General features: G+C 40.6%; 10 protein-coding genes and 2 long non-coding RNA genes across 38 annotated transcripts in view; 8 read left to right on the forward strand and 4 right to left on the reverse strand.

Annotated features, from left to right (window-relative positions):
* LOC113035314 (phosphoglycerate mutase 1-like) overlaps positions 1-4,520 on the forward strand; it is a 5,062-nt gene extending 542 nt beyond the window's left edge. The window contains exons 2-4 of the mRNA XM_026190805.2: positions 408-682; positions 1,756-1,936; positions 3,320-4,520. Coding sequence (XP_026046590.1) covers positions 408-682; positions 1,756-1,936; positions 3,320-3,489 — 626 coding nt within the window. The 3' untranslated portion in view covers positions 3,490-4,520. The remainder of the gene's footprint in view (positions 1-407; positions 683-1,755; positions 1,937-3,319) is intronic.
* A 3,534-nt stretch (positions 4,521-8,054) lies between these two features.
* On the forward strand, positions 8,055-24,563 carry slf2 (SMC5/6 complex localization factor 2). 12 transcript variants are annotated; one of them, XM_080288278.1, is made up of 22 exons: positions 8,055-8,209; positions 8,890-8,924; positions 9,406-9,738; positions 9,817-9,935; positions 10,057-10,305; positions 12,057-12,102; positions 14,649-16,072; positions 16,195-16,277; positions 16,359-16,472; positions 16,576-16,743; positions 19,852-19,957; positions 20,038-20,125; positions 20,211-20,352; positions 20,486-20,573; positions 20,668-20,844; positions 21,201-21,295; positions 21,732-21,819; positions 22,016-22,138; positions 22,268-22,345; positions 22,444-22,530; positions 23,451-23,519; positions 23,634-24,563. In XM_080288278.1, exons 3-22 carry the CDS (start codon positions 9,468-9,470, stop codon positions 24,201-24,203), a joined length of 4,185 nt encoding a protein of 1,394 aa, XP_080144404.1. In that variant the 5' UTR covers positions 8,055-8,209; positions 8,890-8,924; positions 9,406-9,467; the 3' UTR covers positions 24,204-24,563. The 12 variants fall into 12 exon arrangements, with proteins under 12 accessions (XP_080144404.1, XP_026045940.2, XP_026045937.2 ...); XM_026190155.2 differs by having other exon boundaries at positions 9,850-9,935; XM_080288279.1 differs by having other exon boundaries at positions 8,199-8,477; positions 9,850-9,935.
* A 2,399-nt stretch (positions 24,564-26,962) lies between these two features.
* Positions 26,963-37,822, forward strand: washc2c (WASH complex subunit 2C). Of its 4 annotated transcripts, none has more exons than XM_026189432.2 (31): positions 26,963-27,122; positions 28,742-28,885; positions 29,021-29,185; positions 29,366-29,434; positions 29,516-29,689; positions 29,814-29,907; positions 29,995-30,053; positions 30,151-30,204; positions 30,318-30,413; positions 30,520-30,604; positions 30,780-30,839; positions 30,958-31,103; positions 31,203-31,293; positions 31,381-31,434; positions 31,520-31,726; positions 31,831-31,976; positions 32,066-32,176; positions 32,694-32,789; positions 32,875-32,976; positions 33,066-33,173; positions 33,259-33,428; positions 33,568-33,688; positions 33,891-34,322; positions 34,415-34,543; positions 34,647-34,748; positions 34,874-34,948; positions 35,146-35,205; positions 35,682-35,909; positions 36,055-36,789; positions 36,884-37,055; positions 37,173-37,822. In XM_026189432.2, the coding sequence occupies exons 2-31, from the start codon at positions 28,742-28,744 to the stop codon at positions 37,319-37,321; spliced, it is 4,434 nt and encodes a 1,477-aa protein (XP_026045217.2). In that variant the 5' UTR covers positions 26,963-27,122; the 3' UTR covers positions 37,322-37,822. The 4 variants fall into 4 exon arrangements, with proteins under 4 accessions (XP_026045217.2, XP_026045218.2, XP_080144402.1 ...); XM_026189433.2 differs by having other exon boundaries at positions 33,930-34,322; XM_080288276.1 differs by lacking the exon at positions 35,146-35,205.
* Positions 37,823-38,391: 569 nt separating this feature from the next.
* zfand4 (zinc finger, AN1-type domain 4) lies at positions 38,392-52,128 on the forward strand. 6 transcript variants are annotated; one of them, XM_080288281.1, is made up of 11 exons: positions 38,650-38,722; positions 39,331-39,393; positions 39,906-40,211; positions 41,705-41,780; positions 42,474-42,541; positions 42,671-42,857; positions 43,234-43,375; positions 43,930-45,165; positions 45,421-45,475; positions 50,285-50,402; positions 51,058-52,128. In XM_080288281.1, exons 3-11 carry the CDS (start codon positions 40,028-40,030, stop codon positions 51,191-51,193), a joined length of 2,202 nt encoding a protein of 733 aa, XP_080144407.1. In that variant the 5' UTR covers positions 38,650-38,722; positions 39,331-39,393; positions 39,906-40,027; the 3' UTR covers positions 51,194-52,128. The 6 variants fall into 6 exon arrangements, 3 of the variants coding, with proteins under 3 accessions (XP_026045223.2, XP_080144408.1, XP_080144407.1); XR_013901126.1 differs by lacking the exons at positions 39,331-39,393; positions 51,058-52,128 and adding an exon at positions 46,855-46,999 and having other exon boundaries at positions 38,392-38,722; positions 50,285-50,404; XR_013901124.1 differs by lacking the exons at positions 39,331-39,393; positions 51,058-52,128 and adding an exon at positions 45,659-45,760 and having other exon boundaries at positions 38,392-38,722.
* A 2,626-nt stretch (positions 52,129-54,754) lies between these two features.
* On the forward strand, positions 54,755-55,757 carry LOC145419786 (uncharacterized). Its single transcript, XR_013901127.1, has 2 exons — positions 54,755-54,916; positions 55,228-55,757. It is a non-coding gene; the product is annotated as an uncharacterized LOC145419786 (long non-coding RNA).
* A 978-nt stretch (positions 55,758-56,735) lies between these two features.
* On the forward strand, positions 56,736-148,496 carry marchf8 (membrane-associated ring finger (C3HC4) 8). 5 transcript variants are annotated; one of them, XM_080288201.1, is made up of 9 exons: positions 56,736-57,299; positions 84,061-84,261; positions 122,481-122,531; positions 131,305-131,384; positions 131,776-132,705; positions 139,061-139,241; positions 141,241-141,376; positions 143,399-143,413; positions 145,228-148,496. In XM_080288201.1, exons 2-9 carry the CDS (start codon positions 84,166-84,168, stop codon positions 145,530-145,532), a joined length of 1,794 nt encoding a protein of 597 aa, XP_080144327.1. In that variant the 5' UTR covers positions 56,736-57,299; positions 84,061-84,165; the 3' UTR covers positions 145,533-148,496. The 5 variants fall into 5 exon arrangements, with proteins under 5 accessions (XP_080144327.1, XP_026046557.1, XP_080144329.1 ...); XM_026190772.2 differs by having other exon boundaries at positions 56,736-56,989; XM_080288202.1 differs by lacking the exon at positions 56,736-57,299 and adding an exon at positions 69,135-69,282.
* A 78-nt stretch (positions 148,497-148,574) lies between these two features.
* alox5a (arachidonate 5-lipoxygenase a) lies at positions 148,575-161,130 on the reverse strand. Its single transcript, XM_026190769.2, has 14 exons — positions 160,572-161,130; positions 159,461-159,659; positions 159,269-159,350; positions 159,057-159,179; positions 158,352-158,458; positions 158,083-158,255; positions 156,956-157,102; positions 156,624-156,827; positions 156,462-156,548; positions 152,647-152,825; positions 152,336-152,457; positions 151,826-151,926; positions 150,508-150,678; positions 148,575-150,298 (listed from the first exon to the last, which is right to left on the reverse strand). Exons 1-14 carry the CDS (start codon positions 160,719-160,721, stop codon positions 150,119-150,121), a joined length of 2,025 nt encoding a protein of 674 aa, XP_026046554.1. The 5' UTR covers positions 160,722-161,130; the 3' UTR covers positions 148,575-150,118.
* Positions 161,131-161,688: 558 nt separating this feature from the next.
* On the reverse strand, positions 161,689-170,050 carry slc25a16 (solute carrier family 25 member 16). Its single transcript, XM_026189343.2, has 10 exons — positions 169,771-170,050; positions 169,395-169,542; positions 168,403-168,495; positions 168,180-168,313; positions 167,920-167,983; positions 167,677-167,798; positions 167,476-167,542; positions 167,203-167,365; positions 167,035-167,103; positions 161,689-165,342 (listed from the first exon to the last, which is right to left on the reverse strand). The coding sequence occupies exons 2-10, from the start codon at positions 169,486-169,488 to the stop codon at positions 165,186-165,188; spliced, it is 963 nt and encodes a 320-aa protein (XP_026045128.1). The 5' UTR covers positions 169,489-169,542; positions 169,771-170,050; the 3' UTR covers positions 161,689-165,185.
* Positions 170,051-170,428: 378 nt separating this feature from the next.
* Positions 170,429-210,408, forward strand: tet1 (tet methylcytosine dioxygenase 1). 3 transcript variants are annotated; one of them, XM_026189340.2, is made up of 12 exons: positions 170,429-170,773; positions 171,249-173,593; positions 199,637-201,833; positions 202,766-202,856; positions 204,617-204,710; positions 205,380-205,588; positions 205,671-205,821; positions 206,027-206,116; positions 206,328-206,465; positions 206,615-206,791; positions 206,880-207,024; positions 207,118-210,408. In XM_026189340.2, the coding sequence occupies exons 2-12, from the start codon at positions 171,416-171,418 to the stop codon at positions 208,134-208,136; spliced, it is 6,489 nt and encodes a 2,162-aa protein (XP_026045125.2). In that variant the 5' UTR covers positions 170,429-170,773; positions 171,249-171,415; the 3' UTR covers positions 208,137-210,408. The 3 variants fall into 3 exon arrangements, with proteins under 3 accessions (XP_026045125.2, XP_080144325.1, XP_080144324.1); XM_080288199.1 differs by lacking the exons at positions 170,429-170,773; positions 171,249-173,593 and adding an exon at positions 185,759-187,254; XM_080288198.1 differs by lacking the exons at positions 170,429-170,773; positions 171,249-173,593 and adding an exon at positions 190,755-191,071.
* A 3,084-nt stretch (positions 210,409-213,492) lies between these two features.
* Positions 213,493-224,067, forward strand: eif4e1c (eukaryotic translation initiation factor 4E family member 1c). 2 transcript variants are annotated; one of them, XM_026190445.2, is made up of 7 exons: positions 213,496-213,635; positions 214,995-215,080; positions 221,893-221,988; positions 222,196-222,259; positions 222,374-222,487; positions 222,611-222,750; positions 222,868-224,067. In XM_026190445.2, the coding sequence occupies exons 1-7, from the start codon at positions 213,618-213,620 to the stop codon at positions 222,980-222,982; spliced, it is 633 nt and encodes a 210-aa protein (XP_026046230.1). In that variant the 5' UTR covers positions 213,496-213,617; the 3' UTR covers positions 222,983-224,067. The 2 variants fall into 2 exon arrangements, with proteins under 2 accessions (XP_080144010.1, XP_026046230.1); XM_080287884.1 differs by lacking the exon at positions 221,893-221,988 and having other exon boundaries at positions 213,493-213,635.
* On the reverse strand, positions 216,754-217,386 carry LOC145419656 (uncharacterized). Its single transcript, XR_013900973.1, has 2 exons — positions 217,266-217,386; positions 216,754-217,185 (listed from the first exon to the last, which is right to left on the reverse strand). It is a non-coding gene; the product is annotated as an uncharacterized LOC145419656 (long non-coding RNA).
* A 541-nt stretch (positions 224,068-224,608) lies between the features above and the next one.
* Positions 224,609-230,156, reverse strand: LOC113035124 (transmembrane protein 150A). The gene is made up of 7 exons (XM_026190444.2): positions 229,843-230,156; positions 229,147-229,194; positions 228,989-229,054; positions 228,829-228,896; positions 228,608-228,738; positions 227,135-227,312; positions 224,609-225,850 (listed from the first exon to the last, which is right to left on the reverse strand). Exons 1-7 carry the CDS (start codon positions 229,905-229,907, stop codon positions 225,657-225,659), a joined length of 750 nt encoding a protein of 249 aa, XP_026046229.1. The 5' UTR covers positions 229,908-230,156; the 3' UTR covers positions 224,609-225,656.
* Positions 230,157-231,404: the final 1,248 nt, after the last annotated feature.

Raw genomic sequence — 231,404 nt, forward strand, 5'->3', positions numbered from 1 at the left:
TCAATCAGAAGACCTAATTTTTTACGGCTCAATAATAGCTAGACTTCTGAGCCCCAACCAAAATAGTCAAGTCATTTTTCCGTGCAGTCATACCAAACAGCGGTCATTGTGTTATAATTAGATGCTTTTCATTGTTATATGCACCATACCTTCTATTATAAGGTTGAGGTTTTTGACTGCAGAGGCATATTGGAGACATCATCTTGAGCTCTGAGCAATCCTAAATGTAATTTCTGCAAGGCCTGAGATACAGGCTTATCTCTCTATATACCATCATTGGCATTATTCCAGGTGTTATTCATAAACAGCAGAGTGAAGAAATGTAATAACTACACAACTATGCAAGAAATATATATTTTACCAGACAAAAAAACCCTGCAGTGTCTCACACTCTATGAATCTCACAGATGCTAGCTTTGAGTTTGACATTTGCTACACCTCCGTGCTGAAGCGAGCCATCAGGACACTGTGGCTGGTTTTGGACAGCATTGACCAGATGTGGGTGCCTGTTCATCGGACATGGCGGCTCAACGAGCGTCACTACGGAGGCCTGACGGGGCTAAATAAGGCAGAGACTGCTGCCAAGCACGGAGAGGCTCAGGTGAAGGTCTGGAGGCGCTCATTTGATATCCCACCTCCTCCCATGGGTCCAGACCACGACTACTATACTATCATCAGCAAGGTAAGATATCATATTGGCAGTGCATGAACACAATCAATGAACTTTGCTGACGTCCGAGAGAAACAATGGTTTTGTACATATTGACTTTCTTAATCAAGTATCTCCAAACAAACGTAACAAAAATGAGCCACGACTTGAACATATCTCTGAATCCAGGCCTAACCAGCTTTATGAGAGAAATCAGCAGAAATGGCACGAGTGTTTAGAGAGAAAATAGTGGATTTAACATCATGTGTCTCAATCTTTTTATCTCCAGCATACCGGCTGGCAAGTTTGGCTATGCTACACCCAACACAGCGGAAATGGCGTTCATACGAATGAAAAAAGTGGCACAAAAAGAGCCCAGTATGACGTGAGGGTTAAATACCACAACAGTGCATAAATCAAGCATGGCCACCACAGAGACGTAGTAGGTTACTATTTGCCAGTAGGAGCCTTAATGCTATTGCCTAATACTAAGTTCAGTGTGAGTTAATGTATGACTGAAAGAGTTCTTCTGCATTCAGGTTCAAAGTTCAAGTCAAGGTAGAAACAAATTTCTCATGTCTTCCTTTCTATTTTTGAAATGTGTAACGTCGGGTTGCGTTTAGTGGTTGAGAGGAGGCGGCAAAACACCTAGCAGGGTAGCCAAAAGAATACACACTCACGCTGGCGTTGGGGATTCCACAGTGTGTTCTTTAATATACCTTCTCTTCATCAACCATATAAGCCCGGTTGAACGGCTGCAGCTTAACAAACATAGCGCACAGTGTTCGTACAACCCATAACGTTGCAAACAAAGGTGTCTGGAGAGGTAAAACATAAAATCCGTCCCTCCTCATGTACTAGCGTGCAAGCACATGTCCACACCATCACAGAGAGAGAGAGCAGAGAGACCAGTGGCACACACTGATGACACCATCAACCCTCGACTTGGGTGTCTCAAAGGGACACCACACCATAGTGGCTGTTACAAATGTAATATAAAAAAAAAAAGTGGGTTTTTTGGGTGGGGGGTAAAATAAAGCTTAAGATGCTATCTCAGTTTTTTGTTCTGTTATTTAGTTTGTACAATGAAGTTGTTATGTTTGCAGGATCGTCGTTATGCAGACCTGACTGACGACCAGCTTCCTTCCTGTGAGAGCCTTAAGGACACCATTGCACGGGCGCTGCCCTTCTGGAACGAGGAGATCGCCCCTCAGATCAAGCAGGGAAAGCGGGTGCTGATCGCCGCCCATGGTAACAGTCTGAGAGGGATCGTCAAGCACTTGGAGGGTGAGTAACACTAAAGCTTCACTTAGACTTCTGCGAGAAATCTACATTCTCTGGTTACATCCTAACTGGTGATGTAACCAGAAACTCCTTTTATCCCTACACCACAACCTTTCAAGCAATTCACGTCGTAGTATGCTTGCAGTTACATTGTAGTTACATTTCTCAGGAGGTCATGTAGAAGGTTGCAGCGCAGTGTTAAAATGGGGTTCTGGTTATAGTGTAAGTTACGGCGGAAATCTGATGCAAAAGTATGAGTCACATGGAAATGTTTTAAAATTCAGAATTTGACTTGGTAGGTTCACAAATATATATTCATGCTTTAATGTTCAAAAAACACATTATTTTCTCATACTGTTCACTGCTTAATCACCTCTACTTTATATGTTATGTTTATGTATTTGCTTGAAACTAGCGACTGAGCCCAGAAACACATCAAGAAAGTGTTTACTGAAACATAAGTAAACATAAGTCTTTTTTGTAAGCATAGGGGCACCCCCCCCCCCTCCTCATCCTTCAGAAGAATGCACGTTTAACCCTTTATTGACCAAGATTCATACAAAATGTTTCTTAGGAACAGTTGAATTCTCTATCTAGCCCAACTGCTTGAGAGGAAAGGTGATGTGAAGTTCACATGGTAAACTCCAGGTGGAGCTGTTTCTTCTTTTTTGTTTGTTTGTGCTCAGACAGCATAGCCTTGTGAATCCATTATGATACCATAAATATCCCCGTAAAGCTTGTCTTTTCTTCTTTCCACAATCATTTGAATTTTGTCTTTAGCATAAACAGTTATGCAGTTACAGTCATTTTAAAGTTAAGGTACTTCTGCATTAGCTTTACATTTTCAGCACAGACGCCATCCCTGTTATTTAGACTGTCTCTGCACTTCATTTTAGCTCCTTTCCTCCCCATGTACCTTTGATGATGAGTGTTGACACTTTACTATATATCAGTTAAGATGTGCTTTGACAATCTTTACAATAGGTTAGGGTTTTTTCCAGCCCTGGTAGGCCATATCGGTAGAGAGCACCCTCACGAACCTATTCTATTTTGTTCTGTAGGATGGCTTTAAATATGAAAGAAAAGAAAAGCAAATTAAGGGTCCCCCCTAGGCATCAAGGGTGAAGAAGTTAAGGCCCCCCTTCCAAACAAAAGGGTGTTCCACTTGGCTAGTTGGTTATTATAAGCTCCTAAGGACCGAAAGATAAAATAAACAGACATTAATGAGGGAATATAGCTATAGCTAAAAGCCTAGGCTAGAGGAAAAAAACAAAACAAAACAGGATATGGTTATACAGAGAACTGGGGAGTACCCTGTAGTCAATCACTCTGTCAGCAATTGCAGTAATTCTGTACAAAATGACATTTTGTCTGTTCTTTTTGTAGGAATGTCAGATGAAGACATCATGGAGCTGAACCTGCCAACAGGGATCCCTATCCTTTATGAGCTCGACAAAAACCTGAAGCCAGTGAAGCCAATGCAATTCCTTGGAGACGAGGAGACTGTACGCAAAGCCATGGAGGCCGTTGCTGCTCAGGGAAAGGCCAAGAAGTGAAAAACACCATGAAAGCTCCCTTTGTGTTCGATGGAACAGGTTGTCCCTAACAGCTGGCTTTAGATTAGTGTTTCCTCTAAATTCTGATTTATTTTTAGTTGTAATATGTGATGAATATACTGTAGTTTGCTGTCTGTTTGTACAGTACAGGGGAGCAGTAGACAGTAAATGACTGATAAACATTAGAGCCATGGAGCGCATGACTTTCAAGAGATTGTAAATATTTTTGCCTAATTATTACATTATAATCTTATATTCTAACCTTTACAGTGCAAGTATTGAAAGAGAATTAGCAATGCCGTCAAAAAAGACAATAACTAGAATATGTAATTTATGTCCTTTTTCACTAATGACAGAATTATAACACTTTGTTTTTGTTGTTACATGAAACAGGTCTTTGGTTGTGACATCGTTAAGCAAATGGCTGTGATATCTGAATGCCTTTAAATAGTAAAAAAGCAGAGGAAAGACTAAAATCCACGTATCCATTTTATGCTGCAGGCAATTCCAAGGTTAGCAATACTATTTACATGAAGAGATGAGGTCTCGGTTTGCCTCACATACAATACTGCTACTTTATTTTGGTGAGAGACTAGCAGCGGTTAAGAAATTATACCTGTTTAGATGGCATTGTTATTTCTCTGGGTGACCTAGGATACTGGGATATTGTGGGGTATTATAAATTAATTTAAAATATAGATTTTTTACATAAATAGTACCACCAAAGTGTACAGAAGTTATTTTCTAAGTCATTAATTTCATGCTTTTCACTAATAACAGGATGTAATGTTACAATCTCTTGAGAGCAGGATGGGATGATAAGGAAAGGCTAACAGTCCTTTTCTCTTATTTTGCTTGTCTATGATTGAAATATATGCTGTCTCCTATGTTGTTGCTGTCTGTGTTATTTGTTGACATTTTGAATGGTGCTATGCTGTGTGTTTTGCACCGTACATGTGATCAATCCACTGTTTAGACAATGATATTGTGACAAATGAATCATAGGAATAAAGATAAAAGGTCTACATTTATCATTGCACTTGTTAATGTGTTTCTTTCTCCTCATCCTATTCCATCAGCTGACCTTGCAGCTGATTTTAGACCAGCTAAAAATGTGTGAAGTGGTACAAGCAGTTATTAGTTTTTGGGGGGAATTACTTTTTCACACAGTGACAGGTAGGTCTGGGTGGCTTTTTCCCCTTAATAATTGAATTTAGATCTGCGTTTTGTATTTACTTGGGTTATCTTTGTCTAATATTAAAATGTGTTTAATTATGTGTTTGGTATGTAAATGTAACAAATATCCAAAAGTAAAATGAATGAAGCATGAAATCTTGGTGGTGGTCAAACCACAGTTTTGACTAAATTCATGAAGGAGAGGGTATTTTTTTTTGTCCCAGGGGCATATTGTATTTGCAAGACATTTTCCAGAATTAACCATTTCTCATGACGACCTCGAAAAAAATGAAAAATTACAATGTGGGTTCTAATAGATGGATTCAGCTCTATTTCTGGAGAAACTGATCAGGAAGGCTGGCTCTGTGGTCGGCATGAAGCTGGACACTCTGGTGACAGTGGCAGAGAAAAGGACATTAAAGAAACTGCTGGACATTATGAACAATGCTGGGCATCCTCTGCACACGGCCATTAACAACCAGAAGAGTCTGTTCAGTGACAGGTTGCTTCTCCCCAAGACAAGAACTAACAGACTTAAAAACTCCTTTGTCCCACACGCCATCAGACTGTTTAACTCCTCTCTGGAGGGGAGAGGGAGGGGAAACAGGAGGACAAAGGAGGGGGGAACAACTAAGCTGTAGTGCCTCTTCACCTCACTGTACAATACCTTGTGCGATACTTTTTGTAAATAGTCAACAGTGCAATAGACTCAATACTTGAAATGTGCAATTCACTTGTATTTTTATTTTTTATTCCTATTTATTCTATTTATCCCCTTTGTGTGTGTGTGTATATATATATATATATATATATATATATATATATATATATATGTGTGTGTGTGTGTGTGTGTGTGTGTGTGTGTGTGTGTGTGTGTGTGTGTGTATATATACACACACAGTGGGGCAAAAAAGTATTTAGTCAGCCACCGATTGTGCAAGTTCCCCCACCTAAAATGATGACAGAGGTCAGTAATTTGCACCAGAGGTACACTTCAACTGTGAGAGACAGAATGTGAAAAAAAAAAATCCATGAATCCACATGGTAGGATTTGTAAAGAATTTATTCGTAAATCAGGGTGGAAAATAAGTATTTGGTCAATAACAAAAATACAACTCAATACTTTGTAACATAACCTTTGTTGGCAATAACAGAGGTCAAACGTTTACTATAGGTCTTTACCAGGTTTGCACACACAGTAGCTGGTATTTTGGCCCATTCCTCCATGCAGATCTTCTCGAGAGCAGTGATGTTTTGGGGCTGTCGCCGAGCAACACGGACTTTCAACTCCCGCCACAGATTTTCTATGGGGTTGAGGTCTGGAGACTGGCTAGGCCACTCCAGGACTTTCAAATGCTTCTTACGGAGCCACTCCTTTGTTGCCCGGGCGCTGTGTTTTGGATCATTGTCATGTTGGAAGACCCAGCCTCGTTTCATCTTCAAAGTTCTCACTGATGGAAGGAGGTTTTGGCTCAAAATCTCACGATACATGGCCCCATTCATTCTGTCCTTAACACGGATCAGTCGTCCTGTCCCCTTGGCAGAAAAACAGCCCCATAGCATGATGTTTCCACCCCCATGCTTCACAGTAGGTGTGGTGTTCTTGGGATGCAACTCAGTATTCGTCTTCCTCCAAACACGACGAGTTGAGTTTATACCAAAAAGTTCTACTTTGGTTTCATCTGACCACATGACATTCTCCCAATCCTCTGCTGTATCATCCATGTGCTCTCTGGCAAACTTCAGACGGGCCTGGACATGCACTGGCTTCAGCAGCAGAACACGTCTGGCACTGCGGGATTTGATTCCCTGCCGTTGTAGTGTGTTACTGATGGTGACCTTTGTTACTTTGGTCCCAGCTCTCTGCAGGTCATTCACCAGGTCCCCCCGTGTGGTTCTGGGATCTTTGCTCACCGTTCTCATGATCATTTTGACCCCACGGGATGAGATCTTGCGTGGAGCCCCAGATCGAGGGAGATTATCAGTGGTCTTGTATGTCTTCCATTTTCTGATGATTGCTCCCACAGTTGATTTTTTCACACCAAGCTGCTTGCCTATTGTAGATTCACTCTTCCCAGTCTGGTGCAGGTCTACAATACTTTTCCTGGTGTCCTTCGAAAGCTCTTTGGTCTTGGCCATGGCGGAGTTTGGAGTCTGACTGTTTGAGGCTGTGGACAGGTGTTTTTTATACAGATGATGAGTTCAAACAGGTGCCATTCATACAGGTAACGAGTGGGGGACAGAAAACCTTCTTACAGAAGACGTTACAGATCTGTGAGAGCCAGAGATTTTCCTTGTTTGAGGTGACCAAATACTTATTTTCCACCCTAATTTACGAATAAATTCTTTACAAATCCTATCATGTGAATTCATGGATTTTTTTTCACATTCTGTCTCTCACAGTTGAAGTGTACCTCTGGTGCAAATTACTGACCTCTGTCATCATTTTAAGTGGGGGAACTTGCACAATCGGTGGCTGACTAAATACTTTTTTGCCCCACTGTATGTATATGTATGTATATATATATATATATATATATATATATATATATATATATATATATATATATATATATATATATATATATAGTATGTATATATGTATGTATATATATATATATATATATATATATATATATATATATATGTATGTATATATATATATATATATATATATATATATATATATATATATGTATGTATATATATATATATATATATATATATATATATATATATATATATATATATATGTATGTATATATATATATATATATATATATATATATGTATATATATATATATGTATGTATATATATATATATATATATATATATATATGTATGTATATATATATATATATATATATATATATGTATGTATATATATATATATATATATATATATATATATATATATATATATATATATGTATGTATATATATATATATATATATATATATACATATATATATATATATATATATATATATATGTATGTATATATATATATATATATATATATATATATATATATATATCAGACACAATGAGAAAAATAAGTTTGTCAGAGGGAGATCTTTTTGGCACTCTTGGCTTAACACAAGAGGGTAAGCTAGTTTTATATATATATATATATATATATATATATATATATATATATATATATACATAACAATTCTGTAACTGTAACTTCGGTCGTTGCTGTGCTTTTTTTTTGGAAGTCGAATTTCCCAGAGGAACCCACCCGAGGGATTAATAAAGTTCTATCTTATCTTATCTTATCTTATCTTATTTCGGAAGCACTGGAAAAAGACTTGGGGAAATAGTTTGAACATCTACAGAAAGAATTCCTTTAAAGTGAAATACTTTTGAACTCCAAGTTCCATGATGCAGTTCGTGTCGTCTAAGCGGTTGCAAGCGGGAGAGGATGTTTGTGGCACCGGGAATCACCAGTAACGTGTTATTGCCGCCGTATGTAGTTGCAAACAGACTTCCCAGTCCTCAAAATGAGGAAAGCAACAGAAAACTAAGGAGACACTCGGTATGAATAACTGCTAACTGGTCATTTGCACGCGCGTTAGCCAGCTAGCTAAACATTACTTCCTCAAACGACATGCTAGTATTTATTATACATTTTATTATTCGCTAGCTAGCTACAGAAAGACGTTTATGTAGGTTCTAAAATAAAACGTTCATAGATGGCTTTGTTTCTTCTTAAAGCGAGTCCAACACGACGCAAGGAACTGATGCTAATGAATAACGCTGTCATATTTAGCTTTCTTTTTCTCTAGCTCCTAGCATATTGACAGGTAATAATATTTAACGGCTAGCCAGTTTGTTGACGTCTGTTTGGGACTGAGGTTCTCAAGCGACACTGCTAGGTTATGTTAATTTCAGGCGATAAGACATTTTTATGTCAAAACAACATCACGACATGTCAAAGCGTGAAACTATTAGATCTCATGTTGTCACCTCAAATAGCATGCCTTGATTGGTAGCCATTAGCCAAACAGAAATTCTCTAGCAAGTGTCTCCCTCGTTTTGTCTGTGGAAGGTTAACTCGTGCTTTGTTGGACGTCTTCTTTTTCTCATTTTTTTGTGTGTGGGGAGAAAAATAAAACAAAAACTGAAGTTGCGTCATTGTCGTCGGCTTGGTGACCGGGCTAACTTCAAACGTTAATAGAAACATGTTGAGTTCCCATTTCTCTGTCTTTTTTGCAGCCCACTTGGAGCTTGCTTCTCACCGAGAAGTAAAGGTGAGTCGAAGTGACAGGTCGAGTGTTAATTTTCATTAAAAATTTTTACTTTTACCTGCTCCTTGAGACTTTGCCTCTCATGTGTATGCTTTTACTTACTGTGCAATAAAGCACTCGACTGTAATGTTTATGATGTAAGTTTTTGTTTGTTTGTTTTATTATATAGTCTCACTTATTGTGCAGTTTCATGCTGTGGGACTGTCAATGAGCAGTTAAATCAACAACTGAGCCAACCAAAGAGTCAGAATTGAGAAAAATAAGTTTGTCAGAGGGAGATCTTTTTGGCACTCTTGTAAAAGCTTAACACAAGAGGGTAAGCTAGTCATTACTTTTCTCTTAAAACAAATTCAGACCTGTAATTAAAAAAAACCCCAAAAAACAGATGGATAATCCTTAGTAAGTACAGTAAATGGGTAAGGTGTAATGTAACAGGTTCTTCAAAAGACCATAATGCATGCATCATATTTCCTTTTTACCTTAGTAAAGGACCTTGTTGTTGAGCAGCGCTCCCTATCCAACACATCTTTTCACCAGGAGACTCCAATGAAGCCTTCTCGGGTCCCTAACCGGCTTTCTAATCCACCACCGAGGAGAATGTTGCCAATTCAGGCACCGGAGGTGTGCTACAGGGACAGAATTGGTCCACACTGGCAAAATCATCATCCCCCAGGACTAATCCATTCATCAGGATTTAATTCAAGCAATTCACTTAATCTTGGTTCCCCCGTGGAAAGACCTTATTTTATGCCAAAGGAAAGGTTGGGTCCTCCAGAACACTTTGGTCAACCTCCAGGGCTTGTGCCAAACAATCCAGGTACCATTAGGATGTCATTAAATCCCCCAATACCAGGAGGCCATCAGCCAGGATCTTTTGACACATTTTTGCTTCCAGTGGCTATCAACCAATCGCCATCTTCCCACATAGGCCGAGATCAAGCGACTGAATTCAAGGCTTCTTCATCCAGCTCAGAAAGTAAAACTGTAACAACACAAAGACAAGAATCAGATAAGGTATTGTTTCATCTTTTTTCATACGGTTTTAGGAGAAACTCAGATTTTGTTCTGGTTGAGTGTTTTTATGATAAATATGATTAGTTATGCTGAGTTGATGTGGTTCTTAACGTTTTGTTAGGCTCAGTCCAGTGATGTGGAATATTCTATACCTACGGTCCAGCTGCACAGACCATCTGTGAGTGTTACAACCCCATCATTCAACTACAGAGCACCCAATGAAGTTCACCCACAGTCCCCTTCATACTCAAAAGGCTGGTATCCTAATATCAGCCATTGGCCCTCGCAGGGCTACCATCTCCATCCAAAACCCCACTCATCCGACAGTAGTCGTTTACCCATCATGCATATCTCTGTAGCCTCTTCCCAGGTAAAGTTTTTATATATTTAATAACACAAAGTTTATTTCGAGTTTTGAAATCATGATGAATGCTTTCTACCTTTCCAGTCTTATGCCAGGCTGGTCAGGCTAAGAGCTTTTCATTACTTGGTTGGATTGAGGATAGAAGATGACATAGCCAGCCTCGGCAACATGATTTTTTTTTTTTTTTTAAATCAATGATTTAGCATTATAAACAGACTTAATTGCCCTTTTTTCATCTTACTATTTAGCAATTTCTAAATTTAAAATGGTTTTTAAGGAAGACAGTAGGAAGACATGTCTTATTAACATGTTACTGTATGTTATTTAACACAGAAGTAAGGCAATTTAAGAGCACCTGTTGACTTACAAACAGGGAGAATTTGTTGCCACCTTTTGAGTTTGCAACACCTGTGAGGGACCAAGCAGCCAAAGCAAAGAGGACACAAGCAAAAATATCTTCAAAAAGGGTTTTCTTTATTTTAACCCTCAAAAAGTCCAAAATTAACAAAATTCAAAACCATACTTAGCAGGCCCATAAAACAGGTCAACTAAATATAACTCTACAAAAAGTAATTTCCAAAACTTAAACAACAAAGTGAGACACAACTTAACTCACAAACTGACCTAATTACAAAGACACATGAGGGTAGCTTTTATAATGATTTGGCCAAACCATTTGAACACAATAGGGGGGAAAACAAAAACACACACTAATATTAACTAAGCACAGAATAACCTAACTAAGCCTAAAACACCCCTGCTCCTGGTAAGCCCATGGTTGGTCCTGCTGAGCAGGCATTTTGTCCCCAGAGTCCTCAGCCACGCCTTTTGCCCAGACAGGAAACAGCCACCGCCCAAACCCAGGTAACTCAAAGAAAGAGAAACATAATTAATATAACAACACATTTTAGAAAAACCACACAATGTTACTATGTGTGCGCCTCATAATACCAGTGTTAGGTTTAACCAAATGATTAATGAAGAAAACTGCAAAGCAAACTAATAAAGTGAAAAATGGACTAATTTACCCCTGTGTGGCTGATGCCATCACACACCACCATAATATCTATTTTTTTAAACCTGAATCAGATATTAAAATATTTGTGAACAAAATCAATACTGAGACTAACTATGATTAAAATTTATGAAACTGGCAATAGTTGGAAGGTATTTAGCTGTTTTCACACATGAACTGTGGACATTGTCAAGAGATTAGATTTTTTTGATATGGGCTGGTGTAACCCAATCTCACATGTAGCACACAACAGGAGATTGTCTGCATCTCTTTGGTTCTTATTACTGTAAATATTATATATTTATATTACGTATATAAATATTACATTTGGTTTAGGCGAGGGGTGGCAGAGCATGGAAAGAAAACTGAGCACTCAGTTTCCATAAGACAAACTGGCTATTATTATAATTTTATAATTGACTTTATAAAATGGAGCTGGCAGGTTAAAGACAGTTGTTTTTTTTCCTGATTCAGCTGGTTTGATTATTTGTTTCTTTCTCATACAAGTTAATTGGGTATTGTCTAGAAAAGTTTAGCACCAGAGGGCATGCAGAAAACAGCTTTAAATAAGTTAAAGTGCATTTACTAGCTATTTATTAAGTCTGTTTATTTAAAGAAATAATTTCTGAACTGGTTGTCACTTGTTTTGTTTTTTATAAGATAAATTGCATAGCCACAATGTTATTGCTGTTCAAATATCACCTAAGTAGGTCACTAACTTTTTTTGTCTTTTTTTTTGCAGAGCCAGCAACAGGAGCAAACACCTTCAAGTGAAAAGTTAATTTCAGGTAATATTGTAATTTAAAGTAAATTCTAAACTTTCAGATAGGTTATGTTTGGCAGTATTGCTTGTTAAGTCCTGTAGCTTCAATACACTGAAAATATCACTGACCTGCAGGTAATGTGGGGGGGTATGAAAAGGGGGAAAAAAACAAAGCAAAATGCTTGGACACTGCTAGCACAGGGCGCCCACACAAACGCAAAACAGAAGATGAAGCATAGCTGAATATGTTTCCAAACCAACTTCATTCTAAGCCAAAGACTAGAAAATATGGTGAAGCATATCTTCCCTTTGGTTTCACCTGCACAAGTGCCGAGGTAGGTCTCCCCTGCAGAATTGGTTTTCCAATTGTGGGGAGCACGCACTGGGCTGTTCAAATTACGGACAAACAGTATCCCACATTCTTGATTTTTGGTTCACAAACACTTCTGATAATAACTAACTACTCCTGACATTTTGGAGATGTTAGCTCTTTATACAGTAAAGTTACAGTGGGATACAAATAATATCAGGCTGATCCTGCCACGATTTGTTCCCTGGGTTCAAATCTCGGACAAACAGTATCTCACAGTTGTTTATGTTTTTGAACTCATTTTGCACAGAGGCATTTTTTGAAAAATGTATTGATAGCAATGTTGAACATTATTACACAGAAAAAAAACAACTACACGTAAAATAATTACATCGCGACGCCTCTGCCTTTGTAAATGGAGGGACAGTAACTGCGTGTGTGTATGTAAGCGTTTAAAAACTGAAGATAGTCAGATTAACAGTATTTTGTCTCTATCTGTCATTCTGCAATTCATCTCATGTAAACAACGTGGCGCACAGCGTGACGTGAAAAAAGGCACATACCTTTGACGTTGCATGACGAACTCTGTATTCCTCGTCCACACGTAAATACAAAAAAGGAGTTTTAAAAAAATCTCAGTTTTCAGTGATTCGAAACACCGTTTACGTGTGGACGAAACGGGTGCGTTTTCAAAAATACCCGTGTAGGTGTGAACGTAGCATAAAAGAGTTAGTAGTTTATTTTATTACTACCTGTAATTTTTTGCAGATTGCTTGCATTTGCTTAATTGTTTACTAAATGTTTGAGGTGTGAAATAAACCACAATGGAGCAAAATATGGGTGTGTGTGGTTGGAGGATGTGTTTGTGCGGGGGGTCCGAACATTTTTCTTGTAAAACAAAGGGGAGCCTAGCAAAAAAAGTTTCCGAACCACTGTCCTAAGTGATGAAAACAAATTGTACTAGGCTGACTGTATGGTTGGCATGCTGCAACAACGTTATTATTATTATCATTTGTACAACCCATAAAGTATTATCCCCGTCCTCTAAAATGTACACTTGGCATAAAGCAGTTAGGCAGGTAATTTTCACCTGGCATTCACCAAATCCAAACTTGTCTAATGGGTCAACTGGTCAACGGCCAGATAGAGAAATGTTATTTGTTATTCCAAAGAACATATTTCCACTGTTTCACGGTCCAGTGGTGCATGCTTTACATCACTCTGATTATTGGCAGTTTGCTTGATGACATAATGCTTTCATGTCATTAAAACCTATGCCATACTATCACACTCCAAACACACAGTACTTGTCCTGATGTTCATGTCAGATGAGGTTTTTAAAACTGTGAAGTTACTGAGAGTTGGCAACTTTAATGCACTATGTGCCTCAGCACCCACTCTCTAACTTTATGTGGTCTGTCACTTTGTGGTTGAGTTGCTCTGGTTTGTAAACGGCTACACTTTGCAATAGTCCTACTTACAGTTGATCATACAATATCTAGGAGGGAAGAAATATCCCCACCTGACTTGTTGCAGTGGTGGCATCCCATTACAACAGATGCTTGAATTCAGTGAGGTCTTTAGGTTGACTCATTCCTTCGCAAATGTTTGTCAAGGTAGACTGCATGGCTTGGTGCTTAAGTTTTTACACCTGTGGCAGGGATTGAAAACCTGAATTCAAAGTTTAAGAAGTATGGCTTTTAAAAAATCCCCTAATCCTGATCTGTTGTCACTATAATTTGTGCTTCAGATGTCCCTTTAGGAATTTCTTCATGCTTAAAACAAAAAATATCACCTACTCTTCTTTATTTTCATGTGACATATAGAGCTGCAGTAGATATTTTCATGATTGATTTGTTGGTTGATTTAAATGTTTAAAAAAAAAAAAAGACTTTTTCATCTGAGCTGTAAAATATAATACCTGGGTGGGGGGGTGTCCATTGCATATGTGGTTTTGTCTGATTGCTATTTGTGACTCTAAAAAAAAATAGTAAATTTGAAAGCCTGGAATCATAAAATGTATAACCTTATCCTTTAAAAGAAATGATGAATTTATTATCCGAATAGCTGCCAGTAAATTTCTGCAGTTGCAGACTATCATTCTTTTGTGAACAGATTGAGGTACATTTATCTGATGTGGATAGTAAAACCCTTTTTAAGACAAAGTTAAAACTATCAAATTCTGGTCATTTTGTAGACATTAATGAACCCTCAATATTGTTCAAAAGAAAATATCATCTTTTTTTTTTTCCTTTCTCCAGCAGTGGACTTGAACTTCTCATCACACAAGAGGCGCAGCGAGTATGAATATGGTTCAGAGAATGCCAAGAAACCATGTACTCAAGGGGCAAACTCAAACAAAACGGAGACAACAAAACCCACTGTTCCCACTGCACTTGCGCCTCAGCCGTCAGTGATGCATTCTTCAGAGTCAGCAAACCAACACAAAACCACAGATGGCTATCTACTTACAGAACAGGCACGTGGACAGTCAGCATGCTCAGAGCTGTCATCTACTGTTGGATCTTCTCAGTCATGCTGCAAGTCATCATATCATAAAGAATGTACAGAGAAAATAACATCAACAGGTGCAAAGGAATCATTTATAAATTATTCTCAGAGTCATGTACCACAGTTAAAGGAAATGAGATCACATGTAAAGCCAAATGAGGGAAGTGTGAAAAAGACAAGCGAGCAAAAAAATAAAAGGGATAAATCAAGCACTTTGTTCAACTCTGATGTTCCTCAGAAGGACACTACTAGCTCTTCACCTGCTGAGTTAGGCAGTCACCACTCTGGTTTTTCTTCCAGTAGTAGCTCTGTCAAGACCCCGAAAAGAAGTAATCCCAGAGGAGAAAACAGAAAACTCAGCAGTAGCCCTCACAAATCAACCTCGAAACCAAATTCGAGCTCTTTGACTGGTCGGACAGGAGAGCGGAATAAAGCTTCTCGTTCACGAAGACCTGTAGCTTCTTATGACGCCAATGATCTTTTCACTCCTGATCCTGTGACTTACATTGTTAGCTCCTCAAATAAGACTGTAAAACCCAAGATAGATGGGGAAACAAGCAAAACAACAGAGAAAGGTTCATCCAGCATCGCAGGAAGCTCCAGCAACTCAATTACTGAGTCCTCTTGTGAGAAACATCAAAACTGCAAAATAACCGGTCCTCTTCTTGAAGCATCGTCCACTTTACCTAATCCACTAGGCAGTTTTCCAACTGTAACGTTAACACGGGTAAAACTGGAAAACTTAATACCACCTCCTCGAGATAAGGACACCAAAAACAGCCCCATCCCTTCTTCACACAGGCAGCTTAAGGGTGACCAAAATCCATCTCTCCTCTGCAAAAAAGTGAGTACAGGTGCTGTAGAGACTGACAGTGCTGCTGCTGAACAGACTTCTACCTCCAGTTATTGTCAGTCTCTACCACTGAAGGGGCAGGAAAGTAAAGGTGATAACAAGCAGATAAATGAAGAGGATCCCATAGATGTGGAGCTGGACTTGGGGCTGAGTTTTGCAGTAGATGTGGATCTAACCCAAAGCTCCCATAGCAGTGATGATGAGCAGCTACTTTCCTTGGAAGAGATGATGGAGCGTGCTACTAAACCTCCAGATACACCTGAGAAGGGAACATTCTCAGATCCTAGTCCACCTAGACGTCTGAGCTCTCAGTCAAAAAATGTAAGTAAAATGTCTTGGTCTTTGTTGTACGCAAAGTTGTTACTGTATAAAAATAAGCTTGCTGAGCTAAAGGACAGTAAAACTTTATTTGGATGTTAACTATCACATGTTGTTTTCCACAGCAACCATTTCAATCCACAACAAAGTCAGGCAATTACAAGAACAATCTTGACCAAATACTGAAGGAAATAAATAACAATAAAAAGTGAGTTGTTCATAAAGTTTCACTGCCGTTTCATTTCAAGAGCTACAGCATCTTCACGAAACTCTCTGCATTATTCACTAGATCAAAAGAGATTGAGAGACAACTGCTAACTGCATGTGAAGAGGACCTGTTGAAGATAGCTGAATATGAAGAAGCAGAGGAGAACCGAGAGGAGGGCATTTCTTCCGAACAACAGTAAGGCACACAAAGACATGCTGCCACTTTATATTTTGTCTCTGGGGAACCGTGTTTTCACTGTAGTTAGCTAAATTGTGAACTGCTCGAATTTGTTTACCAGGGAATTCTTGCAGCGGTATTCATTGATGTCTGCTGCAATCAAAGAAGTCCCTCCAGGAGAAGAAGTGTTCAACCTGGAGAAGTTTGGTCAGATCTTTGACCAGGATACATTACAGCTCAGGCAGTGCCTGGTCAATCCACAGGGAACAGCACAAAAAACTCTTCTGTGGTGAGCTGAATTTCTGTGTGTAAAAAGGAAAGGGCAACATTTGTTGTACTTTTGTACTAAAAATTAGATATATGTAAGTAATTATTGTTTGGAGTGCATGATTTTTTGATGATTTTAAACCTTTGCCCAAATACTGCATTAGCAACAATTGTTCATCTATAATTTCTTTAAAGTTGTCTTGAATACTAATTGGACAAATTACATTGAATTAACCTCTGGGGGCATTTTTGTTGCCTCAGCTTTAAAGGGTAAACTGGTCTTCCAATTCAGCTAGAAACTTAGCAGAGAAGCCCAGACTTCCCTCTCCCTGGCCACCTCCTTCAGCTTTTCCAGGGTAACACAGAGGTATTCTCAAGCCAGCCAAGAGATATAAGCCCTTCAGCATGTCCTGGGTCTGCCCCGTGGCCTCCTCCTGGTTGGACATGCCTGGAACACCTCACCCAGGAGGTGTCCTTGTCAGATGCCCAAACTGCCTTAACTGGCTCCTTTCGATGTGGAGGAGAAGCAGCTGTATTCTGAGGTCCTCTCAGATGGCTGACCACCTCACCTTATCTCTAAGGGAGAGGTTAGCCACCCTTCAGAGAAAGCTCATTTCTGCTGCTTGTATCCGTGATCTCATTCTTTCCATCACTATCCAAAGCTGCAGCACCAGTCTGTTGATCGCCTACTCCCCTCACTCGTGAAAAAGACCCCAAGATACTTTATTTTTCTTTATTGGATAGATGCAGTGAAGGCTGACAGGAAATCGGAGGGAAAGAGAGAGGGGGAGACATGCGGCAAAGGGCCACGGGTCGGACTCGAACCCGGGCCGGCCGCTCTCAGCCATGTGGTATATGGTCGCCTGCTCATCCAACTATAATAATCCAACTAGATACTTAAACTCCTCCACTTGGGGCAGTAACTCGTCCCTGTCCCGGAGGGAGCACTCCACCCTTTTTGGGGTGAGGACATTGGCCTGATTGTGCTGACTTGCATTCCCACCGCATCACACTTGGCTACATACTGCTCCAGTGCCACCACCTGATGAAGCCAACAGAACCGTGTCATGAAAAGCAGAGACAGGGTTTTGAGACCACCCAAGTGGAAGCCTTCTACCATTTGATTACACCTAGAAATTCTGTCCATAAAAATTATAAACCGAATCGATCCAAAACCCACCAAGAATGAGTCCGACTTGTTGCCGGCTATACGGACCAAGCTCCTGAAATGGTTATTTAAGGATTGAATGGCTCGTAGCAACTGGTCAGACACCCCTATACTCCTGCAGTACCTCCCACAGAACATCCTCAGGGACCCAGTCGAATGCATGTAGACTGGTTGATTTTCTGACTGACTGACTGAAATTTTATGTCAGCAACCATGTAAATCTACCTCTACTTAAACAGAGGTTTTATGAGTCCTGCATAGTGTATCATGAACAGAGGATTCACAGTCTCTTGAAAATAAACTGTTAAGTGGGTCCCAAAAGTCACCAGATCTATTTGCAAAAAACAATAACAAAAATGCACAAAGTTAGCAACACTGAAGTTAATAATGGTAGGAGGAGTAGGCATGTGGGAATGATGATGGTAGGGTATGATGTGGAGGGTTAGGGAACATGTGGAAGCCTAACCACTGGTCATTGTAGGACAGCTACACAGAGCAGATAGTGAGAGCTCTCATCAATAAGAAGCTTCTATGAGACTCGTTGTTTCTTGGCTGGAGAGTGAAGTGTAGCCTTAAGAATCACTCAAAGATCATTTATGGCCCTTTGAGAGCTTGTGTGTGCTTATTGTAGCTGAGCAAGAGACTCTTCGGTGTGTAACTGTTGGGAGGAGTGTTACAGTCTGTCTGTTGAACTATATAAAATATAGTTAGCAGTGAGCTCGTGTGTAATTTACTGAGATTTATAGAGTGTGTTTTCTTTATGTATGATGTTGTTTTTTGGGTTTCAGGTACGCTTATTAATCTTGCTACTTTTGATAATTTATAATATTATTATTAGTATTAATATGTGTTCACAGTCTCTTCCTGAGAGTGAGGAATATGGCTTATTAATTTAATACTGAATATTGAATCAGTACTGTATCACAGATACCCAAACCCATGATATGGTTATGGAATTCAGAAAAAGTTGTATTGGTGCATCCCTATTGATAGTTCAGCTTTCTGTAAGAAGTAAACATCCAATAACACTGCAGCTATGGGCATTCGTTCAGTGTGACTATTACTGGGCTCTGTGCTAATTTTAGTTTTATATATTAATGACATTTTTCAAACACTGCTTTTGACCTCCAGTGGACATCACGGATGCTTTTATTATCAGCCGGTTTGACTGTAGGATAACTCTAGTGCATGCTGTTTGTTCCCCCAAAAAACAAAGATATGAGGAATCTTCAGAAGCATGGGAGATATTTTTGAAGTATGCACTAAGTTAGCAACTTGAATAAGGTCAGGTAGAGGGCCATTTTTGGAAGTGTCAAGTTCTTCTGAGTCCCTCTGTGTTGGCTTTTTAAATTTTAAACACCAAATTATTTGCATAAATTACTCATTAGTCTGGGGGAACTCCAAACCAAATACTTCCTTTTCGTGCATAAACACCAAGAATCTGATAACAAATTTTGACAATAACATACAGAAAGGAATCTGTCTTGTATACCAATAGCATTAAAAAAATACACAAGTTTAAATTAAGACCTGGAACATTGGTCTTAGCTTATTATATTTTTTACAGCAGCTTTACTCTGTGCTTGATGTTTATTAGATTTGTCAATAGTGTGCACTGTACTTCAGAGTGGCGTGACAACCTTTGAACGAAAGGCTTTTTTTGTACATATCCTAAGGCCTCAACGTACCTTTTTCATAATCTAATATGGAGCCTTCTGATAAACTTCACTGAGGACATTTTACTCTCAGGGTAATGAACAACAAGTTAGGTCTTGTCAGGAGAAACTACAGTTTGACCTGAAGGCACTTAGTAAAAAGGTAAATTAGCACAGTTAGTCCTATCCAACACACTGCACTCAGGGATGTATTTAAGTTTGCACACTCATTTTCAACTCTTAGTTTTCCTAAATAATGAATAACTTTGATCTTTCTCTCCACTTACACTCTCCTGCTTTACATCAGGTCCAGCCCAGCTCAGCTGCGATTGCATGTGAATATCGGATTGTTTCAGGAAGCTTATGACTCTAGCTCACCCTGTCCAGCTCAGGTTACCCGTTTCCTTTTCAAGGTAGGTCTGACACACACCCGCACTGTGTTTGTTGTACAAATGTTTAAGCTTGGGCAGTAATTCTTTGTCGATCTCATCAGATGATGTCAGTCCATAGTGAGAGGATGATATCTGAGAAGTTGCTACAGGCCCTCTGTGATATTGCATTGACTGCTGCTTATCAAATAGGTCAGTGCTGTCCTTCCTAAGCTTTTGGTAGTTTGTCTTTAAAATGTACATAGTGTTGAAGTTCTTGGTGTGAATACTTCCACAGTGAAATATGGAAACCAGCAGTTTAAAGTGTGGGTTCCCAGTTTATCTGACGTGACGCTGGTCCTGATGAACATGGGAGTGCCGTTTGTTAAACTCTTCCCTTATGAGAATCTGCAACCTCCATTCACAGAAGGAGATCTGCTGTGAGTGTCATCACCATATGACTCGCTCATTCCTTTTGTTACCTTCTATATAAAACTATAACACGTGAGCTGAAAGTTGTTTATTTGGTCACTTTTTAATTTAAAGGAGTTGAATTTTTCTGTGTTTCTGCAGGGAGGACGTCTACATCAAAAGTGATAGTCCTACCCACAACAAGGAAGAGACCACTTTCCCTGAACACAACTGCAGTAATGTTTTAAAGGTAGTAGACAATAAATGGCTGATGACGTTTGAGAGCTTAGCAGATTGAGTACAACTCCACCACTCATTGTTTTGTTTTTTAATCTTGTTTATAGTACCTGTCTTACTGCATGGGTCTGTGCCCACGTGCATACAGCGACAATGAGCTGCTGTTGATCCTTACTGTAATGAGTCACATCGGCCTGGAAACGCGTCTCATCCTCGAGTCGAGTGTGGCACTGGAGCCTCTGCTGTGTAAAATTGTCAACAACATCAGGGATTGGGACGCTCTGGTCAGTGCATAAATGTCATTGTCTGGCACTTTATTTCCTCACATTTCAGTTTGGCACATTAAAGCAAACAGTTTTCTTGTAGCTGTTGTGTTTAATCATCCCCTAAGTGGTGTATAGTATGGTTGTTCCTTATGAAGACATGTAATTAATCTGCTTTAGAATATTAACACGTTCTAACAATTAGCTCAGTTTTCTCATTTTATACTCTTTACATTGACTAACAACAGATTTTAGGATTTGTTTCATAATTCTTGCATTAAATACAAAGTACTAAACGACCAAGCTCCAGATTATTAATCTCAGCTTCTTGGCTTGTATGGCTTTAAAAACTTTATTTACTTGCTTTATGTCTTTAGCTGCCAAAAATCTGCCTGGCTCTCACTGATTTGACAGATGATCACCACAACATGTGCCTATTAGTTCATCTCCTGCCTGACAACATTCGTGGAAAGTGAGTCTTTTTATCCTTCTTCTTTTTTCACTATCTACTCATATATACTTAATTTCTAGATATACTGATTTTCTGATTATTGTGTTTATCTGATTCTGATTTATTTATGCATTTATATACACAGCTGAATCTAAGAAATTTGTCAGCCAGCAGTTGATGGAAGTGAAAATGAAAGGGCTTAGATACTTCATGTATCAGCATGTCTTGTTTTGCTTATGATATTCACAAGATTTACCATCCCATAATACAGCACTATAACCTACTATGCTCTGAGCTACAGAATAGCATGAAGACATGTAAAAGTGAAATAAAGCCAGTATGAAAACAAATACTTTCAGCATTTTGTGATTTATTAATTTTTTTGATTTTTTTTTTTTCACAATACCATACCATTAAAAAGAAAAATGTTCTTTTTATGTTTGTTTTATTTGGACAGAGAGTTGCGCCGACATCTAAGCCTGTGCATGATTTCTAAGTTGTTGGATGGAAATTGCAAATACAAACCTGTGGAAAGAGAATTTCAGGTAATTGGGTTAACTTGTAACCTTGGCAGTTTCCTTTAAACCCAGCGCTTGAAACACTTCTCACATGTAATTTTAAATTATGTACCGGTACATTAATCCACTCATCCTCAGGGTCGTGGGGAATTTGAAGCCTATATGCACAATAAATATGTAAATCAATTTAATTAATAGAGTTTGGTTTTTGTTTGGTATTTAGCTCTCTGAACTGAGGCCATACCTTCCTCGCATGCAACCTTCCTCCCTTTTCCGACACATGACGAGCTCTTCTGGAATGAACCAGAAAGATAAAGAAGAAGACCTGGGCACACTAGACCAGCAGGTGATCATTTTGTTACAGTCTGAATTGCAAAATGTTCCAACCTTGACTTGTTTTACATCCATAATAACACCTGGACATCATTTTGAAAATGATTTTTCTGACCCAAGATCCTTTTATCATTTCTTCCAGTCCTACTACCTGTGCTATAGCCTTCTGACATTAGCAAATGAAGCATCCAACTTTCAGTTTTTTCCCGCTCACCAAAAGGTAAATTCTTTTTTCCAGTCTTATCTGATTTTTAGATGTTATTGGCCTGATTTTGATTGAATGTTTAAACCCTTTCCTTTTTTTTTTCTGTCCCTCAGAAGCAGCTGCTGTTTTTGTCAACTGAGCTGGAAACGCATGTTAAATGTGACATCAGGGAGAGTGAAAAATGTCTTTATCGCAGCAAGGTAAGCATGATTTAACAAGTGTGTGTTTGTGTGTGTGTTTTTCTGCAATTCACAAAATAAAATCTACAATACTTTTAACCAAATATGGGAGCCGCTGGTCCAGGCCTATGCTGCTCAAAACTATTTTGAATGTTAATGACTTGACTAGTCATTCGCCAGTAGCTTGTTAGCAGTAACACTAAGCAGACAGAATATCAGTTATTACCTCTCAGCTGTAAAAGGCTTTTTTAATCGACATTATGAGCAGGTGGGTAGACACTTAACTTTTTAAATGCGATAACTCAAAAACGGGGCAACATAGAAGCTTCAAATTGATACCAGAGAACAAGGTGACATCGGATTTAGAAATTGATACAATAGGTGTGTCTACTAGGACATAGAAGGGAAGCACTGGTGGTTGCCAGCATTTTTGCATCTTTGTCATCAGATTCAACTTGTTTTAGATTGACCTGAGATCACAAGTAAATCTGGTGCTTTTCCCCCCATGTATTTAAGTTCCTAATTTGAAAAACTTACCCCACAGTTAATGCGTTAGGAGTTTTCTCTTTCCTCCTAATGGCAGCCTTTTCTCCAAAATTAAATGTTTCAAGTTCAGTTCATAGATAACACTGTACACAGATCTGTTAGTCAAGATATCAAAACTGCTTAATAGCATTTCACAGATTAGCAAACAGTATAGATGAGGCTAGACCTAATAGACAGTTGTAATATATTTCCAGATTAGGAACCCGTTTAACTTGCTGAAACTCTATGCCAGAGACATCTGTACTACTTTATATTTATATTAAATATATTCATATGAATCATCAGAAATATCAACAAATCATTGCAAGTTTCTTTTCAGAGGTTCTGATAAATGACATTTTTAGTGTGCTACATAAACCTGTATGAGAACTCTTGCCTTCCTCTTCTTTCTCCAGGTGAAGGATCTGGTGGCGAGGATCTACACCAAGTGGCAGATGCTCCTTCAGAGGACAAGGCCTCTCGATGTACAGTATTCACACACATTATTTAAATAATTTCTTTACAGGATGTGTTTACTTTGTGTCTTAAAAGATAATTTTATAATCTTATTGGCTATGCTGGTCTTTTCCCTTCTCTAGGATAAACTGTATGATTATTGGCAGCCTGGGGATACTTTGGGGTACAGCCAGGAGGAGCAGGAGGATGAAGATGACACTGCAGAAGAGGAGACTGTGGTGGAAGAAGAAGTAGAGGGGGATGAAGAGGAAGATGGAGAAACAACTTTAACTGAACAGAATGAAGCTGTCATGGTTGCTGAGGGAAAAAAAGATGCCAGGGTGGAGCCAGAAGAAGACACGAAACTTGGTGAGACAGAAAAAGACACAAATGTTATTGCAGCAGAAGAAGGCATGACATTTGGTGAACAAGAAGATATGAACACTGCAGAGACGGAGGAAGACATGAATATTGATGAGGTGCTAATGGAGGAAGATGGTATCCCAAGTGACATAAGCAAAACAGAAGAGGAAAAAGAAACGGTACCTGGGAATTTAAACCAAGTAGTGCCTGAGACGGATCCTCAAGCACCCTTGGAGTCTGAGGGAGTGGATGAGCAAGTGGCTGCTCCCAACATAGGGCATGTTGATGAGGACACTGAGATTGAAGAAAGAAAAGGAACACACCCGGCACCAACAGCTGGTTTATTCTGATAGAGATGATCAGTTTTCAAGGCTTTAACAGCCATTGCCTTATGTTATGCTGAATTTGCACTATTTACCAGACCTCTTTTCCTAATTCCAAAAGGTTTGAGACTTTCACAGTGATTTTAAGGCAAACTGTGTATTTACCTCAGTCAGTGAGGTTATGTTTTTGTCGCTTTTTTTGTCTGTTGGCACATTTAGGCACAAGCTTCCAGGCTGATATATTTTTATGAAAGTTTGTGGAAAGATGGAGCATTGGTATATTAAAAAATTCATCGTTTTGTTGTTTTTTTGACTGCTGCATGTGTGCACATTGTTGTTTTATTGTTAAGTGGCCAAATATGGAAAATAAACTATTAGTTAAATTAATTTCTTGTCTCCATAAGCAGCGCCAGACAAAATGTCCACCCACCAGTGTTTACAGTACTGTTGTGTTAGTGATAATCTTTCTAATATGCAGAAAAGTAACAGTGAGAGGATTTGTGGAAATATCCATGACTTGCTATTGTAGCAACAGATTAATGACATTTTTTCATATTTTGGCTAAACGTTAGGCAGCTTGTGAAGTACCAAGGAAGTAGATTGGTTCACACATTTATTTATTTATTTTTTTGGTCTCAAGTAATGTTTATTGTATTAAGTGTCACCCATGTATGCATTTTTGTTTTGCTTCCACGGAACCACTTTCTTGGAATTTTTTTTAATATCACTTTGTTACCAGCAGCATATTACAAAAACACATCCTTTTTTCACAATTATTTAGTTGGAACCATGAAAAATGCCAAAAATAAACACATTTTCACAGGCATAAAAGAGTGCTATTTGGCACCATTAAAGTGCTGCCAAATGGTATGCACTGTCCTTTAAAATTCTGGACAAATGTTGGACAAAAAAAATGTTAGGAAGAAAGTGTACTCCACGTAAACAAAATCTTAAAGTCATGTTCTTAAGAAAAAGGAAAACATTCAACGAGAGATGTATCTGGCCCCTCAGTTGATCCATTTACTCATCAGAGTGAGCTCTCATCAGAGATGGTCTTGTCCAAATTGGTCTAATTAATAACACAGAAAGGTACAGTCAGAAACTCCATGCAATACTATCTACAAAGCATCAGATTGGTAGTTGCATCATTTTTCAGCATGACAATAATCCCAAACAGTGCAGTAAAAGCACAGATGGATGGAAAAATGCACAAAAGAACGATCATAGATTGGCCTCCCCAGAGCCCGGACCTTAACATTGAAGCAGTGTTGGATCATTTTGACAGATAATGGAAGAAAAGTCAGTCAACATCTAAAGAAGAGCTTTGAATGTCCTTCAAGAAGCCCGGATAGTTATTCTTGAGGACTACTCAAAGAAATTACTACAAAGCTTGCCTATGAGAGTTCAGGCTGTGCTGAAGAATGAAGGTGGTTGTACTAAATATTGACCTTCATCTTTGGCTTTTGTATAAACTGTTTTTACCTTGTGTAACGTAGTTCCATGTATGTTCGCCTATGTTTAAATAAATTACATGTATATCCCATTTTCACAGTGAAATAAAATTAAAAGACTTTTGTACAGCATTTTAGTTTAATTTTATATAAGCAGTATTCACAAATTTCTTTTATTGTCAGAATTATCATGGTCAAATATTAATCTAATCAAATATAGAACTTGTGTAAAGGTGTAAATCAGTGGGTTAATTTTAAGGTGTGCTTTAGATTAGGTACATGCATCAGTAAAACTCTGAAGACATTTGCTTTGAAAAATGTCAGTTTTAGTAATTGGTTTAGCTGCAAATTACCACAAAAGATAACAGTCTTTTCTGCATGGTGTTTATAGAAAAGATATTCATATTAGTAAACTGTACATGCTTTGTTACTGACCTTTAGAGGGCACTGTCCTCCATCTAGACTCATGGTTCTCAAATAAACACAGGAGAACGGGAGCTCCTTGTAATATTATCTGTCCCGGAAATGCTATAAAAAAAGACTAAGCACCCACATACATGGCAAACAAGAGATGAAGCAACAGAGTGAGACCAAATGAGCCCTTGTTTTTAGTTAGTTTTTTTTTTAATCTGTTATAGCTGATCACAGCTGGTGTCAAGAAGTGCCACGTAACTCACGCAGCCACATTACCAAGCATTTCATGCGTACCTCAATCTTTTCATCAATGGGTCAAGAATATCAGCGGTCTGAGCACTTTTATTTGCTATAGCAAATAAAACTAATAAGAAAAAAGTAAATTATTTGCCTTTGCAACATGATACTCATATGAGGTTGGTAAGATTTTACAAAATAGGCCTTCTTTAGTTGTTTAAGACGAAGAAAAAGTCTGAAACGAACCGATTACTCATAAAATGTGATCTAATCTTGTGCGCCACCCCCCTGTCCATGACATGCACAGTTGGTGTTTGGAAAGGCTTTAGCCATGTTTTTTTGTTTTGTTTGTTTGTTTGTTTGTTTGTTTGGTTGGTTTTTTTTGGGGGGGGGGGTATTTGGTCTTGTTGTAATTTCAATAACAGATAAATGTATTCGGTTTTGCTTTCGTTTTTTGTTAACAGCTGACACGTGAATGAAGAGTTTTGCTTTGCCGTTACTTTATTGTTCTCTCTCGCTCTCGTTTATATATATCGGATTTCTTCTGGCATTCAATAACCTATGTATTTTAAATAAAACGCAACACTAACATGAATGAGATGCAGCGACAACCACACCAGTCACCCAACGCGGAAAGCCAGCCGTTTGGTCTGTTCCACTCCGCCCCACTTTCACTATGTTGCTGGGCAACGACAGTCAGGTGACTGTCTGCAGACAGAATATGGCTGACCTGTCAGAAGACCAATGAGGGAAAGGCCAAATTTTGCATAATCGATCTTATTTTCCTCGTCGTTTCTGACAACACTTGACCGTCTTAGAAAGCATTTATCCAGAGGTCGTCAAGGTAAGCTCGGGAGTGCGTGGTTTTTGTCTGTGTGTGTGTCACTCTCGTTAGCTCGGAACAGCAGCAACCACCGTTGGTGTTGGCTAGCTAAGTTAAGCTAGCTGTTAGCCAAACAGTCTGCGCTTTCTCTACCAAGAAAGAAATTCTAGTTACAAGAAATGACATTTAGGCAACTCTGTGGATTCTTCAAGCTTCCTTCCGGAAACTTGTAACACTATTGCAGAACATGTTGTGTCGAAGGATATTAGTAGAATGATAAAAGTTAAAAGAGGAAGTTATAAGTTAGAATTGCATTCATCGTGTTGCATTTCAGGCGCATATTTAAAGCAGTCAGTATCTGTATGCACACGCACATGCACAGACAGTCCTCCCATGAAAACTTTTAAATCTATATTTGGATAAGGTCTCCAGAAAAGTAATCTGTTCCGATTTACTCAGACGTAATGACCGCTGTAAGTTTTTGGTTTGCTTTGTTGTGGCTTAATTGGCTCAAAGGTCTTGGATTAGAATAGGTACTTGCATCACATTCAAACCACTCGTAGCTAAAGCGAGTAGCGGTGACTATCTCGTTACAATTAAATGTTTTTTCTGGCTAGGCTAGTCTAGCTATGTTAGTACAAATGCTGTATAAGCACCTGCTGCATACAGAGCTATTAAACATGGAGTTGTATTATAAGGACTTGCGACGCTCTGTGATAATTTCATTTCATGCGCATTTTTTTCCAATTACTGTTTAAGTAAAAAAAACAACACACATACGTGCATACAGCAGCACTTGGAATGGATCTCTAGCATCAGCTATGCACTTCTATTACCAGCGAACTGTGGCCAACCAACATTGGGCTCTTCCCGCAGCGGAAAAGTGGTGTTTGTATCCACAATATACAAGCGTCACACCACAGGAGGAAAGTAGCTGACCTCTGGAGAATAGGCACATAACACTGTAGTAGTAGTAGTGACATACCCACAGTTGTTTTCAGTGGAGAGTTTTAAACCTTTGACCAGAGTTCATGCTGGCTGTTTAGCTGTGGGAGGCATCATGTGGGTTTTTTATTTGGCCATGCCGATGTCCTTGACTCTGATCTGGAGTGCCACAGTCCTTCCAAAGACCGCATTGTTTGTGTTAACTGTTGTAATTTCTTTTGATCTCAGAGCAGTGAGATTAATTACTGATATTGTACAGTTTTGCACTCAAAATTTATAGGTTAATTATTAACAGATTTGTCTGTTTGATACAATGTTCCAAGCTTATTGGGTCACCTTAAATGTAGAGAATATGACAAACTGGTCCTCAGTTCCTACTTTATCTCTGTGATATGAATAGTTTTTTCAGTGTCTGAAGACTTGTTGGTAAGGGGAAAGTTGTTTCTGGATGATGCACTTACAAAAACTACAAAAAAAAAACCCTAAAATATTTAAAAGCTATTTTCATCACCAAGCTTTGACATTCAATGCATTTGTTCAAAACAAGCTCAAATAAAAATTGAATCATTGTAGGCAAACCTTCATTTTATTTGAGGTTTTATTTATTTATTTTTTTACCATTGGGGTTTCAGAGGCATTTAAGGGCTCGTATGAATTATTAAATCCATTAACAGAAGCACGTGATCTGGTTGCAGATGAGTGGGTTGCCGGAGGGAATGGCAAATGGCCCAAGCAGGAGTGAACACTTAGAGAAAGATGCTCAGATTTGGGAGAGACCCTGGACTCTTGAAGAGATGCGACAAAACGGCGCCAACTGGTCCTTAGCAGCTGACTCAGGGGTAAGTCAGGAAGATCCTCCCCAGCTCTGAAATGGAGCAAAGAAACAGAAGATGTATGTTCTGTTTGGTGAATTGAAAGTCATCCTGCAAGCTATCCTGTCTTAATAATGTCTAACAATTTCCTTTTCTTTACAGCTCTTCCTCTTTCTTCAAGATTTCTCACAGAGAATGCTGTCAAAGACACACGAGATTGAAAAGCAACTGGACAGTCTGATCCGTGACACCAAGACCACAGACAGCTGCTTGCACTCTGTCTTTAATGACTTTTTGATGCTGTCCAACACACAGTTTATAGAAAATGTAATGCATAGCTTTTAAACATTTACACTGCAATTCCTTCTTTATAGCTTAGCTGTGTCTGTACATTATGATAACTCACACAACTTATTGATGCACTATTGGAGCCATGAGTGATCCAAGGTCTCTTTTGGTGAAGTTTACACGATGTAATCTGTCTTTTAACTTTATGTCCTGTTTCAGAGAGTGTATGATGAAGAAGTAGAAGAGACTGTACCCAAGGCTGAGGCTTCAGAAAAGAAGCCTCAGCAGGTACGTTAAGAAATTCAGCACCTGTTACTCGTATTTCTTGAACTATTCCCATAACTGTGATTATGTGTGGTTTTCCTTAAGGAGAAGTCTCGAGAGCAGAAAGAAGCAGAATTGATACCTAAGATGCAGGAAGCTGTGAATTATGGTCTGAAAGTGTTGGAGTCGGCCTTTGAGCATCTGGACATTAAAGCAGGAAACTCTGACTCGGAGGATGAGGAGGTGTCAGACAGAGCAGATGCAATCCTAGAGCCCAAGGTGTGCTTTCATCTTTGAAGCATTAAAGGGGATTATTGTAATAACTATAGAAAACCTATTAATAATGTTTCTTTACATTAATTTAATTTATTTTCTGTTTACTTCCTGTTTCCTGAACCTTTAGGATCTTTATGTGGACAGACCACTGCCGTATCTGATTGGTTCCCAGGCCTTCATGGAACAGGATGATGTTGGACTTGGTGACCTATCAAGTGATGGTAAAGTACTCATTATTACTGACGATAGCTTATGTAGGCACTCGCATAAAGTAACGTATATTTCTAACAGTGTTTCTGTCATTTCAGAAATGTCAGTTGACAGTGACAGGGACAGTGTGATTGAAAGTGAAGATGACAAAGAAGAAGTAATATCATTTTCACATTTTTTCACATATATATATTTCTTTTTTCTTTTTTTTTTTTAAATCCTTACATTTATTCGTGTTTCTAATACTTTAACAGCATTCAGACGATGATTTTAATCAGGAGGAGGAAGTTCACAATAGTATTAAGAAGGTAACCTGTTTCCCTATTTGTCCAACACATTAACAACTACAATACATGCTAAAATAAAATATAACTAACATTTTTGGTATTTTTTGGGGGGGTTTTCTCCTACGCTTGCCTAGAAGTCCTCCATGGTGAGTTATGAAGATGATGAAGAGGACGATGAAGATTCTGACATCTTTGGGGAATCAGACAAGGAGGATGACGAAGACACACAAGTATGCTACGCCCATATAAAGGACTAACAACAGTGTTATGGAAATGTCTGATTCCTTTTTTCTTCTCTGCTTTCTAATCTGCTCTGTTTGTTTTTGTCACGTTCAGAATACAGGTCCATCGTCATTTGCTGATGAGCTAGCTGCCCGAATCAAAGGTGAACCGTTCAACAAACCCGAGGGAGATCGTGCATGTGAGTCCTGTTATTACGAAACTTTTTAAATATTCATCTTTTCCGCTCATTGTATTCCATTTGATTGAAAATGAGTGCATCCAAGTTTACTTTTAAGATTTCCCAGAAAGCATTACAGCTCATCACTGCATGCTCAGATATTTTGTTTTTTTTCTACCGTGTTATACATTTGAAGCATTGGCATCTAAGAAGAAAAGTAAAAGCAGAAAAGAGCCAAAGCCTGCAAAGCCACAGGGTAGGATACTCATTCATTCATCAGTACATGATGATTTTTGCATTAGTGCTTTTCCCATCACTTATTTCCAAAGCAGGGATTCCATTATTCTCAGTTTTGTTAATTGACATTGTAACAGCTGCTGAGGAAGACAGTGATGACATGTTCAAGCCACCAAAGATGGAGGATGATGATGATGAAGAGGATGATGAGTTTTCACCATTTGGGGGGAAAAGTGGCCTCTTCAGTGGAGGGAAAGGCTTATTCGATGATGATGATGACGAGGTGATAAAGTTATTTTGTCGGTTGCTCTGTTTCACCTGATTTCCACATTGTAGAGACTGTTTGAACTGTGTTGTCTTGTATTGTTGTATCATCATGCAGGGTGATCTTTTCTCTGAGGCACCAAAACCTGCTGTGTCTCAAGAGAAGAAAGCTGTGAATGAAAGTGTGAAAAGCACAGAAGAAAGTGCAGGTGAGAGAACAATATACATAAAATATTTACAGATGTTTTAAAAAGTGGACCTATAACTTAACGCATATCTTTTCATTAACACCCAAGAACCTACCAAATCTATAAAGAAGATTCCAGTCGGTGCTGTATCAATATTCCCAGGTAGGAATTAGTTTTATGATGGCTAAATAACCTTGTGAGTGTGTGTCATCATCCTTAAATAAAGTCAGTCACTTTCTGCCAACAGAAAGCAGCCTCTTCAGTTCAGGGAACAACTCCGAGTCAGAGGAAAGCAAACAGAATGGGACTCCAGCTCCTAAGACCACTGCCCCTTCCAAACAGGTTCCAGTAGGAGCTGTCAGAGGAGGGGGTGGGCTGTTTGATGATGAGGAAGACGACGACGACGACGACGACGACTTCTTCAGTGGTAAAAGCCTGAAAAAAGCTGACTCAGGTAAGAAATGAAAATGGGAACCTAAGCGCTACAGTGAAAGTTGAAATAAGTTCCACACTCTGAACTGACTATGTAGTGATTGTACTTCCTTTTTTACTTTTCAGAAAAATCCAAACCCAAGAAAGCTGTTGACCTTTTCAGTAATGATGATGATGATGATGGGGACATATTCAGTGACAAGTTCAGTGCAGCACCTCCACCTCAAAACAAGGAGGTAGTAGCAGATAAGGAAAATCCACCTGAGAAAAAGGTATAATCGCACACATTTATCGCTGCTGCGAAACATGATGACTAAGTGTATAAGATGAGTTTCATACATTCATTAATTTTTATGTTTAGATGCCTGCAGGGGCCATCTCCATGTTTGGTCCTGGGACTAAAAGCTTGCTCAGTGAGGGCCTAAAGAAACGGCAGCCATCTACCAGTGAGGAGTCTGAGAAAGCAGAGGAGGTCTGAATGGAACATTGTCTAACAATATTCTCCTGACAAAATCAAATTTACTGTGTTTTCACTTGCAAAATGGCAGGACTTTGGGCAAAAAGCTCTCAATTTGGCTTCATTAACTTGAATGCGAAGGCCATCTAGCATTTTAAAAATTTTTTGCAGTGTTTCATAATACGCCATCAACTATTTGGAGACTTGGCTGTATATTGAATTTTACCTTATTCCATGAAGGTCTGGGTGTGCAATTTGTTTTGTGGTTGTTCCTGCCTGTGGAATAAGTCATTTGTCAGGCACAGATCATATTAAATGTGCAAACAAGGGCAGAAACTCCAGTGCTTTCTGAAAATAGGCCAAATTCAATTTAGTCTGGAAAACACTGCTGGCTTTTTCTCCTGTTGACAGAGTTCACTTCTCTTTACTGTTTATCACTGTTTTTCTCATAAGATTAAAAACCTTATTCTGCCGCTTTAAAGTCAGAAAGGTATTTGTATTCGGTTTCACATCATCATGTTATGGATTTCAGAATGGTCTGCCTCCAGATGTTGGAAGTGCTGCTGTCAAGCAGCCTCAGAAACCCCAGACCAGAGGCCTGTTCTCTGATGATGATGAAGATACACAAGTAAGGCTCTCAGACATCAGTGGGTAAAATTAAAAACAGCACTGGTACATTTTATTACACTATAAATGTGTTTTGCCTTCCACAGGTATTTTCAACCAACATTAAGAGTCAGTCTAAGCCTGAAACTACAGGCCAGAGCAAACCCGCCATGGCTCCTTTGTCTTTATTTGATGATGAGGATGAAGAGGTGAAAATATTTCTTCACAAACTTAAATGAAGTTAGTCTTATTTTGGTGAGACTGCATCACTATAATCTGATGAATCTTCTGCTTGCAGGATCTGTTTGCCTCTGTAGCTAAATCTAAACCAAAACCACCTCAAGCTAAAGCCTCCACACCACAGCCCACTAAGCCTGTGTCCAGTTCACTCTTCAGTGATGATGAGGTATGAATATATACAAAAAAACCAAACATTCCAATTCTTCCTGCCAGCACTTTATTAAATGATGGATTATTTTCTCAAATGACAGGACCAATGGCTAAGTTCAAAAAGTAGTGCAACAAAACCAGAGACCAAGACCGGAGGTATGAAATCCAGTGCAAGTGCCCCATCCAGTCTCCCCAGTGCCAAACCAGCTCAGAAGAGCACCCTCTTTAATGACGATGAGGATGATTTGTTTGCTCCAACAAAAGAATCAAGGTATTTACAGACTTTCTCTTCCTCCATGCAGAATATTTCTACTCATTGTAGAATGACTTTGATCTTAGTCTTTTGCAACTTTTGCAACGCTCTTTGACAGGATTTCTTAAATATCCTCTTGTTTTGCCACTCTTTATAGTAAGACAAAGCCGCAGAGGGTTGCTCTCTTGTTTGAAGATGAGGGTGATGATGATGAAGATAAAGGTTCCCTCTTTGGCATCAAACATGCTGCTAACACAAACGCAGCAACCCCAGCGAAAGTGAGTGCACTCATGATTCGTTTTGGGTTTTTTTTTGTATTTAACATTTGCTTTGATGCTTCGCTCCAGTGATCTTTAAAGGGGTCTTTCATTTGAAAAAGCATCAGCAAACAGTAGTGATATTTAAACTGAGATTCTGTGTAATATATTACACCCTTTTGTTGTATTCAGACCAAATTCTATAAATAACTCTTTTCTTTAGAGACCTGATGTGACCTCTCAGTCGTCCTCGGTCTTACAGAAGTCTGAGGAGGTTGCAGTTTCTGTGACAGCATCAAAGGACAAGCCATCAGTGCAGGAGAAACCTGCAACAAAGAACACTGAGCCAGTAACACCACCATCATCGTCAGAGAGCAGCGAAAGTAAAAAGAAGCCTGCTGGAGCTGTGAGTCTTTTTGGAGGCATTAATGTTCTCCCGAACAAGCCAACTAAGAGCCCGTTGGACGAAGACGATCAAGATGACATCTTCCTGTCTAAAGACAGCCCACCAACAAATGTCAAAAAGGAGGAAAAGAAGGAAGAGAAAGTGAAAACAAAGACCGTTAGTCTGTTTGATGATGAGGAGGAAGATGAACGGGATTGGAATAATCCAATATTTACGCCCAGTAAACCCACAACAAAAAACACTGTAAAGGTTTGTCTGCTTCAGAAGAATTGATTGAATTGCATGATTTTATTTCTCTTGTAGTAACTGTTAAAAAAGTCTGTCTGGATATTATTTTATAGTCTATAGAGGAGCGACCGCAGGCAACGAGCACCGGGGTGTTCCAGGATGAAGAGCTGCTGTTCAGTCACACACAGCAGAAGGACAACGACCCAGATGTTGACCTATTTGCCACTTCACCAAAAACTACAGTCAGTATATTTGATATGATTTTTACGTCTATCTTGTCCCTGTAGATAACATATTTCACTTAGCTACATAGTGTCTCTAAAAGCAGATATGTTCTTTTACTAGAGTTCCAAGCCTAGCTCAGTGAAGCCAGCAGCACAGAGTCTGTTTGCAGATGATATTGAAGATGACCTCTTCAGCTCCATCAAGCCAAAAGCTCCTCCTCCGGTACCAGTATGATTATTTTTAGCATTTAGATTTTGGGCTTCTGTTGTGGTAGGAAAAAATATCAGTTGTGTTAATGTCAAGTAAACTCAAAACCCAGAAATCCAATCCCTCCTTTTCATTCTTAGAAAGTAGCAGAGAAGCCCAGTAAGCCTGTTGACAAAGCACCACTCGCAAGTCCAGACCCTGTATCAGAGACTGAGGTTAGACTGAATTGCCCATATCATGCTTTCTTCCTTCTAAGTTTTTACTTTTTATGTATTTTTTTTAAATGGTTTTCAGTATGTTGTGATAGACGCACTTATTTCATAGTTTCCCTTATTGAAATACAGTGCTCTTTCTAGCTGAACACTTTTGGATTAAATTCTGACCTGTAATTACCTGTAATTTGACCACACAGAAACCCGCACCGAGCCCTGTAAAACCAAAAGATTCCTCATCGAAGATTGGGAAGCTTCAAGTAATATTTTTGTTTTCATTGAATCAAACGTCCTCATTCCTGACATTTCACTCTTGATTCCTTCTGAGGAAAGCTTGTTCCCACTTACATGTCTTTCTTTTTAAGGTTTCCTTCTGTCTGGGCTTTTAAAAAAAAAAATTTAAAAAAAAATTCCACCTTCAGATCTTCAAAATGAAGCATATTGTCTGCTTTGATTTGTATGTATTAAACAGGGAACAAAGTTTGCACCTGCTACTTTGCAGTTTCACTTGTTGGCACTTACCCATCTTGTTCTTCCTTCACTTCCATCAACAGTTCTGGTTTCTCATTTCTCTCTGAATGATCTGCTGTTTGGAACTATGATGAGAAACTTCATGAATAGATAATAGCCAGAAATGTCTATTTATTTATTTTTTGAGTCACATAATTAGTCTGTTTTAAAAAGGTTAGTATCATATTTATATTTTTCACTTTGACCCTATTTTGTTTGCATTCAGGCCAGTCTGATGATCAACCCTGCTGCGTTGCTCCCTGGTGCAGTACCCACTATGCCAGGAGATGCAAGTTTATTCCCTGGCATGGCACCCAGTTCCTCCTCTGGTGTATCCAGCTCAAGCTTGAGCCCAAGCCCTGCCACAACTCCTGCAAGAGCTGGACCAGACAGAGAGGGAGGCGTCAGCTTTGACACCCCGGTCCAGGTCACAACATTGCAGAGCGCACACAAGGTGTGGTTTTTTTTTTTTGTTTTTTTTGTTTGTTTGTTTTTTTTGTTTTTGTTTTTTTGATTGATTTGATTGAGGCTTATTATTGTCTTTCTTATTTTTCGGATTTCTGGGTTGACATTGTTAGTGTGAATCTTCTGTCATGCAGAGTCGCACCAAAGGTTCCGCACTTCGGAGACCCCAGTCCAGAGCAGCGAGGCAGCAAGCGGCCCAAAAATCTGTGGAGGATACAGAAGAGACCCTAGGTAGAAATGTTCTTGGGCCAAACCCCACCGTGTCTGGTTTAGTCTCACCTACATCGGACAAGTCTGACCATTTGCACGTCGATCCAACACTACCAAGCTTAACTGCACATACAGCCCTGCCTTCCTCTACACCTTCTCAACCTTTACCCATTTCCACAACTGCTCAACCTTTACCCTCCCAAGCTTCCCCTAGACCATCCGAACTAAAACTACCAGTGTCCTCGAAGGCTGAAAAGAAAGACTCTGTAAAGGACAGTAACAAGCTGCTGCTGTCTCCTGATGAGGATGACCTTTTTGGCTCTGACAGTGTGTTTGGGGGAACCTCAATCTCTAACAAATCCTCCACCAGGCAAACTTCTAAGGCGGTGCCCCCTCAGGCCAATAGCGGGACGGGACTGAAGAAGGATAAAGATAAAACCACACTCCCATCCATTTTTGATGGCAACACTGATGACCTTTTTCAGAAGGTTAAGCCAAGACCAACTACTAAAAAAGCCAAGGCAGCATCCTTTTTGGGAGAAGATGATGATGATGACGATGATGACATCTTTGGGCTGAGCAACAGCTCCACTCCCTCATCTACAAGCAGTAAAGAAATCAAGAACAGCAGTAGTTTTTCAAAGCAGGACCTCTTTCAGGTACCTTTCTTCTTATTTTATTTTTATGTAAATGAGATTGTCTGTGTCGTACTCCTAATGAGGTTTATTTCCTCAAACATTTGTCTGTTCTCAGGACGAAGTAGCCGCTGTGCCTAAAGTTAACAAGAAGCACAAAGAGAAGACCATCGATGCCAGCTTGTTTGATGATAACATAGACATCTTTGCTGACCTGACGGACACTTTAAAAACAAAAGAGAAGTCCAAGGCAAAGGGAGATACCAAATCGATATTTGATGACGACATGGGTAAGCAACAATAAAATGCACGTGGTTATTTTTAATGGAAATGTTCAATTTCGCCTTTTCTCTTGTCTGCCTGGCTTGTTTGACTAAATATTATGTATGCCTCTCTGTTCTTTAAAGATGACATTTTCTCAACAAGCACAATAAAGCCAGTGGCAAAGGCTCCTCCTAAAACAAAGAAAACAACACCATCCAAGGAGAACAGCAGTACCGCAACGGATTCAAGCAACATTTTTGATGATCCACTTAATGCTCTGGGCGGGAATTGAACTGTCGTTTCCACGTAGCCAGATTTGTACAATTTGTGCATTCATTCTTTTGTCATTTGGATCATTGAAAGATATCAGATTTGCTGTTAATAGAGTATTTATTCATATAAATTCATATAAATAATGTGGCTTATTTTTGGCAATCAAAGTCAAATGAAAATAATTCCAGCTTTTTCAAAATCATCCTGTTGTCATTGTTATTTTATACTGTTAGTCTTTCCTATACATAATAGCACTTTATAAGCATACCATATGCTTAGCCTCGAAGTCTCCAGAACTTAAACGGCAACTGTTTTGTTTGCATCCATGGGCTTTGCCATGTGAGATTTCATCTCTTTAGGTTTGTGCCATATCATGTTTATGAGAAATCATTGTGTTTACTTACTATCTTAGGCATTTTTGACAATGTTTTTATTAAGGAAATTCACCCATTTCTTAACTTTGGTTGTGATTAAAAAGAAAATTCATTTTTAATAACTAAAAAGAAACATATTTTAAGGATCCTTATTGTCTGTGATTATTTCAGAGTCTGTGAATTTCATGTATGTTGTCTGTCTTTAGGTATAGGCAGTTGTGATTTTACGTTACGATTAAGATTCTGTGATTTTATTTACTTTATTTTTATTTATTTATTTGTATTCTTTGGTTGAAGTCACCAAAATTAAAGGTAAAGGGGGGATTTTAATTTAGTTACATTTCTTGATTAAATTGAAAAAATTAAGCTTTAACTCGTGATACCAAATTCTGTGCTTGACATAGCAGCCTTTTCTGTAGTATAAGAAGTGCTTGGTGACATAGAAATATACAAATTGGTATACGTTTAGATAAACGCATACATAAGATGAATGATTTTAAATGCACTTATTTATTTAGAAACTTGAAAAACAATACTAGTGATCTAAATAAATATTTTTAAAGGTTTTAAGTCAGGTCTGATGGATAAACCGACTGCTCTACATAAACTGTATGCTTTGTTTAAGGGCTTCATGCTGTGTAAAGTGAAAGAATTTGGTGTTGTTCGCAACGATTCGTTGTCCCGCCCACCTCGTCGTTCGTCAATTGGTCCCTTTGTGTGTCAGTCAAGGGAAGTCGGAAAGGTGTTGTTCTCCGTCTTTGACAGGTATGTCGCCAACCGAGGGCCTCGGCGACAGATACGGGTCGACGGTTTGTTCCATGTGTCGTTTTCATGGTCTAACACGATGAGGTGCTGCTTAATTTTGAATGTAACGGTGGCCTCGACGATGGACGGACAGAACTGAAGCCCGTGAAAGTAGCCTAGCAGTCTGCTAGCCAGCGGTTGAGAAAGCCATTGTTTGAGTTGTTGGCTAACATGGCAACGAAAGCTACCGTTAGCAGCGTCGGCTAGACGGGCTTCCCATCGTGTTATTGCAGCAGATACTGGTAAGTGGGTTTGATCAGTACTGCGAACGTCATTCATGTTTACGCCGTATTGGGGGAAAAAGCTGCGGGGCGTTAAAACGGCCCGTATGACCTTTGCTTGTTAATGTTAGCTTCTGGAATTGTACTAAAACCATCAATCTCCGTTGTCAGGCAGCTAGCTAACCGAGTTCATGTCTTCCTACATGGCCCGTGGCTGCTTCTGTGGGTTTGTGGTCTTTTGTATACAGTTGGATATGGCCGAAGGCGATGTGTAGATATCTTTGTCTTTAAAACTGCACCCTAACAGGTTCCTTTAGCGAATGGGTTGTTTTTAGAAACTCCCTAATGTCTGAAAGAGTACACCAGAGGCCTCGTTTACCGAAATTTCTTAGACAAGACTATTCATATTCAGTTTTTATGCCATATATTTGGGCTCCACTGGTTACCAGTAGATAGACGCTTGTAGGGTCTGAAGTGAAGATGACGTGTTGCGTTCAAATAGCAATCTGGTTATAGTACGTTTTGAATCAGTTCAATCGAAACGAAAATGACAAATATACATATATTGCTGGTCTTTGTCCCTTCTCCCCCCTTTGTCTGTCTCTCTTAATAAAACTCATCTCACACAGGTTCTATCCTGGATGATGCTCTTTGAGTCATGTGACCGAAGAGCTGTGCTGTCAAAGGCTGTGGTCAGTCACAGGACACCTCATACCAATAATAGGCTTATGTAACACATCTGATCTTCTTGAATTTTGGCCAGGCCCTTTTAATGATGTCCTCAATATTTTATGAGAAGGTTCCATGTGTCTCCTGATACTAATAAAATCCTTTATCTTAAAATAGTTGCTAAATAATTACAAACACAACAATGCAGTTTTGCTTTTTAGGACAGTTTTTCATTACACGTGCAGTAATGACTGATGTACATTTGTATACTACCAGTTGTCCATCGTTAGATATACGTCCCAATCATTAAAGCAAGAAAAAAAAATGGTACAACATGCACGTGTAGACAAAAATGACCTTGATGCTTGACTGTGAATGCTCAACCCAATAGTAAGTGCCAGTGCTTCTACTTCTAAGTTGGTGTTGATTAAATGAAGGTTTTTCCACACTTTTGTTGTACATATACAATGGCAATAAAAGGCTATGCTATTCTATTTTACATTGTGATGTTAACTTATTGTTTCTTTCCTCACAGATGTGGTCATCTTGCATGATGTGCGACAGTTGTGAGGCCACTGAGCAATCTCTCTCTCCCTCATCTGGGGGCAGCCCCACCATTTCACCACCTTCCTAAAGTCATTCTCCCACTCTGCCAAGATGACCGACAGGAAGGAGCCTCCCTTCTTCAATGACGATAGCGTGGGAGCATTTCAATATAAGCTCCCTTTCTATGACACTATGGAGCTCTTCATAGAGACACTGACAGGGACCTGTTTTGAGCTGCGCGTGTTGCCCTTTGAGGCTGTCATTTCAGTCAAAGCGAAGATCCAGAGATTGGAAGGTACGGAGCTCACTAATGTTTAGTTTGTATGTTGCGGTAGTTTGCACTTCAGGGTAGGTTTGTTATCTTACAACACATATTATTGTACTGTTTGGAAAAAAAAATGGATGCACAGATTATTGTAAAACCTTTGACATACATTTTGCCATCGTATTAGTCAGGTTTTTCTGAGGTGTTCTGCATTGCTCTGTAGAGACAGAGTTACACAATTCTGGATACTATAATTTTCTAGTTATTTGTATTGTTGACTTAAATTACAGATTATTATCGAGTGTAATGAAGCTTAAAAATAAGTGGGGGGGAAAAGAATCAAACTCACGTTTACACTGCGTTTGTGCAATATTTATTATTGTATGACCTGATTAATCTTGATTGGGGTTGTATGGTTTAATTTGAAATCTGAATTATCCCCATTGGATGAAATTGGGGGGGGGGAATTTGGAACGATCTGTCCTCATTTAAATCCCATGCCTCATGATCCAGCATTGGGTACTGGTTAAACTTACGGTCGCTCTGACCCAGAGCATTGCTATTGTTCCAGTTGTTTGTACAAAATGAGAGCAAAAGCGATGAGCTTGCTGAGTCACATCGCCAAACTAATCTACAGTTTGTAGATACACTTTCCTATGACATTAAAAACTATGCGAAAAGGTCAGTGTGTTTGCTGAATTTTCCTTATATTATCATTACCACAACAAATCTGCTGGCTTGTCTCAAGAGAAATGGCAGAGGCACCAAAAATGGACAGAAAATCTGTTCTGTGTTAGAAAGAATTTGGCCACATTAGGAAATAATTGTTTGTTTCCATTTATACAAATACATAGAAATCTTTTTTTTAAACTCCCCCCAAAAATTTAAGGTTGCTTAGTAAAGCATCAAGCTGACCTTGAGTATCTGCATTCCTCCCCGCTATTCTTCATTTGTGGTCAGAAAGCCCTCTGCGTGTGATGAGGTCTGTCAGCCAGGCCTGCGTGTTTGTGAGCATATGAGCATATCACTCTGCAATGAAGAGACCACTGCTTGCTCACTAACGCTGGCTCACCTCCAGCACCGGGGCAGTGAGTTCACTGATTGTGGGCACAAAGAGCTTCCTGAGAGCTTCCTACTCATACACTACTTCTTATTCCAATCATTACCTCTAGAGAGCCTTTGTATTCAGTAGCCTGTCAGTCTTTTACTGGAGTTTTGTTATTTTGGTCCCACTTGGAATAATGTTTCAATTTAGACACGTATCCAATAGTTTTAGATACAGCATTAGCTGACATTCTAGCTCATAAATAGTTTATTTTTATTTGCCTCCATGTTTAAGTCGTCATTGCTTCTGTGATTGCTTAGTTTTGTCTTTAGGGGGCAGACATTAATCATCTTTAGTCATGTGCAATTGCTTGTAATTGGAGCATGTCTGTCAGGTAATTGAACTTTGTCTATCAAATATGAACAGGTCCTTGTCAACTTTGGTTGTTTTCTCTCCTGCCTTCTCTCTGACTGTAAAGGTATCCCTGTTGCCCAGCAACACCTTATCTGGAACAATTTGGAGCTGGACGATGAACATTGCCTACATGACTACGGGTAAAACTGTTCTTCCTGACCCTTTGTGTCCTTCAGAGCACTGCTGTTAAGGCAAAATCACAAATACAGGGGAGCTTGTTAGAGCAGTTACAGACAGGAAGCATTTAAAAATTTTCTGTGAAAATTTAGTGTCATTTGGAGGTGCACATTAAAAGCCTTCCTGCTGTGGTGGTGACTCACTTATAATTCACTTCAGCATGCTGTAGATGAGCCAGATATGTGGCATTGGGTGAGACAAACAGCATATTTGGAGAATTTGCCCTATCCACTCTTGTCAGTTTATGAGATGCAGAACTCATCCTTCAGTGCTCTGCTGGCTGCAGATGGTGGTATTGTTATGAATGTTTGTCACTTAATTTTCCACATGAACAGTCTCTGGTGAGATCTCGTTCGGCTCCCCTATCACACTCTGCAGCATGCTTTTTAAGTTTGTGAAGCAGAGGGGTAGAGTAGGCGATGAAACATCTGCCCATATGCGCCAAATGTTCCAGTGGGATTCCCGTTCCTGTACTTAAGTTCATCTGGAAAACATCCTGTCCCTTGAAGTGCTGTTTACTTTAAATCAGGGCCTCTGCTTCAGAAGTAAATCATTTTACCCTCCAAGTACATGCATTATTTCCTTTTCTTTCATAATATTTGCACTGATATTACTGGTATGGCGTTTATGTATTATCATTTGATTTGTGTTTGCAGCATTGCAGAGGGCTGCACTTTGAAACTGGTCTTAGCTATGAGAGGAGGCCCAATTAACACCAGGAGAGGTAAGAAGACTGACAAACTGTAGTCAGTGTTTTTATGCTTTTGGTTTTAATCTGCTTCCTTGTTTTTTATTAAATTACATAAAGTGTCTTGTTTTTTTGCAGTTTAAACCCCCTCTCTTCTTTTGTCAGTAACCATGGAGGATCCAGTTAAAGAAGTGGCTGACCTGATGGACAGCACAAAGGAGGAAGGCTGGGAGAAAAACCTGGCTAACAAACAGGTCACGTTTGTGGTCTATCGTGAGGGGGACCAACTAAATGTCTTCCGTGTGGTCGACAGGGGAGATGGTACCCTGACCCCCGTATCTGAATCTCTGAGGTTGTCATAGTTTGTTTTATTTTTGATTTTATATGATCTTTCCACATACTGTAAATATGCACACAATTTGGATTGTGATTAGAAATTTGTACTCTTCATGGTCACATGATCATGCATGATAATAACCACAACAGAAATGTTTCCGTTTCTTTTTAAAGTACAATTCAATGTGTCAATGTGTGAAGTATAATTATACAGACTTTGTAGGATATTTAGTTTTAGCTGTAGATCGTTACAGCTGAATTTATGGTCTTATTTTTCCTTGTTTTTGTGTCAATTAAATGTTGTGACACTGAATTGCTAATGTATTTTTGTTTTTGTTGTCGTTGTTTTTTTGTTTTGTTTTTTATTTCTCTTCCCTCGTTGTGTTTTCCAGTGGTGGCTCTGTGTTCAATGTGTATGCCGAAGAAGATGGAGAGAGTTCTACAGCTGCACAGCAGAGCCTTGAGAACTCCATCACTATGACCAAAATGAAGCTGCTCAAAGCCAAGATGGAGGACATGAACCTCAACAAGAAGGTAGGAACCTTTGAGATCAAAGAAAATCAATGACATTTTGTCATTTGTCTGACATATTTTATCAGGCTGAGGCATGATACCGTGTATGCGGAAGTGAATATATAAACCTTGGATCCATTATGTGTGTTTGCCTTGTGCGTAGAGAGCTTTCTGTATTACGATGTAATGCTCTTTCAGTCTTTGCTGCTTAATATTTTGTGTTGTAATGTTTTGATCTTTTTTTTAATCAGGAAAGGAATAAAATCAAATTACATCTAATAGTCTAGTCACTTTTGATTAGTTCTGATTATTTTAAAGAGTGATAATGATATTTTTGCATGGAGCCAATATGAAGCACCAAACACTAATTTCCCTTCGTTAGTAAGAGGGTAGAGCTGTGTTAGATTCAGCTGTGCTGGCTCTACATTTTCTTTAGCACTCATCAAATTTACGCAATAATCTTAAATCTAGTCAGTAGTATGATGGGTTTTTTCCAACATGGGTAAATATACACTTAAGATAATCATCTGATATAACTCCGTCTATTAATTTCTGTCCATGTCTCTGTCCTGTAGAAGTCTGCAAAGGTAAAACCACGGGCCCCTGTCAGCCCTCATCCCTGTGGCAGCTCTTTCGGACCTTCCAACACTCGACACCATCATCGCCTCTTGCGCTCACTTCCTCAGATCAACCAGCCTTGGCAGTCAAATGCCCCTCTACCTCCAATTGTAGACCATGAATCCGTAGACCCCTCTCTGGCCTCTCCTGCTGCGACCTCTGCCCATCTGCCCATCCCTAGACGACCCCCTCCCTCTTTCTCCTCCCCGTCTTGTTATATGCTTCAGGAGGAGGAGCCATGGGAGACATGCCCACCTTTTGCCAAGATCCGCCCACCTCCTAAAGTGTCCCGGTTGGACATTGGCAGCACTAGGTTGATGAGGGACTGTGTATACCCTCAGCTCCCTCCATTGTGTACCAGGGGGCCACCTGATGCCACATTTGACCCAGTTGAACCTGTAGGGGAATCATTTGGGCTGGGTGTATTGGACGAAACTGTTGGGCTTGTAGCACCAACTCAACCTGGATCTCCATTTGGTGACTTGTCAGATCCTCTGAGTCTGGATGTGTCCACCCAGCCAGAGGAAGGTTGTCAGACCCGCGAGGTTGAGGCTCAGCACCAACTGCCACATTCCCCCTCCCCCGTTAGTCCCTGGACACGTGGGACAAATGAAACTCTCACCAGCAGAGCTAATGGGACACAGCTTAGCGCATCCTTTCATATCAGCCCTCCCTCACCATTACCTGCCTCCACCTCACTGTCACCTTCAGCTAGACTGTTGTCTCAGCCTTTTGAGTCCACACTTTCCTGTTTACAGCCTAATCTTCAAGCACAATCCTCAGCAAAACAAGGCAGCACATCTCCTCACCCTTCAACCACCTTGTCAACTCATCCACCACGCATTCGTGGTGTTAAAGTAGAGTCACCTGGCAAAAGGCTAGAGCTCATCTCTAAGAGGGAAGCAAGAAACATCACTAAGGTGGCAAACCAAGCGTATAAGGAGCCAGTGGGGTCTCTCAATAGCTCGGAGCTCTTGGCTTCTCTTTCCACAAGGGCTCTAGACATCAGCGGCGGCAGCAGCAGGGACCGTATTGGAGAGAGTCTGGGACTTGCACTGGCTTTGTCTCCTGCAACTGCCTCAGGACAGGGCAACCGTGGCTCCAGGCTGCCATCCATCCCTGCTGACAGACTTCTGCGGGATGATCACATAAGGCAAATGTCACCATTACCCCCAGCATCAGCTTCTTACATGGTGAGCACAGATAAGTGTCAGCATTAGCTGCTAAGATTGAATTTGTGAAATTGAGTTACCCTAAAAAGTTTTTTTTTTTTTTTTTTTTTTTTTTAGTATTTGTGTGGTCAGCCAGTCTCATTGAAGTCATTCAAAACAATTTTTAGAAAATCACTTTTTTCTTTCTTTCTTTCTTTTTTTTTTTTAAGTTGAAGGCTGCAGTTGTTTTAGTTTTGCACCCTGTAAAAACATTTAATATTTCTGCTCTTTTCTCAGACCACCAGCACTCTTGCATCAGCTGGAGGAGTCATGAATTCATTTGGGACTATAGGTAAGGGACACGCAAACGACATTAGCGTTTATAAAGTACTAGCTTAAGAAATTTTTGCATTGTTGTGGTTTGAATGGACATCTGAGTTGTGAATTTTGAAGCAAAGTGCAACATCATTTGCTATGCTCTGGTGGTATAGATTGTAAATGAACAGTTGTGAGTTAACATGTTGTCCTTTTATAGGCGCAGTCACATACAGACAGTGTAGCTGAGTAGAAGACCTTAGTGTGTACTTTGTCAGTGCTACAAGAATTTTAATTCTCCAAGCAAAATGCTGACTTATTTGTAAGTTGCTACTTTGGTCTGTTAAAAAATATGAATTAATACATGCTGACCAATACACTGAATAACAAGGACATGATTATCACAGGTGGGGGATTGAACCAATGAATAATTGAAGCATAAAAAAGACACCTAATGAGGAACCAGTATTGTGCCTACTTACAGCTGACAATTTCGCAAAAAGGCAACTTTAATTTGTATCTTTGGACACTTTATTACTAGCAGCATAGGCATAGTTTGGGCCTAAATGGTGGGGATCTTGTCATAATTAATGGAATTATGAACACAGAGTACTGTCAGATTCTGATTCACCACGCAGTACCATCTGGAAAGCAGAGCTTTGAATGTACTTCAAGAAGCCTGGAGTCCTGATGACTATGTAAATAAATTACAAGAAAGCTTTCTTAAGAGAGTTCAGGCTGTGTTAGAACTGGACAATCTGTTTTTGCCTGACATACTATATGTCTGCTGTGTCTCTTTTCCATTTTCCTAGCTAAAGAAATGAGGGGCAGCTCAAGACTTTTGTATAGTACTGCGCACAAAATTGTGTGTGTGTGTTTCTACCAGGGATAGGGTAGGGTTTTTGTATCTTTTTGGGGTTTGACCCTTCCATGTTGATGTCTTCAATCAGGATCTGAAAAAGTAGGGATAGTTTGTGTATATTATCACCTAAAGTGTTGCCTCAAAGTTATCAAGTGCCTCCTTCATGGTTTCTTTAAAAGCAAATTTATCTTCCACTTCAGTGTAAAAAGAGGAGTCCTGTACCATCTACCTCAGTACTAATGGAGGATATTCTCACATTATAAACAGTATAGTACTTTGCATTCAGCTCAGGGGTTCTCTTGTTTTCTCACCAAAGTTCTTTACATCATTCAGGGATTTTTAAGAAAAAACCTAAACTCACTTTGAGATTTTTTTTTCCCCCTATGGCAAAAAGTTCAGTCAGTTGTTTATGCTTAAACTGAGAAATCAAATTTATTTATTTATTTATTTATTAAATTTTGGGTTTGTTTCGAAAAAAGATGTAATTATTGAAAAGCTTTTTGATTTTATGGTGTTAATTTAGTTTTTTTGTTGTTGTTTTTTTGTCATTTTAGCTTTGACAGGACATAGCAGAGAGTAGGCAGGAAAGCAGAGACAGAGTGGACTGAATGACAGGCTGGAATTGGTTTAAGCAATACTCAAGCTCAAGCCCCTGCGGCAAAGTCTCTAGATTTTGTTATATGCAGTTGGTCAGTCAAGGTAACTATAGAGGTGCACTTTAGGTTGTGTGTGTCCTGAACTGCTTTTCAGAGTCTTCCTTAGAACAAGGCTGGTAAAGTTATGGCAACACTTTCTCTTATGATGCTATTATTTCCCAGTAATAAATTAAGTTTTTAATGTGTTACTCCTTAGCTAAATGAGTGCATGAGGCTTTTACTATCTGTCCCTCCCTACACAATTCACAAGAATCACTCTGCTTCCTTTAATATTGGTCAGAATTTAATCAAACTTGAACACAAAGATCAGCTAATGGGACAGTTTTCCTTGAGCACCCGAGTTATGCTCAAGGTCACATTTGTTGTTCCTGCAATTTTAATTGTCATTAATTTCTATACTTCACATACTACGGTAACCTATAAATTGGATCATGATCTACTAATGATTGTGAGCTAGATAAGCTACTGAACATCACTGATCTGGTTGTAGAGCCTCAACTGTCCAATTATAAATAATTATATAGAAAATACATAGGGCCTGTGTATTAAAACTCATTTCCACTTGCATGCGCTTCTGATTTATGAAGGTATCAGATAAACCAACTTCCACAAACCTCTTACGGTGCTCCATTAAATCACTGGAACCTTTATACTGACACCAGTGACTGATCTATGGCAGAACATCAGAAATGCTAGGCTCCCTCTGCTGTGTACACACAAATTTACATATCAGCTCCCCTGAATTAAGTGAGCACTATAAAGATTAGAAAAATGAATTGGGAACACACTTAATTAAATGTAAACAATATGAAGTTCGGCTTACTACAAAAACCCAATGTGGATAATGCGAGTGACACTGGCTGTTAGGGCTGCACGATTAATCGTTAGAAAATCGCGATCTCGTTTCATACTTATGTGCGATCTCGTTTCCAAATGACAACGATTTAAAAAATAAATAAATAAATAAATAAAAAATGATCCGGGACGTACTCTGCATGAAAACAAGCGCTCACTCTTCCTGCTGAACAAATGTCAAGGGCGGAGCCTTATACCACGTGATACAGAAGCTGTGCCGTGTGATGCTAAAATTAGCAGGGAAAAAACAACGGAGAGCACGTCAGGGATGACGAGAAAGTGACAGGAGAAAATCCGTTCCGGTCTCCACCCAAACATCAATAACGGGAACCTTATACAGCGCTTCCCTATACACGTCGAACTCCCGCAGGCACAAAGAAATTACGGAGGCTATCACTTATCACCTGACCAAAGATATGGCTCCCATCAACACTGTGCAAAACGAGGGATTTAGGAAAATGATCAACACCCTAGACAAACGCTACACAGTGCCGTCCCGCAACTATTTTTCTATTGTTGCACTACCTGCTCTATACACGCAGCGTCGAGCAACGGTGGAGACGGAATTTCAAGCAGTACAACATTTTGCGGCAACAACAAAACGTGAGACATTTGTTGTTTTATACCTTTATTTATTGTTTTTATGTTCAGTCTCAACTGTTACGAAGTTGATGTGCAGTTAATAAGTGCAATAAATATTTACACTGGAAAAGAAAATCGTGAGAGAATCGTGATCTCAATTCTAAGCCAAAAAATCGTGATTCTCATTTTATGCAAAATCGTGCAGCCCTACTGGCTGTAGCTGAACACTGTCTGGTAGCAGACACATGATGGCATACAAAAGAAAGCGTACAAAACAAATAAAAATCCAATCCCATACCCCAACCTGCAAGCTTGCTGTACTTTGATCACAGAGCCGTCAGTTTTATCTGTATGTTCCCACATCCCCTTTGGCTCACAGAGCTGAATGCTTCCACAGACAGGATTATCACGGGTACACGCTGACAAAATAGTGTTTCCTGACTAAAGAAATGAATCATGTATTTTATGCTGGGTTTCTTCATAGAAAGATATTTGATGCAAAAACGCAGACTGTTTGCTTTTTTTGTTTGTTTGTTTTTATTGCCCAAAACTATAATTACAACAACACATCTGGTTTCCCTCATTAACAGTTTTTACAATGCAAACTTTATTAAAACCAACCTTAAAATAACTGTGAAGACTTGCTTAGAAACTCTTGTTAAAATAACACCATTGTGATTTTTGTTTTTACCGGTTGACATTGCTGAAATAATACACGATATGAAAATAACTCAGAGAAAAGCCCGATGGCTGAGCTTTCTGGGACTGAAAAACATATTGCGTTTTTGGTCACCCTCCAGTTCGTGATGTCACAACAGGTGTTTTGCCTTTTGACAGCTGGTGAAAACAGCTGCTTGATGTGCCTGATGCAGTTTAGTGAGAAGTACAACATTCCCCAGAGCATTAAATGATAAGAAGTGCTCTTTTCCTTTTTTTTGTGACTCCTGTTTTGATCTAGCATTTTTATTCCTCTGTGACTGCTGTGATGGATCTAACCTGAGCAAATTTGAGGTATAGGGAAGGTTAAAAGGGTCTAAATTACAGGGAAGTGATTTCTCAAAAAGTGAAAAATGTGCCTAAGCTATTCAGTTGCGCTTTGTGCACACATTTTAAAACAAAAAAGCTGGGAAACATACCATCATGATGTGCCCTGTTGTTTGATTTTTGTGATACCTGTACATTAAATTGAAATACATATTGGAATAATCTTTGTATGCACTTGTTTCTTAGTACAGGGGTATATTATATTCCCTTTTAAAAGATAGTGATTTGTAAGCATCAAAGAGAACCTCAGTTTCTTAGTGCTGTTGCTGGATGATGGGAGATATGAGCATGAAACATCTAAGACCCAGATTGACAGCAAGGAGGATTAGAAATTTCTTCTGCAAACAATAATTAACCACAAGCGCAGATGAGCTGTCACCTAAGAAAATACAAGTCGTGGAGAAAGGGATGATTATTGATAAGATTTCGGAACACTACCGGTTTTGAGGCTTCAGCTGGATGGAAGATGTGAACGGCTTTTAGGGTTAATGATCTGTCTGTGTTAGGCTGATGTGTTCAATGTAAGAAGACTGACTGTTGCTTTTTATTGTTGATGGTTTTTTTTGCTAAACATACATGATTACAGGTGCATAACGGCTCTGTAGTTTAGTGGTTAATGCATTTGCTTGGCAAGCAAAAGGTTGGTAGTTTGATTCTAGCGGGAGACACAAATTCTCTTTTGGGAGTTGCCAAATCAAACGTGGAGTTACCCACTGTGACGAGCAAACAGCCAAATGTAGCTTTATGAATATGGGTCCATACGCTTTTGGCTTGCACTGTTTTGTCTGATCAGCCGTTCGTCTTTGGCAACTGTCTTATAAATAAATAGTCTTTCCTCTTCTCTCAGGCACTCCAACATACCACCTACCTCCAGTCAAGGCTCCCACAGGCACTAAGAAGAAGAGCTCAAAGCACTGCTTCCTCTGTGGCAAGAAGACTGGCCTGGCCACCAGCTATGAGTGCAGGTACAAGTACCAGCCGCATTTCCAGCTGCGCTCACTCACACAGTTGCTGTCTGCCTCTAAATCACATCTCACCCCCGGTTTTGTCAGTCTCGTCCTTGAAGCGAGCCTTTTTGTACAAAGCGGTCTTTTCGTTGTTCGTCGTTTTGTCCTACTGCCATATCCCCAATGATAACACATCTCTGTGCGCTGCTTGTTCTGTCACAAGTTATTAGCTTTATCAAAGTTTCTCCTCACCACATTAATATGGATTACTTGTCCCTCTCGGGCCTTGTCCATGGCGTACACACTGAATCTGATGCAACACTGTGTAATCTCTTAACATTTAACACTTGAAGTGGTTATGTTCCCAACTACTGCTTTAGTCAAACTGTAAGCCTTTGTGATTAAACGAGTAATGTAATTTACTCTGTTAGTGCTAATAAATTAATCAAATTGGAGGGCAGAAGAGGTGTAACCACCAGGTGTAACCAGAAGAGGTGTTTAGTAAGGAAAGAAAATCTAGACTTTGCATTTACACATTTATGCCGCAAACAGCCTGCTGAAGGGGGATTTTGTTATTTGTTTTTTAATTTACTGACTATCAAGTCTCAAGAGGAATGTACTATAAAAATATATATTTTGCATACAAACTTGAATGTTTATTTAAATCTTACAGGTGCGGTCAGAACTTCTGTGCAGTTCACCGCTACGCAGAGACACATGACTGCACTTATGATTACAAGGGTGCCGGACGGCGCTTTCTGCAAGAGACCAACCCCCTTATCAATGCTCCCAAGCTGCCTAAGATCTAAACTTGCAACCTTGTCTCAGACGTGCGGATGAGGAGTGAAGAAGTTTAAAACTTGCAGGATGGAAGCGATTCTGCAAATGAATTTGTAAAGGAAAGAATGAACTTTTACACCACTGTGTGCTCTTTTTAATCAGCCAAGTTTGCTAAAATTTAAATAAAATATTCTGTAAAGCCAAGTGTGAACAAACCAGTGGACTGAAACGGCACAGAATTATCACCTCTTGATAATGTGAAAGTGTATACCCCCCTTTTTTATCTGTTGCCTTTTTTTTTTTCATTGCATTAAAAAAAATCTGTGCATGTACGTAGGTAGTTTTTGCTAAATATATCTGCTGCATGTTCAGACATACCTATTTTAGGCTTTTGTTGGGTTTTTTTGTTGTTTGTTTTTAATCGGGGCGACTTCATTTGACAAGTCTTTGAGAGATGCACTTTAGAACTATGATATTTATATATTTGACTTTCCTTGTGAGGGAAAGGTGGCGTACGTTTCTGTGTTTGTCTTATTGTTAGTTGTCCTCTTCAATATTACTTTTTTTGTATTCTGCACATTTAAATATCTTTCTTACATGGGCACATACATACCGGCATCACTAATGAAATCTTCCTAAAAAGAGAACCGTACACCCACCTAATGATAAAATACGTAATATTTATTAATGATTTATTTAAATTACAGGTTGGTTTTTAAAAATAGGGTTAAGTATGCAGTGTGTGTAGGTGTGGATGTCAGTAATCTGTTTGCCTATTGAGTAAACTGTATTAGGAGTGGGTGTTGGTTATGGTATTTGTGTCTACAGTGAGGTGGTTGCCATTTAAAAAAAAAAAAAAAAAAATCTTTTGTAAGTCTTTTTTTATTGCTCAGCTGTTTCAAAAACTTTAAATGCTCGTAAAGTATCTACAGGGGTTTGATCTAATAAAGTTTCTTTCCAGAAAGTTTCTTTCTGTGCGTCATTTTTGTTTGGTTGAAATCCAACAGCTGGTCTAAAATTATCATTCTGATAGAAGACTTTGTTTTCTTGAGGGAAATGCTTATTTCACCCTCTTACCGGCGCTCCTCTTGTCATTTCCACGCAGTGTCTTCAAGCTTCACTGTTTCAGTTCCTCAAGATTTGCAGATTGAATATTTGACCTTTCTCTCCCAGTAATAGTCCTCATCACGGTGCTGTGAAGTATGAGGGGAAATGGTTTCTGTTTCTTGTCATTAAATAACCCCTCCTGCCGAGTCAGACCCTCAGCTAGCTCCTTAGTGACAAGTTGAACATTTTTAAACCTCAGTAAAAGTATAAGCTTGCCTTCATGAGCTAAGTTACCGGTTCATGGCAAGCTTGAACCTTGGTGGTTCCTGAATATCTATAAATCATTAAAAGCCCAGAATTAGCATGACATCCATGCCCATGATGAGTATATGTAAACTTTGAAAGACAAACACGTTGCTACACAGTTTTTATTTTCATCACATGCTTGAAGCTTTCTGATCTGGTTGAGACATTAAAGCAAATTCCTTAAAAGCCTGATCACATATTTAAATGTCCACCCATTATCAATGCTCAGAGAGAAAGCTGTAATTTTACACGTACACATCTGAAACACAGGTTAATCCTGTGAAGTGGGGCTAGTTCAGCAGTCAGTAAATATGAGAACACTCTTATGTTGCTCAGAACAGAAATATGTTGTCTTTGTTTCCTTGTGATTCACTCTGATGAAAAGTAGGGGGGCTCTATTTATTATTCACTTTACTCCCACTTTGGGTGCTGTTCCTGTGAAGCAAACAAACCCTGTCCTGAATCACGTCTCGCTGTTTTCATCCCCACTTTCCTCCTTCGTGTTGCCTGGCTTTGATCTGCTATAATTGGGCTGTGCAGCATATACTGCTTATTCTCTCTTGGCAGATAAATGCACCTAAACCTGGAGATGGGCAGGTACTTTAAAAAAGTAAAAAGGATGAAGTTTATAACCTAATAATGCATCAGGCTGATTTCATTTCAGACTCATCAGTGCAGCAACAGGAGGCAGTAGATTGGTGAAAGTGGTGAAACTAATACATGAAAATGTAGTTTTTAGAACATTAAACAGAAATTTGCAAGCTACTGGCTGAGTAGTCAGGTGGATTCAAGTGGTGGTGATGGTTGCCGTAGGCTAAAGTCTGGCTACTGCGTGTGCCGTCTCATCAATGTCTTTCATCGCTTCTCCAATTCTCTGATTTATGACCAAATATGTGCAAAGCTCATCACAGTCTTATGAACCTACAAGTACAGTGTGTGTGTGTGTGTGTGTGTGTGTGTGTGTGTGTGTGTGTGTGTGTGTGTGTGTGTGTGTGTGTGTGTGTACACATAATAGCATCAGCGTGTCAATTGCAAACATGTTGTGGTTTTTTCCTTTTCATTATTTTGGTATACACAAAGTTTTATCAGTTGATGACTATATATAAACCCTACTCTGTAAAATTGCTGGTAGTGTCCTGACCTGAAATAGTGGTTGACGTTCATAGCCTGTTGTGCTGTAGCATGCAGATAAAGAGAAAACAAACTGGCCTCAGCTGGTTCTGGTGTTCCATTGGGAGCGCTGCAAAGGTAAGGAAGTTTCCCAGAAACTTTTAGAAAGCAGCCAACACACTTTTAAACAGCCACTGACCTAAAGGTACAAGCTTACGAAATGAACTTTACAGAACTTACTTGGATTTAAGGCACATTATTTTGGCTTAGTTTTGGAGACAATACATTTTTTAGGAGAGCCTGCAACACAAACTGTATTGCTGAGCATGAAAGATTTCGATTTTTTTTTTGTGGATTATGAAAGTGCAACACTAAGTCAGTGCAGTAGTTTTTCCAATAGGGGATTCTTTTCATTCCCACATGATAGAGCACCTTTCGGGATATATAGAGGTTTTGTCTGAGTATTTGATTCGGTTTCCTTCAGCTGCTTCTTTGCAGTGTATCACATAAACACATCCAGCAAATGCTTATTTTCTACTGTTCTGTTTTGGGATTGCTCAGCTTGCTGTTTGCAACTCTGCCAAGTGCTGCAAGTCTATATTTTCCACCGAGTGGAAAACAATGTTTTTTTTCTCTTTTTCCAAACATGCTTTTAGAAGAAGAAATCATTCTCACCGAGAGTAAAAGCAATGATATGCATTACTAAAATGCTGGTTTGGCAGACTCTTTTCATAGGAAAGGGCTCCTTCAAAATCCAAAATCTTAGGTTACTAATTGTCCATTTAAAAACAGTCCATTAAGACAATCAAAGTGCACAATGTTCCTGAAAATGTGTGTGCGCTTTTTGTCATTAGAACTCTTAAATGCTGTATTCAGCCATGCTTTGGGTTCTGTTGGCTACAAAAATTTGAAAAGAATAAAGAACTGATCTTAGCTTGTGCCGGCACAATGAGGAACACCGATCACATGTTGAAACCAACAAACGGAAAAGTGCGTAGAGTACAAAGGCTTGTTTTAACACAAACGAGCATGATCATTTTCCACCAAGTGTTCAGAATATGCACATGGCTCAACACTGCTGAGTCATGTACTCGCACACTGGGGCGATCAAGCTCTGCTAGTCTGACGGGTTTCATGTGCGGGTAAGAGAGCTCGAAAGACACCCGCCAAGGAAATCTTAACACTGAAACCACACGTCTGTCTTTTACACCAACTCCTAGTTTTGGTCCCACCTACTGACAGAACCACTGACCTCCTGTGAAGAATTAATCCTACATTGTTCTACTCGGGTACCAACTCCACCTTTTCTCTGTCCTCCTCTGCCCTTTTTCTTCCCCTCTCTTTTTCTTTCTGCTTACTTTCTGCTTATCTTTAACTCAGTGAGACTTGTTATGTTAACCCCCTGCTCTTACACCACCCGTTCCTTCCACTTAAGCACACACACACCCTGTTCTAATCTCTTTCGAAAGAAATTCTAGCTGCTTCCAAAAAAGACTGTTAGGGCTGGGTATACAATTCTCTCTCTGGCTCTGTTCTCCCTTTTGTTAAAGAGCTCTGTTTTCATCCTGTAAATGTGTTTCTTTCTTTTTTGTATCAACAGGACAGCTGTGCTTCACTCGCCTGCTTCTCTGCCCACTTAATACAAAAGCCATGGCCCAATCCTCCCTACCACACTGCAAGACGGCCTGTATCTCTCTGACGCAGAGACACACGCATGACGGTTTGGCAGACTCGTTTCTGAGGTGCCCACTTTGTCCAGACAGAGCACAGAAGCGCTGTTGTCCCACCCCAAGGACAGAGCGGCAGACTTCGCATCAGTAATAAGGCTGAATACAATGAAAGGCTTCACAGAGATAGAGCTCAGGCTTTGAGTCAACAGAGGATACGTTCCCTTCTTTAACAACTGAGTCTCTCCCAACATACTGCACTGGGAGTGAGGGGCTCTCTTGGCGTGGAGTTACAGTACAAGCAGGGATTTACTTGAGCTGGAAGTGTCACGATACACAACCAGACATTTATAATCTGAAAACTTCTTTACTTGAGTATATTAGAACAATGTGACAAACTAGAGCATTTTTAATTAAAAAAGTTGTAGTCATCACTTTATGTGATGTCATTTAAAATAAGAAATGTCTAATCGTTTCTTTCTGATAGAGTGTTAAGTAAGATGTGTGTAGTTTGGTGTAGCTACAGATGGGGGGAAACAGGGAGCCTAACTCTGTCTAAAGCGAACAAAATCCACCTACCAGCACATCTGTAATTAACATGTGGCATGTTGCCTGGTAAATTGGTACAAATATGTGTCCTTGACTGCCCCTTTCTTAGTCACGATATGTAATTTCCCAGAGTTGGTTGCACGAGTCAAGAATATATTACAGATCTTCATGATGACTCCAATAAAATGGATGTATTTTTTTAACCTCATTGTTTTGTACGAGGCAAACAGGAACGATATAAGCTGATGGTGCTTCAACTTCTATGATAATGCAACTTAAATTTAGTTTTTGGCCACTTGAGAGAACAGCTGTTGTGGTCATGTGTGCATCAGCTGATGAACCACAGACTCCAGAAGGAAATTATTATTATTTTGGCTCCTTGGCTGTTGAGCCTTTGTTAGACTTTTTCATGACCCTGTGATGTTCCAAGCACCATTCTTGAGCCACTTCTGCCTTTTGTGCCCTTTGACAACCGTTTTTTACAGAGCATCTGTCACTCACTGATAAATTTCTCGGAAGCCCCTCCCAAAGCCACTCAATTCAGTGGTTCAAACTTTAGACACAGCAGTGCTGGTATCGCCCTTTTGGCACTGGCAGGGTAGCTTTTATAGTGAAAATGCATAGAAATGCAGAGGTATACTTTTCACCTGCTACTTTCTGTCTGCTTGCCCATCATTTTATGGGCTGCTGCAGATTTTCTTTAAAACTGCTGCTCGACACTAAAGCAAAATGTTAAAGGCCATAATTTGAATATTTGTGGGCTTCTCACTGTGAGTAACACCCTTAAAATTACACAGGGAACCATTTGTCGCATAAAATACTGATTATGGCACCTTTTAATTATCACTTATTGTTATTCACTATCACTATAATCACTACGGTGGGGTCATTTTCCACCTCACTGCCATCACGATCATCAAAAGCTATCATGGTCACCTTCATCACCACATCATCATCATCATCGCCATCCTCCTCTCCTCGGCAGTGCACAGCCCTCAGTCAGTTCGCCCGCGTGCGCCGCCTGTCCTTTAAATTAATTATTTCTTGCATTTTGTTTCCACTCCATCTTAACGCGGAAGTCGGTGACGCACCACTACAAACAGCTGCTCAGCGGGGGCAATGAAATAAACAACGCGTCGACATTCGGTGAGTGTTTTCTTCGCGTGTGTCTTTACGACGTTCAACGAGCAACGTTCGCTGCGATGCAGTTATGTGTACGTCCACGCTGAGGAGGCTCCAGCGTGTCCGCTGCGCCTCTCGCTTTATTAAATCCGACCTGAGGCGGCTGGAGGGGGTCGCTCGGACGTGCCTCTGAACTGTGCTGGGATGATAGCGTGAGAATTTGCTGCTTTTTCTTTTTTTCCCTTTTCTTTTGTTTTTTTGTTTTTATATTGACTGCTGTTGAAGCCGACACTCTGTTCCTCACGACGGTCACTCGTAGCCTGCTGTGATTAAGGTATGAAAATCCAGTTTAATGTGAGCGAGTGCGCTCTGCAGCAAAAAGAGGGTGAGAGAGAGAGAAAGGGAAAACAGCGGCAGAGTGTTTGTGTCAGCTCAGATGCCTGTTATTAATTATTGTCTCGTTGTTTTGTGCATTCAGCGTGTGTGTGTCCATGTAGATGTGTGTGTGTGACTCGATGTAGGAAGACGTAATGTTGCCCGAGCAAGCCTTTTGTTAGTTTTCCCGGATCCCTCAACGCGCTCCCACAATTCCACAATTTGCTGCTGGAATGCGATGAGACTCCGGATGATGAAGAAAGAATTTATCGGTGTTCGATACCGCTAAAAACCCATCTTAGGGTTTTGCTGTCAGTGCTGTGCCTTCTGGATTACTCAGAAAGCAGCGGAGTCCTGTCCTGACTTTACCGGATCAATGCTGATTTGGATGTTAATGTTCAAAAATCGGCGTGGTGTGATCTTAGCAGCTCGCTGTGGCTCGGAGAGCATCTCGTATTCTCTGTAGGTCCTACGAGGCGCACTGCCCAGCCGGGTGTCGCCTTATGAACCATAATAAAGCCAGAAGCAGCGCCCTGCATCGCTGCGCGCTTTTCAAATCAGTGTCACCAGTGATTCTGGTTTCTTGCCTTCAGCTTGACGTCAACAACAATACATCTGCGCAGTAACGTGGAAAATATGAATTGAACTTTATTTATTTATTTCTTAAATGGTAAGGCTTTAATGTTGACATCAAACCCACTGATCACTTTATTGCCACAGTGGCTCTCACATTACACTCTGTCCTCTCATTGGCTGCAGGATCAGCTTTCTCCAGTTGTTTCCATCATCACCCCCGTCATGACGCGTGCTGCTCTGCTGTACATTTCCTGCTTGTGTGTTACAGTTTGTTCAGAGCTTTTAAACATGCAGTAAAGCACTCTAGTGTACTTTAAAGCCTTCTGTTCTCCCTTCATCCTCGTGGTGTGTGCTTTGCCAAATGGGAGGGCAAGCCCTTCACTCATGTTCAATTTGAGGTAACACATCTCAGCTTCATGTCAAAGACCGGTTCTTTTGATGCCATCTGTGCTGCGGTGTTGGATTTTTCTGTGGTTTGGGGTTATTGTTAGGTTAATGCTGGAGAAAGGGGAAGAACCGGCTGGGTGTCTGTGTCATACATTATTGTAGGCTTGGGTTATTTCTTTGCTGAGAGCTTGTTGTGATGACGAGCCTCGTCGTGCTGCTGGTATGTGTAGTATGCATACATAAACGTTCTGATAACTAAATGCTAATTTTGTCTGTAATCCTATTCTTCACATTGTATTGTGTTTTTTCTTGTGATTTTTGACAGGGAGTGTTTGAAGAGAAGCGACAGATGGTGATCTTTGTAGGCAAGCAGTCTGAGTTTAATTTAGTTTTTAATTTATGCTCAACAGAAAAATCTGAAATTAGAAAAAGGAAATTGGGAATATGGGAATTTTCTGTAGCTAAAAAGGTGATTTTTTTTTTCCTCCCATGAGTTTTCCTACTGAGTACGTATGCCTTACAACAAGGAAATCATATCATTTTATGCCTACTTTCTCTTATCTTTTTCTTGTCCAGACGTTTGATACCCAGTGTGTTGTCTACACTTGTTCCAGCATATTATTTTCCACATGAAGTCTACATTATGGCCACATTACGCAGAAAGACGGCCTTCCCCTCTCCGTCTACTTTCCATTTCTTGACTTCTTTCGCGACCGGCTGACTGTGTGTCCTCCACAATGACGACTGAACAATCATTCTGCAGTCATGAAATTTTATCTATTCGAGAGCTGGCGCTGCACGAAGCTGTCAGCAGACTCTGTCGTCCCGCTAGAACCGAGTGCTGATGGAAATGAGAAAGTAAGGCCGTAATTATGATTCCGAACAGGAGGAGGAAGAGGGCATCTGAGGCTGTCGCTGCCTTCCAAATCCCATAATTTAACTTTTTTATTTTTCAACTTAAAGTAGTTAGTGCAGCTGCCTTTACTAATTCAGTTCATTTTTATTTGTGTAGTGCCAATTTCCAACAAATCTTAATCATAGAGCGCTTCACTTTGGAGCATGAAGAGCTTATGCCTTTAATATGTTGTAAAGGGAAGACCACAGACTTCCTATGAGAATGTTAACAGGAAGAAACCTTCCGCAGAACAGGCTCAGGATGGGCGGCCATCTGTTGAGCTGAAGGGAACACTTGCGCGATGCATCTTCTGTGCAGGGGCCCGTGGGTCAGAATGACCACAGAGCCGTGCTGGCGTGAGTTAATTAATAATGGAAGGACTTCCTGATATTGCGTTTTGCATGTCTTGGGAGATGGCATACTAAATAGCACGAGTATAGGTACTGGAACACTGTCTGTTAAGCTGCTAAACTGCGAGGGAAGGAGCCTGCAGTCTTAATGGACTGTGCCATTGTGTGCTTGCAAATTAGCTTGTACTTTACGTCTTCAGAGATGGGCTCTGAGGAAAGTAATTGGAGGGCGGAAAGAATTGCAATCAAAAGTATCTGAAGGCTTCGATAGTAGCTTTCTGCCAGTTCACTGCCGTCATTGTTTGATACAATTGGTTGCGATGGAGAAATGTGCCTCCCACGGTATTTTACAATATGGAACAGAGGATCCGTTTGACAGGCTCCATTGTGGCGTTGTGCAGCAGTTTCAATCAAATTCAATTTAACAACAGGCAAAAACATTTTGACTCGCAGAAGAGTTTCAGCTGAAAAAAAAGAAAGGGAAAAAAAAAAGGTTTTACTTTTGATTCATCCGCTAGTTCACATCTTTGTTTTGACAAATTACTTTACGGGAACAGGAGCAGATGTCTCTTCTTACTAAAAACATAGAGCTTGTTTGCGCATAATTTAGCCTAAGAACAGATATAGAAAAAAAATTGTTTTTGGTTGTTATTTATTGCTTTTTCTGTCTTCCATAAACTACAAAAAATTCACATAATCAATTGACCTGTCATATTTTCAGTAATTGGTCTATAAAGTAATCGATTACTATTCTGAATTTATTAAAAAAAATGCTATTTTTATACTAACAAGAAAGCAGTCGGCGCACTTCCTGTTTTGTTGCCCTACATTAACTTTGTGCTAATGGAGAACCACACTGCTTTATTAGTAATTTTAAACCCCAAATATCCAAATAATTTCTCTTTTACGTTTTTTTTTTAATGTGCTGAATTCCTGTTTTTATGTCTTGTTGTAAAATGGCATCTGCATACATGCTTTGCATCTCTATGTTAGCTGCTCCCAGTCTCCTCACTCTCTGCGTGCTTAATCTGTAAAATAATATTGATTGAAATGTGCTAAGAGACAGGAAATGGATCCAGCCAACAAAAAAAAAGTCTTCGTACATATTTGTCTTCCGGTTTTGCAGGAGAATGTGCGTGTGTTATTCAGGATGTGGGTTTTTCCTGGACTCTGGTGCTTGCTAGGAAGCTGTGATTGTGTCCGTGATTAACCTCCCTTTGAGAGACTTTCAGTTTAGCAAGTTTTACTTTTCTTAATTGGCCGTAGACTGTGAACAAATTAAAATTATCCTAACAGTATTATGGCCATATGGCAGCTGGAACTGTACTGCGAGGTTTCCAGTGTAATTTGTATGGCTGGTTCATGCTGCTTCTGTTATCTGATTCTGGATATACAATTATAGGTATATGTCCCTCGCTAGTCGTCTTGTATGGCTGAACTGTAACATAATAACATAATAAAGGTATCACATTATGCTGGCCGGGATTGGGTTATTGTTTCCCTGAGGTCGGACTTCGTCTGCAGGGAATAAAAGCATTGATTTAGTCTAATGACTTCCTTTCTTGGGATGATGTCATGCACCTATGTGAATCAGACCACACTGGGGTAATGCTTATGGCGGCATAGGTAATACAGCAACATCGGCATTTGTAATGATATTTTGGTCAGATTTTAAGTGGCCTTCTTCACTCTGACTTTGTGTGTGTTGACCAGGCGCAATGAAGTTGTAATGCCTCTGATGAAACGGGGTAGTGTTCGACAGCTGCTATACATCAGCCGAGGAGAGGTGCTGGCTCAGCTGAACGGACCGTGGGATGGCACTGCTGCAGTTAGTGGGCTATGGTTGATGATGTCATTAGGGCTTTCACAGACTCCCAAGGTGTCTGTCTGCTGGTGGCAGCCAACCAAGAATAAGGAAAGGGGAAGGAGACTGATTGTTTTCTCCCCCCATTGTAGATTGACTAATCTGCCACAGTGTAAACATGATACCTGCTATCCTGTCAGCCTAACAGACACACATTTAACATCTTATTAATTTATGCTGAAATGATAACCGTGCTCTCAGAGATAACCAAATAATCACGAGTCCCCCACCAAATAAAAGAGCTATATCAGCTCAATAACCTATATGTCCTGAGCTGTAATGATAAAGTCACCATCACAATGTTTGTTTGATGACAGCAGATTTTTAAACACAAAAGCTTGCAGAACATGTTGCTGTAGATAAGATTGTAAGTTGTTTTTTTATGTCTGCTATAACACAACACAGCTGTTATGATGGCTTCTTTGACGTGGTGACGGCCACTTTGGAGCCAACTTCATTTAGTGTAAACACACACACACACACAAGGAAGTTTAGGCCTAAGGCTGTTTTTATTTCTCTAATTTGTGCCTCTAATTTGCATCTCCTGCCCATAAACCAGAAAACAGCCTCGTTAGACTATGTTAAAGAATTTTTCAATTCTTAAAGTGCTTCTGAAAGCCAGCAAGGACAGCAGGCTCCCAGACAAATGATGGTGGGAGCAGTACTCCTGCCGTTGTTTTTATCCATACATTTTAGTTATTCACAATGATAAAACTTGCCACCCTTCACGGTTTCTATGGTATAATATCCTGTCACACTGTACCATGACAGGAATTTAATTAGAAGTGTTCCTAAATTTAAAAAAAAAATTACATGAACGCTGTTACACCTGAGATAATAAAATAAAGCTTTGGTTGGGCTATAACAAAATAATTTATGATGCAGTTATGTCAGCTGTCATATTTAATTGACTTTGCTTTTAAAATGACGCCGCAAAGCGAGGCTGTCTTGATTTGCTAACTGCTTGTAGCCTTGACTCATTAAATCTCTTCAACCTGCTCTGTCAGTGTTTTTTCGTTTCAGTTAAAAATTGCAAAACTGTCACATCAAACTTGTCGTTGGAGCATTTTTTCACATCTGGGTCACAAGCAAACCCTTTTCCCTACTCTCTGTCTACACTGTGTTCAGATTCAAAGGTTAAAAAAAAGCAAACGCCAGTGTTTGTCCACACAAAAACCAGGAAATGATGAGACGAGCAATAAAGGGTCTGACCTATAAGCAGCTTTTATAATGACATCAGGTGATGTTAAACTCATTTTACATCGTGGGCCACATGCAGCCCAACATTTTTACATGGTAAAATGAGTTTAATGGCATAATTTAATACAGCCCACTTAGATGTGTCGCAGCTCTTTACTTTAACAGAATCATTTAAAGTAAAATAACATTCGATTTGTCAATTGGTTTGTTTACCACAGTTTCATTAGTTAGTACCAGCTGTCTTTAAGTGCTAACATTGTATTGTGAAACCCTTTTAATTTAGTGAGCAGTAAATCTTTCCTCCATATTGTATTTAATTAGATTCCTGAAAGCCACTCAGCCGTCCATTTCAATTAGTTTTGCTGTAGTAAAAAGTCCACTTGCAGAAACTTGTTTGATGGGTGATTCATCATAGCGACCGTGCTTTCCAGATTAATTTTTGTCAAAACTTCAGCTTTGGTCATGCACATGCTGATTTCAGAAGTGTTTGTCTTCTAGCGCACTCATGTGGTGATGATAGCCTGACAGATTTGATGTCCACATTAGGTGTGCAGGGGTCAAAATAAGTTTGAGTTGTTTGTCCTTGACATGAATAATAAATAAATAAATTCAAATAAAAACTATTTTAGTAACACCAAAAGTTCTAATCGTCTCTTGGTGTCTAAATAGGCTGGATAAAGTGGGCCTGGAATTCTCTTTTCTAACGTCATAGTTTAATTCTTGGACTGTATTAAAGTAGCTTTGCATGATTTTACAGTTCAGAATAATCCACATTTATTTTATGTTGGGCTTTGGTGTAGCCCCTTAGTTTATTCACCTGTCTGAAATGAGCCCTTATAGGTCCTCTTCCTTTAGGCCAAATTCCTTTTTATTGGCTCTCCTTTGCAAACAGCAGGTGCACTCGCAGTTAAAGCCGTGTGCCTGAGGTGACCATATTAAGGATGGTCACTCTCCTACAGAGCTAAGACTGGAAAAGAATCGGCTGAAACTGAGTGGTTAGAGCTTTTGGGTCACAGGGATTACTTTCACATATGCGCTAATCAAATTATTGAAAACACAAGCACCCAAAATTGCAACTCTATAAATGTGGTACAAAATAAGGTTCTCCTTTAACTTTCCGGCAGTGCATTTTAAAATCTAGCACACAACAACATGATGACACCGCTTAAGCCAAACCACAGTTTGCCCATCCACAGTGTACGATATAGTCTACCTGTGATAGGCCAACACTGGGAAATATTGCATATGGCTGTCTGTAATTTTACATGAACTGGTTTATCCCAAATGTTCATGTTACTTAACAAAACTTTCTAGCTGGCAGTTATGTTTTCAAACCATAAAATATACAGAAAGAACTGGCATTTAAGAAAAAAAAAGGAAAAACATGATATGCTAAATTATGTGTGACCTTTTAAGAAAAATGTTGCTCTTTCTGTCAGACTTACTGGCATTATGCAGTAGCGATATGACCTGTAGGCATCTCATCACAGTTTCTATATTTGTTTGTTTCTGGACTTACTTTGGGGGAAACAAGGTAATTGGCGCGAGCAGCAGCAGCAGCCACTGTGGCTGGACACACAAAACCGTTTTGATGTCACTGTACAGGGAGTGCAGAATTATTAGGCAAGTTGTATTTTTGAGGAATAATTTTATTATTGAACAACAACCATGTTCTCAATGAACCCAAAAAACTCATTAATATCAAAGCTGAATGTTTTTGGAAGTAGTTTTTAGTTTGTTTTTAGTTTTAGCTATTTTAGGGGGATATCTGTGTGTGCAGGTGACTATTACTGTGCATAATTATTAGGCAACTTAACAAAAAACAAATATATACCCATTTCAATTATTTATTTTTACCAGTGACACCAGTATAACATCTCCACATTCACAAATATACGTTTCTGACATTCAAAAACAAAACAAAAACAAATCAGCGACCAATATAGCCACCTTTCTTTGCAAGGACACTCAAAAGCCTGCCATCCATGGATTCTGTCAGTGTTTTGATCTGTTCACCATCAACATTGCGTGCAGCAGCAACCACAGCCTCCCAGACACTGTTCAGAGAGGTGTACTGTTTTCCCTCCTTGTAAATCTCACATTTGATGATGGACCACAGGTTCTCAATGGGGTTCAGATCAGGTGAACAAGGAGGCCATGTCATTAGTTTTTCTTCTTTTATACCCTTTCTTGCCAGCCACGCTGTGAAGTACTTGGACACGTGTGATGGAGCATTGTCCTGCATGAAAATCATGTTTTTCTTGAAGGATGCAGACTTCTTCTTGTACCACTGCTTGAAGAAGGTGTCTTCCAGAAACTGGCAGTAGGACTGGGAGTTGAGCTTGACTCCATCCTCAACCCGAAAAGGCCCCACAAGCTCATCTTTGATGATACCAGCCCAAACCAGTACTCCACCTCCACCTTGCTGGCGTCTGAGTCGGACTGGAGCTCTCTGCCCTTTACCAATCCAGCCACGGGCCCATCCATCTGGCCCATCAAGACTCACTCTCATTTCATCAGTCCATAAAACCTTAGAAAAATCAGTCTTGAGATATTTCTTGGCCCAGTCTTGACGTTTCAGCTTGTGTGTCTTGTTCAGTGGTGGTCGTCTTTCAGCCTTTCTTACCTTGGCCATGTCTCTGAGTATTGCACACCTTGTGCTTTTGGGCACTCCAGTGATGTTGCAGCTCTGAAATATGGCCAAACTGGTGGCAAGTGGCATCTTGGCAGCTGCACGCTTGACTTTTCTCAGTTCATGGGCAGTTATTTTGCGCCTTGGTTTTTCCACACGCTTCTTGCGACCCTGTTGACTATTTTGAATGAAACGCTTGATTGTTCGATGATCACGCTTCAGAAGCTTTGCAATTTTGAGACTGCTGCATCCCTCTGCAAGATATCTCACTATTTTTGACTTTTCTGAGCCTGTCAAGTCCTTCTTTTGACCCATTTTGCCAAAGGAAAGGACGTTGCCTAATAATTATGCACACCTGATATAGGGTGTTGATGTCATTAGACCACACCCCTTCTCATTACAGGGATGCACATCACCTAATATGCTTAATTGGTAGTAGGCTTTCGAGCCTATACAGCTCGGAGTAAGACAACATGCATGAAGAGGATGATGTGGACAAAATACTCATTTGCCTAATAATTCTGCACTCCCTGTATTTAAGAACTCCGACTGTGATGTAATGTCTGGGAAATGATGTGCGGAATTTTGGGTTTTCCTGTACAATTAACCTGACTGTAAACAGCACGGATATATCCTCAGCTGCTTTTAATATCGAGGTGGAATGAGCCAGAGCCGTCATTTCATCATGAATATCAATGAGGTTTTCTCACTAATGACTTTTCAACTGTTTGCCGTTGCTGGTGGTGTTTGCATTGCATTTTTCATTAAGCATATTCAGACTTACATCTCATTACAATACATCCGTGTTAGAGACGTTCTCCGGTTACAGCAGCAGAAATAATTCCAGCCCAAATCCCCTCCCTGCTTAAGAGCACCCCACATTTATTTGATCACGATAATTCAATCCTGACTGTGTTGCAGTTATTAATAGTGATTTAAATAATGAATTCAGCCTGCTATAGCTTGTATAAATGAGCTTTGCTAGATATTGTGAGATGTATTATGTTCAAATTAGGTGTTCAAGCAACAGAAGAGTTTATTAAACAAATAGAATTCAGCTGAACGAATGCAGATGTTGATACGGGCATGATCTGTGACATCGTTTAACCGTTTCTTGCAGCAATAAGCTTCTTTTTTCTTGACAAGCATAATGTGTTCTTAAGATGTTGTTTTGTCAGAGCTCAGCTGCTGATATTCCCAGGAATGTGCTTTTCGTAGCTTTGTTAACCACCCCAGAGGAGCTGTTATGGTTTTGTTGATAGTGTCACATGGGTCAAACTAAGAAGCTAAGGTTGGGTTATTTTGCAGCCCTGATTACCCCAATTACAGAAGGATGATGGGTGGATGGTGCAGGTTGTTTTGTCAAACTGTGCTGACATTTTCATTTGTTCTTTTTTTTTTTTTTTTTTTTACTGAAATGGAAAACTAGGAAGATGAGCTTTGACTGCATGAGGACATGTTTTAAAAGGTTTTCTGATAAATAAGCCGTTCTCTATGTGTGGACGATGTCTCACTGCCACAAAAATGTATGATTTTCTTTCCTTTAAAAAAAAAAGAAAGGTATCTAACCCAGCAGAAACAGTTTTTTACTTTTCAATGTTTCCAGATGTTCCTGTCTCCACACAAATAGTTGTGAAGTCTGTTTTGAAAAATGTGAAAAGGTGTTGTCTTTTAGTTTTTATCACATAGAATGAATGACATTGAATTGTTTTTGCGAATTTGAATTTGCCAAACGATGACCTTTACGGGATAAAAGAAAAAAGGCTTCAAAGCAAAGGTTTGTTCAGTATAAAGTAACAAGTTTTTTCATTCGAAGCTTTTCTTGTTGTTGTTGTTTGTCTATTTTAAGGACTTTCATCCATTCTTCCTGCAAATTGCTTGTAGTTTTGTGACATTTTTGGCCTTCGTGCACGGACTGCTCTTTTGAAGTGTATTCAAAGGTTTTTCTATGATGATGATGATTAGGTTCAGGGCTGTGAGGGCGATGGCAAACCTTCAACACGAGCCTCTTGAGTTGGCCCATTTGCTGTTATAGTGTGCAGCTTGCTTTTATTTAATTGAGTAAATCTTTCCACTCACCAATAAAATGTTTCCCCGTGCCACTTGCTACATAACAAACCCAAAACATGATTGATCCAACTAGTGCTTAACACATTCTCAGCCCTTTCCCTTTAAACGTCTTTCTTCTTCTTTTCCCTTTTTTTTTCACAGGACTTTGTATTTAAAATGCTTCAGGCATCTTTTGTTGGAACATTTGAAGATGCAGATCCATAATTGTCTGCTTTTGGGCAGCTACACTATATGGACAAATGTATTGGGCCATACCTCTGAATCTTTGAATTCAGCTGTTAGTGCAGGTGTATAAACTCTAGTACCTGTAGCCATTCGGTTTGCCTGGGCCGTTCCAAAAAGCAGAGTTCACTGTACTATAATAGCATAATACTGCTGCAACAAATCAGCTCATTAAATTTCTTCTCTCCTAGGTAAGTTATATTATTGCAAAATGAAAGCATTCAGGAACCACAACAAATCACCCACATTAAGTATCAGACCACATGAAGTTGGAGAGGGAGGTTGCTGAGGGCTGGGGTGCAAAGTGTCTCAGCACTCTGCTCATTCAACAACAGCACAGCTCCAAACCTCCTCTCACATTAACATCAGCACAAAATCTACATGCTGGGAGCTTCATGGCAGGGTTTCATGGTTTAGCAGCTCCTCTAGGTGTAATATCTAGGTGGCCCAATGATGATACAGCCTGAGGAGTCTGATTATTTATAAAGCTTTAAAATTTCTTTGTTTTTCTTGGTAAAAGTTGGTACTCAAACTCCTTGCATGTTGCTCATTTCTTCTGTAAAATCTTCTTCTAGCAGCTTCTACTATTAGCTGCTATTACTAGCTGCTACCGCTACAGGGGCTGTAACAGCACCACAGTCTATCCTTAGTACATGTGGCAGAATTGACAAATAAAGTTGACTTGACTTGACTTGACTTAGCATCCCTCTCTTTTACACTAACCCTCTGCTTGTCCTCCTTTTACCACATTTGAACCTTCTGTTGTCTTCCTCTTTTCCTCCTGCTTGGCAGCTCCATCTTCAGCATTCTTTCTCCAATAAATCCACTACTTATGTCCAAACCATCTCAGTCTGGTCTCTCTAACAGCGTCTCCAAACATCTCAACATGAGTTGTCCCTCTGACCTTTCTGGTCCCTCCCAATGAAAATCTGAGCATGCTCAACTCTGCAACTCCAGCTCAGCCTTCTGTCTTTTTTCTCAAAACCATACATCATAGCTGGTCTCAGTAGCATCTTGAAAACCTAAAACAAAAATATCATAGGGAGCATGGTTAAAATGTTGACTTAAATGTTTTATCTTTTTGCTCTTAGGATATAAAATGAGTAACAGACAAACCTCAGAAAATCTTTTGGAAACCACCTTTTGTTTCCTTTTACTAAAAATAAAAAATAAAAAAAATCCAACATTTCCGTTTTAAAGCAAGTCTTAAGATTAAGACAGATTCTTCTATAGCAGTTGCAGTATTAGGTTTTTCTAATTCAGATTCAGTGCGTGTGTTATATAGAAGAGCGACTTTTTATTTTTTTTGCTGGTTAAATGCTGTATAACTGCTGGAGGCGTGTTCTCCAACTGTCCACCATGCAGTTATGAAGTCATTTAGCTTCTTTTTGCTGCTGCTAGCCACTGAGTCGACCTGCAGCCAGACCAGCAGCCTCTAAAGCTGCCTCTCAGTGTGTGATTTCCTGTGTCCACGCACTTACTACACACAGTGGTGAACCCCACATGCACTCGCATATTACACGTCTGCTGTTTCACGGAGCGTTGTGGTGGGCTGAAACTGCCTGCTGGTCCATAACTCCTCCACACAGTCGGGTTATTCTGCGAGGCAGCAGGAGGACAAACACTAGCCCGAGGGACAGAGTTGTCTGTGTGCCGAAGCACACGCTTACCAGTAAAAAGGCTTTGTTTACCGGTATGGCCAGAAAAGTGGTTAAAAGGAACATGCTTTCAGTTTCTACTCGGGTGGTGAGTTAGTTTTTCATTTCCTCATTCTTCACTGATGAGACCACCTTTCCCTGAATTGTGTTTTGAACATTAGTGGCTATAATACAAATAAATCTACGAGTCCAGGTCAGTGTGTTTCATATTGTGTGCACAATGTCAGTAGTGGATTTGCATAACCTTGAACGCACACACAAACAGCTACAGTTTCCCAGAGAAATGCAGACTGCATCCTGTTTGGCCGTCACAGCTGAGTATCCAGTGTTGTGTAATTTTGTTTTTTTTTGTGAAATTCATCTTAGTGATATTGATTACTGTAAAACGGAGTAAAATCATCAACTGTTGAACTAAGTAAGAACAAGTGTCAGCTTCCCTCGAGTTATAGGCAGGCTTGAAAACATCATGTATGAGGATTTTGGAGCTTAATACGCTTGATATGAATGATATTCTAAAATTCCCACCTATGTTAGTAATTTTCCACTCTTAATTTAAAAGAACAATATGGAATACTGTCATTATATTTGAGGAATTGCACTAGATGTTTATCCTGTAGTAAGGCCAGTGATGATAAAATGAAATTATATTTTAGTATTTTAAACCATGTTGCAGTACTTGTTTGCACAGCATGGATAAAATCTTGCATGATATTGCATTTTTGGGGGGAGTTATCTTAGTTTGTATTCATACCCATTGTGGATGTCATGGTATTCCTTACTGATAAATGAAATGTACTGAAGAATAATCCGTGTTTTCTCCTGTTGCACATGAGCTAACTACTCCTTTTCAACTGACGAGTGATTAAGGTGCCTGAATGAGAAATGAAATGGAGGAAAAACATTGAAAATAAGTGAGAAGGTCTCTAAGTTGTTGCAAAGCAATCAAAAAGTTTTTGTCAGTTTTTTGTGAAAGTGACCTCATGGTGGCTGCAGTGCACTTCACATGTGTCTGTTTCACTGTTCAAACAGACCATGTGGTCTTTGACAGGCAAACACGCAAGTAAAACCTTGTTAGCATGAATAAAAGCAATGAGTCACAATTTTTCTTTTCCGGTTTGGCCCATCGCAGGGAACATACAGCCTTCAGATTGCTGTTTTAAATAGACTTTCAGGAACTGGTTGGTTTAGATGTTTCTGACGGTCAAAAAGTTGAGTTTGGAAAGTACACTTCTCACCCTTAGCGGACCAGTTTCGAAACACGTGTTACTGAAAATTTTGGCTCTGTCTCTAAATAGAACAGAAGCTGCGTCAATATGATTAACAGCAACTGTGTTTGGCTACTATTTCCTGTCAAAATGGCTGCTTCAGAATAAGTCTAGTCATGTCTTGGCCACATGACCAATTATCCAATAGGAGTAGGGTTAGGGTGAGGGCTGGGGTTGTGTTGTGGGTGTGAAGCTTTCAGAAGTTAGATTTGAGGTCAGACGAAAAGCTGTAAATAGCCACAGAATACAACAGCTAGCACAGCTGTCAGGGACCAAGCAGTAAAGCATAAAGGACACAGGTGTTTAATTCAAAAAAGGGGTTTCATTGACCCAAAAATATGAAAATAGATTTAACAAAGCCAAAACTTAAACAGGCAGGCCAATAAAAGAGGTCAACTAAATAGACTAAACTCAAGATAACAATTAACAAAATCTCAAACAAACATATGATAAACTGACCTGTTGAAACCAAATGACACACAAGGGGAAAAACTAAATGGCTGCCATATAACCAACTAATACAAAACAATTAAACAAACATGAAACACCCCCCAGGCAATGAAGCATGTGGTTCCATCCAATTAGGCTGTCAGTGGTACTTCAGCTCTCCCAGCCCTTTGCTACACCTTTTGCCAGACAGGAGGAGAAGCCAAACCCCAGGTAACTCAAACAAAGAAAGATGTAATATAACAAAACAAAACTTTGAACTTGCAGTGTTAATATGTGTGCACGCCATATAAACGTTGGAAGGTGTGATGGAAAAATAAATACATTTAATAAAGAAACAATATTGAACAATAACCAGAATATATTAAAGTAGTGACTGTAAATTAACTAAAGTGAATCAACTGGTGGTGTGGAGCTTACCATGTGTGGCATGCCATCACAACAGCAATAATGGTTAAATGCTCCAGTTACACTAACCGAAGTATTCAAACTGAGGCTCAGTAACACTATATATTTGTCCTCCATTTGACCATCCAGCTTATGATTAAATGTCCTGTGGACTGTTTTTTTTTTTAGTACTGTTATAGAAGATCCGAGTTCTGGTGTATGGAACCAGATTTGAGTATTTTATAGAAATAGCACATAGTGGCTGCTGGCTTTTATCTATAATAGAGAACACTGCAGACAACTCAGCCATTTAAAATGTAGTGGTGAGTGCAGTTGAGGAAGCGGATACTACCTCAGATACACAAGCATCATTTTTAATCAAATCTTTTTGCTTAAAAATAAAGTAATAACATAATGTGTGTTTATAGTTAGCCCTTCTTCTCGCTTCCTATTAATGATCTAAGCTGTTGCATATCCAAGTTTTATTTTGAAGCACCATTCTCAACATTTGGCGCTTCCAGCCTGCGACATGAACATTTTCTGCTTACAATGACAGCATATTCAACATGTTTGGGTATGCTTTTACAAAATAGGACATCTGATTACATGTGATTGCTTTGTTTACCCCTTTTTTTTTTTTTGTTCTACAGGCTATTTGATTGATCTAATAGGCTCTTGATTTGCTTGTGCCTGCTCTGTTTGAAATGCATATATCCCTAACACAGCGGAGGGATTTATGTAACCCACAATGGCACTTCAGCACACAGAAATCCACAATCAGCTGAAGAGCGTGATGCTTTACACACTGCAGTGTCTCCACATTTTTTTGTCCGCATCTCATTAAAATTAACAGGCTTTCACTAAACTTTATTGAACAGCCTCATCACTAGTGGCCCCAAAGAGCACATCCAAATGAGGAAAGAAGGGACTCTGCAGTGAATAGATCAGTAATTAACAACACATACTTGTTTGAAAAAAAAAATTATTTTAGATAAGCGTTTATTTATCGTTACCAAGATAGAAAATCAGATATTTTTTTAAAGCCTTCTATCTGTTCATTGACATCTAGAAGCTGCACCTGTCCGCTAACTATAACTCAATATCTGGGTATCACCTTTGGCTATGTTCCCAAAATGCAAATGGGAATCTGTACTTGTGGTTTTGACTTTGCATCTGTAGCTGTGCCTGTGTGCAGTTGTGCTAATAAGTCACTGAACTTGATCGCAGCGCTCTGACTGCACCCGCAGACGGGGTTCGATACGACTGTAAATTGGACATGTGCTGACAAGAAACTGCGTTTTTAAAATCTATCCTGTGTGAGTGTAATATTCAAATCTGCCTGCACACAGCAGAGATGGCTCTTGCTTCCTGTATTCTATGTTCTCCTTTCCCTTCATAGTATTTACTGTTGCAGAGAGATTACAGAAGCTGCATACTCGAGTCTGGTGTTTTGTGGAGTGTGGCTGTTTGCCTATCTTGGCAATTTCAGTTCCCATCTCCATACAGTAGATTTTTGATGATTGTGCTTTTCTCCCTGCGTTTACCCCACAGATATTTAAGTCTGCTTTTCCAGCTAAATCCTTATTCATTCCAATTGTACGATAAACTGGCTGGTAACTTTTCTTCCCCCTTATCACATCACACACCCACCAAAAAATTGAACAGCTTCTTGTCAAAAACTCTTATCAAGTTCCCTTTGAGTCAGCCGTGTTTCCTCTTTACTTACTGGCATTTAGTTTTTTGGTGCCTCGTCACAGCAGTTTATGAAGTCTCCATACAGAAGAAAATTGCTGCATTAAAAACAGCGATACTGCTGCGAAGCCCTCTGTCAGTGTCCCTGTTATTTATCTGAAAACTGAACCCTTTCAGATCACTTCCAAGCGAAACCTTTTACAAAACATAAATCACCTCTTGTTGGATTAAAAGGCATAAACACTTCAGCTTTGAGGGTTAGCCTGAGGTTTTAGAACAATAGACGATCACCGAAATTTCAGTTTGGCCTCTGGTCAAGGTAGCTGTGGGAGTAAACATTTATTAACTGCAGGCTGAAACTGATAATCTGCTCCTGGCAATGTCAGAGCTGCATAAAAATGTACGCCCTTCTATCTGAATATTGTGGTCGTTGCACAATGTTTATCAAAAGATGGGACCAGAGATTTCTTCATATTTTCGTTCTGAATTTAGTTGCTTTTTTTTTTGTTGCGCTGCTTACAGACAGAGAAGTATATTTTTAAACACAACAGAATAAACACTTTAAGATGCTGCTTTCCAGTTGGGGTCCAAATGCCACAGTGACAGAGGCCTGCTTGCTTTCATGTCAAGACTTGGGTAAAGAGATTGAAACAGCTCTCAGTGGTTAGTGCTAGAAATAGCTAGCCTGTCTGTCTGTGTAAATAATAAAACAAACAAACCAAAAAAAAGAAGAAATCCTGTCACCTGTCAGCCCGTCATACTAATTATTATGGTATGCAGTGTCTTCTCTTTTTTTAAACTTGTTCCTTATGCTTTGATCCTTGTACAACTATTAGCATGACATAAAAAAAAAATTCCCACAAATTTCTGCTGGTTGCCCGGCAGACTCATTGTGACACCAACACCTCAGGAAGTTGCTGTGAACAATTGCTCTGAAGGAGTGGGAGGAACCATCCTCCAAGTCCTCAAAGTGCCTGACGCCTAACGAGCTGCCGCAGCTTATTAAACTTTAGTCTGAGTCTTTGAAAGCAATGCTAGATCCCAAGAGGTTCTCTGTGTAGTCCTGGGGAAAAACAAATGTGCTTTTCAGAAGTTATGACACAAAGAAGCGTCACCTAATTCCGGAGTTTTCATAAAGGATAAGTGTAAACCATGAGGAAATAGCCTTAGCTAAGGTGCCGTGCTCCGCCCTGAATGGCCTTTTCAATGACACAAAAGTTAATAACACAACAGGTGGCGCAAGTAGCTATACAAGAAATGCGCAATAGAAAAAAATACGGGGTTCTGTGGAAATTATAGTGCTAAGTATTGAGTAACTAATTTCTTCATATTTTGCTTCCAAGGAGCCACACTTGCTTGTAATTGTGTAAAGTGGTCTTGAGCAATAGCTTTCCCGGCTTTCAAAGGTTTTCTTTGGACATTGGCTGCTTTTTCATTCATTTTTAGCCCATTTGCAGAGAAAACATTTTCAGGGAAAAGTTGTTTTGTTGTTGTTTTTTTTTAAATAAATCATTCAGGCATGAAAAGGGCACCCCAACCCAAGGGATGAGTCAGTGTTGTATCTACACATAATTGGAAAGAACCAACTTTAAATAGTGTTGTTTCTAGCAGTCTGCCACAAAAACACATTTACACTGAAAGTCATGTCCTTAAGAAACAGGAACAAAACAAACAAACACAGGAAACTGGGAGAAAAAAGCTGAGGTATGTGGAATTATACAAGAGCTTGGCTAAAAATGGATCTTGTGGAGTGGTGAATCCAAATTTGAGACTTTTGTTGAAATCATCATCAATATGTACAGAGGAGTTCAGGAAAAGGGGCACAACAGGGATCTGTGGTTTGGTGGAATTCTAAAAATTTGATTTTGATCCACCATGAAATACTATCTGGGAATCATCTGATTGCCAATGGTTTCATTTTTCAGCATGACAATGATCCCAAATGCACTACTAATGCAATAAAAGCATACCTGGATGGAAAAAAAACACAAAATGGGACACTGTCAGTCTTGGATCGGGCCCCAGAGCTAGAATCTCAGCATCAATTTAGCAGAAAATAAACAAAAAGCAGCAAACTTCCAAAAAAGAGATTTAAATGTTCTTTAAGAAGCCTGGAGAATTAATTCAGAAGACTACTTGAAGAAATTACAAGACAGTTCAGGCTATGTTTGAAGGTCATGTAAAATACTGACTTTCTAGCTCTCTGGAGTCATATATTGTATTTCAATGTAAGTTATTTACCTGTAAATACACCAGCGCATTTCCCATTTCCCTAGAAATCTAGAGAAATGAGGGGTAACTGAAGACTACTATAATTATCATCGGTGTGTAAAATAAGATTTTTATGTAAAAATATGAATTTTGCTGCAGGATGAGTCATTTCATCCCAGTTTCACTTGAAACAGAATTTCCCTGTACTCAGGGCAGAGAGCACTGCATCTATTCTGGTAATGGTGGTGAGAGAAAAAATGTATACTGTGAATTAACACATCCTCTGTCCTGCATTTAATCGTTAAGCTGAGGGGGAGTTTCAGAAGGTCTTTATGAGTATGCACGCTTCTATTTATGTCGTAATTTTTGCTTCTCTCGGTCTATCTGCTCTGGCATCGCATGAGTCACGCCTTCCCGTCACAAGAAGAGAGTCAAGGTCATTTTACTAAATGTGGGTGAAGTTTTTTTGTGTTTATAGATGCATTAAACAAGGAAGGCACTAACTCGTGCATTTTTCTAGTCAACATGCCTGCTTATCCCAGATGTCAAAAGAGCTCGTTCCTCCTTCTACACAATTAATCACCTCCAAACTGGGACTCATTTGCATATAATAAAACGGGACAGCTAACAGACATTAGGGATACAATGAACTTTAATCAAAAACATCTATATTATTAATCTTGCTTTTAGGATAAATAGCAATTTGGTAGTCAGAAAAGAGAGTGAAATATAAGCCACGGTTGTGCAAATGATGCAGCTACAGCTGAAATGACAATAGGCTACAAACATTATGGTAATTTATTCCCAGTACTTTATGAAAAAGTAATCAGCAGTCTTGGAGCTCGGTGCGGCACATCCTTGTGTGTTTGTGTTTTTGTGTGTGTGTGTGCTGTCTGTGGCTGTTAAATTATCCAACAGTTTAAGTTTGACAGCTAAATTTGTTTAACATTTTATTCAAAGCTATGAAAAACAGCAGCGCCTATTTGTGCAAGTGTACGAGGCCTTATCAGAAGAGTCCATCAGGTCTAACTGATGCTCTGTTAATCTGAGCGGAGACTGGAGAGTCTCTGATTTCTGGCAGAGCATCAAGTCTAGTTGTCGCTGCCAACACAGCTATAGCATCTGCGCCATGGTAAAATTGTGCCCGCCTTCTCTCCCCTGACTTGTATCTTTTAGTGGAGCCACCAGTACAACATGCAACCATATTTGTAGCCTTTCCCTTTTTTTTCCTTTCCTCTCGTGAAAGAATTCAGTGACAGTCGCACATCCCCCAGAGGGAGAAATTGCATTTCCAAGTGTCATACTGTACCTGCCAAATGAACACTGAATACATTTCTATGAGACAAAAAAAAAAATAATTCTGAGAGCTGTATGGAGCATCTTAATGAGACACACCATGCAGTTGGGAGCTTACTGTGGCTACTACAGTCACATTTGAGCATTTTATCACTCATTAAAATGCAGAACAGTCTCTTCATTAGGATGCAACATATGGCTGAAATTCTTTCACGTCCAACATCTTTCAGACTCTGTATCTATCTGATATGCTCTGTTGGTATCTGCCCTAACCCACTAATCCTTTGGGAAGACACCTCTTTAAATATAGACTATAGCTATACTACAGTGATGTTTGGATTGATTGATACACAGCTGAGTTTTTCTGCCTGGTTGCACATCAGAACTGAAGAACGCGCTCTCGACCATATCTCGGGTCTGATCTGACAGCAGGGACACAGAGGAGCCCCTTGGCAAACGGAGTAACAGCAGAGCTCATCTGAGCAGAACGGAGAGCAGGGCTGTGATTTACCTGGCTCAGGAGCAGAGAGGGCCAGAGATGGTGAGAAGGGCTGAGTTGTTTTTCAAGTAAATAGACTTCATTGGGTAATAGGAGCTAATATTTTGATGGCCTTGTCTCTGGGTGGATCCTCTGTGGCCAGGAGTCTTATCTACCGGGGGGGCAGTTTTGCCATCTCGGAAATATCAAGATGTGTTGTGACACATGCAAAAGCAGAATATCCTGAATTTTACTCTTTTTAAATTCCCTCTGAAATTTAAGAGTGAACTTTGTTTGAAGTTTGTTTTGTTTTCCTTCATAATCTGAAAGAATATTAAGAGTAGAAGTGATTACATGGAAAATAAAGTTCCTCCAAAACAGACATGCTAAAGATTGCTTGCCCGTAACACCACAATGACTTCCTGTTCAAATAATTGGTACAGAAAATTATGAGAAAATGACCTGCTCCTTTGATATGTGACAGCAGCAATAGTGTTTTAAAGTAAGTCTCAGTAAAATATGATTATTGTTTTGTAAAATATGGTCACAATCAGGCATTATTAGATACACTACAAAGTAGGACGTGATGATTCACTAGTCGTCACAGTGCCTCTTACTCATCAGGTTCAGTTTTAATGCACTGAGCTTTCACAGAGGATTTGAGGGCTTCTGTTATTAAACCACCCTACTTGGACTTTTACACTCTGTGTGTGGCACTATGCCTCAATTCTTTCATCACAGGCTAGATTTTGAAAATTTGAATACAGGCCTCAAAGAAGAGATGTTTTTTCTAGTTTTTCTGCATTTTTGCCAGTGAAAGAAAATTAATTAATTAAAGGAACTCAATAGATCAGCATCAGCCACTGACGTCTGAACAATTTTATTTGTCATGGATGCAGTATTTTTTATTTTATTGTTTTGTACCATGGCACACAGCATATGTCCATACAGTAATCAGATTTGTCCCATAGTTTTGTAAGCATGCCTGGATTCAGTGCAGGCACTGCTACTGTTATTCTACCTACCAGCAGCCATGTGAAACTCACGAATCCCCTCTGTCTGGTTACAGGCTGTGGGATTAAAGCCTTCTAAAATCAAATTTAAATGCACTCTGTTTTTCCTACATATTGGTTTTATGAATGGCTGGTGTTTGCTTGAAAACTGCCCTCACACAGAAATGTGTTTTGAAATTTTTTTTACTGACATTATGTAACCATTTAGAAGTGCATTATAAGAAACTATTGTCCCCCTTAGAGATTAAGCTGACCCTTGAGGCTGCTGCCATAGCAACAGGTTAACTTTGAATTGAAACCATAGGAGGTCTGAGATTGGTTGGAAAGTTGCTAGCATTTTAATGGTGTTACAGTGAACTCTTTGACTAGTAGCCAGCCTGGAGGACACACACACACACACACACAACAGGAAATGGCATGATGTGACATCACATCCAAAGGACTTTATGACAGCTTGATTGACAGAATCAGTTTAGCTTTATTAATCCTAAAATATTCACACTTAGAGCTCTGAACTGAATGTTTAGACATTGTTATATCGCAAACGTGTTTTCCCAGCTGTCTTTCCAACACATCTCTCGCCCCATTAGTGCAACCTCTCTGTCCAACAAAGACCTTAGGTTTGAAACACAATGCCAATTAAAAGCAAAGAGTGCTGTTGGGCTTACTGCAGTTGTTATTTTTGGGATGTATAGTAATGAGCTCGCTGGTGCAGCAGCACTATGTGTTGTGGAGACAGCGGCGAACATTGGTGTTGGGTCATCGGACTGCGCCTCGGAAACATTTGAGCGAGTGACACGGACCATCCTGATTTATCTCATTCCTCCTTCTTGTTTACTTCACATCATAGTTCACAAAATGGCTTTTTTTAAATTAAGGCAAACCTTCGTGGATGAGCTACAGCGTGAGCTTTAATGATTCTTCCCTGTGATAATTCTCTATGGGCTTTACTCGGTCCCTGACCCACACTCATTTACTGCAACTCATTAGCCTCATGCACACAGGTGCAATATGACTCTAAGGGCTTTGTGCCCATCAAAGTGACCTTTGATTCTTCGCTCACACTAGGGAATAAATTATTTACTGTTTTTGCATCCGAGTCCATTGTCTTTAATGTAATCAAGATTGATGGTGAGGGAAGGGAAAGGACTCAAGAGCTGAAGTTTGGTTAATAAAACCTTTAACATTTAACAACTGCGGTAGCGTAGCAGCTCTGTAAAAAAATGCCATCAGTTGAAGAAATTACGTCCACGTAGACTCGGCGGCCGAAAAACCACCCTGACATCTAAATATGGTTAAGGACACACGGCTTTCTGCAATAGCTTGGTAAATGGTGCACTGAATTGTCGAATATAAATGCGCTTTGTTTTGTTTTCTTCTTCTTCTGGGAGACTCGGCTGCGCTTTTGTGTTTCACAACAAAACAGACTCTTTTATTTTCAGTGGTATGTGAATCAGCAGTTCGCGACAAAGATGAACATCTTTGTATGGCACCGTTTCTTCTCTGCACCCCACTCCCCTCCCCTCCCCTGTTGTGGTATTGAGTTGACCTTGCTACTGTATAAACGCACCACAATGAGCAACCTCTGCAGGGTTGTGTAGAGATGGATGTTACATAAAAGGAAAAACTGGGACAAACTTACAGAAGAGCTTCAGCGTTCCTTGGCATAGTTTCTCAAAGTTTTTGAAACTCTGCTGTTGTGTATTGATGATGGTGAGAGTGGGCGGGCTGCTGTCTAAAGCAAACCCAGACTAGCCCTTTAGGGTTCTGCTCAACCAATTGGTAGAGCACATTTTCAGGCCCTATATCTAACTGAGGCTTTCACTGAACTAGACCTACCTTATTGAGTCTTTTCTACCAATTGGTTTACATCCGTAATGCCCAAAAAAATCCACCAGAAGGCACTGTGAATGTAAACTATTAGCTCTTCTTATCCCTCTCCCAAACAGGAAGTTTCATGTTTAACAAGTACTATATGGATGCTAAACAATTATATGGCTAAAAATCACATGGTCCTGTGGCATGATACCATCCACCTTCAACCACAGTGTGTTTGAGGTCATGGTTTCATATGAAGCCAACAGGGCTGGCACTCTCCACCAGATGAGTGGGGTTTTAAATTGTTCGGCCAAGTTCATCTGGCATCATCCACGACTTGCTGCTGTATCAAGGGGGATCTACATTCTTCAATGCTCCCCTCAGTGAAAAGGAACAGAAGCTACCGCTAAGGGGCCAAAGTTGTAAAAAACAGTATGCAAACCCATAAAAGAACCTCAGCTCTTCACAAGTTTCAGCTTGGGCCAGAACTTGCACACCTCCTTGGGTGTCAGGGGCATTGGTACTGTATGACCAAACTGCACTGGTGGAGCTTCCCTGATGGCAGACAAAGACCTGATGAAGAAGGGCCATGGAGCCTTTGATTACAGGTCTGATGAAGGTCTGATTGCAATAAAATCGTTTGACACCAAATGTGTCAACCTAAACAATGCCTGTGGGTTCATGCCTCTTTCATCGGTCAAACGGTGGAGCAAAGAGTCCAATGCAAAGATCACCATTCCATGCCAATCACTCATCCTGTATATAATTAGCATATGGGAGGAATTAAGCTTTCTGATATTATATTACACCTGTATAAGACAAGTTATAAGTTACAAGTTAAGGAGATGGCATATTCCACTGTTCGGATACATCCTTGACTTGAATACCTGGTCTACAAGAGGGACTGTGCCCTACTGGACCAGAAACCGATGGCTCTCAAAAGGATTCCACCTGGTTGTGTCTGAACCAAGTTAACAAGCCAGCATCTAGAGTTGGACAACCATGATTCAGCTCTCCAAGACCACAGAATAAATGCTACACCCTAAGACCCCCACGACCAAAACCACAAGCAGATGTGCTTGATTTCCACTGTTTTTATTTTATTTTATTTTTTTAAACGAAAAATGATTTTGCACAGTAGCATTCAATCAGACGTGGCCTGAATATGAATATTTTTCTCATTTGCAGATTAAAAAAATATGTATTTTGTTGTTTGATATAATAGTTTCCTTTGATGGAATGAAAACCAGCAATGATCACTGGTATGCTACTAGAAATAAACTGTATCCAATGCCCTGAATAGTTTTTGTCATTAATTTGATTATAATTTGGCCCTTTATTTGATTTTTTTTCGACTGTATTATCTACTGTACTTGTATTTGCATTTCATACTTTTACCATGAAGTGACAGCTCAACCATTTGGTAGAGATCAATATTTTAAAAACTACAGGGTCTATTGAAAAACAAAATTGATTGTGGTTATTACCCACCCAAGTCAATAAGAAATGCAAACAAAAAATGTTTCCATTGCTTTTTTCTTGGTGTGGACCTCAAAGAGTTAGCTAAGTATTCAGCTGGGTTCAGGTCCTAATAATCATGAGAGTGTAATCGCCTAATCGCTCAGGGCCTCTTTGTGCCATTGGTGAAATATCTGCATTTGTTGTTACTTCACTGATTTCAAAAACAGACGGGCCAAAATGTATATTTAACCCAACAGAAATGTTAAAAATAAACAGTTTATTATGCACCATTATGAAGCTGTAAACAAATTTAAGGCTGTATTATTTAAGCGTTTAGTAATGTGCATAATTTGCAAACAGTTGCACTGATCATTAGGAACAGCCTTGGATGTTTTAAACGAAAGGAGGTTTCCACTGATACAGTTATTGTTTTCAGTGCCTCTGCTTATAAAAATCAATGTATTTATGTATTTTTTCTAGAGCATCTGCAAGGATAAACAATTACACAAGTGATTACGTGTGGAGAAAGAAGGAGTATCTCATAATACTGTCGCAGCACGTTTCCCACAGTAATGACGGCATCAGTGATTCTGAGATTCTAAATATGGTGCAAGATGATCATCTTCGATATAAACCGCCTACATAAGAGGGGAGAAGAAGCAATGAATATGCATGTATTCTCTGCATGTTGAATTAGTGTGCATTGCTATTTTCTGGTAATTTGGTGTATTAACCATTACTGCCTGCATGTTTAAATCAAAATGCTGTGTTATAGCAAGAGGAAAGCAGACATGATGCACACTTTATTGCCATATCAGTGCTGTGTGATATTCATCTATGATGTTATAACAGTCTAAAGGCAAAGAGTGGCTACACTCTGGACCGATTGTGCATTAGGGTGTTCATCCTGGTTTGTGATACTTCTGCACTCTCTACTGCATCCCTGATTCTCCCACTGGGTCTGAGACAAGCCTGCAGTTTGTTTGTTCGTTCACTTAAGAGTAGGTTTTTGTTTTTTTTGTTTGTTTTTGGGTGCCGAGGTGCTTTCTGCTGCCTCTTTATTACACCGCCCTCCCCCACACTGTGTACTGACATCAAGCTGAGACTGCCAGCTGTTGCACAAGAAGCTGATGTGTCTGCTGATGGTGCGTAATCACCTCTCCATCTTGTTGAGTACTTATCAGATACAGTGCGGTGATGAGCTGAAGTGACAGCTCTGGCTGCGATGGTCTGATCGTCTCCTCAGTGAGACTGTGTGGCATTCTCAGTCCGAAGCCCTGAATGAGTGCCGCCACCAACCTCCCCGCTTTTCCCCCTCCTGCACTGGTTTCTGATTACTGCCATTTTACTGACCTCCCATCTGTCCCGCTTGCTTTTTGGTGTCTTAATCCAGTCATTTTCATACTGTGGAGCTTGAGGGTTTGTTTGGCAGGCTGGGCTGCGTGCAAACACACACACAGTCACATATACAGCCTAGTGGTGAGAAGGAGCTACAGCTTAATTGCTGTCAGTGGGAGTACAGATGGCTGCATTAACTGAAGTTAATACGACCCGTGTGTAAAACCTCTTGTGTAACTCCACAGGACAGTCCCACGCTGCTGCCGCTGCTGCTTTCATGACTCTGACTCAATCAGATTGAAAGAGAAACCGACTCGCCACCAGTCACTGCTGCAGAAAGTCTGAATCCAGGTTTCTGGAAAAACAAAAGTGAATTCATGCACGCCCCCGCAGTGATATGGTTTACACTTTGGAAATCACCCCTGTGGTAATATATCTCACTCAGCGCTCGTGCTGTTCAGAGACGGCTCTCTTTTGGAAAGTCGTAGCTGACTGTGCTTTTGGGATTTGAGGAAAGTCTGAAGGTCCTTTAACACTGTACTCCGGGTCAGAAGGGCAGAGGTGATTATGGGGAATGCTTTCGTTTTGTTCTGATTTAAAATCGTAAACTAGTAAAATAAGTTTGATAATAAAACACCAAATACAGCAACATAGATGTCTTTAAAATACACAGATGCCTCATAATAATCACTAAGAATACACTTATGCATACTCAGTTTAGCACATAAATGCAGCATAAATCTACAAAACAAAACCCAAGTCTAAATTTTATGATCAACACATCATCAGCACTTAGTATTTTAGGTTTTCTCAGGTCTCAGCTAACAATAGGGTCTCCACACGGGCCTTTTATCTGCTTGCAACTCAGCAGTGCTCAAATGTGATTGGTGCCTACAACCAAGATTCTTACAGTTGACTAAACTAAACTGAAACATGCAAAAGTCAAAGTAAAATGGGAAAAAAGCTAATTAGAAAATACAAAACTATCATAAACGACTACTTTAACTAAACTAAACCAACAGAGAGCCTCCCGTGTCAAATATCTGCCAGCAAATGCTGCACATTCATATGCAGATATCTGTTGTATCCTTTTTTTCCTTCCTTCTTCCCTTACATCATATGTAACTGAAGCCACATTACCATAAATAAAAAGAGCTAGGTATATTTACACATGAATAGCCAGACTCTAGAGGTTGGCTCTCTAATGCGAAGACTCACACTCGTCAGCATTTGAATTTAATCAACTTAGACTTAAAAAAAAACTTGAAGAATCCCTAAAGAAGTCAATCGAGTAATGAGCAAACCAGGTGAAAACACACTTGAGTGTTTAAAATGCAGCTGTACCACTTCAGGGCTGTCATTTCTTGCTTCTTACTCCACATTTGCATTTCATCTCTCCAGCTGCTCCGACAGAAAACGATGCTCATGTTTAATTTTGATGTAATGTGTGTCCTCCGCAGGGGCGGTGCTGGCAAGGTCTCGTAGTTCAAACCAACATGCCCTTTGCTCTGGCAGCGGGACAGGAAGTGTGTGTGTGAGCGTCCCCCCCGGTTGGCTCTGCTGGGATGAACATGCCACTGCACCAAATGTCTGTCATCCCCCGTGATGTCACCTCGTCGCGGGTGTCGGGCAGCGGGAAAGCTAAAGACAAGGACAAGCAGGTATGTGAAGAGTTTATGGGATAAACCGGGTCATAAATATGAGGGGCAGGGACACAGCTGACAGATATGGGACGGTTGTTATCTGTAGTTTTTGTTTCCTGGACGAATGCAGAAAGATCTAATTCAACACACCTTTGATATTTGCTGCCCAAAATCTGGACAAGTCCCTAACAAGGCCTGTAAGTGGGTGGGGGGGGGGAATGACTTGTTTCACCAGAAAGCCAAACTTTCCTTTTTTATGATCAGGAGACAAAACTCTAAAGTGGCTGTTAGGAGTTATGAGTCAGTCTGGAGTGATAGAGGAAGTAACGGTGCTGTTTGTTTTCAGTTTCCCGTTGACAGTCACATCTCCCCCCCTTGTTACAAACCCAAGCCTAGCCCTTAAATTTTTATGACTCAAACCATTTTCTCAAAACTTTGTTAAATATCACCAAACCTCAGCATCGGCACTGTCGTCATAAACGTCTTAATGTGCAGTGCTGTTTCGTAGGTTCATTACTCCTCAGCCTCTGAGAGCCACACATCTCTTCAAAAAGTCTGCTTTTTATTTTTTTACACTGTGGGGGAAAAAAATAGTTCCCTCACATTTTCCCAGAGCAAACAAAGCCTCGGTTATATTGTTGCAGCTTTTGTTTTGTAGTCGTTCCCAAAGCCTGAGTCGAGTGTTTCTGTTTAATGCCACTTTAAGTTATACTGTATTTACTGTCACTCAAACACCCACAGGAAGAAAATTCTCCAGATGGCTTAAAACGTAATTATTCTAACCTCTTTTCCTTTTTCCCCCCATTTTTACTGCGTCATTGCTTCAAACTGGGCTCGACAGGGTGGAAATGTTGTAAAACAACTTAGTGAAATGCCTCGGAGGAAGATTGGTAGAAATGTCAGCTTGAGCCCAGACAAAAGCAAAACGGTTTTAATTCTGTGTGACGAGAGCGGAAGATAAAATGTGCGAAGGTGGGAAGTAGAGAACGTTATCCCAGGTGTCCTGTCAGAGAACAATCAGAAAGTTAATTTTTTTTTTAATGGCGGGGCGGCAATCTAAGCACAGAAACGTAAATTCTTCATTACATTTCCCTCACAAACAAATTATTTCTGCTGCCTGTGGGTTGAACTGAGATTTGTCATCTGATGTCAAAGCGCGGGCTGCTTTTTTCCATTTGTGCCTGAAACCACCTTTAGGCCATCCGGGTTTGCAGTTTAAGGTGCTGCAGCACATGCAGGATTTATTCTTTATTCTTTGTGTTTGCGAATTGTTCGCCGTTTGGTTTTTTTGCAAAATAATTGAGTCGAATCACCAACTCTGAACACTTTTATCTTTTTATATTTTGCTGCTTTTAATCTGAATTTTTAATAGTCAAGGAGATTTTAACCACAGATTTCTAATCTGAAAACGCAAAGATTTGTGAAAATATGAGCTTCAGAGACAACGATTAGTGTCTGCCTGATTTTAAGGTTCTGACTAAATATTAGTCTTTGTGCTTTTTGAAGCATCGGGGTTCTTTTTAAATTAGGCTTTTCATCGTGTTTATCAGTAATAAAAAAGAAAACCAGCAGTACAGCTGTGGCCACATTCAGTCTTGCACGGACTTTATCTTTCTTCTGCTACTTTTTCTCCGCGTACTTCAGCATTTATCAAACAGCACACTGAAGTGCTCTCAGCACGAGAACAAAGCGAGGCGCTACGACGATATGTGGGTGACCCTCTCTTTCTCCTCACCCTCTTTTAGAGCTTCACCAACTGCAGCAGCGCAGGTGTTCCCAACAGGTTTCCTGTATTTTTTTCCCTGCATGCACACACATATTACTGACTGATCCAGTGATGCGCCCGGTCTGTATTGGTTATGAAACTTAAGAGTCATTGCAGAAGTGAAAGTGAACTGAAATTAACTGAGACTATTTGACATCATCCTGTTGTTTAGGCAGGAAACGTGTTTTGGAGCTTGGAAACCTTTTTTGCAGGATCCATGTGAAACAGGATTGAAGGGTTTAAATCTGAGAGCAGTTGTAGGAAGGTTGCTTCAGTCTGTTGGGAATAAAAGTGAAACCTTAAGCTTTATGCTGTCTGGGTGGCGGTGTTTGGTTTCCCTACCGCAATGTTTGCTAACAGTGTAAAGGTCCAAGCTTTGTCTCTGCTTAGCCTCTCACTCTGTTTCTCTCTATCAGTCTCTGAGTGTCTGTGTCCTGCTGGCTGAGCTTCCTTGTCTTTCTTTCTTTTCTTTTTTTTTCCTTTTTTTACCTCCTTGAGGAATAACTGGATAAACAGTAACGATTCCAGTCCTCCCCATGGAGCCATCAGCAGAGAGGAAAAAGGAGAAAATGAGTGTAGGACAAGAGAAAAGGGGGGAAACAGCAAGCGTTTACTGTGAATGCTGATGAGCTTGAGGGTCCTGGAGGTGTGTGCGTGTGCCCGGACTTTAGTCACAGAGCGCAGACCCATCTGGCCCTCTCAGACAACACAACTGGTCTTTTAGTGCCTCGAGGAAAAAGAAAACGCACAACTTTCCTCTGCTTAGGATTCAGAGTTAGTCAGCTGCTCCTTCGGAGAGCAACACATCTAGTAACTGTTGCTGGCCCCTCTTCGGCCTCGTTCCTCCAGCTCCGCTCAAGCTCGTCTTCTTCGAAATTCTCTTTGGCGGTGTGCTCGCGGGCGCTTTGTCTACGCGCTCGAGTCCTTCACTTGAGAATTCATGTTTGGGAAGATAATTTGAGGTTTAAAAATATTTTAATAAGAGCATCAAACGACTTACGGAAGTTTTATTACTTGGAGGGGTGGGTGAAAGAAAGTTCTCAGCCTTTGCAAAAAAACCGGTCAGATTTGTTTGAGTCTGGGGTTTTTGATAAGCTCCGCAGCAAATGGATTATTCATGAGATGACAATAAAGTAAAGCTCTGGAATATGTTGCCAGGTAAGGATGGAGAAAAGCAAACCGACTCGGCTATTTGTGATGTGGGGAATGTATACTTAGCTATCTGTGTTTGCTTGCTAATTATCGTGGCTCCATCTGCAGGGTGACTTGCTGCCTGTTTATATTGTATAGAAAATCACAACATCATGCCGCATGAACAGAGAAGGAAAGCCTCAGGAGGTGCAGCTGTGTCTCTAATTGTCATACTTGATAATAATGCAGACATATGGGATCTCAATAACACTAGTATTATATTCAGTGGCTTCTGTGACTGTGCATACACCGAACACTGTGATACCCGATACCTGCCCTTTTTGATGCCGCATTTATTTTTTATGAAAGCACAGAGAGCGCTGGAGGCTTTTTCCTTCAATAAGTGTGTGCCGGAGTCAAGGACAGAGGGGACTGTTTCTCCTCTGATGTTTGGCGGTTTGATAACAGCTGCCGCCGTGGCGCTCCTGGGCACTGATGGAGCCTTGTCGGGCTTTGTAGACCAAGATCAAACACTGACCACCGCGGCAAAAACTTAACACTCAGACGTCAAACATCTGCACCTGGTTTGGGAACAGCACCAAGCAGGACAGACGAGATCTGCAAAGGGTGGTGCGCTCGGCAGAACGCATCATTCAATCAGAGCTCCCTGACCTGCTGTCCATCTACACCAAGCGGTGCAAGTCCAAAGCTAGGAAGATTATGATGGACCTCTCCCATCCCAACAATGGACTCTTCTCACTGTTGAGGTCTGGGAAGCGCTTCCGCTCCCTTAAGGCCAAAACAGAGAGAATGAGGAGGAGCTTCTTCCCCCAGGCTATTCGGGCCCTGAACCAGGTGTAGGACTGGACTCTCCCAAACACGTTGCTATAAGACTGGATTCTCACACACGTCACCACACGCACCACCACACATTTCCTATAATCCTATAATTCCTATAATTTATAATCCTTATCTTTATAATCTCTTCTGCTATTTGCACATTCTTTACTGTAAATTCCTAAGTTAATTTGTAAATTTTTGTAGTAAATCGTAAATATTGTAAAACTTTTCTTCTGTCATTTAATGGTCGGGCATTGTACAGCTACAAGCATTTCACCCCCATGTCATACTGTGTATGGTTGTGTGTGTGTGTGACAAATAGAATTTGAATTTGAATTTGAACTGGGACCATTTAATGTGTCTGTCTTTGCTGTCATAATGAAGCAGTTGTTGTTGTTGTTGCTGTAGCAGAAATTGGTTTTGTTCCTCAGGTTTAATGCCGTTTGTCCGCTGGTTCGTACATTATTTTGGATGTGTTCCACAGTATTTTAAATAAAGAAAAAAGATCACTAGCATGACAAAAATGAAGCACATCCCTACATTTATCACACTTTCATGTGCAGATTTGATGCCACAGAGAATGATAGGAGCAACTTGTCTTATTTAAATATCTAAAACTGAGTTTCTGTATATGTCTTTGCTAATGAAGTGTGTGTGTGTGTGTGTGGGGGGGGGGGGGGGGGGGGGGCTGCTATCGTGGCACGATCTAAAGGCTTCTTTAAAGGCTTCAAGGGAAAAAAAGGTTGAGGGTGTGTTTCAGTCTGGCAGGGGATTTAAATCATTTCACTCTAAGGAAAATTATCTACAAGTGGTGTAGATTTCTGCCATCTGCCAGTTTGTTTGGGGCTTGCCTCTAGAGCGAAAATGTTAGTGTCAAGACGCTTATATCAACAGTCAGATAGATGCGGGTCAAATGTAGTGCTTACATTTTCAAAAAGAGCAGAGCAAATAGACAGACATCTGTCCATCTGCTGATGAACACATAATGGCTTTTTAATGCATGTATGCTGGTCTTGTGCAGAACCCGTATACGAGTCTGTGGCTACTCTTCTTGCACTATTGTTAGTCCATCAGTCAGCCACCGCGAAAAGCAAACCTACAAAGAGCTGAAGTGAAACAAAGTGTCCAATACAGACACTGTCTGCTTTTCATTATAACCCTACTTTTGGTTTGTGGTGCTTCCTCCATTTGCGGTGACCTACAGTATACGGGGGGGGGGGGGGGGGGGGGGTTGTATACTTTTCTAAATAAGCTCTGCATAAGCACAAAACTATTCAAATGGACACAAATATTTGGGCGTAATGAATTCATTTTCACCAAATGTTTCCAATTACAAGTAAGATTTGACAAAATGAGTATTTACGATTACATTTTAGGGGATTTCTTAACATTGCAAATGATTTATTTCATTAAAATGTTTATTAGAATCCACTTATAACTTAATTATTGTCAAAGAACATCATTATGGAAAAGTTGGATGACTGGTGGTATTAGTAGCCCTAAAATAAAGAAGGTAAAAAAAGGGAGCCGATCACTGCGCGGATTTCAAAACTGACCTCACAGTTGGCTAAAAAGTTTATCACCTTGTCCTCTTCACCACACCTGCAGCATCTCTCTCACCCGTCATCCACTCTGCTCCACCTCAGTTGGCTGCCCTGCACCACCTCGTCAGTCAAATCCGGAGCACAGCAGCCGATTTGGCTGATTTCACTCTTTATTTGCTTGGATTATTTCACCACACTCTGGGCTCTCTGCTTAGTTCAGCTACAGTGCCCCCACTGCTCTTCACAGCCAGCAGCCCACATGTCCACTCACACACTCTGCCAACCATGAACCATTCAGCCCTGCAGTCATTTATTTATTTTTTTAAAATCTAACTACAGTCTTCTGTGTGTTTATGTATCAGTCACATCTACCTCCGGTAGATTCTACTGTTTAAATCCAATTCTAAAAAGTTGCGAGGAGACTTGAAACTAATAATATCCTCACACATCTTGTAACTGAAAGACTGTTGCATTGAAGAGCGGTCAGAAATTTCAGCAAACCAATGAGGAAAATGCGTACAAGAAGTAATTTCTCCAAAAGTCATAAATTATCAAATTTCGTCTTGTGTTTTGCTCCAGTTTCCTTTTCCACAGAACAATTTAATTTTGTTTATTCCTGAACAGGACGGGATGTACTTACTGCTTCACGTAACTTTGTTAGTGGTTGAAGCATTTCAGCTGACATGGCAGACAGACTTGTTTACGCCCAGCACTACTATATCTGTTAGACATTTCCAAAGGAAAAAAAATACTGTTCAATGAAATTCTACAAATGCATTTTTTTAAAAAGTGAAAATGTGTTTTTCAACCCAGAGGCAGAGAAACATATTCCAAACATTTGGTAGATCCGACTGTCCAAATCAGTCCCCTCCAGATTGCCGTGCCCCGGGGCTTACAAATGGAAATACCATGATATTTGCCCGTAAAGCCTTTGGGCTGGGAAAACTCGGCGTGAAATGCTGCATTATCAGGAAAAGGAAATGTTTACATGTTGTGTGACTCGACTGTTAGGAGTAAAGCCGATGCGGTCACATCTAGTTGGACACAGCTTTGGTCAAGTAGGAGAGTGTGACTGCTTAAATGAGCATTTCAAGGGCAAAGGCACATTTTTAAAATTAATGTAATTTACCGTAATTGTGTTTTATCTTTGATGTATCTCTAACCAACCATGTGCACCTACACTCTGCATATGTAACACAAATACAAACGTGTGCACATCATTTCTCTGCTTGCCTATCTTACTTGCGCACATCATCCTGGTGTAGATGTTCTGAGGCCAAACTGGTGCCCTTGCCTGTGCATAAAGCAGGATCTGGGGAGAGAAGATAACACACAGGCAAATGGCATTCTCTCTATTCTGGCAGCAGTTTTCATAAAGGTATGAATGTTATGTGTCAGCAAACTAACCTTCTTTACATATAACGCTGGAGGAATTCAAGAAACTCTGCATCCTACCTTTAGCCTCATACAAAATGTGACTGATGGAAACTGAAAGGTGTGAGTAAGACTAGGAAGTGTTACACCCATAAGGCTGTAATTAACTTTGTCATTTAGCACTTTTATATTAAAAAATAAAGACTTTTCAGGACAAACTTGGAGGATTTCCTATCCACGCTGTATTTGCAGTTTTCTGTAAAGCTCTTCTCTCTATATTTGATTCGGTCTTACTAGAAGCGCTTTTGAGGACGTGCACTCCGGATGCAGGTACACGCGGCGGCAGCTGGTGTTGTTGTTCTCTCCAGTCTGTGCAGGTCTTGCAGGGGTCTCCCAAAGGCCCCCGGCTGCACGGAGCCACTTGAGGCCGAAGTGTTAAAAAACGTAATTAAATGTGGAAGAGTCGACATGACGGCAGCGCCTTTGAGGGCCTTGACTGCTGTGAGAAAGGACTTTGCTTCACCTTGTTAAAGATTTAATTTCATTAGCCCCTATGATGGCTCCATGGGTGATTTTGCTCTCTTTTGGTAGCCTCAACAGTCTGTGCTATATTAAGTTTTATATATGTGATTACAGCCGACCCGTAGCAGAAGAAAATAGACTTCAAGAGAAATGGCAGGAAATAATTACAGTCCCCCGAGCTGCTGTGTGTGCTAGTAGACATGGCATAATATGCACCACTAAAACAGAAGAGATTTTTCTTTGTCTCCGGTGTTAGGGTGAGCGTTTCAGAAGGGCAGCTATTAGAGGAAAAAGTGGTTAAGGGGACACAATCTCTTCTAATTATCCCATGCCTCATTGCCTTCCACCACCCGTAGTCTCTCACACACCCCATATAGGCACGGTTTCAAAGCTCGAAACTAACACTTTGCTACAAAAAAGGGGCAATCAGTCAGTAAATGTATGTATACATTAAGCTGCACTTACACTGGGAGTCCTCTTAGGAACAACATAATTTCATGATATCGTAATTTGCATATTCTGTGGGATGTTCTCTATCCTAAGTGGACAGATGTATAGCTATTAACCTAGTCACCTGTGGAAATTTGTTCAGCCCGTCACTCACCGCAGGGACAGAAAATCCACCTAGTCCGAAGGGGAGGGGAAAAAACTCTCAGCTGCAAATTAGACACTTTGCTGGAATAAATTTTAGGGAACCAATTAAATTTTTGCACCTTGATACAAAGGTGCTTCCCCCCCCCCCCCTCCCCCTCTCAGATTTTTCAATATCTCTGTTGAAGAAATGACTGTGGTTTGCAGTGCAGAGCAGCACAACTGAAGAGCCAGCAGATAAGCAGAGACAGACAAAGATGAATAAAAAAACAAAACACAGATAAAATTATTTCCAGGAGGGAGTCATGAAATCACCACATGAAAGGCTCAATCCGCTGGTCCCCCTTCCCCCTTTGAGATGCTGCTGCCTCCTCGGCCTGTGCTCTGTTTCCCATCCGGGCCCTTCTGTTGCTCCTGTGTTCCCTGGAAAGCCTCTCCGTGGGGTTGTCTGAGGACGCCGTTAATTGTCTGTGACATGCTGACTTGACTCTCCTGACTCGAACAGCCCCCAAACACTCAGCCAACACCGCCAGCCAGATCAATGGTGGAAGCTCTCTGAGCTCTCCCACAGTAAACAAATTCATCTTCTTTGGGAGACACTGCAGATGTTTCTATCGCTGCAGCGTGACGTCTGGCACGCAATCGCTTCCTGATGTATGCTATTCATGTGGGGCGTCGTACCCCAGGTGTGTAATGAAAGTCTCACAGGACTCTCAGTTCTGTCACAATGTGGTGGACACACAGGTGTATAATAAGTCTCTTGTGAGCAGAAAGAAAGATATAGTGGGCAGAAATACTTTCTTTTCTTGGTAAGATGGTAATCGGATTCCCAGTGGTCGGTCCGTCAGAGGGGAGGTTTATTTCATGAACTCCCGTAGGCACGAATGCACAATAGACTCGTACTACCAAGGCTTCATTTTCTTTCAGTACCCGAGTCCCTAAATGCCTTCATCTGTACTTCTCAACACTTCCCCTCTGCGTCCTGTCTCCTTCCATCTCTTTTTCAATCATCTCAAGGTTTTATCCATGACCACACTGTGAACTCTTTCCTGTTGTTGTCTAGGGAGCCACAGTTATGAACTATATTTAGCCATAGTGTACACATAATGCAGTTCACTTCCAGTGCAATATAATTTTATTTAATTTTTATTTGAATTAAAGCTCAGCTAAAGGGCATCACTGATCTATTTTTCCCCATCGAAAGCTCTTTATTTTTCTCATCCACACCGCTCCACGCTTGCGGTAGCAGCACTCCAGGGGAGCCTGACCCACAGGTTCACCACCTCCGTCAGCCACCTGCCAGTGTATTTGTTTTTTTTGTCTGTGTATGTCATGAAAAGCATCTGTTATTGGAGAAAGAACTGTTTTTTTACCCCAACCATGAGGTCATTGCCTTTGTTTTTGAGTGAAATTGCTGACCATTGGGTGGATTGACATTAAATATGATACAGACATTTACGTGCACTTTAGTATGAATGGAGTAACTTGTCCTCTCATTGGGCATCGCCATCTGAATCTAGTGTATATGTAATAATCCCTCATAGCTGAGCTGAAGCAGACAGTCGTTTCCCCTGAGTGATTTATTTTGTCTCCATTTTGTTACACTTAAATTTAATATAATGTCATTTTATTAATAGGACTGATGCTCATAACCATTAAAGTGTCTCCAAAGTTGCAGAAACCAGAGTTACGCCCTTTAACATGTTTAATACTGGTACACTGTGCCTGCAGACTGACAGGACTTTGTTTGTCTCCACTTTACTGAGAGCCTTAAATGGCACATTCAATGGTCACTTTGATGACAAGTTTGAGGATGGAACAAAATAAGACCGCTTAAATATGGTTGTTTATACTTTAGACACGAGAGCCATCCAAAGACTGGAGACTCTAATTGGTATGTTTGGAGTCAGTTCGAGAGCCGGATTTAGACACCTTTTAATTTAAAGATATCATCCACAGTTGACTGGGAGTCATTTCAGAAAATAAGCACATTGCAGCATGTCGGCAAACAGTGCATCTGAAATCTGTGCAGGCTATAACTTAATAGAACAACAGCTACTTTTGTACTGCAACATGCAGGGTGGTGGTTCACAGCTGTTTTCATTAAAAGTGAATTGAAAAGGCGCGGAGGAAGAAAACAAAGACTATATTAAGTCTGTACCGATTACTGAAGCAAAATCACAGGTTTGTTTCCTTTTTCTGACATGCCCGACGGAGCTCGGAGAGTAACAAGTCTATTCAGGTTCTGTGCTTTTGCTCCGCGCGTTTATATGAAAGAAGTTTGTAGTTTATTTAATTTTTTTTAAGTTACATTGGAAGCAGATTTCTCCCCCTTTTAACGACTCACTGTGTATTAGTGAAACAATCACCTATAACTAAAATCATTGTGTTCTTATTGGCTTTGAATGAACCCTTTATATCTCCATAAGGATTCTGTCCCCATCATAGAAGCTGGCCCGCTCCACCAGGTTTTTAAAATGCGAGGTTTTTTATAGTGGCGTGACAGAAAACTGCATATTCTTCAACAACATAAGAATGGGAGGGGTGCTGCTGGATGACTTCAGCTGGTGGTAGCAGCAGCCTCACGCAAGTTGCCACTAAATCCTGCACAGGCTCCTGCAAGTGGGCACAGTACAGTTGTGTAATGTGTAAATTTATTGATGTTCAGGGGTGTTGTGGTGGGTGGGTGAAGTCGGACTCACTATCCAGGACGCTAACGGCAGCAAGGAGCCTTGCAAGCCTGGTTTCTCTAGAATATTATCTAGCACAACATGTGACAGCAATCATTTGTATCTATAGTAGTTTGGACTGAAAGCTTAGCCATACTGAACATCAAGTAGCTTTAAGCTTTACCGTATGTTGGACCAGCTGTGAGGTAAGAAAGTCGTTTTAGAGGAAGCTGGTACAGTCTCTTTTTAGGCTGATGAAATATTTTTAAAACCCACAACAGCACAAACATATAGTGCATTTTAACATATTGAGTTTAGGGCTGGGCAACTAAGGTGCTCTCATTCTAGTTTCACATAACACGAGTAGGATAGAAAAACAACTCAATAGAATCTCAGTGAAGTTCAAGTTTTTTGAAAATCCTGTGAAGTCGAAAACTGACAAAGGACGCCATCTAGGATTTTAAAATTACCATACCGTACCATAGGTGTGTCTATTCGAGGGCTGAGGGGTAGTCGGTATTTTTTACATTTTATTTATGTTATGGGAGTCGTACCTACTTAAATAAGAATTAAGAAAATAATGCACCCTTAAGCTTGATGCAGAACTCATTTTCTTGTAAAACTAAAGCAAGCTTCACAATGAGGGTTGAAATGATTCTAAAACTGTTATACATAAGTTAAAACTTGAATCAATTATAGAAATTCTCTTTTCACTCCAAATGATCATCCTCGGGATGTATTATTGCCCACCTGTTTGTTACATTTTATAAATCTGAAGTCATTTATGTTACGTTGCCATATAATTTCCAAAGAAAACCATATCTTTGAGTCTCATGATGAACAGATGAGTGGAAGTTTATCAGGCTTTTTCACCATGGGCATTTAAATCATCTGCTGAGTTTCCCTATTATGTTTTACTGCAGGGGGCTGTGCTATTATGCTACAAAAAAGCGAGGGAGAAAACATCCGCAAACACTTCCCTTAGGTGGAGTGGAAACCAGATGTTTGTTGCTTAGAAGTCTCAACGGCACATTTTCTTTCATTTTCAGCAGCCAAGCACAAAATATCTCAACATGTCACACGGCTTGTTTCGAGAGAGGAACTCTGTCTACAAGTGTTTTACTTGTAGACGATTTTATGTAAATTATGTATAGTTTGAGACGAATGTTATTCTTTGACCCTGTGAAGCGAATATGCTTGTGCGCCGCTAGACTACTTCAAGACAAGAGAGTAACCGATGAAGATAACGGGCAGTGCGAGACGTAATGACATGTAGCACGGGTCGTACGCTACTCTTGATCCCATGAAATTGTGTGCACAGTGCTCCTCTTCTCTCTCCTTAGCCTTTGGATGGTGCTGCTGCATGAATGCACTAGCACCCGGTGTCCAGATGAGGTTTTCAGTGAGTACTGCAGAGTGCAGAGGACTGCGGCCTCACATTAACATTCACCTCCATCTACCGAGAGGAGAAATGAGTAAAGGTAGAGTGCGCCGCGCAATCACGGTGAGAGGGGCCAGGTGAGAGTATAAAGAGATAAGGTGAAAAAGAGCACAATTTTGGTCTGTTGTAAACAGCGTGAAGGAAGCGAGAGCCTGTCGTTGCCGTAGAAACGGAGCAAAGACTGAATAAGAGTAGTATCAGCAGGAGTGAAGCAGCACGGGCAGAACGTGGAGAAATAGTTTGCCGTTTGCCACAGACATGCCTCAGCTCTGCTTCTGTCGGAGCTGTCAAAAGCTGTGTGTGCTAGGAGAGCGCCGTGCTTTCCCACTTACTTCAATGAGTATTCAGGCAGCACACCCGATACATCCACCCTCTATACTAGTGTCCCCTGTTGCCGATCTGAAGAGCAGCCAAAACCAGAAAGAATGTCTTTCCCGTGAAATCGAGGTGAAGCCTATTTGTAAGAGCAGGAGCTGTGGATAGTTGCTGTCAGTCCTCTGTCACTGTGATTGATGCGTTTATTTCAACTCACGGCACCTTCCGCACAGGCCAGGTGGCTGCTCCACTATCCCTCGCCTGGGGTCACGCTGCCAGGGCTGACAGCAATCAGGTGGCGTCTTTTCAATCCTTGCATGAACGAACGCATTTCTTTCCTCTCCTTCCGTCCTATCTCTTTCAGGGCCGTGGCCTCCCTCAGGCTCGCTAATAGATTACAATGGTGCTGTATGTGAAACACGAAAATCTCAGGGTACAGAGACAAGACAAACATGGGGGAAGAGAATATGTCATCACCATAGAAACAACCTGGCAAGGACATTGGCGAGCTGCTACCTGAAACTCTTTGGTTTTGTCTTTTTATCTTGCATCGCGTTGAACTTTCTCTAAGCTGCTTTTATCCAATTTATAGTTGGCGCTCTTAAATGACACACGGCTCTGCTGCTGCACATGCACTGGAACAGTAATGTGCGGGAAAGTTTTTGTAAAGACTTGTGTACTTTAGGCAATCACTGCTTACTTCTTTGTTGACTGCTAGTCCCTGGCAGCAGCAGTACAGGGATCCTTATGTGAGTGAGTGATGTTCAACAAGCAAACTGACAGTCAGCTTTGATGAGGAGGGGCAATGGTAAGTAATGTAATGGGGGAAACTCATATGGGATGTGTACAGCCAAAGAATAAAAGGCTCTGCCGCATCTACAGGACATCAGTGATATTTGTAAGGTGAGGTGTCTGTGCAGAGCCCAAACTAACAGGCAGTACCCACTGAAGCCACAGCTTGTTGTTTATTTATATTATTCAGTCATTTATATGCTTCTCATGCAACCACAGACACCCAGAAGTAAAGAGAAAATCTGCAGTTTTGTTATGCAGCAATGTCTTGCAATATGATTAAATTACGAGACGGCAAAAGTCTTGAGTGTGCGACTTTTCATTTTTGTTTGCTTGTTTTTAACGGGGTTTTTTTTGTTGTTGTTGGATTTGTCAGAAACCATCGAACAGATTCTGCTGCATTTCAGGCTGTGCACGGTGGATCCAGGAAGTGAGCTGATCTGGGCACGGCTAAATGTTTTTTCCTCTTGGATTGGCAAAAAACCTGTTGAGCTCGTCCTGAAAATATTATCTTTGGTCATCTGTGCTATGTGACTTGCACACAGGGGAACAAAGCCCAACTACAAAAGTGAAATTTGAAGCCCATGCGCCGTCATGTACAAAGAGATCTCAGGACAGCAAGGACAATGGTGTGTTATTAGCTGATGGATGGGGATCTGCTGGATTGCTCCTGTTGACCACTCAAAATACACTGAGTTCCAAAAAAAAGGTAAAGCCAGCTGCCAATCACCCGGAAGAGGTAAATAACTGGTGAACAAACAGCAGGAATGCTGAATGCAAAGAATATAAATGGTGTTTTTATAAAAAATTTATCACTGCTTCTCCCTGGAGTTTCACATAAATCCATTATAAAATTTTACATACCTGAAATCTGGAAAACAAGTGCATTTAAGCATAAAGTAAGGATTATTGCTCACCGATTGACTGCAAACCACACTAAAAGTCATTTTGTGATGTCACTGTGTAACACTCCTGAGGTCAGGTCTGCAATTAAGGGCAAGCTTATGATGGAACAAGCCAAGGAGAGATGCTTTAAAAGCCAAAGCATGTCATCAGGAAGAAAGCGTGTAATCATTTCAGGTGGAAATGCTGCTTTTTCCCACAAAATATTTGCTTGCACTTGTCTTTGCACAGGCAGAGAGCTGACCAGACAAATATTGATAGGGCGGAGTGGGACGGGAGAAGTGATTGAAAGGAGGTTTGAGTAAACGGAGAGCTGCTGGAAAAATGCAGAAAGAAAAAAAACATAGAAGAGGATGGGGAACGGCGAAATGTGTTTCAGATGCCAGCCGTGGGAGATGGAAATGCAGAAAAAGCGAAGGTTGGAGTGTGGGCCGGCTGGGAGCGATGGGATTTTGACTTCATGCTTATCACTTCAAAAGACAGCCTGTAAAAGGCAGTCTGCTCCTCTGCAAGCCTCGCTCCATCTTTCTCTGTGTCTCTCTCCTCCTAACCCGAGGTGAAGTGGATCATTTCTGGCCTAATAGTCATGGTTTGATTTGCTGTGCAGTTTTCATTCTCTGAGACAACCTCTGTCCTGGGGAGGCTGCTCATTCAGTGGCTCGTGTAAGCCTCGGCTCTACACTCTCCTACTTAATGTGAGCAGCAGCGGTCACGGAGTGCAACATTTTTGGAGTGTGACATTGTTACTTTAACAGTTCAAGCAGCCCCCCGGGGGGTGAAAGGAGGGGGGGGGGGGGCGGGGGGAGGTTGAGCCGCTCAGATCTGTGCTATGTAAACACAACACTGTTGTTTTTAAAATACGGCTGCGCTTTCTTTCGTGCAATGATACTCCTCTCAGCCGTTTTTGTCATCCTTGTGCTGTCTCGTACTGTCATAAAAATGATCTGAAACAAGTCACAACAGCTTGCGGCGGGCCCGTCGTGACATCCTTACAGATGTGTCACGAGAAAGTGAACAATCCTGAGCGATACCGTAAGGAGACTGGCCCATATGGAGCCGAAACCGAGCAATGCGTAGATGAGCAGCGGGCTAGTTGGAATGCGAAGCCAGCGCTTCGCTGTCAATCAAGGACCGCGACAGATGCGTCGGACACGACGATGAGGTAGACAGATGTGAAGGCTGTGTTTAGCCTCAGTCGAGACAGCTGAGGCGTCAGCCAGGGTTAGGTTGGGGATGTTTTAGATTTCAACAGAGGAGCATAATAAGTTTGGCCTTCTTACATTGTAGCAGCAGTCAGTGTGAAAATTGGACTGTCACATCTCATATGTCTTGTAGGGAAGTTGGCACCAGTTCTGTAATTATGTTGAAATATCTGATTGGCTTTGCTTTGCACTGCACATACTGGTCCTATTATGGTGAGGTTATGTGTAATTTTCCTGTTAGTTTTGCTCCACAAATGACTTAATTTGCCAACAATTGTAGGGAAATTAGTAACAATGTTTGGTTGCTACACTTTCAATTAATTGAATCCAAACAAACACGGCGATATAATGTGCTGCTTTTGAAGTAGCCACACAACAGGTCAAATTAAAATGAAAGATTCACTTGAATAATAATAATATTCACTCTAGTACAAAGCACACTTGCTGGCCATTACAATAATTTGTCTTCCATGACAAGATAATGCAAAAAGCACCTGGCTGGTTGTCAGTAAAGCTTAGTGAAGAGGCCGAAAAGTCCGTGTACTGGCACTGAGATCAAAGTCATTGGTGTTTCCAATAAACTGCCATTGTACATGGTAAATGGACTGGTTCTTATACAGTGCTTTTTTGCTCTACTTGAGTCTTCCCAGCTCTTTTTCTCATTCATCTAAGAATCTAAGTGCTTTCTATCAAAAATTCACACACAGATGAACGCCCTGTGAGCTAGTCGGGGTTCACACTGCAGACTGGAGCAGTTAGGGACTGAACCACCAACCTTCCAATTAGTAGATGACCTGCTCATCCTCCTGAGCCACAGTGAATGGTTAGGCCCAAAAATGTTGTAGTCAAATTCAGTAACCCCTTTAATCATGGCTGAAGTAATAATATGTAACTGAATTTAAATATTTCCAGAACTGTGAGCTTTAAAAAGAGAAATAATTTAGCGAGGCTATGTTTGGATGGATGTTGGTGATTGTTGTTGTCGTGTTTTAATTGAGCAGTTCTGCCAAAGAAATTTCAGTCTACTTTAAACTAAACCGACTGATGTTTGTCTCCAATGTCTTTCGAACCCCAATAATTTGTGCCAGTTAACACGGATCTTTCCAAGAAAGTGTCATTTTTACCATGACTGGTGTTACCAATCAGACCCCAAGAGAAGTGCTGTAAAGGTATGGTCAGCAGGGGGCAGTAGAGCAAACAGTGTATTATCCTCCTGCCCTTGAAAGACCAGGCCATTTGAACCTGAAAATGCTTCCTGATGCAATGCCTGTAGCAGTTTTTACGTAAAACTAGGAGATGTTTGATTCGCTTCTTCTACTCATCGTTCACACTTTGTGGAGTTTTGGACCTAATGACTTCATTTTCCTCTTTAGCACTGAGCTTGACTCTAACCACGAACAATTCTGGTCTTTTTCTTTGTCATTACAGGCTGTTATAGCTTCTAATTTTTAAAATAGCTTAATTTCCTAGTTTTGCCTTGTGGTTTAGATTTCCAGCTTTCAAGTTTGAACATTTTTAAGGCATTCAAAATGCAAATGTTCATTTCAGTGAACTGCAGGAAGGAGGCGTGTAAGATGAACAGCCTGCTGCTGTGGACTGTATTTGTCCGGGAGCCAAATGAGGTTGGACCTTAAAATGGGGATTGTTGTAGGTGGGCAGAGGACAGATCTCTCCTTTGTCCATCATCAGCGCACAGAAGTGGGAGAGCAAGAAGATGTGTAGATCCAAGGCTGCACGCCTTAGGTAGATGTGGTGTAAAAAAATAAATTGAGATGCATCTCACTGGTGTAAAATACATCAAAGAATCTAACGCTACAAACGAGCAGAGTTGGAGAGATTTGAAACTGTCTGAGGAGTTTCTGTTTGCTGTAGTCTTTTGTTCATTGGCAAAATAACAGATCTCTGAAGACGCTGTCCTGTGATGGGAAGACTTAAGAGGAATTATTTATACTTCCTCTGCGTGCTGTTTGCTTTTGTGTGAAGAAATGCATGCAGCTTTCTGTTAAGATCACAAGTGAAGCAGTGCTGCTTTGTGCCATTTTAGCATTATATCACTGTTGCTTCTGTGTAACGATATTAAACACAGTCTATTGGCTAACGCGTTTCGTTTTAACCCGTCGCCCGCAGGTGAAAAGAGAAATGAAAGGTTCAGGTGTAGGAGAAGCATTTTTGTAACGTCAGGTGTGTTTGCATGGCAGGAATCACCTGCTGAGGGTTCACGTCCTGAAGGGGAAAGCTGCTTATAGCCCAGAAATTCTGATCAGATCTGTGAAGGGTGGAAAAATAAAATCACAACTGGGTTGAAAAGGAACCTACTTAAAAAAAATATATTAAAAAATCTGTACTCGTATATTTGCAAAGCAGACTTCTCCGTCTGTCCAGGGTCAGAAATAGGGCGCCATCTGTTTAACAGCAGGTGAAGATTAATGATGTCATAGATGGTGGTGGAGAAAGCCCAAAAGGGAGTGAAGTGGGCACTGAGGTGGGATATGTTTGTATTCTGAGGTCATTGCTGCACTGATGCATGTATAGTCCAGCACAGATGATGGATTTAAAGGAGCTGGATGGAGTGCATCAATTGTGTTCACAGAGCCTTTAAAAAATAAAAACCCTCCCTTCTCCCTGCAAAGCCTGGAAATGGCTGGGTAAATAAAAATGAAAAGCTGGGCCTAATAAAAGTCTTCAAACTCTACTTTCTCATTCAAGAAAAAAGATATGATAGCATCCTTAGTTTTTCTTCTCAGTCTGCCATCTTTGTAAGTCAGAGTCGGCCTGCCTATTGATTTTACTTCAAAGAATATATACAGCTAGCATAGTTATGTCTCTCCCAGAGAGTCTGTTAAAACAGAATAACCACCATTGTACACTGTTTAGTTGCATCTCTGTGCATCCCCCCCCCCGACTCCTGAGCACGCTAATTGTCTGTTGCTAGCGATATCAGGTCAGCCGGGTCAAGAGTTAAAAATCACAGAGAACTCCGCCATCGTAGGTCTGAGCCGCTGTCTGCATTCCAATAGCTTTTAATGACTAGTTTCATCAGGCATGCACTCGCGCATGCACGCAGTGGGAGTTTAACTGAGTGCAATTTTGGTCAAGCTTGGAATCACTTTGCTGCAACTTGAGAGGCATTTTGAAATGATTGATCCACATTTGAGCAGGATTTACGACCGTTGCCAACTCCGGCCTTTTGTCCTCCGCTCTTTATAGACCGCAATGCACTGCTGAAATACTTGTCTCATTTAGAAGGTTATCACAAGCCCCAGGTTCTGATGTGGATACAGATAGAGCTGATGTTTGCGTCTGCAGAGGTGCTTTTTGTCTTTTTATTCCCAAACACTGATAAACACAGACACTGGCAGACTTTAGAAAAGAGGCCTGCGTGTCTTCAGTGGAGAGGTGAGAAACAATAAGTCCTTTCAAATTATCTTCATAGAAGTATGTAATTGCCTTGGCTAATGCTAATGAAGATGAATGGCAAATTAAAGGCAAAAGTCATGATAAAATGTCTTGTTAAGCTTTTGAGCACCTGCGCGCTTAAAAAAAAATTTGAAACCAGCTTTAATGCATCTTGTCTCAAAGGTTCAACTCAGCTTTTCTAAAGAATATTCCTTCATTTGGAGTTTTAACGATGCTGATGGAGAGTGTTGTTTAACACACAAGATGAGTATCTCTCCAGGAGTTATCAAACCTGCTGTGCAATCAATGAATCATGATGAAAGTGTGCGATGGTTACTACACCAAGTGTTTTAGCTTGATGATCTGTGCCTTGCAAAGACATCAGAAGACTTTTAATCAGTATATCCCATTAATTTTGTCATTCCAAAGTTCAAGAAACTATGTGGATATAATTTATTAATGCAGCTATTTTACATCGAGGTGCATTAAGGAATCATCAGTGAGATGAAAGAACCCCAGAGCTCGGTGTTAGCGTAGGACCTAGGTAAAATGCAGCGTTGTGTTGGGATGGTTTCAATAAAAAAAATATCTTGGTTGCTAACAAGCAACTTCATGCTACCGAGAACATTCAGCAGGGCCTACAAAGAACGCAGCACACTGATGCACTTCACCAATACTGAAGTGCATCAGTGTGAGCATCATCATTTAAGGCTGTTTTCCTGCCTCAGGGCACGGACAGCTCCACCATTATTGAGGGGAAATTCCTAATTTTATCGACACATCTTACAGCGGGATATCAGGTCGGATATCCGGCAGCTGAAGCTCCGGTACAAGCTGGATGATGTGGTTGGATAATGACGCTAAACATCAAAGCAAATCTCGAACAGAACGACTTCAAACAAAAGAAAATCCGTCTTTTTTTAAGTGGCTTCGCCAGGCGTCGACCTACAGAGGGGTTAAAGGAGACGCTGGCTTGAAAGCTAAAATGTGCGAGAGGCGCGGAGGTGTAGTTTATAGTTAGCTGGAAGTATTTTCAAACACAAATCGGAGGAAAGGATTTAAAGCATGACGAACAACTGGTTACTTTAGCCAAAGCACATCTGGGGAACTTTCCGATCGCTGATGAAGAAAAGAGCACAGCTGTTTCTTTGAGCGTTGCAATGGGAAGAATTTAAAACTGTCATCCAAAGCTGGATAAGAACGATACCGCCCTGAATTGAGATGGTCTTTTGCAGAAAATTAGTTGGGTTTTTTTCCCTACATGAAGCATTTGGTAAATGAAAACACTTTAGCAAAAGCACACATTTACCAGCACTGTGGACTTAAATCAGGTAGTTTGTGATTGTCTTCAGTTTTCATCAACATGCATAGTACAGTTCACTTAAATGAAGTCTCTGCTTATTGTCAACAGTACTGCAGCTACTCCTCTGTCGCCATAATAATAAGTACAGCCTGTTCTGCTCCTCACCACGATAGTGACTCACTCATTAGTGATATTTAGCTTTTTCTGATCTGTACTGATGTCCGCAGCAGGGGGATGCTAGGAGACAAAAAGGATTGGCATCACGACTGACGTTTCTGGATGCTGCTCACAGAGGAGAACAATGTGTTCAGATTTCTCCACTGGGGACAGATTAGTTGAGAAACAGGCTGAACAAAATTTAACGTGTCTGTCGTAAACGTAGCAGCTCAGAGCCCAGGAGAAAACCAGTTGGCTGAATTTTGAGAATCTTCAAACGTGTCTGTCACTTCCAGCTCCTCCAATTCCTACGCTGCTGTGAAGAAAAACAATTTGTGTGAAACTGAGGTAAATTGATTAAAAACTGTGCAGCTTTAATAGGATTGTGCATCATGTAATGCCATGTAAATAAAAAAGATGAATAATAAAAGACTTGAAGACAAGACACGGTGGCAAAATTGGCTTTTGAATCACAGAAAGTGCATGAGTTTATAAATTCATAAATCATTTTTCCCAGCTCAGGCCCCCTGTGTGTCTGGAACACCGCTACCTAGATCAGTTAGTTCCAACTCTTCAAAGACAGACAAGGCTTGGAATAAATATTATATGTACATCAGCACATACATAAGTTACTCATTATCTTTACACATGTCCATTATTTTGACAGAATGTACAAAAGGCTAAAACTGCTAACGAGATGTTCCTGCTTTTAAACATGATGACAACGTTTGAATCTTGAGAAGCCTCGAGCCACCTCTTTCTTTGTTTTTCTTCCAAGGAGCCAGACGTAATTGTAGTTTTGAAAAGTGGTCTCGAGCAGGTTTTCACTGTTTTTACTTCTAACAGTGAGAGCTTCTTCACTCATTTTCAGTCCAGTCCTTATACCTCTGTGTGCGTGTGTGTGTTGTTTTCTTCACTGACCTCAGCTGATCATTCAACTGTTGAACCACTGCTATGTCTGCACATAACAGACAAGTTAGAGAGACAACCAACTTTAAATTGTATCTTTAGGCACTTTGTTACTGTCAGCCTCTCACAAAAACACATCATTTGTTCATATTTCTTTAAATGAAAAATGCCAAAGATAAAAATTGACTCCCAAAGAGCTTGTAGCTGAAAGCTTGGCATATCTTGGCATGGTGTGCAGCGTGCTCTCAAACAGTTTGAAGAAAATGGACAAGGGGAGTCAAAAGAAGACATGTCAGGCCTAAAAAAGAAAAAGGACAAAAAAGTATAACAGATGAACAGTAGGTGAAAGTCAGGTCCTTGAGAAACAGAGGGGAACAAATCCAGCAAAGACCTGACATGGGACCTGAGAGATGCATCTGACTCTTCAAGTGATCCATCTACTGTTTGCAGAAGCCTCATCACAAATGATAACAATGATAACAGCCAAGGATGGCTGTCAAGAAGCCATTCATAAGGAAGAGAAATGGAGAGCCTGGCCTGAAGCAGTGTAGGATCATTTTGACAGAGAACACAACAAAAGGACAGCCAACATCCAAAGGAGAGCTTTGAATGTGCTTCAAGTAGGCTGGAGGACTGTTCCTGAAGACTACTTAAATAAATTACAAGAAAGCTTCCTAACAGAGTTCAGGATGTGTTGAAGAATAAAGGTGGTCATTGCCAAATATTGACTTTCAGCTGGTTAGAATTGTAGAAACCTCTGTGTTCTCTGTATATACTGTATTTCAATGTAGCTTTGAATATATTTCAAAAGTTTATGTTGTTTTGTTTGCTTACTGTCCTCAAGCTTACAGGCTCAGAGCATATCAGTGCCTTTCTTTCTGAAATCGTACTGAAGTCTTTCTCAAATTTAAGTTGATGAACTGCCTTTGAATTAGTGCAGTTTAATTGAGGTAAACTTTCCATGTGGGCTTCTCCGCTGACTTTAAATACCGTTCGCGTGTGTGTCACACCGGCACCAGCATGAGTGTTGCGTGCTGTTTTGTCATTGTTTAACACTGTAATCGGGCACATACTGGCAACACTCCACAGTCCGATCTCTGCCACACAGCCTGGACAGAAATAGCTTTTGAAAGTGTGGCTCGCAGAAGGAGGTCATTTTGAAGTTTTGTTCCATCGGCCCCGCTGACAGTCACGTGCCCTCGCAGCAGCCGTCCCTTTCAGCCGCTCTCCATCGGCGTTCACACGTCGGGATAGATGTGCGCCATTGGGTGACAAAATTGAAAAGATGACAAGATAGGGGGGCAAGAGGACAGTGGGTAGTGGGGAGAGCTGCAAATCAATGAAACTGCTACTGTCAGCCTCTTGTTATTTTTGGGATGGTGAATTGATGGCTTTGTGCTCTGGCTGTGCTGCCGCTGGTGACGGCCCACTTAATGTTTGGGCTTGTGTATTCGAATCTGGAGATTGTCCCATGAATACACCATGCGCAGAAACAACCCTCTGCTGCATTATACCGAGATATGTAAATGAAAAGCAAAGCCCCAGATCAAAGAATTGCATATGGTTACACCAGATAAGTAGCAAGGGATCCCACTGCGGTTATTCAACGTTTTACAGAATATTAAAAAAAACCCCCAAAAAACCCCAAAAAACTGAAGTTCTAAAGAGACTTTCCTTACGGACCTCTCGTTTTCTTCCCCCCTCTCTTCCGCTCGTCCCGTTCTCTTAATTTGAGGTAGATTTGATTGATGCTGCAGACATACAAGCTGTAGAGTTGTAGTTATCAGTATGCATGACTGTATTTGAATATGAAGTGAAAAGGCTATTACAGCTCAATTTCACACCCAGCGGGATATCTGACATGTTTCTCCCTCTGTAGAAATCAGCCTGTCAAAAGTTCTCTTTCCGCTTTCCGTCTCTCTCCGTCCCTTCACATTTTCCCTTAAACTTCACCCCCTCATCCAACTCTCGAATATTTGCCTTGTGTCTCTCACTTTTGTATGCCCTCTCCATCCAACCTGTAGCCTCTGTAAAAGGGTTTTTGATGCAGTTGTTTCTACCATAAATTCTATTGACCAATCACATTTGAAGAGGCTTTGGTGATATAGAGGTAAACGACGTTGTGGAGCGCAACAGTGGGGTCGAATGCCCTGAACTGCTATTAAAGTGTAATTATCAGCAATTTGCGATCGATATTTATTGACACCTGTGCTGAGAGATCTTCACCTCATCATGTTATGTTAATGCGTAGAGCTGCTGGCTGACTGACCAGAGAAAGCTGCACTTGCATCATCTGACAGCTGATGGTTCTTGTATTGGCTTTCTGATCTTTTCATCTTTGTCTTGCTTTTTTTCCCCCTCCAAGATTAAATAATATGAGCTTGTCGTGAAACTTGCAAAGATTACCGTTGCTGGAGTGACAAGACTGGCGACATTGTGATAATGTGCTGAAAATTCGATGCATCGTCTTTACCTTTAGAAACTGTGCCCCGCTGAATGGATTCAGGAGTTCATTATACAAACCTCCTCACTTGGGGAAATCCAATTTTGTAGTGTTCGTTTAGAGACTGCGGTGGTTTGTGCTTGCTCCTGTTTTGCTGGTTTGTACTTTTTATTCTGCTTTGATGTACTCGAGAGAATGTGGCATGATCAAATCTCACTTTCAGTGGAAAACTTAAAAGATTTGGTAAAGTGGGAATGCTCATTTGATATACGCGTTTAAACCACATCACATAGTTTTCCTCATTATTTTGACTATAGTTGCATTATTTTGTACAATTTTTGGCCTCGTGGTATTTCACAAGAAAATGATCTAATAGGTGCCACATGATGTGGAATCATTATTTATTGTAAACCTGAGGGATACGGAGTATTTGTCTTTTTGTCTCGGAAATCTGTGTCAGCAGACCTCAAGAAAACATCAGCAGTTATAGAGGAAGTTAAACTTAGTAAGTACTGCTTACAGATTTAAGTAAAAGTCCTACTTTCAGAAGAATAATAGATGTTAATAATATACTGAAAATCACTTCTCAGAAAGTTTAACTTTCAGAATATCTAGCAATACTACATAGTAATTTATTTACTGTTTATTTAGTCTTTTATTATTGACTAGAGCCTGACTAATTTATCGGTGGGCTGTTATTAGATAAATTATATTATATGTATATGTATTGGCATTTATAATGAAAGATAAATGAAAATTTAAACAGTAAAGAAGAGATAGAAGAAACACCCTTTACCTATGTTATCAATGTTGTTGCATATTTTGTCCACCAGAGGGTGCTGTTGGTAACGCTAGTTTTTTGTTTTTTGAATGCCACAGAGGGCATAAACAAGTAAACAAATAACTAAGGAATACATAGAAAATTATATTTTATTACTAATTGTATTTTATTTCTTGTTTAATATTCAAATCTCAGAGTGTTCAAAAACGTCTTAACCTGCTAATCCCTGTAGAGGATTAAGAAGTGTAATTATTCTAATGTCTAATATCTAAAATTAATATTAATGACGGTAGAAGCAAATTATTAAAGTTAAGGTAAACTGATCTATTCTTGAGTAAATTTATTTTCCACTCAAAGTGTGATGCATGGCTGCGATGTGGCTGTTGTTGTTCAGTTGTTAAAATCTCTGTTGCGTTGACTGGGCAAAGTTCATGAGTGGGACCAGCAACTCTGCTCTAAGACTATTGCGACGCCAAAGCTGTTTAAGCAGTGTTACTCAAATAAGGTAAAGTGCCGCTTAGCTTGTTATGCAATCCAAAGGACCTGGCCTTTCTTTACATAGTACAATAAGTCTAGTGCGTCATCCGTGGTGACTGAGAAAAGGACCTTTCTTATAGCTTTGTGCAGCGCTAACTGAACCTTACATTAATGTATTAAAAACTATTACATGGGCAAAATTTTCATTTTTTTATTTTTATTTAAAAAACTGTTTAATCATTAAAGTGGGATTCAGCAGGTGGCGGAACCCTAAGACTGGTTGAAGTGGCTCATCAATGTTTAAAGAACAGAAGTGAAACCAAAAGGCTTTAAAGACGACATTTAAGTTTCAAGTTTCCAGAAAACAGAAAACTGGAAACTTTCAAGCACCAGTGATGAATACACCCGTAAGATCATTTTTTGAATGTTATTCTTTCCTCCATTTAGACTATAATTGGTTTGATGTTCGAAGCGTGTAGTGCTGGAAAACCAGAACTACACTCAAATGCATTAAACCTAAAGTAACGAGCCTGTTTTGAAAATGTGAGGAATGGAAAGTATAGACATTTGTGTTAAAACGTTACATATACCTGAAAATTCTAAGTACAGTAATGAAGTATTTGTACTTTGTTACAACATAGTTTTAGAATAATAAATGAGTTGAACGATAGAGCTCAACAAAAGCTATAAGACAAGTCAAATAATACATTATCTACATGTCTCTGTACACAGCAGATAACTTATAACGCAGCTTTAAAATCATTCATTCTCATTAAGTGGGCTCTGAGGTTGTTGAGCCTGCAAGGTACAAGTCCAGAAAAGGTCGATTTAGCAACACTTTAATCAATATTGATCCCCTGAGGGAAGGTGAGACTGTTAAGGCAGGTTAAGTTAATGTTATATGAAGCAGGGATTTATACTCCAGAGTGACCCACAGTCAAATTTTATGGGCCCTGTGGGACTTTTTGCTGTACATGCAGGATGTGATCTGCTGGTGGCAGACACGGGATGTTTGCATGCTTCAATTGCTTGCACCCCCCCCAACACCACCACCACAACTACCAGTTCTGTTGTCAGTCGTGGCTGTATTTAAGGTTTAATAGGTGTGTTTATTATTATGTTTCATCCCCTTTGTCCTAGTATTTATTTGGGTGATTCTGCTATACTGTAGCTTTGTCCTTGAATGTAGCTGTGAGGATGTGTGTAATAAATTACCCTCTGTCATTTCTGCTCCACCTTGCATCCCTTGCTGCCAGCCGGGGATTGGTGGAGAGACGGCAGTAAGGCCCTCTCGGATTGGTGGACAGTGACAGTGGCTTAAAACAGGTTTGGTGGCTAACTCTTTGTCTTAAAACAGTAATGGACTGAGAAGGAGGAGGCTCTGTATGTGTGTATGTGTATGTGTGTGTGTGTGTGTGTGTGTGTGTGTGTTGGTGTAGGACAAGCTTAAGTAGGGTTAGAGGGAGGTGCTTTTAGGTTAAGCTCAGTGTACCGAGCAGAGGGAGTCTATTTAAAGGGCACCACCCTCCCTCTCTTGAATGATTGAACAACATTTGCCCCTCCCCCCGTTGCTCATCAAGATCAGCTGGAGGAAGTGGCTCAGCCAATGGGATTACAGTATCAGATTGACTCTGTGTGTGTGTTTGTGTGTGTGGGAGAGGGAGAGGGCGAGCAAGCCTGGACAAGCCAGCAGCAGCAGCAGCGTCGGTAGCAGCTCAGCCTCTGTGTTTGTATATGCATGTGTGTGCTTGTGTGTGTGTCTGTTTAAAGAAATGTAGGGCAGCCACTTATTCTCCCTCCCTCTGACGTCTCTCTCTCTATCTTTTCCTGTGTCTGTCTTTGTTTCTGCACTCTGCTGAGGTAGCTCCAGTCGCCACGGCGACGGCTGACATTGTTACTTCCGCATTGGCTCGGCTGTCTCTCCTTCTCGGTGTCTCTCTCTCTCGGTCTCAGCTCACCTCAGGGATTTATAGAGGGGGCATGCAACCTCCCTGAACGGCCATTGTCAGTGTGAGAGGGTGAGTGTGTGTGCGCGCGTGTGTGTGTGTGGGTGGATGAGCTTATGTGTGTGTGACTAAGGGTGAGGTGACTCCAGGATCCAGACATGAATTCCTGTTGGAAGATGAAGATTCAGGTACAGATTCTTCCTCTTGGTGATGTTGCTGCCGTGTGTATTTGTGTTGCTTTTGTTTGTGAGTTGTACTGATGTCATTGTTGTTCTTGTTTATTTACACTGCTGCTGCTCCCGCTCGGGGACGAATGCAGATAGATCCTGTCAGAAACGTTGCTTTCATCGTGTGTACGTCTATACAGTAAATGATCCTGTATGAGGCTTCATTCAGAGAAAAGATCGTGATAATAAACAGGAAGTGAGGCTCACTGTGGTCTCCATATCACTGCTTGCTATGCTGAGGCCTTCTTTCCACTGCAGTCGCCGAGTGATGAAAGAGTTGCCAGGAATGTGTCTCTTTACGTGCATGCGTATGTGTCAGAGAAAGGAATGAAGACTAAAATGAACAGAGACAGCCATCTATCACTGTGATGGTGGTTGTTATGGCTGTGTGTGTGTGAGAGAGTACATTACATTTGTTTTGCCCTCCTTTTGTGTCTTTTGTTTACTTTGTTCTCTCTCGCTGAGGGATCCTGTTTGCACGTTTGTATTCGGTGCATGTACCCACATGCATCTTTTTGTTTTGGGTTTTTTTTTGTCTTTATAGGGGAGCCTCCGCCATCTCCTCTGCGTGAACGGTTGACCCACATTCTCTTGTACCGGTGACCTTTTGTTCAGGATGAGTAGGGGTGCGCAGACATACTGTATATAACTTCCCTCAAACTGTTTTCAGTTTGAGTGCTGTCATCGTGTTTGATAACAGGCGGCCAAAGTACAGGACACTGTAAACTAAGCCCTGTCTTTGGTCATGTGCTCTGTCATTTAACTGTAAGTGCAAAAAATAGCCTGTGCTGTTGTGAGTGTTTGCTAATAGTTAAACACAGTTGCTCCAGATAAACGCACAAGGTCTCAGCGGCAGAGAAGTCTGACATCTAAATATGTATTTTCCCTGTTAGTCAGTGGCTTGGCATATCACATCATCGACTGATGCACCAAATCGCAAAGCTTTGTGTCAAATCGCCAGCTGGTAACGGGGGTGATGGGGAGATTAGTGCAGTCACATGTCATGGCAGGGCTTAAAACCTGCTCTAGAGGGGAGATGAAGGGAGAAATCAGGAAGAGGAGCCAAGAAGGTGATGAGGCCGAGAAAGGAGAGGATAGTGATGCACAGGCTGCAGGAGTTTCAGGGTACCTTCCCAGTGCTCTTTTGACAATTTATTTTGCGAAGTATTTTGCACCAGGACCTGTGTTTGCTGCTTTCTTTTCCACTTCTGCTTCTTGTTTCCCCTTAAAAAAGTCTCCTTTTTGAAAACCCACAAGTGCGGTTTTAATATTCGGCAGAACTGAGAGCTGCGCGTTTATGCCATTGTTACTCTTCACGCTACATACTAAAAGATTTTCCCAAAAAAAAGGGGGTGCTAAAGCTTCTCTGAGCAGCTGCTAAATGCTGCCAGCTATAAAGAAAAGACGTGTTTGAACTTCATGTTGGCCTCTCTTTCCGGTTTTTGGTTGTTGTTTGTTGTTTTTTTTTTAAACTGAGTGCCAGTAATAGAGTCTGCGAGTTCCCTTTTGAAACTGAAAGTTCACTGATGTGATGACTCACGGTCAGCATTTCTCTCCTTCCTCTCCTGCTTGTCTCTGTGAGCCTGCCAGTGTAATGATTTTATCACAAGGGGACCAAGGGTTCAAACACTAATAATGCAGCTAGTTAGGAGGCACTCCGCTGAACTAATTATCTGTAGCTTGACTTTTTCACGCAAGTTATAAATAATGACTTGTGTCATGTAGGAGAGTGCACGCCCAAGTGCAGCTAATGAGGAAATGTGGCTTTCATGTAGAGTGACAAAAATATTTCACCGTATCTTTGGACCTTTTGATGCTTTCGCAGAGCAGTCGGGCCCGGGTCATACATCGCTTTCACTTTGTCATGCAGCTACTATAGAACCAACTTGTGGTGCTTCATTGTTGGTGAATTTTATATTGACTATAGAATAGGCCACCGTCCATGCAGTACTGCATTGCATGTGATGGTCACTGTCTCTCATGCTTGGACATATTGATATAATTATGCTTAAGATGAAAGAAGGTGGGGGACAGACAGAACAAAAGAGGCGGAAGAAGGGAAAACCACAAGCTCACGTACGTCTGATGAGAGCTCAGACATAACGCACACAGAGGCGTGAAAGCTGTCGATTAATGCACAGATACAGTCTGTGGAGTGGGGGGTTTGTCTCCTTCTCATGACGTCTCCACAGTGTTTTGTTTTTTTTAAACGCCTACACGAGTGCATAGAGACACACACTGATGCTGAGCAACGACACTTTAGGGCTGCCATTTGATTAATCATTTCCTCCTCTCTACAGAAAAGACTGCAGCATCCAATTTAAGGATAGATCTTGGAGAAAGCTGCACCTAAAAATCTGTAATTTGTTCAATTTGCCACCTATTTTTCTAAAGTGCATGACCTCCTTTGTATATCATGCCTCTTTCCCCCTCCTGGACACAGTTATTGTAGGTTTGCTGGAACTTCTGTGGTCAGCCGAGCTCTCCATTAATGGTTGGTACTGCGCATAGTTGTGTTCGCTCATCTGGTTCTGCTCTCCTGCACAGCTGCCCCCTCAGAGTCAGCCTGTATTTCCCTTTTAAGTGGCCACTGGACTCTGACAGGACAGGAAACCATATGAAAGCCAGCTTCCTCCCTCGATGGCACTCTTTCTTGTGGATACTTGATATTGTGATGACGTGTGACTACAATCTCAACAACAGAGGAGCGAATGAGAGCGGTGTTTACTCGGATATCCCTTTATCTCCAGTCTGTCCTGTGCGCACACTTGTGCGCCCCAGCTGTACTTCCAGGCTACGAGTGTCTTGATAATGGAATCTTTGACATTGATGGCATTTGATTTATGTGATTTTTATGTGATCTCGTTTTATTATTTGCGTTCGGAAAGAAGATCTTGTGCCTTTTTGTCTGCAGCTTGTGCGTTCAAAAACAAAAGAAGAAAGCACCACCATGATTCAACTAAAAACTGTGTGTGTGTGCTCATGTGTGTACATGCGTGTGCGCGTGTGTGCATTTGTGCCTTTAGTCTGCAAAACTTTACTTCCTCAGAAGTCACTTTCATAACCTATTTTTTAAACCTTAGTCTTCATTGAAGGAGGAACCTACGATGCAGATGTTCATGTGATTGAATCCTGTTTTGCTTAAAACCAGAACACAAAAAATGCTACAAGTAGTACAAAAAATATATAAAAATAACATATAATATTACTGTCACTCATGTTGATGTTTAACTTTATTGTGTCGGGGTTTTGTTTGTGTGTGTGCACACTCAAATGCACACTCAAAGTAGGAATGAAAGAAGGTAGAGCGGCTGTATCCCAAAGTGCTGTCGTGCTAATATGTAATATTATCATTATGTCAATAATTGTATTTTAAAAGATAATTATAATCAGCAATGGGATATCACATTGTTAAAGGCAAAGTGAAAACTGTAACAAGAACAGCAAACAAACCTGAAAGTCCATGAAAGTGTCATGGAAGCACAACTTTCCATGATAAAAATTTAAGATTCGGAATTCTAGTGCAGTAAATGTGTAAAATTAGGGTTTTTTCTGCAGATGAAATATAAAGTGCTGTTTTCAGTTGTTCTGGGTGATCAGAGTACATGTGTGGGTGTACGCTGCAGGAGCTTTAACAGCCTGGTCATGTTTTCAGCCTTCTCTGCAAGTATGCAACGTACAGAAGACTTAAATGTGAAAATTGAATAGTAACACATTTTGTGTGAATTGTGTGGGTAATGTAAGTGTGCATGCACACAGCTTTTATTTAATTTCGTCTGTTTATGCTTCTTCTTTTTTTGCCTTCTTAAATCCATAACACCCACCAGGGTTTATCTGCTAAAACACAAACAAATACACCATTTCAGATTTTGACCCTTGAGATTAAAGACTTTAAGGATTATTTACAGTATTGAACTGGTCAAATAATGTGGTTGTAGGAAGGCAACATTGTAATGGATTGGATTCTGAATGGAGTATGTTCTGCCATGTGTTGAATTACTTTAAAGGAATTTATATTCATGCACCTTTTTGTACTAATGGAACTCTCTGAAGGCTGTAGAGTGCTGATGGAGAAGTATAAAAAAGGTCACTGTGTCTTTGTGGAATTAACGAAAGTGTTTGATAGGAGAGCCAAGAGAGGAACCGTGTCACTTTATGAGGAAGTCTGGAGTGGATGTGTGTGAGGGCTGTGCAGGAGAAGTGACAGGTGGAAGGGTCTGAGGGAGGGGTGGGATTACATCAGAGCCGCTTCCTGTTTGGAGTGATGGTGGACAAGTTGACAGATGAGGTCAGCCATGACTCTCTGTGGATTATGATGTTTGCAGATGACGTTGTGATCTATAGTGAGAGTAGGGAGCAGGTGGAAGAGAGTCTGGAGAGAAGAGGAACGAAAGTCGGTAGAAGCAAGACAGAAAACAGGTGCATGAATGAGAGGGAGACAGGTGTAACAGTGAGTAGAGGTAGTGAAAGCAGATGAGTTTAAATACCTGGGGTCAGCCATCCAAAGCAGCGGACAGGTGAAGAAGAAAGTGCAGTCAGGGTGGAGTGGGTCGAAATGAGTGTCAGGGGTTATTTGTGACAGAAGCATCCCAGCAAGGGTGAGAGGGAAGGTCTACAAGATTAGCAGTAGTCCTATTACCAGTGAGACCTGTTATGATGTAGCATGGAGACAATGGTACTAACAAAAAGACAAATTGGGATTTAGCTTTTGGAGACAGACTCAAATGGGCTTTAAAGTAACTGCAGTTTGGGGCAAATCAATAGGTTTCCAGTTGGTTGTAGGTATTGTTTGTTTGCTGCAGAGGGGGGAACACACAGCATGCACAGGGAAAAGTCAAAGCTATGGCTTGCAGCGCTGTGGTTGTTTAAGCTTTCAGAGGCGTAGCTGAGTTGTGGGTCATTCAGCTGTGGTGATTAACGAATGATACATCTTCTATTGAATCGAAGAGTTCAGCAGCCTGCAGAGGTCGTGTAGAGTTGTAATGAATTTACAGAGAATGAACGAGAGAGGAAGAAAAAAAACGCCACACATGCACACACACACGTACATCTGTCCATTAATTTTGCTGATTTAATTCCTTCGACAGTCACCTTATTACCACTGTCTGATAGCAATCATTCATTTGCCTCCTCTGCTTCTTACTTTTTATGTCTTTTCCTCCTCCTCCCCCCTCATCTTGTTACAATGTCAGCAATTTGTAGCAGGAGATGATAAAGAGGTACTACAACTCTTTATTGTTACGTTGGCAAAAAGAAAGCTGCTTTATTTGCACAGGGCAGAGAGAGCTAACCCTTCTTTGTTTGAGATGTTTTGTATTTACAAGTCATTTTTGAACAAAGGTGGGTTTTTTTTGACTGGGCCCATTTCTCAAGGTGACTATTAAAATGCCCCACATCCATTTTTACTCTTCCCAATTATCCTTCAACTGACACCCTAATGAAGGTGTTTATTCCCCCCTCCCTGAAAACCCCCCATTGTGATTCTGTTGTTGAACCTGATCATTTGTCATTATAGTCGTCTTTGTTGTTCTGTTTTTGTCTCTAAGGAAGTTGAAAGCGTTGAAAGCTGGAAATGATTAAACTATTCCAGGCAGGAGATGTTGCTGGTAATGATGATGAACGGTTTATTTTGCTCTGATAATAGAAGTTGAATGACTTACTGTGAGTAAGCAACACCAGTGTTTCCTTTTTCTGAAGAAAGACGTAAAATAAATTCTAGTGCCTTTGCCAAACGTGAGCCGTCATTACTATCGTGCTTTCCATGGATCAGAGATGCAGCATGTCCAGGCATGTCCTCTGTGAACCGTTGAAAGAATCTTAAGTGGGTGAAGTCAAACGTTTGAGAGGGCAACAACAAATAATACACACAGACTGAGAAGAGTGAATTGTACTTTCACATTGATTTGCAGTGAAAAAGTGTTAATCATCCTAAATAAAAGAAGCAGCATTTTTTCAGCACTTAAAAAAGTACCTTCTTTTATTTATTTATTTTCGAAGTATTTTAAAATGTGCAAAAGTGTGGGATGGCAAACTTGACAAGCAGCTCTCACTGGTGACCTCGTGTGTTAAACCCTGCTTCATGTCGATACTGAGACTGATGCAGCTGCTGGTTCAGGCAAAGAGCAGATGGTGCTTTAAACAGTCCTGCTGACTGTAAGTCTCAGGTTAGTATTCTGAGAAGCTGTTGACCTCAAACACAAGACCTATCTTTATTCTGGTGCGACAATGGCGAGAAATGATGCGGAAAGCGGACGGAAGCAGCTGTTAGCAAGATTAACTTCTCTAAAACAGCATTTCAGTAGAAAATCAGACATTTACTGGAGGGCTGTTTGGACAGTTTTGCTCTTACCACTATCCGTCCTCCAACAGCACACGATTCAAAGCTTTTTACATTTATTCCATCCACATTTAATTACTCTCTGGTTGTGCATCAGTAATGAAAGTTTGGGTTAAACAAGACATTAAAAGGCATCATCTTGAATTTGGAAAAACTGGGATAGATGCTTGAAAATGAGTTAGCTGCAGGCTCTCAAAAACTGACTTTTGTAAAAACTGGCTGCAAGTTGTTGCTGATGTTTCTAATCGACAATTTGGTTCATTTCTAGGTTTTAAGTATAGATCGCAATTTCAGTTTCAAAACCTGTAATGTGATTAACGAGGCTAAATGTTTCATATTACGTTTGTTTGCCCTACTAAAAAATAGAGGTATATAATGATGATCTAAACAAATTGTTGATGAGTGATTTTTTTTTTTTTTTTTTTTTTTATTGGTGGAAAACTGAACAAAGAAACAATCTTTGACAAGTTCAAATGGCTTCTGGTGATGAAAGGAACTTGGAGAGAGTCTGGGTTAAATTCACAAGTCTTATCATCTTGAGATTCTTCCATAAAAGTGAGCTGAGCCCTTCTCTCTGTGGGCTAAGAACAGACCCTTGAAAAACACAGTGATCCCCCCGAATATGACCTCTCCTCCTCTGTACTCTCTTAAGCTTCTTCTATTACAAGCCAGAGTCTTCAGAGTCCAGTATGAAAGTTGTGTTATCAAAGACTGGAGCTGCTAACAGACCCACAGAGGAGGTGGAGAAGGACAGGCACAGTGGACTGTGAAACCTGAGCTCTCCTTTATCAGAATTATGCATGAGCTTAGAGAAGCAGACCCTTTATAGTCTACAGACGTGGCAGTGAAGGTGACTCGCAGACCTTGTACTGTAGGAAAGACAGTTAGGCAGTGCGGGGTTTCAACTGTAACCTGTGCTTAAACGAGACGACAAATGAAGATGTATTTCCCGTCTCTTCTTTTGTCATCTGTATTCAGCTTGTCTGCTCTAATCACTGCTGTCTATAAAAGCCATGAGTCCATTTGTGGCCTTGTTATTTCCAGAACCCCTCAGTCTGGGGATGTGCTCTTGTTATCGCTTTCTCCTGCTTTTTTTTAACCAAGAAGGAAGGATTAAGGGCAAGGATCATCAATTTGTTCTTTTAGTCTGCTGTTCCCTTTATCCCTCGCTGTCATCTCCTGGAAGGAAAAAATGAATTTTTATGCTCCTCGACTATTTGACAATTGATTTGCTGAACAAATTGCGCCCATTGAGAGCTGTATTTGCCATTTTGTGCCATTGTGTTGAATGCACTGAAGAAGTAATGACATGGAAATGGGGAGGAACTGCTTCACCTTAATCCACTAGCACAGCAAGAGACCATCTTGGTTCTTCATGCATTTAGATCTGCAAAAGTACATTTTTGTAATTAGATGTTTTTTCATTTTTCACCATGTTTTCATGTAATCGCTGCACTTTTTGTTGTGTGTCAAGTGCTTCAAGTTATGTGGCAATATAAAACAGGAAGTGCATCATACTGGAGGAGTTCCCATTTAAACTTGAGATAAAAGCATTTTGAGATTGGAGATAATCACCGCAACTTTGACGCTTGAGTCAACAAACAATGACACGAGATGTCAACGCTGCCTCCTCTTCAGTTGCGTTCACTGCTGCTGCAGCACTTTGCTCCACAAAAGACCACAAGACAGTAGGACAATACTTTAAAGGTCAGGAATTTTTACACCTGCATATGAGTGCATTGTCCAAACTCTACTAGTTAAGAGATTTTAATCACATAGTTTTAGCTAAGAAACGATATCCAAGTTGCCACATAAACATGGAAAATACGGGAGAAGGAAAGGAAGGTCTGCGTTAGGTGGTGGGTGTGTTGCAAGTATCCTTCGTGTTTTATCTTATGTTTACATGAACGGAAATATAAGGAGGCGGGGAGATGCAGCAAGTGATTGAGACTCGGGACATACAACGGTCCTCAGTCACTATGGCAACTAGTCACAGCTAGGACACGTCAAGCACTTAAGTAATTAGAAACTGTAACATATTGTAGAGTCTGTTAGTGGTGCGGTGTGGGTGTAGGCTTGTTTTGGCAAAAAATGGTGGAGATAACACTTCGGCTGCTGATACTTATTAGCAAAATAAAAGTTCCCAGTGTTTATATCTCCAAAAACAAATACTGCTTTTCTGTGTGTAGGAAAATGGGAAGGCACTCCCAAAAGGCCCTGGGGCCTAAATACACTCAAAAATACACCATGTTCTTTAACCTCCTAAGACCCGAACTCTTCCACAGCATGCATTTTTAATTTCTCTTTGATATTTGGGCTGATTGGGGCCCGATGAATGTAAAAACAAATAATTTTTTACCTTATTTTTGTTTTTAAGAAAAATGAGAGCTACATATGAAGACATTCGTTTAAAATGTTGATAGAACAGTAGCAGTATAATGTCCTCGTAAGTGGATATCAGGCCCATGTAGAGCAAAATTGAGTATTTTAGTCTAAATAACCCAAAATGTGATGTCCACATATGTGGACGCCAGGTCCTATGAGGTTAAATTAGTGGGAGAAAAATCCACCAAATGAATAGTAAAAATTAAATTTTAGGTGTAGCGCTTTTCTCTTGTCACTCTAATTTTAAGGGTCCCCTGACTGATGCTACCTTGCTGTTTAATGCCTTAAACAGCAAGAAAGTGGTTGTTGTAAATTATTTGATGTGATTACTTTCTGGCTTTTTTTTTCTTTGGATCTCCCTCTCTCTCAAAGAAAATCCTCCAAACTTAACTTTTGTTCTTAAAACAAACTCTTAAAGAATTGAACAAGAGTGCTACTGAGAAGAAAATCGACTTGAAACAAGTAGAAATTTTTTCACTTAAGCAAACATAAGCACAAAACATACTTGGTAAGAAGGTGAATAAAGCAGTATTAAATGTCAGGGATGATTGGTACTCACAGGAGAGTGAGTGGATTGTCAGCTAACCGCAGATATGGTGGTTTGATTCATGTTGTCTCCACATGCCGAAGTGTCTTTGAGCGAATCCGAATCCTATAAATAGATTAATGAGAAAAGCTCTCTGAAGTCATCTGTAAAGCAACACATTTTAAAATGTGTTCTATAAGTGCAGGAGAGTTAAGAGTTAACAGTTTATCTAATTAACTCATTGACACATTACATTTTGGTCACGTTGCACTAATCACCACTGGGGATCGGCTTGTTTAAGGGTCTCTGAGCGCACAATGTGTGGTCTACAGCGTGCAGGAAGAGGAGGCAGAATTCAGCGGGGGCTAATATAGCCAATTTTTACGCCTCAACAGTTTAATCGGGCCGTACTTTCATGTCTTCATAAATTTGAAAAACTCTCCCCACAGAGCTGGTTTCTCTTTGCAAAGATTTGTTTGTGTCCAACTCATACACAGCCCTGTCAGACCTGGTGTGAACTTGGATGTTATGTAACTATGATTGATTACTCATTAAGGAACCATGCCCAGCCTTAATAACAGCACTGAATGCAGCACAGCGCCCCAGCGGCTGTTTGTCTCGGTCTCTGATGCAAGCCGAGAACACTTAGTGCGACTCGAGGATCATTATAAAACTTGACTATGCTGAACGCTGGAAATATTTGCCTGTTTTTGCTCGCTGGGTAATGATACAAATATTGTGACTGAATTTGATTTGGAGTTTGGATGGGTGCGTTATACAATCGGCTTGTCCTCCTTTTGTCTTGTGCCAGAGAAACTAGATTTACCAACTTAAAATGCCAAACAGCACATGCTTGCAGGCCCTTGAGATACTAAGAAATGTAGTGCATTACACTGAGAAGGACCAAGAATCGGGCCTATTTGAGCCTTCCGTATTTGAGTTTTTTCATTTATTTTATCATACATTTGGGGGGGGGGGTTATTTTCAAGACGCCCTAGCAGCAGCATGCCTGTAGAAACGGTAGTGTTGTTCTGTTGGTCTGCTGCGTTCACCCAGATTGAACAACAGTCATGTTACAGAGCTTTTTGAAAATTTTCTTTATGTAGTCATCTGAAAAAACAAGTACACCCCATGATTCAGTGGCCTGTGCAACCACCTTTACCAATAATAATAATAACAATAATCTTCTGGCTTCTGGCTCACTGTTCTGTTCCATGTTGGTTCAGCTCCTTAAGATTTGCAGGTACAGCTCTCTCTCTTTAGAGCTCTCTTAAGGTCCCACCACAATATTTTAATGAGGTTGAGATCTGGACTTACTGGATCTGTGCAGCACTGCTTCTTTTATTTTTCAGTCGTGCTGTAGTAGATTTGCTGCTGCTTTCCTGTTTGACCCAAGTTTAGCTGCCGGACAGATGGCCTCACATTTGACTCTAGAATAGTTTGGTTTATAGAGAAGTTCATGGTGACCCAGGGGCCTTCCAGTCCCCAGGTCACATTCAACATGTTGCTATGATGTCTTTGGTCATGGTGCTGTGCATTACGCCTAAATATTTCTACTTTGGTTTTGGTTTTTGTCCAAAGGACATTGTTCCAGAAATCTTGTGGTTTGTTCAGGTGCAGTTTTGCAAACCTACACCATGCTGCTATGTTCTTTTTAGAGAGAAGAGGCTTTAAACATGCAAAACCTTCCAAACAAGTTATACTTTGATTTTTTTTCTTATTGTACTGTCATGAACATAACATTTAACATTTTGCTCTTTGGGATTTTTGCGATTTCTCTTAATGCTGTGTAGTCTGACAATTGGGAGAATTTGCTGGAATGTTCACTAGGAAACTTCTGAACTTCTGCACTTTTGGAGGAATTCAGAACTGATTATCACATGCAGTTAGTTAGCAGCACCTAGCTGCTACATACCCTCTTAATTCCTATGGAAGCAGTAATGATGGACTTAGCATTTCAGCCCTATGTATCCTTTGAAAACTTTTTAGTTAACAATATTCGGATACCTTCAGGTTTTATGCTGAACGACGTGCTTAGTACAAATTGTCAAAGGTTAGCATACTAAGCTAACCCAGTGAGCAGTGTAAATATTGCTAATGCTAACATTACCATGATAATGCTATCATTTCACATATTTCTGTCAGGCAGCTTTTCACTTTGTTGTCTGATTTTAGTATGCAGAGTGCATGCATGGACTGGATGGCATTTTTGTGTTTCTGAATGTTTTTCACTTACTGGAGCTGTCGTTCTATCTTTTACAGAATGAAAAGCCTCTGGGTCCTTCAGCAAGCCGGTCCAGCAATATATCAAAGGTGAGCAAAGCACATACAAATGAGAAAAATTTGAATAGAAGATGTACAGCCTGGGTCCATCACAGAGAAAAGGGAGCACACTTGTAGACAAGAAGATGACAGTGAGGTGAGCTGTATTTGAAGGTGGAGATTGACAGAGTAGGTAGACATGCACAGGAGTGTAAGCAGCTGATAGATGACCTGCCTCGTTCTCATCACATCGCCATAATCAGAGCCACCTTTCTGATCAACCTCTGAGACTTCTGTCTTTCTACGTTTTCTCTCTTTCCTTTTATGCTTCATGGCTCCCATAGGTAAAGCTACAGCCTGCATTGAAAATGTCTTTTTGTCCCCTCATGAGCCTCTTAGAGGATAAAACCTTTACTTGTGCTAATAGATGTCTGGGTCATTCTGTCACCATGGGAAGGCTCCAGCAATAACATTTGATCCATGAGCTGCTCGCTCTTTAAACATGAGCAAGATGAGAGGTATTGCACCCGAGAGACAAATGCACTGATCGTTTGCAGGATAACGATTATAGTAACAAAAATACAGTTTTTCTAAGGCAGTGTGCCACTCCATGTCTGCAGGGGAACAACTGGCTGACATTTACAAAAATATGCCCATTTGATGGCAAATAAATCTGTTATATGTGCCATACCTTGTAGACATTCAACATATCATGTGTAACTTGATATAAAATATATATTAATGCCACGTTTTTTTAGCAGTACAACAGACCATTGATAATCCGTGTAAAGGGAAATGTATTTTTACACCAAGAAGCCAATTTGCACCCTAGCCTTAGTTACAATGACTTCTTGCTCTCTAGTTAAATCCGGGAGGTCCAGACTTTATAGCGCGCTACAGTTGATTGTTATATCAGTGCAGCGGCAGTGAGTACAAAGTCTGTGAACGTTGTACCTAGAGTACGTGCAAACAAAACTTTTTGCAATCCTCAAAGCAAAAACTATAAAGTTATATAATCATATAATAATTTTGATCTGGGTGTTTTCATGTGTGATAAGTTTTTAATCTTCCCATGACTTTTCATAGCTTCTAAGTTACGATACTAAGACTGGCACCACTTTGCCTAGAAACAAGCAGTAAATGGGAAATGCACTTAATTACTCTAGGAGGACAGGGTTACACCACTCTCCTGTCTGCTCTTTAAATATGTCGCTCCAGCCAGCTGTTAGGAAACAACCTGAGTGGTGTTCATCTCATCTTACACTTGAGAAACAGGTTATTTCTTCAATGGAGTGTAATTATTTTATTCAGTGTCTGTGGAGAGAGAGCAGTGTCACTCGCGTTCTACACAAATCTCATTCATAAATGGAGGGGTGGATTTCATCAGGTTGCAGACGCAGTCCATTGTCATTGAATGTCCTATATAGATCCCCATTCCTCTGACAAATGTGTTTGTAATGAAATGATAGACATAAAGTCTGAATAAAGCTCTTAACTTTGACAGATTTAATTAATAATCACCGGTCTGTCTGGCAGCTGGTGCTTCCTACTCGCTCCTAAAGGGAAATGCATTTGACTGGCAGGTATTAAGTTGGTATAAATTGTTCTCTGGATGGAAAAGCCTGCTGGGAGTCTTCAGAGTTGGAGAGCGAGTCAGATTATGACTGTAAAGGTTGCCCGGTTGAGTCGGTGGACCGTTTTGAGAATCGCAGACAAAGAAATGGTGCAATAATCTTTTGACAGAGTGAGAAGATTTAGCAGTGGATTATTGTAGGTGGGTAATGTGTTTTCACTAAGACGGCATCTCCCTGAGACCACTTTCCCTAGAAGCTGCTTGAAGAGGATGATTTTATGCATATATGCAGTGTATTTACAAGTTTCCACGCTTTGCAGTTATGACAGCATGAGATGAAAGATGTTCATATTTGCAGCAGTGACTCGAATGTTCCTCTTTGCAGAAAAAATATCAAATGTAGGTCAAGTTAATTTATGTTTGTAAAGCTGAATCTTGGTGAAATGTACATCTGATAAGAGTCACCTTATTTACTGCTGAAGGGGTCTTTGTTTTGTTTTGGGGGTTTTTTGGGGGGGTCTTCACTGACACTTGATTGTTTTCATTCATTTGCACATGAGCTCCGGCCACATTCAGAATAAGGACGCCAAAACAAATGTTGAACGGCTTCGCGTGGCATGGATTCAAGCCGAATCGCATCAGCTCCAGTCAGACCAAATCAAAAATGAATGCGCTCGTATTCGATTGTTGACCTACTTAAAAGATTTCTCTCTGTATAAATAACCGCAGCATCGGCCTGAGAGGAATATTTCATAACATCCCCAGCTCGACACAGTCATACAGCCAGAATAATCCGAATGCTACAACATCTAAAGCATTCGTTCATTTTTTTAAAGCACCTGCTCTCGTTTTACACGGATAACCTGGCAGGGATGCGTTTGGCCTTTTTGGCTTTCCCAGTATTTATTTATTTATTTATTTATTTATTTATTTATTGCTGTTTTCTTTAATCGAACAGCTTTTCTGAAGATGACTCAGAAATAAATCTTATTTCTAGCTATCCTGTTGCTCCCCCTGGAATACCTGTCACAAGGAATACACACACCGGGAGAGAGAGATTTATACGATGACAGGAAAACAAGCAGCCAAATATGGCCGGGGGCTCATTTGTTTCATAAAGGTGATATTGCCTCCATCAGTGAACTTGTCATTGAGGGGCGCTGAGCTGTGTGGTCGTGGATATGAAGGTATACGCGTATCCACGACCATAAACTCATCATCTCACTTGTCCCCGGTGCTTGTTTGTTCATTGAGTCCTTTCTTCCATCAAGCCGAGCCTGAGAATCGTGAAAGAAAGGCAGTGTTGAGGGGAGATAATCAACATTTCTTTGTTAAATTTAACCATTATCGGTGATAAACTTGTCTGAAAAAACACGGGCTTTTCTGATGTAGGCTGAGGATTGCCTCCTGATTTGGCGTGAGTTGATTTTTCCACTCAGTGAGGTCAGGAGGCTTAGCTGTAGCCCTTTCTCTCTTTAGCACAGTGCCAGGGTGCTGTGTGATGCCTCCTACACTGTTTGGGAAGGAATTATAGTATTACAGTCCTCATAAAGACACAAAGCAGCGACTCACAGCTCAGTGGGCTGCCGCTTATAGTCGGCCAAACATCTGGTGGTGCTCTAGAATTCAAGCTGCTGCAGTTTTTGAGTTTTAGGCTCTGCAGCTGCAACATCCAACCTGAATCTGCACCTCTGATCACTAGAAGAGCCTCTCTGTTGGTCTGTTCAGCTTGGCAGACCACAAAGTCAAAACAAGGCACTGAGCCAAGCTACTATTTTGATAAAAATGAGCACATAGTTTTTGTGTTCAATCTGGCACATTACTTATTTCTGAGCGTTTCTGCTGAAGCAGGGCCTGGTCCCTGAAAAATGACTGAATGCTGTAAAATGACACCTGTGGAGGGTGGGCACAAATAATATAAACAGCAATGGAAATGAACTTTATCTGAGAGGCTGTCACAGAAGTGGCTCATGTTGTCTGCTGTTTAGATCTCCTGCTATCATAATTTCTATGATGGTTTAGTCTTCAGCTTTTTTTCTTTCTAGTTAACTGAATCTTGCTTGTTTTTGGTTTGGGTGTTTTTGGCCTGAAAAATAAATATAAATTAATGCAAAGACTGTTTGATGATGATAATTTATATCTGTTAGCTCTCAGGCTACGTACAGAGAAGGATTATAGGAACTCAACCAAAACAGAAGCTATGGAAATGCACTTGCATACAGTCCAAAAAACCAACAGCATGTCGAACGGCAGTGATGGAGGCATGCGTAGGTCGAATGCTCAAAGAGAATTTATCAGCGAGATGGGATATGCTTAAAAAAACATCCATCAAGATTTTAAAAAAAAAAACGCACAGATGAGAAGGAAAAAAACAACAGAAGTTTTCGTCTGACAGAAAGCCGATGCACAAACATGAAGCTGCATTACTAGTTGATCTACATATTTCCACACACTGTGTAGATGTCACGTTACATGTGCTTCACTGCCACAAACCACGTCAGGAAGCTTTAGTCTGCATGGAAAACCCGGCGCTCTTAGAGTTCCTTGTGCTTCAGAAGCTGGAACAAAAAAATGTTGAGCAGTTTTGTTTAAAAAACATGTTTACGTTGTCATCTAGACATGGCACGGTTGTGAAAACGTTTTGGCAGGTACTTTCACACAGCCACACTAAAGAAGTACACACTAAGGAGCCCAAAGTGCAGGTTTATTAGTCAAAAACATTATTTAGGGAAAATTGGTCTCAAAAGTCATTAGACAGCTGCGTTAGCAGAATTTATCAGTATTAGTTAGCATAATTATTTTGACATTTAGGTCACAATTATGGCTTGAAACAGAAGTATTTGACTTCTTAGTGTCATAAATTAAACTAGCATCGATGTGAGGTCTGCCTGATGGTCTAACGTGGAAACAAGAGTGCGACTGGTTGAGGTTCTTGGTTCAAGCTGTGTATGATGTCCTAGTCAGTCCAGCAAACCTCCATGTCTGCAGCAGGAGTGAGACACCTTCCAGTCCCCTTTGCTTTGGAAAGAACTCCTTCCTGGACACCTTGCCTTTGGAGATGGACACTATTGTTCATCATGACCACTAATAGTGTACCCCTAGCCCTCATGGGCCACCATTAGCCAAAGACCAAAGGGCTGGAGAGAAACCTCATCTACAGTTTGAAGTTTTATTTGGCCTCTTCAGCACTGCCAGTGACTGGCATGTGGTATTGAGCAGGCTGGAACTGGCAGAGAGGCCGTGTGCCGAGTACCAGAAGTGAGCCATCCTAAAGGCAAAGCTGCTGAAGGAGGTAGGATTTGCTCTGCAAAGCTTTTGCATTGCTGAGCATCGTCGGACAGGATTAGAGGAAGTCAATTAGATGAGCTACTGAAGCCTCAGAGAAAGAAACAAGGTGGCTTTGGATTAAGAAGGCAGATCCCTGGATAATTGCTACTGGGGTCTGATCAACCGGGACTGGGTTGCCGGGGAGATGGTGTCTGATGTTGACAGTAAACTCCTCATCATCCCAGGTTAGATCACTGAGGATGCTTCTGTTGCTCACTGCAGTAAATCTACTTTCAACTGGTACAGCATTAATACGGCACGAGATGATAACTGTGGTGTGAGTGAGTGGGTAGTTTCTCCTTCATCACAAGTCATTTATAGTAAACAAAGGCAGGGATGGTGATATTCAATTTAAAACGGAGTGTATTCTCTCGTTTTCAGAGCTTGGTGCTGCCACTTTGAAGCCATTTTTTTGCAAGCTCACATGAGGGCCCATTGAAACAGATGGATAGGCAAGATTTAAGATAGTCTCGAGTGCCAGAAAAATGATTGGCCAATCAAGTCCATCAGCTTTCCTGCTGCCTCCTGCATAACCTGCTGCTACCAAATCACCCTTATTAAAGCTCTAATGAGTTTGTAGCTTCTCAAAAAAATAAAAATAACACCAAATCTGACAGCATTAGATTTTAGGGAGGATTGCTTTGGCGTCATACTTTGGTGATTATTTAGTATGCGTGTGTATGATTAATGTAACTAGGCTACTCATCTCGTGTTTGAGGTTTCTTATATCTGATGGTGGTGGTTGGATACGCAAGCATTTGCGGCACAGCACAAACCCATCAGCGTATTCAGCTTTGTGGGTATCAGCGCACTGCATGTAATGACACATAAGTGCATTGTATATTGCTGGGATATAAATTGCACAGCTGGAGGCCCCACTTTATATTAGCAGCATGACCTTGCAACAGCCACGAAGAAGCGAGTGAGTGAGCCAGAGAAAACTATAGAAGTATAAACTGCGGTCGTTGTAGATGGATTAAAGAAGCTCTTGATTAAAAATGGATTTTATCAAATGTTTGCGCAGGGCTGCATGAGAACGTATCTCAGCTGTAATATTCATCAGTTTTATGATTAACCTCCACGAAGGTTATAAACAAAAGCCGAGGCCGAGTTAATCACCTGCTGGCTGCAGCTTCACGTATAACGCGCAGACCTTTTATAATTGTATCGATCTTCTCATCTGAACCACGGGCAAAAAAGATAATAAACTTATTTTCCAAAATGTCAAACACTTTCGGTAAAGTTCATTTTTGTCCTGGGAAATCAAAGTTTGACAAAACATTTCAAGTTTAACTGGTCTGAACTGCATATTGTGCGTCACAATAAAAAAAAACCTCACTCATGATCAAATTGATATGTTAATAATTGTTAAGCTTCAGATTAGACTACCCGTATTTTTTTGGTTACAAACTTTGACACCTCGGGTTAGGTTTGTACAGTTTTAAAGGTCAACAGTGAACTTTTGATTCTTGCCAGCTTCGTTAGGAGTTTCTCAATGGGAGCCAGTGATTCATTGCTCCTGTTAGATTTTAAAGGTTCTACTTGAAAAGGCCCCAATGGCTACGTCTGTGCAGGTTAAGGCTATCGAAGAAGGAAGGAGGCAGAGGTAATGACATGCGAGTAATAAGGTGTTTCAGGGATAAGAGAGAGTGCAACAAATACAAAAGTGAATAATTTATGCGTGGCGTGAGAGTGCGTGGAGGGCGGTGGTGCTTGAGGAGAGAGGTTAAATTAGTGGTTATTATAATAATATGAGTTTTTTTCAGCACTCACAATAAAATAAACAGGTGTTCATTAGGGTGAATGTGAAGTGAGGCTGGATTATATCTAATTAGCACATCAGAGTCAGAGAACCATAACTGAATGGATACGTTTAAGCGCGAATCTGCTTCCTTTCACAGTTTAGAGGTTTCAAAGTGCGACAACTGTCGGTGGTGCCGAAAACCAGTTTTCAGCAGTTATTGAAGTATCATTGCCTCCAGCGTTTTTTGTTATATGTTAAACGGAGGCAGTTATTTACTCATCAAAGCAGGTCCTCACAAGAGAGAGCTGTTAAGAAAGAGCAGCTGTTTAATAGGACTATGGAGTCATGCAGGGTTTTAACGGGAAGTTAATCATTATTACCTCAACTACGTTATTGTCTGAACGCTCAAAGACGCAGTGAGTTATCTATTTGCCGAGTTGCACAGAACGTAACTAATAAAGATCCCTATCTGCTTCATTGGTCAGCCCATATTCGTATTTCCCACGATGCTTCAGGTAAACTCGGCGTTTCTTGAGTTTCATTTGAGTAGCTTTCGGTTTTTGTAGTTTATTGTGGTACTGTCTGCTAAATAATAACGCTTTAATTGTTGTCTCTCATCCACTTCTGTCTTTTCATTTTACATTTATTGGCCAGACTGCTGCCAGAGCACCAAACGGTGACCTTGAACATGAGCTGTTTAAAATAAGAGTCAAATTAAACAAGAAACAGAGGAAATAAAAGATTTAAGTAAATTACATCCCTGAGTAAGCAGTGGAAGAACAGTGACGTGAAACAGGAGGACAGCGTGTTTAAGTGCTTTTGTGTGCAAGTGGGGAAAAAGAAGCGGTGCTGCTCATGCACAGACAGATAAACAGGATGAAAGGCCATGGCTGGAAATTGAATTTTCTATTGATTGGTGTCCGGCCGTGAGCTATAAACTTTCCTTTAGTTAGAAATTAAATCAATAGGTAATTAGTTTCTTGCTGAAATTACCAGGCCCTCCCCCCCATGTCTTTATGTTAGCAACCCAAACACTGTCTGATCTCATTTGTTATGTATCCGGTCTGAACCTGTCAATATGGGAGACTTTAGGGAATATTATCTGTATTTGAGGGAATATACTCAATCCTGTTCTGGTTGAAAGTAGGATGAAAATATCACATTTATGTTGAATGTGAAGCTTAAAAACAACAGAGGTGAAAAAGAGGGTTTCAAAGGCTTCAGTGTGGTCTGATACAACGAAATGATTGAGAGCAGTTCTACTTATTTAAAAGGAGCCACACAGTTTGTGTCTGTGTGAACTCATCTAAGTGAACGTTTTTGGAACACCCAAGTGACGCTACATAATAATAAAATATGATGTAGTAAATAATTTGTGATTCTAAATTGACCCTGGGTGTGAATTATGAATGATTTGTGAATTAGCCAAGCCGGCGACCTGTCCTTGGTGTGTCCTATGACTCCTGGGAAAGGCTTCAACTCGTCTCATACACCTGAATTGGTTAAGTGCACTAAAATAGTTGAATGATCTACCAGGATGATCATCTGATCAATTAGATTTATTATCCTGTGAGACATAAGAGAATATTTTGCAAGTAAAACCCAAGTTGTCATAAAAAAAAAATCTGAGGAAAAAGTAATCTTCATATGTTTGTAAAATAAATATTGGTGAAAGCCTTGATGATGCTGAAGGTGTTTTCATTCTAACAGCCTTGCACCTGCAGTGCACGTGTTTAAAAATTATTCTCTGTAGAAGCTGAGCATTAATCTGCAGCCTCACGTCCCCCAGCCGTGCCTCGCTCGCCGCCTCGTTCTTCTTAACTCTCGATCGGTCTCATCAGCACTTCTCTCTTCGCAGCCGCCTGTTGATATTATTTTTCTTTTTTTGCAGATTTCACCTTAGACTAGACAGATTAACTGGCAGCATTGTTTTTCCCCTCTCTATCATCTTGTGCATCAGTACACAACATGCTTTCTCTCTTTGTGTAAAGATCACACAAATGTGCTGATGGGCGCTGGCGCTGATAATTCCTCACCACGCGGAGCCACGGCCGCCACCACGGAAAATACAATCGCCTGTTGATTGATGCAGTATTTATTTAACTGTAGGGTTTCATGTTCACGTGCCTGTACTCTCTGTCCTAAACTGCCTTTTGTTCTGCGTGTGCTTTGTTTCTCAGGCTGGAAGCCCGACTTCAGTCAACGCTCCGTGCAGTTTCTCGAGGACGTCAGTTTCCCCGTCTAGCCAGGACATCTGCAGGTACCTTTCAGTCTGAATTCATGCCAAGAAATTATATTTGTCCAGGTTGATATGAACACCTGCGTGCAGTAAATGAACTTTATTTATCAGTCTATCAGTGATGAAGTTGCTTATCAGTGGGTGATGTTGGCTTAACTTTTACCCCTGAGTGGCACAATGTCACTGCTGGGAGCAGCCTTAGTTGCAAGCTGCTGCTAAATGGAGTTAACGGTAACATTAATCATCCGGTGTTTATATATCCTATTTTTCAAACTCCTTTATTTTTAAATGCATGATGTCTCTTCCATTTCTCTTTTTTGTCTTTCCCCCTACCTTTTCCTGTTGTCCTCTACCGCTGTTGTCTGTTGCGTGCTCCTTTTTCACACACAAACACGCACAATCACATCATCAGTCAGGATCAGGACACTCAGAAGCAGACAGCGGTGGTTCTTTTGAGTTCTAAGGGTAAAACTTGTCAGGGTTCAGGAGATGTTTCAGTGACCACCCTCTGCACAGACGTCCTACCTGCTTCCAAACACGCCAAACAGCGAGACTGGCTCTCTCTGCTGCGTCCGTCCTCCGTCAGCATCCGTTCCAACAACTCGCTCAGGTTTTCGGTGTCTCTGAATGACGTCGGCCAGCGTGTGGACAGTCTTTGCCGAGGTCTGCAGTTTATAGATCGCACGTGCTCTGAGGGAGAGTTGGAGCTGAAGCTCGAGCCCGCTCAGCCTCCTGACTTGGATCGAAGGGCTCACAAACTCAACTGCAAGCTGGCTGCAACGCCCACACAACAGATCCCAAATCCTGGCTTCTCAACGCGCGCCCAGCCCCACCTCGTTCCCTCCTTCACCAACAACTACAAGTACATGTTGGGCATAGCGCCCGCCAGTTGTCTCCCAACTGATCACGGTGTCCTCACCGCTCCTCATTCCAACACCCACCACCACCCCCATAACTCCCCAAGCTCCAATTTTCTTCGTCTCCTCCTTCCCTTCTCTCGATCCTCTACATCAGCCAGCCTGCAATGCTCAGACCTGGGCAGCTACGCCTCCCACCTCCACATCAAGTCCTCCAGTGCCCTGCTGGAAGGTAGCGAGTCAGGCTTGCCCTCTGAGGATTTAGTGGGAGATGACGATGTGTTTGAGGAAGACCAGCCTAGTCCTACTTCAAAAGAAACGGGTCAACCAGCATCTCCAAAATTGGTGAGAGTGGCTGCATCAGTTGGACTTCTAGCTCCAGTGTGCTATATGGAAGGAGACAGCGATCTGGACTGCTGTCCATCCCCTTTGTCAGAGAAAACGGGGCCACTGTCACCTTATTCTCTATCCGGGGACTGCTGCAGGTGGGTGACTGTCTGGACGGCGTAATCCACACCCACCCTTCCTGTGACGTAAAGCCCAGACCACCCCTGTACCGTGACGTGGCAGTGAATCCCAGAGCCCTGTGGAGTAGTGGAGAGCTTCTCATCCCATAGCCTGTATACCCAGAAAATATCTCGTTGTGGTATTTGTAGTCTAAATCCCTGCTCAGAGTCGAGCAGTTACTCAGAAGAACCTGACACGTAGATGCTTTAATTTCCACACACCACAACACTGTCCACCTCCTCCTCAGCTGTTCCAATTCAACCCTTTTGTGTGTGACACAAATGTGCCGTAAAGTAATTTCATACCATCTAATTTCACTTCACTGTTATCTCAATGTTCTGCTGTGTTTTTCATTGTGCTGCCAAGCTGTGTTTTTAAAATATTTTTTCATTTGTTAGATCGATGAGGCAGTAAAGTGTCGTATATAGGCTGCAAAAAAAAAAAAATCTGATTGATTTTGGCTCATAAGCCTGAGGCTTTGCAGTAGGAATAGAGGGCAATAGGACTATTATGGAATTGATAGAAGGGCAGAGGTTAGCATAGAAAATTTAATAGCACAGAGGAACAGAGTATATGTCTGAGAACTAGTGGAACAGAGAACAATAAATAGCCCGTGTCTGGGTCCACCATCAGTCTTTGTCACATGACCAATTGGATGCCGTCTTACTGCCAGAGCCAGTTCTTATTATAAAGACACATTGTGAGTAACTTTCTTACAGACCAGGTCATGGCTGCGAGGTCTCTGCAGATGAGTAGATCTTGCTGGTTGCCAAGAACGGGAATTTTGAGCCTTAACTCCTGCTGTCGATACGAAGCGTGGCAGCACTTCACTGGATTAATGAGATCTAAAGGATTTTGAATTATATATGACTCTGTTTGTTGTCACTTTGGCTCTGGTGTGTGCATCTACTGCTTTCCAGATTTACATGTCAGCTGTGGGCCGATGGAGAAACACCAGCTTAGAAGTGGCAAAGTGAAGGCCAGAGATCAAAAGGCAGATTATTGGCTTCAAATAGCCTGGATAGTCTGACTGCACACACACACACGCACACACGCGCACACACAAACACGTTATTCCAGTTCTCTGTCAGGTGGCTTAAAACGTGAGCTCAGCTCTAATGCTGACCTCACCTATGAAAAGTATGTGTGGGAGGTTGTTTGTTTCACAGGTGACTAGTTGGTTAATTATTATCAAACTCCTTTATTGTCAGCAGTTCAGAGAGTAGTGGCTGAAAGTCAGCTGTGTGAAGGGAGTTGCTTCACTTCCTCATTAGAAATGTCACCAAGCAGATAAGTGTTTCTCATCTAGACGCATTACAAAATGGCCGGATTTGCTTTGTCATAAAAAGCTTATTCCTTCAAAGAATTCAAACATTCCTATTGATTGCATTTGTATGTTTGCTGGCTCAGGGAACCAAGCTTGACAAGCATTTGACTTGAAAATTCACCTTTCTCACTTGAAAACTATTTTTATTCCAGATATAAATAAATAAATAAATAAATACATCTTGTGGTCTGGAGCCTGTCCTGTAGGGCAAGAGTTGGATGGACAGGTTGCATCTGTCTCAGCGCTAGTACAAGAGAAAGACATATCTATGGGCAATTTAGAATTACACTTTAACCAGGTAAGCACGTGTCTTTGGACTGTGGGAGGAAGTCGGAAGTTCCCAGAGAAAATCCACACAGACACGCGGACAACACGCAAACTCCACTTCGAAAGGTTCTGGCCAGATGTTGTCACATGTGTTCACAAAATTCTAATCAAAGAAAGATGTGTGGTTTTTCAAATTAATAATAACTTGCTTAAGCATGCAAGCACAACAGGAGGCTATCCTGTATAGTCGTAACCGCATGGTTCACCTTTACAGGTACACAAATTCATAAAAGCATTAACAAACTACTTTGAACCACATTGTGAACCCGTGTGCAATCATATGCATATTTTTTTCATTTGAATTTGTTTATTTGAAAGGGGCCGTGCATATTAATGAGCATATCAGTGTAAATATGCCAGATTTATCCAAAAGGCTGCTTTTCATCTGTAGTCGCTGGCAGGTCAGACAAAAAACAGTAAACAAGGAATTAAGCAGACCGTCAGACAATGTCAAACAATGTAGTCCAGACAACAAATACATCAAATTACAGCATAACATCTCATAGCAAAAAAACAGAACAAGTAAATATAAAAACTTACAACATTAAAGATGATTGATGTTATTTGTAAAATTAACGATCACTAATCTGATCCCCTTTTAGCCATCGTTTGAGATGAGTTTTAAATGTATTGCAGGTAAAGAGGTCATACATGTAGTAACTAGTTATCCGTCCCTTATTTAATCCAAACTTTTTTCCAGTATACTCACACTCTGCACCATAAATAAGCTTCATGTGTTGTTATTTTCTATGCTATGTTGTTTTCAGTGTTGTCTGTTGTTGCGTGCACTGAGAGCAAAGAAACAGCTGGAGCCCAATTCCTTGTATGTGTACGAGTACTTGGTCAATAAATCTGATTCTCATTCAGATACAGAAGTGCAAAAATATCTGTTTTTGGTAGCATAGTTTACAAAATAAGAGACATAAAGACACACACATCAGAACAGTAGGGAGTCACAGAGTGTGAGCACAAAATCTTGTCAACACATTTCTGTTTGTGTGCAGTTTTTGATCAGGCTTTAAATGAGGGGTGTGTACTCCAAATTCAGTCCTTCTCGGTCGCTGCGGCATTTGCTGCAGGTGCACTAAGCTCCCAGCGCTTGGTTGTTACTGCGATATCTGTGATGTGGGTGTACAACCTTTTCATTACCAAATTGTAGGATTTAATTTCACTTACAGCTTTGAAAGTGTGTCGGCAGAATTCAGCCGAGGGAGCACAGTGACCTTTTCAGATGGGCCTGAACCCCCCCCCCCCCCTTTTTTTTTTTCCTTAACCATGAACAACCTCCTAACTAAATCACAGCGATTGTACTCAAGTTTATATTTTCTCCAGTTTTTGTTTCTTTACTTTGATACATATGCATTACTGAATGCATATTTGTGGATTAGGCAAGAACATGCAATGATTTTCAAATAGTTGGCATCGATTTAAAAAAAAAATTATCAAAAGTTTTAGTTATTCCATAATCAACTAAATGTAGGATTTAATGACTCAGCTTTTAATTTGCAGGAAATTCAAATAACATTGAGCCGCAGTGGCTCTAATGTTCAAAAAAACAGCATTACAGGGTAGCTTTTAAGCTTTTAAATCTGACAGCATAAAACAGCTAGGGTCTGTCTAATTCCTTAACCTTCCTCCAACAGTTAAATGTCTCCTCAGCAAATTTAATATTCTCTTTGAAGGCAAGCGTGCTCATGCAAAGACAAACGAGTACCCGCTTAAATGATCAGAGACAAGAAAGGAGAAAGAAAAATAAAAGGAGACAGAGAGAGATTGCTTAGCTACTAAAGCCACTGAATTGATCAGCATGTCTCTGGCAGCGCTTAAACTGCGCAGACTGAAAAGAGTCTGAGAGGCAAATACTTCAGATGCTGCACATATCTTCCACAGGAAAATCTATTCAGCAGAAAAGCAAGAGAAGACAGATTAGTGGCGTCTTCTCATACACATACTTTTTTGGATGAGGGCAGAATGAGGAATAAATGGAGGGAGGGCAGTGTTTAAGCAACACATCGAGGGAGTGTGGAGTGCAAAAGACTGGCTTCATGCCACCAGAGAAAATTATAAGGAAGCAAAAAAAAAAAAAGAGGAACAGGAAGAAAGCGAACGCTTCGGCAGGCATTTGAGCTTGTTTCCTTCTCAGCTTCTGGGGCTTGTGATTTCCTGACTCTGTTTGCTTCTCACATTTTAATGTTGTCATACTCGTACGGCGCCTCTGCCATCTTAAAACTACCGTCAAACAGGGTGTGTTGTGGACGCAAGTGATGCAAATTTAATTTTAACGTCCTAAGAGTGCACGGAATGTGCCGCTGCTGACAAAAAGTTAATTTACCTGTGAATTTCCACGCCTGGGTTATTATGTTAATCTGTTGGAATATATGGATGCGCCTCGTGTTAAATGACGAAGGTGAATGTTGCGTGCTTTATTTGTGAGATTTCTTGCGTCCCGCCGAGGCGGTTCAGCCTGTTGTGGAATCAGGTGAAAGTTCCCTGAATGTCTCAGTGAAAGATTCCTCCGCCCTCATCCGCTCGTGTTGTTTACCGATCGCTGCATTTCCACCGCAACTCCATGCGGAGGTGTTGGGATTTTTCTGTGGTTATCTCCTCCCACATAAGAAGAATAATTTGTCAGATCTGTTTATTTCAGCAGGCAGAAATCGTTGATATAAGCACCAAATGATCTACTTCCTCTGGCTTTTCTTTTTTTAAATTGAAATAGAAATACAGTATGTGTGGGATGAGAATCTGCAGTTCATCATCTCGTTATGCATGCAAATGAACACAAACAAAGCAGTCTATCCATAATCAAAAACAACAACAACAAAAAACTTATTCTAGTGATGTCGATTGTGTCTCGCCTTTCCTTTAATCCCCCAGGCCTTATTCCACTTCTTCCACCTCCTCTGCTTAAGAACCTTTGGATATGACCTATTTTTATCCACCTTTGTTCACTTTGTCTTTTAATCTTGTAACACTGGCCAGTTCAGCAAAGTCTTGAAATAGACGTCATCTCGTGTGCTCCCTTTTCTAACATGTGTGAACGCATACGTGGGCGTGCATGTGTTCCTTCATGTTGTTATCCTTCCATGAACCAGGATAAAGACAATCCCATCTGAACACCCGGCTCTCTCCGCCTCCTCCACCTCGTCTTCGCCACGCTTTGTTTGCTTGCATCTTCCAGCCCATAAAGACATGCCATTGCTCCTCGCTACCCACTCAGGAGAAGAAAGCATCACAGAAGACGTTCCTGGATTATTGATCTTACTGCCTGTGAAATCTGTAGGGAACAAAATGTATTTGAAAAATAGATTAATAGAACATGTGCCCTGCTTTGTGTATTCTGTACCCATTTAAGGTATTATTTGCTTTTTAAGCTACAACACCTTTAACCCCTTTATCAGGCACCCTGGTAGTCTAGAGAAAGACATCAGTCCGGCTTTTAATCAATGTCATGTTGTGGTCTAACAAGCAGCCTGATTTTGGTGCTTATTAGTTATTCACTGAGGACTGTAATCTGAAAAACCACAACAAAGTCGATGTCCTGACATTGAAGTCTAAGATCATAATAATTTTCTACTTTCTCTAGTAAGGCATGGCGTGTGATGTAACCTCCTCTCACCACTAAAACTGACAGATCCTGACTATCGTGCAGGTGAAAGTGTCCACATAGTCTGGATTTGCTCAGACTGCCCATCAATCTGCCTTTCACTGAGTGGAAAGATTCGGACAAACATACTCCTCCATACATCCTCCATCCTATCAGACAGCATCTGATGTGTGTGATGTTGGAGTGGTGGACTCCTTCAAGTCAGTCTATTGGAAAAGTGATTGGTTCCTCTCACTGACAACAGACTGTCCAGCAGTCATTAGAGGCAACAGACGCCTAATCGAATGTTCCAGCTGTCGGTGTCTGTACTCGAGGCTTTCCAGGCATCTACGGGGACTGGACACAGCATCACAAACACCTGTTAAAGAGAATATAGCTGCTTCCTGTAGTATTTTTAACGAATATCGTGTTCATGTGGTTATTTTTTGGCCAACATTTGTTAGGTGTTAAAAGTGCAACAACTCCAAGGCACGTCAGCCTTCATCAGCGTTCGTAGCAGTGCATTGCAGCATTGCAGCGATACACAAACAGACGTATTTGTCATGGACTGTATTACAGTAATTAAAAAACTCACATATTTATAACATTTATTACCTCTTGTCTGACAATGAAACTCAGTGCTGTACAGCTACAGAGCGAAATGACATTAAAAGTGTTCAGTTTTGCACGGAAACACAAAAAACGCAGGAGATGAGTTTCTCAAAATGTTGTTTGGACTTGCAAATGAATCTATTTAGTTTGTCTTTACTGGGTTTACTCATGTGGGACATGAATTCTCTGCTGTGACAAGGGTGTTAATTTTGTTTTCTCTGTTTGTGAAATCATATTCTCACCTGTTTACCTAAAGCTGTTGTAGGTGTGGAAAAATCAGTTGCATATTGTGCTCTTGGCGATGCTACTCCAGCTTTGCTGACGTGCAGTCTTATATTACACAACTCCCAAGTTTTCTCAGTGTGTCGCCTTCGCCTGCCAACTTTTCCCGTTTTGATCTTTCCCCTCTCTCCCATCTTGCTCCTGTTACTAGCTGTCTAGCCTGTAGCTTAGTGTTGACTGTATTCTCTGCCTCCCGCAGGATTTGTCACTGCGAAGGGGATGACGAGAGCCCTCTGATCACACCATGCCACTGCACAGGGAGCTTGCGCTTTGTCCACCAGTCCTGTCTACAGCAGTGGATCAAGAGCTCTGACACTCGTTGCTGTGAGCTGTGTAAATACGAGTTCATCATGGAGACTAAACTCAAACCACTGCGCAAGGTAAGCTGGTTAGGTGTGTGCATATTTGGCTGTTAAGCAGTTCAGCCTCAGTTATTAAAGTCACAGTCTTGTCTCTGCGTCCTAACTTAGCTCACATCACTCCTTTGTTGTGAAGCGAAAAATACCAAAAAACTATCTCCAGTCTTGTCGTGCAGACACAAGAGCACAATAAGCCATTTTCATAAGCAAACCACTTGTCCGGGTGGTTGTGATCCCTTTCAGTGGTTTAGAGGCAGTCCACGTTCCTGAAAGGCTCTTATCAATCACTGTGGCCTGAAGATAGCAGGACACTCTAATTAAAATTCCTCCACCCTTCATTAGCTGCACAAAAGGCCTTAAACAAATGCTCTGCTGTTAATAGCTTCCGAATCCCATGGGTGAATATTGAAGTTGTTCATGTGTGAGTGCACAAGGAAATTTGAGATGAGAGGCGGATGTTGTTGTCAGTATGAAAGTTTTTATTAAAGAGTGCTTGATGTCATGTTGTTCGGCAACACCCGCGTCTTATTAAAGTGACCCTGCAATTATTCATCACTGAATTCATTATTATGGATTTGGATGTTTGGGAAAGCTACACAAAGCTATCTGACAGTACAGATATCATGTGATTTCTTTTTAGTGCTGGGCAGATTTCTGGCATTTATTTTAGTGCAGCCAATGATTGACCAGGTGCTCCACAGTTATCTGAGCTTCCTGGCAGGTAGCAGGGTATATCACCTGGATGCTGCATGCCATGCTCTTCTCTATCTCATTAACCCTGCCAGGAAGCATTGTGTAACACTGGATTTTGCTGACAGGAGCTGAATAAAAAAGGCCTTTATGGTACTTTCACATCTGGGAAAAACAGTAGGTGAAGACTGCAGCACAACCAAAATTTATTGCGATTGTGTGCAATGAACTTGTGGCTGTCGAAATGGCTGCTCTGAAGACGGGGACCAGGTCGGCAACCAGTTGCAATCAGTTGCCATCTTCGAAGTGATAAAACTCCAATAAGCATGGGATCAAGCTGCCTATTGCATGCAATCTATATGTATTAATACGGCAATTAACCAAATCTGCTGCTGTCTACATACACAGAAATTCAAACACGAAATTGCTTAGATCTGAAACAGAAATTCCTCCACAAACAGCGTCTCGATGTTATACAGGAGTATAGCCAGAATGCAACCAGTCGAGTCCGCTGCTAAGTGATCAGATTCAGGCGAGTTGCGCTCATCCATGCAGACCGACTCAGATTATAAATAATACAGCAGTGATTTGCAAACCTTCACCAGCCTGTGATTGCAGTCAGCCTGAGTCAGATCGTGATTGTTGGGAGACGAGTTGCCTTGTCAACAAAAGGTGTTACTTGATAAACCTCTGGGCAACCACTTGTTTCTAACCACAAGGAGGCTACCACCCTGATTTTAGTGTTTCAAACAAAAACTGTATATAAAAGATGGATGATGCCACCTTCACCTCCCTTAACTTTGCCATCAAGGCTGCCGTCCTGTTTTTTGTGGTTGTTTATTTGTTTTGTTTTGTTTTGTTTTGAATGGCCTTGCATAAGTAGCCATATTTAGATCAAAGGGTAGAGTGCTGTCATCTTATGCTAGCAAGCCTTTTTAGCAGGCTGCATTCATCAGTTGTGGAGGTGCAATACAGAGACGTATATATCTGCTAATTGGTGCTAACTAACAGACTAATCAAAGGAAATAGAATTTCACTAACCAAAGCTGGAACATGAACATTTCAGACAGACTGTCTGTAGAGATGAAAACAGTTTTTGTAGCAGAATGGAAACATGTTTTTATGACTGAAAATTGGCATTTCAGTGTAGGAGTTTTAGGGGATTGGCTCACTTTGGAGCCAGTTTCGACTGGCCATTAGAGGAATTTGATCTTTGGCTTTAGTTTTCAGCCATAGAGGCTCTGCTTAGTTTGAAAGCATGTTTCTTTTTTTATTTTTATTTTTTTTTAAATGTGTGTGAATATGCTCAAAAGTCTTCCATCTTTGGCAGTGGGAGAAACTACAGATGACGGCGAGCGAGAGAAGAAAGATCATGTGTTCAGTCACCTTCCACATCATCGCCATCACCTGTGTGGTGTGGTCCCTCTACGTTCTCATCGACAGAACAGCAGAGGAAATCAAATCAGGTCAGCACTGACTCTCACGCACACAAACAAACACTAAAACATTAATACAACATCGTCTGTGGTACATGTTTGTTTTGGATGTTATCTATTCATCCACAATTGTCTCAAAGTTGTGACTAGCACTCAAAAATATTCACCTCATTCTTTGACACTTTTAGAGATTGTTTTAGTTTAAGTGAGGCAATTTTTTTTTAAGTGATGCTGTTTTTGTGTGTCGAAGGTTAGTTTGTGGTTAATCTGACTGTAAAAGAAAAACTGTACTCAGCAAAATAACCAGACAGGAATAGTGTGCAAAGTCTGGAATTTTTTTAGCATATATGTGTGATGTGAGTGGTATGACAGCTGTGTGACAGCAGCAGCTAGTATGAGTTTGGCACATGCGTGTTTGTGGCAAAAAATTGGATGCAACAGCTGACTACACATCACACGCAATGCTTTACGTCACTGAAGTGACAAGGATATGGAAATGATTTACCATAGGGTGATTTTTCTTATGAACTTCTTTTTGCAAGCACAGGAGTCGACCACTGTCGGCCACTAGAAAGACGGTACTTGTGCGTTGCCCTTATTTTTCATAGCTCATACAAATTTTTCTTTAAATACTAGTATAGACCCACGCTACACTATTGTTTGGCCTGTCCATATTGTTGTTGGTAAAATTAGAATAACGTGACACTTTAAATGGCTGATTTTATCCCATTGGTGGGTGGTTGCTTGGCAACATGATGACGTTGTAATTTGCCATATATAAGTCGACTTTTAGGAGTATAATTTTTCAATTGATGTAAAATGAAAAGGACAAGATATTTTCTTGAGGTGTCATAGGTACATAAACAAGTGACTTTAGCCTGTTGCTAGGAGGTGCCTGACAACATGATGACATCATAATATTTGAAATAGATAAAAACCTTTAGGCTGTGTGTAGGAGGATTTGGAGGCCTGCTTATTTATCATTATGAAGCACATCTGTCTGTCTATATTTGCTGAATTCAGTCTTTATTGCAGGTTATTTACATATTCAAAGGGCTTCCGCTTCAGACCTGGTAGCTACAGCCTTCTTTTATATACAGTCTATGGACTTAGATAACTTATTATCTAAGGCTAAAAAGGGACCGTTGATCTGAACACATCAAAATGACAAATAAGTGAGTTTGTGGTGCTTATAGTGTGATTTTGTTACTTTTGAGGAAAGCTAACTGGCCACTCATGCTTTATGTAGCTTACAAACATGAGTGGTATTGATCTGAAATACAATTCCTTCAAGGTGTGCAGTTTTCTGAGCACAGCATTTATGTTTACATTTTTATATTTATTGAAAAGGGTGACTGCTTTCTTCCATCGCAATATTTCAGATTTTGCCTCTAGCTTTTTCCAGTTTTATGCGTGTGCCAAACTGGTACCTGCTGCTGGCTATAGTAAAAATGTCCAACAAGCAGGGCTTTATGGTTTTTCATTCAAATCTCAGAATAAGAGGAAAATAACACTGGGCTCCCTGAGCTGCTTCTTACAGCCATAAAAAGTGGGCATCCACTTTGGGCTCCCATCATCAGGGATAAAAATGGAGAATGCTCCTGTAATGGTGACTTGTTGTAGCATCAGCTGGCACTACCTCTGCTGCTACTCATCCCTCCCTGGCATATTTGGCACTTTCAAAACTGTGTACAGATGGAAGAGCAGGCTGTGCCTGTTAAGCCCAACCTGATGATTCAGACTTGCTACAGTCCCTGAGGGCTGTCAGGTCCAGTCACCATGGTGATGCCAAATAGTCCTGCTTGTCTGCTGCCTCACAGAACCACGGCCATTTATTTTTCTTCTAGATTCGCTCTCAAAATAAAAGGAAAGATGGATGTAAACATCTTGACGTTTCTTCTCCATGTATGATTGTGGAACAGAGCTGATGTTGATTGCATGATGAAATTGTGTAAATGTAATATCTGACATCGTTTTTAATTTCTGCCTTTTCTTTCAATCTGTTTGTACGTCTTTTGTAATACATGATACTTACACTCTTTACCCATGCAGCCGGAAGAGTCCCAGGTAAACATTTCAACTTTGACCTTTTGACTTTCACATTGTGTCTTCTCCCTCCCTTCTGTACCAAGTCCTTTTTTCAGCCACTCTTTACGTCCTTTTCATTCCCTTTTCTTCTTTGATATCCGAGTAGAAATAATCGTACTTCATCCTTTAAGGCTGGTTATATTCACACCACCTCCCTGAATGTTTCCGCCTAATGAACACAGACAGACAAAGCTGAGGAACATGCTGTGATTTATTTTCTGTGTTATACTTTGTGGCTGAAGGCTTTGATTAAAATGAACCTCGCTGACATATTCTCACACAACAAATGACACATTAATCGCTTCTCATAATGCTAGATAGAAAGCCCCTGACATCTCTGTCCAGCATAGTTAATACCACACTGGTTATATTATGTTTGCCTTCTTTGAATTGGCATTCCTCATATGAGGCACTTTTATATCTTAAACTAGCTGTTATGGTAGCCAATATGAAGAAACGGATGGGTTTCGGGCATTTTTGAGTACTTTCGCTGCCTCTTATTATTTGTTTTAGAGAGCACTGAGGCTTATTACAAATATTTATATGTACCAGAAATTGCTAATTTATATCCTCTTCTTTGATTTCTGCTTTTTGCAAGGGTGTTATAATTACCCCTGGAGTTACAGAAATGTACTTTGCCTAATTAACTGCATATCACATTAATGCTAAGCGTTTTGCATAGACAGATGCACCTTTTTTGGCAGTGTTTCCACTTTTAAAAGAGTCATTTGTTTGTTCATTTTTTGTACCAAAGGCTCCCAGCCTATCATGAAGTAGAAATGTTGCAGCAGGGTGCCACCATTTATCCCCCTGTTTCTTTGTTTCTGTTCGTCTAATTGGGCAATTCAATTTTGAACACCATGTCTGTAAATTGTGAAAAGTCTGCACTGCAGTATGGATGGGTAATATGGATATAATAATATAAGAGAGTTTCTAAAAAGCAGTCAGCTGAGAGATGTGTATAGGTTGTAGAACCAGATAAGAATTTCAGATCATTTAGTTACTTAAATATCTGAAGTCTCAACAGTGTGGAGGAGATGAGCCATTGCACACGGAGAGCTAGAGAGGGCCGTATAAGGGCTTCAACCCAGGAGCACACCTGGTACCTGCACCTTTTTCTGAGGAGCAACAACTATTGTGGCTACTCATGCTTCCCCTTTTTTGGGGGGTTGACTTGTTTGTTGTTGCCTCTCCATTGCACCTGTTAGTTTCATTTATGCCAGAATAGGTGAAATCACAGTGGTTTCTGCTTCCTTAATTTCCTTCACATTTTTGAGCAGTGTGTAAATTAATGCACAATAAACTAAATGTTAGTGTCAGCTGCCACAATGCAAACAATATAGCATATCTGAAAAGATAACTTAATAATTGACTTTTATCCCATTGACTGGCCCCACCCACATTGCATTACCATAGAAATATGACAGGATGCTCGCTATCTCATGCGTCTCTCCATGCTCAGGACTTTGACTTTAATCCTATACAAATTTGACTTTTAAAAAAAGGCAAATCTCTATCAGTAAATTGTTAAGATCTTGTTTGAAAAAGTAGAGCACACTGGGCAATTTGTAATAATAGTGTCTATTTGCAGTATAGAGGAATGGGAGACACAGTTTCCTGCAGCGGATATCCTCACTGCTAATGCATATTCTAGTTAAAGGATGATCTGTTGAACAATTCACTGAAATGTGATGAATTTGCAGCAGCTTATAAACAGTCTTCTCTGTGTTTGACTTGTCCACTTGTTGATATTTATGTATTTATTTATTTTTTGTCTGTTCTCTGTTCCTCAGGAATCCTGGAATGGCCTTTCTGGACCAAGCTTGTGGTGGTGGCCATCGGATTTACAGGTGGACTGGTTTTCATGTACGTCCAGTGCAAAGTCTACATCCATCTATGGAGGAGACTCAAGGCGTATAACCGGGTCATATATGTGCAGAACCGTCCAGAGACATATAAAAAGTATCCACTGGAGAAGCCCCCCCTAATGGAGCCGAGTCTGGAGAACAAAGAGGCTCTGGCCCCCAATCTGTCAGACACAAACTCCTCCCAGTACACGGAAACAGAGGACTACAGTATGGAGGTGCTTCATGTCTGACAACAGAGTCTGTGCCATTGGTTGTCGTGCACATACTCCACACCCAAACAGGCCCGCAGAGGAGAGGAACAGTCGTGATCGGTCACTGAGGAACAACCGTACCCTTTTCCCTGAAGCCAGAATGACCCACGTCCTCCACTATCACCTTATACTCCCTAAACTCCATCCACAAAGACAGAGAGGCCATGAGCTTCCCTCTGCCTACATTCCTCCTATCACACTGTATTCCTCCCTCCACCTGCATCTTTTCCTTTCCCAGGAACAGACTCTTTACACTAACTTCTGTAAATGTTGGAAGAGGCCTGGTGCAAACCACTCTGTATACACACACACACACACACACACACACACACACACACACACACACACACACAGACTCTTTAATGTACACCTCTGGGAGAGCTGGACTGAAAAGAATGGACTTGCAAAAGGCTCTGGAGGTCTACAGGTCCCCGATGTGTGGTTTGTTTGTGGGTTTTGATCAATCTGTTCTTTTTTTTACCTCCTGTGAGTGTCGGGCTAACCTGCCATGGATCAGTATGTAGCGCCATGCATCAAGATCTCTGGAACATTCCAGATACTGCCATCTCTGCGGTCTGTCAGCTCCACGCGGTCTGGATCCAGCGAGACCTGGATCCGAAGATGCATCAAAGCACTTTTTATTTTTTAGTCCCCAAAGCACATCCCACCCCTTCTTCTCATTGCCCCCTCTTTTTTTTTTTTTCTTGTATCTTGTACGTTGTAAATGGGGGAGAGCAAACAAACTTTTCTTCAAGTGCAACATATGCTTAAAGATTAATCCTTCTGTGGATGACTAAAAGGATTTGGGGTTAAAAAAAATGAGTCATTTGAACGACGTCAGTTGCATAACTTTGATTCAGATGATGGAAAATCTAGCCACTTGACTTCTGTACCCCATGGTGAACTTTCTGAAGGCTTTGAGAATGTAATCTTTTTAAAAATGATTTCAAAAAATTTATAAAATGAAAAAAAAAAATCATTTTTTTACTGGGAAATTGCGCTTTGTCTCGATCATAATGAGGCCCTTCGGGCATAAACAACGTCGCGCTTGTGTTTTGTTTTCTTTGTTTGTTTGTTTTTAATAGGTATTTACAGTTTTTAACATGTTAACTCGCTTGCTTAGCCATGGGACAAGCCTCGAGGAATCCACAGCTGCCTACTTTCAGTTTGTCCACTGAACTTTAACCAAAGGTTTTAACTACAAAAAAGAAACATGCTTTAGCTCCTACCCTGTTTTTTTGCATGGTTACAATCCAGCCACACTTAATCTTTTCACTTAATTAAGCAAGATTAAGGTGGAAGTGTGAAAGGATTCTTAGTGAGCATTTCAGATGAGTACTCGGTGTAAGTGTATTTTATTTGTTTTCGCTCTCTTACATGTTGGTCTACTTTAGTATTCGATCACAAGACAGCCAACTGATTTCTGGCTTAAAAAACACCTTTTTTTGCCACGTTTACTCCACAGTTAAGCATTAAGAATGACTTTGAAGTCAGTGTAACATTTCACTGCTGCTCATTACGTTCAGAAAAACTCAGTTTCTTTTAATAAAATCAATGCAATACAGCTGCTTATTTATGGCTGTGACAGAGTCGATGTGCATCATTGCTTTTTGAGGAGCTGACTGTACCGCCATCTGCTGGTGTTAAAGTGAAGGTGCAGCCTGAGATGGGCAGCGGTTGATTTCTCAGGTTGAAGTGGGTGTTTTTTCTGGGGGGGGCTCACAGTCATTGTAAGTGCGTTTGTCTATGTGAGAGCACAGCAATGCCCAGGCTCATGTTGAGCCTTACAGCCATTCCAGCAACACACACATTTTTCAAAAACTGTATTTGATACCAGTATACTGTCTGTGAACAATGATGGTCCAACAACGTACCTGACAATTACTGCTCAGCAGCAGCAATAAAGCGCTTTGGGTTTTTTTTTGTTTTGTGTTATTTGCATACTGTATTTATGTATATGCCCCACGGAGACTTGAGATCTGGAGTTTAATATAATTTTAATACATAAATGAGCCGAGGGACTTGTTATGTGTCAAGTTGGATTAAGACCTAGTAATGAGAACCATCTCAGATTCTTCAGTACCCGGGAGGCTCAGTGCAATTAGACAGATTTTATTTTTTAAAAAGTGCAATTACCCTTTTGTTGATGTTCTGTTCTGCAATTATGTACCGGTGTTTAAAGTCCAGGATGTCCTCTGGATAGAAAATTACTTTCTTTATATTGTGTTGTATTTATTTTTAACTGAAAACAGCATATTTTTGTTCATTTACACACAAAAAAGACCCTTTCATTAGTGAATTTTATGCAACTTACACTTAATTTTTCTTCCCAGACACTAATAGAAGAAAATTATTTTCAGCCCTTGTTTTGCATGTAGTCATTCAGATAATAGAGTTGCTCAAAGCTTCAGTCCTTTTTTAGTTTTTAAATTGATTGTGGTGTCTTTTTACTTTCTACCCATAGGAGCTGGCTCCTTCAATGAAATATGAGAGGAGTTTTGTTCTAGTGTGATGGCTTTGGATTGTTTCCTCTCTGAACATCTTATCCTCTTTACCGTCTTTGCGTCACTCACCCTTTACGTCCATAATCCCACGGAGCAGAACATCAACTGAGACTCTTCTCAGCCTCACTATTTTAGGCTGTCTGTTGATTACCTGGTGACTAAAATTTGATCATGTCTGGGACTAGTGTAACTTGCATAAAAGCTACATTTGTTTACTACTGACTGGACTTGAACATATATGACTGTTCCCCTGTCTTATACCATTCCGCAAGTCTGTCTGTGAATTTGCTTTGAAATAGTAACTGTAAAGAATTTGGTAAAATGTACTTTTTTGTTTTTATGAAAAATGTTGATGTGCTTTCAGTTAATTTCCCACGTTTGAACAAAATATGTAGTAATTAAAAGAACAACCAAATAAAAAATTAAGTGACTTTTAAAACTTTGTGACTTTTAAAAAAAAAAAACAAGCAGGGACAAATACAGTCTTAATGGATAATTAAAAACATTTCAAAGGGCGTTGCGCTGTAGCACTTTAATTTATTTTCACCCAAATAAGCTGCAAATCATTTTGAAATCAGCTCTTTAGCCAGAAGCTGTAATGCCAGCGACAGAAACGTTCAGCTCGCCGCTCAATGATCTTGCCCTAAAACTTTTCTATGACAGAAATACAAACTTCACATTCAGCATATAGCAGAAAACACGGTTTGTCACCTTCTCTCAACCTCTTAAGTAATTGTTATGCAAGGGCAAGATGAGGAAAGACACCATCGTTTGAGTGAATGAAGGCAACACAATATGTACCCGTGGATCTTTAAAAAATAACTCTCAAAAACTTTTTTTTTGTGATTGAAAAAGGTAAACTTTCACATATTCTATATTAATCACACACTAATTCTCACAAATTAGAATATTGCTTGCATAAATTACTATTCAAACATAATGATTAAACAACATATCTTCGGCGGTGTAGTTCTACTGCTGATTGGTCAGTTGTCCAGATGAAGATTGCCAACACCCTCCTAAAGGAGAGCCACACTGCTGAAAAGGCTGGCTGCTCACAGACGCTGTATCAAAGCATAACAGCAGGAAGTTGACTGGACAGGGAAAAGGTGCACAAGCAGCAGCCTTGAGAGGATTATCAGGAGAAGTCGATTCAAGAATTTGGGAGAACTTCACAAGGACTGCAGGAGAGACATCCTTAGGAAAGGACCCACATCCGTAACATCAGGTCATTCCTGTCAGAAGCATCTTACATGAGCTAAGGAGAGAAGGAAGTGAACTGCTGCTTATTTCAGATGAAGTACATTTTCTATCAAAGTACGAGACTGGAGAGGCACAGGTGTTTGAATTCTAGTGTGAACTTTCTGGAATCTGTGATGATGCGAGGTGCTGGTTGTTACTGGTGGTTGGTCCACTGAGATTCATCAAGTCCAAAGTCAACACAGGCATCTACCAGGATACTTTAGAGCTTCACGTTTCCTTTTGCTGAGAGGCTTTATGGAGATACTGATTTCATTTTCCGGCATGAAGCTTAGCATCTGCCCACAGTGCCAAAATAATTACCAGATGTTTTTTCTGACCATATTATTATTATTATTGTGTTTGATTGGCCAACCAGCTCACCTGACCTGGACTACAGAGAGAATGTGTGGGGTATATAGTCACAGTTAGATGAGAAACACCGGACTCAAAAAGGAACACAAGCTAAAAGCTGCTGTCAAAAACACCTCAGCAATTTTGATTCATTTCAGGAAATATTCAAATAATTTGGGACCCTGGATTTTTGACCATAACCAGCATAATTAAAGCGTTTTTTTAATGTTCACTTTACGTATAATGAATGTAGATTATATGAAAGTTTATCTTCTTGAATTATTACAATAAAAACCTTCAAAATATTCCGATTTTTCAAGATGCACAAGATTAAAAAGAAACCGCTTCCACAGAAATATCCCAATCATAGGTAACATAGAGCATATCTGGACAGCTCGGTAACATCATCAATCTTCAATCTGTATGTATAAGTATGAGCCTCTCCACTAAATTAGTCTTGTTGAATTCTCAAACTGCAACACTGTTTGGGATTTTGTCAGGAGACATGTTGTAGTATGGTAGCTTCTTTCCCTCATTCCTCTTCTTGATGGAGCTGGTTATCTCTGCCAGCTCCTTCCTGAACTTTGCCATGGCATCCTTCACCGGTTTCTCTGTGAAGTGCTCATCAGGATACATTCCCAGGTACAACTGCAGAAAGAGTGAGATGTGATAGGTTTTTTAGCCTGGAGGAAGGCCACAAGGAAAAAGGAAGGAAAAAAGAAGTACATTCTGAAGCAGAGGAGAGCATCTTGGGAAATGAGAAATGTACCAAATGTATCAAACTTTTGATTGTTTTGGAGGTGTGTCTGTGCTGAGATTTGAAAGTGTTCGAACGGTTGTCTGTGTGCTTTTCCTACTTCATTCTCTTGGTATTGGCTGAGGGCCCAGACGGCCCCCAGGTGCCAGCTGGAGCGCCCGCGATCAGGAAGGCTCTCAACGATCAAATTCACATTGGCCAGACCTTTCTTGTTGGGTGGGGGTTTCCGCATGGTAGATGGAGCATTGGGGATCCAGGAACACCAGTCATACTACACAATGTACACAAAGATACAGTGTGTGCATTTACCCAAGTGCTGTACAACAGTACAAGTCTGATGTTAAAGAATAAATATTAAAGAATAAATATATATTCTTAGTACTTATTTTCTGATTATATTGTTTTATGTACTTTAATAATAAAGGCCTGTATAAAGCAGGGCCAGCTTTGAAGAATATAAAGAACCAGATTTAATACCGAGCAAAATCTTTCACCTTCTTCTGCTTTCTAATTTTACTTTTAGATTTCATAAGAAAATACTGCACCGCATATTACATGTGGAATTAATAGCTGCATAAAAGGTTTAAGATTTTATATTAAACAGACTTTTTGTAGGCAGACCCCATACAAATATAAATATACATATATAAAATACTGAAAACACATGGATGACAAGAGAATAAAGGGAGTTATAGGTTCAATTACCATGTAAAACATAATTCTCTCAGGGTGAAGTTACTGCCACATGTCCCCTGACAAAAGCCACATTCACTCACAGATTCATAGCTTTACTGTATCTATCACACACACACACACACACACACACACACACACACACACACACACACACACAGTGGATGCAGTATCATGCCAAATGATTAGCAGAAGCCAGGGATCGAACTGCCGACCTTATGTGACCTTTAGTTCTCTTGGCTGCCCACTCTCTTAGGATAGCTTAAGCTTAAATATTATTGATAGATAGAATTATTTCGAACATGCAAATATAACTGAAATAACAAGAGAAATAAAAAACAAAACTTCAAAAAAAAAATCATCAAGTTTTCATGTCTATATCTATGTCTACAGAATGTGTGTGCTCGAAATGTGTGTGCTTGTTAATGTTGTTGTGTTTATTGGGCGTTATTTTTTACCAAAAAGAGTAACAACCACTGCTGTAGGAAACGTAGTCACCACTAGTTTCACCTCAATCGGCTGCAGCAGGAAAACTTTGCTGCGGGTTTTAAATGCACACACTGATGCTTCAGTAGGAACAGTGTACAAAAACGTTTTTCTGTATTAATGAAACTTCTGCAGTAGCAAGTGTTTTTTTCTAATATTTCTGACATTTTTTACTTTAAGTAGGTACTTTTTGACTTAAAAATCAATGAATTTCCACTTCTAGACACGCCTCCATTTACCTGTCCGAAGTTGACAGCTGCATGCTGGGCTGAGGCAGTGAAGATAATAACGGTCAGGTACTCTATCAGTTCCTCGCGTGTCTTCACGGACTTGGGAAACTCTATGCACGAAAGTGGGAACATAGAATCGACAAAATGAGCTCCAAGCTTTTTTCTTTCTTTTTTTTTCCACCGCTTTTTTCTTTTGCAAGTCTATCTCTGCACATTGCACTCAGAATAGACAAGCGTGGTGAAATGCAGAAGCATTACAACATCAGGACTCAGGGAGTGACACAATCAGACTGCTGTGGCTTCCCTCCTTCACCCTTAAACTATTCATCCATAAGAGAGCAGATTTGAATTCATAATGCTGTCTGTTTCCTGTCATACCCGTCTTCCAGAAAACACCAGAGTAGGAGAGCAAGCATCTTTTCTCCTTGAGAAAAAGTCTGAATGGATGGTTGGGTGGTGTATTTTGCTCGATGCTGCATTAGCAAAAGAAACCTCACGCAAAACAACTCCTCTACCTACCGCAGTAATCCAGGTCCTGCATACCGAAGCTGCACACATCTTTAACAAAGGCCTGGATTTCTTCATCTCCCTGCACGCTCTCATCGCTTGTGTAATAAATATTCACAACATCAGACACAAACCTGTGGGGAAGAAAACGGATGTCATGTCACGTACAGAGGGAAAAAAATGCTGTAACTTCTCTTATTTGAAGCACACACACACACAAGGGTAGAAATCTTCCTACACCTCTCGCTGTTTGTTCTTTCTTACAACTGCCCTCACTCCTTTCTCAGTGCTCTGTGCTAAAACTTTAAAAAGTCATTCCTCACCTCTTGGTAGCCTCCCACACCTTGTAGCCATCATCCCTGTAGAAGTAGGTGGGCAGTTCCTCCTTACTGTCCACACCACGGGACTTGATCAAATCAGGGAAGCACAGAGACCTGAAGGTCAAAGTCTTCACAGCCCTCTGAACCATCTGGACGTGACCGCCTCCGCCTGTTGCATTCGCCTTTATGAGGATGCAGAACATCATCCTTATTTAAACTGAAGCAAATTTAACTTTCAGTCTTCAATAGGAATGCACTTTTGCTAAATTCCCTACTTCATTATTTCACTATGTTAGTTAGATTTTTGTTTGCTAAGCTAAGCCTCAGTGTTTTGCGAATAAAGGAAGATCCAGTTAAGTTTGTTTGTTGAGAGACTGGGTTTGCTTTCAGAGGGGCTTGAAAGCCTTTAAATACCATAGGAACCACAAATAGACCAGCAGTCTGAGAGCAAAGTGGTCTATACAGTACTACGAGATCTCTGAGATAAGATGACGCCTGATTATTCAAGACCTTTTATGTGAAGGCAAGGACATTAAATTGAGTTCTGGATTTACCAGGGAGCCAATGAAGAGAAGCCAATATGTGGGAAATATGCTATCTCTTTCTAGCCTTTGTTGGCTTTTCTGGGAGTTTTTAGGACATCATGATAGGAATCAGTTACAATAGTGCAGGCTGGAAGTAATAAATGCATGAACTAGTTTTTCAGCATCACTCCAAAACAGGATGTTTTTTTATTTTAGAGATGTTGTGCACAAGAAAGCAGTCCTAAATATTTGTATAATATGTGCACTGGTGGACAGAAATGACACCAAGATTCCTCACTGGAGGCCAAAATAATGTCATCCAGATTAAGTAAAGGGTATTAGGGCCAATTACAATGACCCCTGTTTTATCTGAATATAGAGGCAGTAATTTAGAGGTCATCCAGGTCTTTAAATCTTTAAGACTGTCAGGTGCTGGGGCTGTGACCCAGCATTTTGAGTCACCTGTGTGATTTATATTCTTATATTGTATTGAATATATGCTTAGTTCTTGTGTTGTCATTATTAGTTAGGATTTAGCTGAGTTTTATTCTAGTTTAGGTTTCTATGCCCCCTTCTGTGAGTCTGTTCTTGTCTTCTGTGTTAGTTGTCAGGTCTACGTCTTGTCATGTTTACTGTTTATTTTGAAAGTCTTGTGTCCATGTTCCATGTATTTTGTTTTACTTCCCCTGTGGTGTCACGATGTTCATCTGTGTCAGGTGTATCCTCATGTATTTCCACTTCCCCTGATCACCTCCTGTGTGTATTTAGTCTGTCTATTGTCATTCTGTCTTTGTCAGGTCGTCTGTTTATTTTCCCTCCTCAGTACTGTCTCCTCCTGTGTTCTGCATTTGGGTCCATTCCATTAATACACCGGCGAATATCGCCGTGAGAAAGACATTCCTCCAGTTTACCTAATTAGTGTGTTATCTGGCTTCACGAATAGAGTTGCGTGCTATGCATGCTATGCCTTTGAATGATACTGCATAAGGGAATACAATATTATGGTCAGCAGTATCAAACGCTGCACTGAAGTCTAGCTGTACAAGCACAGAGAGGAGTCCACTGTCAGAGACCATAAAAAAATCGGCTTTGATCTTCACTAAAGCCATTTCTGTGCTGTGATGAGCACAAAAATTACTCTGCAGACGATTAGTTAGTTGTAATAGCCCAGTTAGCTGCTGGCAGAGGTGGGACCAAGTCATTGTTTTGCAAGTCTCAAGTAAGTCTCAAGTCTTTATCCTCAAGTCTCAAGTCAAGTCTCAAGTAATGTCAGGCAAGTCAGAGTCGAGTCTCAAGTCACTGGTGTAAAAGTCCGAGTCAAGTCACAAGTCTGAAACTTTGAATTTCAAGTCCTTTCGAGTCTTTAAAAAAAAAAAAAACGAAAAAATAATGTTGCAGTTATATGCTAAATGTAAATATTAGACCATGTAATTTTAAAATCTGTGTTTTTCTCAACACATGACAAAATAGTGAACTTAGAAAATATACACAAATTGTGAAATTGCACCTCTTTAAAATGCAGCTCAATTAAACCTAGCTCCAAGAATAATTTTCACCGACAGTTCTGAGATAAGCTGCATGTTATTCTTGGATGCGGTTGTAGGACCAGCTTTAAAATCGCATGACAAAAATATCATACACATTAAAAAGAACTGCATCACCAACGTAGCCTGGACAACATTTGCTAGTTAGATGAAGTCAGCTATCTCATCGTAGCATATTTATATGTATATTTATAATCATACGCTTCTTGGAGTGAGTGCATACACTCATGAAGTTTAGTAACTTCCGGTCACTGCAACAAGCCCAGGTACAGTTTACCGACGGATGGGTGCAGGACCTTGAAATGCACCGAGTAGAACGAAAGACCATCGTACGTATCATAAGTTTACCAGTCTCACAAATCGTCGTCATAAATATACATTCGTTAACCGTTTATTAATAGGACCTTTGAGCTCAACGGTAATTAATTAGCAGTGGAAATAATTTCTGGTAGCATCACAGAAATGTAGCAGTGACAACAATATTGTATGCTGTAATCGTACTGGACAATTAGTGATACAAAAAACCTGTTTTATCCTGTGAATAAAAGCATATGTTTTTGTCAATGTACCATAATAACAGAAGCGAAACGCAATATTGTGTCAGGACAATTCACTATTTATGCACAATAAATAAAGGAGCATAGCGCGACAATTTCTGTTCAGCGCCAGACTTGCTTGTAACCTATATCACCAATTATGTTATGAAAATGACGTATTAACTACTAAAAAACACTGACCTTCGTGTAAATGCTTGGAGCAGACTAACCTGTGAGCTGGAGGGTTCTGGGATGTTATATTTGATCTTTGAATGGCTGCAATCCAGGCCATCCGTCGCATCTTTGTTACTTTGGAAACATGGCTTGAACAATTTCTCTTCAACGACGTAATCCGATAACAACCGATCTCTTTACCCGTCGGCTTCCCGTGGCTGTCATGCGACCGGCTATTGCAGTTAATAATACAACAGCTTCTTGACATTTTTGTGTTTCTTTTTATCGCTGTGTAACTGATTTTAATTGAAAGCCTGCGTGCGCTAGTACCGCTTGCCACGAGTTCCCAGAATCCTTTGCGGTTCTACCCGTGAATGACGTCACATTTTCAATCTCTATATAATATGCATGTTAAATTTTATATTTGGGGTAAAATATCAAGTCTTTTCAAGTAAACCGGTTCAAGTCCAATTCAAGTCCCAAGTCATTGGTGTAAAAGTCCAAGTCAAGTCACAAGTCTTAGAACATTTTTTCAAGTCAAGTCTAAAGTCATAAAATTAATGACTCGAGTCTGACTCGAGTCCAAGTCATGTGACTCGAGTCCACACCTCTGGCTGCTGGCCCATAATTATCCAAGACAGCTGGATCAAGTGACAAATCACAGCTTTGTAAGTAATGGCTTAATTACTACAACCTTAAAGGGCTGTAGTACACAGCCCATTAATAAAGATCAATTGATCATATTTGAGATTGAAGCATTAAATGATGGTAGGGCTTCTTTGAGCATTCTTGTATGAATTGGATCTAATAGACACGCCGATGGTTTGGAGAAGGTAATTATTGAAGTTAACTCAGAAAGATCAATCAGAGAGAATGAGTCTAAATAAATATCAATAATATGTTAAGCAGCTGTACGTAATGATGTGTCTGAGAGAAGGTTATGAGTATTTTTTTCCTCTAATGGTTAAAATTTAATTTGTGAAGAAATGAATGAATTCATTATTCATTAAGGTTAAAGGAATGATTATCCACAAACTCGCCTTGTCGAAGATGCCGCACTCACAGATGAGCTGCTCTCGAGCCTTGGTATTGATTGCGATGGTAAAACGAATGTGTGGGATGAGTAGCTGGGAGAAGGATGGACAACCAGTAAACCAAGGAATCAATAAGTCATAACATTTAATAATAAGCTGGAGTTTTACCTTAAATGCAGGGTGAACAGCAGGAAGCTGCCTGAACATGGCAATACCAAACACCTCTGTCATCAGATGTGTCCGGAGCAGGTGTGTGATTGTCTGGTGGTGGTGGAAGTCACTGGAGCGGACCCAGATCTTAGCCAGCAGCCAGTCGTACTGACCGTCAGTTGGCAGGAAGATGGGGTTGTCTTCACCTGGAACCTGGCCAAGCTGAAAAAGACCAGCGTGGAATGAAAAAGCAAGAGTTTCAGTCAAACTGAAATTTCAGCTGCATGAAGAAATGGTCGCCTGTTAAAAACAACGTAACACACAACTGCTGCTGTTGAGCATCTTTTTACCTGTATGGCTATGGGCATGATCTTGTTCTGAGCATTCTTGTATAGCAAACAGATCGGAGCTGCCAGGTACTGCAGTGTGCAGGGGTCTGTGGAGTTTGGAGTGATGCCGTCTAGCACCTCGTAGTCTACTATGTAGATGTTACCTGCCTGGAGTGAGAACACCAGTTTATTTTTTGGTTATAAGATTGGGCAAACCTGCAGTCAGCTGAGACTAAAGAAGTCACTTGGATGAGTGACGAAATGTTTCTCCCACTAAAAACGTCCAGATGAACAGAATCAGCTTTTGGAGAACACCAGTTTATATTATGCATTAGTTCCCAAAGTGTAGGGCGCGCCTCCTTGGACACTGCTAGCATAATGGACAGGTTTTTTGATGGGGCTCCCACACAAACGCAAACCAGAGGCTGAAGCATCGCCAGATATGCTTCCAAACCCAAGACTAGAACAGCAGCTGTCGTGCCAAGGTAGGTATCCCCGACAGAATTAGTTTCCCCTGCGTCAGGAACACACGTTGGGCTCTCCAAATCAGGGACAAACAGTATCCCACATTCTTGATTTTTAGTTCACGAACGCTTCTTATAACGACTAACTATTCCTGAAACTTTGGAGGTTTTAGCTCTTTATACAGTAAAGTTACAGGAGAATAAAAATAATTATCAGGAAAAATGTCCTTCGTTTGTTAAAACAATCCCATCCGATACCACGTGAATAAACATAATTTTCTGTTGTAGCCCTCAAACTGAATGGTAATGTAACGACACTCACTTTTCACTTTTTCACAAAACTAAAACATAGTTGTTTATGTTTTTAAACCCATTTTGCACAGAGAGACATTTTTTGAAAAATGTATTGACATCAGCGTTGAATATTCTTACACAGTCAAAAAAAATAGACATAAAATAATAACACAATAAAGACGGTTCGTTTTTCTGTTATTCAAAAGGGGGTAGTGGTTTATTTTATTATTTCTTGTAAAATAAAGGGGGGGCTGGCAAAAAAAAAGTTTGGGAACCACTGCATTAGCGGGAGATTTAAAGAGAGCTGTAGCTGCTGTCAACATAAACCTGACAAATTTTTCACACTGATAAATCCACTACATTCAGAGAAACAAACATAGCCATGTGTACCTCTATTTCCTCCTCCAGGGTGAGCTCCCTCTCCAGGCTGACAGCAACCATCTCATGAGTGACGGGAAACTTGTCAGGGAGCTTCTTGCACTTCCGGATCAGTACAGGGTTGCAACCATTCAGAAACTGGTATCCAAACATGAAATCCTCTTTCCAGTGTTGCATCACATACTCTGAATATTATATCATGTCAGAATCTCAGAGGAAATATCTAAAATATTTAATGTGATATAAGTATGTTTGTATAATGTAGTGTAGATGAAGCTGACCTGAAATGGTGTTTTTGATTCTCACAAAGATTTTCTCAAAGTCAGAGAAGTCACTCCAGGAGGACTGGAACATGTGCATGAACTGGTTCACAAACAGGTTCTCTATTCTGGAAAATCATCATCGTAATCACAATCACCGTTATGCACAACATTCAAGAAAACCAAAGAATCTGAAATTGGATGTATTTTGGAGCAAAGAATCAAAGAAACACTGCTGTTAAAATAATTTCAGGAAAAGAAAACGACGTCTGATGATGCAGCAATGCTCACTTTTTGACGTTACTTCTGTCCACAAAGCTGCAGCATTTCTGAAGAAACAACTGGAGCTCAAAATGGATAACTGGTTTAGCCATTCGATTATAATATTAGCATGAGTATTTTTGTTCACCCTGCTCGTGACGCAAACAGTTGTGTTTTGGATCTGTTTTGTGTTTGCATCTACTCGCAAGCTCACACGTCTGCCTACAAGCGCAATGCAAATGTCTCCGGTGATAAACAGACAATGACACCACTGTTTATGTTTTGGGGTTTTTTCCTGGTTAGCCCTGAGTACAGAAAATAAAGAGCATATCATCAGGCATCAGCCCATCGTTTGATTCTGAATGCTTTGCATTAAACAGGGGTTAAAACTCCACTGACTCCCTCTGTGCTGTATACTGAGGGACTCGTTCACCTTTGCAGGCAGTTGTAAGTGGGGTCACTTACGCCTTGCTGTAGTTCAGTATGAAGTCCACTCCTTTCTCACTGTCAAACTGGATGTCCCGGGGCAAATCCTTGTGTCTGTTAGCATCTATACTCATAGGAAAGCCTGGCTGCCACTCTCTCCATCTGTAAAATGCAGCAGTGTTGTTAGAAAACATCCTCATCAGCCTGCCTGTACCTCACAATAACAAGCTGGAGATGCAGCGCAAACTTGCCTGTAGGTTTTTCTCCTCCCGTCCAGCTCTTTCTGTCTGTGCTGCTTGACCAGACTGGTCTTATCATCCTGAGGCAGATGTGCTACAAGAGAAAGAAAAAGTGTGGAACTCGTTTTTCCACTGCAGGTTGACAGATGAACAAGACAAAACATGTGATTTGTGTGGCAAACAAACAAAACAAGAGATGACTACCTCGTCCATCTCGGAGCACCACTTCCTTGTCATTCACCAGCCAACAAAAGCAGGGGAACTCTAAGTAGTCTCCAGATGGGGTCTTGACAGTGATGTACCTGCAGTACCAGTCGTCTTGCACCCAGTACTTCTTCTTCTCAATCTTCACCAAGACGATATCACCCAGGTTCTCCCCAACTCTCACCTCATAGGAGTCCACCTGAAACGTGGTCAACATCTACCGTCAAAAGTGAATGCTGAAAACTGCCAGTTTATTATTAAATGGGGGAAAAAGAAATTTCTAAGCATATAATATGGGACATTTTTAAGTAAAAAAACAAAATAGAAGCATATGCATGTTTGTAAGTGGGTTGAATCTATAATCTGTAAACAAAATAGAAAAACCTTTTTAATATATTATTTGAACTGAAAATTAAATCTAAGCAATCTAAGAAATTAGAAATGAGTAAATTTAACATTTATAATATAAAATTCACTTTCTGTAATTTCCCATTGTTTAATTTATACCCATAGATTTACCACAATCAACTGTAACATTAAAACCACCCCCCTGATAGTGCATAATGCCCCCCTACTGCTGCCAAAACAGGTCAGATTAATCAAAGCGCACAGGGCCTCTGAGCTCTTAAAATGGCTGTTTGGCACAGAGGTGTTGGCAGAAGGTGACCTCAGTCCTGTGGGGCCTTTTGTTTTGTACTGAAAGTAATTCTAATTTTGAAAGGTGCTACTTTAATAACCTACTGATCATCTCATCGGGTTATAAAAGTGGCTCCGTTTCCGTCACTGCACACAGCAAAATCTCCAGTGTTAAATTAACACTAGAGAGTGTCTATATGGGTCCACTCTGAGTGTTAAATACAACACTGTTGGGTGTTAAATGAACACTTTTGACAGTGTTATATGTTTAAAAGCAACCCAGTTAGTTTTGAAGATTAACAATGACTAACACTGAGCAGTGCTGATTTTCTAACACTGGAATATTTCTAACATTTTGAGTTATTTTCCAGTGTTAGAAAATCAACCATACAGTTATCAGCTGTTTGTGATCATCATCCATGAATATAAAATAAAAATAAAACAGTCATCTTCGCAGCAGTTTTTCATCACTTACCGCTCCTCTCTCAAAGTCATTGTAAAGAGGTTTGTCCAGGAGCGTTCTCTCGCTGCACCCCTCCGTGCCCACAAGTGTAATATAGATGTAATCATCAGTCCCCGCAAACCACTGGTTCCCTGTGGCAATTGTAACTGTATAAGAAGGCATGACGACCACACAGGACGTAAAGAACTCCAGCAATGTCCCAACAACGTCTGAAGGTGAAGAAATCTGCAGTAAATCTCTTCTATTATCACCTACGAGAGGTTGAATCTGAGATGTTTAGCAGCCGTTGGTTCCCCTTCTTGCCTAAAAGCTTTTCTTCGGTGATGTAAACTTCGCACTTGTTGCTACAACTCAAGCATCAAGATATTGTATAATCATGTGACAGGGGGAGGTGCATGACGAGAACTAACTGACCTCCCTGTGATGTGACTGACTGCCACGCTTTGACTTGAAATGAGGTCAAAATATAATATAGCCGTCCTTCCTCTGTTATTGTAGGTGTTTTAAGGCCTACAGACATAAATGTGGACACAAGAAAAGGTGTCTTATTCCAGAAACAGGTATCAAATTAAACTTTCTTTCTTTTAAACCTTCCTTTGTCTGCAGACAAAGGAGTTTTTTTTAATATGTATATAAGGGACAGCATCTCTGATTTTGGAATTCCTTTAGGAAAACAGAGACGAGCACGACAACCTACATTAAAACACTAACTGACTTTAACTAATTTGATGTGAAACTGTATCAAAAAACATATGAGTCTCTATTAGGTGTATCTTTTGCATCTGTGTCTCATTTACAAATCAAATCACTAGGTGCCATGGGACAACAGTGGATGGTAGTTTTAGTAAAATAAATGCAAATGCATCAGCGAGTCCCCCTGTGTGGTTTTAAAGGGGGGGAAAATATAACGTCAACATGAAAAAGGAGCTATACGTGCCAAACTCAGAGTGGGAAAAGGAATGAAGTTGTTGCTTCGTCACTGACTGGATTCAAAAGTGTTTTTCCTCTCGTAAATGATAAAAGCAAGGAGAAAGAAACTCCTGCTCCTCATACTTGGATGGAGTAGTAAGGGACAGCATCTTCAGAAGAAACGTGAAATCAAAGACAAAAATAAAGATACCAGACCTCGTACTGTTTTAAGAAGATGGCATGTAATTATATCATTCAGACACTGCTTTTAAAAAGCATGGCAACTAAAACTGAACAAGTACAAAGTCAGAAAATAAAGCTCACAAACAAACAAAACAAGGCATTTTCATTGTTCATTTCTAAAACAAAAAAAGATATTCTTTCAGCCCCATCTAGCCCGGCAGTGCTTCTCCACATAAACACCCGAACAATAACAATCCATTACCAGTGGCAGTGGGCAGTAGGAGCATCGAGTGAGGGGAAAGCTGTTTTTAAAAAAACCCAATATGGAAATAAGAGGAACGGTATGAAAAACAATGATGAAAGCATTTGTGCACTCTGGACGAATGACTGCTGAAAGGTCTGTTTCCTGAAAGTAGCTGCAACTTGGTATTAGTATGTCAGTAAGTCCAACAATGTAGGTGTACTGTATTTGTTTATTGAAGTCACACACAGACTTCGTCACCTGCACTTTTACATTTGAAACTTTTGATATGGAAGAAGTCTGCTTTCCTACATTTTTAGACTTTTTTCCAACACCTTTAGTCACAAGTCTGTGTCTAACACCGAGTCTTTAGAGCGTGTAAGCTGCCCAAAATGTCAGCACATTTCAATATACTACAACAGTGCTTTCTGACCCCTCAAGTGTGCTTTCCAACAGAATGATTAAAGACCAGTTTGAACCTGTCCACACTTTAAACTGGATCTTCTGGGACTTCAGTGGATTAAGCAATAAATAACTCTATGAACGGACAGCAGATCAGAAAAAAAAAAAAAAAAAAGCTATCTTCTGTACAAATTTGCAGCTGAGCTGTCGACGTAAAACAGCGCACCTCTCTAGGAGATATTCAAATGAGACAGAGGTGTATATTAGGGGAAAATCCCTCTGTGATGGGCATGAGCAAACTGTGATAAAGAGTATGTAGACACGGCTTCATTTGAAAGACTCACAAACCCATAATGGTGGAAAGCACCGTTTTAAGAATCTGCCTTTTGCACTTCCCTGCCCCATTCATATATACCTACACACATGCACGCACACATGTTAAAGCTGAGGCATCAGCTGACTCACGCAGACAAATGTTTAATAAAACATACTAATCACTCTGAAGAAGTGAGATATTGAATGCAGAGAAAGGCAAGAGGCTAAATAAAACTAGGATGCCTGATCAACAATTAAGGATCCTTATTATTGGTGACTTGAAGGCATGTGATGAAAAAGATCCAAACATAATTTTTTCTTCAGTAATTAATTCGCTTTTTTTCTCCTCTTGGACAATAAATGTAAACAGTCACAGTGAAACTCCAGTGAAACACAGCATGTATGATTATTACTACTATCTGAATGACTTCTTGTGGTTAAAAGCAAACCCAAGTTCCTTAATCTGTCAAGAAGTTGTTGATTTCATATGAATGTTGCCAACAGTAAACAAAACATATCAGTGCTGCCACCCAGTGGCAACAGGTCGCTAAATCAATAAATACAGCTAGAGTCATTAAGTGCAAATTACTCCTGAGTCCCATCTGGCAATCGTGTCCCTCCACGATATCAGCCCAGAATCCACATTATATCAAAATCTCAGCATCTCAAAAGATCTGTGTGAACACCAGTGATCGACGGTGGACACGATTCAGTCTAATCAAAGACACAGACTATATCATTCAGACATCTAAGAGCACGTTAAACAGAAGAGCAAGGGTCTTTCAGCATTTGAACATGTACACAGTAACTGCTCTAATTAAGTATTCTGGCAGTAAAATAAGGGATTGTTTCAAAATAAAAGTCATGTACCACACATGTCACAGCATCTCTAAAAAATATGCAATTTCCTTAAGTTGTGCAGTTTATAATTAAACACTAAGCTTTAAATCTGCAAAATACTTTAACTTATTTTACAATTACTCTCAAATTTCAGCCAAAGCTACGTTTTACCACATTGAAATAAAATAAAGATATGACATATAATAAAGACGTCAACACATTCCTATTCTCTGTACAAAAAAAAAATAATTATATATAAGGGGTGCAACGATACTCGTATCGATATTGAACCGTTCGATACAATGCTTTCGGTTCGGTACGCATATGTATCGAACAATACAAAATTTTAATTTATTTTATCAACTTTTCTTCTGACGATGCTGTCTGTGTTGAGCGCTCAGTGGATCTGCGTTCGACTACTCCGCCTAGGCTGCACTGTCAAGCGCAGATCCACTGAGCGCAGCGCAAGCTAGCAAGACAGAAGCTAAGCTCGTTGCAACATGGCAAATTGAACCTCCCCCACCCTCATTCAGATCTGGCCTTTGGAACTATCTTGGTTTTCATATGACGTATGACCCTGAAGGTAAGCGCGTCATGGACAAAAGTAAAACAGTATGTCGGATGTGCCACGCAATGCTCAATTACATGGGTGGGAACTAGTGCATTAGCGCAGTTAGCTCGTTAAGGTGTTGACGTTGTCCAGCCCCACACACAGGGCGATCTGCGGTAGCTCGTTAATGGAGATTTGCTGTGTTGTGGCGTTAACGTCATTTCAGATTAACGCTGACAGCACTAGTGGGAACAAAATGAATATGACTGCACATTTACGACATCACCCTAGTGCAAAGACAAGTGGAAGCAGACAAAAACAACAAGCACCCATGCTACAAACTTTACCCGAGTCATTTAGACAGCCGTTAGCACAGGATTCTCCTCATGGGGACCTGATATGTTTAATATGCTGCTGAGAATATAGCCCAGAAGAAGCGTATAGTATAGCTTTTATTTTGGAAAGAGACATTTCTCTGTAATAAACTCGATTTTCCAAAGTTGAGTGATTTCTCGATCAGATAGAATTATTATTTTATCCCCTTGTTGTTTCAGCAACATTAAATTTAAAAACCGTATGTTTGAGTTAAAATATATATTTATAATTTTAATAAATGACAAATTAAAAAAGCATGAACTTTTTTTGTATCGAAAAAATATTGAACCGAACCGTGAATTTTGTGTATCGTTGCACCCCTAGTATGCATGTATGTATGTATGTATATATATATATATATATATATATATATATTTCTTTAGAGAGCTTAGTTGGATCATTTTATGCATCTTAAAATCTCTTCACCAGGTCAGAACATAGAAAACACCACTATAAAAATGCATTTCTCAGATCACTGCGCGCTGTGAATGATGCAGCTTTAAAAAGAAATAATGTTAGGGTTACTGTGGGGCAGGTTACACCCATTTATGAGCATGAAGGAAGAAATTAAAATTATGAGTTGTTGAATTACAAAAGCAAAAAGTAAGAAGGAATGAAACAGGACAGACATGGAGTTGCTTTTTCATTTCATATTCAAATCCCTTTTTCGGTGAGGAAAAGGCAGTTCCTGCACTCAGGAGTTTAAGACATAGTGAGCAACCTTCAGATGAAGGAAGCGTTGAAGTCGGCTGGCATTAAGTCTAGGAGCACAAAGGCCTGGGTGCAGCCTGGGAGGTACAAAAAACAGCCACTAGTTCAGGTGGAGGACCTGCTTCATGAACTCATAGGTGGTAAAGGCCACGGCCTGGGAGGGGACACAGCGGATGTAGTTGAGAGAAAGGCCTCGGTACAATCCTTTCTTCACCCCAAACGTATTATACACGTACTTTAGTGTCTTGATCAGTGATCTGTTTAGGTAAAGACAGAATACATAAATAAATACACCTTTTAGAAGAGAAAAGAAAAACAGTATTTTTTAACTCTTTATCCCTTGAAAACAAACTGAGCGGTTTCCTTCATATTTCAGGTGCTCAGGGTATCCTTGAACTATTCTAACAGTCATCAAACCACGTTTTTATTGATATATACTGAGGTTGTCTTTATGGGGAACAGATTTAAATGATTTAATCTCCAAACTACCTTAAATAATGTTTGTTTTTTGAAACGAAAAATTTGCCATTTTTATTCGTGACCTTTGAGGTTGCATAAATCAGCTGTAATCACACAAAAACTTGTCTTTGGTAGTGACCGATGAACTGTACTTGTGAAAACATCCAAATTTTTTTTTACATAACATTGTAAGCAGAACACAAGAAGGGTGAGAAGTGTTTATACTGGCATCTGTGAACTTTACAGCTATGAATGGTATGTAGCTGTAGCTTTATAACTCAGTTACTACTACAGTACTAAAAATGTCGGCCCTTTTTTTCCCTTTTTAATCAATAGTACCATATCTAGACTAAACAAGCACAAAACCTCAGGAATTTTCTCCTTTTTAATCATTAAGTTAACCACACAAAACCAAATGTGAAATCAACCTTTTTAAGCAGTCAATGTACAAACACTACCAAGGAAGTGAAAGATGTAAATGGGAGACAAATGTTATTTATTATGGAGCTCTTGTTACAGAATGCATAAAAACTGAGACTATTATAATCAGATGTGCTTTTAAAAGCAAAGACACGAGAATCAAATATTTATTCAGCTTGATGAGCGACTTATGAAAAAAAAAGGTTAACTTCATCAGCGCTGTGTTGTGTGAGGTGTTTTTCTATTATTCCCCTCAGTACGACATTACACCTAAGAACCAATTACCCCTTCATTTCTCTCTGAATGTGTTGCATACACTCACTGGCCACTTTGTCAAGCTCAGCTGTTTAACTGTTTAACGCAAATCTCTAGTAAGCCAATCAGATGGCAGCAAATTAATACATTTAGGTATGCAGACATGGCCGAGACAACCTGCCAAAGTTCAATCTGAGCATCAGAAAAAACATGTTTTAAGTGATTTTGAAAGTGGCATCGTTGTTGGTGCCAGACGGGTTGGTCTGAATCTTTCTGATCTACTGGGACTTTCCTCACACAACCATCTCTAAGGTTTACAGTGAATGCTCCCAAAAAAGGGAAAATTATCCAGTGAATGATAGTTTTCTAAAGCTCAGATCCGCTCAAACTGCTTTCTTGAACATGACATGAATGAAACGGCTTCTATAGGCACTTGATCTCAATCCAACTGGGATGCAGTGGAAGAGGTGGTTTGCATCATCAGTGTGCAGGTGATGAATCTGCAGTAGCTGTGTGATGCCATCATTAAACATGGCATTCTTTGCAGAGTGTTTCCAGCAACTTGGTGAATCTATGCCATGAATAATTAGGGCAGCTCTGAAGGCCTCAAACCCAGGGCAAGCAATAAAGTGACCAGTGAATGTAAAATCATGTCAGACCACATAAAAAAAAAAAAAAAACACCTATTTTTTTTCTTTGTTTGTTTTCTTTCCACTTTAAAATTAAAACATCTTGTCTTTATACTAGGAAAATAAATATTTAACTATTTGTAACATATAAATGAGGCGAATGTAGCGAACAACAGTGATACTTACACACATTTCTCTGAGTCAGGAAGCACAGCGCCTAACTGCATTCTTCTTCTAGCCACATCCAAAGGGTACCTAGTGAGACAGCATACAGCGTGACACATGAACCATCAGTCAATCAGTCTAATCAACAGCAAAGCCCTGCTGGGCATCGCAAATTAACCAGTCACTTACGATGCCGTCTGAGCAATAGCCCCCGCAACCCCTCCACAGAGAAGATTGACATGGGTTTTCAAAATGAGCACATTGGGGTTGTCTGAGGAAGGCCGTCCAAGCAGCTCTGGGAAATGTTTCAAACCCAGGCTTTTCAGGGTCCCGAAGGTGAAGAAAGACAGACCTAGGAGCATACAATGCAACAGAACCCACACTGGTTATATATGTGGGAGGGAAAAATGCATTTTATGTTGTCCTTCACATACTAGCATCAAAAATATTTCCAAAAATCACCTGCATAAGGCGCCATTCCAATAAGTGTTGGAGTAAGTCCCCTGTAGAAGCCCAAGACGCCTCCCTCCTTCACAAAAAAAGAAGAAGCAAATGTAAAAACGGGTATTGCAGGCAAATTGAGCTGATCTTAAATTAAAGGCTACAATCTTGTGTGAAGAGCATTTAGTTTATTAGACGCTTATTTGATCACTAGCAGATCACCTTAAGGTAGATGGTGTGGAAAGCATTAGCAATTCCAGTGTAGCGATGATCTCCCTTCACCTGGAAGGCCAGCCTGGCTCGGATTACATCCAGAGGGTAAGTGCATATCACTGCAGTCATCCCTGAAAAGTTAGTAATTAAAGAGGAACAAATAGCAATGATGGTTAGCTTAGAGGAAGGCACATTATCTACGTCAGAGGAGTGCATGACACCCAACTGTCACAGACCAGGTATTATCAGTACCTGCCATAGATCCTGCCATGAGGCGGTGGATGTGTCCAGAGATGCCTATCTGTTTACTTAGCAGCTGTAAAGGGAATATTGGCAACATCAGCTTGGGTAGAAAATCAACGAACCAATAAAACAATGCAAAGATGAAACGAATGCTGTGATGCCAATACAGCACAAAATACACGGACATTAAAGCACACAGCATGAGGTTTAATCATTTTTATAGCTTTGACCTTTGACAGCAGCACTCCACAATAAAATGCATACTGTACCTTTTTATATTTGTCAAAGGCCATGAACTGGATGGCTCCGTAAGGAAATATCCTGACCATCATAGCCCCATTACCCTTGTACAAGCCAAGGATGCCTTCTTTTTTTGGCACAGCTCTGAGAGTGGAAATTACTCCTGCGAAGAAAGTCCTAAAGTTTCACTCCTATACAGACGTGTGGAAGCAAACACTTGTTAGCTCAATATTATTACTATTATTATTTTACCCAGATGTTTATAATGGGGGTTCTGGGCTTGAAGAAGAATCTTGACCCTGTCCAGAGGAGCGATGGTAGTCTTGGCACAGCATCCTGCTACACCTAAAAACAAAGAAAATGCCATTCAGAAACAGATGAATGATTGGTATTTTCTTTTTATTTATCTACAACTAACAAGCAAAAGTAATTGCCCTTTTCTTGCACAACAATGTCAAACATTTAACATTTTGTGGCAAGTCAGACACACAGGTAACCTGTCCAAACAAGATCGGCCAATCTGAGCCAACATCGGTGTTACTTGTGAGTTGCACTAAAGCTACAGAGATGAAATATGCAAATAATGATTAATTTAGCAGGAAAGTGCTCGTGTTCTTTAATCAAACAGTGCTGGAGTGCACTTTAATTGGTACTTTTACAAAGCTGTTATACTATGTGATGTTAATGTTTTTCTTATTATTCATATATCAGGTGTAAATTTTGAACTGTGAAGTGAAAATCTAACTTTTAGTTAAAGGAGAAATATAGAGTATTTTCTTGTTGACTAATACACCTGCCAGAGACACACCCTCATTTTAGCTGAAGAGCAGGTCAGATGAGAATGTTTAACTTCCCCCCCCCCCTACAATTTATGTAGCTTTATTAGTTTATTGGTCTACAAAGTTCATTTTATTTTGTTGGTCACATGCAACGCTTTGTACTTTGGTGCTAGCAAAAACAAACAGGCAGAGGCACTCACATTGATCGTCATCTTATTAGAATTGCCACTTAACCTAAAACCATGCATGTTTTTGGACTGTGGGAGGAAGTGGAGACCCATGCAAGCTTCATGCAAATGGGATTCAAACCCAAGACCTTGCTGTGAGATAACAGTGATAACCACCACCACTATTATCAGTAATAACGATCAATGAATCTGGCTTCATTCATAAAAAATAAATTAAGGCAAAGAAACTGTGTGACTGGAGACATCACTGCTTGTAAGCCGATGTGTCAGACCCTACCTCCAGCCACAAAGGAGCGGACCCAGTGGTAGTCCCCCTTGGAAGGGGTGCTGCTCATGGTGGGGCGTGTGGAGACCGCAGCCTCCGATGTCATCGTCCCTGCTCAGTGATCTGCCAAATCCATGACTTTACGGGTTCGGTAAAAACACTGCAAAGGAAAATGAGATTGTGAGCATGTGGGTGTCGTTTTAAGGTATTGCTTAAAATATACAAAATTGGGCCCATAAGCAAAGCCAGCTGTCCTTTTTGAATGGCCAAATGGAGGTTGTGTAAGGTTAGTCACTGAGAAATTGCACCACTGTGAAGGTTAGTAGTCACAAGTAGCAGGGAGCTAAGAGACGACAGCACCCATGGACGTCTTAAAAACCATACTCACAGTATAATCAGAACTATTAATAAGTCCGAACAAGGAATTAAAGTCAACAAATATTTTGTTCCTTCGCTGAGTCGCCTCCTTCTCTCGTTTCTCTCATTCCTCTAGATACTCCTGGTTTTTACGGAGCCCACACTTCGTCAGTCAGCCGAAAGGCTGAAAGTCACGTTTAAATGCCGCAAATGCAGATCGATATGAGGCTTTGACAAGGGTGAGCACGCTCATGCCCTTCGCCCACAGACTGACGGCTTCAGCAGAAAAAAAGTCGCGCGATAATGACGGCGAACGACGTCGCAACTATGACGTAAGAGGATGGTTGTGTTTTTTAAATATAGCTTTATGAATATCTTTGATATCGACGTGAAATTTATATCGCAAAGTAAAACGTCACCGGTGAGACGAAATTTTCCTTAAAATTATTAGAAATATTCTAAAATATTACCCAGCGTCTTTCTTTAATTATTAACGAAGGAAAAAGAAGAAAACTCGCTTAATTAATTAACTAATTAATATTTAGCTAAGTACCCATTAGCGACCACGCCGCATGCTAACACCGTGACTGTAATACTGAAATACAGGCGGCTGGTTGAAGCGAAACGGAGTGTGTTCCACTCCAGGTTTTCCCCCCGCTCCCTTCAAGCAGACGAGAGTTTTTTAGCCAGCGGAGTGACTGTAGCCTGCTTGCGTCTGGTGGAGGGAGTGTGAGCGGGGCTGCCCTGAATGGATAGACATAAGAGGGATTTACATTTTAACGGGTGTCGTGCTCCCAAAGGCTACACGAAGCACGCCGAAAACCAGCCATTCCCCGTCGCTGCGTATTCACGCCGTCGGTGCTCCTTCCCGTATCATGTCCATGTGTCATCGTGTGAAGAGGATTGAACTTACCAGCGCTCTATATTTGCCGAGGAGGGAAACCAATACAAGGTCTCGCTGTCTCGCTGGAGCGGGGTATTATTAGCAGTTCAGACAGTGCAACTGTCTCTCTCGCTCTCTCTCTCTTTCTGTGGTATGTAGAGCATTTCAGCTGTAAACGTGTAAATACAACAACACTGGGGACAGAACAGGTTTTCTTATCATCTCTGTGATTTTACTGACAGCGGTCAAGTGCAAAACAGTAATTGAAAGCGACGCTGAAGGCGCTTTTTTTTCTTCCACGGTAATAACCCCCTCTTCCGTCAGTCAGAAAGACGAAAACAGGATCCGACCTCCGGCCAGAGCCCTGTGCTCTTCAACGTGTCTGCCCTTTAAACTGTTAAGGCACTATAGTTTTTATTTAAAGCTGGTTTGTTTTTATGATACTCAAAATATTTTATTATATTAACGTCAACCTATCTGACTCGTCTTTGTACACAATGCTTGGAAAAGCTGTCGTTTCCTGTAGTTATTACACTGTTATAGTCATGTGGTGTTTGAGTGCATGAACAGTTTGTCATTATTACACTGAAAACGCACAATTGTGACATTTGTTTTCCCTTTTTTAGGTCATGCACTGCAATAGCAAAATCAGGGTAGCATCGTAGTTTGCATTCAAAATACAGAAGAGGAGGATTTTTTTTTAAGAAAGAAAAATTGTGTGCTAAGCAAAAGATAAACATTCACCTGGCTCCCATGCTGGCTGCCAGAAATCCTCCCTTTCATACCCTCAGCCATGCCTGCTACTACCAGACCCACCAGGATACAGACATCTACTCAGAGGAAGAACACCCAGAAAGCGATCCGCACCAAGAGGCAAACTTGCAGTTCAAATAAAACCAGAGGAAGAGCTGCACAGAGGACCCAGAAAACATCCAGAGAACCCAGAAGTTCAAAAACCAGGGCCCAAGCACAGTCAAGCCAAAGTCCCCATGGAAGAGAGTTTAGCAGACCTGCTGCTCAAGGTCCCAGGAGGTCCCCCAGCAGAGTGAACCATTCGCTAAATGTAACAGGATCTGCAAGGCTTAGACGGGCGAGCAATCCGCCTGACCACTGTGGCAAGTTACAAGACCCCCTGGGGCGAAGGAAGTCCCAGCGGGGTACACAAGTGTCTGTTACTTCCTGCCAGCCTCCTAAACCTTGCAGTAGAGGGAAGTACAGCAGGGGGAGCACTAGGAGAAGATCAGCACCCCAGCACGGAAACAAAAGAAACCAGCGACCGAGTACCAGAATCAACGATTCAACTCCTGATGAAGAAGCAGAGAAACTGGAAAATTGTGATGACGAGGAAGTTGGTCCAAAAACGGAGGTTGAGACTCCTGAAAATGTCAAAGACCAGGGTCTCGGAGTCAAAGGTGCTAAAGAGGACAGCGTTTTTAAAGCTGATTCACCACTGTGTAATAACACACTGGAAGACTGTGTGCAGAACAGCTGTGATGGTCCTATAACCCAGCAAGAGAAAATTACTGACAGCCATAACAGTAAAGGTGATCTGAAGAGTGTCTCTGGAGCCCCAGAGGTTGATGATGCTGATGGACAAATAAAACTCTGCAGTGAAAGGAGTAAAGAAGCACCTCCTGAGTCCTCAGAGTCAACCACTACAGGCTCACTGGAGGTGCAGGGCAACTGTGAGGGAAATGACACTTCAGCTATCCTTGGAAAAAAGTTTGATCATCCTGCCAGCGATGGTAAGGAAGATAATGTGTGTACTGCACAGCAAGAGCAAAACAACATCCTGATATTGCAAGATAAAACAACAGGTGAAAGAGTCACACCTGATGATGAGAGAAGAGAGGAGATAAATCATGAGAGGAAAGAGAGAATAGAAGCAACAAAGCCAGTTCAGAGGCAAAAAGAGACAGTGGAAGAGATTGAGGACATCACTTGGAGGTTGGGTAATTGTGAGAATAAAGATGGAGGAAGGAAACAGAAGGAGAATGATGTTTCCATCATTCCTGCGCACCCCCAAACTGGCACTCCAGCCTGTCAAACCCCAGATCCACCTCATTCTAACAAGGGACTGACAGCACAGTCAGAATTACCTGCTTGTGTGCTACCGGTCTCCAACACAGCTACCTCAAATCCCACCAAAGCCCCTTCCACCTCAGAGTCACTTGGCAAAGTTCTGAGTAAGATAGATATTCAACCTGCCACTCATGGTGCTAAACCTCAAATTCCAGGGTGCTCAGTTGTGACTGAAGCAGCCCTGATGGTGCAGGCGGTTGTAGTGAAAAGAAATATGCCAGTTATTATCCGTACAGATTCCCTCAAACCTAGCAATATGAGGGATTCCTGCCACGGGGGACCACACCAGCCACAGAGCCAAGAGGTGCTTCCTAATCAAGGAGAAAGTCTAGCTTGCACACCAGCAGAGTCACAAACCAAAGATAGTGAATTCATTCAAGAGCCACTGGAGCACAAGAGCCAGAAGGCTGTACCTTTGGGGTCCTCAGCACTACTTTCCCAGCTGGCTGCCCCTTCAACCGAGTTAGAACTAAACCTCAGCAAGGTTCAGGTAGCAGTGCCAGAGCAGGATTTGGTGCCAAAGATCTCGACTCCCTCTCTGGACAGCAGCTCCACCTTCTCCTGCAGCTCAGAGAGCACTCGATCCTCTTTTTCTTTTGAGACTGAATCAGAGGCCGGCTACGGAGACCCCAGCTTATCTGTTCAACCCGGATCCTGGGCGCAAGAGGGGGCCTGCTCGCTCGCCTGGGCCGCTTCAAAACTGCTGAGGAAGGAGGGGAAAAAGCGGCGCAGGTGTGGGGAATGCGAACCGTGCCTCAGGAAGATCAACTGCGGCCAGTGCAGCTGCTGCCTCAACCGCAGGACCGGTCACCAAATCTGTAAACTGAGGAAATGCGTGGAACTGAAGAGGAGAAGACCTTCATCTCCACACACTCACTCTGCTGCACAGGTGAGGCCTACTGCCTCTTTTTTACTACATTTGATAGCAACTCAGACATTGCTCAGCATGTAAGGTAAATTTAGAGAATGATTTGAGTTTGAATATACAGCTGATTTGAATCAGCTGAGAAAACTGTGGGTGCTGTTGTCTGAGTGCATTGCTTTTGATCTCTGAGGTTTCCCAGCCGCCAGCTAGCAAATAGTAGTGATCGTGAGTTGACTTAAACCAGACAGTTGAAACAAAAAGTTTCACTTTCCTATTGTGAATTCTCTCTGTGGGTCTCAACAGATGCCACTTGCTGAACTTCACACCGTCTTCCTGTTATTTGTAGGGAAATGCACAGGGTGAAAGGGGAAGTAAGCATATTTGTGTGTGGCCCAGGTATTACTCACGCCATGGGGACCAAAATCTGTTTAGCATGTCACATTTTGGGCGCATGTCCCCATTATGGGGGCCACAAAAAAGTCCAGCGTGCTGAAGGCATGTTTTACGGTTAGGTCAGGGTTAGGGGTTGGCGAATAGTTGTTAAGGCCACTTTTTGAGAACAGAGAAAATACCCTGTGTTGAGAGAGGGGAAGAAGCTGTCACATGACTGGCAGCCGTTCAGCACGTGGTTGGAGGATTGGTCTTTTGTGTGCGAATGCATGTGTGTTTGTATTTGTGTGTGTATGCAATCTATGGCACAATCCAGACTATAACTATTTTATGGATTGCATGTGATGCCTACAAGTGTTTCTGAAGGGGTAAGTAGTTACAGAGATTTCATGTTTTTTTTCTCCAAGTTACCAAAGGACATATTTTATGATAAAACAGTGAATCGAATAAGGATGCCTTGAAATTATGTAATGTATTTATATATATAATAATAATATTATAATAATAAACTTTAATAAAGAGCAAAAACAGGGTTTATGAATTGCTTTTGACAGAAAGATGAAAGCCAGATACTTAATTATATATCAATGAAAAGACTAAAAACAGGCAATGTGGGTAATAAACAGAGTAATGGAATCACATGAAAGCAAATACAAAATGTGCTTTAATAAGTGGAGGAGGTCACATCTGATGGCAAAAACTCAGACTTGAGGACAGGAGCATGTAAGGTTGCAAACTGGCTCCATACCTGATCTATACCTGCTTTGAACGTGACCATTAAAACCTAAAATTAGTTCTAACATGTACCAAAGTCAATCGAGAGAATACACGACTGCAACTGTGTGCAATGAACGTGTCATCTTGTTGCATTTGAAATGGTTGATTTAGAAATGGAAGCCCCTGTGTAAACCACTCGCAATCAGTTGCTGTCTTCAAACCAACTTTGCCGTGTTAAGAGGATGATAGAACGCAAGACTGCTTTCAGTTTGTATGTGAATGGGGTCAAGTTGGCATTTAAATGCAATCTGTTTGTGGTAATACAGAGATTAACTGTAATAAATTGGTAAAAATTTTAAATCTGTTCCTGTCTGCATACACAGAAAAGGACACTAAACAGAAATTCAAATTCACTGCATTCAGGGTCGAACTAGAACCTCATAGATTTGAAACAGAAATTCTGAAATACCTGCACAAATAATTGCTCAGGACATTGATTTAATTGCAAAATGACAACCTTGCTTTTATATAGGAAAATAACCAGAATACAACCAGTCGACAACCAGTTCAGTCCACACGAGTTACACTCACTGGCCTTGTCACGAGGGTTCACCACAGCGGGTAGCGCCGCATGTTTGATTTGGCAGTTTTTCGCCCCATGGCCTTCCTGACATAACCCCAAAGGGGACACATTGATGCAGACTGATTGATTGCAATGTGTCGTCAGTCTGTCTGCATTTATGAATTAGAATAGTTGTTTGCAGAGCTTCGCTAATCTGCCTGAGACTGATTGCAATCAGTTTAAATCCAACCACAAAAAGGACAGGGTGCCATCCACCTTAGAACTTGTGCAATTGCCTTGCAACCCAAGCTGTCGCCCATAGCATGTTGCGCACTCAACCTTTTTTGTTACCAGTTAATTGCTGCAACTAGTTACAGTGGTCACTGAATGCCAAATGATTCAACTATTATCGTGCAAACACCAGCTGTCCTATTTTTACTCCAGTGTCACTAAGCAATGAGCTGAAGTTCTGTGACAGTTCGCTGACTTAATGATTCATTTTCCCTGGCCCAAGGAGCACTGTGGATCATATTTCTTTGTAATAATAACATTAAAATGATGTATTTGCTTCTGACTGAAGAAGGAGTTATGAGCCAAGGGTTAGTTATTCAGAAATATTATTGATAACAGTAATAGTACAGTGAGATACAGTGAGACAACAGAAAGTTAACTAGTACCATGGTGCATATTTTTTGGCCATCGTTACTTTGCAGATTCACCAAGACCTCCGCCCACTTTATTATTTCAGTTTCTCACATATACAGTATACTCTGTTGTGAAGTTTTACCTTTCTCAACCACTTTTCTAGTCAAACTGTTGTAGTGAGGAGTGAGTGAACAACTGTGTGTGAGGGTCCATGTGTGTGCAAGCGTGCATGCATGTCCTAGCAGAACCCTTAGAGCGGTAGCATTGACAGAAACAGATTAGGGCTGATTATATAACACCTGCATTCTTAGTAGTAGAGACTTCTATTTACAGTATGAGAGTGGGTGAGGAAGGAAAGATCAGGCCAGGGAGAGATTTGCAGCCATGCTATTGGGATTACCCTGAATTGTAGGTCAGAGTGTGTGTGTGTGTGTGTGTGTGTGTGTGTGTGTGTGTGTGTGTGTGTGTGTGTGTGTGTGTGTGTGTGTGTGGTGGAGGGTGTGCTGAGTTGCTGAGCGACTCAGTGACACACTTACAGCATATCTGGTGGTGACTCTTGATGTTGTGCATGTTTTTATGAGGGCTTGCATGTACAATGTCATTGCTGGATGACAGTGTACAGAGTGACGTAGAACTGCTGACCCACCCTTATTCAAACAACAGAGCCCAGTTGTTTTGCTCTTAACTGACATCACATTGGCCTGCTGCCTCCCATACAGCAGTGCTTGTGTTTGTGGCTTGAAAACAGGTTTTTAAATTGAAAATGACTACTGTCATGGAGCCTGCACCAAGCGTTGCAAGCGAAGCGTTGGGTGAATGCTGTCATCCTGGTGAAATGTAGGTGAAGTCCTGAACTTCATCCTATGCCTTATTCTAAATGCTGAACTGGTTGAGCAAGTTTATCGCTTGTCTTCTGTTATAACTGCTATTTGTGTGCTTTATATGTGCTTTAGTATGAGTAATACATTGACACACTCACTGGCCAGTCTTGCTAATCAAGCTCACACACCCTTCCAGCAAACGTTTCTAACTCTGAGTGTGTGGAAAAGAAGGTGCAGAGGCCAAAGAGGAGTTCATGTAGGGGCATGCGGATTCTGTGCGTGGTTGTATTACATGGAGCTGCCTGTCTAGGGTTTGGTTGAGTTTTACTCTTCAGGGTGTTTTTTCCTTGCAAATTTTGCCCCACCCTCTAAGAAATTTTAGAGGGTGGGGCAAAAACCAAATAAAAATAATCAGGATTGTCTTAAAATTGTTTTCTGAATGTTTTTTTAAATTGAGTCTTCATTTGCATAATTCACATTCTTGTTTATCAAATGGTCAAAAGTGACAAAAAAATAGGTCAAATAAGGTAAAACAGACTCATTGCCTTCACTGCTCAGTTGTGTTTACTGTCCTGTTACCCCCAAAGGCCCATTGTGAGCCAGGAAAAACTCTGCTCTGCCACAAAACAGAAAAATATGCCAAAACTGCTTAAAACCCCCCCCAAAACAAAACATTTTGAGAACACATAGTGAAAAGTAGAAGAAAAATAAATAATGTTTGAAAAAAGTACATCTGTGAGCTTCCATGGTTCGTGCAAGAAGGAGAAGTGGTCAGTAAGAGCGAAGCTTTCCAGTTGAATTTGTCTGCTTTGGCTCAGGTTTGAGGGTCCCCTCGTGGCTTTGTCTCGTACTGGGTTGTGAGGACACCTGGTCCTAAACACAAATCCACATGTCAGCACGTAGTTGCCAGAAATAAAATAGTGGAGTTAATGAGAACAGACCTTCTTTATTTGTAGAGCATATATTTGACTGAAACAGTCCTAACATGTTTCAAGCCAGCTATGCTGACTCAGTGTTTATCCACTGGAGAAGCTAGCTGTCAGGGATAAAGTTATTAACGTTTATATGTCAGTACCATTAAATGAAATTAAAAACACTGCGACTCACAGCCTTTTCCACCATTTTAAAGATATCCCTCACAGGTAGTTGTGCTCTCTCTTAATTTGACAGGAAAAACCTTCAATATCCGCCAAAATCAAAAGATTAAGAATTTTCAAGAATTTTCATCTGCTTTAACTGTTTAATATCAGCATGTATCTTGCTCTCATTTGACCACTGTTCACATAATTACACTGCAACCTATTTGTACTTTTACATTGCCCCAAGTTGTCTCATAAAATATATGAGATCAAATGAGTTCAATTTAAATAACAAAAAACAGAAAGCACAGCTTTATTTTGTTCATACATACTGTAAGTTATCACGTGTGACTATTGGTGTCTTTGTCTGTAACTGTGTTTATCAAGTCCATGCACCTGGTGAGGCACACTTTAGGTAAGTCTGGGGTAACCTATAATGGCAGCTTTCAGTTCAGGACAATAGAGCTGCAGCTGGGCACTACATTGTGCAAATAGTAACTAGCTTGCTTACATCCAGCTTGGCCCAGCTTCAAATGCAAACTCATTTATCTCCTGCACCTTTCCTACTCCTCCTTTGTGCACACTTTGTCAGAAGAGTAACACGTGTCATTAAAGACTTGGCAGTCCAGGCAGCAGCGTCCAGCAGCGATGGCTGCAGATATTCAAAGCTGTGTGCAGCAACGCCCTCACTGTTCCCAAATTTAACTAGCACGACACAAAGTAAGAGCGATTCTCCCATTATGTCTGAAGCCAGCATCCCCCTCTTTTCACAGACAACAGTGGAGATGCTCAGCACTTATGGTTGCCATGGTGACCTCTTTGTCTGTCTGCTGACCTTTAACCTGCCACGATTGTGTGATGGCATTCTAAGGGTCACGATGAGGATTAGTGGAGATAACCACAAGCACCACTGAGTGTCAGACTTTTAGTTCAGTAACCTACATTCAGGTGATTAGGTTAAACTACACAGGTTAGTAAGTTAGATCTACATCTAGACTTGCGTTTCAGAGCTTTTTATTTTAAGAGTTTCAAACTATGCATACAAATTTATGTCAAATTCCCCCACTTTCTAATCCAGCTTTATTAGTATTTGCAAACCAGCCTGGGTGAAAAGCAGAAAGGGGAAAGAAAATTGTATCTAAACTTTTTGGAGTCACAGCTAGAATAAAAGATGGACATAGCAACCGTGTCATAGTAGGATCCCGCCCTGCATTGTGAAGTCTCGTATTGAAGTCTTAAGTTGGCATTTTTGCCATTGCCATCTTGTTTTTCCTTTTCTTTTTTTCCCCAAATTTGATTTGACCACGGTGCACAGTCTAGCAATCCTGCTTTATCATCTGTTTTATGCTCAGTGAGATCATAATAACACATTTCTGAATTACTAAAACAATAACGCCTATTGTCTCCACCAATTTATAGTATCAGAGACTGTAACAGTTTTCGCCTAGTTAGACACAGTTGGCAGATCTCATTTTAACCTTGTTGCAAAACTCTAAACACATTCTCACTCCCTCAGACACTTCTTGCACAGTGATGTGCACTTGTGATGACTAACAATAACCACAGGAGGCAGACATCTCAGCGTCTCAAAATTGCTTATACCAGCAAAAGCCAGTTCCGGGTTCATAGTAAGCCGGGACATGAATGGGAAAGCCGACGAGGAAGGGAAACTGGGCACTTTCTCATGTATAGTATAGCATAAGGCGCAAGTGTCGCCAGATATGCAATACATGCAATGATGTGACAAAGAAAGATTGTCATAGGACTCGAGGTAGACTTGTGACAACTAACTACACCCTATGATTCTTAATTCTTCAAGTATTTGTTTTCTGTGTGACTTTATAAGTCTCTCACATTGTTGTGGAGGAATTCTCACCCAGTCTTCTGTGAAAGGTTGCTTCATTTCATTGATTTAGGCATTTGTTTATGCACAGTTCTCTTAATGTTCTGCCACAGCATTTCAGTCACATTGCGGTCTAAACTTTGACTGGACCATTGCAGCACCTTGATTTTTTTTTCCAGCCATTCTGTTGTGAATTTGCTTCTATGTTTGCAAAACCAAACAAGCCATACTTCTTCAGTTGTTTTTTGTTTGTTTTTTTTAAATTGTGCTGTCATGAACTTCAATGTTTAACATGCTAACTAAGGCATGTAGAGTCTGAGATGTAGCACTTGGGTTTAATGCAGTATTTCTGACTGGCACACCTTGTCCTTGGATGTTTGTGCTGCACATGATTGGAGGAAGTCAAAGTGAATCTCCATCTAAGCAGAGCTTCTATTGCCATCATGAGCTTGAATCATTGCTTAAATCCACTGATGTTTCTGTGTGTGACTTTTCTAAATATAAGGGAAGGTGAGGAGAGTCACAGGAGGGACTCAGACGCAGACTGAAATCACAAAGATTAGTTTGTTTATTTTACTCTCCACGTGCGATATATACAAGTGAGGGAAGGGGGGTCCGAGGTCACCAAGGTTCATGAAGGGATCAGGAAAACACAGGTAGACTTCTTCACACAGTTAGCTTTCTCCTCTCAGGGAATCCTCTCCACGTTTACGCCGCACTGACTCACCACACTCACAAAAGGGTCATGGCAACAGATCCTCAGGTGGGGCATGCAGAATCTAGCATACGGACAGGAGAATCCATGTCAGGAAAAAACTCGAAGGGAACTCAAAAAAGGCTGTAGAACTGAAGTAACACTGACAAGGGTTACACAATAATCCAGCGACGAGGTATCCTCAGCTGCTGCCTTAAGTAGCGAACTTGAGTGAGGGATGAATCGCAGATGATTGTTTGCAGGTGCGAGGACCAGAGGCGGGAGCCTGCAATGAACTCCGCCCAGGTAGTGCGTAGAACGCGAGAGGGAAATGAGAGAGGAAAAGAAAACAGATGGAAGACCAGCCGGTCAGGCACGGGGACCATGACATAGTCAACTTTGGTGTTAATATTTTAAGATGTGTTGTTTTCTTAAAAGTCTGATGTGACATATTGGGACTTCAGCTGGAAAACTGTTTTAGAAAAAGATGTAAGGTTTAAAGAAGTAAGTCTTAGCGTTGTGAGAAACTGTACGTAAAATGTGGCATCAGTAAGTTGTTGGGGTTTTTTTGCACAGTTTGAAGGAGTCGCCCCCTGCTGGCTGTAATGCTTGGCCAGTAGTTGAAGTTGACAGGAAGTCACTTGTGCTTATCCCTGATTGTTGATATTAACAAAAAAAAAACAACAACAGAAAAAGTCAAATGACTCAAAATTAATGTGAACTGCTTTTCAAAACCACAACAGTTTTTTTCCATGTGACTCTGTATTTTGGTTGTCAATGAGAGAGAAATAAACACTTTTTGTAAAATAAATGAATACAGGTTCCTCCACATGCACACGTGGGCACTCTGGCAGTGAGCTGAAGGACAGCTTTCTTTTTCCCCTTCATTACGTAAACGTGTGGGACAGAAGGGGGCTGAGGTAGGGAGGAAGATTCGTGAAATGTCAGAAACACTGTCAGTGATTAAATACAGCCAACTCATTATGACAGAGCAGGGTGAATTGCGCTTTAGCGTACTCTCTCTACTCTGACTTCTCTTCCCTGGCAGAGACATGCATTTTATTACATGAGCTCCCCTGTGATCAAAGCTGCTGTGTATTTTCTGTTAAACTGGTCCAAGTCAATTAAATTTATAACTACCTTGTGAGGTAGTTACCATTAATAGCTGCAGAGCTTTGGTAGCGACCCAAAATAGACTCAGCGAACCAGGAGAAATGTCTGTTTTATTTTATTTATGGTTTGATTATTTGGCCAGAGTCTCCTATGCATCTGGGCTGATGCAAGGACCAGATGGTGCCAGCTTTGGGGTTATACAGTATGGCTGCTCCTAAAGTACTCGACTTGAGTCATCAGACACCAAGTCGTGTTTGATTGTATGGTATGGGGAAAAACAAAGGTCCACAGTAACGACACTCAGTCACTCAGTCTGTAACTGTGCTTATTTGATAGTTTAGAGTAATTACACATGCCGCAAATGTGGAATTTTGAAAAGATAAAAGACATTCCCAAGAACATCACATAAAAACTCTCAGGATCAAACATCATTTGAAACAAATGTTTGCTACTTTGTATAACCACTTGCTATACCCCAAGTATAGTCTCCTTGCTAGTTGTTGCAATATGTTACGAATCATTACAAATCATTAGGAAGTCTTACTACGGTTTTGTATTTCCTGCAGTGAGAGAGCAAAGTGCTCTCAGACTACTGGCTTACTTGTGGTTCTTAGGGTATTTAAAAGTAGAATGGGAGGCAGATCCTTCAGCTTTCAGCCCCCTGTCCTCTGGAACCAGCTCCCAGTTTGGATTCAGGAGAGAGACACCCTCTCCAGCTTTAAGATTGGATTCAAAACTTTACTTTTTGATAAAGGTGGGGCTGGATCAGGGGAGCCTGAACCACCCCTTAGTTGTGCTGCAACTCACGTATCAGATATGATACATTTGGCATTATGTGGTTAGATGATCAGTTCATACCTTGCAACATGAAAATATTTTTTTTTAAAAATGGAAACAAGGTTAAATATCAACGGTCCATATTAGCCACTCAGGACTAATACACTGTATCATTTAGTTTTTTCACACTGATTGCTCACATGTAATGCAAAGCAGTGGATTCTCGATGAGAGACTGAGCATTATGTGTTTTACGTGAGACACACTTAATGGGAACCAATTAGGGCTGCTACAAACGATTATTTTGATAGTCGACTAGTCACCAATTATTTTTGCGATTAATCAGATCGTGCATCCATTGGACGTAAAACGTACAGCTTATTGCATCAGCATGCATCTGCTCTTATATAACTATCATTAGCTTACAGCTTTAAGTGTTTAAGGTCTGTGCTAACTAAAAATAAAGACAAGATGATAGTTTATTCAATTTTAAATGAAATTTGCAGATTGTTTCGGGGAAGTTTAATATTAATAAACTCAGCTGTCTGCTCCTTGCTATCTAAAATATAACGGGACACCGGAGTATGTTCTCGAGCATCTCACACTTCTGATAATCAGTTGTTTGCTTGACGTTTATTCAGCTTTGTAAAAACTATAACTTTAATCTCAGCCAAACCGATATACGCAGGAACTAATAAAATACTGAAAAAAGCCAAACAATAACAGTTTTAAGTTATCTAAGTGACTTATATATGTTTAACCTGAGTAGCGAGAGACGGCGGTGGGTTTGAAAGCGATTTGCCGGGAGTCCGGTGTTCTCACGGGCTCTAGTGGCGATCGTGGCTCAAGAGTTGGGAGTTCGCCTTGTAATCAGAAGGTTGCCGGTTCGAGCCCTGGCTCGGACAGTCTCGGTCGTTGTGTCCTTGGGCAAGACACTTCACCCGTTGCCTACTGGTGGTGGTCAGAGGGCCCGGTGGCGCCAGTGTCCGGCAGCCTCGCCTCTGTCAGTGCGCCCCAGGGTGGCTGTGGCTACAATGTAGCTTGCCATCACCAGTGTGTGACTGGGTGGATGACTGGATATGTAAAGCGCTTTGGGGTCCTTAGGGACTAGTAAAAAGCGCTATATAAATACAGGCCATTTACCATTTAGTGAGCCTTGAACCCCGGCTAGCTATCGAGCTGGTGGGTAACAGACGTCTCCGAAAACGTCGGAGCGCTTTTGAAAATATGTGGTGTCTTGATAAAGTTACACAGTTACATTCTCGCCTGAAAATATGTTAAACGTTTATTTTGTGACCCAGAAAGAATAATAAGAGTAATATTAAAACTAACTAGCAGCCACACTATGAATTCTGGGATAGGTTGGGCCACGAAGTATACACCCGACCCATCCTTCAAATCTGGGGAAATGAAGGGTGCGTTTGTCGGACGCATTTGTCGGAGTCTTCGAATTTGGACAGCATTCGTCGTGTCGCTGTAACGTAATCTGCCTAGAAATGTGGGCACAGGAGGATGCGGTTCTTGAATTTGGACACAGATACGATACCGGACACAGCTTCTTCTTCAGGGGTTTAACGGCAGCTGGTATCCTTGTACGTGCAGTGCTGCCATCTTCTGTTTCAGTCCGTTATTACACTCTTAAATCCTACTACTCATTCCTGCGTCTTTTGGGATCTTACAAAGCTTCAAACGACGCGTCGACTATTAAATCAGTTGTCGACGTTTTTGATAGTCGACGTAATCGTGACTAGTCGACTAATCGTGGCAGCCCTAGAACCAATAGCCCCAGAACTCAAACCATTTACTAATGCCTGATTTACATAATTAGGCAGAAATTAACTGCCATGTCTACACCACTCTTACTGATCACTCAAAGTACTTTATAATAACAGCCACATGTAACCACACATTTATACAGTGCTTTATCTATACACTACAAGCACTTTAGGCACCTCATAGACACCCATGAGGTACATAAATTTAGAATCACCAATTAACCTAATGTGCATGTTTTTAATCTGTGTGAGGAAGGAACTCATTGGAAATCCTGGCAGGAGCAGGGAGAACATGCAAAGCCCAGCTGGGATTTGAGCCAGGAACCTTCTTGCTGTGAGGCGACTGTGCCCCAGAACCACAGAAATCTCCAGCGGTTACATATAACAGGAGATGGTGAATTATTGACAGGGGATGCTGATACTTCAGTGCACATTCAGCTGTTGTTTGCAGTTAAAACACATTGCAGTTTGATTTGTTTTGTACAATATGCATAATTTGATGCCAGTAATGCTTCACTGCTTAGCCCTCTTAGGTCCTTTGAATCTGTGAGTTTGTGGCGTGTCCTGACTGTTGTGAGAACCTAAGTCCCTGGACAAGCTTTGAAGTCGTGCCACTTGGTTTCTCTGGGTGAAAAGAAATGCTGACTTTGCCCCCCCCCCCCCCCCCCCCCCCCCCCCTGTTGAAAGCAATGCCAATCAAATCCTACCAAGGGCACACAATGGCCTCCTGGAGAAACCAGAGCTCATTCATGCATTAATTTAACCTGCCTAATTTAGAATATCACTAATACACCTGAAGAGGATAAAAACTCATCTGCTTGCTCCCTCCTGTCATTGGTTCTGAAGGACCTCTTCCAAATGGCATCTACCAAGGGTAATCATTATAATGAATTCATGGCTTTGTCTGTTCTTTTGTCTGTTTTCCCTTTGTTCATTCATTATCCTCTCATCTCTCTCTGTTGCCACGCAATAATGTAATTCTTTTAATGCACCAATGGAATTTGTGTGTACCTCTCTATAAACACGTATGCATGTGTAAGTGTGTGTGTGTGTGCACCATTGTGTGTACACACAATCATATGGCAACCATGCCTACTCAGCATGTCGCACTAGCAACAACTTAAGTAAGGCTTTTCCTGTGTCATTGTTAGAGGATCTGAGGCCCTCATGCTGCTGTGCCTGCCTAGTGTTTGTGTTTGCATTTGTATCACTGTGTACATAAAACAAAGGACCTGCTTGCCTTTCCCTTCTAACCCTTCCCAGGGCGAAAATTATTTACAGATTTATACATACCAGCTTCTAAAACCTGAAAAACAGACGTGTAGGACTTAATATATGATTGTGTGTTTGTGCAAATCTTTGTCCTATATCTACTGACCAAACTCAGAAGGTCCAGGAACAGGTTAAATCCATGAAAGAAGCTGCAAGGCTGCAGGGGACACTTTAGTTGCTGAATAGAGATTTGAAGATTTGCCCTCCTTCCTTGGATGAGCGAAAGGGGTGAAAGAGGGAATGACCCCGTGTCCCCTCATGCTGACCAACCACTGCTAGCTTGTAAATTGAGTCCATGTGGGTTTATGGGTGTGGTGTCGAATAGTGCACATTTCCTTCCAGGATTGAGATTGTAGATGTTACATAACTCGGCATGTGTGTGAAATGAACTTTGAATGAGAATTCATTGTGTCCTTAAAATAGCCTCACCCATGGGCTCTTAACTGTCCACAAAGGAAGCGTGACAGCTGTAAACATGCATTTCTGTTTGTGTGCGTTTGAAGGAGAGAGCACGCAGAAGAGAGCGCGGAAAGTCGCTGTGCAGGCATTTAGTTACAGTGTTTAGCTTGCAGATGTGCTTTTGGAAAAGGGATCAGAGTGATATGTGAGTAGCCTCAGGGGTCTTCTGATTATGAGCCATACTGCGCCTCCTCTCAGGTAATGCAGACTTTATAGTTTCAGGGTTTTCTCCAAGGAAAATATTCCATATGGCCTTGGATCCAAATGCTAAAGTGGGTGTTTGCATAAAGGTTACTGCTGTTCATTCTGAGTATCCTAATGTTTGACATGTGTTAGTCTTTTGAGCTTTGACCTACACAAAGAGGTGTTTAACTGATTGTTTGACAGGTTGTGTATATGTGGGCTGGATGTGAAGCAAAGGGGCAAGTTGAAGCGTAGAGTCATGTTTTCCCATTTCCCATAATTGTTACCTCTCACTTCAGCATATCCAACACCACCTCTGGGATGGTAAAGCTGTCTTTTTTTGTTGTTTTTTTCTCTTTTTTTGTCCCTGACACAATGAAGATGATCAGTAGAAAGTCAAAACTTTAGTAAAGAAGCCAAAAAGAGAAGAAACTCCCTCATACTTTTGCCCTTCATCAATGGTCTGTAACTTTTCCATGCAATTGAGAGACAAGTTTACATTATCGTCTGCTGTAAGGGTAGTAATGACAAGTGTTGGCAGCAATGCTTGGCACTGCTCCATCACTGGGCTGGACTCCAGTGGGTCAGCCTCCACATGTATCAGAGACAGTTTACGACTGCGGTGCCGAATGACTTTCTTTACGTCGCTTGCTGTGCATGTGTACTGTAGCTTGGGGTGATTAATGTCCAGGCTTCTTTTTCCTAATGAGAGCTGGGCAGCTCGTTAAAGAGGAAAAAAAAACACACGGGACACTTAAAGAGCTGAAAATTAAGGGCGTGGTGGAATATCGTTAGAAGTTGTCGAGCTTTTTGTCGAGTGGAGTGGCAGCTGGAGGAGGAGGAGCGGTCTAAAAGCCTGAGACGCTTAAAGGAGATGAACTTTCTGGTTGCATTTTTTGACCTGTATTTTTTTATAGGAATCTGCAAATTTTTTTCTAAATTGCATCACATTGTCTTGTGAATTGAAACCAGAAGGCTTGCATAATCAGATAAGAGCATTTTTATGTCTGCTACACCCAGAGGGAACACTGGGGAATGTAGGACAGCTGTGTTACATTGCTTTTACCTGCTAAAGGGGCCTTAGCAACACATGCCAAGTGATAGTAACATGATAACGGTTGGCAGCTATGTCTTGTACACAAACAAGCGTAGGAGACGTAGTTGTGTTTGGTGTAACCTGTTTAGCAGTGTGGCTTGTTGATGTTGTTGCAGCGTTAAACCTGTTAGACTACTGGTCACATTCAGAGGAGAGCTCAACCACAACCATCTCAATGAATAACACCAAGGAGCTATTAACATTTATTCTAAAGATCTTTTTATTTGGGACGTGAATTTTTCTCAATGATAATCACCCAGGTAAGACTTCCCTCAGTCATAACTCTTTATGCACTTTGCTATTGGTTTTTTCTTTTGCACATCTTTAATCAACCCTAAATGAAGACACGGTTCAGATGTTATGCTTTGGTTCTTTTATAGTAAAACACTAACATGCATATGTTCAGGTTTAAGGTGGGTCAGTGAATAACTGATTAAAAACAAAGCTTTCAAGAGCAGTGCACTCACTTTACTGTGTCCTTTCAGTCTTATGTTAAAGATTGAAAGACTGCCGCATGTCCGCGCTGGTTGTCAGCATGAATTGTGCAGCTGCAAGCACTAATCCACATTGTGATTAAATAGCTGGCAATATGCAAGTTGTTGTAGTGTTGACAGGGTTTTCACAGTTACTGCCAGTGTGGAGATATTACTTTGTGGGGACGAAATTTGCTTCAGCACACCGCACTCACTCCTCGTGCATATTTCAAGTGTGTAGTCTTCGTCTGTGCTTGTTTTACAGTGTGTAAGGAAGCGTTTGGGGAAGACAACTTATTAGAATCTTACGTGTTTTTTTGTCACGTGTTCATAGATATTAACACTGAATTTTCAGCTACTTCAGCTAAAGATATAACACTTACACACTTATCTGCTCAAAGACATTTAAGATATTTACTCCTTGGTATTATTCCAGCGTTTGCTACGACTCCCAATCTGAGACTAAATCAGAAAACTTTCCTGAGGGGATATGAGGTGAGAATACATAAAATGATATTCATCATAATTTAAATGTAAGATGTTCTTTGCATTTTCTAGATGCAAATACTCAAGCAGCATAAATGCACATGGCAGTATTTCATGGCTGCAGTGGTACACCACAGCAAGTGTTCAGTAAATGTTGTGTTGAAATGTTGAGGATAAATGCAAAAATGATGAACTTATCAAGCTGCAGAAAGGGGCTAATATATATGAAGCCACACCATGCAGCAGTTTGACTGTGATAAGTGTAACTGACAAACTCAGTGACTGTTGAACTTTGCAGTGAGATAAAAAACAGCCCTTTGGAGCCATGACTAAGATTGCAATTCTTGAGTACACGTTTCAAAAAAGTGCATCAAAAGTGTAAAAATTCCCAAGTCTCTTATATAATCAAGTCATTTCCCATATGGTTTGTCTTTTAGGCTCAAAGACAAACCATTGGTGTAACATCCTACTCAGTAATGTTTGAAATTATGACACGACTTAGTGCTAAATCCATCAATATGATCGGATCTTCCGCCACAGGTTATGTTTGCGCAGCTGTCTTATCTTTTTGGTTGAACATGTTTACTGCAGGCTGGATGCTACACTGATATAGTTTTTATTGTTTTGACTGGGCTGCGCTGAACTATATCTGCTCCCACAATCAAGCCCATGGCTGAGGTTGGTTGCTAGATTGTTAACAGCAGGCACTGGCTCTGGCTACCTTCATGTTTCCTTGTCCTGGGTTGAACTCAGCTTCTTGGCCACATGGTTACCTTTAAAAGAGGCAAAGTTACTAACCACGCTTTTCCTGAGTGGGGTTGTTTAGGAAAGGATTTAGGGGTGGATGAACAAGACAGTCATTTAGAAATTATAGATGGTGCAGCAAATTATTCGCCTATGCTTGCAGTACTGTGCAAAAGTCTTGAACCATCACTCATTTCTTCATATTTTGCTAGGAAAATGTAATATCTGTGCAGCAATTTATTGAAACATCTAGAAAAATACAGAATGTAAAGTATGTAGCTCACCTATCTTGCAATATTGACTTTCAAGTTCTAAAGAACTTGAAAGTCAATATTTAATATGACTACCCTTATTCTTTAACACAGCCTTAACTCTGTCAGGAAAGCTTTCTTGACATTTTTTTAAAATACTAGGAATATTTCTGCAGGCTTCTTGAAGGACATTCAAAGCTCTTCTTTGGATGTTAGCTGCCTCTAACATCCAAAGTGTGCTTCAGTAATGGTGAGGTCCAGGCTCTGGGGAGGCCAGTCCATGACTGATAATGCTACACTGGGTGTTTTATATCCAGGTATAGTTTTGTTGCAGTAGCAGTGTGTTTGGGATCATTGTCATGCTGAAAAATAAAGCCAATCAAATGCTTTCCAGATGGTATTGCATGGTGGATCAAAATCTCACTGTATTTTTTTAGAGATGGCTGTAGACGCTTACCGTTGTATCTCTCTCCGGACCTCCTGATGACAATTTGAACCAAAAATTTGCAATTTGAATTAATCACTCCATAAAATCTGTTGGCACTGGCACAGTTCTTGTGTAATTTGGCATATCTCAGCCTTTTCTACGTGTTTCCCTTCCACTGAGGCCGTTTGTGATGAAGCCTCAGCAAACAAGAGATGGATCAACTGAAAGTCCAGATGCATCAGGTCCATCAGATCTTTACTGGACTTCTTTCCAGTTTCTTTAGGACATGACTTTTCTAAATCTTCAACTTGTCCACTTTCCTAAAACATTTCTAAGATATGCCAAGTTTAGCTCTTTGAGAATCACCCTGCTGGAGCCAAAATACGATGCCCATTAAACTGTTATTTTTGGCATTCATCATTCAACTAAAGAGATGGGGGAAAAACAGAAGCTTTTTATGCCAGGCTGCTATCAACAAAGTGCCTAAAGATATAGTTTGCTACTCCAAAAAACTGGTTCATCCCTTGAGTTAGGTGCTTTTTTAATCCTAGGTGAATGATAAAACAAGCAAATAAAACAAAATATTCTTCTAAAAATGGCCAGGTGCAAGGGCTGGAGTGAAAATGAGTGAAAAAGTAGTCAGTTTCCAAAGAAAAACTTGTCCTGGAGATCTATTGAGATTGCTTAAGACGACAATTACAAGAAACTCTGACTTCTTGTGTGCAAAAATATAAAGGAATGAGGAGTCACTCCAGACTTTTGCAAAGACTGTGTCTTGCTTCATCCTGTGTCTGATGATGACAGAATGCAAAACTTCCTTACAATGATAAATCACATGTCTTAAACCTCAAGGGGCACAAAAGCACTCGCTGTCCAGTGTAACTGTCATGTGATGGTGGTTTTTGCTTATCATTATAAGCATTTTTGCTTTTAGCAGTATTTCAGCCCCATGTAAGTTAAAGGTGCCAACTAACTTAAACCTGTGATTAGTTTGACAGTTGTGAGTAATCTTTATTTACTGTTAATTATATTTTTGATTAGCTGATGAACTGCTTTGTCTGTAAAATTCTGAGAATAACCATTAAAAATCCCCAAAGCTTAATTTCAGATCTGGTTATTTGGCAAGATCAGTTGAAAACGCAGAAATAAGAAGCTTGATAATCCAGGAGCAGCAAATGTTGTTCTTAATTTTGTTGTTAAGTTGACTAATTGAATAATGGATTAATCATTTTAGTAGTTGCACAATCAACTCTGAGGTAGTCCTGTGTTGGTGAGCTCTGTCCAACTGATCCAGATCCAGCACTATCCATTCCACAATTTGCTCCAATCCCTGTGCGTAGGGCTGGAGTAGCCCACATAGGGGATCCTTTGTTTAGGAGAGTCTAGGCATGGAAGATAATTTACAAGCCGCTAAGGTCCTCACGCCATTGGCTGATGAGGCTCTGTCTGCGTCTGCAAAAGGCATCCCATCTGTGTGTGTGTCTGTATGTCTGTGTATGTGCGGTGAGTGTGTGCGCGCCTGCTGTAGCAGTGCTTTGCTACGGCGGCTAGTCATGACACCCAGGAGCTTGCCCTGCGTACGGCTACTGTAGCCAATGTTTTCTGCAGGCTGGAGGCAGGCAAAGCAAGATGGCCACCAATACCTTTTAGGGATATGCTGCCTAAACCGGAGGGGCTTCCTCCGAGGACAGATAAGGTAAAGACAACCATAGTCTTCACCCTGAGTTCTTTTGTCTTACTGCAAGATAGGTCAGCTACAGTGGAGCTCATCTAGAGGTATACGCCGTTGTGTCTCTCTCTCCTCGCCACCCTGGATTTAGCTGACCAGGAGTGCTTTATTTGGACGCCTGTTTTGTTATTGTCCCTTTCACTGAGGACCTGGCCTTTTGTGTGTGAGCACTTGTCTTGTCTTTTCCAGGTGGGTTTAAGGGCTGGGACAACAAAGTTAGCAGCAAATGGATACAAGAAAGCCCTCGTCTTTCCTTTTATTGCATGCCTTTATTTAAGCCACTGTGCTGTATGAAGAGTCCGTTTGCTTCCCCTTTTCTTTCTTGCAGTGTTTTGAACAGCCATATTTCTGCACCTGCTGTTTTCTGACTGCTTAGCAGAAAAGTGGAGTGCTTGTAAGCCTTGGGTCGTAACTTGGCAGGTTTTACTTGTTTGGCTACAGTAACAGTATTATTACTGTGCGGTTTGTAGGAAAGGGTCTCGCTGTTAATGACGCCGTCTTAATCTCTATAATTTTATAGTTGATTAAGCTCGTGCTCTTTTTCACCGCTTTTCTCTTTAGGTAGTATGTTTTGTGTGTAGACGACATTATATTGAGCTCAGCGCAGACAGGAAGTACTCAATGAATGAAGGAAATTCTCACATGTTCAGAGAAACACATATAAACCACTACTTACGCTCTGACTCAGGAAGGAAGCATGTGTTTTTTCAGTGTGTTAATGTCAGGGTGCTGTGAGGTGGCAGGCTTAACGGTATGATTTCTGCATACCCACAATGTGGCAAAAGAAAATCGGAGTATTCACTTTTTTGTTGTAGCAGTTCATACGATGTCTATGTATAATGTGTTTTCTGTGCATGTGTGCGTGTTTTTGTCTGTGGTCTTGCGTTACAAATAGATGCACACTACTTCAAACCTCCTTGGAGACCCAATTTGCTCTCTTTGGAGAGACAGAGACACAGGGTTGCTACGATTCATGTAGTAGTGACACTCTGTTGCCGCAGGTCTCTGAACGGGTGTTTGTGTGTTAAGAACTCACCCTTAGCCACTCTTGGATATGTTTTATTCATTCCGAAAGCTCTGACAAGCTCCGTAGTTAGTCACGGTTTGTCTAACACAAAAGAAGAAGAGTGTGTTTGCAAGTGACTAACCCGGCGATATACCCAACAAGCACAAAGACGCAGCACCAGCACATCACAGTCCGAGCTCCCTCCAGAGACCCAGTGGCTAAATGAGAACACATGACTTTGCATTCGCATCCTGCTTTTAAGCTTTTTGCTTTTACAAGGATAAATGTAAAATAATTAAAAGCAGAGGCTGCACTTTGATGTCTGCTTCGGATCATAAACAGTTGGATGCACAAACGGATGCACACGCGCACACACATGCATGCCGACGTGTGTGTCTGGTGCAGTGCTGGAAGGCAGCCAGTACTGCTTTGTCATTGAAAGCAGTTTATTGTGACATGCTGCTTATTCTTGCACTGTGCCCCATCTTCTTCACTCCTCTTTTCTTTCATTGGCCCATTTGTGCATTCAGTGCAGAGCGGTTATCTCATATTCTTGCATTGGCAGCTTTGGTGTTGCCTCAGCCTGAGCTTGAACTATCTGTTGCATCAGCGGCGTGTTTCTAGTAGTCAGACACAATCCTGACAGCCATGGGGAGTTCAGTGGACTGAGGAGTAACTGCAGCAAACCAGAGAGTGATCAGGAGTACCACATCACTGAAAAGACCTGGTGATCATTTAGCTTTCCCATGTTAATCACAAACAGCTCCGTGGTCACTGCAATTTACTCTTTGAGTTGTCAAATAACATTTAACCTGTGCTTAAAGGAGAAACTCCAGCTTCAGCAAAGTTAGAAACTGAGCCAAAGACAAAAGCTGTTCTGTGTATTTTTAGTACTGAGAATGGAAAAAATAATTGGACAAACAGGCAAGATGCAGTCAGGAGACCTTTAGGTCATTTATAAGGCCCAGTTGGAAGATGTGTGCTTGTATGCAAATCAGAAATGTAAGATTGTAAGAAAGAACTTCACACACCTAAAACTCTTGTCTTCACACTGCTGTTGCAGAAGATAGCTCAGCATCTGTATTCTCTCTGACCTCTGTGTGCCTTTTATTCTTCCAGCTATAGCTTTGGAACAATGCCTAATCTCCTATTTTTCAGTGTCTTCTTCTTTACAGATGCCACTTTATTGCATGTAAGGTGTCACTGTATGCTTTTGATGGTTGAAAACAATGTTCCCTTTTTGTTCGGGATTTCTGAGAATCTTTTAAGTGAACTGGTACCAGCTCCAGATTTAGGCTGATTCTGAGCACATTTTAAGACTTGAAGGATTGTTGTGTTTTATGAAAAGCGGTTAAAAAAAATGTCAGTATTGTGTTACCGCTCCATTAGTCGAGCAGGTTTTTTTTGTAAAATAAACATAAGGTTTATGGTTCATTTTCCACAGGTATTCCTGTGCAGTCTATAAAACTCCCTTCTCCCATACATCGTTCTGTTTGTCAAGTGCAGTAAAAATAGTGCACTAATAGTGTGCCAATCTAAATCTGGTGCACGTCCAGTGGAAACGGAGGGAACAAAGAGCACATGTAGGTGATAAACACAAGTGTTTTTTGTTTGGTCTGTGGGTTCACAGGAGATCTGGTTTATATTGATGTACTGCTTAATTGAATTCTGCGATTCAATTAATCTTACCCAGCTAGTCTATCTTCCTACCAGGCCAAATCTTAAATGCCCTGAAAAGTCTACATTAATTGATTTGGTTTTAACAAATGTACCTCATAAATTCTCTTCACTTGGTGTTTTCTGTAATGACCTAAGTGATCACTGTGTTGTTGCTGTTTGCAGAAATGCTAAAATTCCAAAATATAAGCCACGCATAGTGTGCAAAAGGAATCTTAAACAATTTAATGAACAGGCTTTTCATCATGATTTGTCATTAGTTAATTGGGAAAAAATCGGACTATTACCAGATGTAGAGCTAGCTTGGACATATTTTAAGGAAAGTTTTATGGGAATTGTTAATAAACATGCCCCCTTACGGAAAGTTAGAATTAAAGGTCGAGAAAATCCTTAGTTTTCGCAGACACTCGCAGATAGCATACACAAGCGTAATAGAGCATGGGACAAGGCGAGACAAACAGATACTTCCACTGATTGGTCTGTTTTCAAACAGCTTAGAAATAAATGTACTTCTCTTATTAAAAAGGCCAAATCTGAATACTTTTTGTCTGTCACCACTGAGAACCTCAATGATCCACAGAAATTTTGGAAAGTAATCAAGTCTTTTTCCGCCAATAAAATGACTCAAACCTTTCCTAAATCTGTTGTAAAAGATTCAGTCTCAATTAATGATAAAACTGAAATTTTGAATTGTTTTAATGAACACTTTCTATCAGTGGGTTCCTTGTTTGCTTCTGCAGAAACTTTTTTAACAAATACTTGCCCAGAACTCTCTATGTTTTCTGGAGACCGTTTTAACTTTGTACCTTTTAGTGTTTATGAAGTGCATAAAGCTTTAAAGGCTTTGGATCACAGAAAACCTCCTGGTCCAGACTTGATGGAACCTTATTTTTTGAAGTTGGCAGCTGATTTTATTGCAGAACCACTCTCAATTCTATTTAATTTTTCAATTAAAACCAAAGAAATTCCAGCGGTTTGGAAATCAGCTTTCGTTTTGCCTTTATTGAAAGGAGGTGATCCATCGGTGTTGACTAATTATAGGCCAATATCAAATTTGTGTGTTTTATCCAAAATCCTGGAATCTCTAGTTTGTGACCAGTTGAAAGAGTTTTTGTACTCTAATGATATTGTCTCCAAATTTCAGTCAGGCTTCAGGAAAAAACACAGTACTAACACTGCCACTATGAAAGTGATAAATGATATTATTGTGGCACTTGATAAGAAATTGTACTGTGCGTCACTCTTTATTGACCTCTCAAAAGCTTTTGACACTGTTGATCATGCAGTCCTAAAAAACAGACTGCTCAGCCTTGGATTGTCAGAACATGCATTAGCGTGGTTCTCAAATTATCTGAAAAATAGAACCCAGTGCATTAAACTTGAAGGTCTTTGTTCTAAATTTGTTGCTGTCCACAAGGGGGTGCCACAGGGCTCAGTTTTGGGTCCCCTTCTGTTCCTTTTATATATCAATGACTTGGGTCAAAATGTCTCAGACACAAATTTGCATTTTTATGCTGACGACACAGTTATTTACTGTTATGGATCATCTCTTGCTCAGGCCATTGAAACTTTACAGAAAGCCTTTGTTGCTTTCCAGCATTCACTTATTCAGCTAAAATTAGTTCTCAATGCTGACAAGACTAAGCTAATGTTGTTTTCCAAGTCAAAGAAGGTCCCGGAGCCTATTCCAGTGGTGTCCACCCTTGATGGAAATGTCATAGAGATAGTTCATGAATATAAATACCTTGGTGTCTGGATTGATGACTCCTTCACCTTTAAACCACATATAGAGAGACTAGTAAAGAAACTGAGACTTAAACTTAGTTTTTTCTTCCGTAATAAACAGTGCTTTTCTTTTCCAGTAAAAAAACGTCTTGTTACTGCAACCTTTTTATCTGTGTTAGATTATGGTGACATTCTGTATATGAACGCTTCTTCTTCATGTCTTCTAATGTTGGACACGATGTATCATGCTTCCTTGAGGTTTATTACCAATTGTAAATACCTGACCCATCACTGTGATTTGTACTTAAGAGTAAAATGGCCTTCTTTGGCCATTAGAAGACAGGGGCATTGGTACACTTTTATTTACAAAGCTATGCTTTGATTGCTGCCTCCTTATATTTGTACTTTGGTCACAAGGACAAATAGTGGTTCTTACTCCTTGCGCTCAAATGATCAGCTGCTGTTGTCTGTTCCCCTTGTCCGCACAGAGCTGGGTAAGAAAGCCTTTGTCCACTCTGCGCCTTTTTCATGGAACATGTTACAGAAAGACTGGAAACTAACTGAATTGTTGTCTTTAAATGTTTTTAAAACTAAACTCAAAGGCCTACAGGCTGCCTCAATAATGTGTAATTGTTTTGTGTAATTTTAACTTTGTTTGTTCGTATGTATTTGTCTTGAAATGTGCTGCCTCTTGGCCAGGACTCCCTTGAAAAAGAGGTCTTTGATCTCAACGGGACATTCCTGGTTAAATAAAGGTTAAATAAAAATAAAAAAACTGCTGCTGCTGCTTACTCTTGATCTGTCAGTGCACATCACCTGCTGTAAAACACATTAAAACCAGTTGATGTGATTTACTGTAATGGATGTTTATGCCAGGTAAACAGTCATAAAGAACATACATCCAGCTGCACTGTAGTATGTACAGCACACTCAAGTGAGTTTAACATCCTTTTGTCAGCTGAGATTTGGCACATGATACTGATTTTTTTTTTTATATATCTTTGTCACATTGAAACATTTTTCTTCCACAGCTAAAGGCTTTAGTTCTGATTTGATATGCAGCTAAAACAAAGAACAGCTTGTCTTCAGTGGATCATATGTTTATTCAAGATGTTAAAAACTAAGGATGGCTTTCATATTTTCAGTTGCCAGCTGTACAGTGCTGTGTAAAAGTTCCTACAGTTCTAATAACCTTGAAAGTCAATACTTGCTCTGACCACCTTTATTCTTCAACACAACCTGAACTCTCAAGCTTTCTTCTAACTTTTTTAAGTAGTCTACAGGAATAGTTCTCCAGGCTTCTTGAAGGATATTCAAAGCTCTTCTTTGGATATTGGCTGTCTTTTTGCCATTGTCTGCCAAGATGATCCTACTGCTACAATAATGTTGAGGTCTTGGTCAGGAGGAGGCCAATCCATGACTGATGTTTTTTTTCCATCCCAGTATGCTTTCACTACATTGACAGTGTGTTTGAGATCATTGTCATGAGGAAAAATGAAACCATTGCCAATCAGATGCTTTCAAGATTGTTGGATCAAATCTGACAGTACAAAATCCTATCAGTTTGAGCCATGAAATTACCTCCACCGTGTTTTAACCAAACCAAATATTTGGATTAATTACTCGTTAAGTTGCCAGTTCTTGTGTAATTTGGCATACCTCAGCATTTTCTGTAAAGTCTGCTTTCTTAACATTGGCTTCTTGACAGCTTCCAGTTAGATTATTTCTGATGATGCCTCAATTAGCAGTAAACAGATCAGCTGATGCATCTCTCAGGTCCTGTGTCAGATCTTTGCTAAATTTATTTCCACTATCATAAGGATATGACTTTAAGATACTTCTTGTCTGCTGGACTGACTCTTGAGCATGCCAAGATATGCCCATTTTTCAGATAATATAAGGAAACTAAGGAAATGGGAACAAATGACATGTTTGTCCAACAGGCCCCCACTAACAAAATGTCTGAAAATACAATAAAATTGCTTTGGGTTTTTTGTGTGCGTTTTTTTTTTTTTTTTTTTTCCAAAGTTGTCTGGTATGTGTAGACACAGCACCGATTGGTCCCTTGAGATAGGTGCCTTTTTATGCTTGAATTATTCACAGGGGAGTGGTTCACTAAACAAAAAACATGAACTGAAAGTGATCAGGGTACAAGGACTGGGCTAGGAAAGAATGAAAAAGACGCCCTTGTCCTAAGAAAACTGTGAAAGACCTTCAGAAAGACATGAGTACTACTGCTCAAGATGCCTTTAAAAAGTTACAATAAAGTCTGGCCCTGTGGAAGCAAAATATAAAGAAATGACTGACTTTTTCAGAGTAGGGCAGCCACAAACAATTATTTTGATAGTCGACTAATCAGATCATGCATCCATTGGACGTAAAATTTACAGCTTATTGCACCAGCATGCATCTGCTCTTATATAACTATCATTAGCTTACAGCTTTAAGTGTTTAAGTTATGTGCTAACTAAAAATAAAGACAAGATGATAGTTTATTCAATTTCAATGAAATTTGCAGATTGTTTCGGTGAAGTTGAATAAACTCCTTGCTATCTAAACATAACAGGACACCGGATTATATTCTCGAGCATCTCACACTTCTGATAATCAGCTGTCTGCTTGACGTTTATTCAGCTGTGTAAAAACTATAACTTTAATCTCAGCCAAACTGATTTACTCAGGAACAAATAAAATTATAAAAACAACCAAACAATAACATTTTTAAGTTATCTAAGTGACTTATATATGTTTAACCTGAGTAGCGAGAGACGGCGGTGGGTTTGAAAACGATTTGCCAGGAGTCCGGTGTTCTCACGGGCTCTAGTGAGCCTAGCCCCCGGCTAGCTATCGAGCTAGTGGGTAACAGACGTCTGCGAAAACGTCGGAGCGCTTTTGAAAATATGTGGTGTCTTGATAAACTGAGCAGATATTTGAGGTTTACACAGCTACATTCTCCCCTGAAAATATGTTAAACGTTTATTTTGTGACCCAGAAAGAATAATAAGAGTAATATTAAAACTAACTAGCTGCCGCCATTGTTGGAAACAGAGCTGCCCACAAGAGCTGGGCTGCACTATGAATTCTGGGACACAGCTTCTTCTTCTTCGGGGTTTAACGGCAGCTGGCATCCTTGTACATGCAGTGCTGCCATCTTCTGTTTCAGTCCGTTATTACACTCGTAAAACCTACTACTTATTCCTGCATCTTTTGTGATCTTACAAAGCTTCAAACGATGCGTCGACTATTAAATCAGTCGTCGACGATTTTGATAATCGACGTAATCGTGACTAGTTGACTAATCGTGGCAGCCCTATTTCAGAGTACTCTTTGCATGTTCTCGTAGAAAGTGCTTCCAAGCAGCATGAATACTACAGTAGCAAACACACTTTACTCAAAGCCTTAAAACGTCTCCAGATAGTATAGGTTGTGGAAATAATTATCTGTGTACTAAACAGGTTGTAGTAGAACATGTTTAATAATGTTTTTGTGGGTAATCCATACGCCACGGTTGACCTTTGTATGATCACAGTTCATGAAGGTCAGGCGGTGCCGTAGCTACTGTGTGTAAGACCCACAGTGGGTTAATCCCTCTTAACAATGCACAGGGGCTATACTGTAATGTCAGGCCAGCTGTGTGGATAATCACGTGTGCATGCACACACATGCATACCCAGGAGCACACATTCAAGCCCAGGACAAACACAACACGTACATACATGTTGCACACATACCCTCAGTGACCCACTGGAAGTAGCGCAGCTGGATGACTCCAAATGTTTACTTGTTGGCTCTTAGCTACTTATGGGTCCATTGCTCTCAACACTCCTGAGCTCTGATATTAATTTAGTCGTTATCGAAGCCTCAACTGCGAATTATCTTAGTTTAACTTTTTATTAGCTGTGTTTAGAGGTCAGATTTGGCAAGATTTGTGAAAAAGGAGATTATTTGTTTTCCCAATGCCATAATATTTTCCACAGCCTTGATAGTGGCTGCAGCAGATGCTCGTGCCACGCTGAGAGGCAATCTGCTGTGCGCTGTGCCGTGACTGTTTAGAACAAGCTGATTCCCTGTGTACTGTGAGAGCTTGAGTCACCTCTCTCTTCTTGTTTCTCTCCGTGTTTCAGGTGGTTCCAGAAAGTGGGTTGGTAAATGGCACAGGCAAAGCACAGATGGATGACACCCACATGGCAGCAGAGGAGGATGAGGGGGAGGAAGGCCACATACCTCATACACAGACTCCCCCCATTACCCACTCACTCACCCACGACCAGGTCTTGGACCAAGGTGTACGGCCAATACTTATTAAAGGAGAGCCCGGGCTGGAGCTGACCAGCACTGCACCACTTCACCAACAAGTATGCTCTTCTGTGACTTTTCAGAATGGTTCTGCTGCAAACCTGATAAAACCTAAACCTGGTGCTAATATGACCACTGTGTCTGCTTTGAAACGGACTACAATGGCATTGGAGCCTCAAAGGAATATCATAGCTGCAGTTCCTAAAGACTCTGAGAATGGACCCATGACTCCTCCAGATGACTTGGCAGTTCCACTAAAGAAGATAAAACAGGAGGAGCCATGGGTGTGGATCACTGAACAGACCACCACGCAGCTGAGTGATGAAGATGAGGTATGTGAGGACCCACTGGCTACGCTGGCAGCCGTTGTGTGTCTTTCTGTCACTGAGAGGAAGGGCCTGGAGGAGAAACTCTTCAGCTCTCGTGCTTCCATACTTCACTCCATCAAAACAGAGGCACCAGATTTGCACTTTGTGAGAAAAGAGGACTTGTATCTGAAAAGCACTCCTGTTAATCTGCAAAGCACTCCCCCACCCATTAAAAGTGAGCCTCTTCCAAGTGTCTTGTTACCAAGCGTGCAATCTTTGGCAGAGAGGAGAAACCTTAGTGTTGATCAGGCTATCGCTATTGAGGCCTTGACTCAGCTGGCAGCTATACCTCAAAGCACACCAGGGTCCATTAAAACTGAAAGTAAGTGTGAACATCCCATTTCTACTGCTGTGCCATCATCAGCCTCGAGTACAAATACAGTCCTGCAAGAAGCCAAACCCACAGTAGCTTTTGGCTACAACAAAGTCTCTGTCATCAGCTCACCACTACACCAGATGTCAGTTATACGACCTCCTGTGGCCAGACAAGGGAATGTCATCCAGCGCTCCAACGGGTTGAGCATAAACAAGCTGCAGAGTCTCTTGGAGGCGAGTTCACACAGTGATAAAACAATCTCCAGGAGGTCAGAACAGGATTGTGGTGCTTTTGTCATTAAGTCTGAATTCAGTTATAAAACCCCCACTGATGTGAAGTTTAGTAAGGATCATGAGCGTCTGTCTATGGAGGGTGGGGTTGTTGCTAAAGTGAGTAGAAACAGAGATGAAGAGGAAGTGGCAGCTCAGCTGGCAAATTTAGCCTTCATCATCCAGTCCCAGCACAACCAGCAGTCAGAGAACAATCCTTTGAAAGGAGCGCCTGTTTCAGCTATCAAATACAACTACAAATCCCAGCAGCCCCCCAGTCAGAAAACACCTGTCAGGAAGAAAACAAAAGCTGCGCCTTCCAAGCCCAGAAAGAAGAAAACTGATGGATTAAATCAGCGCACGCCAAATAGAGAGACGCCGTACAGGAGCAGAAACCAGAAGAATCCCTTGCAGGGTAAATCAGGACTTCACCACAAGAAAAACCTATTTCTGCCTCAGGCTCAAATTGATCTGAAGAGATACTTGGCTGAGGCACAGGAGGAGAGGAAGCAATTTATCCATCAGATTAACACTCAAAATATATCTCATTTAGGGCATCAGACTCAGAACTATAGCACTCTCACAACGTTCAACCACATTTCTGGTCAAGAAAACCAGCCGTGGTCCCTTTCCAAAGGTCCACTTCACCAACATAATCCATGCAATGGTTACGCTGCAGGACCAGAAGAGTACGAAAAGCATTTGTTATCTCAGGTAGCGCAGCCCTGTGGTGGGCTGCAGCACGGTGCTGATCCTAACACCAGCCCAGCCAAATCAGCTTTTCTCAGCCCTACGTCTGGGCATCATGGTCTGGCTAATGGCTTCTCAGGGGCTCACCAGTCCCCTCCTCTAAGTCAACAAAGCTACTACAAGCTGGAGAGTTCAGGACCTGTCACTGTCCTGTCTACAACCACTGATGGGAGTCAGGGACACTCTGCGGACTCAACTCCATCCAAGAACGGCATCAACAGTTTTCTGGAGTCTCCCTCAAGTTTTCTAGATACCCCTACCAAGAACTTGCTCAACACACCTTCCAAAAAACTGGCTGATCTTCCATCCTGTCAGTGTGTGGGTGAGTTGCTTCTGTCTTCACTTCAACTTTTTAGTGCATGTGTTTCCATCACATTAAATTTGAACCACTTTGAAATTAAACAGACTAATGTACATGTTTTCCTCTGGCCTGCAGAGTTGTTTATAAAGCTGAGTAGCTGTTGCTGGTGAGATTTGCCCAGATTGGGCGATAACAGATAGAAAATATACAAATGACTGCCTTCTCTACGTCTAATGAAATTAGATTGCAGTCACACTATGGTCAAAGCATTAAAAAAGTCCATTTTAAAACTCAGCAGTAAAGTCTTTATTGTGAGTCACTCAATTTAGAACATTTTTTTAATCAACTAGACAACAAGTTGTGTGACAAATTCCTTTCTAACAGAGCATTAAAAGATGAGAGCCATCTAGTTCAATTATATTCAAGTAAAGTGAGACATCAGAATGAAAGAGGTGATATCTTCTAAACTGAGCAGCTTACACCAAAGCTTAGTATCACTGCAGGCCAGAGGGAAACATGTGTATTTGATTTTAGGGTGAGCCGTCCCTTTAGAGTTTTCTTTTTAGTGAGACTGCTGGTGTTTGACCTCAAACTGACTTTTTTCTCTCACTCTGACTCAAACATACACTCACACACACATACACTGTGTCCTAATTCAACAGCCAAATCGAGCATAAAAGGCTGCATTTCTCTGCCATATTTGGAGCAGGATTTTGAATGTTTTGTGGAGGGTTGTTGACTTATTATGATGCATTTCAAAAGACCTCCAAGGTGATGAACCCTAAACTGAAACTGAAATCCAGCTACATTTAGTTTGTATTTCAACATTAACCTGATGTTTTTATTAAAAATATCAAACAGGTTGTCCGTGTTTCTCTTTAAACGTGCCAGCAACGCATCAGTGGAATGCTATTTGAAGAAGTTGCTCCAATATTCATTGTTGTCTTTCACAGACCAGATCATTGAAAAGGAAGAGGGCCCTTACTATACTCATCTTGGGGCAGGACCCAGCGTCGCTGCAGTGAGGGAACTTATGGAGAACAGGTAGAGTGACTACAGCGGCGTTGTTTACACGCTGTGGGGTGTGTTTACTACCACAGCTTACTAGTAAACCACAGGCTTGGTGGAATGGGGCGGGATCACAACCATGCTATGTCATTAAAAGGAAGCACTGCTGAGATAGCTCAACACACACACAGCATGCTGAAACAGGAAACCCCTCTAGCTCAGACGAGGGGCCCGTAAAGCAGGATGACAGCTTGTTTAAATACAACTTGTCCATTTGACAGCTACACTTAACGTATATTTTCAGCTTGGCTGGTAAAAATGAAATAGTTTAGTCTCTGGTCTAATTAGCTCTTTTGGACACATACCACTGCTCACTGTTACATTATACGAACCTTTGTCATTCACTAAAAGACACAAAGGGTTTATTTTGAAATGCTGTGAGGCTTTTGTGTTGTCAGTTGCTCTCAGGAAGGGTTAAGCTTCCTCATGTGTAATATATAGCATATTGCCATCCATACATGCTAGATATGGGCTTTTTGAGCAGAAATACTATTGCCCAACATCCAAATACTCTAACCACATCTCGCCTTTTTTCAATCCAATGCTTGGTAGTTGGTTGCGCATTTTACTATTTTTCTTGTAAGTCGGTAAACAGCTTTTAGTTTTATTACCTCCACCTTCTGGCAGTAATAACGCATTACATCCTACCAGATTTTTGTTAGAAATGAGGGAAGATACAGCATCCCAAAAACATTAAGGGAGTACTTGTTCTCTGCAGTTTAACAACAAGTCAGTTAAACTTTAGGGATGACAGTTTGGTTCAGTTAGGAAGCATGAACCATTGTGAACCCATTTCACCTACTTCAGTGTAAATGATCATGAACGGGAGGTCTCGAGATGCACCGTTACCGTTACCCTCTCCTTATCCCTCCACACTGTTGTTTTTCTTTTTGCTTGTGTCCTTGTTATTGCTGCTACCATGAAATGGTACCTGCAGGCAGCTAAGTTTCTTCAGAATGCCGCATCCAAATGTGCTGTCACAGGAAGGTTTGCTGTGTCTCAAGAGTGAGACAGCTGGACAAGGCTGTAGAAGGGCATCAACCCAACAACAGGATCGCTGTCTGCACCTTTCTGCCAAGAAAACCAGGAGGAGCACTTCCAGAGTCCGACAAAAATCACCTCCTGGGGCTAATCATTTGCATGTTTCTGAGGAAACTGTCACAAGCAGGCTCCACAAGGGTGTCGTCAGGGCTCAACGTCCTTTAGCCGGACCCACGTTCACAGATCAGCATAGTGCAGCTTAACTGGCGTTCACCCATGAACACCAGAACTGGCAGGTCTGTCAGTGGCATCTTGTTCTCTTGGCTGATGAGAGCAGGGACATGAATTTCACATAGAGTGCATGTGACAGAAGAGAAAGAGTCTGAAGACACCGTAACAAATGCTGTGATGACGGCAACGTCAAACAACACCAGTGCGATTTGCACCAAACTAAATGCATTCATAGTGGTTTATACTTCCTAACTGAACAGAATGACCCTGAAGTTTAACTGATGTTGTCTTATTTTGTGATGAGTGGTGTATATTTTAAACAAAAAATAGTTGTATGAACTGTTACATTTTTTAAATATTATTCTAACTTTCAGAAATTATGCCGATGACTTTTATATGCTCTTTTGTGAAGAGCACAGACTCATCATATAGTGTGTGTGTGTGTGTGTGTGTGTGTGTGTGTGTGTGTGTGTGTGTGTGTGTGTGTGTGTGTGTGTGTGTGTGTGTGTGTGTGTGTGTTTTAGGTATGGTGCCAAAGGAAATGCAATAAGGGTGGAAGTTGTTGTTTACACTGGGAAAGAAGGCAGGAGCTCCCAGGGGTGTCCAATAGCTAAATGGGTATGTGGCTGGTGTCTGTGTCCTGAATGTGTCTGCTGTAAATGTAAACATTGTTGTGAGCCAGTATATTTAGTGTAAGAAATGAAAGGCAGCCTCTGATTTATGCTTTTATCACCACCATGGCAAAACCTTAGCTGCCGCCAACTGTGTAACTAAAGTTTAAACATAGCGAGCAGTCTGAGACAGCGTACTTCCGCTATGGCTGCATAAACCATGGCATGAACTTTAGAGTCTTTAGATCAAGAAGGATATGTGGATTAGTTTGTGTTTTCTTTGTCTTGAACAGCAATTTTTCATGTTTCAGTTTTATTGGTATTTGTTTAGATATGACACAGAATGTTCGTCCAGGTATTCCTGGACCCAGTACCAGACCTTAATGTGGATCAAGTCAAAAAGTTAGCCACCTCCGGTACAATTTTCACATGAATCCATCCATAACTTCTTGATAATTTCTTCTAACAACACAAACAAACAGACAAACAAAAACCATCTCCGTGTCAGAGGCATTAAATTGCAAATTTATTCACAACATTTTCTGCCTAGTCTGGTGGTATGGCAGGTCACTTATAGTGATCTATGTAGTGAGCTTAGTGTATTCGTCTGTGTTGCAATTCAAGTTTCAAATGTGACTGACGCTTGTGTATTTATAAATTAAATGTCCTCTGACAGGTGATCCGGCGTGGCAGTGAAGAGGAAAAGCTGCTGTGTTTGGTCCGCCACAGGCCAGGGCACCACTGCGACTCGGCAGTGTTGGTGATCCTCATCCTGGCCTGGGAGGGAATTCCTCGGCCGGTGGCAGATCACCTATACCAGGAGCTGACAGAGACCCTCTTTAAGTACGGCTCCCCCACCAGCCGTCGTTGTGCGCTCAACGAAGAGTGAGTACCCCTTCTTTTATTTCTCCATAACACTTCTTTTTCCCTCTTTATTTTTCATTTGTTATTTCCCGTTTCTTTACAGTCGCACATGTGCGTGCCAGGGTTTAGATCCGGACACCTGCGGAGCTTCATTTTCCTTTGGTTGCTCCTGGAGCATGTACTTCAATGGATGCAAATTTGCACGAAGCAAAGTTCCTCGGAAGTTTCGCCTGCAAGGTGACTACCGAGAGGAGGTGAGAGAGTGTGCTTTTTTAATTTACAGCAGCAAACAATGAGTGAGCAGTACAGCTTACAGCAAAATCTGAGAGAAAAATCGTCTCTTATTATTTAGGTCAAGCTAGTAGTTTTTTGAAGGTTTGCCTGCTGATGAACCATGTTGGATATTACAATAAGAGTTAGAAGTAGGTTCCTTTGAACAGTGTTAGCTTTTATTTTCAGGAGTTGAAGGTAGAAAACAACCTTCAGAGTCTTGCCACCGAGGTCGCTCCCCTCTACAAGAAACTGGCTCCTCAGGCTTTCCAAAACCAGGTATGAAACGGGAAACAACCACATTCGTCTCTGGTAATCCTTTGCTCTCCTGGGCTTGACTTAATTCAGCGGAAGTGATTTTCAGTTAATCTTTTTCCTTAAATTTCCATACAGTCTCACTCCAGGCTACTTCTGGGACCTGTTTATTCTACGGACTCTTAAGAGTTTTAAGAAATCTTTCCTTAGTGTCCTGTTTTTTCGGGTCTCACAGGTGGAATATGAGGCGGCGGGGGGTGAATGCCGGCTGGGCAAGAAGGAGGGACGTCCTTTTTCTGGGGTTACAGCTTGTGTGGATTTCTGTGCACACGCTCACAAAGACACTAGCAACATGAATAATGGCAGCACCGTGGTAAGCAAGCTTAAGAATGCGATACCATGTAATTTACTCCTACATGGTGCATCTAAATTTGAAGGTCAACAGCTTTTTGTTTGGAAGTATTAAACCGATCCTGTTTGGCTGAAAATTTAGCTTTTTGGCTTTGGGTTGGTGTTTTTTAGGTTTGCACTTTAACCAAGGAAGACAACCGTGCAGTTCGTAACATGCCAGAGGATGAGCAGCTCCACGTGCTGCCACTTTACAAGATTTCTGACACAGATGAGTTTGGTCACGCTGAGGGCCAGATGGCAAAGATCCAAAGTGGTGCTCTTCAAGTTCTGTCTTCGTTTCCTCGAGAGGTGAGTGAACCAAAAAGGATCTTGTTTTGTTGTGGGTCAGTGTGCAGTGTTAACATGCTTTAAATAATTCAATTTTGGTACATGTCAGGTTCGTCTGCTGGCAGAGCCGGTAAAATCAGCCCGTAAGATCAGACAAGAGGCTCGCCTTAAGGCTCAAGCAGAGCGACTGGAGAAGAAGCTCGGGGTGACTCCTCTCACTCCTGGAAAAGTGAAAGTTGAAAGCCCCAACAAAGGTAGTACATTCACGCCACTGGTCATTTAAGATTTATAGCTGTTTTAATAGAACCACATTAAAATATATGAATTTTCTTCCAACAAAACAAAAGCTGGATACAACAGCTCTTACAGACCTGCTAGTGTGGAAAGGTACCTACCAGAGAAGAATCAACCCTGCACTTATAACCAGATCAGCAGCTACCCCACTGTGGGTCCAGGAGTCAACCCGCAGAGGGAGGTCATCTCACCCAACACCCATGGCCTGCCTGGCCTCCAGTTTGGACAGAATGGCTCAGTTCTCAGTTACAAGACAATGAGTGATACAGTGAATGGTTATTCTCCAGCATCTGGTGACCAGTGTGCTCCGACAGAGTGTATACCTCCACGTAACACACCTGCTGACTATGATGGTGCTTTTAAAACTGAGCCCAGAGAGGTGCACTCTTCTCCTCAGCACAAACCTCTTCCCAGTGGGAGCGCTCCTCCTCCCTCTCCGTTCTCCCCCAGTCCAACGTCTGAGGGCCTCTTCAGCCGGCTCAATGGGCTCCATGGGTCTGTGGGAGATGTCATAGCAGAGGCTAGGGGTCATGGCCTCCCACCGATGTCTCCTCTCTCCTTCCCTGTACAAACTCCACCATTTGAACCAGATGAAGTGAAGCAGGAAGAGGTGTGGTCAGACAGCGAACACAACTTCCTCGACAGCGAAATAGGCGGACTCGCCGTGGCCCCGTCACACGGCTCCATCCTAATCGAGTGCGCGCGGCGGGAGCTCCACGCCACTACTCCAGTCCTCAAGCCAAATCGCAGCCACCCCACCCGCATCTCTCTAGTCTTCTACCAGCATAAGTCTCTAAATGAGCCGGGCCACGGGATGGCTATGTGGGATGCCAAAATGGCCAAGCGGGAACGGGACAGAGAGGAGGAGGCTGAGAGATTGAGGCTGGAGGGCAGCCTTAGTAAAGTTGCTGGAGGGGTGGAGGGAGAGGAGGAAAAGGGTGAGGAGACAGAGGAGGCGAGGATTATGAATGTCCCCACACGTAAGGCATGGACTCTCCCAAGGGACGGGGTCATCACCGCGTCCCCGTATGCTCTTACCCAAGTGACGGGTCCATACAATCGCTGGTCTTAGTCAACGTGTTTTAAACCTTGACATTCACACACACACACACACACAGAAAACTCCTACACCCTGTGCTTCTGCCTTACCTCAGACAATTTTAAACTGCTACTCTCATTTTTATTCTTTTTTTTTTTCATCGAGCTTTTCTTATACCTGTTCACTTTGCCCTTCTTCGTCTCTTCCTTCAGAGCGATGAAGAAGACCAAAGGTTGTCGGCTTTTTAACTGTGAGTTTCGGTGTCGGTTTTTATTGTAAAGAGATGGTGCTTTGAAGCATTTAAAATACATTTTTAAACTGGTTTTATATACAGAACAAACAGAAAAAAAAAGATGTGATTATTTATTCTGATCATAACGATTTATATTTAATTTCTGGTGTAAGCCTGTTTACTGCAAGATTTCTACGATGACCTGCATTATGTGTTCAGATTTTATGTTGTACAGTAGAAATTTACTTTTTATTTCAGCCAGTAATTCTCTTTTCAGAAGATGAATCTCATTGGCTTTTTTTTTTTTTTTACATTGGTGCCATTCTCACTGTAATCTTTATTAAGCAAACTCATTACATCACATTATGTAGAAAACAAGACTAATATTCTGCATATTTTTACTACAGATTGTCACATGTAGCATTACACATTTCTTTCTGCTGCCTCTGACTTCTGTCGGCGGTTGATGAAAGAAATGTACTTCCTCGGTCTGTTGTTTGTTTATTCGTTATATCCACATCTGGATAGTTTGTCTTTTATTCACAGATATGTATGGCATATTAAAAAGCACTTTTTTTTTTTTTAAAACCTAACTTGAAAAGGGTCCCAGTCCATAGGCCTGAATATGTATGTACAGACAGAGAAATATATGACATTTTTAGCATTAATCCTTTTTTCTTTCTTTTTTTACAGCATTTCTGCACTTAATTGCGTTTCACTCATTTGATTGAAGATGACATACATATCTAATGAAACTAAACACCTAGCGAGGAATAGTGAAATGCTACATCAGTAAAGTGCTTATCATCATTTGCACTTTACTTACGTTCAGCTTCTGGAAAAGGAATTCAGTTTTTTATAGGGAACAAGAGTGATTATAGGAATTAAAACACCTACTGTACATGATATTGGTGCTAAGAAGACCTTTTTTTTTTTCTTTCCAGAAACCACAAAGTGTCAGATATGTCAACAGATCATGCTCGGCTTTTATGTCCATACTCTTAAGTTTGAGCATAAAGCTGCATTAGCCACTGCTGAATAATCAATCTGTTTCTTTTCCCTTGTCTTTTGTTGTGAAACCACTCAAACACCAGATCCCACTTAGCCAGCTGCCTAAGACGATTTCGGGTGCTTGACCTTTGCGAAAACTTTGTTTACAGAACGCTTTTTTACAGGGTCTAAAAAAAGGGGGGTTGGTGTCAACTCCTGATTAATCAGGATTTCTTCCTTGTTATTTTTCTGTTACCCATACAAGCAAAGCTCTTAATTTTAAGAATGACTCAAGAGATGGAGACATAATATTCACACTAAAACTGATGGCATAACATTTCCTGTAGACGCATTTGGGTCTTTTAAACACTTTGACTTCCTTTTGGTGCTAATAGGACAAGATGTCAAGGTACATGCATTGACGCAACCTGCTTATGTACTGTATAACAGTGATGGCACGGTGCTTTTTGAAACTCAGCACTCACTGATCCTGTATTTGATTCAGTTCAGTTCATTTCTTCTGGTCGTTACCGGCTGGCAACATCATGACATACCTTAATTTGTCAAGTACAAGTAAAACAGCGCACTATGGGCAGATGTCCACATAGAGTTCAAATGTCTTCCACAGTTAAACCCAACTCTGCAGCAGTTATCAAAAGTCACACAAATAAAGATGAATGTAAAACTGTTTTTTAAATGAGTTCAATTTAGAAAGAATATTTTTTGAACATCACGTGATGAAATTACAGTTCTAAATGTTTCTCTCGACTTACTGTGGGGGACGGTTTTAGTCCATTTCTTTAATCAACAAAGAACTAACAACGAGCACCAGCATTAAAAAAAATGGGGAAAATTCTTAGTAGAAAATGTGTAAATATGTATGTGAACCATATTGTTTTTACTGTATTGTTACCGGTGTTTAGACAATGGGTGATCTTGCTTACTTTGAAACTGAATTACTGTACGTCGCTTAAAGTATATCCAGTTTAGACTTGAGAAGAGAATAAATTTCGCATTCCTTTTATGGATGGCTGATCTCTTTCGGGATTGTGAAATAAAGTCATATTTATATTTTGGACCCGATTATGATCTCCTCTTTTTTTTTTCTCCATCTGATTTTCCTATACTGGCTGTATGACTCACTGATCTGGTATTCCAATGAAGTCACTCAGACTTTGTCCCCTAAAGATGAAACATTACTTGTTTTTGTACACTTTGCCTCCTGAAGTAAAAACATGACGTTATTTTCTAGCTAGCTTGTAGATGTATGACAGTGATTTTCTCCTGAATAAATTAAGTGTAATGTGATTTCAGCACAACAGTGAACCTTCAGAGCACAACCGACAGTTAGATCCCTAATCTCTCGGACAAAGACACAATTTGGGGAGTTTTGTCTCTGTATAATGCCACAGTGCATTTTAGATCAAAACATTACGATTTGATGAAAGCACAAACTTGTTTAGCTTTAATTAAGGGGTTTAAGAATTAAGTTGGATTAACTGTTTAGGCTCAAAAGTAACAGGAGAAACTAACATAATTTTAAATATAAGGACAGTCTTTTCAATGTGGTGGTTGGCACCGTTTACTCACAGCAAGAACTCTCTGTGTAACTCCAGCTTTCTCCCACATTTCAAAAGCATGTATGGAGTTACCAGCTTTTAATTGATGATCCTAACTTAATTGCAGGTGTGAATGTGAATGGTTGCCTCTCTGTGTTAGCCCTACAACAGACTGGTAACTTGTCGAGGGTGTGCTCTACCTTTTGTCCTATGAAAGCTAGGATAGGCTGCAGCCTCATCACAACCTCAACTATGATTGGACAAATGCTTCTGATCCTACCATCAGAGTGTGAGCCTGTGTGTGATTCCAGAAAGGACTAAATGTGTGGAAAAATTAATTATTTTAAATTATTTTGACTGCTCAGTTGGAGTAGCAAAGAAGGGGAGAAAAGCAAAAAGACAATCCATAAACTAAAAAGTCACATATCAAGTGTGAAAAACAGCATGATTTATAAAGGCCACAGTGTTAAATCCCCGTAAGTTTTGTAAGTTGTCATTATTGTGTGAATGCGTTCACTCAGCTGACCACATGTGACCACAGCTGCATGGTCAGGAGTCGGGAACTATGAGTGCATGATTTAACATTAGTGTGAGCTCAGGCATTTCATCCAACACGTCCCTCTTATTCATTTTACAGTACATTTGTATGATTTAGTGTCTTCTGTAGGTTGATCAAGAGATTGGCTGAAAAGATAAAAATCCAGATGCTCTAGTGGCCCAGTCAAAGTGCAGACCTCAACCTACCTGAAATGCTGTGGTGGGACCTTAAGAGCTGTGCATAAATGCATGCCTGCAAACTGCTGTCATGTCCTCCATGTTTTCTGTATCTGATAGATTCATACAGAAAATATGGTTTTTCCAGGACTCCAAAGTCAACTGGAGTACATCTGTCTCTCCAGTACATGTCACACTTTGATTGATATAGAAGTAATAGGAACAAACCCTTCACCGTAACATGTTTCATTAATATAATATACATATATATACAGCGATCAGACACATGCACTTGATCTCCCTTTTGCTGCCAAAACAGCCATGACCCTTCGAAACATGAACTCCATTAGACCCCTGAAGTTGTGCTGTGGTATCTAGCACCAACATGTTTGCAACAGATCCTTTAAGTCCCGTAAGTTGTGAGGGGCGTCGCCATGGATCGGACTCGTTTGTCCTGCACATCGCACAGATGCTTGATTAGATTGAGATCTGGGAAATTTGGAGGCCATGTCAACACCTCAAACTTGTTGTTGATGCCCACAGCCATCAGGGATAAAGCATTTTCCATGAAAGGGTGTATATGGTCTGCAACAATGCTTAGGTAGGTGGTACATGTCAAAGTAACACCCGCATGAATGGCAGGACCCAAAGTTTTTCAGCAGTACATTGCCCAAACCATCACACTGCCTCCATAAATTCGGTCCATAAGTGCATCCTGGTGGAGGTGTTCCCCGGGTAAGTGTTGAACATGCACCCGGCCATCCATGTTATATAAAAGAAAATGTGATTCTTCAGCTACATACTCAACTTTTCTGCTCAACCCACAAATGCATTTTCTTTATAAATGGCACCATTTAAGTGGACATAAACTAGCTGTCCAATGATAAAAGATTTATTGCCAAGACGCATCATTACAACAAAGAACACACATTTCCTTACTAAAATTGAGTGCAAGTTTAATTGTTAACAATCGTTTCAAATCGCTTCAGTCACAAGTAAGTTAACTGAAGTTTCAAACTGTAAATTCACAACTTTAGTAAAGGTGAATCAGTACACACCCCTGGAGCGTTGTCTTTTTCTCACTGCATTCTCGCCTCTATGGAAGCTGGGAAAGTGGGGAAAACTCCCCCGGTCAGCATGAACAGTTAACTGTAATTAAATTAACCTCTCTTTGGGCTCATGAATAATAGTTTCAGTAGAGGCGTGGGAGGGGGGAGGCTGAGGGTAGTTTGCCAAAGAAAAAATACAGACACACAAATGTGTCCTTAACATGTGTGTAATTTAATTACACAAGACAGAACGAGATAAATTTTACAAATCTTTAATCCCTGAAACCTATTTGCTTTAATGTTGTCTTATTCTATTAGACACCACTTTATGGTTATGTATGGGAAATAAATTTACGGGAGAGGATTTATTTATTAAAACTTACTTACATACTTACTAAAAAGAATACAAACACACAAAATGTCTTTCATTTTAGTCCATTTCAATTTGGCCAAATGTCCCAGTACAATAATCATGGGAAGCCATATATTTATTAGGACTTTGGCTTCCTAAAGGTTAAATGGTTTTAATCTTAAGCTGGTTTAGGCATTCACATGAGAAATATTTTTCATATCAAGTACTACACTAGTAGTAACATTAATACAAACTAAATATTTTAAGCAATAAAAATTAACCTGAAATCAACTCTGGAAACTATTGTAGATGGAATTACAATTTTTAAATCACCACAAAATAAAATACTCAAAGCAGAGATAGATATTTTTAACCGTTTTGAATATACCTGCATGAATACTATTAGTTGGAGGTTTATTCACATTGGTTTATCTAAATTATTGTCCTCAGAAGCAGCCACTCAGTGGTAGTGGGTGTAACCCCTGTGCCCTTTCTCCTGCGACGACTCCCCGGATTCAGGTCATTCAGCTCGAACAGGACTGAGGCGGCTTCCGTAGCAGAGCGAGCTGTTGGAGTGACGCAGGAGCGCCGAACGGGCAGATCACTTCTACAGTCAAGATGGCGACATCGGAGCCGGTAAGAGAGACAAGAGATAGCACAAAAAATCGACTAATATGCACGTGAAGACCGGATAAATCTCCAATTCACCTACTACATACATCGCATAACTTTGCTTCTGTGAAACCGAACTGGCGTTTAGGCCAAATTAACGCGTTTGAGTTGACAGATGTTGGCGTGGATTAGCGCTAGCATGCTCAGCAGTGGGGATGTATGAGGCACTGCCTGACTTTGTTGGGCAGGGAGGGAGTGACTGACTGCACGTCGTTCATTCAAACTCCAGTCAACGCATTGTTTTAATCTAGTCGGGTATTACAGTCGATATCTTACGACAATTTTAATGAAATGCCATTACCTTTAAACACCCGTGGTGATATATTATTGGTGCATTTTTAGAAAGTCTGGACACGTGTATATCTAGCCTGCAGCTAGCCTAGCTCATCTGCTAAAACTAATGCTAGTAACTGTTATCTGTAAAGTTAGCTTACTGATTTTCTTTGTATATACCCCCTGCTGACTGTTTTCCATCAGCTCCTGCGTCTAATCCTTAAAAATGTAGTTGAGGTGGACTCTGATGTTGCTAAGTGAATCTTTATAAAAATGCAAGAGTATAAGGCAGAGCCCAGCTGTGAACTGGATAATGGGACAAGGCCCCATTAAGGCCCCCTAAAACAGAGGGGCTTAAGGTCATACCTTTGTTACGTTTCTGTAGATCACTTTAAATGCAAGCTATACTGTAATAATATTGCATTTTATAGATCATGTAAGCTTTTTGTTATTTATATATATATATATATATATATATATATATATATATATATACACACACACACACATTGGACTACATAGTTACACTATTCTTATTAGGGGCTTTAAGTAGCCCCGATTTAGGGATTAAATTGGTATGTTTTAGATTATGCTGGGAGTTTGTGAATCAGTCTAAGTAATTTATGTTTTTACTGTCTTATTTTTCTTTTTTTGAAAGGTTGGAATTATTCCCTAAATTGTAAAAGTATGTATTAGCTTCTGTTAGAAACTCAGTAGTAGTAGTAGTAGTAATAATAATGATGATGATGATGACAAAAAGCTTGCAGTGCTTTGTGATGTTATGATACTGTACACACTATGAAATTAAGTGTGTGATTACCCCCGACAAAAGCCCTTAACTGTATATGGCAATGACCATTCCATTAAGTTTTTATCGTTAACTTTGTTGAAATTTGTGATATTGAACTAACTTTGACTTTGAAGTAAAGGCAGGACTTTAGCAATATTATGATATAAATCTGACCCAACTACCCCAAATTTCTTTGCCATTTGTGATCAGTGGACTTGTGTGGTTGACTTTGTGATGTGTTTGTGTGCATGTCTCCTCAGAAAACAACTGAAACTGAAGATCAACAGACTGACGGTCAGGTTGTTGCGAATCCTGAGCAGTATATCAAACACCCTTTGCAAAACAGGTGAGAGTCAAACCAGGTTCTGAGTTTGATTTGGATGAAAGCTGCTTGTGCTTCCATACTCTGCAGTCTTCTTGCAACAACCAGCAAATCCTCTGGCCAAACAATCAGAAATGGCTGGTGTAAGCATTTCTAAAATTAGATACAGGGGAGGTTTCATTTAGAAAAGCCAAACTGTGCCTTAAGAGGTGGGTGTGGTGGTGAGATCAAACACACCCGTCTCGTTGATTCAGAGACCGGGGCCCTATTTCAGGAAGCCGGTTTAGAAAACTTAGAGTGAAAAACGATACTCAGGGTTGAGTAACCCCGAACTGTCCAACTCGGAATATTCGGTTTCAGAAAGGCTGATAACAATTAGTTCAATCAACGCGGAGTTGCTTTAACCCCAAGTGAAGCGCGTGCACGAGGATACATAAAGCCCTGATAAGCGGAGCACAGATTAAGCGAGTCACCATGGAGACGGAGGGAAAGAAGGCGCGGTCAATGTATTTTACAGCGCTTGAGGCCGAAATTCTGATGGCAGCATATGCCAATAACATGCAAATTTTGCAGAAAAAAAGGTAACACAGCCTCAGCTGCAAAAGAAAGGGAGCATGCATGGCAAAACATAGCCGACAGAGTCAATGCGTGAGTGTTAATTTAAACATTGATCTAGGGATTTCCACCCATTTAACACGTTATTTTATCATATGTTATTTTATTTGTTATTTTATACATTTTATGTTGTGATGTGATGTGAGCGCAGGTGCAACCCAACAGGCCCCAAACGTTCCTGGCAGCAAGTAAAAATGAAATATAAAAATATAGTCCAAACAGGTAAGGTGTAATTGTATTATGAGCCATAGTGCTTGGTCTGTTTGTCCCATGTAAATCGATTGCAGTTAGAGGCTACATTAATTTTCTTTCTGTAAGCACTTATTGAAATTATCTGAGCACATTACAAGTACATATTTGCTTACTCTGTATGCTCAAATGTGACCCGTTATAGCCAACAGAAAAAAAGCGGAGGCCCGAAAAACAGGTGGGGGTCCTCCACCACCACCACTCACAGAGGCTGAGCAGTTGGCCCTCAGCCAAAACAGTGGGCGCCCTGTGGCTGAAGGCATCTCTGTGGGGACATCCTCTGAGTCAATAACCCCGCAAGACACAAGTGCCTACATAGGGGGTAAATTCAAAATAATACATGATGTGCATACATCCTTTCTTCACAGTCACCTTTGCAGTGCTGCTCATTCATTTGATAAACTCTTTACCATAATGGATTATTTTGTAGTGAAGTTATTTTCCTACTGATTTTGCCTTGCCTCAGTCTTGGTTGTCTTTGAGAGCATAATGACAATGAAGTGTAAGGTGATTGGTATGTTTGTTAATTGCCATTTGGTCCCTTGTAAGTTATAAGTGACCTGTATAAACCTCATATTCTATCAGTTGATGGTGGTGGTGTACTGCATCTGGTGCAGCCTCCTGTTGAGCCAGACCAACATGCAGTTGTGAGTAATACTCCACAGATTATATGAGTTTACAGTAGAACAGCAATGTTGTTTATTTCTTTACTACAGGAAAATAATGACGAAACATTGACAGCTGTTACAGAGGAGGAACAACAGAGACACTTTATGAGGTTTACATCTTTTAATACTTTGTGTACAGGAAATACAGGCGACCAATAAAGCCAGTTGAACAGAAAATCTGTTTATTCGTCTTTCAACATGTTGAGGTGATGGGTCAAAAGAAATGATTGTGACATATGGTGTCTCTGACTGCGCTTCCATCTTGTATGTCCGTGGGAGGGTCAGGATGTTCATGGTTTGGATCACTGCTGATGTCTGGTTCAGAAGGACAGTGTTCTCCTCTAATTGTGGCAATGTTGTGAAGAATCACACATGCCACAATAATGTCACATGCCCTTTCTGGGGTGACCCTGAGTCTTTGCAGGCACTGGAACCGGGCCTTAAGCATTCCGATAGTCATTTCAATTCTGGCTCTTGTCCTGCAATTAGCCAGATTATATCGCTGCTGTGGGCCCGGTTCAGGGTCAGGGTAAGGGGTAAGCAAATAGGGTAAACATGGATACCCCCTATCACCAAGCAAGTAGCCAGTGAACTCTCCTAAGACAGAAGGGTACACTTCAGTTCAAATGTCCCTGAAGCAATTGGTCTTTATATATTTTAAAGTATTCTCAACTCACCATGTCCAAATTTTGTGCGCAGTGTACATTCACGGAATATTTGTGAGTCATGGACAGAGCCTGGCCGCTTGGCTTCCACATTTGTGATAATGTTGGCAGCATCACATATGATCTGCAATTTTGTGGCATCCCTCTTTGATAAATCTTGTGGGTCTATGACCGGGGAACACCACAAACGAGTGCAGGAGACGTTTCAGTGCAACTGTAACATTCCTGACTGCCCGACAGACGGTAGCCTTGGAAACGTGCTCAGCGTCACCAATATTGTACAGAAAGCTCCCGTTTGCAAAGAAACGGAGTGCGGTACAAAGAATATGTAATGGACTGAGCGCATGTCCGCGATGTGTCACATGCGTAATATATGGCCTGAGGATGTTATCCAAATAACTTATTGATTGTGCTGAGAAACGGTAACGTTCGCACAGGAAATCATCAGGTAATGATAAAATGTCCATACGCGCTCTGATCACTCTCTCCCGGCGGAGAGCTCTGCGGAGTATTTGGGCTTCAAGATCTACTGGCTCTTCAAGGAAGGGACACGCCATATCTGACACTTCCTACTGTCAGGTTTCCGACAAAGAGGCGGGGACAGTCAGGGTTAGTTGTAGTAAACCTGCTAGGGGGCAGGTTAGCTTCACGGAGTGTGTCGTCATAGTGACTCACTCAGGCTTCAGCTGAACTCGCTTTGTGAAACCGAAAAACCAGAGTTTTCGTTAACTCAGGGTATACTTAGTCAGACTTTGCACTAAACCGGCTTCCTGAAATAGGGCCCGGGACTGGACTCTCATCTGAAACAATTTTTAAGGTTGGTTTTGTCATGTTAATTAAATAGTTTGAGGCACAGACGAAACTCGTTGGGGTTGATTTGGATTATAATAGAATCTCTTCAGGCTTACCAGGGTGCCAAATTTCACCCCATCCAGAAAGGTGTCAACACCATTGAACATTTCACGCCTACTGATGTTTTAACACCCTTTCAAATATCACCTTTGTGACCGTTTTCAGAGGGAAGAGGGACTTCTTTTTTTCATCATTATTTACACACAAATACAGAAACTGAGCTCATTGAAAACATACAGAGATGGTGGGGCTAAATGTACTTAATCGCTTAGGATCAATAACCTTTCTCTATAGAGACAAAACAGCTGTTTCATTATGAAATCAGTGAAGAAGTTTTCCTTTAGGAATAAGGTTAGTTGTGTATTTATCACCGTGTGAAAAGTGTTATTTTACATTGAGTTGAAACTGGCATTTCATCTTCATCTAGTTTTAGGATGGGAGCTGTACTTTGACTTTTGGTCTTTGGCATCACAAACATACTTACAGTCATGTGCTGATTGATTTTTCTTTTTGTCCCTCTGGTCTCTTGGATGAAAGTGAAATTAGAAACTCACCACAGCACTTATTTTGACAGCGTAAACAGGATATTCAAATTACCCATCTAGTCACTTGGGAAAATTATGGATGAGTGCACAGCAAACGTGTTTTCAAGCAGTTACAGCTTGAGCATCATAGTAAGGATAAATGTTCAGTTTATTTTCATCAGGTTCATATTTGCACTTTCTGTTTGTTTTCTTATTTTAAGGTTTAAAATCAGAAGAGCAGATTGAGGAGTCATGTGTTTTGTTTTTTCCTCTGTGTTAGAATTGCAGTTGTTGTTTTTTCTATTGTCCTTTTAGAAATGTTATCATAGTTCTGCAGTGGCGACGAGCTATTCAGGAGCATTGTACAGTCGGTTTGGAAATGCTGGATGGTTCTCTTGGCAAGTCACTTCTAGGTCATTCTGCTTGTTCAGCTCAGCCTCAGAGGTCAAGGCTGTCCATCTCTGCTGCTTTCACCCTGGTTTTATTTAAACATATTGACGTGGGGGGTTTGTTTTCCATTTTGACAGTTTTGATTGCAGACTTCTCATTTTGAGGGCTAGGTGTTGTCACTTCTCTCTGGCTTCACTGTAAGGAAGTAGAGGACTGTTGAGTTATTTGGAATTTGTGGTTAAATATTCATCACAGATGTGTTTTAACTGTCTCACCGGCCGAAGGTGTGATTGGTTTCTTAATAAATGATTGAGCTGCTTTGTTATGTCAGTTTTAGCATCAGTGGTTGGCGCTCTCAGAGTGAGGTCGGAGTTTTTAGGTAAAGGAAGACAAGTTCTTATCCCCCTTTTTTTTTTTTTTTTTTTTTTTTTTTATAAATCTACAGCATGTCTCATTGTACTTGCAGATTTTTGCTTTTGTCTGTCATAAATATTTACTGCTGCTAAATTGAGAGGGGCTAAAATAACTTGTTTTTTTTGTTTTTTTAAATGAATAATGTGAGGGTTGCACAGAGGTTCAGTGTAAGTAAATACAGATTAGTTTTAACAGTGAATCACGCAGAGTCACTAATTAATACTAAATGAATAATTAGCAGACAAATCCCCTTTGACATCTGTTCAAGGTGGAATAATGATGGATAGTTTTACTGATAACAGTGCATCATACTTGGTGTTTTATATCTGTGCCATCTAATTGAATTATTCCCTGATACTTTATTACCATCCTTAAGAGATTCCCTTTAATATCTGCTTTCATAGATTTAAATATAATAATTGCTTATGAAGGTTTTCTCTTGCTTTTGGAAAGAGTTTGGATCTTGCTGCGGTCTGAAGGTGAGTCCAGAGATGGATTTGAACAGACTGCGCAGATCCGTTACTCAGCTGTTACATAAGATGATCACTTTCAAGTTTCAAAGTCATGCAGCACCATTTTCATATGGCACCGTCATTAAGCGAAACCAGCAGCTGCTGGGAAGTAGGAAGAACGCATTCAGCTTCTGCTTTGGAAAATTGTTTAGTATACAGTTTACTGGAGCTGAAAGTGAAGTGGATAGTTTATGCCTGTCTGCCCATGGACTCTTTTTATTTTTAAAATCACGACCGTGTTTTTTTTAAAGTCAGAAACACAACAACTCGTCTGTGTTTGGCAGCTGAACTATTAAAAATTCAGATGACAGTGTTTCTCTAGCTCTGCTGCGGCTCATTCTTATTTACTTTACACACATTCAGAAAACTGTGGGGACTGGAGCACGCTGATTAGTTCACAGCTGAACAAATCACATATTACTGTCTGTGTCAGAGGGTGATGTCACAGTAGTAAATTAATCAGTCCTCTTCAGGTTTGCTGTTTCGTTTGGCTGCATTGGCCTGAAATGATCATTTTATCTCTCGTGCGATTTTAAAGTACATGTGAAGAACAGAGCTGGCTTGACTTGCTGTCTGGCATATTTGTTTATATGCCATTACTAGGCATGTAGTCTTGGCTTGTGACTGTTCTGGGTTCACCAGAAGAATCACGGCTGTGAGCAGTCTGGTGTCAGTATGTGCAGTGTGATGTTCGCATTAAACAAATATACTTTCATCCTCTCTTTTAGCTCTGTTCGGTCCATTTGCTTCATTTGTGTCTATGGCACATGGGTGGGTTTGTTACAGTTGTAAGTGGAGGGGGGGCAAACGGTTCAGCTGATGTCCTCTCACTGCCCTGAACCCTGCCTGCTAGCCTCCCACCCACTGCCCCTTGGTAATGCATAAAAGAATTACAGCAGCCACTGTAAACAAAGAGTGCATTTGTAGTGCGGTTGATGGCTGGCTTTCTCTTTTTTTTTGCATTGACATTCATGCTTTTGTTACTAGCTGTTGTGTTCTTCTGTGAAACAGCGTGTACGTCTGCTGTTAGGGTAAACGTTTCACGCAGTTGTAACATAAAATAGACTTTGAGTCCTTGTTTTTGATTTTAACAGTGATGGTACAGCATTGAGCTGTTATTAAATTAAGAGATACAAAACATTGAATATGCTTGTACTGAAGAATTGATTGCTAACAATAATGGTTTTATTTAAAAAAAAGAAAATGTAAAGTACCAAATACCCTATACTGAGCCCAGCTGCTGTTAAGTAGGAACCCTAAATAGTGTTTTCCAAGAACCCTGCACTTTACTATTAGCAAAGATTGGCAAAGTGAAAAAAGGTCCAAAGTCACTAAAGGAAAGCACAAGGTGTGTGGACTGCAGCGCTGTATAGTGGTTTCAAAATCACGTACCATGCTGCCCAATGTCTTTCTACAGAGAAATCACTTAATTTCTGACACAAAACAGGCTAAAATACAAAAATGTAACTGTAGAAAAACAAGAGAGAGACAGACTTACTCAGGCTGGTATGGCCGGATTTGGGCTCTCAGCACCTGGTATTCCCATCGGCTGTCTCCCATCCAAGTATTACCCAGGCATTACCCCACTTACCTTCTGACATCGGAAAAGCTCGTACTGTGTTGGCTCTGCGACAGACTGGAAATATGTCCAGGTTGATACATTTGTAAGTGATGACAATTCTGATTTCTGATCCCCACAAAGATGGAGAAGTCAACAAGCAGGGAGTTTTCCCCTCACACTCACAAGGTTTGCTCAATCACAATTTGGGGCAAAGTCATGCACTTTCTTTTATTTTCAGTTTATGCATGTTCAGCAATCTGCATTTTCCGACATGGTTTTGAGAGATTTTCAAACAGTCAGTGTAATTACGCTCTTTACCTCTTGGTCTATGAATACTGAATTCTATGAATGATGCATTTTTATTTTATTGTTTGTTTGTTTTTTAGATGGGCCCTGTGGTATTTCAAAAATGACAAGAGCAAAAGCTGGACAGAGAACTTGCGTCTCATTTCTAAATTTGACACAGTGGAAGATTTTTGGGCGTAAGTTTTCTCTGCTGAAGTCAGTCTGAGTTATTGATGGTTTGTTATTAATGTGCACAACATGTCCCTTAATGGTAATGTCAATCAGGATCAGCATGTTTCACTTTACTGATTGTTGTTTAATGACCATTGTTCTGATAAAAGCTTCTGAAATTCTACAATTCGACACACTCATGTTGGGAATCTACTTTTTCATCTTTCTACCAGATTATACAACCACATACAGCAGCCAAGTAAACTCGGCTTTGGCTGCGATTACTGCTTATTCAAGGTAAGGCTCTTTTTTTTTTAATGTTAAATGTTTACACATTTTCCCTTAATCTCAGTTGCAGCAGAGTCTAAAGACATGGATAGGGTTTAATAGCTGCTTCATATTGTGCGTCAGGATGGGATCAAGCCCATGTGGGAGGACGACAGGAACAAGCTGGGGGGTCGATGGCTGATGACTCTCAACAAACAACAGAGGCACAATGACCTCGATCGCTACTGGATGGAAACGGTAAGACGGCTGTTTTCTGAAACCACTCAGTAGAGTCGTATCCGTTGGATGTTTCCCCTGATGGTTGTGATTTAAATATAAATGTATATATGTATAGTTTGACTTTTTTTGTGCTTTTTGCAGCTGTTGTGTTTAGTCGGTGAGTCATTTGATGAGGCAAGTGAAGACGTCTGCGGAGCTGTGGTCAACGTCAGACCTAAAGGTGACAAAATATCCATCTGGACGAGCAACTGCCAAAACAGGGACGCCATCATGACGATAGGGTGAGCCTTTAAAGTCACATTACTCATAATACGCAAGTAGGAGCTACAGTGGACCACTAAATGGCAACACTGAGCTTGCTTGAGTCTTCACACTGCTTCCATCTCATCTCTTCACAGGCAACTTTACAAAGAGCGTCTCAACCTCCCCATGAAAGCCATGATTGGCTACCAGTCGCACGACGACACGTCCAGTAAGAGCGGCTCCACCACCAAGAACATGTACTCCGTTTGAAAAAGCTCCTCATTTCAATTTGCTGTAGATTTAAACAATTGCCGATCTGCATCATCACATTAATTTTTGAGTTGTCAACTACTGTAGTGTCCTTTCCTTTTATTGCTAAGAGAGGTGTTCATAGCGTGTACAGCTGGAGCTTCTCCCAATTCAAGATGCCAGCGGAGCGGTTGTTTAAAGAAAAAGAAAAAACGGGGAGGAAGGGTATCGGGCTTGAGATGTTGTACGACGAGTAAGAGAACACACGATGATTTACTTTTAGAGTTGAAGACTTCTGTGATTAATATCAGTGACCTCTCCTAGCTTAGCTGAGAACAAGCTTTTTTTTCCAATACTTAATGGCTTGAGTTGTTTAATTAAAAAAGAAAGACTTAACTATAGGGCCTTGTGTTTCTCTCATGCTGAGTTCTCACTCTTTACAAAAAGTGTTTCTCACCTCACAGGAAAAAGAAGGCAGGCAACTCGTCCTCATACAGAACAAATTTTAAGGGCAATTTTAACTTGATTTATCCACAAGTGTTGAGCATGAGCCGGGCTTTCAGACGCACCAGCTTAAATAATCTACAGTATCTTAAAGGTTTGTAAAAGCTGTGGTCACACTCCAAAGTGTAGGGTTTGGATTAAGGCCACTTGTTGTTTCAGCCATGCTGGAATTATGGGATATTGCTTGTAGGTTTTGCTTTGTTTTTTCCCCTCAACTTTTTTTCTCTTCCCTTTACATTTATTTATAATGTATGCATTGCAGTTACTTAGTTGAAAGACAACCATGAAGCTCGTGTTTTTTCAAATTGTTCTTTTTTTTTTTTCTTTTTTTGTTATTAAGGTTAATAATGTGGACTACTGCATATAGATGACATTTTTTACAGTGTACCATACAGTAAAGATGCCGACAGAATTAGGTGTGCTTTTCACTGTTTTCTTCCTAACAAAAACTGTAGATAATGTCGCACTCCTCTCTTGGTTGTTGCAAAAGAAAGATGATATTCATTGTGAAATGATTTTGCTCATAATGTATCTTTATTATCTGTAATTCCAGGATGTATATTACCTTCTTTCAAGTAAAGTTTAAGTGCTTTGCATTAAAACCAGAAGCGTGTTGTTTTGTTTTGAGGTTTTTAAAGTTGGCAAACTTGCTTTCTTAAACACTAAGCTGATTTTTAAAATTCCGTTTTGACTACCATTTGTGGTATTTACCAACTCCTGGGAACAAAAATCTGACTTTTTAGTAAGTGCTATAGTGAGAAGCAGCTTGGGCTAATGTCATACTCGTGAGGAAAAATTAAAAGTGACCAAAAACTCACAAGCTTTGCAGATTTGTTGAAAATGATGGAAACTACCACAAAAAAAATGTAGCAGCAGTATATTCTGAGGAAGTTATTTTTCAGTTTCACACAGAGGAGAAATGTATGAAGTAATGCTGTGTTTTTGTCACAGCTGGATTCAAGTTGTTGGCTTTCTTTTTTGCGAGCAGAATCTACAGATACACCCAAACTGAAGAGCAGCTAAAATGACAGAATCTGGAAGAGGGGGGAAAAAGTGCACGAAGCCATAAAAACACATTTCAGCTTTTCAAAAGAGATGGAAGTATATTTAACTTTTACATTCTAATGAAAGTTTAGAAAAATGCACATTTTTAAGTTTTTTATTTTTAATTTGAATAGAAAAATGTCAGAATACCTCTCAGCATTGTTAACATGTCTGGTCAGAAAATTTTCAAAATACCTTTTAGCTACTTTATAAACTTTGAAAAGTGACGATTCAACTATACACCTGTAAATGTTTCGATGCTCATCAGTGTCTGGGTCAACATTTTCCAACTATGTGCTGGCAACTGATCAAGAGTGGAATAAAACAATAGAAGCCACAGATGCATAAATGTGAAGCAAACAAACTGGTTCAAAATACTGTATTAATGTGGGACACAGAGGCATGAAACTATTCTTTCCTTTTTAACTTTACAATTTATAAATCACTACTCCGGCTTTTCCTCTAAAGCACACTGAAATACATCGAACAGACCACAGTGAAAATCTCTGGAATGGAAAGGGTACTGACAACATCACCTTAAGTGTATGTAGCCAAGATTGCTTGTAATGTCCATTGGTCTATCGCTAGACCAGCTGCGGCTGATGACGCCTATTATTTTTTTACTGTCGTTCAAGTTAATCATCCAGTCAAACAGGATCTTATAGCGTCATGGAGACTTTTATTGTTTAAAAGGGTGTAAATAAAAGTCCTCCACCCTTTTAGCTCCAAACGCAGATATGTTTATCAGCACAGTGGCATGACTTCCTTGTGTGAAAGTAATACATCCCAAAGGGTTATGGAAGAGCTGTTACCTAACACAAAACTTGATCTGTGAGCGGTTTTTTTTAATTTTTTTTTTTTTTTTTACAAATTTTTCATTACAAAAATGATTGCACAACAAAAATAAGCTGTTCTGTAGATGGGGCATCTGCGTGAGATACAATCCAGCTGGTATGTTTGTTCGTTTGGTTCAATAAATATGGAAAAAAATTAGTAAAGAAGACCATCCAATCCAATCCATCCAAGAAAAGGAAAAAACAAAACACTATTGGTCCTTCAGCCACGATCCAGCCACTGTAGTAACAGATGTCCTTCTTGCAGCATCCTCACTTTCTGCATTGTTCAGCTGGATCCTGGCAGCCTTATATCAGGACATCGTCATAATCAAAGGCTTTACCTCATCTTGTTTGTTCAACAGATTCGAGAGCATATAGGACGAGAAGAAGAAAAATTCCACGGCGTAGCTGAGCTCAAACAGCTCCAGGTTCATACTCAGCATCCACTCAAAGACAGCAGACAGATGGATGTAGAAGTACTCGCTCTGAGCGAACAAGACAGTATCTGAAGGTTCTGGGTTAAGGGTGTTTCACTGGTCTACTGATGGTTAAAACTATGGAGGACATAGAGCTTACACATTTCTTTGACAAAAGAACATAGCTATATGAGGCGAAACTGTGTTTCTATCATTAATGTGGGCTAATTTGGGACTAAATACACTCTTATTGGATGAGCATGAATCAGCTGCATGGGCCAGCTCTTCCTGGAGTTCTCCCACACCTGACTACTGTGTGCATACATCAGGGGCAGAGTTAGCACATAGTCATGGCAACCACAACAAATCTGCTCAACAATCTAGCCACCCTTTGCAACCAATGAGACACGTTTGACCTTTACTCATAGAACTGAAGTTACATTCAGTAACCATTCGTCTTTGGCTATTGTTCTCATACACACACACAGCACAGCAATCCGTTTTATTGTAAACCTCATGAATGTTGTCACATAAAAAAAGAAAGAATAACTTCCCCAATCACTGCAGACTGATATCAGCAACTAACCATACGTAAAAATATACAAGAAACCCATAAAAGTAAGTTATAAAAGTGAGGAAAGAAAAACTCTGCTACTCTGCACAGTCAATAGATTCTGTATTCCTGATGTTAAATAGTGCTCTTCTGTACTCAAAGAGCTTCATGCAACATGCCTCATTCACCCATTCACACAAACACCTTTTTCCTATGCTTAAATGCCTTGTAGCTAACATTCACACACATTCATACTCCCATGGATGCATCAGAGGGCAGCTTTTGCTTAGTATCTTGCCCAAGGGTAATTGACATGCAGGCTAGAGCAGCCAGGGATCGAACCACTAACCTTCCAATCAGTTGATGACCTGCTCTACAGCCACCTCAATCACCGAATCTCTGCTAAATGCTAAATGAGGTGTCTAATGTTTCATTGCTGTGCATCTGATCCCATAGATCTACAAGGTTGAGGACAAATGTAAAGCTAGAAGGAAAAGGAAAGGAAAGCTATGGTTAATAATTCACTAAAAAAGGTCATTAATGTGTATCTGCTTCTGTCATGTGGACTTCTGTGGCCGGTCCCACTTGGTAAACACAGGAGCTGACCGGATCCAAATATGTCCCAGTGTGTTATAACTCATGCATTAGTTCTAGAGCTAGCTGCTGAAATCCCTTGTTTAAAGGAACACCAAATTAACCCATCAAAAGTTTACTATTAACCTGCGTGCTTAACCAGCCACAAGGTCGATGGGTATGGCTTAAGAAACAACAACAATAAAAATAAAAAATAAAGTTGGCTCCATGATTTGTGAAAGGATACAGATGACGGTCACAATTACTTGAATCACAGTGGAGATGATTCGCAGTGGGTAGAGAACCTTTTCATATCCAGAGAGGGCGCACTTCCCTGTCAGCACGGTGAGAATGGCCGTGTAGAAGCACGCGCACATGAAACTGATGGCAGCCCCGAGGTAGTGGAGGAGTGACACGTGAAACGGCTGTGGAGGACATTCACCATCAAATCCAGCGAATAATAGCAGGCTGTTTAAATCAAGACTAAGATTGCGAAAGGTGTTGGCATGTGAGCAGAGATGGGCAGTAACGCGTTACTTGTAACGCATTACTGTAATCTGATTACTTTTTTCAAGTAACGAGTAAAGTAAGGGATTACTATTGCAAAAACGGTAATTAGATTACAGTTACTTTCCCATAGGAACGCTGCGTTACTGCGTTACTAAAACCGTGATTTTTTGCGAGAATGTCTCACAACAGCTGTGTTGGTGACAACAGCTGTGTGCAGATCAACAATGGATCACATATCGATTGTGGGAGAGAGTATGAGCGTGCAGCGTTTAAAGCGTGGAAGTACTGACCTTACTTTGAGTTTGATTCCATAAAAAGTGACAAAAACATTAGCGTCCATTGTGCGTGGGAAGAAAACTTCTTTTTACAGCGAAAAACACCGCTAAACTTCCAAGCAAGCACCGACTGCGCAACGACTTAATGGGAAATTCACAGAGAAACTCGCGGATTCTTCAACTGACCGCGGCACACCTGCACCAGGGTAAACGGTTAAAAGATTAAAACTGATAAAACAAGTTAAAAAAAGAGACTTTTCCATTTGATTACATTTTGTATGATGGATTATGTAGAAAAAGTAGAATTGGGCTGAAAGATCTATCACTTTATCACCTCTTCAGGTTGTAAATCGTGTTTTTTAAAAGTAACTAAGTAACTAAGTAACTAAGTAATTAATTACCTTTGAAAATAAGTAATCAGTTAAGTAACAGGATTACTTTTTTGCAGAAGTAATCAGTAATTAGTTACTGATTACTTTTTTCAAGTAACTTGACCAACACTGCATGTGAGTGAGTACTATCAGGCAGTGTGCAGTGAAAAATACGATGTCGCCGAACAAGTTTATGATTTGAAACACTTTCCAAGTATTTGGATGTCCTTAAACCCTTTGTTTAAATTATAACTGGTTTCCTTTCATTCCTGCTTCACTAACTGATTTTTCTAGAATCGTTTTGTCACTACATGTAAGTGCAGTATAACACTACAGATCACGTAGCAGAGTGTCATATTTGCCCTTTAACACACTAAAAAACACTATAACCCAAGCATAAATGGCACTTTAGTGTGCTTGGGCTCTCATTATAGATGGCCTAAAGCTACAAGATACCCGCCTTTATTTGCTGTTTTAGCACAAGCGCAAACAGAAATTCTCATTTAGATCTGAAACAATGTAACCCTGCAGAAACACCGCTGCAGTATGACGTTCGGCACTTACGTTGCAGTTTCCGGCTGCGAATGCCCCCATGGCTGCAATCACACCGAAGACCAGTGCAAATTTACTCAGCATGGACTGACTTGAGTGCCTCTCCATAATATGGGCATGGTGGAATATGCAGAACAGGAAAACTAAAGAAGAGATCGCAGTTGGTGTGACACACATCCCTCATACATGTATATGTGTGTATAATGGTTTAGGCATTTAACAGGTAAACTCACACATGAAGGATCCGGCGTTGATTGTGGCTGTAAAAAGTGAATTTTCTGGCGGATATGTTCCACTTGAGCTGAAATAACATATTTAGTTTGTTTCATTCTGTCTCAAGATTTCATTCCAAGGAAGAAGAAAAATGAACGGGTGCATTTAGTCTTCTTTTACCTTATTGTAGGAACCCAGCAGCATCCAGCATCAGTATGATTAGCCCTGCAGTAGTTGCCGTTACCCCTGCGAACAAGTTAATTCCATTTTAGAGGCTGCATTATTAAATAAACACTGGGTCATATTTAAAACAAAATGAGGATGATTTAAAAAGTCACCAGTCAGTGAGGGCGCACACATGATTGTTGGAGAAGGCTAGCCCGTATCTGGAAATATAAAACAAAAGAAAAACTGTTAAGAATCTGCAAACATCAAACCAGAAATGCTTCCAAGGAAGTGTCACAGCATGTGAGCATCAACGCCAAGCACGTTTTCAGTTTGGTGTGACTCAGTCGTTAAAGTCGTTTATTCAACAAGATTTTCTTTTATGAACTTAGTGACAGACACAGTTCACACCCTGCAAACAGAACAAGCCGGCTCACATATTTTCAAACTCCAAAGCAGGTGAGTTCTGACGTGCCTTTACATTTAGAAGCTGCTCTGACGTCGACGACTGTTTCCACAGACGATGTGCAGATAAAACAGTACAATAAAAGATTGTGAAAAGCAGCGGAAATAATATGATGCCATTTTCTTTACTTCCTCTTCATGGCCAAATGTTATCAGCATTGCAGAAATCCCACTGATTTCTGAAAGTGCCAGGAAAACGCAGTTCATGTACTAAGCTTGACTATCAAGTACGTGGTGTGACGTTATCGGGAAAAACATTCAGATATGAATAAACTCTGTTTACTAGTTTCACATAGAAAGAACATTGTTATGACTGAGTAAAAATGACATGTTTAAAAACGTTCCCACAGCTTTATGACAGTGTAAATGTCAAAAAACAAACAGTGAATCTGTAGTAAACTTACACACTCCACGTTCCAATGAAGGACACCAGGGAAAGACAGATGGGGAAAATAATCCACAACCCCATGTCTGGATGATGATGACAACAAGCAGCAAAGAGACGGATTCCAGAGGTCCAGCTGTCTTAAAAATACTCAATGTCAAGCCTCTTTGGGGGGTTTATAGAAGCCTCATGCAGTCAGCATTATATACAATCAGTACTAGAACAGAAAACCCCCCAAAAAAAATCCTAACTTCAAGTCCTTGGAGCAGACGTTTGCACTGCTGTTGGTAGTTTAGTCTTCCTCCATCCGGAGGACTACCTCCCTTTTAAATCAGACTGTCTCTGCCACTCCTTCAGGGCACCACCTTGCTGTGTTACAACAAATATTATGAAACACAGGGTTGGTCTTCTTGTCACATTATTTGTTTTGTCGACGGTCTCCCTTCTATAGTCCTTGCCAGCTACTGCTCTGTTTGACACGTATTAAAGATCAACTCAAACAGTAAATGTTTGGAGTTGTGCACAGATTTGAATTTATGAGAATTTTCCAATGAATGGCTGGTAGGATTATTAGATTAGACAAGCTTGGAATGCTTTAAGCCCCGTGTCTTGTCTTTCCTGTCAGGTAGGTGGCTACGTGCACCCTGTACAGTCATTTCAATAAATATGAATTTCAGGTACTTGTACTGTACATGTGTGTGTGTCTGTGCTGTAGTCTCTTTTATACTACATAACATTTATTCTCTACTACATTTTGGAGGAAAATATCCAATATTTGTTTTCTACATTCCCCACATAAAGTACTGTGCAAAAATCTTGAACAACCCAAACACTGGGAAAAGGCTGAGATGTGCCAAATTATACAAGAAAGTGGCAAAAGGTCTTATGGACTGATGAATCCAACTTTTTGTTTGAAATCATCATCAATATGTAGGGAAGAGGTCAGGAACGAGGTACAGCAGTGAGCGTCTACAGCCGTCTGTTAAACACAGTGGGTCCCCTGTAATGGTTTGTAGCTAAATTTCACCCAGTGGTGTCAGAAAACCTGTCAAAACAGAGAAATACCATCAGATTTTGATCCACTGTGCAATACCACGTGTCAGCATGACAATGATCCCAAACACACACAGTAAAAGCATAGCCTAACAGGAAAAACACACACAAACACGAAGAGCTTTAAATGTGCTACAAGAATTCTAGGCAACTATTCATGAAGGCTGCTTAAAGAGGTGACAAGAAAGTAGGCTGAGAGTCTTCAGGCTGTGTTGGAAAATAAAGGTAATCATAGCAAATATTGATTTTCAAGCTAGTTAGAATGGTACAAACTACCTTTTGTCTCCTTTACTGTGTTTCTACGTCTTTGCACAAGTTTCAGTAAATTGCTGCACCTGTTTCCTGTTTTCCTAACAAATGATAAAATGAGCGGTGACTCAAGACTTTTGCACAATACAGTATATATTTACTCAACAACTGAATTACAGGCTGCTCTTTTAGAATGCATTTAAATTGTAAATCCAACACTTATATTTATATTTGATTATCAATATATTTTGTTGTGGATCACTGGAGTGAAAATAATTT

Source organism: Astatotilapia calliptera, chromosome 13 (genome assembly GCF_964374335.1).
Source record: "Astatotilapia calliptera chromosome 13, fAstCal68.1, whole genome shotgun sequence".
Lineage (NCBI taxonomy): Eukaryota > Metazoa > Chordata > Actinopteri > Cichliformes > Cichlidae > Astatotilapia > Astatotilapia calliptera.

Coding starts and splice junctions, on each gene's coding strand:
- eif4e1c (XM_026190445.2), top strand. Junction 215,081..221,892: donor AAACACCCTTTGCAAAACAG/GTGAGAGTCAAA, acceptor TTTGTTTTTTAG/ATGGGCCCTGTGGTATTTCA. Junction 222,260..222,373: donor GCGATTACTGCTTATTCAAG/GTAAGGCTCTTT, acceptor ATTGTGCGTCAG/GATGGGATCAAGCCCATGTG.
- LOC113035124 (XM_026190444.2), bottom strand. CDS start 229,907: ATGGGGTTGTGGATTATTTTCCCCATCTGTCTTTCCCTGGTGTCCTTC. Junction 229,055..229,146: donor GTGTGCGCCCTCACTGACTG/GTGACTTTTTAA, acceptor ACTTGTTCGCAG/GGGTAACGGCAACTACTGCA. Junction 228,897..228,988: donor TGCTGGGTTCCTACAATAAG/GTAAAAGAAGAC, acceptor ATGTTATTTCAG/CTCAAGTGGAACATATCCGC.
- alox5a (XM_026190769.2), bottom strand. CDS start 160,721: ATGCCTTCTTATACAGTTACAATTGCCACAGGGAACCAGTGGTTTGCG. Junction 152,458..152,646: donor GTGTGGGAGGCTACCAAGAG/GTGAGGAATGAC, acceptor TCTTCCCCACAG/GTTTGTGTCTGATGTTGTGA. Junction 151,927..152,335: donor GCAGGACCTGGATTACTGCG/GTAGGTAGAGGA, acceptor TTTCGTGCATAG/AGTTTCCCAAGTCCGTGAAG.
- zfand4 (XM_026189438.2), top strand. CDS start 40,028: ATGACCGACAGGAAGGAGCCTCCCTTCTTCAATGACGATAGCGTGGGA. Junction 42,858..43,233: donor CCCGTATCTGAATCTCTGAG/GTTGTCATAGTT, acceptor TGTGTTTTCCAG/TGGTGGCTCTGTGTTCAATG. Junction 50,403..51,057: donor GCCACCAGCTATGAGTGCAG/GTACAAGTACCA, acceptor TAAATCTTACAG/GTGCGGTCAGAACTTCTGTG.
- slf2 (XM_026190152.2), top strand. CDS start 9,468: ATGAAGCCTTCTCGGGTCCCTAACCGGCTTTCTAATCCACCACCGAGG. Junction 19,958..20,037: donor TTACCCGTTTCCTTTTCAAG/GTAGGTCTGACA, acceptor CGATCTCATCAG/ATGATGTCAGTCCATAGTGA. Junction 22,346..22,443: donor TTTTTCCCGCTCACCAAAAG/GTAAATTCTTTT, acceptor TCTGTCCCTCAG/AAGCAGCTGCTGTTTTTGTC.
- tet1 (XM_026189340.2), top strand. CDS start 171,416: ATGCCTGCTACTACCAGACCCACCAGGATACAGACATCTACTCAGAGG. Junction 202,857..204,616: donor AGGGAACTTATGGAGAACAG/GTAGAGTGACTA, acceptor TGTGTGTTTTAG/GTATGGTGCCAAAGGAAATG. Junction 205,589..205,670: donor CGTTGTGCGCTCAACGAAGA/GTGAGTACCCCT, acceptor GTTTCTTTACAG/TCGCACATGTGCGTGCCAGG.
- marchf8 (XM_080288201.1), top strand. CDS start 84,166: ATGAACATGCCACTGCACCAAATGTCTGTCATCCCCCGTGATGTCACC. Junction 84,262..122,480: donor CTAAAGACAAGGACAAGCAG/GTATGTGAAGAG, acceptor TATCTTTTACAG/AATGAAAAGCCTCTGGGTCC. Junction 139,242..141,240: donor AACTCAAACCACTGCGCAAG/GTAAGCTGGTTA, acceptor CATCTTTGGCAG/TGGGAGAAACTACAGATGAC.
- washc2c (XM_026189432.2), top strand. CDS start 28,742: ATGAGTGGGTTGCCGGAGGGAATGGCAAATGGCCCAAGCAGGAGTGAA. Junction 32,790..32,874: donor ATGATGATGAAGATACACAA/GTAAGGCTCTCA, acceptor TGCCTTCCACAG/GTATTTTCAACCAACATTAA. Junction 35,206..35,681: donor CGAAGATTGGGAAGCTTCAA/GTAATATTTTTG, acceptor GTTTGCATTCAG/GCCAGTCTGATGATCAACCC.
- slc25a16 (XM_026189343.2), bottom strand. CDS start 169,488: ATGACATCGGAGGCTGCGGTCTCCACACGCCCCACCATGAGCAGCACC. Junction 167,366..167,475: donor TGGAATGGCGCCTTATGCAG/GTGATTTTTGGA, acceptor GTATGCTCCTAG/GTCTGTCTTTCTTCACCTTC. Junction 165,343..167,034: donor CCTGACTCAGAGAAATGTGT/GTAAGTATCACT, acceptor TTACCTAAACAG/ATCACTGATCAAGACACTAA.